This window comes from Muscardinus avellanarius (genome assembly GCF_963383645.1).
Source record: "Muscardinus avellanarius genome assembly, chromosome: 16".
NCBI classification, from domain to species: Eukaryota; Metazoa; Chordata; class Mammalia; order Rodentia; family Gliridae; genus Muscardinus; species Muscardinus avellanarius.
In genome coordinates this window covers 36,880,001-37,082,598 of record NC_137802.1, presented here as the reverse complement: position 1 = coordinate 37,082,598, position 202,598 = coordinate 36,880,001, and the positions used below count along the sequence as shown (strand labels likewise).

Below are 202,598 nucleotides of genomic sequence, written 5' to 3'. Positions count from 1 at the left end.
AGAGGTGCTGCCTCGCCGCCCACTGGCACGCTGCCTCGAGGAAGCAATGAGGGACAAGGACTTGGCCCGGGATACCCAGGGTTTCCGAACCTAAGGAATCTGGTCCCCGGGGCTGGGCCAGGCTGGCAGGGTATTCCAGGTGCCCAGGTTCTAGGGGCGGAGCCTAAACTCGGAGGCGGAGCCCCTAATGACAGAAGGCGGGACTCCAGGGAGCTGGCGGAGGCCGGGGCGGAGCCGGGCAAGACGTGGTCGTTGCGGTTCCCCCGCTGGCAGTGTATGGGGCACAATGACTCACCCAGGAGGTGTCCGCCCGACCCTCCAAGACAGCGCTCTCACCACTTCCGTCTCCCGCAGCTGCTGAGGCCGCGCAGCTCGAACCCCACCACGGGGCTCCTTTCCCCGACCAATCGTATCTCTAGCCTGTGCCCGCCCTGGCCAATGGCCACACCAAGTCCCGCCCTGCCCCCACCACGCAGCCGCCGCCTTCACTCTACGTGCTGCTTATTGGCCAAATGGGCAGACGCCCTCCCAGCCCTTAACCTATCGGATGCCTGAAGAGGAGACTGTGCCTGGGGGGAGAAGGCGCGGCGCCGGAGAGTAGACGCGACCAATGGGAAATCACAGCGCGTCCCTGCAGCAGCCAATGGAGGAACAGTAAAAGGGACTGCTGACTTTGGCTCCGGGAACCGGAAGTGGGGGCGGACTGTCGCCTACTGGTAGCGCAATTGGAGGCGGGGCATCGTAGGGGCACAGACCTTGCAGTCACTTCCGGTGACAACTCCGCCCTAGGGGAAGTTCTCAAGTATATCCCCGGGGTGCCTCAGTTTATCCAGTTTCATTTGTTTTCTTTGCGGTCATCCAGTCCCAAACCCGAATGAAAGAAAAACTCGCAGGCTAGGAGTGGGAAGGGCTGAACCTGAGGCTCCCTCCTGGTCTTCTCTGGTGGCGCTGGATTTCTCCCTTTTCTGTGTCTCATAGGTTCCTTCAAACCTTCTTATTGGTGAACGACCCGGCCGTCCTTCAAGACCTGCATTCTGCCGCCAGTCCTAGTCACGATCTCTCACCCGAGACAGGAAAACTGGATCTGAGACTGCCACTGAGTCAGTGGCCTCCTGGTCTGTAGAGCGTGCTTGGAGAAGGACTGTCCCACGAATCTAACTCGTTGCCCTTCCTTGTTTCCCTTGGGAACCCACAACAGGCAAATAGGACGAGGGTGACCGCTGGAGGTCGCCGTGGCCCCGCGATGCCACCAACTGGACAGAAAAGAACATTTGATTCACAGTCATCAAGTAACCTCAGCTTGGGATGGGGCCAAAGTGTTCTCACATATCTGTTTATAGAACATTGAAAGTCCCTTGTCCCCCACCTGCCCGATAATGGGGATAGAGCCCAAGGGCGCTTCACTACTGGGCTACATCCTCCCCCCCCCCCCGCTTTTTTTTTTTTTTCCGGGAGATAGGGTAAGTTGGGGCCCTCCTGCCTTAGCCTACTGGTACCTGGGACACCCTACTAGAGCATTAGAACTTTTTTTTTTTTTTTTCCGTTTCTGGGATGGAATCCAGGGGCATTCTACCTCCAAGCTACACTCCACTCCCAGCCCCCCCCCCCCTTTTTTTAGTCTTTATTTGTTGAAACGGTCTCACTGAGTTGCGAAGGGTCTTGCTAAGTAGCGGAGACTGTGAACTGCGATCCTCTGGTCTCCGCCTCCCGAATGCTGGGATTACAAACCTGCGCCAACACACCAGCCTAGAGCATTAGAACTTTTAATATGGTTAGTAAGCAAGCTCCAGGAGGACTGGAATCTTGCCTATGCTTATTACTTTAACTCTAGAATCTAGAACAGTGTCTACAGCCTAGCAAATGCTCGGTATTTAAGTACTGAACTTCAGGACAATTATTGTGCTTTTTGCATTATCAGCTCTTACTATAGTATTTGGTGATTACAGGGCCTTCAGCATTTGCTCAAAGCTCTATCACAGGCTTCCTAGAGTTTAGAGTTTAATTCTGCATATTCCTTTTTCCAGATCAGGGGAAAGAGGAAGGAAGTCAGGAGGTTGCATGTAGTCAATACCTTATGTTTTCCCAAGGGCTGATAGCATATCCAAAACAGCTACAGAATTGAGGGTACTATATGAGGGAAAGATGGAGAGAGGCCCAGGCCCCAGATAATAGAGGCAGGAGGGATACAGTCATTAAGACAGAGAGGACAGGCTGTATTCTAAGCAGGGATTGAACCCCGTCATGGGACAGGGAAATTTTCCTCACTCTTTTCTGACAAATCAGAACCAGCAGCCCACTCCAACAGTCTTTCAAACTAGGTTGTAGAATCTTGGTCTCCAGGAGATGATAAAGACATAGACAGGGACACCAGAAGCCACTTATAGATTTATTAAACTTTATTTCCTCTGAGTCTCTGGGGAGTCAGCAGGGATGTAAGGCGAAGTGGCAGTAGCTGCAGGGGCCTGAACAGAGCTGGTGCTGGGAGGGGCTGGCATGGGCAGGAAGAAGAAGAGATTTAAATATCCAGGACCAAAAGCCAGTTAATGGGTCTCCTTCATCTGTCTTTGGATTTTGTGTAGCATTTCCTGCATTCGCCGCAGCTGAAATAGGAACATGCATCAAAATGGGGCTTTGGGGGGAGTCCCATGGTATTGAGAAAGTATCCCCAAGTTCTAATCCCTTAAGTCAGAGTCTTGGTAGCCCTGAGATATGGAGGCAGCTGGGTAGAAGCACCAGTCAACATCTCAAATATGTACCAGAGTCAGGAATCTTTCTATTCCCAAACCAAGAGATACCAAGATTTAGGATCAAATAGAGGCCCTCCAGGCCATCAACTTCTACCACCCTCTTCTGTTCTTACCTCCTCATCTTTCTCTCGGATTAGCTTCTCAGTTTCTGGATCTGTCCCTGGTGGGACAGCAGGGATGGGGAAGTCAGTACCACTCTCTCGAGTCAGTTTGCTGAGGGGAAGGGGAAAGGAGGGTTGGTAACGCTAGGGGACCCCCACATCAGCTTGTGTTGGGCCTAGGACTTGTAGAACAAGGGAAGGGCTTGGTCTCACTTAAGGCTGCGCTTGGGATTCCCCATGCCAGCTTTCTCCTGGCTTCTGGTCATACTTGCGATTCCGTTCCTTCACCACCAGGCGGGTCATGCTCTGGATGCACTGTGCCCGGTAGTTCTCATAATGCGTCTCCCGAGTCACATCCTTCAGGTCCTGCATGTGGGTACGCACCAGCATTGTCCTCAGCTTCACAAAGTCGCAGTGCCCTGGATTTTCCACTGCATAGCAAGGCTAGGAGTCATCCAGGGGCATGGGAAGGGGAGAGCCACTAAGGGAAGGAAATACCCTTAGTCACAAGCTCAGTGCTTTACCTTCCACAATGCCCCAGGGGTAGAGTCTGCCGCGAACTCGTCGCCCTCTGGCCTCCACCACAGTGTTGCTGCCAATTACCGCAAATGGGATGCTTTCCTAAAAGAAGTTGGGGGTGCCTATGAGCACACCCTGTTCTCACTGGTATCTTCATCTCTGCTTCCATCTCTAGGAAGTCAGGGTCCTCTCCTAGTCCAACAGCCTATCCTTTTACAGAGACAGGCTATTCTACTCTCCTCTTTGGTCCAAGGAACAAAATGGGAAAGGGATGCCCTGGGGTGGCCCCACCTTTAGGGCTTGGTCCTGCAATTTGAAGTCCTCATCCTCATCAGAGTCACATTCTGGGAACTGATAGATCTTGATTCCAAAGTGCTCAATCTCCTCCCGAATCTGACAAACAGATGAGGAGCCCACAAGTTTGGGGATTCCATCCTTTCTAGAAGCCCATCGGCTCCCCATGTCCTCCCCCACCACCAGCTTCCCTCACTTTGCGTTTCTTGCGGTCCACTTCAGGAGGTGTCAGTGTGTCCGCCTTTGCCAAGATAGGCACGATATTGACCCGCTGATGCAGGGCCTTCATGAATTCAACATCCAATGGCCGGAGCCTGGGGAACAGGAATCTGTGACCACCTGCTAGTGGCAGCCCTGCCCCTGGTGCTCTCGGCCTGTTCCCTTGGCGGCACTGGGCAGTGCCAGGAGCCTCAGGCTCGGATCATACCCGTGGCCATAGGGTGAGATGAAGTACAGGCAGCAGTGCACCCTGTTGTCCTGGATGTTCTTCCGGTTCAGGCCACTCTCATCTCGGAAATACTGCTCAAACTGCTGATCGATGTATTCTGCCACAGGCTTCCAGCTGGGACAGGGACAGACAAGCAGAGAAACTGTAGGAGTAGGAGCTGTCTAGTGAGGTCTGGGACTTGCAGAGAAATAGCCCATGCCCGGAGTGGTGTCAAGAATATTGTTATTCCCCGGCTTGCTCTACTACATCCTCAGGAAGGGACTCAGGTGTATTTCACATAACCTGATAGAAAATTAGACCAGGCACACACACACATAGTTCAACAAATACTAGTCTGATGAGAGGAAAGGGGCACAGGTGGCCAAACAAAGCGGCAGTAACAGCCGGGTAACTGCAGGTGAACATCAGCAGGATGCCAAGGAAGCCCCAAGTCAGGGCACTGACCAGCCTCAGAGGTCCTACCCTTTCCTCTACCTCCCCAAACCCACTCCATCTCAAGGACACGCTCTTCCGTGTGTGTGTGTGTGTGTGTGTGTGTGTGTGTGTGTGTGTGTAAGAGAGTGTATGTGTGTGAGTGTGTATGTGTGTAAGAAAGTGTATGTGTGTGTGAGTGTGTATGAAAGTGTATGTGTGTGAGAGTGTGTATGAAAGTGTATGTGTGTGAGTGTGTATGAAAGTGTATGTGTGTGTGAGAGAGACAGAGAGAGTGTGTGTGTGTGTTTGTGTGTGAAAGAAAGTGTATGTGTGTGTGTGAGAGAGAGTGTGTGTGTGTGTGTGTGTGTGTGTGTGTGTGTGTCTAGGAATTTAACTCAGAGGCATTCTACCTCTGAATCCTTTAATTTTTATTTGGAAACAGGGTCTCACTAAATTGCTGAGGCTGACTTCGAACCTGCAATCCTTCTTTCTCAGCCTCCCCAGTACTGAGATTATATACCTGGCTCCATGAAGGGTTTTTTTTTTTTTTTTTTTTTTTTTTTTTTTTTTTGCAGGTCTGGGGATGGAACCCAGGGGTGTTCTACCTCCGAGTTACACCGCCTGCCCTAATTTTTATTCTTTATTTTAAAACAGGGTCTCACTGAGTTTCAGAGGTCCTCACTAAGTATCTGAGGCTGTCCGTGAACCACAATCCTCTGGTTTCAGCCTCACGAATGCTGGGATTACAAGCATGTGCAACCTTGCCCAGGTGCATGAAGGCTCTTTTGACTAAACCAATGCACACTGCTCTCCCCTCTTCCCTCACTATGCAGCACAGTTATCTGCCACACAGTGAAGTTTCCATCAGCTCCAGATCCCATACACCATGGTGGTCCCATAAGATTATACTAGAGCTGAAACACTGCCATGTCATAGCATCCATAAATTACTCACATGTTTGTGGTGATGCTAGTGAAAACAACCAACTGTGCTACCAGTCTTATAAAAGTGTAAGCACATGTGATTATGTATAATACATGACACTAGATATTAAATGACTATGTTACTGGCTTGATGTACTCGCTGTATTATACCTTTTATCATTATTTTAGTGTATGCATTCTAACAATTTAGGGGAAGAAAAGGGCTTTAGGGGCTGGGGATATGCTCAGTGGCAGAGCATTTGCCTACCATGTTCAAGGTCCTAGGTTCCATTTCAGCACCAAAAAACACCATGACAAAGTTTACTATGAAAAAGTTGCTGTGCTAAGCCGGGCGTGGTGGCACACGCGTGTAATCCCAGCATTCGGGAGGCTGAGACCAGAGGATTGTGGTTGGCGGACAGCCTCAGCTACTTAGTGAAGCCCTCTGCAACTTAGTGAGACCCTGTTTCAAAATAAAGAATAAAAAATAGGGCAGGGGGTGTAACTCAGAGGTCAAATACCCCTGGGTTCCATCCCCAGACTTGAAAAAAAAAAGTTGCTGTGCTGTGCCAGCAGCAGCCTTGTACATCTCATGATTACAGCATCCCTTGGTTGCATCAAGGGGCCACATTGAGTGATTGACTTATCATCTAGGTTTGTGTAAGTACTGCCCAATTGATGAAACCACCTAAGAACACATTCTTAGAGTGCTATTTTTAAGAACCTAATTTTGTCTTCTATTATCTACTTTAATCTTCACTGACCTTACAGGTAAATATTTTGCATCTTGAACACTACTACTCTCATTTTATATATAAGAAATTAAATGCAGAACAGCTAAGAGACTTGCTCCAGATCATTTGGCTAGTAAGTTCTCTCTCTACCTGAGCCCCTGGCTGACTCTTGGCTCAGTGTGTCTGTCGTTACACATTGCTAATTTGTTATCTGATTGGTATTTACTAATTTGTTATCTGATAGGCACATATGTTGAAGAATTGCTTCCCTCTTTTCTCCCCCAAGACCATTAGGCTGTATGCCTCTCGGGGACAGGGACCACTCATACTTGCCCTGAATTCCTTAAAAAATATATGCCAAGCCCAATGTGGTGGCACACACCTATAATCCCAGTACTTGGAAGACTGAGACAGGATCACAGGTTCGATAACAGTCTCAACAGTAGTGAGATTCCATCAACCTAGTAAGAACCTGTTTTCAAAAAAATAAAAATAAAATAGGGCTGGGGGTGTAGCTCAGAGGTAGAATGCCCCTGGGTTCAATCCCCAGTAAAACACACACACACACACACACACACACACACACACACACACATATCACATATACTGGCATATATACACATATGCCGAGCTGGGGGTGGTGGCACATGTCTACAATCTTCTTACTTGCGAAGCTGAAAAAGGAGGATTTTAGGATCAAAGACAGCCTTAGCAATTTAGGCCCTCTGCAACTTGGTGAAACCATTTCAGTATAAAAATAAAATAGGAGCTGGGTGTGGTGGTGCACGCTTGTAATCCCTGCACTTGGGAGGCAGAGACAGGAGGATCATGCAGGTTCAAAGCCAGCCTCGCTGTCTTAAGAGACCCTGTTTCCAAATAAAAATATAAAAATAGGTCTGGGAGTGTAGCCCGGAGGTAGAAGGGTTTCCAGGAACCCCAGTACCACCAAAAATAAATAAGAAAATAAAATAAAATAAAATAAAATAGGGCTGGGGGTGTAATTCAGAGGCAGAATGCCCCTGGATTCAATCCTCAGTACGCACACACACACACACACACACACACACACACAAACACATAAACACACACACACACACACTACCACCACCAACACTACAGGCTGGACACCTAGTATGTGCTTCATAAATCCCTGCTGGTTAGCTGGGCATGGTGGCACATGCCTATAATCCTAGTATTTGGGAGGCTGAGACAGGCTACAAGTTCAAAGCCAGCTTCAGCAACTTATCAAGGCTCTCAGCAACTTTGTGAGACCCTGTTTCCAAATAAAAAATAAAATAAGAGCTGGGTATGGTGGCTCATGCTTCTAATTCCAGCATTTGGGAGGCTGAGACAGGAAGATTGTAGGTTCGAAGATAGCCTCAGCTACTTAGGCCCTTCACAAATTTGTGAGAACCTGTTTCAAAATAAAGAATAAAAAAATAGGGCAGGGGGTGTAGCTCGGAGGTCGAATGTCCCTGAGTTTCATCCCCAGACCGCAAAAATAAAATAAAATAGGGCTGGGGATATAGCTCAAAGGTAGAATTCCCCTAGGTTCCATTCCAGCAATACACACACACTCTCATTTCCATTTTATTAAATGAATATGTGTGAAAGTATACTATATATGTGGGGTAGAATTGTTACTGTTAAGCTATTATTATTATTTGAAATTAAAGTATTATTGAAATTGAATATTGTTATGGAAGGTAAGCGGTGCCTCGATGCAAGGAAAAAGTGGTACTTGCTACATTGAGAAGCATGTACTGGTTGGGACTAGAATTTCAGGGCAAGCCATTTGATGAGACATACTGCTGGAGCAGGAAGGGTGATGAGGATGTGGAGGTTACCCCACCTTAACAGGAATACTGATGGACACCAGGAAACTATGTACCACGAACTAGCTCAGTGCTATGAAAATGTAAGAAGTGGCCCTCCCCTTAAGGCTTAGACTACAAAGTTGATGGTGAGCCAGTTAGCTATACTGCAAGTCAGTGTAGTGTTAAAGCACATGATGGAATTCATAGCACAGAAAGGTCTGCAAGGGTCTGATTGGTCTGTGAGGCAATTATTCAGGGTCAGCTTCATGAGTGCTCTACCTGTGCATGTTGGGGCCTGCATATGGAAGGGACCATGCTTAGTTTGATGTTCTGCTGTCTCCATCTTAAAATTCTTAATAATTTTGAATAATTTTTGAAATTATATTGCTGGTCCTTCAGTTGTCATTGTTAAAATTCACTAATTTGGCCAGATGTAGTGGTGCATGTCCTTAATCTCAGTTCTTGGGAGGCTAAGATAGGAGGATTGCAAGTTCGAGGACAGCCTCAATAATGCAGTGAAACTCTCAGCAACCCAGAAAGACCCTGTTTCAAAACAAAAAAAAGAAAGAAAGAAGGAAGGGCTGGAGCATAGCTTGGAGGTAGACTGCTCCTGGGTTCAATCCCCAGTACCACCAAAAAAAAAAAATTCTTAAGTGTGAATAACCCTGAAATTTTCAGTGCACAGGCATATTCTGGGAAATTTTCAGATCCACTGGGTAAGATGGTAAGGGCTGGAATTTTTTCAATAGAAAAAGAAAAAATGCAGCCATTTGCTCAAGATCATGTCATTACCAAGCACCAATTAAAATTTTACCTGAGCCAGATAGAGTGACTTCTGCCTATAATCCCAGTACATAAGAGGCCGAGACAGGAGGATCACAGGTTCAAAGCCAGCCTCAGCAACTTAGCAAGACCCTGTTTCAAAATAAAGAATGAAATAGGGCTGGGGTATAGCTTAGAGACAGAATGCCTCTATGTGAAAAAAAAAAAAAAGATTTTACCTGTCAGTCTAGGGCTCTCAGTATCACCTAACTTCTTCATTAAAGGGACTACCTTTTCTCCTACATTCAATATACCCATTTACTTATGTCTGACATCATCTAAGCATGTCTCCACTTCATAATATAAACAAATAAGTAAAATGTCAGGGATGATGATTGTGTGCGTGTAGTTGCAAAACCACCTTTTCTTTTGGCAGGTAACCTGGAAGGTAACCTGGAAGGTATGTGAAGTCTGTAAACAAAGTTACACCCAGTTTTTCTTTTTGCTTCTCCTTTCTTCCTTTCAGCCCTCCCCCTAAGCTTCTCCTTCCTCTTTTCAAGATCTGTATGTGGCATCTAAAATGCTGCTAGTTATAAGAAAGGAAAGAGGGACAGTGACATTTATTGAGCACCCACTATATGTCAAGCCCAGTGCTACAAGTTTTCACATGTATTTGTTCTTTTGAGGCTCTTTGTTTTTGCTTTGTGTCCCCACCCCCATTATAGAATTATAGGTCAGAGTTGAAAGGAACATTAGAAATCATCAATTCCGCCAGGCGTGGTGGCGGACGCTTGCAATCCCAGGATTTCAGAGGCTGCGACAGGAGGATCGCGGTTCGCAGACAGCCTCAGCTACTTAGTGAGGCCCTCTGCAACTCAGTGAGACCCTGTTTCAAAATAAAGAATAAACAAATAGGGCTGGGGGTGTAGCTCAGAGTTAGAATGTCCCTGGGTTCCATCCCCAATACAATAACAACAACAACAAAAAAAAGAAAGAAAGAAAAGAAAAACAAATCATTTCCCTCTCACTTTATAGAGAAGGAGACAGCTGTCCAGTAAGGGCAGCGATATGCTCACGATCACAGACAGCTTCCTCCTGGCAAGCATGGCTGTTTGTGCCTGCGTGTGCGTGCGTGTGGAGCAGGTGGGTGGGTTGGGGCAGCTGGGGTAGTGCTAGTTAGACATACCACTCTGTGTTGTTGACTGCATCCCCAAAACCTGGTGTGTCCACAATGGTGAGTCGCAGCCTCACACCCTTCTCTTCTATATCCACTGCATGCTTAGTGATCTCCACGGTTTGCATGATCCGCTCTGGAGAAGGGGGAAACTGAGGCGAAGGCAAGGGCAGGGACCTGCCCGGTCAGAACAACACGCCCACCCTGGCCAGCTTTGCTGCCCAGACTGCCTCATTCACACTGCCCCCCTGCGCACCCGCAGGCTGCCTGAGCGCCTGTTCTCTGGGAACCAGCAAGGAGCACATTTCCCAACACAGGAAATGCCGGTGGCTGTTGGCTCTGGCCCCAGCCTCTTCTCTGCTCCCGGACTTTTTCTTGGATTCCTGGAATCCTTTGGGGGTCAGAGACTCGTTCAGAGAGCAGGATCCTGGACCTTGCCCCTCTTTAGCACCCAAATCTTTAGGGAGCTGGCTGGTGGGCTGCCAGACCAGACAGGCCTTTGAAGAGAGGCCATCAATCTCTCTAGGAAGCCATGGTTTCCAGCATGCTGGGGAGGGCCCATCCCCACCCCCCACCCCAAGTCTGTAGCAAGTTTAACTTCCCAAGACAGGTCAGCCCGCCTGTCTTCATGCTCCTGCTCCTCTCCTTTCCTTACCTTCTGCACTGAGGAGTTTCCGGTCCCGGTAGAGGTCAGTGAGGAAGAGGCTATTGACAAGAGTGGATTTACCCAGGCCAGACTCTCCTGACAGGAGAGAAGACAAAGGCACCAAACCAAAAGGTGAGATAGACAGCCAGGGCAGCTCTACTAGATTAAGGTCTGGGGGGAGCTGCTTTCTTATCAACTAAAACTAGACTATGCACACCCCAGCATTTTAGAACTGGACGGAAGCAGAGACTAGCTCGTTCAGCTCTCACTTGAATGAAGCCAAGAGATTGCCCAAGGTCATGTGGAAAGAGGCAAATACTGGGAAACTGCTGGTCAAGCGCTCCTTGTATTACTTCACTCCCTCCCCGGTACACAGTTTGGGCCACCAAAGGCTCCTGGCTATTTTTCAAGACACAGCCATTTGCTGCTTGCTCCTTCCCGGTCCATGCACTTTTCTCTTTCAATTTCTCTCCCTCTCTCTCTCTCCCCCACCCCATGGCCTGCCCCCACCTGAAACGCTTGCCCAACTCAGCCCCGTTCCTTTCTACCTGCCACCATGAGGGTAAAGTCAAAGCCTTTCTTCACAGACTTTCGGTGGACTTGGTTGGGAAGGGTCGCAAAGCCCACGTACTCCTTGTCATCCTAATAAAAAGAAAGGCAGAATGTGTCAGGAGAGGGGCAGGAGGGGCCCTGGCACCCAGCACCCACACTGGTCTTTTCTTCTTGTCTGGGTCTTTGTCCCAGCCTGGAGTGGTGCCAGGCTCCTTTGCCTTCTCAAATGAAGCCACCAGCTGAGTTTTCTTCTGCCCCTGCTGGGCCTACCAGTTTCCAATGCCTTAGGCAGACTAGAGTGGATTAGGGGCGGACACAGGACAGAGTAAAGCCCCAGGTACACACACAGACACACAGACAGTCACACATCAAGGCTCTCTCTGCCCCCTCCCTGGGTCTTCCTATTCCCACCCACTGAAAGGCCAAGGCAAGACTGAAGTCTCTACCTCAGAGGAATCATAGGGATCGAGTTTGCCCCAGGGGCTGCGGGGCCGAGCAGAGGGGCTGAGAGGGGCTGGGGCACAGAAGTACTGCTGGCTGTCAGAGGACTGGGGCCACGAGGGGGGCCTGAACTCCAGGTCATCATCACAGAGGTCCGGGGCCTGGGGCCTGGACACCCTGGTTTTGGCCTCCTGTGAGTAGCAGCTCTCGCTTCCTGGGAAGTCCTTCACGAACTTGCTCAGTTCTGCATCATCCGTGGTGTCCTCCAGGAAATGCTTGATCTGGGGGCGGGAGGGGGGGTGGAGTAGGCGGGAGGTGGCAGGGAGGGGACAGGAAGGGAAGAACAAGGAAGAAGGCAGAAGGCAGGAGGTGAGGAGAGAGGGAAGCACTTGTGGTTAGAAGGGAGAGATGTGCAGCCAGGCCAGAAGCGGTGCTCAACATCCACTGCTCACCAGCCTTCTCAAGCTAAGAAACAGGGAAGGGGCCAGGGGCCAGGAGGATCCCTGGGCAGCCTCCAGAGCCCTGTTCTCCAGTGTGGGCACTCCTCCTCAGCAGGGTGTTTGTTGAGGCTGCCCTTCCTGGAGGTCTGGCCATGCCAGGGCCAGCGACTGTCCCAAAGGCTGGGAAGATAGACTGGATAAGAGGGAGCAGACAGAGGCCCGAGGCCAGAGTGTGGCTGAAGACTCAGGGAGACTGCAGATAGTCAGAATAGGGTGCAGGGGAACAGGGAGCTACCTCCCACGCAAGTCCAGGGCCAGCAAGGGTTTTGTGCCTCTGTCATTGCCGGCCAGTGAGCTTCGAACCCAGGTGAGGCATCTACCCTGGGTGTTCACTCTTAGGGATTTGCTGCCCAGAGCTCAATCCTGCTCACTGTACTCTTATTCAGATGCTGAGTCACATGGGAATCTGGCCCTGGACCCCAAGAGAGAAGAGTAAACCTACTGGTGGACACTGAGTCTGGAAGGACAGCAGCCAGGAGGGACGAGGTGAGCGGATGGGAAAACACTGGGAGAGGATGCCCAGGCCTCCAGCACTGCTGACAGCACCCACTGTGAGGAACACCTAGGGGAGACACCCCTCAGGTGGCCCCAGCCCCCTCTGCCTGGAGCCAGACCACAGAAAGTGGCCTAATTTGTAAACCACTGGGCAGTGTAGGCTGAGAATGGACTAGATCCTCTGCAGAAGCCTGTTCTACCCCATCCCCAGCTTGGGAGTCGGGCTGTTTCCCCTCAGCTCTAGACCCTATAGCTTCCCCTCTCCTTTGGGGACCAGTGTCTTTTGTGGGGTGCCTGGCAGTGCTGGGCTCATCTCTGCCTCACAATACCCACGTGCCACCCCCAGACAATGGACAAGGGCCGGCTGCAGAGGCTGACTCACCCTCTGGGGGTTGGCCAAACCAGTGGGGGCTACCCTGGACCACCGTGGAGTCCCAGCCAGAGAGGGGAGATAAGATGGCCAGAGTCTTCCTGCGTAGACCCATTTTACAAAAGGAAGAAATGAAAGAGGCAGACAAGCACACTGCCAGGTTTATGCCAGAGGGAAGGGATTAAGAAAAGAAGGCTAGAAGGAAAGTCTCCTAAGAGCTACTTCTAGGTTGTGCCCTCTCCAAGTCCCCACACCTGCTAACAGTCACAGTCTCCAGGGCTCAGCTGAACAGTAGGAAGGAAAAGAGGCCCTTCATCCTGAAACTGGAGCAGCATGTGAGAGCTGAGTGACCAGAAGAGGCTACCATAAGGCAAGCCTGACCAAATGGGCTTGATATGTGAGGTCCATTGGGGTTACCATACAACCCAGTTTATGCTTGTTGGCCTAGCATAATGATTAATTGTGCCCCTTTCGCTCTAAAAAGTGTCCCAGCATGGACGATTAATTATACAGTAGCAGAGAAGGGATGGAGCTGAGGGGCAGCAGGTCTTATTGTCTGGAAGCTAATGAGTCCGGGGAATTCCAGGAAATCCTGCCTCTTTGCACAACCCCACAGTGACCTAGCAGCTGGTCTGGGGATTTGGCTAAGGGTAGGAGAGGGGACTGTGCTCTGCCAGGGGGGCACTGAGCAGAGGAGCAACGAGAAGAGAGCGGGGAAGGCACTGATAGAGAGCCCTAGTCTCCACAATTTTTCAGCACAGCTACCAAGAACTCAGCACCATACCCTCTGCCAACCCTGCCTATGCATCAGCATGGAGGGGGCCAAAAGGACTCTGGACAAGGAGTCAAAACTCAACAGTCCTCGCCTCCTGTCTGATTCCAATGTTGCCAGTGACCAATCACCTTCTGACTTTGAGCCCCAATCTCAGTCAAGGCAGGGGGGAGACAAGTCAGGTCCACCCATTTCCCAGAGCAGCATCTTACCCCAGCTTCAGTCCTGTCCTCAGGGACGAGATCCCCTTGCCAGCCCGGTGAACGGTCCATGCCCCACGCTTCAGACTCCCTGTCAGCAAGCTCTAGGTCTAATTTTATCTCCCAGGCAAAGTTCCTCACACACAGAAACAGCCTTGTCTTGAAGCTCTTGTTGTCATCTGGCTTCCTGGCTTGCTCCTTCCCCTTTTTCTCTGACCTCTCTGTCTCTGGCAAGGGCCAAAAAAGCCTGTGGAATGTCCTATCCCTCTCCTCCTCCCCTCCCCTTGGCTCCCACCCTCCAAGGGCAGCTCAGCTGCAGCACGATCTCTCGGTTCCTCTGCAGTCCCTTCCTCCAGATTGGCTGTCCTGTGATGCCAGCCCGCTTCCTGTCCTGGTGGGCACCACACCAACCTCTCAAGTCTGTCTGCAACATAGGCTCTTGATCTGCTTGGCCTCTCCTGTTAACCCCCAAGGACACTGAGGCCTGCCTGAGGATCATGAACTGTCCCCAAGATGACCTGGCCCATCAGTATATGGGGACAGCCACCCAGGAGACTTATTCTCAAAAGATTCTAATCCCCCAGTCTCTTTCACCTTCACTTTAAGCAGTGAAGTAGAGTGGGATGTCCAATAATTCTCTGGGTCCAGGCTACATGGGAATGGCTCCCCAAACTTCCTCCCAAGTATCCCTTTGTTTTCTCCCAGCAGGAGAAGTTGCTATCCCACTGTCTTCAGAAAATGGCTTCTAGATTTTCCTGCTGGGAACCCAAGCCACAGCTTCATTACAGGGACTCCCGCCACTTTAGGATACCTGACTTCTGACGAATGAGGACCTGTATAAATTCTAACACCCCATGGTTCCCACAAAGACAACAGGGGTGCTGCTAACACTTGGTTTCTGAGGGCATGAGTTCAGCAATCCAGAGGCTTCAGAAGGGTGGTTTAGGTGGGAGATGCCTGGAGGGTCTGGCTAGGAGTGCACAGAGGGAGCACTCCTCTAGGAGTCACAAGGCCAGTGTTTCTGGTTGGACTGGAAACACCCTTTGAGTCTCAACAATGTCTTTAATTTCAGGGTCTTAATGTCCAACTGTGAATGGCCCTTCCTTGCCTCCCAGGGAGGCTGGGGAGAGAAATCACTCCCAGATGACAGATACCTCAAGCTGCTTTGAACCTGAGGAGAGAAGGTGCAACTCAAGTCACAGGATGGTCATTAATGCTGGCCTGTCATTGTTTTCACAGGTAAATTTAACCCCTCTGGGGCACCTGGGCTGGGGAGGTCTCCACACTGATGCCCAAAGCAGCTAGGACAGCAATCTCACTGACGGAGACCCTCACAGAGGACACTGGCCTGACATGAACCACTCAGCCTAAGGACTTGGCTGGCTTGAGGGCAGGGGCCCGAGGCAAGAGACTTTGGTGGTGGTGGTGTCTTTAATTAGAAAAGAACAGGGTGGCCTGGACCAAGCTGAAAGCACCAAGACCTCAGCTGAACCGAACTTAGTGTGTGGCAGAAAAAGCCCCTCTGGTCCCTGCTGGGCTTGGCACTGGGGATAATCAGTGCTTCCCCAGGCTTATGTCCCTGGAACAATCTGCCTGCCCACCCACCCTGTGGGAAGAAGGGGGACAGGGATACAGACAGCTACCACTTAGCCTCTCCCAGGAACCCCCTTTAGAGAAGGTTGTGGGGTCACAGAGACTTCCTGGCCAAGACTTGGGCCTCCGCCTGGTCACAGCTTGAGAGATGAGAGCCCAAAAGGTTGGCCTTTCTAGACCTGAAAGCTTCTGATTCCACAGTGCCCAGGGAGTTCCCTTCTGGTGACTGTCCAGAGCCAACATCCTGCCCCACAGACTGGTCACCAGTCCCCTCCTGCTGCAAGCAGCTTGTGCCTCCCAATGCAGAGGGCAAAGGCTGGTAGACTTCCAGACTGGGAAGAGAGGGTGGAGAGTGGCCTGGAGGCCTTGACACTTGAACACTGTGTTTGTGGCAGGCTCTGGCAACAATGGCAAGAGCAGTGGGGGGATCCTCACAACCACGCATCAGAACTTCCTAAGTGGGGGCCTCTAGGGAGGCTATCTGGGGTTACTGCTTCTCTTCCCACTACAGGCAGGTGGCAGGAATGAGTCCCCCCAACCCCCACACACTGCAGAGGGACCTGGCTGGGGGAGGAGAGGTAGATGCAGCAGGAGGAAGCTCCTCCACGGTTCCTATCCGGGAGGCAGAGGGACACTGGCTGATCCCACCCAGCAGGAGAGTGAGCTGGGCTTCCCCCTCTCAGAAATCCCTTTGAGAACGGTCCTGGAGCTGCCTCTTGCCAGGCCTTGAAAAGGAGGGACCAGGCATCTTGCTATCCCTTTTAGGAAGGCTGGCAGTATTTGTGATTCTCCTGTTTTCCAAAGGAAGTTGGTGTTAGCCTTCGCCCAGGGTAGGTGAGAGAAGAAGGGTCATCCAGGTATCAGCTGACTCAGCAGGGGCGGAGACCCTCATCCCTGACGCGCCCTCTCCATCACAACACGCTCGCCTCGGCGGCGGGCACCTCCCACGGCACTGAACCACCCCTTTCTCCAAGATTAAGGGGCAGCACCTCGGGGTCTGGGCCAGCTCCGTAGCTGCCCCGCTTGCTCACGGGAAGAAACTTGCGAGCAGCTACGCGGCGACGCCCGTCAGCAGTGCCTGGCAGAGCCCGACAGGAGACATCGCCTCCCGCCCCGCACAGCCCTCACTGCGGAGCTGCGAGTCCCCCCGGAGCCGCCCTACGGGCCGCGGCCCTGCTCCCGCCGGTCTTACCATGGCTGCAGCCCGGGCCGGGCCGGCTCCTTCTGGACAGCGCCCGAGCGACCCGAGGCGGGAGCTGCGCGCAGACCTCGCCGCACCGCCGGCCCCCGTCCGCCTCCCCGGGTGCCGACCGCTGGGGGCGGCACCAGGGGCGGGGCGAGGCGGGCCCTGGGCGGGGCCAGCATCTCCGCGGAGGGGGGGTCCCCTCGCGAGCTGGGAATGGGCTGCTTGTCACCCCTGAAGCTCAGGACAGAGGGGATCTCCGCCCCTCCGCCCTGGACACCTGGCTCTTCTTTACTAGGCTCCTGGAGGGTAGCCTCTTTAGGCAGCGCAGCACCGTGAGGGCCTGAGCCAGTACCAAAGAAAACAGCGAAGACCCAGTAAGCATCCCCAGAAGGAGCTGCCTTTGCAAAGGGAGGAGTTGCCTCACGAGTTGGAGAGAAACTGTTACCCAAGAGACTCGGTAAGTTTTAGGGAAATAAAGTTGGCTGATGTCCAAGTTACTGATCTCCATATCCCCACTGCACCTCCTAAGGGGACTGTCAGACATTCCCCACCTCCACTCGAGCTGTGAAAAAGGTTAGCGGTAGGTTCCCTGTGTGCAGGACCCCAGATTAAAGATTAAAGAGGATTTGCTGCATAAATTACCCAGGGATCATCTGCTGGGACGGTAGAAGGGAGAGGCTGAATGGCTTTAATGGGCCTTGGAGCCTTGCAAAGGGCTAAGGAAAGTGGGGAGGGCCTCTGGAGAGGCCAGCCTAGGCATGACCCAAGCCCAGCTGGGCCATTCTTCCTCTGCAAGCAAGAGAGATGCTGTGGACAGATGCTCTAGTGGCTTTAGATGCATTAGAAGCTCAGAAGGGTCAGAGCAGCTACTAGGGGAAGGTAGATGGATGCTTGGGGATGGAGAAGTGATGAGAAATTTTCTCACCTGAGCAGGTTCTGAGCTAGTCAGGCTCCTGCGGAAGTTTGCAAAAGTATGCCCCTCCCTCACCCTCAAAAGAGTCCTCCCCTGCCAGCGTGGGGGTGCAAACATGTAATCCCAGTATTTGGGAGGCTGAGACAGGAGAATCGCAATTTGTGGACAGCCTCTGCTACTTAGTGAGGCCCTTTGCAACTTAGTGAGACCCTGTTTCAAAATAAAGAATAAAAATTAGGGCTGTGGGTGTAGTCCGGAGGTAGAATGCCCCTGGGTTCTATCCCCAGTACGAAAAGAAAAAAAAAGAAAAAATAAAAAAAAGGCCTCTCCCAAGGGCAGTTTGACTGGCCTTTGCCTGATTTGGCTCTGGACAAAACCAAGACCCCCAGGCATGGTCCTCTCTAGGAGGGGAAGTGTCTGTCAGATACACTTGCCTACCCTATTTCTATCTGATCCGTGAACTAGTGGCCACAATTGGGACCAGAACAGAAAAGAGTGCAAAGAGGGCCTGGGGACAGCAGATGAGATCAGGCTCAGGAAGACAAGGAGCTGCTGTTGGAGATGTGACTAGATCTCTGGTGCTGGTGTACTGGGGAAGAAGCCCCTAGGAGTAAATATTCATGAGCCAGAGCAGGCAAAGGAGTGATCTTGGGCAATTCACTTCACCTCTCAGGTTCTTAGTCTCCACTCCTAAAAATGAAGGGAATGAAACTAGATTATTTGTCAAGTCCCCTATGACTCCTGGCATCCTTAAAGGAGATGCAGGAAGGAGGAAATGATGTAGGCCTTGGAGAAAGGTAAGAAAGCAAGACAGCATCAGGAGGTGATAAAGAAAAGTTGGGAGAGGGCATGGTGGCGCACGCTTATAATCCCAGCATTCGGGAGGCTGAGACCAGAGGAAGACCCTAGAGGCATGGGATGGGGATCTATAGCTCAACTCCAATGAGACAGGAGCTCTGAAGGTGTGGAGAGTCTCCCAGCAAAGGCATAGAGTAGACCAGGAGATCCAAAGTTGTACTCAGAAAAACAAAGACCTAAAGAGAAACCAATGGCTATTAGAAGTCTGTAAAAGCAGCTGCTGCCATCAGACCCAAATGGTAACTTGGGCTACACAAAGCCCCATTGTTCAAAGCCCCAGTCCACTAGTACCCCTGGCATGAACTCATAAGAACACCTCTTGGGTGCTTCCAATCATAGTTGTGTGGCCCAGGATGGGGAGAAAATCTATGTCAAAGAAGGCAGGCCCTATCACAAAGGGCCATCTCTGTTCCAAGTGTGGACACAGAAACAAAGGCAACTCACTGTCTAGCATACACGAAGCCCTGTACCATATAGTAAAAATGAAAAATTAAATATGCAAACAAAGGTGGCTTGGCTAGCCTCATGCTGTAATTCCTCATCTGTGTTGGAATCTCCGCTCTTCTCTGTTACTTGCTACTCAGGCTCCAAAGAGCTGTGTGTGTCTCGAAGCATGCTGATCCAGCTTGCCTCAAGAGAAGTAGATCCCCAAGGGAGGCCTGAAACCAGGAACTCAGCTCCACTTCAAGAATCTTGGGGTCTTGGCCCATAGTCCCTTTCTAACCATGGTACTGTAGGACTAGCATGAGGCATGCTGAGTAAAACAGAGGCTGAAGATAGAGCCTTTCCACCTGCACACAGGCTCATTTGCCAAGCCTGTAGCATTCAAAGGGCTCTGAGAGAATGTGGCCTTGGCATAAGTCCCCATGCCAACTGTTATCTCAGCCTGAAAGTTCCTGGGCTTCTCTCTCTCTCTCTCTCTCTCTCTCTCTCTCTCTCTCTCTCTCTCTCTCTCTCTCTCCGGTACTGGGGATGGAACCCAGGGGTATTGTACCCCCAGGCTACACTCCCAGTCCTATTTTTTAGTCTTTTTTATATATTTATTTTTTGGTGGTACTGAGTTTCCTGGAAACCCTTCTACCTCCGGGCTACACTCCCAGACCTATTTTATACTTTTATATATTTGGAAACAGGATCTCTTAAGCCAGAGCGGCTGGCTTCGAACCTGTGCGATCCTCCTGTCTCTGCTTCCCAAGTGTGGGGATTACAGGCGTGTGCCACCACGCTCGACCTTTTTTTATTTTTTGAAACAGGGTCTCATAGAGTTGCAAAGGGCCTCAGCTAAGTAGCTGATTATAAGCATGCACCACCATGCCTGGCTCTGAGGCTGAACTCTCCCAGCTACAGTCACTGTGCTGGCCGTAGGGTCTCATACCTGGTCAGAAGTCCTTGCCTAAGTTACTGATGCCTAAGTGTTCTCTCCACCTCCAACGGCACATGGCCTGGCTAACTTTGCCTGGAAGCACTCAGCGCTCGGAGCTCCCGCATCCTACCAGGTGCTGATGTCCTTGTCCAGAGTACAATCTCCCAGGCATGCAAGGGTGGGAACCAGTGCCTGGTGAGTAGATGCTTAGCTCAGCACAGAAGATCACTCCTCTGGGCAACTTGAATCAGCAACCACAGCTCCAGCCTGTTGTTGTGACTCCTTTATTAGGTCAGGCTAACAGGGTCTGTATGGAAAACTCCTGGTCCTCTCCACTGGGTCTTTCCTGCCCACCTGTGGAGAAGATCCTGTGGCATAGGAGCTAAGCAAGAAGACTGTACTTCTGCTCTTAGGGTAAACCAGGGCCTAGATCCAAAGCTAAGAATAAAGAATGATTACCACAGGAAATCAGGATTCCAGATCTGTATGACTAGCAAAGGCCACTTCTGCCTCTCAGCAGCAGTAGCTGTGCAAGTACTAATTGTACCTCTCTTCCTCCAGAGATGGATGAGTCACTGATGGACATGGTCAGAGAGCCCTGATAGGGCAACAAGGCCATTACGGGCTTGTGTCTGTCAAGAAAACCTCAGCCAGTCTGTCCAGCAGTCTTGCAGAAGCAAGAAACCAAAAACCTTAAGCCCTCTCCTCCCCCAACTGCCGCCTCATGTCCCATATTCTCCGGGCAGGCATGAGATGTGGGTTGCAGTGTTAGGGAGCATCATGCTTCCTGACTGCAGTTAGGGGCAGTTCCGGAGCTGGCAAGATACTAGAAGCCAGCCACACTGCTAGGACAGGTCCTTCCAACACCCTCTAAGAGCAGGGAAGAGTCACAGGTTGGAAGGGACTTGCAAACCTCCTAATGCGACTACCCACTGGATGTCTGACTCCCTTCACCAAACTCCCTGGCCTTGCAGCCTCTATTTGAATACCTGCCATGGCCAAAAATTCACCGACTTTGCAATTGCCCTTCAATCTTTGGGTAGCTGAATTACCAGGGTTTTCATCATACCGAACCAAAATCTGTCTCCATTTTGTTTTGTTTTGTTTTTTGTCTTAGTACTGGGGATTGAACCCAGGAGCATTCTACCTCTGAGCTACACCTCCAGTCCTAATTTTTTTAATTTAATTTGAAGCAGGGTCTCACTAAGTTGCAGTGGACCTCATTAAATAGCTGAGGCTGGTCATAAGCCTGCGACCCTCCTGTCTCAGCCTCCCAAGTACTAGGATTACAAGTGTATGCCACCATGCCCAGCTTCCCCTGTCTTTTACACTCTGAGTGTTTCCATGCTAGAAGCTCTGATGACTTATTTCATTGGACATTGCTTTGTCCTTGGATGTCCACACCCTCTGAAGTGACCCATCTATATACTTGTCTCTCCCAAATTAATCACAAGCCCCTTAAGGGCAAGAGTGGGTCTTCTATTTTATCCTCTGTTCATTTTAGGGAACATGTGAACATGTGATGTGATGTCTGGCTGGTCGATATGGACTATTTAAAAGGATGCATTGATGAGTTTTTGACACTGGCTTTACAGCACAGACAAGCCTTGAGGCTCCGGGCTTCACTGACCCATCATTTGCCCTTAATTCTGGCTGATTACAAGTTCACACCAACCTCCTAGCCTCATAGTTCACATAAAAAAAAAAAAAAAACTTACTCCCACTAAAACCTTTCACTCCTGTTTTGGGGAGGGGTATTGGGGAATTGAATCTAGGAACACTCTATCCATGAGCTGTTTATTTTGAAATAGAGTCTTGCTAAGTTGCTGAGGATGGCCTCAAACTTAGGATTCTTCTGCTTTAGCCTTCCAAGTACTAGGATTATAGACAGGTAGCTCCATGCCAAGCCATAATTTGTGCGTGCGCGCGCATGTGTATGTGTGTGTGTGTGTGTGTGTGTGTGTGTGTGTGTGTGTGTGTGAGAGAGAGAGAGAGAGAGAGAGACTGGAGATTGAACCCAAGGGCATTCTACCTGCGAGCTATACCCCAAGCCCTATTTTATTTTTATTTTGAAACAGGGTCTCACCAGGTTGATGCGAGTCTCACTACTTGCTGAGGATGGCCACAAACCTGCAATCCTCCTGTTTCAGCCTCCCGAGTACTGGGATTACAAGTGTGAGTCACCATGCCTGGCTGCACAGCCATATTTCTTGATATTGCTAAAATATTAAGATTGTTGGGTATGGTGGTACATGCTTGTAATCTCAGTACTTGGAAGGCTGAGACAGGAGGATCACGGGTTCGAAGTCAGCCTCAGCATCTTAGTGAGGCTCTCAGCAACTTAGCAAGACCCTGTTTCCAAATAAAATAGAAGTCGGGTGTGGTGGCACATGCTTGTAATCCCAGCATTTGGGAGGCTGAGACTGGAGGATCATGGTTCTCGGACAGCCTCAGCTACTTAGTGAGGCCCTCTGCAACTTAGTGAGACTCTGTTTCAAAATAAAGAATAAAAAACTGGGCAGGGGGTGTAGCTTGGAGGTCAAGTACCCCTTGGTTCCATCCAGACCCGCAATAAATAAATAAATTAATTAAAATAGAGCTGGGCATGGTGGTACATACTTGTAATCTCAGTATTTGGGAGGATGGCAGGTTTACAGCCAACCTCAGCTACTTAGTGAGGTCTTCTGCAACTTAGTGAGACCTTATTTCAAAATAAAGAATAAAAAATAGGGCTCAGAGTGTAACTTGAAGGTAGAATGACACTGAGTTCCATTCTCAGTACCACAAAAAAATAAAAATATAAATAAATAATCCAGGTGTGGTGAAGCACTCTTTCAATCCCAGCACTTGGTAGGCTGAGACAGGAGGATCACACAGGTTCAAAACTAGCCTCAGCTACTTAGTGGGGATCTCAGCAACTTAGTGAGACCCTGTTTCCAAATAAAGTATAAAATAGGTCTGGGAGTATAGCCTGGAGGTAAAAAGTCCCTGGGTTCCACCCCCAGTACCACCAAAAAAAAAAATAAAATAAAATAAATAAATAAATAAATAAATAAATAAATAAATAGGCCAGGCATGGTGGTATACGCTTATAATCCCAGTACTTGGGAGGCTGAGACAGGAGGATCCTGGTTTGCAGATAGCCTTAGCTACGTAGTGAGGCCCTTTGCAACTCAGCAAGACCCTGTTTCAAAAAATAAAGATTAGCCAGGCATGGTGGCACACGCTTGCAATCCTAGCATTTGGGAGGCTGAGACTGGAGGATCGTGGTTTGCGGACAGCCTCAGCTACTTAGTGAGGTCCTCTGCAACTCAGTGAGACCCTGTTTTAAAATAAAGAATAAAAAGCCGGGCGTGGTGGCGCACAGCTTGTAATCCCCGCTCTTGGGAGGCGGAGACAGGAGGATCGCGCAGGTTCGAAGCCAGCCGCACTGGCGTAAGAGACCCTGTTTCAAAAATATAAAATAGGTCTGGGAGTGTAGCCCGGAGGAAGAAGGGCTTCCAGGAACCCCAGTACCACCAAAAAAAAAAAAAAAAGAATAAAAAAATAGGCAGGGGGTATAGCTCTGAAGTTGAATGCCCCTGGACTCCATCCCAGACCCGCAAAAATAAATAAATAAAGATTAAAAACATAGGGCTGGGGGTTTAGCTTTGTAGGTAGAATGTTCCTGGGTTCCATCATCAGTACTGCAAAAAGAAAAAAAGAAAAAAAAAAAGCCTTCCTTCCTAAGGATTAAGAATATGCATGTGTAATGGGTGTAGGCAGATTGGAGGACAGAGTAATGCCTTAAACAAAAGTGACCTTGGAGTGACCATGCTGTTGCCACCTGTGGAGTCAGCTTTTCCAGCTAGACACCACTCCATCTCTAGAAAGAAGGTCTTGGTCTTGAACCTACTGACCCAAATTCCCAAAAAACAGCTACTATGGAGACCCCGTGGAGGTAGGTGATTTTGCCTGTGGTAGGTGTGCCACGGAAGAGACTTTGGCTGGCCCATTCCTCCTACTCGTGGGCTCAGAGCCTGGGTTTCTCTCAGGAACTGCCTCACATTCTGTTCCCTCCTCCAGGTCTTCACTCGGCCCCCAAGGTGCAGCTGTCTCGTTGCTCAGAGCAGCTGAGCCCAAGGCAGCTGAGCACAGGAGGGACATGGCCATTTCTGCCACTCAGGAAAACCTTCTTCTGGCTGAGCAGCTGTCAGGGTGGCTTTTGGGTTATAAATTTTCTTCCTCACCCAACTATGTACTCTGCTCTCTGGAGCTACCCTCCCTAATCTCCCCAGGCTTATTATTCTTGCTTGAAAAACCCATCATTTCAGCTGGGCATGGTGGCGCACAATTGTAATCCCAGCATTTGGGAGGCTGAGACAGGAGGATCATGGTTCATGGGCAGCCTCAGCTACTCAGTGTGGCCCTTTGCAACTCAGTGAGACCCTGTTTCAAAATAAAGAATAAAAAATATGGCTGGGGGTGTAGCTTAGAGGTAGAATGCCCCTGGGTTCAATCCCTTGTGCCACAAAACAAAAACAAAAACAAAACCCACCATTTCAAACACCACCAAAGCACTTGGACAGGAATATCTTTTTTTTTTTTTTTTTTGGTGGTACTGGGGTTCTTGGAAGCCCTTCTTCCTCCGGGCTACACTCCCAGACCTATTTTTACATTTTTATTTGGAAACAGGGTCTCCTAAGCCAGCGCGCGCGGCTGGCTTCGAACCTGCGCGATCCTCCTGTCTCTGCCTCCCAAGCGCGGGGATTACAAGCGTGCGCCACCACGCCCGGCGGACAGGAATATCTTGTTGGATATACATGAACCAGCCAGCTTCTGAAAATTCACCAGGAAGCCCAGCATGGATGTGGCAAGTTCTTCTCTATGTGAGATAATTCTGGGCAGAACAAAAAAATAAGGGATCTGGCCCCACTCTGCCATCAAGTCTGAAAGGAAGGCACCCCATTTTTCCTGCCTCCATCTCATAGGCAGAAGGAGTAACCAGTGGAGCCAGGAAATCATCCCTCACTCTGTGTTTCTAGGTATTCCTGCTAAGGCAGACCACATGCCTGCTTGTCCTGGGTGACTACTGTTCTGGTTTGCCCAAGACTGAAAGGAGTTCTCAGAACATGAGACTTTCAGTGTTAAACTCCTATGTTTTTGTCAACCTAGCCTGACTTCAAATTGGCAAGTCATGGCCAGAGGTCACCAGCCTTTATCCTGCTCTGGAATTGGTTACCATGTCAGCTGGCAGGATGAGATGCCTGCTTCTTACAAAGCTGCATGAAAAGCCTCCAGAGGTGCCTGTCCCTTCTGCAGCCCCTCTGCCCTAATCTCTCAACAATTCCCTTTCCTTTTATCTATGAATCTCTTTCCAAAGCAAAGGGATGGGAGAAATGAGAAGGCCGGTTCCAGGGTTTCTTTCAGGGAGCCCACATCCTGGGATTGTTACCATCCCCATGAATGCAGTGACGCCTTGGGTTCCTCAGAGGCTTTGGGGTTTCCTCTGTTTACAAAGTGCCCCCGAGCAGAATTTCCCAGTAGTTCAGAAGCTAACAGGAGGATGACAGTCCTGTCCCTCAGGAGTCAGATGACATGTCACCTCAAAGACATTGAAGTCGGCCTCAGGTATCACTGAGATGTTCTCTGCTTCCTGACCTATTTTCCAGAGTTGGTTTCTTACATAACCAATGGCCTGACTTCTCGAGATACCATCCCAATAGCCTGAGAAGTCACATCCAAGGATGAGTAGGTCAGGTGCTTCAGAGACACAAGATCTTAAGGCTGGGGCAGCCCTGTCCATCAGAGGCATTGTGGCCCCTCCTGTTAAGAGTTATTTTATTTACAGGAATTCTCCAGGGCTGTGTAAGAAGGGAGTCTCCCACTGACCCAACAGAGCACTCTTAGGACTCCTATGGCACTTCTACCAGTTCTGACACCAAAAATATACCCCATCAGTCCAACACAGCCTCCCCTGGGGAGCCTCTGATGCCAAAGATGAGAAGAATCTGTCCACCCTTCTCTTAGACAAAAGGACCTTGAGAGGGTGTTTCAGAGGAGAGTAACAGAGAGACATGGGCGGAATCAGGCACCATCCCCAGCTGTGGATCAAAGGGGACTGTGGATCTCAACAACAAACATGCTGCCTTCCACGAGCCAGGCACTAGGACTGGGCCACCAGAGAATTCCTGCTGGGAATGGAATCTGGAACAGACACTCTGGTCAACAATTCCCAGATCAGAGGACCCAGAGGCCTTGGACACCATCACCACAGAGTCTGTGCTTGGGACTGCCAGAGGACCGTGCAACATGGGAGTCAGGCTGGGGAGAGCCTAGCTCTCTCATGTCTTTCAGGGAGACTACCTGGCCCATCTTCACATCACTCTCCCTTCAGAAGCCAGAGAAGACCAGCAGACCAGCTGCCTGAGAACCTTCCCAGCTTCTAGAGAACAGCTCTGCTACTGAACAGGGTTAGAGAACTGTAATTATCCAGACAGGATAAGAGCTATTTTGGGAAGGAGCTGTCCTACTGCCAAGGCATTTGACTTCCTAAACTAAAACAAGATGCACAGAAAAATGGGGTGAGGGTGGGGGAGGATAGGGAGGAGCCCACTCAGTCAAAAACATCAAATCTTAGAAGAGAAACCATACCCCTTCTGAAAAGTATAGAATTGTATTAAGGGGATGAACAAGAGGCCATTTGTTAAAACATCTTCCTTGGCTTTGGGAAGGAGTTTGTAACTAGATCCCCTACCCACCTCCTGCTTATTCCCTCTCTCCTTAGACCCTTTGAGAGTGCTTATTCAGTCTGTTCTGTTTATTTTGACATCTGAGCATAGACTACTGCATATTGTTATTTAAATGTTTCCTGTCCATATCTTATCTTCCCATCCAGATGTCTGTTTCTTTCCTTTTTTTTTTTTCTTTGTGAAACCAGGTACATTATACCTCTGAGCTACCCCCCTCAAGCCCTACATGTTATTTTTTATTTTGAAACAGGGTCTCACTAAATTGTCTTGGGTCTCACTATGTAGCTGAGGCTGGCCACGAACCTGCAATCCTCCTGTCTTAGCCTCCCAAGTACTGAGATTACCAGAGTGTGCCACCATGCCCAGCTCAGACAGTCAGTTTCTTAAGGAGGCCAAAGAATGTGTGTGTTTTGTGGTGTCCCCCAGTATAGTACCTAGCAGAGTACTAACATCATCTGGATAAAAAATGCCTATGGAAGGAAGAAAGGAAAGAAGGAAGGAAGGAAGGAAGGAAGGGGGAGGGAGGGAGGGAGGGAGGGAAGAATGAAAAAAGGAAGGGAGGAAAAGAGGGAGAGAGGAAGGAAAGAGGGATTTATTGTTCTGTGTGGAGGCAATCTCTAAAAGTGGCCACCTACAGTCTGAGCTCAGGGCCTGGGGATGGTAAGAGCTCAGCAGAGGGGGTGGCAGCTGCATTCCTGGACACCTCCCCTCCAGCTGTTCTGTTAGCTAAGCTTGGGCTGTCCCTACTCATTTGTTTTCCATCTGTAGTCAACTGTTCATCCTGGACCTGCCAGCACATGGCTGGGATGCACTGGACACCACTGCTTGAATTTGAGTAAAAGAGGAGCATGGCAAGAGAAAGAATAGAAGCAGGAAGAGTTTTTATTTTTTCCTCTCTCTCTTTTTTTTGTGGGTCTGGGGATGGAACCCAGGGGCATTTGACCTCCAAACCATACCCCCTGCCCTATTTTTATTCTTTATTTTGAAACTGGGTCTCACTAAGTTGCAGAGGGCCTCACTAAGTAGCTGAGGCTGTCCGTGAACTGCGATCCTCTGGTCTCAGCCTCCCGAATGCTGGGATTACAAGTGTACACCAGCATGCCCATCTAGGAAGAGCTTTGATCATCTTAGCAAACGTGGGCCAAGAAGAGCCAAAGTACTTATGCGAACAAACGTACACTGTAAAATCAGGACACTGACAAATATAGGACACAGAGGTGCCAAGAACAAAGTCCACCTTTGCCTTTCCAATTGGAGGACCCAAATAGTATGCAACCCAGAAACGTGACCCCTTTCTAGAGTGCCCTAGGCAGGACAGGGGAGAGCCAGGTAGGGGCTAATTCAACTCATGGTTGCCCAGTCTTCCCACAGAGCACTTGGCAAGATTCACCATCTGTCCAGAGAGCTCTATTCCTTCTCTCCAGGGCTGTAAATAGCTCATGCAATGCTTCTGTGTCTACCTCCTTCTGGGCAGATGCAATGCCACAGGTGTAGAGCATGGCAAGCAGAATGCAGGCACACTCAAGCAATGAAAAACCTGCCCAACCACAGGGAGCAACTCTGACTCCCTGCACACCCTTCCACCAGAGGACAAGAATGGGACTGGAATAAGGGGTGGGGCCCCAGGAGTCAAAATAACCTCCCAGGGGCATTCTTACCTCCTCATCTGCCATAACAGAGAAGTAGAAGTCAGGCATTCCCAGGGAGCAGCAAATGGAATCAGAGAGTACAAACAGGAGGGGAAAAGAGAATTTTACTAAAGATGGCCAGTGGAAGTGCTTTTCAGTAATAGCTTGGTTAGCCCTCACAATAACCTAACAGTAAACCATTATTCACATATAACAGATAGGGAAACTGAGGCTTGAAGAGGTGAACTAACTTACCGAAGGTCATAAATTATCAGGAAATAGTGGACCCAGTGCTCAAACCCAGTAAGAAGATTGCAGAATCCACACTTTATTTCACTCCCACTTACAGAACTTCGCTCCTGCTTGGGGGTGGGGGGCATGGCTGCCCCTCTCTGCTCTTTGTTATGCATTATTCAGAGGCTCCCCTTGGTTGGGAATGAATTGCATTCCCAGGGCTCCCTCCTCTCCATGAACTTCTTCATCTAGAGCCTAGGCCTCAGTCAGGTTCAGAGGACTGGAGCTTATCTTGGCCCCAATGCTCACAACACAAACTCCCTGCTGCCAAGTCCTCACCCTCCCCTGACACCAGGAGTGCAGCGGAGTCAAAGGTCCCTAGGACACTTCTCTTAAGGTTCTAGAGCTGCATGCAAGACTCACTGATGGTCTCAAGGGAGAAGCCCAGGCATCCATGGAGACCCTGCCTGGGCAGCAACCATTAACTGCACCCCAAGGTCATAGGGTGGAGGAGGGTCCTGAGGAACTAGCAAGAAAAAGAGAAAAGCCCCCAGTCTGAATCAGTGTGGAGTCAGCTCTAAGCAAGACCATGAAGCAGGTAGTTTGCTTTTGTGTGTGTGTGTGTGGTACTGGGGGTAGATCCCAGAAGCTTTCCACCTCCCGGCTATACTCCCAGACCCTTTTTTTTTTTTTTTTTTTTTTGGTGGTACTGGGGTTCCTGGAAGCCCTTCTACCTCCGGGCTACACTCTGCCCGGCTACTCCCAGACCTTTTTTATATTTTATTTGGAAACAGGGTCTCACTAAGTTGCTGAAAGCCTCACTAAGTAGCTGAGGCTGGCTTCGAACCTGTGCGATCCTCCTGTCTCAGCCTCCCAAGCGCTGGGATTACAAGCGTGTGCCACCACACCTGGCTGCTTTTTTTTTTTTTTTAAGGACACAATAGATAAAACCAGCTAAGATGAAAGGCCACGAGGCTTAAATTATTCTCCATTTCAGAAGTGACTTCTCATTAAGAGGAGACTCTTCAAAACGTTTCAGTCATCCAAAGGGATGACTCTAATGGTAGATCTTAGGAAAGAAGCTCCTATCTGTTCCTTCAGGTCAAAATTCTAGCCTGTACTCTCCTCAATAGTACTGTACTAGCTCTCTAATAGAGATGTGGAGCCCACCCCTTCACTCTCTTCCCATGCCTCAAGCCCCCACAATGGACCAGGGCAGGGAAAAGCACAGACCTTTTAGCCACCAGATGATTCGATTCTGCATTTCCTCAGAGACATCTGAAAGTAACACACATTGCTGCTGTTTTCTGTCTGTGATGACAGCCCTCCCCCCACTGCTTACATCCACATTTCTAGCTCAGTTGTCTCTGCTAAAAGGTGTGCTTAGCCCTTGAGCCTCTCCTAGAATATCCTCTCACAAAGGACCAAATACCACATCCCCCCTTCTCTTTCTCCTGAAATCCCAAGGCCCAGCTCAGCCATGTCCCCTCTACTCCCCTATGATGCCAGAATATTTCCTGGAGGCTCTTATTCTCTTTAACAGACCTTACTAGCCCTCACCCCAGCTCAGAGATTAATCTTCACTCTCAGGAATCAGCTGCCAATCCTGCAAACCACTCTCTACTACCTTCCATTGAAAGAAAGTTAAGCAGCATTGCCTGGAAGAGTCAATGCCTGATGCTGGGCCCAAGCACCATCATTGATGTCATTAATTTGGAGCTCAGAAAAGCTGGCAGGAAAATCATGGAGTACTGGGCTCAAGGACGAGACTAACTTTGATACTGGCAGGAAAGCAGCCCTGAGGCCCAGAATGAGGAGGGGGGCCTTTCCTGCCTACCCAATGTCCCATCTCACTAAATCGGGGCTGCACCTGGGCAGTCTGCTTCTTCACATACCCAGGAAGAAAGCATTAAACCTTTGCATGGGTTGTCTGATGGTGTGCTTGGGGGCCTGTCGTACTTCCCTCAATGGTACCCGGCCTGGAGACTCCTTTGGTGACGGTGGTGGTGGACTTGCCTTCTCTCTCTGGAACATCAGGTCCTCACAGAAAGGGCTTGAGTCCATTTCAAAAAAGGACACTAAAGGTTCTAGGGGAGGAGGGGACTTGGGCTCAAAATCAGGTGTTGTCGGCCGGCTTTGGGGCATTTCAACTTCAGGATTCAGTAAGGCCCACCATGAGGAATCAGGCCCATACCTAGGTAAGGACCGAGGGGGTAAGGGCCGAGGGGTCAGTTCCACTTCTGCATGGATGGAGGGCTTTCGGGAGGGTTCTGGATACCTGAGTGCAGGTCCTGGGGACACGTAGATAGTTTCTGGGGGTCTTTGGATTTGCTGCTTATAGATGGCTTCTGGAGTGGCAAACAGGGGAGATTTGTGGCGGCCCTCAGATACTGCTCGAGCTGTCATGCGTTGAGTTGATTGTACTGACTGTCCCTCTCGGGAGATGGTGACCCTGCGGCTGGCTTCGCTTTCTCGGATTGGGGACCTCATTTCAGACTCCACCTCTGATGATATTAAGACCTTTGAGATGGGCTTGGTCTCAGTGTAGACAGGATTCTTGTAGGGAAGAGACTCAGGATCTGAACGTGCAGGAGCTTGTTGTCCATCAACTACATCTTTAAGGACAGAGAGTTTGAGGGATGATGCCAGTTTCATATTCCTGTGCAAGGCCTTGGAGTCTGAAGGAACCGAGCCCTGAGGCCCCATTTCTGGCTCTTGGCCAAGGAGCCTTCTGTGGACGGTCCGGTGGTCTGCAGTGACACGGCTGCTGGCACGCTCTGGGCTCCTTGGATTCCTGACCTCTTTAGAAATCAGAATCCGTCGGGTGGGCTCAGTTTGTATTGCTTCATCCTTTGGGTGCGATGAAATCCTACGAGGAACTCTGACCCCTTGGGGGTTTTGGACCTTGGAGGGTGGGTCATCTTCTTGTAAGTTTTGTGATTCCAAGTTATCCTTTTGATCTATAAAACTCAAGCGACGGGGAGATTTTGTATCTGGAGGCAATGTGGGATAGTGGCTGGCCTCCCGCCCTGGCTTGTTCTCACTACCTTTTTGTGTTGCTTCCTCTCTGGGCGGACTATTCCGACGTGTGCCTGTGGTCTGGGAAGCTGGTGTCTGAAACTGCTGGTTCCTTCGATGAGGAGAGGCATAGCGGTGTCCCTCTGTTCTTTGTCGGGACTCAGTTCCCCGAAGGGTGGATGTAGGGAGGCCTGGCCCTGACGGTGGGGACACAGATCGAAGATAGTCTAACGGTGAGTGGGGAGTAGTGGAAGCTGCAGTTTCTGATCTTTGCTGGGGGTCCAGGGAGATGGCAGCACTTCGGTGGCTTGAGGCAATAATGTACCCATGTCCCCGATGAGGGGTGGAACTAGTAATTTCAGACCCTTTATGTGCTGAAACTGCTACCTTGGACCCAGTTTTATTGGTCTTGACTACCTGAAAGACTGTGCCCTTCTGGGTAGATGCCATATTTTATCAGCTGGCTTATCTTCAGGATCCTAGTGAAGCCTGACTATTTACCCTCATTTTTAAAAGCAGCTGTTCTTGGGCTCCCATAAAAGTGGCTGTTGTTCTTAGTGTCTTAAATAGTCCCCTTAGCTACCTCTCTCTGATGATGTCATAAAGGAAGAAGCTTCCTATTAAACATCCTGTCACACAGCCACAATTCTTCAGAGAAACCCAAGCAGTACCCAAAAGGAAAGTGAATTCTTTGGATTTGACATGACCTTTGGCCAAATTCTTAGCAAAATCAGAATTTTCTTGGATATAGAGAAGGCTCTAGACCTTTCCTCACTCTCCCGAGGTCCTAGAAATTTTTAGGAACTCATTCAGAAAAAAAATCAGCTAGCTGGGGGTGGTGGCACACACTTGCAATCCCAGTACTTGAGAGGATGAGACAGGTGGATCGCAGGTTAATGGCCAGCCTCAGCTATTTAGTGAGGCCCTCTGCAACTTAGTGAGACTTAGTTTCAAAATAAAATTATATATATATATAAAATAGGATGGGGGTGTTGCTTGGAGGTAGAATGCCTCTGAATTCATCCTCCAGCACCAAAAAAAAAAAAAAAAAGAAAAAGAAAAAGAAAAAAGAAAAAAGAAAGAAAAGAAAAAGAAAAAAAAAATCAGCCTGTACCAGGAGTGGTGGTACATGCTTATAATCTCAGTACTTGGGAGGCTGAGACAGTAGGATTGCAAGTTTGTGTCCAGCTCCTACTTATTGAGGCCCTTTGCAACTTCGTAAGACCCTGTTTCAAAAATAAAGAATAAAGAGGGCTAGGGGTATAGCTCAGAGGCAGAACGCCCCTGAGTTCAATCCCCAGTAACACCATTAAAAAAAAAAAAAAAAAACTCAGCCTGAAGATCCTATGAGGACAAGGCTACTCAAACCAATCATGCTGTAAGCCCCAATTTTGTTTGAAACCATACTACATAAAAGATAAAAGATAAAGCTCTAGCATGATCCAAGCTTCATGGGTGGTTTGGTTGACTCTTGAGTAAAAGTCTTGGTTATTCAAATCACAAATTCTAACATTTTGGTCCAGGAAAATAGTAAAAGGGATTTGGAATTAGTACTAATTTCAACCATAAACGACTAGTTGGCACCTTGGACAAGTTATGTGACTTGCCCAAGTCTTGGTCTTCATCTGGAAATGTTGCCTGGTTACATGGGCATCACACAATAAATGTTAGTGACCTTATGATCACTAACCAACCAGATGGACTTCAGTTCTTTCTTTTTTGGTACTGGGGATTGAACCCAGAGTCATTCTACTTCTGAGCTACACCATCAGCCCTATTTTATTTATTTTGAAACAGGGTCTCGCTAAGTTTCTGAGAGCTGTGCTAGGTTGCTCAGCCTCCCAAGTACTGAGATTACAGACATTCACCACCATGCTCGGCTTGATTCTATTTTGATTTGAAGAGTGACTTTCCATTTGGAAGACCAATTTAGATAAGAGTCTCTGGTGCCTTTGTCTCTGTTTTACACATTCTCCCCACCCCAACCCCACCTCTGAACCTAGTCTCCATCATATCCAACATCCTATTATTGCCTCTGAAGGGTTATGAAGGTAATAAATGATTAGTCTCATTGTTCTATATTCTATACTAATCATTCTTTTCTATTAAGGTTTTTCTCTCTTTTTTTTAAGGTGCTGCGGATGGAACCTAGGGACATTCTACCTTCGAGGTACACCCTCGGCCCTATTTTTTATTCTTTATTTTGAAACAGGGTCTCACCGAATTGCAAAGGGCCTCACTAAGTAGCTGAGGCTGTCCACGAACTGCGATCCTCCTGTCTCAGCCTCCCAAATGCTGGGATTGTAAGCGTACACCATCACACCCGGCTGAGAATACTTTTTAAAGAAAGAAAAATCTAAGTGTGTTAATGCTTATGAAAAGAAGCTAATAAAAAAGAAGGGTTGAGCTGGGCATGATGGCGCACACTTGTAATCCCAGTACTTGGGAGGCTGAGACAGGAGGATTGTAGGTTCAAGACCAGTCTCAGCAACTTAGCAAGGCTGCCTGCAGTTAGTGAGATGCTGTTTCAAAATAAAAAGTAATCCAGCTATACTAGTCCTGGGTATCTTTCCAAAAGGACTGAAATCAAAGAACTACAGTAATATATGCATATCTGTGTTCATAGCAGCACAATTCACCATAGCCAAATTATGGAAGCATACTAGGAGTCTCTCAATAGATGAATGGATTACAAAATTATGGGAAATACACACAACAGAATTCTACTCAGCAATAAAGATGAACAAAATAATGCCATTTGCAGTAAAATGGATGGGTCTGGAGAACATTAAGTGAGATTAGCCAGTCACAGAAAGTGAAGGGTCATGTTTTCTCTAATATGTGGAAACTAGAGCATAATTAAGATACCAAAGAGACTTCAGATAATGAAGGAGAAACCTCAGTGGAGCCAGGGAGGTTGTCTGGGGTTGGGTGGGGGGAGGTATAATCAGTGAAGGAATCACTTCCATCCACTCATGCACATACACGAGAATACCAATGTTGCTCTCAATACCCTGTAAGGGGAGAGGCGGTGGGGAGGCAGCTGGGGAAAAGCCCAAGTGTGTGCATATATGTCACTATCATTATGATTTGCATTATGTGAGACTATAATGCACCAATAAAAGTATTAAAATTAAGCCGGGCATGGTGGCACACACTTGTAATCCCAGCATTTAGGAGGCTGAGACAGGAGGATCACAGGTTTGAAGAAAGCCTCAGCTACTTAGTTAGGCCCTCTGCAACTTAGTGAGACCCTGTTTCAAAATAAAGAATAAAATAGGGCTGAGGGTGTAGCTCGGAGGTAGAATGTCCCAGGGTTCAAGCCCTTAGTACTACCAAAAAAAAGAATTAAAAATTAGCCAGGCATAGTGGTGCACACTTATAATCCCTGCACTTGGGAGGCAGAGACAGGAGGATTGCGCAGGTTCGAAGCCAGCCTTGCTGGCTTAAGAGACCCTATTTACAAATAAAATATATTTTTAAAAAAGGTCTGGGAGTATAGCCCGGAGGTAGAAGGGTTCCATCCCCAGTACCACCAAAATAAAGTATTAAAAATTTAAAAAATGAAATAGGGCGTGGAGATATAGCTGAGGTAAAATGTCCCTGGGTTCAATCCCCAGTAGCAGTAGGAGTAGAAGGAGGAGGAAGTGAAGAGCAGGAGAAAAAGAGAAGGAAGAGGCAGGAGGAACAAAGAAGGAAGAAAGAGGAGGAGGAAGAAAGGTTGAAGCTACTAAAAAGAAAGATGCTGCCTGGTATGGTGGCGCATGCTTGTAATCTTAGTACTTGGGATGCAGAGACAGGAGGATCACAGGTTTGAAGAGAGCCTCAGCTAATACTTAGTGAGGCCCTCTGCAACTTAGTAAGACACTGTTTCAAAATAAAGAATAAAAAATGAGGCTAAGAGCTGGGCATGGTGGCTCAGGCTTGTAATCCCAGCATTCGGGAAGCTGAGACTGGAGGATCATGGTTCCTTGACAGCCTCAGCTACTTAGTGAGGCCTCCGCAACTTAGTGAGACCCTGTTTCAGAATAAAGAATAAATTAAAAAAAAAACAGGGCAGGGGGTGTAGCTTGGAGGTCAAATGCCCCTGGGTTCCATCCCCAAACCCAAAAAAAAATAAAAAATAAAAAATCAGGCTAAGGGCATAGTTCAGAGGTAGAATGCCCCTGGGTTTAATCCCCAGCACCACCAAAAAATAGTAATAATTTTAAATAATAATAATCTTTTTTTTTTTTGGTGGTACTGGGGTTCCTGGAAGCCCTTCTACCTTTGGACTACACTCCCCGACCTATTTTATATTTTTGAAACAGGTTCTCTTATGCCAGCGCGGCTGGCTTCAAACCTGCGCGATCCTCCTGTCTCCGCCTCCCAAGCGCAGGGATTACAAGCGTGCGCCACCACGCCCGGCTAAATAATAATAATCTTAATAATAAATTTAATAATAATAATTTTAAACAATAATAATTAATAATAAAATAAAAATAATAAAAAGAGAGATGCTATCCTGAGAAGGAAAACCTTAAATGGACAGAAGATGAAATGGGCCTAGGAACACCTCCTTTAGTATAACAGGAAGGGAAGTGGAAAGAATAGGTCTTTCTCTAGTTCAGCATAGACTACTTTACCTACAAGTGTTTTTCTATTCTACAAAGATACATGTGGTCCAGTAGAAGTTTTAGTAGTGAGTTAACTCCTACCCAATGGCTTCTCTTGTCTCTATAAAGTCAGAGATGAAGTCGTCTGCTGAGTGTTGGTAGGAAGGTGGGATGGAGGTTTGAGATAGTTGATGGGAGTGGGAGAAGCACACTGGAGAAGAGCGGGGCTGCCATGGGCAGGAAAAGAATTAATGGATATAAAGTACCTGGTATATAATAATTGTTTTATAACCAATAAATAATATCTACCAACATTCTTGTTGTCAATATTCATCAATATTATAGTCACTAGCCAGACTTGCAGGGAGATGGATAAACTGATCATCATCTCAGGATGTCTCTTTCTGGCTGCCAATATCTTCACCATCCCCAGCATCCCCAACCCAGACTGGATCAACACTGGGGAGTCCGTAGGAGCGCTCACAGTGGGCTTTGTGCGACAGACAGTATCAAACAATATGAGACCAGACTGGAATGCACCCCTCCCTGGCTTCCCCCAGAGTGGCTCACCATGCTGGTTTTTTTTTTTTTTTTATCATCATGGGAATCATTTCATAGACTGACACATGTGGTTTGCTGGTAGCTTCCCATTGGTGAAGAGAAGCTACAAATTATGTTCAATGGATGGCATTCACTGGAATGATCCTTTTCTGTATTGTATGGCTGTCCTATTATTCCCAATAGGATTTTACATCAAAGAAGTCGGGGGTCACCTTATGTTACCCAACAACACTATTGTTGGGTCATCATATGTACTTTTTGTCTTATCCATCTTTTTTTTTTTTTTTTTACAATAGTAGGACTTCTATTTGCTGGCAAACTTTGTTTACCAGGCTGATGAATGTCTAAACTGCTTGACTCTCTTATGACTTTTTCTTTAATTTAATTTTTTTTATTTTAGAGGGTGGGAAGACAAAGACAAGGCATCTGAGCAGTCCTCTCATACGAAGATGCTTAGATGAAACCAATGCTGAAAAGGAAAAAATGCTTTGATTTGTTCTCACTATGCACTTTGGATTAAAAAAAAAAAAAGAACCAGGCGTGGTGGCGCACGCTTGTAATCCCAGCTCTTGGGAGGCTGAGACAGGAGGATCGCACAGGTTCGAAGCCAGCCTCGGCAAACCCTGTTTCCAAATAAAGTAAAAAAAATAAGTCTGAGAGTATAGCCTAGAGGTCGAAAGCCCCTGGGTTCCACCCTCAGTACCACACACACACAAAAAAAAGTAAAAAGTAAAATAAAAAAGAGCCTTTTCCATTACCTAATACAGACAATATTGACTGAATCTCCTGAGTATATTTAGAGTCAGTCTTCACTGTGATAGCAACCTAGTGAAGGAGAATGCTTTATACTGAAAAGCATGTGGCCCTTTGTGACTCTGTTTCGTTTTTAACATCAATTGATTTGAGGGGGAAAAAAAGTCTAAATATTTATGAGTCATGATGGACCAGAGGAACAAGAGAAGTTCCCGTGGGGCTGGCCTCACCTTCTAAGAAATTAGTATTTTCAACCTCCTTGAAATTCTATGAGCCTTTGGCACTGGAATGGATAACTATTGCATTACTTCACCAAGAAGTCAATAGATCAAAACCTGTTTGCTAAAACTTATGTAAAAATTCTGTAATTCCCTAATCTCTGTGTATAAAAAAATATTAAGAGACATGTGTTGTTTGGGGTGGGTGCGGAAAATCTTCCTTATATTTATATAGACATAAAAAGTTATATAAGAAATTGTTTCTTATATAAATAATTTCTCATAAATTGTTTCTTATATAAATAAAAAATACACATAAAATAATAAGAAATATTATATAAGAAATTTCTTATATAAATATTTATATAAGAAATTGAAGGCTTTTGGTAGCAGTTCCTTTCCTAACTCCCAAACACAGAATATATCTTACACAGCTGGAACCTAACTGTGAAAGTAAACATTTTATTATGTAACAGGAGTTGAATGGTTTCCAAAAAAATTTACATCAACAAAACCAAAAGCCATTCTGAAAACACAATGAGAAATTTTTACATTTGCAACACATTGCACTTCTTAGAAATCTGATTAAATATGCTGCATGCAGGCAGGGCCAAACCATTATGCCTACTGTAGCAGCTGAATGAAGCCAGAGTTATAGAACTGGAGCTGCTTCTGGATGGCAACACAGGCAGACAACACAGGCAGACGAGAGAAGAAAGGCGCTCACAACCAGGGCACTCAGACTTGGGCGGAGTCCATGGTCTAGTTCAAATCAGTCTGACAAGTCACTCTGATCCAGCACAATTATCCTGAATAAAAAAAGTGGGGGAGGGAATTTATTATTATTATTATTATTATTATTATTACTACTCCTACTACTACTACTACTACTACTACTACTACTACTACTACTAATTTTTGTGGTGCTGGGCATTGAATCCAGGACCTCTTACGTGCTAGGCAAGTGTTCTCCCACCAAGAGATATCCTAAGCCCTTTTTATTTTATCTTGAGACAAGGTATCACTAGATTGCCCAGGATAGCCTCAAACTTGAGATCCTTCTGGCTCAGCTTCTTGAGTAACTGGGACTACAGGCATGGGCCACCATGCCTGACCTGACCCATGTTTGTTTATTTGTTTGTTTGTTTATGTGTGTGTGTTGAACTGGAGATCAAACCCAGGGGCATTCTACCTCTGAGCTACACTCCCAGCCTATTTTATTTATTTATTTATTTATTTATTTATTTTTATTTATTTATTTTTTTTTGGTGGTACTGGGGTTCCTGGAAGCCCTTCTACCTCCGGGCTACACTCCCAGACCTATTTTTTATATATTTTTAAATTTGGAAACAGGGTCTCTTAAGCCAGTGTGCTGGTTTTGAACCTGCGTGATCTTCCTATCTCTGCCTCCCAAGTGTGGGGATTACAAGCGTGCGCCACCACACACGGCTATTCTTTATTTTGAAACAGGTTCTCACTAAGTTGTGGAGGGCCTCACACATTGCTGAGACTGGCTATGAACCTGTGATCCTTCTGTCTCAGCCTCCCAAGTACTGGGATTATAAGCATGTGCCAATACACCTGGCCTTCATGTATGTTTTTTGAAGACACAAACAAGAAAAAGAATACACATACATACATAAAAACAAAAAACAAACAAAAACTCTCAAAGACACAAACAGCAAGACACAGTGGCACATGGCTATAATTGCAGTACTTGGGAGGCTGGGACAGAAGGACCACAGGTTTGAAGCCAATCTCAGCAATTTGGTGAGACCCTGTTTGGATGTGGTAGCACATGCTTGTAATCCCAGTACTGAGGAGGCTGAGACAGGAGGATCACAGGTTTGTGGCCAGCCTCCACAACTTAGGCCTTCCACAGCTTAGTGAGACCTTGTTTCAAAATAAATAAAATAGGGCTAGGGTATAGCTTGGAGGTAGAATGCTTCATGGTGCCACCTCCAGTCTGTCTGTCTGTCTGTCTGTCTCTCTCAGACCATTCAATCCCCCATACCAAAATAAATAAGTAAATAAAAGCCGGGTATGGTGGCGCATGTTTATAATTCCAGTACTTGGGAGGCTGAAACAGAAGATCCGGGTTCATTGCCAGCCTCAGCTACTTAGTGAGGCCCTCCGCAACTTAGTGAGACCTTGTTTCAAAATAAAGAATAAAAAATTGGGCACAGGGTGTAGCTTGGAGGTAGATGTCCCTGGGTTTAATCCTCAGCCACACACACACACACACACACACACACACACACACACACACAAAGACAATAAACAACATCCTCTTTCTGGTCAACCAAATTTAAGGGACCTCTGGTCTTTCTAATCAAGGGAGATTATGATTGACAGTAGACGGTGGAAATACAAAATGACTACAAAGCAATTGATAGCAGCATCTTCTGTGCTCCCTTGACACAAAGACTGTTCTTGTGCTGCCTCTACCCATTATTTAATTCATGCTGGCATTAATTTCACCTTATATTTTTGTTAGCTAGAAACATGGAAATATAAATTGGGCAACCTGGTCTGAATTCTAGTCTTTTATGTATTTTTTCTAGTCATTAATGTATATTTAAACACTGGTAAATGTTTTAAGTCTGCTTATATTATCAATAAACAGTAAACTTTGACCTACAAACATATGATATCTCATTACCTGGATGGTTCAGACCAACCTAGTCGCTTCCAAAAACATGGTTTTAGTTCATCTTGATGAAATATGAGGGAGAAAAAAATCAATCTGATTATTTCTAGGTCAAAGAGTAATAAAATTCATATTAGTGTTCCTTCTAGTTTAGTATACACTGTCATACCTACAATAGTTGTCCTATAGAGGTAGAATCTTTCTGAAAACAGTTAATGGCTTCCCCTTCTAACAATCTACATCTCCCTGCCACACCAATCAACACTGATGACACTAATTCACAAAGTCCCTCTAGTACCTTCATGAAGTCCCTGTATTATATTCTCAGTGAATTCAATACTAGCTAAATGACCATATACTCTGGGCCCTGTGCCAGTTACGGTTCTGACGGAAATAAAATGTACCCATGGCTAGTATAGATAAAGATCACTTGATGAAGGGACTAGATACAAAGGTATAGTGCGGATTAAGGGAACAAACAAGGAATGGCATTCAGTGGCTACCAGCAGTGCAAAGTCTAAGTCTGAAGGGACTAAGGGGTGGGGATGGAAGGATGGTTACTGAACTCAGAGAGGACAGTTGGAACCGGGAAGGACAGGCTACTTCACAGACCTGTGCAGTGGAGGGACACCGCTTCTACCAGACACAAATTGCTGAAACAGGCAGGGAGGGGAAGTAATAACCTAACTTCTCTCCTGATCTCTGATCTCTCTGGGGCCTCCCATTGGCCAACAGGAAGCCAGTGAGATGCAGTCCCTATGGGTAGCATCCTGGGGCACAAAGCAGGGCAGAGAAATAAAGGAGTAAGAAGGGACTGAGGAGGGATAAAAAGGATACCAGATGACTTGAAAGAGTTAATGCCTCTAAATTCCTGAGTCGAAGGAACATAAATAGAATAGTATATCAGAAGCCTTAAGCTCTATCAAAATAGTTTTGAGATTAAAGTTAATTTATGACTTTCACATTACTTATAGAATGACACTTAAATTCCATAATACATGATTTCTTATTAGATTCTGCAGTATTTGTGTGAGCTAAATTTAAGTCTTTTGAAGATGTTAGACAATTAGAAGCAAAACATCTCTTCAGACAATATATGCAAGATGATGATGATTAGACTGGCCAGGCTTGTTTTAGAAATAGAATTGGATGTTATTACTGTTTTGTGATAAAGCTATGATTGGCAAGTAACAGAAATCCTGGTTTGAGCAAGGGAGAAGAAATCATCAAAGGTAGGAAGATTAACTGTAGCATCTGAGAAACATTTTCTAATAATTGTGATGCTCATCAAAGCCCAAAGACTGCAGACTACATTATAAACAGCCACTCATTCATACCTTCTTCAGAAGTCCCTAAAACATTCTCTGATTTCCTTCTCTCTGGCTTGATGCTTTCTTCCTTTTTTCTCTTCTTTTCACCAGCTTCTTGATCATTGGTTGTTTTCTCCCTTTAATGACAATTATTAAGGGAATTAAATCACATGTATGACAGCCAGGCAACAAGAACTACACTTGGAAAAAAACATAGAGTAGACATGTTCCCTAGGGGCCAGGCCTTGATTTAAATGCTATAATGTATGTTAACTCATTTATTTTTCCTAATGACTACATCTAGTACTTATCACTACCACCTCCATTATATGGAAACTGAGGCACAAAAAAGTTTCACACATGGTAAGTTCTAGAGCTGGAATATGACCGACACACTCTGCTTTCTATCACTAAACTGTATATCATAGCTAGCTTAAAGAGAAAAACAAAACAAAACAAAACAGGCACTGGGTGTGGTGATACATACCTGCAATCCCAGTACTTGGGAGGCTAAAACAGAAGGATTGAAAGTTTAAGGCCAGACTCAGCAACTTAGGCCCTGTTTCAAAATAAAAAATAAAAATGTATGGGGTAGCCTGGGCGGATGGGCAGGTGCTGGCGGGGCACCCTTAGGCGACCCCCTCCCCACCCGGAAGGACCCTGAGGTCTGGGCAGCCAGGCCCTGACCCTGGGCGCGTGGGTGGAGCACCCTTAGGTGACCCCCACCCCACACACCCGGAATGAAAAAAGGGGGAAAGAAAAAAGAAAAATATTCGAGAGGGGTTAAGATGGCCGAGGCAGCAGCTAGAATATTGGAGATGCAGACAAAACATATACATCTGAACTGGAACTTTTGGAAAAATTCTTCACGAAGGAGGACTGAGGCTTCTCTACATCTTTAAGAATCCTGGACATCACCTGTAAGGAGAGAGTCTAGCGGAGACCTAGGAGGAAGGCGGTGGCAGCAGCAGTGGCCAAGATGGCGGTGGAGACTTGTCTTTGGGAGAGGCAGACATCTGATCCAACCCACCCTGATCCTCTGAAGAAATTACCCCAAAGGTCGAATGCTACCATCGCGCATGCTTTGGAACACCGGACATTGTGCGTTATGGAAAGATTTGAAATGGTGGAGACAGTCATGCTGGCAGCGGCAAGTACTCAGGGGAGGCAGAGATCTGACGTAATACACCTGGAACTTTTGAAGAAATTACCTCAGAGGTAGAATACTACCACCACGTACTTCGGGAATGTGGGACAACCTGCTGGGTGAAGAGGGGGCTCGGATTGGAGCCTGCGTGAGGCAAGGCAGGTGATGGAGCCTCCAAGGCCAGGTTTGGAGCCTGCCAAGGGTTTAGGCCAGTGCCGGGGCCAGTGAGGCCGGGATCAGAGCCTGCCATGAGACAAGGATGGTGCTGTGACCTCCGAGGTTGGGACTGGAGCCAGCTGATGCGTTAGGCCAGTGCCGGGGCCAGCGAGGCCGGGATCGGAGCCTGCTGTGAGGCAAGGCTGGTGCCGGGGCCTCCGAGGCTGGGATTGGAGCCTGCCGAGGGGTTAGGCCAATGCCGGGGCTATTGAGGCCGGGATCGGAGCCTGCCTTGAGGTATGGCCGGTGCTGGGGCCTCCAAGGCTGGGATTGGAGCCTGCCAAGGGGTGAGGTTGGTGCCGGGGCCAACCAGGCTGGGTTTGGAGCCTGCCGTGAGGCAAGGCCGCTGCTGAGGCCTCCGAGGCAGGGATCGGCGCCAGCCGAGGGGTTAGGCCGGTGCCGGGGCCAGCAAGGTCGGGACTGGAACCTGCCGTGAGGCAAGACTGGTGCTGAGACTTCCAAGGCTGGGATTGGACTCTGCCAAAGGGTAAGGCCGGTGCTGGGGCCTCCAAAGCTGGGATTGGAGCCTGCCAAGGGGTGAGGTCTGTGCCGGGGCCAACCAGGCTGGGTTTGGAGCCTGCCGTGAGGCAAGGCCGCTGCTGAGGCCTCCGAGGCAGGGATCAGCGCCAGCCGAGGGGTTAGGCCGGTGCCGGGGCCAGCAAGGTCGGGACTGGAACCTGCCGTGAGGCAAGACTGGTGCTGAGACTTCCAAGACTGGGATTGGACTCTGCCAAAGGGTAAGGCCGGTGCTGGGGCCTCCAAGGCTGGGATTGGAGCCTGCCAAGGGGTGAGGTCGGTGCCGGGGCCAACCAGGCTGGGTTTGGAGCCTGCCGTGAGGCAAGGCCGCTGCTGAGGCCTCCGAGGCAGGGATCGGCGCCAGCCGAGGGGTTAGGCCGGTGCCGGGGCCAGCAAGGTCGGGACTGGAACCTGCCGTGAGGCAAAGGGTAAGGCCGGTGCCAGGGCCAGCGAGGCCGGGATTGGAAACTGCCGTGAGGCAAGAACAGAGCTGGGACATGCGAGACCAGGATAGAAGCCTGCTGAGCAGTTAGGCTGGTGCCAGGGTCAGCGAGACCGGGATTGGAGCCTGTTGTGAGGCTAGGCCGGTGCTGGGGCCTTTGAGGCTAGGAGAGGAGTCAGCCAAGGGGTTAGTTCTGTGCCGGGGCCAGTGAGGTCGGGATAAGAGTCCCCTGGATGGCCAGGCCACTACTGGGGCCGTCAAGAGTGGGATCGGAACTTGCAATGTGGCATGCACATAGAAATAGCACAGAAAATAAAATCCAGATGCTTCCCCTAATTAGCAAGAACTAGGAGGAAAGGGGTAACAGGAGGCGGTCGAGTTGTAGAAAAGGCCCTATTGAGAAGCAATTAAGGTGACCAATCAGAGGGGAGGGGATGGGGGGGAGGATGGAATCTCTTTAAAAATTAAAACTTATGAGGTGCGTAAACAAATATATCAAAGATAATTACCAATTAAGCATGGGCTCAATGGAGGGGGAAGGAATGGGATGGGGATTGGATGAGGGCTTATTGGATGATATGTGCTTGTATATCCTCTCAAGTCTTGTATTCCAAAGTGATGTATGGTTACAAAAAAAAAAAAAGCCGGGCGTGGTGGTGCATGCTTGTAATCCCCGCACTTGGGAGGCTGAGACAGGAGGATCGCGCAGGTTCGAAGCCAGCCTCAGCTACTTAGTGAGGCTCTCAGCAACTTAGTGAGACCCTGTTTCCAAATAAAGAAAAAAAAATAGGTCTGGGAGTATAGCCCGGAGGTAGAAAGGCCCCTGGGTTCCACTCCCAAAACCACAAATAAATAAATAAATAAAAAGAAAAAAATATTAAAAAAAAAGGTATGGGGTATAGCTCAAAGGCAGAATGCCCCAGTTTTATTTCTATGTGTGTGTGGTACTGGGGATGGAACCCAGGGGCATTCTATCTCTGAGATACATCTCCAGCCCTATTTTTTTTATTCTTTATTTTGAAACAGAATCTCACTGAGTTGCAAAGGGCCTCACTAAGTAGTGAGGCTGTCTGAATCACGATCTTCCAGTCTCAGCCTCTCATGCCCGGCCCAGGTTTTTGTTTTTGTTTTTGTTTTTTGTTTTTGTTTTTTTGCGGGTCTGGGGATTGAACCAAGAAGCATTTTACCTCCAAGCTACACCACTATACCAATTTTATTTCTTATTTGGAAATAAGTCGCATTATGTTGCTGAGAGACTCAAGTTGCCGAGGCTGGATTAGAAACAAAACATCTCTTATTTTTATTATTTTTATTATTTATTTTGAAAAATGCTTCAGATACTTAATGAAGCCCTTTACAACTCAGTGAGACTGTTTCAAAATAAAGAATAATTTTTAAAAAGGGAGGCTGGGGTGTAGCTCCGAGGTAGAATGCCCCTGGGTTCCATCCCCAGTACCACATACAAAAAAATGTCTAAGTCATTTCAGACTACATCTGATAAACTATGAAGCAGAACCAACTTCCTCTGCCCAAGTGCCTAAGACCAGAGGGTCACTCAGTCTCTGTGGAGCAACAACCACTGCTGAATTAGCAGAAAGGCCACTGCTCCCCTACCCAATGGCTGTGAATGTCAAATGTTTATGCTTTCCTGAGTAAAAATTTTGTTACTCTGCAATTTCTAATCACCAGCTCTGTCCTTTACAGCTGAAGAGAATAGGCCAACTCTCGTCATTTCATAGTATTTCAAGTATTTGAGGGCAACTATCAAATTCTCCGCTCTACTGGCTCTTCTCAGACTCATGGTTCGTGGACAGCCTCAGCTACTTAGTGAGGCCCTCAGCAACACAGTGAGACCCGGTTCCAAAATAAAGAATAAAAAAATACATATATATAGGGCTAGGGTGTAGCTCGGAGGTCAAATGCCCCTGGGTTCCATCCCCAGACCCACAAAGAAAAAAAAAAAAATCTTGAATTCTTGCCATATCTCAAGAATGATGCTAAGGGCTAAGCATATAAAAATGACTTCCTGCCTTCAAATATTATTATAGTGAGTAAGAATTTCCAATATAAATTATCTTGTCAGCTCCAAGTGGTAGTCCATGCCTATAATCCCAGTACTTTGGAAGCTGAGATAGGAAGATCAGAGGTTCGAGGACAGCCTCAGCAAGTAGGGCTGGGGGTGTAACTCAGAGACAGAATGACCCTGGGTTCAATTCCCAGTACTAACAAAAAAAATTTTTTTCTCTAGTCATGCCGGGTGTCCTGTGAGTATCCTATGTATCTATGCTTTTAGATCTTTCTCTCTCCCTCTCTCTCCTCTCTCTCTTCCTCACTCCCTCCTTCCCTCCCTCCCTCTCTCAGACACACATACACACTTTTTTTTTAGATGATACTTCCCTATGTTGCCCAGGCTGGCCTCCATCTCCTGGGATCAAGGGATCCTCCTCAGTTGCTAGTAGACAAGTGTACACCGCGCATCTGGCTTTGTTTTATTTATTTATTTATTTATTTATTTATTTATTTATTTATTGTGGTACTGGGGGTGGAACCCAGGGGCTTTTTTACCTTTGAGCTACACTCCCAGACCTTTTTTATACTTTATTTGGAAACAGGGTCTCACTAAGTTGCTGAGAGCCTCACTAAGTAGCTGAGGCTGGCTTCGAACCTGTGTGATCCTCCTGTCTCAGCCTCCCAAGCGCAGGGATTACAAGCGTGCACCACCACGCCCGGCTGCCTTTTTATCTTTTAGAGTGCCTAACATTCCCACTTGTCAAAACTGATTTGGATCTTCAGTCTATCTTCCATCACATTAGCTAGCATTCATTCCTAGATTTGTGTTATATGAAAATTTGATAAGTGTACCTTTTCTGATTTAATTCAATATTGATGAAAATGTTGAAGGTGGCAGGGCCAAAAGACAGTGATCTTAGAGGCCGCTCCCTAAATTGATATGAATCTGCTAATCAATATCTTGAGCACACTGTAGGTGGTTGGAGAGAGAGTGAGAACACAGACAATGGAGCCAGGGCTGGCTCGTCTCTAACAGTATAATGCAGTCACCAGACATCCTCTATGGAGCCTAAAACCTAGCCCTTTTAAGCTAGGCATTGTGACTCACGCCTGTAAACCAATACATGGGAGGCTGAGACAGGAAGATTGCAGGTTCAAGGACAGCTTCCACAGGTAGTGAGATTCTCATCAACCTAGTGAGACCATGTTTTAAAAAAATTTGGCTGAGGATATAGCTCAGAGGTAGGGTTCCATCTCCAGTAATATAAAAATAAACAATAAAAAGTAAAACCTAGCCCCGTTTCCTGAAAAAAGAAGAAAACAGGAGTATAATACTCCTATGCTTTAGAGATCTAGTAAACTTTGTGGGGTATTTTTTCCTGTAAAAGAGGAATGAGGCAGAGGAGATGGAGAAGGAGGAGGAAGAAAAAGAGAAGATAAGTCTCATAATGGGAAGTACTAACTTTGAAGAGCCCTTGGGGGAGTCCTGTAGCTCCATGTTCTCCTCAAGTGGCTGAAGCCATCTTTCCAGGTCTTCATCAAGACTAGAGTGAGCTCTGTCCAAAGTCAAAAAAAGAGAATGGTGACACAGGATTTTTCTTTCTTCTTTGACAAGGAAGCATAACAATTAAGTAGGAAGAAACCTTAAAACTAGTGCTTTCCCAGCCTCAGCTATTTAGTAAGGCTCTCAGCAACTTAGTGAGTCAATGTTTCCAAATAAAATATAAAATAGGTCTGGGAGTGTAGCTTGGAGGTAAAAAGCCCCTGGGTTCCATCAGTACCACACACACACACACATACACATACACACACACACACACACACACACACAACAACAACAACAACAACAACAACAACAACAACAACAACAACAACAAAACCCCTAGTGCTTTCCCTACATAGCTGAGAAAATGAGCCCGAAGAGAGTATAGTTAAACTCATAATGGCCACTTAGGTCTCATTTAAATGTATACTAAAGTAGAGCTGTGGTCCCTTGATAAAAAGCTTCAGCACCCATGAGATCACTACCTCCCAAAGTCTAGTGCTGACTCTGTCTCTGGTCCTAAGCCAGTTTCTTTCTGAAGTCAGAACTGTACATGATGTGTGTGTGTGTGTGTGTGTGTGTGTGTGTGTGTGTGTGTGTGTTATTCGGGATTGAACCCAGGGCTTTCCAACCTCCAAGCTATATGTCCAGCCCAATTTATTTTGTTTTGTGTGTGTGTGTGTACCTGGGATGGAACCCAGGGACATTCTACCTCCAAGCTATACCCCCAGCCCTAGTTTTTATTCTTTATTTGGAAACAGGGTCTCATGAGTTGCAAAGTGCTTCACTGAGTAGATGAGGCTGTCCTCGAACCTCGATCCTCCTGTCTCAACCTCCCAAATGTTGGGATTACAAGTGTGTGCCACCAGCCTGGCTTTTATTATTTATTTATATTAGTTTCTATTGTTTTGTGGTACTGGGGGTAGAACCCAGGGGCTTTCTACCTCCAGGCTAGACTCCCAGACCTATTTTATATTTTATTTGAAAACAGGGTCTCACTAAATTGCTGAGAGCCTCACTCAGTAGCTGAAGCTGGCTTCAAACCTGTGCGATCCTCCTGTCTCAACCTCCCAAGCGCTGGAATTACAAGTGTGTGCCACCAAACCCGGCTTATTATTTATTTTGAAATATGGTTTCACTAAGTTGTGGAGGGCCTCACTAAGTTGCTGAGACTGGCCACAAACCTGCAATCCTCCTGTCTCAACCTAAGTTATGGGATTACAAGTGTGAGCCACCACATATGGCTGTCTGTATATGATTTCTACATGTTTTTTTTTCCCCTAACAACTACTTATCTCTAAGACTAGAATATAAAAGTAGGGTATTTATTTATTTAGTGGTACTAGGGATGAAATCCAGGGGCATTCTACCTCTGAGCTACACCTCAGACCTATATTTTATTCTTTATTTTGAAAAAAGGTCTCACTGAGTTACAAAGGGCCTTATTAAAAAGCTGAGGCTTTCTAAGAACCATGATCCTCCTGTCTCAGCCTCCCAAATGCTGGGATTACAAGCATGCACTACACCACCATGCCCGGATGCAAGTGGTTGTTTTAAGAAAGCCTAAAGTCTGGTGTGATGGTATATGCCTGTAATCCCAGTACTTGGGAGGCTGAGATAGAAGGATTTCAGGTTTGTGGCCAGCCTCCGCAATTTAGTGAGGCCCTCTGCAACTTAGTGAGACCCTGATTCTAAATAAAAAATAAAATAGAGCCGGGTGTGGTGGCACATGCTTGTAATCCCAGAACTTGCGAGGCTGAGACAGGAGGATCGCACAGGTTCGAAGCCAGCCTCAGCTACTGAGTGAGGGTCTCAGCAACTTAGTGAGACCCTGTTTCCAAACAAAATATAAAATAGGTCTGGAAGTATAACCCGGAGGTAGAAAAGCCCCTGGGTCCCACCCCCAGTACCACCAAAAAAAAAAAAAAAAAAAAAAAAGACCTGAAAAGTTTCCACCATTTGGAAAATACGTCTTCCCACTCTAGGACTGGCCATAGCATGGAGATGCCAGCATTAATGGAGCATCTATCTGTAGCCAGCACTGTTAGCCCTTTTGGAAAAGGAAGAAATAGAACAAGCAGTGGCTAACTTTTGACCATGTGCAAACAACTTTAGACATTTGTATAGTCAAATGTAACTTGACCTTCATGAGCAACTCTTCTTATGCCTTGAATAATGGCATTGATTTTACTGACAATGTTTGGGAAAATTGAAGCAATACTGTTACATAACACACACACACAGTTTCTAAACCTAGCATGGTGGCACACACTTGTAATCCCAGTACTTGGGAGGCTGATAGGAGAGGATTGCAGGTTTCTGGCCAGCTTTAGCTACTTAGTGAGGCCCTCTGCAACTTTGTGAGGCCCTGTTTCAGAAGAAAGAATAAAAAAATAGGGCTGGGGGTAAAACTTAGTGAGACTCTATTTCAAAATAAAGAATAAAAAATAGGGCTCATAGAATGCATCTGGGTTCAGTCCTCAGTACAGAAAAAAAAAAAGTAGTTGTCTTCATCCTTTTTGCCTCTTTTCACTGATTAAAAAAAAAACTCTCTTCCTACTTTTTCTTCCCAGATCTGAGGGTTCCAGTCCCTCCTCCACTTTCCAGACTGTCTCTCTTCCAGGTCTCTCCTTTTTCCTTCTTGTAGAGAAAACTATTCCTTGAGGAGTGATAGATACTGGCTTACTGGATTCACTACTCCAATGTTACTCATAATACTCTTCTCCTTTGTCTTTTCTTTTTCTTTTTTTTTAAGCAGTTGGAAAGTTAAAAACTCATTTCAGTCTTCCTTGTACCTAATGGTGATCATGTATCAATTTGGCCTAAGAGATATAAGCAGATGTCTGCTGGAAAGAGATTTTGGGAAAGATTTTGCTTCCCAGATAAAAAGGGGCAGACTCCACTAACATATATCTTTGTTCCACCTACTTATCTCTGCCTGGTGTGTGAATAGTAGCCCTCTTGCTCAGAGTTGACAAGGCAGAAAACAAAAAGCCACTATGTCACAGGCAGCAGAGCAGAAAGATCAAAAGAACCTAAGTCCCTGGTGGTTAAGGTTGAGTGGTTACACCAGCCATGCCCTGTCACCCATGGATCTCAGGTTAAATGAGACAAACTCATTTAAGCGTAAAGGTGGGGTTTTCTATCACTTGCACTGAAAGCATTGTGCATGGTTTCCTCAAGCATCTGCAAGGCCAGGATTAGCATGTGGTGAGTGATACAACTGCACACTCAGATCTTACAATTCTTTAAAATTTAGGTTATGAGCCAGGTGTGGTGGTGCACGCTTGTAATCCCAGCATTTGGGAGGCTGAGACAGGAGGATCAAGGTTCAAGGATAGCCTCAGCTATTACTTAGTGAGGCCCTTTGCAACTCAGTGAGACCCTGTTTCAAAATAAAGAATAAAAAATAGGGCTGGGGTATAGCTTAGAGGTAGAATATTCCTGGGTTCCATCCCCAGGACCAAAAAAAAAAAAAAAAAATTTTAGTTGGCCATGATGATGCACGCTTGTAATCCCAGTACTTGGGAAGCTGACGGAGGAAGATCACAGACTTGAGGCCAGCCTCAGGATGTAGTGAGACCCTGTTTAAAAATAAAAATAAAATATAGGGCTGGGGATATAGATAGAATGCCCTTGGGTCAATCCCCAGTAACACACACACACACACACACACACACACACACACACACACACAGTACTTATCTTGACTACTAGTTTTTTGGTTTCTCCCTAGTCCTGATAGTTAAGAGAAGGCAAAAGAAGTCAAGAGGCAAAGGAGGTGAGTTAAAAGTGGTTTATCTTACGATACAGGTAAAAGGAGAACTCCAAGTCAGATCCAGAATCAGGTTTCCTAAGGCAACCTTGGACTTTTAGACTGAATTGTCTGGATCATTGCCCCTATTTTGTCTTACTCACTAGAAAACCCTAAAATTATTCTTCCAAAGCCTTTAACAAAATGTTCTGAGAGATGCTGAGACCTGTTTTTGCCTCACAAAAAGAAGTAAAATCACAATGAGGTATCATGTCACACTCAGAAATATGGCTATTATCGAGGAGAGAGAGAGCAAGAAATAAGCATTGGCAAGGATGTAAAGAAACAGGAACCCTTTTTAAATATAGGTGGGAACGCAGAATGGTACAACACTATGGCATGGTGGTTCCTCAAAATATTAAAAATAGAATTACCATATGATTTAGAAATACCATTCTTGGGTATATATCCAAAAGAAAGCAGAGCCTCAAAGAGATATTTAATTTAATTTATTATTTTGGTGGTACTGGGGATTGAATCTAGGGACACTCCCAGCTGCATCCTTAGCCCTATTTTATTATTTATTTGTGTTTGTTTGAGGTACTGGGGATTGAACCCAGGATTATTATTCTACCTCTAAGCTACAGCCCCCACCCTATTTCATTCATTCATTCATTCATTCATTCATTCATTATTGTGGTTCTGGGGATGGAACCCAGGGGCATTCTACCTTCAAGCTACACCGCCAGCCCTATTTTTCATTCTTTAATTTGAAACAGGGTCTCACTAAGTTGTGGAGAGCCTCACGAAGTAGCTAAGGCTGTCCACAAACCATGGTCCTCCTGTCTCAGCCTCCCAAGTACTGGGATTACAAGTTGCGTCACCACACCCAGCTTATTTTTATTTTGAAACAGGGTCTCTAGGTTGATGAGATTCTCACTACTTTCTCAGGCTTTCTTTAAACCTGTGATCCTTCTGTCTCAGCCTTTCAAGTACTAGGATTACAAGTGTGTGCCACCACACCTGGCTCAAATAGATATTTATATATTCATGTTCATAGCAGCATTATTCACAATAGCAAAAAGGTGAAATAAACTTAAATGTTTATTGACAAAAGACCGGATAAACAAAACATAGTATATGCATAACAGAGTATTATCTAGCCTTAAGAATAAGGAGGGCCAGGTGTGATGGCACAAGCCTGTAATCCTAGTACTTAGGAGGCTGAGACAGGAGGATCTTAGGTTTGCAGCCAGCCTCAGCTACTTAGTGAGGTCCTCTACAACTTAGGCCCTGTTTCAAACTGAAGAATAAAAAATAGGGCCAGGAACTGGGCGTGGTGGCACATGTTTGTAATCCCAGTATTTAGGAGGCTGAGACAGGAGGATCACGGTTCACGGAATGCCTCAGCTATTTAGTGAGGCTCTTTGCAACTTAGTGAGACCCTGTTTCAAAATAAAGAATAAAAATTAGGTCTGGGGGTGTCACTTGGAGGTAGAATGCCCCTGGATTCCATCCTCAGTACTGGGAAAAAAAAAAAAACAGGGCCAGGGATATAGCTCGAAAATAGAATGTCCCTAGGTTCAATCCCTAGTACTGAAGGGGGAAAAAAAAAAAGGAAGAAAATTCTAGCACATGCTACAATATGAACCTTGAAATGTTAGGATAAATTAAGTAATCACAAAAAGACAAATACTATATGATTTCACTTATATAAAATATCAGACTTCCGGGAAGATGGCGACCGAGGAAAGCGGGGCTTAAGAGCCCCGCTAACAACCAATCTCCATTACCAAAAAATCAGCGCCTTTCATAGCCAGAAAACACCATCACCAGAGAAACAAAAAAATCACCAGGCTCCAGAGAGAAAGTGGACTGAGAACAGAGCTCAGAGCCACAGAGGAGATACACCGGCCTCACGCCCGAGGACGCGGCAGCAGCGCTTTACTGCCGGTGGCAGCGGCGAGTTCACCGGACAGCTACAGCAAGCCGAGGTGAGCCGCTGCGGAACAGCCAGGCGGGATCTCTCAGCGCAGGGAGAATCTAAAGCTCCCAGTGGCTGAGCTCAGCACACGCTGCAGGGATTCAGAGTGGAACTCAAAACCAAGAAGAAATACGCCAGCCTCACGGCCAAGGGCATACAGGGGCACCATATTGCCACCGGCGGCAGCAGCAGCGAATTCACCGAGTCCAGTACAGCTACATCTGCGTACTCAAGAACAGTGAGTCAAATTGCAGGCCACAGAGGAGAAATCCCAGTACTGTACTCCCTGGGACTTGACCCAGTTGGGGAGTGGCGGTGGCAGAGATATCACACCATAGGAGAACGTGCAACCTGGCACCCCCCACAGTCTAAAGCAGCCTCTATCGACTCTCTGGGTCGGAGACTCTGTGATACAACCCAGTAAAGGAGTAGTGGGGTCTGAGATACTACTGACTCGAGATCCAGAACACCCTAAGTGAAGTCATAGTGACCCAAGGGAAGAACCCAGAGAAGGCACAAACTTCCGAAATCATGGGAAAGAGGAATAATACTGGAGCAATGAATGCCCACAACCCCACAACATCAGAACCCGATAAAACAGAAAATCAGAGATTTCTAGAAGATCAAATCAGGAAAATAACTGTAGAAATAATAGAGGTGCTTCGAAAAGAACTCAGAGAGAGCCAAAAAGAGATAAAGGATGCAATTAATGAAGTAAAGGCCTCAATTCAAAGCACAAACAACCGATTAGACCACATGGAGAACAGAATCTCGCTCTTAGAAGATGATCATTCCAAAAATGAACACATAGTTTCTAATCTAGAAAAAAATATCCGACAGCAGGAATCTGATATTGAAGAAGAAATATGGGCCCATTTTAAGAGAGCTAACCTAAGAATAATTGGAATAGAGGAGGGAAAAGAAAGTGAAACCAAAGGGATCAACAATCTCTTCAAGGAAGTAATAGCAGAAAATTTTCCAAACATAGAGCAAGAGGTTGATATACAGATCCAGGAAACTTATAGAACTCCCTTTAGACAGGATCAGAAAAGAGGATCCCCACGCCACATAATTGTCAAAATGACCAATGTGGAAGCCAAGCAGAGAATCTTAAAGGCAACAAAAACAAAGGGCCAAGTGACATTCAGAGGCAAACCAATTAGAATCACTCCAGACTTCCCAAACCAAGTCATGAGAGCCAGAAGGGCTTGGAGTAACATATTCCAAACTCTGAAAGAAAACAACTTCCAGCCAAAAATTTCCTACCCAGAAAAACTTTCTATCAAATTAGATGGAGAAATAAGAAGCTTCCATGACAAACAGAAACTGAAGGAATTTATGTCTTCAAAACCAGCGCTAGAGAAAATACTCAAAGAGATTAACTACAAAGAAGAAATAGGTAACACACACCAGAACCAGAGAAACAAGATTTTCCATCCAACAGACAAGTAAGATTGGTTATCTGTGGAGATTCATTATTTATGTTAGTCTTTTACCTATCTCTAAATGGTACTGTTTACCTTTATTGTTGTTAATTTTTAGGATTTCTAGTTGGAATATTAATATACCTTCAGATACAGCATTTGGAAATATTTTATCCCATTCTATTAGTAACTTTTAACTCTGTTTACATTGTCTTTGAATATACAATATATTTTTTTTATTTTTTAGGGAGTTTGTATACTCTTCTGTTGCATGTGCCATTGAAATCATATCCAAGAAATCACTGCCAATTTCAATGTTGTGAGGTTTTATGACCCAGATTTTCTCCTAAAAGTTTATAGTCTTAAGATTTATATTTAGGTCTTTTATCTATTTTGAGTTAATATTTGTATATGGGATTAGGTTAAGGGTCCAATTTTATTCTTTTCCATGTAATTATTATTTTTCAACAATATTTAGTTAAAAGATTATTATTTCCACCACCAAATGTTCGTGGAAACCTTGTCAAAAATAACTTGACAATATAGGGAAGAATTTAGCTCTAGGCTTTTATTTAACTCCAATGGTTTATATATCTGCCTTTAGAATAGTACTACACTGTTTCAATTATTGTAGCTTTATATGGTTTGAAATCAGAAAATATATATCTTCTAGCTTTGTTCTTTTTCAAGATCGTTTTGGGTATCTAGAGTCCATATTCCATATTAAGATAGATTTTTTTTCTGAAAAATAAATATATAAATATATGATAGTTTCACCTAAAAGAAATAGAAAAAAAATATTCTCTGGTAAGAAAGAAAGTAAAAAGAAATATTGAAATGTTATCTTTAAGTCATCAAAAGCTTGGTATCAGACAAATGAAACTGTTATGTGAGATTATCATTTTTAATTTTGGATAAATTGCTATAATACTAGATGTCAACCACTAAGCCAAGCATGGGAGGGAGGGATGGGGAGAGAATGGGGTGGGGATCGGGTGGGGGCTAACTGGGCGATGTGTGCATGTATGTCTACAAAAGTTTGTATCCCACTATGATGTATGAATACAGTGCACCAATAAAAAAATAAAATAAATAAAATAAATAAAAAATAAATAAAAATCTGAAATAAAAAAAAATAAAAATAAAAATAAATAAATCTTTAAACAGCATCAAGTATCTAAAATTCAAGAAAATAAAAAAAAATATCAAGCATAGTCAAACTAAAATCCATGAATTTCTTTTACATCACTGTCCTTTTACTGTAATCGCAATACTTGGGAGGCTGGCCAGGAGGATCGCAGGTTTGAGGCTAGCCTCAGCAACTTAGTGAAAAGTTGTTTCAAAATAAGAAATAAAAAGGGCTAGCGATTTATCTCAGCAGTAAAATGTCCCTGGGTTCAACACCGAGTAGCAAAAAAACAAAAAGAACAACAAAAAAAAAAAACCCAAACAACAACAACAACAACAAAAAAAAACATCAAAATAGTCAAACTGAGAAATAGCAAAGAGAACTATGGTTGCCAGTGGCTGGGGAGAAGAAAGGGGGCAATGTTTAATAAGTATAGAGTTTTGCAAAATAAAAAATTTCTGAATTTGTTGAAAATTTTTTGTGCAACAATGTGAGTTCAGGTGCTCCTCAATTTATGTTTTGAATATTGTTAAGTTGAAATGAATTTAATATTTAACACATGTAATCTATCAAAAAGTTTGGTTTAGCAACACAGTACATTATAGATATTAGTCATTTGCTCTCATGATTGTATGACTGACTGGGAGACAGGACTCATTGTGATTATACCACATATTACTAGCTCAGGAAAAGATCTAAATCCTAAGTTTGGTTTCAACTGAATATAAATCTCTCTTTTATCATCATAAAGTAAAAGAAACATAAATCAAACTATCATAAGTAGTAACCATCTGGATACTTAACACTACTAACTGTACCCTTGAAATGATCAAAATGATTAAGTTTTATACTATATCAAAATTAAATATTTTTGAAAAGCAGAAAATCTTTCAGGAATAGGGGCTATTAGGATAGTATGGAAAAAGACTGCTTTTTCCTTCTTATTTGTCAATGTTAGAAAAAAACTAATATAAACTAATGCAATTTTAAAAATCCTTTTAAAAGTCCAGCTTTTTCTGTTACCTCTCAGTGTCCTCTCCTAGATCCTGAGTTTCTTTGGTCCAAAGCAAACTACTATCTTCTTTATTACCATCAGTTTCTTGTTCTTCTATATGCTTTTGATCTAAAAACAATTAAAAATTAACTTTATTAGAATCAAAAAATTGAGAAAGCCTGTCCTAAAATGGAGTACAAAACTTAAGGCCAATTGGTGGTCCCTGGAATATGCAGGGCACCAGCCCTCCTCTTCCCTTGAGAGTAGGGGCCAGCTGGCAGTCTGCAGGACACCTGTACTCACAGCAGCTGCTTCTGGGGTCTTGGGAGCTGTTTGGTGCCAGGTGAAGCTATGGGAAACCTAGCCTGTGCCAAAGTTCAGAGAGACAGAGCAAGCAGAGAAAAGAACGGGCAAACAAAAGAGGAGGCAAGCAACTCTGAAAACAAACTGCAGAAATATACTCTGGGAGACCATCCTGTTCTTACTTCTTAGATGTTTCTAGGTTGAAGACTCAGGGAAGGAATTTGGGTGGGGTAGGTATGTACCCTCTAATGTATGACAAGCATTTTATACATGCTATCTCATTTCATGGGGCCAGAAGTCCTAAAAAGGGAAGGGGACTGACATTTGTTAAATACTTTACAATGTACCAGGCATTGTGCATAGAGCTATTATCTATTTCATAAAATAGGAATTATTATTATTATCTCTATTTTACAGATAAGGACCACTGAGGCTCAGTTACATTAAATAGTCTGCCATACAAAAGTCACTGGTAGAGTCAAAACTGAGGTAAAGATGTACCATCCTCAAGTTCACACCTCCACCTATCTGCTACTATGTTGCCAAGGACTGTGTTATAGCAAGAATCTGAAGAAAAAGGTCGGGTATTTACTCACCATTTGCAGCGGTGCCCAGCTCACGTGTTATGTTCTCATGTAACATCGTGGACACGGTCTGCTGCTGCTTCAGCTGCTCTGTCACAGTATAAAAGCAGAGGCAACTTAGTCCTCCTCTGCATTTCATGACATTCTCTAGGACAGTGGTTCTCAATGGGTGGGCTTCAGACCAGTGGCACTGGCATAACCCAGGAGCCTGACAGATGCAATGCAAATTCTCAGGCCTTATCCCAGACCTACTGAATTTAAAACTCAGGCAGCGTTAACACAGCCTTCCAGTGATGCATGATAAACGTTGGAGAATCAGTGATTTAGGACATTCTGAGTTTGAAAGAAATTCAAGTAAGGCAAAATCTAAACAAAAAGTGATGATAATGATGAAGGAGGAGGAGGAGAAAGAGGAGGAGGAGGAGGAGGAGGGAAAAAGATAAGTAACACAGAGCTATGTGGCAGGTACTGTTTCTAAGCACTTATGTGTACTAATTCAGGATTAATGTTCACCATCTTTTGTTGTTGTTTTGCGGGTCTGGGGATGGAACCCAGGGGAATTTGACCTCTGAACTACACCCCCTGCCCTATTTTTTATTTTTATTTATTTATTTTTTGGTGGTACTAAGGGTGGAACCCAGGGGCTTTTCTACTTCTGGAATATACTCCCAATATATTATATACTTTATTTGGAAACAGAGTCTCACTAAGTTGCTGAGAACCTCACTAAGTAGCTGAGGCTGGCTTTGAATCTGTGTGATCCTCCTGTCTCAGCCTCCCAAGCACTGGGATTATAAGCATGCGCCACCACGCCCAGCCTTTATTCTTTATTTTGGAACAGGATCCCACTAAGTTGCAGAGGTTCTCACTAAGTAGCTGAGGCTGTCCGCGAACCATGATCCTCCTGTCTCAGCCTCCCGAATGCTTGGATTAAAAGCGTGTGCCACACACCCAGGAATGTTCATCGTTTTCACAACATTCCTACTGACTGATTGCATTACTGTTATTCCTGTGTAGCAAATGAAGAAATGAAAGTCAAGGATTTTGCCTAAAATCACAAAGTGGGAGAACTGGGATTTGAATCCAGGCAGTCTACCTTTAAGGTTTATGCTCCTATCCTCTATTCTATATATTCTCTCAAAAAGTAATAACATCAGGGCCAAGTGTGATGGCACACGCTTGTAATTCCCAGCATTCAGGAGGTAGAGACTGGAGGATCACAGTTCACGGACAGTCTCAGCTACTTAGTGAGGCCCTTTGCAACTCAGTGAGACCCTATTTCAAAAAATAAAAAGACTAAAGAATAGGACTGGGGATGTAGCTCAAAGGTGCATTGCCCCTGGGTTCCATCCCTAGTACCAGACACACACAAAAAGTAACAACATCAAAACAATTGAAAAGTTTCCCCATCCCTATATTTTGTATTTTTTATGTGGTAAAGACAGAAGGCAAAAGATACCCTTTTTCCCCTCACTAACCCAACACAAACATCTGCTAAAATCAGTAGCTGCTCTTCATCTGTGAGGTCCTCCATCTCCTCAAAGTGCTTCCCAGAGCAGAGCAAAGCAACAGCTGGGAGGAGATAGGCAGAGCACCTGAGCGCTGGACAGTCCTGCTGGCAAGAGCAGGTCTGTTATCTTCCCGCTGAGTAGGAACAGCCCTATCTGGCAGGTCTCTTGGCATTAAGGGGCCTGATAAGATCAATATATTAATAATTGTTTTGGTGTTACTGGGGATAGAATCCAGGGACCTTCTACCTCCGGCCTTCTACACCCCCAGACCTATATTTTATTTTATTTTATTTTATTTTATTTTATTTTATTTTAGAACAGGTCTCACTAAGTTGTGGAGGGCCTCACTAAGCTGCTGAGGCTGGCTTCAAACCTGTGATCTTCCTCAGTCTCCCAAGTACTGGGATTACAAAGCATGCACCTCCACGCCTGGCTCATTTAATATAAATTTATTTATTTATTATGGTACTAAGGATGGAAACCAGGGGCATTCTAGCTCTGAGCTACACCCCAGCCTTAGTTTTTATTATTTTGAAACCGGTCTCACTGAGTTGCAAAGAGCCTCACTAAGTGGCTGAGGCTAGCCACGAACCGGGATCCTCCTTGTCTCAGCCTCCTAAATGCTGGGATTACAAGCATGTGCCACCACACCCAGCTTTATAATTTGAAATTTAAAAAGCCACTTTTATCCTGATTAAACAATCTGTGTTGAAACTGGGCATGGTGGTGCATGCTTGTAATACCAATACTTGGGAGACTGAGACAGGAAGATCACAGGTTCACAGCCAAAGTTAGCTCCTTAGACCCTCTGCAACTTAGTGATACTCTGTTTCAAAATAGAAAATAAAATAGGGCTGGGGCTATAATTCAAAGGTAGAATAACCTGGGTTTAATCCTCAGTTCTGCAAAAAAGAAAAAGAAAAAAACTCTGTGTTGAGTTTACCTATATCTTAAAGTTCTAAATGATCTTTCCCTTTGGGCCCCTGTGAGGAGTGTAGAACTTTATACTTGGGTCCTCTAAAAGAGCAAGTGATAACTCTAGCTCACTCCCCGGAGACCTCTTTAGGGGAAATAATATTATGTATAATAATCAGGTGATTAGGCTTAGAATTAGGATGTTACTCAAATATCCTCTACTCATTGTATTTCCAGAAAATTACTGACCCATTCACAATGCAGACATCACCTAGAAACCTGGCCCAGATCACTGCCTTACATGAATGAGGGAAGGCTGTGCAGACTGTGTTTGGTTCAGCATTACCATGGGGCCAGAGGCCAGGGAGAAACTGAGAACACAGCTGCTGTAGTGGGAAGGTGGAGAGAGGGTTCACATGGTGAGTGCAGAGAAAGGACAGCAAGATCCAGAGGGATCAGTTAAACAGTAAATGAGCCAACAAGAATTGCCTTAAGCCATGGCCAAGGAACAAATGATAATAAAAATCTACCTGAGCAGGACATGTCTGGGGTGATCTCCAACCTCAAGAATTGGTTTTTTTTTGTTTGTTTATTTTGTTTTGTTGCTGGAGATGGAACCCAGGGGCTTTCTACCTCTGAGTTATACCCAGACCTATATTTTTATTTGGAAACAGGGTCTTGCTAAATAGGTAAGAACCTCACTAAGTAGCTGAAGCTGGCTTTGAACATGGATTACAAGCATGCGTGGGCCACCACACCCAGCTCAAGAATTGTTATTTTAAGAAGAGCAACAGGAGAAGAAGAATTTGCAAGGACTCGATAGAGTCCCAGAGGTGGAAAGCAGGAGGTAGGAATGTGGGCCTGACCTAACAACCCTGTGACCTATATGGCCCTGTGGCACTCATGAAGGGAGGGTGCAATGAGACAGCTAAATAGGCCCACAGAGCCGGGCATGGTGGCGCATGCTTGTAATCCTACCTTTAGGGAGGCTAAGACAGGAGGATCACGGTTCGCAGACAGCCTCAGCTACTTAGTGAGGCTCTCAGCAATTTAGTGAGACCCTGTTGCAAAATAAATAAAAAATAGGGCTGGGGTGTAGCTTAGAAGTAGAATGCCCCTGGGCTCCACCCCCAGTGCCGCAAAAAAAAAAATAAATAAATAAATACAAATAGAAATAAAAATAAAAAAATAAAAGGGCCTGCAGTGGCTAGGAGTGTGGCTCAATGGTAGAGCACCTGCACAGGACATGCAAGTGCTAATTCCCAGCACTGCTAGAATGAGAGATACCCAGCACTGTGAAAGAAACAAACTGAGGATGGTGGCACATACCTAAAATCCCAAGCACTTGGGAGGTTGAGATAGGAGGATCATAGGTCAAAATGAAAAACAAAAAGGGCTGGGCGTGGCATTCAGAGTTAGAATGCCTCTAAGGCATTCCAGTACCTCCTCCTTTCACCCCCCCAAAAAAAAATTTAAAGAAAGAGCTAAGGGTGGTAGCACACACCTATAATCCCAGTACTTGGGAGGCTGAGACAGGGGGATCGCAGGTTCAAAGCCAGCCTCAGCTACTGAGCAGACTCTCAGAAACCTAATGAAACTCTGTTTCAAAACAAAAGAAGAGAGATTCACAATGAAACCAGCCAAGATATTCATCAACAAATGAATGAATTACAAAACTATGGAATATGTACACAATGAAATTTTACTCAGCCATAAAGAAGAACTAAATGATGTCATCTACAGGGAAATGGATGGAACTGGAGAAAGTTATGCTAAGTGAGATTAGTCAGTCACAAAAAGAAATCAGATGAATTCCCTAATATGTGGAAGCTAGAGACAAAATGGGTTATAGGAGGAACTCTAGATAAAGAAGGAGAAATTATAGATGAGTAAATAACATGACCTAATGAAGGAGGATGGAAAGGGAGAAGATAAAAATTTCCTAAAGTATGCAATGTACATTCATAAATATATCAAAGTCAATTGCTAAGCCAAATATGAGAAGAATGGAGGGAGGAGGGATGGGGTGGGAATTAGGTAAGGGCTAAATAAGTGATGTGTGCATGTATGCCTCTAACATCTTGTAGTCCATTAAGATGTACAAATAAAATGCACCAATAAAAAATGTAAAAAAGGAAAAACAAAACAAGCCAGGTGTGGTGGCACACGCTTGTAATCCCTGCGCTTGGGAGGCTGAGACAAGAGGATCGCACAGGTTCGAAGCCAGCCTCAGCTACTTAGTGAGGCTCTCAGCAACTTAGTGAGATCCTGTTTCCAAATAAAATATAAAATAGGTCTGGAAGTATAGCCCGGAGGTAGAAAGCCCCTGGGTTCCACCCCTAGTACCACCAAACAACCAAACCAAACAAACAAACAAAAAAGCCAGACGTGGTGGTACATGCTTGTAATTCCAGCATTTGGGAGGCTGAAACAGGAAAATTGCGGTTCGAAGACAGCCTCAGCTACTACCTCAGGTTCCTTGCAACTCAGTGAGACCCTGTTTCAAAATAAAGAATACAAAATAGGGCTGAGGGTGTAGCTCAGAGGTAGAATGTCCCTGGGTTCCATTCCCATTACTGAAAAATATTTTATTTAAAGGGATAGAAGTGTAGCTCAGAGGTAGATTACTCCTGGATTCAATCCCCAGTAACAGGAAGGGAAGGGAGGAAGGAGGGAAGGAGAGAAAGAGTCCTGTGACTACAGAAAAAGAATCTAAGGAAAGAAGATTCTGGCAACTCTCATTAGCTCCACCTAAGTTCATCAGGCCAAAGGACAGGTGCTGAGGATAAGGAGACTAGAGTATAGCTATCCCTTGAATCAAACCCTTGAAAGTCTTTGATTTTACTGAGACAAAAAATATCAGACTGTAGCCGGGCATAGTGGCACACAACTTGTATTCCCAGTACTTGGGAGGCTGAGACAGGAGGATTGCAAGTTTGTGGCCAGCCTCAGCTACTTAGTGAGGCCCTTTGCAACTCAGTGAGACCCTGTTTCAAAATAAAGAATAAAAATATAGGGCTGGGGGTGTACCTTGGAGGTAGATTGCCCCTGGGTTCCATCCCCAGTACCGCAAAAAGTAAAATATAAAAAAATAAGAATAGGACTAGGGGTGTAGCTTGGAGGTAGAATGCCCCTAGATTCCATCCCCAGTACCACAAAAATAAAATAGAATAAAATAAACACAATAAGAGCCACGTGTGGTGGCACACACTTGTAATCCTAGTCCTTGAGAGGCTGAGAGGATTATAGTTTCCTGGCCAGCCTCAGGTACTTAGTGAAGCCCTCCGCAAACTTAGTGAGACCTTGTTTCAAAATAAAGAATAAAAAATAGGGCTGGGGGTGTAGATTGGAGGTAGAATGTCCCTGAGCTCAATTTCTAGTACCACAATAAATAAATTAATTAATTAAATTAAGAACTGGATGTGGTGGGTCACACTTGCAATACCAGTATGTGGGAGGCTGAAACAGGAGGATCACAGGTTTGAGGACAGCCTCAGCAAGCAGTGGGACTCTCATCAATCTAGAGAGACTTTGTTTAAAAAAAATAAGGCTGGCAGCCAGGCGTGGTGGCGCACGCTTGTAATCCCCGCGCTTGGGAGGCAGAGTTCAAAGCCAGCCTTGCTGGCTTAAGAGACCCTGTTTCCAAATAAAAAAATATAAAATAGGTCTGGGAGTGTGGCCCGGAGGTAGAAGGGCTTCCAGGAACCCCAGCACCACAAAAAAATAAAAAAATAGGGGGAGTTAGAATGTCCCTGGTTCAATCCCTAGTACAAAAAAATTAATTAATTAAAAATTTTGTGGTACTGGAGATGGAACCCAGGGGCTTTTCTACCTCTGGGCTATACTCCCAGACCTATTTTATATTTGTATTTGTAAAGAGGGTCTTAATAAGTTGCTGAGAGCCTCACTAAGTAGCTGATGCTGGCTTCGAACCTGTGCAATCCTCCTGTCTCAGCCTTCCAAGTACTGGGATTACAAGCATGAGCCACCATACCCAGCTCTAAGGAATTAATTATTATTATTATTATTATTGGTAGTACTGGGGGTGGAACCCAGAGGCTTTCTACCTCCGGGCTATACTCCCAGACCTATTTTATATGTTATTTGAAAACAGGGTCTCGCTAAGTTGCTGAGAGCCTCATTAAGCAGCTGAGGCTGGCTTCGAATCTATACGATCCTTCTATCTTAGCCTCTCAAGTGCAGAGATTACAAGCCTGTGCCACCCCACCCATCTTCTAATTAATTAAATTTTTAAAGAAAGACTTGAATTGAGCACCATCCTGTAATCCCAGTCCTTTGTGGGAAGCTGAGACAAGAGGATTGTAAATTCAAGGCCAGCCTGAGAAATTTAGCAAGACCTTGTCTCAAAAAAAAAAAAAAAAAAAATCAAGGGCTTGGGTATAGTTCAGTGCTGACACAGAATAACCTTGTATTCAATCTCCAGTACCACACACACAAAAAGAATTGGGCCAGCCGGGCGTAGTGGCACACGCTTGTAATCCCTGCACTTGGGAGGCAAAGACAGGAGGATCGCGTAGGTTTGAAGCCAGCCTTGCTGGCTTAAGAGACCCTGTTTCCAAATAAAAATATAAAAATAGATCTGGGAGTGTAGCCCGGAGGTAGAAGGGTTTCCAGGAACCCCAGTACCACCCCCCCAAAAAAAAAAGAAAAAGAAAGAAAAAAAAAAAAAGAATTGGGCCATCATAGGTCTGATAAGAGGCATCCTCTAAGCATGAGGGGCTAGTCTGCCAGGCTGCTGAGGTAGTAGAGCACCTGCCTTCAAATGTCTCTATAACCATACATCATTCTTCGGCATCAGCCCAGCTGCAAATAAAATTCAATTGGTGCTGCTCAGTCTATGCCTAAAAAGGAAATTTTTGGACCCGGGCATGGTGGCACATGCCTGTAATTCCAGTAACTTGGGAGGCTGAAGATTATGGGTTTGAGGATAAGACTCAGAAACTTAGTGAGTCCCTCCAAGACTTAGTGAGAATCTGTTTCAAAATACAAAATAAAAATAGGACTGGAGGCATAGCCCAGAGGTAGAATGCACCTGAGTTCAATTTCCAGTACCACAAGAAAGAAAAAAGGAAAATTCTGGTCTTATTAGGTTTTGTGTCATTGACTTCCTGCTCTTAGGAAAGGAATTTAATAACTCCTGCTACTGGCAAAACTGGTGTCTTGGCCTTAGCAGCCAGACCTCAAGCCTCCAAGGGATGAATGGATTGGTTTTAAAGGAGATAAAAATTATTTTAATAAAAGTTCATCATCATAAACCACTTTAATGTTATTTACCCTTCAAATCATTACCATAAACACTTTAGTAACAAGATGACAACAGACTCAGGCCAATTATTCCAGCCAGGCCGTGGCTCATTCTATTCATGAATTTTGCACATTCCACTAGATGCTGTATAGTCCTTTGTACTGTGCTCACACCTGAGACAAAGACACCAGGTTGTGGTCAGTGACCATAACCAGCAAGGCAAGGAATATATTTGGTATTCAGTGTCCATATTATGGTTTGGATTAGAAATGTCACCAGAGTGTGGGGCTTTGGGAAGTAGCTGGATCTTGAGGGATCTGACCTTACACATGGATTAATCTACTGTAGCTAGATGGACTCCTGGGAAGTGGTGGAAACTGTCGGTGAGTAAGGCAAGATTAAGGAAGCAGGTCCTGCGAGGTGGCCTTGGATACTACCCTTTGTCCCTGGCCCTTTCCCTGCCCACCCTGCTGCTGCCTGAGCTGAGCTGCTTTCCTTCCCTTGCCCTCCACCACAATGTTCTGCTTCACCTCAGGGCCAGAGCAAGGAGCCAGCTGACCACAGACTGAAACCTTTGAAACTGAGCCAAAATAAACCTTTCCTTCCCCAAGTTGTTTGTGTCTAGTATTTTGGTCAAAGGGATGAAAAGCTGACTAATAAGGTCCCTTACCGATTTCATCCAGCAGCTCCTGAGACGGTGGGGGCAACTCGTCAGTGTGATGCTGTGAGATGGCTTCCACTAGTTCTTTAAAGAGATAAAGGGGAAAAAGGTGTAAAACCTTCCTGGAACTAAAATAAATGTAGTTTTCTAGGCTCCCCTTGGACTTGACTAAGGATTTCTTTATCTCTTTCCTTTTTTTTTTTTTTTGGTGGTACTGAGGGTGGAACCCAGGGGCTTTTCTACCTCCGGGCTATACTCTATATTATAAATTTTATAATTTTATAATTTATTTGGAAACAAGGTCTCACTAAGTTTCTAAGAGCCTCACTAAGTAGCTGAAGCTGGCTTTGAACCTGTGCAATCCTCCTGTCTCAGCCTCCCAAGTGGGGATTACAAGCATGCGCCACCACACCTGACTTGACTGAGGATTTCTTGATGATGAAAATGAAGGGGGGGGAAAGCCTCTTACCCAACAGTCCTAGTAGAAGCCTCCTAATATGTGAATGGCCTGTACTCTCTACCCTTTTGTCCCACTCTCTCCAGTACTGCTTGGTCTGTGTCTCTTCCTTCCTAAGGCAATTTGAAGTAGGTTCTTACTAAGAGGCTTGGGCCCAATCGGGGAGGATATAGAGGTTCTGGAACAGCCTAAATGAATAAGAACATAAAGTGGGGGAGGCCTTCTCTATAGATGATGAGGCTAGGGAATATAGAAGCAACCATACTTTGGGTCTTGCCCCAAGCACTCAATTAACTGAAAATATCCCAGTACTCCTGAGGGAAATTTCAAGAGGCGTACAAAAGACATAGACGTTGAAATTAATGTGACAAAGGCAATATTCCTCAAGAGTTAATACTCTGGTAAGGCTGAGACTGGAGGATCACGGCTCGTGGACAGCCTCAGCTACTTAGTGAGGCCCTTTCCAACTCAGTGAGACCCTGTTTCAAAATAAAGAATAAAAAATAGGGCTGGGGGTGTAGCTCAGAGGTAGAATGCCCCTGGTATTCTAGAACCAAAAAGAGAGAGAGAGAGAGAGAGAGAGAGAGAGAGAGAGAGAGAGAGGTAACACTCTCAGATCCTTGGATTTGGAAACTGTCTTCTAAGAATCTATTCTAAGGAAGGAATACAAAGTACAGGTAAGATTTATGTACACAGGCTGGGCATGGTAGCACATGCTTGTAATCCCCGCACTTGGGAGGTGAAGACAGGAGGATTGCGCAGGTTCAAAGCCAGCTGCGCTGGCTTAAGAGACTCTGTTTCCAAATAAAAATATAAAAATAGGTCTGGGAGTATAGCCCGGAGGTAGAAGGGTTTCCAGGAATCCCAGTATCACCAAAAAATAAAAAATAATAAAAAAAAAGATTTATGTACACAGGGCAAAAACTGGAAAACAATATAAATCTTTATCATATGGGAATGGTTAATATATACAGAAAGCACTATTATGTAAATATTACATATACTTATGAATAGTTTGTGTATGTGTGATACTAGGGATGGAACTCGGGCATTTCTACTGCTTAGCTACACCAACAGCCCTATTTTCTTATTCTTTTTTTTGAAATGGGGTCTTACTGAGTTGCAAAGGTCTCACTAAGTAGCTGAGGCTGTCCACATAACTGTGATCCTCCTGTCTCAGCCTCCCAAATGCTGGGATTACAAGCGTGCACCACTACACCCACCTTTTATGAATAGGTTTTTTAAATTTTAATTTAATTTTTTATTTTTAAAAATTTTTTATTGGTGCATTATATTCATACATTATATTGGGGTAAAAAACTTGTATGTACATACATGTACACATCACTGATTTAACCCCCACCCAATTCCCACCACATTCTTTCCCCATCCCTCCCTCCCCTGCTTGGCTTAGTGGTTGACTTCGATATGTTTAAGTAAATTGTGTGTTTTAGAGATTTTCCTTCTTCCCCCCTCCTTTCTCCTCCTTTAGGTTGTCTGAATAGTTTTTAATGGCAAGGGAAAATTCTCAAAATAGTTATCTCTCAGTATCTGCAAGAAACTGATTCTAGGATCTCACCTCCTTGTGGATACCAAAACCCTTCAACAGTCAGGTCTCTTACATAAAATGGTCTACTTGTTTATAACCTATGTACATTCTTCCATATACTTTAAGTCATCTCTAGATTACTTAAAATACCTTACATAATATAAATTTATGTAAATAATTGTTATACTGACCAGGCATGGTGGCACCTGTAATCCCAGTACTTGGGAAGCTGAAACAGGAGGATCACAGGTACATGGCCTACCTTAGCAACTTAGGAAAACCCTAAGCAATGTAGTAAGCCCCTATTTCAAAATAAAAAATAAAATAGGGCTGGGGGTACAGCTCAGAGGTGGAAAGCTCTTGGGTTCAATCTCCAGTAATACTCCAGTAATACATACACACACAAAACTGTTATTATACAGTACTGTTTAGGAAAAAAGGATAAGAAAAAGAGCCTATACATGCTCAGAACAGATACCCCCATCCCTATTTTATTTCTTATTTTGAAACAGGTTCTCACTAAGTTGCAGAAGGCCTCACTAAGTTGCTGAGACTGGTTGTGAACCTGTGATCCTCCTGTCTCAGCCTCCCAAGTGCTGAGATTACAGGCGTGCACCACCATGTTTGGCTCACATCAAATATTTTTATGTTTTTCTTTATCCTCTAGGTTTTCTACAATAAATGTGTTTTACTTCTATAACGAGGGGGAAATTGTGTTTGAACCAAATTTATTGATAACTGAAGTCTCCTTAAACTGTCCTACGACTATGAACATCTACTCTGGGAGACATTACATGCTGGTACCTTTAGGCAGGCTTCTTCTCTGCGTGGCATGGGTCGATATGTCGCATGTGGGAACCATGCTAGAGGAACCAGCTCCAGCACATGTGGACATTCTTTTCTGTAAGTAAGACATAAACACAGTGGCTGACATGTGTGTTGAATAAAAAAGCCCATGCAGCTCAACCATTTCCACTTGTTTTACTAAGTCAGATTCATTACTATGTCATCCCCTCTGGGAAGCCTTCTTATCCCTCTTTGCCTCTTTAGCACTCTGTACTCATCACTGTTACATCAACCTGTCTTTCTCAGCAGGCAATGAACAACTCTAAGATCAAATGTTCCTCTCCCTCTCCCTCTGAGATGAGATGTATGTTTTCTTTTTCTTTGTGTGGCACTAGGGATAAAATCCAGAGGCATTCTACTTCCAAGCTATACCCCAGCCCCGTTTTTTTTTTTTTTTTTTTTTTTTTTTTTTTTTTTTTTAATTTTGAGACAGAGTCTCACTAAGTTGCAGAGGACCTCACTAAGTTACTAAAGCTAGCTGTAAACCTGTGATCCTCCTGTCTCAGCCTCCCAAGTACTGGGATCACAAGCATGTGCCATCACACCCAGCATATGTTTTCTTTATTTTTTTTATATTTTTTTGTACTGAGAACTAAACCCAGGGGTATTCTACCTCTGATCTACACCCCCAGCCCATTTAATTTTTAAATTTTTAACAGGATCTCAAAAAGTTGCAGAGGACCTAAGTTGCTGAGGCTGGCCTCAAACCTGTGATCCTCCTGTCTCAGCCTCCCCAGTACTAGGATCACAGGAATGTATGCCATCATGCAGAGATGAGATATATGTCTTCTTATTTGCACTTGTATCACTAGAAGAATGCCTGAAATGGTGCCTGGCACTTCCAATCTGTCCAATTAACAATTTGTTGAGTGAAAGTATAAAATTTCTATTTAGGGTGTTACACATAAACAAGTATCTACCACGGAGCTACATCTCCAGACCTTTGTATTTTTTATTTTTTATTTTTTGGTGGTACTGGGGGTGGAACCCAGAGGCTTTTCTACCTCCAGGCTATACTCCCAGACCTATTTTGTATTTTATTTGGAAACAGGGTCTAAGTTGCTGAGAGCCTCACTAAGTAGCTGAGGCTGGCTTCGAATCTGCATGATCCTCCTGTCTCAGTCTCCCAAGCGCGGGGATTACAAGCGTGCGCCACCACGCCTGGCTTCAGACCTTTGTATTTTGAAACAGGGTCTTGCTAAGTTGCTAAGGCTGGCCTCAAACTTGTGCTCCTCCTGCCTCAACTCTCAACTTCCCTAGTAACTGGGATTATAGGCATGTGCCACCAGTTCTGGCTCGTTTCCTTATTTATTTATTTTTGTGGTACTGGGCATTTAACTCAGAGGCATTCTATCTTGGAGCTGTATCCCCAACCCAATTTTATTTATTTGGAAACAGGGTCTTGCTAGGTTGATGAGAGTATCACTACTTGCTAAGGCTCTCCTCAAACCTGTGCACCTCCTGTCTTAGTCCCACTGGGACTGCAGGCGTGCTCCACCACACCCAGCTCAGCTCATTTCCCTACTTGTGAGTGAAACATTTTGAGATCCAAATGCTCAAAGAAGTTGACAATCAATTTGTTACTGAGAACCAAAGCATATAATCAGCCTGTCCGTAGGTCAGCCAAAAGTTTTTAGTGAGCAGTATGAAATAAGGAACTTGTGGTTCTCCTAAAGAGACTACACATGTAAAATATGAGGGAAAGAAAGAAAAAAAGAGAAAGAGGTGGAGGGTGAGGAAGACAAAAAGTAGTATACAATGAGTATCCCCCCCCCACCAGGTTATCAGTTCAGGAGTTCAGAGAAGGGGAAGATCAATCAAAACTCAGGGAAGCCTGGCGTGGTGGAGTAGGCTTGTAATCCCAGTACTTGGGAGGCTGAGACAGAAGGATGACAGATTTGAGTGCAGCCTGAGCAACTTAGTGAGACCCTGTTTAAAAATAAAATAGTAGCCGGACGTGGTGGCGCACGCTTGTAATCCCCGAGCTTAGGAGGCGGAGACAGAAGGATCCTGTAGGTTCAAAGCCAGCCACGCTGGCTTAAGAGACCCTGTTTCCAAATAAAAATATAAAATAGGTCTGGGAGTGTAGCCCGGAGGTAGAAGGGCTTCCAAGAACCCCAGTACCACCAAAAATAAATAAAATAAAATAGTGCTGGGGTGTAGCTCTGAGGTAGAACGCCCCTGAGTTCAATCCCCAGTACCAAAAAAATACTACTTTTATTTTGGAAGTACTAGGGATGAAACCCAGGGGCATTTTACCTCCAAGCTACACCCCTAGCGCTATTTTTTTTAGTCTTTTTATTTTTCTTATTTATTTATTTATTGGTGGTACTGGGGATGGAACCCAGGGGCCTTCTACCTCCAGGCTACACTCCCAGACCAATTTTATATTTTTTTTTAAATTTGGAAACAGGGTCTCTTAAACCAGCAAGGCTGGCTTCGAACCTGCGCGATCCTCCTGTCTCAGCCTCCCAAGCACGGGGATTACAAGTGTGCACCACCACACCCGGCTTAGTCTTTTTATTTTTGAAACAGGGTTTCACTGAGTTGCAAAGAACCTTGCTAAATAGTGAAGGCTGTCCACAAACCACAATCCTCCTGTCTCAGCCTCCTGAATGCTGGGATTACAAGCATGTGCCACCATTCCAAGCTAAAAAACAAACAAACAAACAAACAAAAAACTTCTCAGAGAAGTAAGAAGGGAGGCTTCAAAAAGAAGCAAAACGTAAGCCTCCTACAATACTGACTCAGAGGAAGAGCCCCAGGGAAGCCTGGAGAAGATCCAATTTATGTCTTGGTTATGAATGAATTTGAAGAAATCTTGGCCCTTTGGATCCTGAGCTCCATGGATGTGTAATACAAAATTGGTACTCTTACCCAGTCAGTCAGTCTTGGAGGGTTAGTTTCAGAAGACTTAAGAAGAGAATTCAGGCTCTTGACTTTCTCTTTGACAGTTGTAAATTTGTCAGACAAAGTGTGAATAGATTCTTGACAATTCTGGCAGGAAGTAGATGCAGATCCTGCTTTATCCTGAAATGTGATACTTTCAAGACAGTCTTTATATTGACTGGCAGCCGAAGAAATTGACTCTGTTGGAGAAAAGAGAGGAGTTAGTGTCTAAATTTTCTTTCTTTCTTTCTTTCTTTCTTTCTTTCTTTCTTTCTTTCTTTCTTTCTTTCTTTCTTCCTTCCTTCCTTTCTTTTGCAGTACTGGGATTGAACCCAAGAGCTTTCTACTCCTAAGATATACTTCCAGCCTTTTTATTTTTTGTTTTGAATGGTCTTGCTACTTTGCTGAGGCTGGCCTCAAACCTGTGATCCTCAGCTGGGCGTGGTGGTGCATGCTTGTAATCCCAGCATCTGGAAGGCTGAGACAGGAGGATCAGAGTTCGCGGCCAGCCTCAGCTACTTAGTGAGGACCTCTACAACTCAGTGAGACCCTGTTTCAAAATAAAGAATAAAATATTCTGTGAGTATAGCTCGGAGGTAGAATGCCCCTGAGTTCCATCCCCAGTACTATTAAAAAAAAAAAGAAAAGAAAAAAAACCCTGTGATCCTCTTGTCTCAGCCTTCAAAGTACTGAGTATTGCCGGGCGTGGTGGCACACGCTTGTAATCCCCATGCTTGGGAGGCAGAGACAGGAGGATCGTGCAGGTTCGAAGCCAGCCGCGCGCACTGGCTTAGGAGACCCTGTTTCCAAATTAAAAAAAAAAAAAAGTAAAAATAGGTCTGGGAGTGTAGCTCGAAGGTAGAAGGGCTTCCAGGAACCCCAGTACCACCAAAAAAAAAAAAAAAAAAAAAAGTACTGAGTATTATAGGCATGTGTCACTTACCCAGCTCCTTAATTCTTTACATTACAAATGAAACATCATGCTAGGTTTGGTGGTAATCCTGTACTTGGGAGGCTGAGACAGGAGGATAGCAGGTTTGCCTCCAGGCTCAGCTATTTAGCGAGGCCCTCTGCAATTTATGAAACTGTTTCAAACTAAAGAATAAGCCAGGGGTGGTGGCACATGCTTGTAATCCCAGCATTTGGGAGGCTGAGAGAGGAGGATCACAATTCAGGACAGCCTCAGCTACTTAGTGAGGCCCTTTGCAACTTAGTGAGACCTTGTTTCAAAATAAAGAATAAAAAATAGGGCTTCGGGTGTAACTCATAGGCAGAATGTCTCTGGGTTCCATCCCCAGTACTACTACTACTACTACTACTAATAATAATAATAATAATAATAATAATAAAAAATAGGGCTGGTGATGTAGCTTGGAGGTAAACTACCTGTGGGTTCAATCCCCAGTACTGAAAAAAAAAAAAAAAAGACTCAGTATCACATTTAAAAAAAAAACATGCCGGGCTTGGTGGCGCATGCTTGTAATCCCCGCACTTGGGAGGCGGAGACAGGAGTATTGCACAGGTTCAAAGCCAGCCTCACTGGCTTAAGAGACTCTTTCCAAATAAAAATATAAAAAATAGGCCTGGGAGTGTAGCCCGGAGGTAGAAGGGTTTCCAGGAACCCCAGTACCACAAACAAACAAACAAACAACACTGCAAAACTCTTATTAACTGAAATAATCACTAATCTGAGACACAGCTCCTCATGGCATAAAAAAATGACTGTCTCTAAATTTGGCTATCAAAATGAAGGGAGATTAAACCACATATATAGTATAAATAAGGACACAAAATAGAAGATACTTGATGCTGGTTGCATATGATTGCAGAACTTAAGAACTATGTTTAAGCACAAGGTACTATTCTAAGTTGCAAACGCTAGAAAATCCAGCTTCTGCACTAAATTCAGTAGCAAGCAGAAAAGTAGCACTTGGTATCTGCATGTCTCCACCAGTATAATCCTAATCAAAATCTAGCAGCTACTGACTCACCACCAACACAACCACCCCTACCTGGCCCTCCCAGAGTCTATCCCTTCAGTTTGAGCCCATGAAACACTTTTGCTCTGGAAGAAAACAGCCATCAGGTTTGCTCCCCAGCCTGGCATTTTAGACAACACGCAGGGGCTGAGTTCTCTCTCAAAACACTTCTCCTTGTGGGTGATTACCTGGGCTGATCGGAGTGCTGACGCTAGTAGGTGCGTGGTTTATTCTGGGTGTTTTGCACAAGACTTTCTTAAAAGAGCTGTCTTGTTCATAGGAGATACTAGACAGGTCCTGAATATCTGTCAGTGATCTAAAGAATTAACGTAAGAACACATAGTAATTGTGAGAAGAACACATAGTAACTGTTTAGAAAAAGTAAGTAATATCTTCTTGGCAAGATTTTTTAAAGCATAGTCTTGACAAAATCTTTATAGGGCAACAGATCAGAATTAGATACTACCTTAGAATATTTTAACAAAGCTGGGCATGGTGGCACACACTTGTAATCCCAGTACTTGGAAGATAGAGACAAAAGGATTACAGGTTTGCAGCCAGCCTCAGCTACTTAGTGAGGCCCTCTGCAACTTAGTGAGACCCTATTTCAAAATAAAAAAATAGGGCTGGGGGTGTGGCTTGGAGGTAGAATGCCCCTGGGTTCCATTCTCAGTACTGCAAATATATATATATAATCTTAACAAAAATGTCAGAGCCAGGCACAGTGGCATATGCCTACTGTTCTGCTTACTTGGGAGGCCAAGGCAGAAGCATCACTAGAGCCCAGAAGTTTGAGACCAAGCTGGGCAGCAGAATAAGACTCCATCTCAAAAATAAAAAAATAATTTTAAAAAAGATAGAACTCTTTTCTCTGTGTGTGGGGAGGCACTCGGGAATGAACCCAAGAACTTTCTACCTATGAGTTACAACCCCAGCCTGATTTTATTTTTATTTTGAAACAGGGTCTCACTATGTTGGAGTCTATTTGCTGAGATTGTCCTTGAACCTGTGATCCTTCTGTCTCAGCCTCCAAAATTGGGGATTACGAACATGTGCCACCATGCTTGGCTTAGAGAATATATATATTTACACACACACACACACACACTTTTGTGTGTGTGTGGTGCTGGGGATTGAACCCAGGGGCGTTCGACCTCTAAGCTACACCCCTAGCCTGACTTTTTATTCTTTATTTTGAAACAGGGTCTCATTAAGTTGTAGAGAGCCTTACTAAGTAGCTTAGACTGGTTGTGAACTCGATCCTCCTGTCTCATCCTCCCAAGTACTGGAATTACAAGCGTGAGACACCAGGACCAGCTTAAGAGATTTTTTTTTGTGTGTGTGTGGGGGGGGTTCTGGGGATGGAACCCAGGGGCATTTGACCTCCGAGCTACAGCTCCTGCCCTATTTTTTATTCTTTATTTTGAAACCAGGTCTCACTGAGTTGCAGAGGGCCTCACTAAGTAGATGAGGCTGTCCGCGAACTGCGATCCTCAGGTCTCAGCCTCCTGAATGCTGGGATTACAAGCGTGCACCACCACGCCCAGCGAGAATATTTTTAAAAGAGATACTAACTTTAAATATATCTCAAAAGCTCAAAATAAACTACTGCAATAAATATTTTTCTGAAAAAAAATTTTTGTGGTACTACAGATTGAACTAAAAAGCACTCTCACTGAGTTACATCTTTGCCCTTTTTAATTTTTTTTTTTACAGAACTAGGAATTGAACCCAGGGGTATTCTACCTCTGAGCTACACCCTCAGCCCCATATTATTTTATTCTTTATTTTGAAGGAGGGTCTAAGTTGCAGAGGGCCTCCCTAAGTAGCTAAGGACCATGAACCTGCAATCTTCCTATCTCGGGCTCCCAAGTACTGGGATTACAAGTATGCACCACCACATCCAGCTCTTATTTTTGAGATAGGGTCTCCTTAAGTTACCAAAGCTGCCTTGAATTTGCTATCTCATTCCTCTGTCTCCAAGTTGTTGAGATTGCAGGTCCACACCACCAAATCCAGCAGAAAATAATTAATCACTGTAATTTATTGATTATAAAATGCTTTTAATTACAAACAACACCATCAATTTATTTATATTTTGGTACTAGGGACTGAACCTAGGGGCATTCTACTTCTGAGCTATACCCCCAGAACTCCCTTTTGTGGTACTAGGGGTTGAACCCAGAGGCGGTCTCCACTGAGCTAGTAAATAAGCCCCTTTTTTTTTTTAATTATTTAGCTTTGTTTTTGAAACTGGGTCTCACCAGGTTGCTAAGGCTGACCTTGAACCTGTGATCCTCCTGTCTTAGCTTTCCAAGTACTGGGACTACAGGCGTGCGCGCGCTCTCTCTCTCTCGCTCGCTCTCTCTCTCATATATATATATATATATATATATATATATATATATATATATATATATAAATATTTTTTACAGACTGCAAATTGAGCCCAGGGGTATTCTACCTCCGAGCTACATCCTCAGCCCTTTATTATTTTATTCTTTTTTTTGGGGGGAGGGTACGGGGGATGGAACCCTTCTACCTCTGGACTATACTCCCAGACCTATTTTATATTTTTATTTGGAAACGGTCTCTTAAGCCAGAGAGGCTGGCTTCAAACCTGCGCGATCCTCCTGTCTCTGCCTCCTAAGTGCAGGGATTACAAGCGCCACCATGCCCGGCTTTTATTCTTTATTTTGAAAGAGGGTGTCACTAAGTTGCAGAGGGACTAAGTAGCTACGGTTGCGAACCTGCAATCTTCCTATCTCAGGCTCCCAAGTACTGGGATTACAAGTATGCACCACCACAAAATTTAAAATAATATATATAAACGCCGGGCGTGGTGGTGCACGCTTGTAATCCTCGTGCTTGGGAGGCGAAGGATCGCGCAAGTTCGAAGCCAGCCGTGCTGGCTTAAGAGACCCTGTTTCCAAATAAAAATATATATAAAATAGGTCTGGGAGTATAGCCCCCGGAAGTAGAAGGGTCTCCACGAACTCCAGTACCACCAAAAAATTATATATATACATTTTTTTTCCCCGATACTAGGGATGGAACCCAGGGCACTGTACCTCTGAACGACACACACCCAGCCCTATTCCGTTAGTCTTTTTTTTTTTTTTAAACAGGGTCTCACTGAGTTGTGAAGGGCCTCTTTAGGTAGCGAGGCTGTCTGCAAACCGCGATTCTCTGATCTCAGCCTCCCTAATGCTGGGATTACAAGCCCGGCTTTTTTTTTTTTTTTTTTTTTTTTTTAATTTTGAAACAGGGTCTCAGGCCGGGCATGGAGACCAGAGGATTGCAGTTCAAGGACAGCCTCAGCTACTTAGACCCTTTTGCAACTCAGTGAGACCCGGTTTCAAAATAAAGAATAAAAAATAGGGCCAGGCATGATGGTGCATGCATATAATCTCAGCACTCGGGAGGCCAAGACAGGATTGCGTAGGTTTAAAGTCAGCCTCAGCTACTTAGTGAGGTTCTCAGCAACTTCGTGAGACCCTGTTTCCAAATAAAGTATAAAATGGGTCTGGGAATGTAAACAGGAGGTAGAAAGCCCCTGGGTCCCTGGGTTCCATCCCCAGTATATCTCTCTCTCTCTCTCTCTCTCTCTCTCTCTCTCTCTCTCTCTCTCTCTCTCTCACACACACACACACACACACACACACACACACACACACACACACACGGGGGGGGGGGGGAAATAGGGCTAGCTGGGGGTGTGGCTCAGAGGTGGAATGCCCCTGGGTTCCATCCAGTACCGCAAAAAAAAAAAAAAAAAAAAAAAAAAAAAAGGAAGGAAGGAATGAATGAAACAGCATCTCACAAGGTTGTCTTGCTAAGTTGCTGGGGGTGACCTCGAATCTGCATTCCTCCTGTCTCATCCTCTCAAGTACTGGTATTACAAGTGTGTACCACACTTGGCTACAACATTAATTTAATAACAGCTTTTTGGTAAAAGAAGAAACATACTTATATCAAATATGTACATATAAATGGAAAGATGCAGAGTCTTACAAACAAGAAAATAGTAGTTACATAAAACCAAGACTTTCCGGGCATGGTGGTGCACACTTATGATTCTAGCATTTGAGAGGCTGAAATAGGAGGATTGGGGTTCGAGGACAGCCTCAGCTACTTAATGAGGCCCTTTGTAACTCAGTGAGACTCTGCTTCAAAATTAAGAATAAAAAATAGGGCTGGTGGAGTAGTTCAAAGGTAGAATGCCTCTGGGTTCCATCCCCAGTACTGGGGGAAAAAAAAGACTTTACATAAGCACCCTAAGGCTACTCTTTGGTGGCCATACATTTCTTTCTCTTGTAGTTCCTTTGGTGACTCCTTCAATGTCTCTTCTTGTTCACCTTCAGTACTGTGAGGGAAAAAGTAAAAAAAATAATGTTAGCAAAGTACACTAACTTGGCACAAGGGACCAGTCTATTGGTCCAGTGTGAGAGGCAGTAGAGAGGGTGCTATGCTCATAGGCAAAAAGCGTGTGTTCTGGTTCTGGCTCTGTTACTAACTAGCGACAAGCTCTCTAGTAAGCTGGGGCCTCAGTTCTTCTCCAGAGACTGAATATTCTCTAAAGGTCAGCCCAGCCCTGATATCAGCCACTGACTCCATATGATAGTGAGCAAATTCTTAAGAAAATCAATGAAGCACAGGACCTTTGCTGGGAAGTAGATGCTGTAACCAGTGCACAGCCATGGAAAGTTAGCAGTGTGAGCCATACAGCTTCCTGGTATAAATACAGCAAAGCCAACACAGACTTCCACAAAAGAATACTGAAGACAGACTTGACATGCTTCTACTCTAACCAACATTTAAGACTCAGTTTCAGTATTCACTGAACACTAACTATGAACTAGATCCCATACTAAACTCTTCCATATATTTTCACATTTTCTCTTTGGGGATGGGTAATGGGGATTGAACCCAGGGGCATTCTACCTCCCAGCTACACCCTAGCCCTACTTTTTATTCTTTACTTTGGAACAAGGTCTCACTAAGTTGCAGAAGGCCTCATAAGTTGCTGAGGCTGACAGTGAACCTGTGATCCTCCTGTCTCAGCCTCCTAAGTACTGGGATTACAAGTGTGAGCCACCATGCCCAGCTATTTTCAATCCTTGCAACAATCCTGTGAGACCAGTGGTATAAAGGAGAGAATGTGAATTTGGGGTGGCTTGTAACTTTATTAATTCTGTGTGCCAAATATGATTCTCCTTCCAGACACACAGTAGAACAGCAAGTTTTGGACCTCTTAATTTTTATAAATGGCCACACGACTTGTTTTAACCAATGAAATATTAGTGAAATTGATGAGTCAACTTCTGGGAAAACTTTAAAAACCAGTATACAATTCACTGTTCCTTTTCCTACTTCAGCAATCAAGGAGGCACAAAGATGCAGCCTCCCTCAGGCCTGTCCCTGCTAGAACAGAAATAAAAGGTAGATCCCTGGCCAAACCCAAAGGAAGATTCCTGGCCAACTAAAAGGCATAGAGATGGAGAAAGAGCAAAAAATAAACACTTTAGTCAGGCATTGTGGAACATGTACTTGGAAGTTGGAAGGCTGAAACAGGAGGACTGTAGATTTAAGACCAGCCTCAGCAACTTAGCAAGACTCTCAGGAACCTAGCAAGATATATATATATTTTTTTGTGGTACTGGGGATGAAGCCCAGGGACACTTTACCTCTGAGCTATATCCCAGCCCTATCTTTTTTTATTCTTTATTTTGAAACAGGGTCTCATTAAGTTGCAGAGGACCTCATTAAGTAGCCTACGGTAGCAGTGAACCTGCAATACTACTGTCTCAGCTTCCCAAGTACTGGGATTACAAGCATGTCCCACCGTGCCCAGCTGCACAACCCTCTTTCAAAACAAAAAGTAAGCCAGGCATGCTGGCACACGCTTGTAATCCCAGCATTTGGGAGGCTGAGACTGGAGGATAGTGGTTCCTGGACAGCTGTAGCTACTTAGTAAGGCCCTCAGCAACTTAGTGAGACACTGTTTCAAAACAAAGAATAAAAAATAAGGCAAGGGGTGTAGGTCAGAGGTAGAATGCCCCTGGGTTCCATCCCCAGATCCGCAAAGAAAAAAAAAGAAAAAAAAAGTAAGCCGGGCATGGTGGTACACACCTCTAATCTCAGTACTTGGGAGACTGAGATAGAAGGATTGAGGTTCGAGGACAGCCTCAGCAAGTAGTGAGACTCTCATCAACCTAGCAAAACCCTATTTAAAATAAAAATAGGGCTGGGAGTATAGTGCAGAGATGGAATGACCCTGGGCTCAATCACAAGTACTACAAAAAATAAATATAAAATAAATTTAAAAATAAGCAAGCCAGGTGTGGTGGCACATGATCATAATCCCAGTACTTTGGAGTCTAAAATAGGAAGATTGCAGGTTTGCGGCCAGCCTTAACTACGTAATGAGGCCCTCTGCAACTTAGTGAGACCCTGTTTCAAAATAAAGAATAAAATATAGAGTCGGGCTTGGTGGCGCATGCTTGTAATCCCAGCATTTGGGAGGCTGAGACAGGAGGATCGTGGTTCGCAGACAGCCTCAAGTATTTAGTAAGACCCTCTGTAATTCAGTGAAACCCTGTTTCCAAATAAAGAATAAAAACTAGCCGGGCATAGTGGTGCACGCTTGTAATCCCAGCATTTGGGAGGCTGAGACCTGAGGATCGCAGTTCGCGGACAGCCTCAGCTACTTAGTGAGGCCCTTTGCAACTCAGTGAGACCCTGTCTCAAAATAAAGAATAAAAAATTGGGCAGGGGTGTAGCTCGGAGGTCAAATGCCTCTGGTTTTCATCCCCAGACCCCCCCCCCACACACACACACAAAAAAAAAAAGAATAAAAACTAGGGCTGGGGGTGTATATTGGAGGTAGAATGTCCCTGGGTTCCATCCCCAGTACCACAAAAAAAAAAAAAAAAAGTATAAAAAATAGAGATGGGGGAAGCTGGGCGTGGAAGCTGAGTGTGATGGCACATGCTTGTAATCTCAGCATTTGGAAGGCTGAGACACGAAGATTGTGGTTCAAACCCAGCCTCAGCTACTTAGTGAGGCACTTTGCAACTCAGTGAGACCCTGTTTCAAAATAAAAAATAAAAGCCCACCGTGGTGGCACATGCTTGTAATCCCTGCACTTGGGAGGCGGAGACAGGAGGATCGCACAGGTTTGAAGCCAGCCTCGCTGGCTTAAGAGACCCTGTTTCCAAATACAAAAAATATAAAATAGGTCTGGGAGTGTAGCCCGAGAAGGGTTCCAACTCCAGTACCAAAAAAAAAAAAATAGGGATGAGGGTGTAGCTCGGAGGTTGAATGTCCCTGGGTTCAATCCCCAGTGCCATACACACACAAAATAAATAAATAAAAATACAATAAAAATAAATAAACAAAAATAAAATCAAGTTGGAAATGTAGCCCAGTGGTAGAATGCCCCTGGTTCAATCCCCAGTATCATGAAAAAATGAATAAATTGTAATGGTACAACTGATGTATCACTTTGAATCTCACTATGATGTATATTTACAATCACATTTAAAAAAAGGAATCTGGGCATGGTGGCACATGCTTATAATTTTAGTAATTGGGAGGCTGAGATAGGAAGATCAAAGATTCAACACCTGCCTCAGTATTTTTTTTTTATTCTTCAACATAAAAAAAAGTTAAAAAGGGTGAGGTTGTATCTTAGAGATAAAATGCCCTAGGTTCAATTCCCAGTGTCATATTTCTTTTTTTTTTTTAATTTGTTTTAGTGGTACTGGGGATGGAACCCAGGGGCCGTCTACCTTCAGGCTACACCTCCAGACCTATTTTATTTTTTATTTGGAAACAAGGTTTTGCTAAGTTGCTGAGAACCTCACTAAGTTGCTGAGGCTGGTTTCAAACCTGTGTTCTTTCCTTCTGTCTTAGCCTCCCAGTTACTGGGATTATAAGTATGCATCACCACACCCAGCTATCAGTACCACATTTAAAAATAGAAAAGAAAAACTTTTGTTTTAAGCCATTAAAATATGAAGGCTGTCTGTTGTATAGTATTATATAGTCTTTCTTGAATGCCTAGTTGTGTGACCTTAGAAAAAGATATTTAGCCTAGCACACAAAAAGCCCTGGGTTTAATCTCCTGCACTGGGAAAGAAAGAAAAGGGGCAGGAGGAGGGGAAAATGTGTAGACAGGTAGGTTTGACTCCCTGAATTTTGCTCATTTTGTTTTTGTTTTTTGCAGTATTGGATTGAACTCAGGGCCTCAGGCATGCTAGACATACACTCTACCACTGCACTGATTTTTTTTTTTTTTGCGGGTCTGGGGAATAGAACCCAGGGGCATTCAACCTCTGAGCTACACCCCCTGCCCTATTTTTTATTCTTTATTTTGAAACTGGGTCTCACTGAGTTGCAGAGGGCCTCACTAAGTAGCTGAGGCTGTCCGCAAACTGCCATCCTCAGGTCTCAGCCTCCCGAATGCTGGGATTACAAGTGTGCGCCACCACACCCCGCTGTGCACTCAAGTTCTTGTAAGACACTGACCAAATAAAACATTCCTCTATCCCCAGCACTCAAGTTCTTATAAGACACTGACCAATAAAACATTCCTGGCTAGGTGTGGTGGCACATGCCTGTAATCCCAATGTTTGGGAGGCCAAGAAAGGAGAAACAAAGGTTTGAGGTCAGCCTCAGCAATTTAGCAAGGCTCTTAGCAACTTAGTAAGACTCTGTTTCAAAATAAAAAATAAGCTGGGCGTGGTGGCGCACGCTTGTATTCCCCGCGCTTGGGAGGCGGAGACAGGAGGATCACGCAGGTTCAAAGCCAGCTGTGCTGGCTTAAGAGACCCTGTTTCTAAATAAAAATATAAAAAATAGGTCTGGGAGTGTAGCCCAGAGGTAGAAGGGCTTCCAGGAACACCAGTACCACCAAAAATAAATAAATAAATAAAATAATAAAATAAAATAAAAAATAAAAAATAGGGCTGGGGGTATAGCTTGGAGGTAGAATGCTCCTTGATTCAATTCCCAGTACTGCAAAATAAATGAGTAAAATAAAATAAAAAATAAAATAGGAGCCAGGCGTGATGATGCATACATGTAATCCCAGCATTCAGAAGACTGAGACCGGAGGATAACAGTTCGAAGACAGGCTCAGCTACTTAACGAAGCCCTTCACAACTCAGTGAGACCCTGTTTCAAGAATAAAAAGACTAGCTGGGCATGGTGGCATATGCTTGTAATCCCAGTATTTGGGAGGCTAAGACCGGAGGATCGCAGATCGCAGACAGCCTCAGCTACTTAGTGAGGCCCTTTGCAGCTCAGTGAGACCTGGTTTCAAAATAAAGAATAAAAAGAAAACATAGGGCAAGGGGTATAGCTTGGAGGTCGAATGCCCCTGGGTTCCATCCCTAGACCCTCAAAAATAAATAAATAAATAAATAAATAAATAAATAAATAATAAACAAACAAACAAACAAATAAAAAGACTGAGCTGGGCGTGGTTGCCCATGCTTGTTATCCCAGCATTCAGGAGGCTGAGAAAGGAGGATTGCGATTCCCAAATAGCCTCAGCTGCTTAGTGAAGCCTTTTGCAACTCTGTGAGACCCTGCTTCAAAATAAAGAATAAAATAATAGGGCTGAGGGTGTACTCAGAGGTAGAATGCCTCTGGGTTCCATCTCCAGTACTACAAAAATAAATAAATAAATAAATATAAAAAATACTAAAAAAAAATAGGGCTGGGGGATGTATCTCGGAGATACAATGCCCCTGGGTTAAATCCTCAGTGCCACAAAAATAAATAAATAAATAAATAAATAAATAAATAAATAAATAAATAAAGGGCTGGGTGTAGCTCAGAGGTAGAAAGCTCCTGGGTTTGATCCCCAGTACTCATACAGACAGACACACATGTACACACAAAAACAGACTCCTGTGTTGCTCAAATCAGCCTGAGGGACTCCATTTTTCAACTTCTAGGATAAATTAATAAGCTGTGCATTTTTATTCTATTTGAACTTGGATTCTCTTGTAAAGTCTAGTCAGGTATAAACTATTATTCCTAGCTGGACGTGGTGGTGCACGCTTGTAATCCCCGCGCTTGGGAGGCAGAGACAGGAGGATTGCGCAGGTTCGAAGCCAGCCACGTTCGCTGGCTTAGGAGAACTTGTTTCCAAATAAAAATGTAAAAATAGGTCTGGGAGTGTATCCCGGAGGTAGAAGGGCATCCAGGAACCCCAGTACCACCAAAAATAAGAAAATAAATAAATAATAAACTATTATTCTTTTCTTCCTTAGCATTCACGGGAAATGAAAGATAAACAATATCTTCATTTTCCCTCCCCAGCTTTTTTACTGATTGTGAGATGAATGATCAGTCCTATTTTACAGGCAGGGAAGTAGAAGAGGCAGAGAACTGTGACCAAGCTCACACGAGTAGAATGTGAGAATCAGGATCTGAACATAGATAACTACTCCTTACTCACCACCTCTTATATTCTGCTGAACAAGTCATAACAAAATTAGGCTAGCCAAACCTAATTTTTGTTTTGTTTTGTTTTTTGCAGTACTGGGGATGGAACCCAGGGGCATTCTACCTCTGAGCTATACCCCCAGCCTTATTTTTTTATTCTTTATTTTGAGAGTCTCACTGAGTTGCAAAGGGCCTCACTAAATAGTAGCTGAGGCTGTCTTGGAACCCTGATCCTCCTGTCTCAGCCTCCCAAATACTGGGATTACAAGCGTGGGCCACCACACCCGGCCAAACCTAACTTTTATAAAATAGTGGCTAATACTATTGAAGAAAAGCAATGCAGAAACACGGGGCATCTCACCATTTAATACTGCTTCTTAGCCTGAAACTGAGAAGAATGTTACAGTCCATACCTACGTATAGGTTGAAACTGAGACCTGTTCAAAATCTCAGCATTCTTTCCAAGGATTTTTCTCATTTGGAACACATCTTCACCTGAAAGAATAAAGAAAATGTATTTTAAATGAATTTTATAACCCAGATTGTCATCTTCATTCCCTAGAATTTCCCTTCCTCTGGTCTAGAATGAGAAATAATCTGAATAGAAATGTGCTTCCCTAATTGGGTTTGGATTGAGTGCTGTATAGGAGGCTTTTGCGCTGAAAGTTTATTTTCCTTGCTCACAGGGGAGAACTATATTCTGACACTCGGAATACAATCAAGCCATTTACTGGTCTTTCAGTTAAAACCACACAGTTATTTCTGAAGACAAATGTTATTTTGTCTTTTCAATTATGCAAACTGACCCAGTTCCTGTCCACAGACACCAGGGGGCGTTTAAACCAAGGACTGTTTGTTCACGAAAGCTTCCAAATAGAAAGGCCCATTAGAGCTGGGCATTCCCAGGGCGCTGACTGTGCCTCCTGGCCATCAAACACCATCTAAAGAGAGGGGGCAAAGTGGGGCCTTGAGTGCTGAGGCGCTGGTTCAACTGTCCTCTGTTCTCCTCAGCAGCAAGTGTCTGAAGTTATTCTGCTCTCATTCTCAGTAAATGCTTTTCAGATCTCTAGAGAAACAGGGCTGGTATCCATTTTCCTTCCCATCACTGAACTATCCTAGTTTATAGAGATGGAGGCAGACAGAGCAGCCTGCCCTGATTGCAAATGCTGTGGCTCCCCCACTCCTACCCCACTCATAAGATCCAGGTGGTCTGGGAAGCACTAGCTAGAGCATCCAGAACAAGAGGCTCTGAAAATCCACTAGCAGAGAGACACTGGGGTTCCACTCTGTGACTCTTTAATTTATTTCTTAGAGGAGGAAAGGTCTCTTTGGCTGTTTCAGAGGTTCAGTCCTTGGCTAGCTGGACAAAGCAAACCCAGAGTGGCCAGGCATAGCAGAAGAATGCCACTCAACCCATGGTGACCAGAAGCAGGGAGAGTGAGGAAGGGCCCCGGGGACAGACTCAGGGCTATGTCCCCAGTGACCCACCTCCTCCAGCCATGCCCCACCACTGAGTCTTGCTATACTGGGGACATGAGACCTTTGGAGGACAGTCCAAACTCAAACTGTAACACTGATCCCCTGCTTTGCTTCATATGAGGCGACAGTATGGCCCTTGGATGAGGTGGACTGCCCACGGTAAAGAGAAAGTCAATGGCAGAACAGGGTTTAGAACTCCACGTGCATCCCATTGCACTCCTGTCATGTCCCCTGCTGTGGAGGGGAATAAGGATCTGGGACCTAAACAGAAAAGGCAGGCAGAGAACGGCTGAAAGAAGGGAATGAAGTGGGAATCCAATACTTCTCCATGTACTTCAGATGTTTGAAGGAAACTTGCCCTGATTTTTGGCCCTACCACTTCTCAATCCCCTTCAGCTCTCCTCCAAACGTAAGTGACCACATTCCAGCCAGATCTGCAAAAACTGATTGTGGGCAAAACCTCTGCAGGGAAAGGTGGGTGGCCCAAGACCCTGGGCTTTTTTTTTTTTTGGTGGCACTAGGATTGAACCACCTGATTTTACTTCTTATTTGAAAACAGGGTCTCACTAAGTTGCAGAGGTCCTTGCTAAGTTGTTGATGCTGGCTTTGAACCTGCAATCCTCCTGTCTCAGCTTCCCAAGTACTGGGATTACAAGTGTGCGCCACCATGCCTGGCTGACCCTGGGAATTTTTATTTATCTTTTATTTTTATTTTTTATTTTTTAGTGGTACTGGGAATGGAACCCAGGGGCACTATACCTCTGAGCTACACCCTCAGCCCTATTTTTTAATTTTATTTTATCTTTTTATTTCAGTACTAGGGATGGAACCCAGGAGCATTCTACCTCTAAGATACACCCTCAGTCCTACTATTTTATTCTTTTTTTTTTTTTTTTTTGGTGGTACTGGGGTTCCTGGAAGCCCTTCTACCTCCGAGCTACACTCCCAGACCTATTTTATATTTTCGAAACAGGGTCTCTTACACCAGCGCGGCTGGCTTCGAACCTGCGCGATCCTTCTGTCTCCGCCTCCCGAGCGCAGAGATTACAAGCGTGAGCCACCAAGCCCGGCTTTATTCTTTATTTTGAAACAGGGTATCACTAAGATGTGGAGGGCCTCACTAAGTAGATGAGGCTGTCCACAAACTGCGATCCTCCTGTGTTAGCGTCCCAAATGCTGGGATTACCAGTGTGTGCCACCATGCCCAGATGTCTTTCTTTTTTGAAACAGGGTCTTAAGTTGCAAAGGACCTTGTTAAGTAGTTGAGGCTGTCTGTGAACCACAATCCTCTGGTTTCAGCCTCCCAAATGCTGGAATTACAAGGGTGCGCCACCACACCTGACCCCTGGGAATTTTTAATACATATCCTAATAATTTAACTGTTCATTTAAAAGCTAACATCTTTTTTGGGGTGCGTGTGTGGGTCTGTGTGTGTGTGTCACTGTGGATTGAACCCAGGGGCATTCTACCTCTAAGCTACACCCCAGCCCAATTTTATTTTTATTTGAAAACAGGGTCTCTAGATTCATGAGAGTATCACTACTTACTGAAACTGTCCTCAAACCTATGCTCCTCCTGTCTCATCTCCCAAGTACTAGGATTGCAGGCATGTGCCACTATGCCTGGCTAAAAGCTTACACTTCTTAAAAGTGCTCCTGATTCTGGCAGGGGCTTTAATCAAGTAGAGTTGGAAGCTGGGGTGTGCAGTGGGAGTGAGGGAGTAAGTTCAGAACCCCACCTGCCTGTGTTCAGGTTGAGATGTGACATGACCATGGACAGCTACGTAGCTTGTTGGGTAGATAACTAATTTAAAAAACACACAGTTAAACTGAGCATAGTGGTGAACACCTGCAATTCTGGTACTTGGGAGATAGACAGGAGGGTCACAGGTTTGAGACAAGTCTGAGCAACTTGGTGAAACCCTCAGTATCTTAGGAAGACTATGTTTCAAAACAAAAAATTGAAAAGGCCTAGGGGAGCCAGGCAGGGTGGTATACTCTTGTAATCCCAGTATTTAGGAGGCTGAGACAAAAAGATTACAGGTTTGTAACCAGCCTCAGCAACTCAGGCCCTCAGTAACCTACTGAGAACCTGTTTAAAAATAAAAAATAGAACCAGGCATGGTGGCGCACACTTACAATCCCAGTACTTGGGGGGCTGAGACAGGAAGATCACAGGTTCAAGACCAGCCTCAGGTACTTAGTGAGTCACTCTGCAACTTAGTGAGACTCTGTTTCAAAATAAAGGATAAAAAACAGGGCTGGGAGTGTAGCTCAGAGGTAGAATACCCCTGGGTTCCATCCCCAGTAGCACGAAAAAAATTAAATAAGTAAATAAAAAAATAAAATAGATCAGAGGTAGAATGAATTTAATCCCCAGTACTACAAAAAGGAGGGTCTGGGGTGTCCCTCAGAGGTATAAGGCTCCTGAGCTCAATCCCTGGAATAAAACAAAAAACATGGATAGTTGGGTGTGGTGGCACATTCTTGTAATGTTGAGAGGCTGACACAAGAGAACTGCAAACTAGAGGCCCACTAGGTAACTCAGTGAGAGACCATTTCAAAAATAATTTTTTTTTGGTGTGGTACTGAAGACTGAATCCAGGGGCATTCTATTTTCAAACTACACCCAAACCCAATTTTTTATTTTGAAATAGAGTCTCACTAGGTTGGTGACAGCCTACGTTGCTGAGGCTAGTTCTAAACCTGTGATTCTCCTATCTCAGCCTCCCAAGAACTGGGATTACAGGCATGCATCATCATGCCTGGCAGAATAAAAAATTTAATTAATTAATTAATTCATTCATTAATTTATTGTGGTGCTCGGTATGAACCCATGGGTATTCTGCCTCTGAACTACACCTCTAGCCCAACTTTTTATTCTTTATTTTGAAACAGGGTCTCACCAAGTTGTGGAGAGCCTCACTAAGTAGCTGAGGCTGGCCAAAAACCTAGAATCCTCCTGTCTCAGCCCAAGTACTGTGATTAAGATAACTGCATCTTATGTGTGCCACTAAGGAGCCTAAATCTACTGATTCTAGCTGGGTGTGGTGGTGCATGTCTGTAATCCATGTACTTGGGAGGCTGAGCCAGGAGGATTGCAGGTTGGAGCCTCAGCAAGTAGTGAGACTCTCATCAATATAGTGAGACCCTGTTTTAAAAAATAGGGTTGGAGGAGCCAGGTATGGTGACGCACACTTGTAATTCCAGTTCTTGGGAGGCTGAGACAAGAGGATCACAGGTTCGAGGCCAGCCTCAGCTACTTAGTGAGGCTCTCAGCAACTTAGTGAGACCCTATTTCCAAATTTAAAAATGTATATATAAAATATAGGTCTAGGAGTATATCCCAGAGGTAGAAAGCCCTGAGGTTCCATCCCTAGTACCGCAAAAATAAAATAGGACTGGGGGTGTAGCTTAGAGGTAGAATGCCGCTGGGTTCAATTCCTAGTTCTGCCAAAAGGAAAAAAAAAAATCTACCTCAAAGGTAGAATGCCCTTTGGTTCAATCCTTTGTAATACACACACACACACACACACACACACACACACACACACACACGAAGGAAAAAAAGCAGTAACTACTAAAATTATGTGATAAAAATACAAAAGAGGTATTAAGAACAGTATGGGATCTCATGAAGCTGCTGAGGAGCAAAGGATTCATTCTAATCTTGGGAGGGCATCACTGAGTCTAGGTTTTCTCATCAGTTAAATGAAAGACCTGGACAAAGTTACCTCCAAGGACCTCCCTTCCATCTCTAAACATCTGTGATCCAACAGAAAGTGAGGGCCAATAATTCTCAAAGGAATCTGTGCTTGGGCTTACCATAGTCTTGATGTTGGGCAAATGTACATTGTATTCCTTCAAAGTTCTTTTCTATGGGACTTGAGGTCTACAAAATAACAAAAGAAAAGCAAATAAAGGAGGTTCACTGGAGGTAGACTGAGGAAAAAGCTGACTGAGAATTTCCTGACATTCTTTTTTTTCTTCTTTTTGTGGTGCTTAGGATGGAACCCTGGGCCTCAGGGATGCCAGATAGGCACTTTGCCATTGAGTTACATCCCCAGCCCTCTTGATGTTCTTAAACCTTGAAAACCTCCAATAAGATCCCACATTTTTTCTCTTTTGTGGCACTGGGGATGGAATCCAGGGGCATTCTACCTTCAAGCTACACTCCCAGCCCTATTTTTATTCTTTATTTTGAAACAGGGCCTCACTAAGTAGCTGAGGCTGGCTGTGAACCTGGGATCCCCTTGACTAAGCCTCCTGAATACTGCGATTACAAGCATGCGCCACCATATTCAGCTTTATTCTTTACTTTGAAAGAGTCTCACTAAGTTTCTGAGGCTAGCCATGAACCTGAGATCCTCCTGTCTCAGCCTTCCAAGTACTGGGATTACAAACCTGTGCTACCATGCCTGGCTCACCACATTTTTTTTTATGGTACTGGGGTTCCTGGAAACCCTTCTACCTCTGGGATATACTTCCAGACCAATTTTTTTAATATATTTATTTGGAAACAGGGTCTCTTAAGCCAGCGCGGCTGGCTCTGAACCTGCGCGATCCTCCTGTCTCCGCCTCCCAAGCACGGGGATTACAAGCGTGTGCCACCATGCCCAGCTCACCACATTTTTTATAGAAAGAACAAACCTGTTTCACGGCATTAAGTACTTATTTGTGCGATATGCTCCTCTCAACAAGCCCTCCCTCCACCTCCTACTGCCAAGAGAAATTTTGTTAATTTTCTTCATATCCCTATCCCCTACTCACCCCAATCTTTCAACAGATATTTTGGTTGTTGCAAGCTTTATCAGAAGAGTAAAAAAAGATTAAAAGAAAAAATAGCCCAGTATGACCAACTACTCTGTGAAGTGAGAACAACAGTTCCTTTCAGGGGAACTCTGTGACCAGAAGAGAGTGAAAAGGGGTCTTTTGGAGAATTGTAAATGTTTTGTTTATTTGGGTGCTAGTCACCTATGTGTGTTCAGTTTGAAAATTCATTAACTGTACACTTAAAATTTGCGTACCTTTCCTTATTTTACACTTTACATATGTAGGTGTGTATATGCATTTTTCTTTTTATTAAAGATTTTTTAATGTCCCAGGCTATACTATTAAGAAGATTTAATAGCCAGACGTGGTGGCACACGCTTGTAATCACAGTACTTGGGAGGATCTCACAAGTTCAAAGCCAGCCTCAGCTACTTAGTGAGGTTCTCAGCAACTTAGTAAGACCTGTTTCCAAATAAAGTATAAAATAGGTCTGGGAGTATAGCCCAGAGGTAGAAAAGCCCCTGGGTTCCACTCTCAGTACCACGAAAAATAAAAGAAAGAAAGAAAGAAAGAAAGAAAGAAAGAAAGAAAGAAAGAAAGAAAGTAAAATAGGGCTGGGGATATAATATATAATATAATATAATAGCTCAAAGGTAGAATACCTCTGGATTCAATCCCCAGTATCACACACACAAAAAAAATATTTTTCAAATTAAAAAAAATGTAGCCAGGTGTGGTGGTATATGCCTATAATCCCAGTTCTTGGGAGGCTGAGAGAAGAGGATCAGGGAGCAGCTCAGTGATACTTTCAGCAACCTAGGTAACCCTGTTTCAAAACAAAACAAAACAAAACAAAACAAAAAAGAGCTGAAAGTATAGTTAGGAGGCAGAATGCCCCTGGATTCAATTCCCAGTACCACCACCACCATAGCAACAAGGAAGAAAAACATGTAAAATCACTAGTAAATTGACATTGAATACTTTTATGTGTACACTATTTTTCTCAATAAAAATTATTTTATAAAATAAAGCAGCCAGGCATGGTGGCGCACACTTGTAATCTCCGTGCTTGGGAGGCGGAGATAGGAGGATCACGAAGGTTTGAAGCCAGCCATGCTGGCTTAAGAGACCCTGTTTCCAAATTTTAAAAAGTATAAAAATAGGTCTGGGAGTGCAGCCTGGAGGTAGAAGGGTTTCCAGGAACCCCAGTACCATCAAAAAAAAAAAAAAAAAAAAAGAAAGAAAGAAAGAAAGAAAGAAAGAAAAAGAAAAAGAAAAAGAAAAAAAGCAACATGAAACCTGAAATTGTACTTTACCCTGAATATAATTTTTACCTCTAGAGCTAAATTTTCTTGAGCCGTGGAGGAGTAAAAATATTCATGGTCTGGAGTTAAAAATTCATCTGTTATGTCCTCAGAAGACTCTGGCGAACAAGTTGATTGTGCAGACTGATCCTATTAAGAATGCAAGAAATCTCTTTTAAGTTGCTATTCATTGTAAACAAATACATTTATAGTTGAATTAAATGTTAATAAAGGACAGTATCTAAAGGAGTCACCAAGCCGGGCGTCGTGGCGCACGCTTGTATTCCCCGCACTTGGGAGGCGGAGACAGGAGGATTGTGCAGGCCAGCCTTGCTGGCTTAAGAGACCCTGATTCCAAATTTTAAAAAATATAAAGTAGGTCTGGGAGTGTAGCCCAGAGGTAGAAGGGTTTTCAGGAACCCCAGTACCACCAAATAAATAAATAAATAAATAAATAAACAAACAAACTCACCTGACACACTGAGCTGCTCCTACCTGCCTTCGTGGTGGGGTAGTTGTGAACTGCTTGGGTAAGTATAGAGGAATGCAAGTCCTGCATCTCATATACAGAATGAATGGGGATTAAATTACTCTAAATTTCTAAGCAAGAAGAGAGGACCTAGACAACTCAAGCTGAGGACCAAATATATATGTGTGTGTATATATATATATATATATATATATATATATATATATATATTCACACACACACACACACACACACACACACACACACACACACACACACATCTGGCACTGGGGATTGAACCCAGAGGCTTTCTACCTCTGAAATACACCTGTAGCCCTATTTTATATTTATTTTTTTTTCCAGTACTAGGGATGGAACCCAGGGGCATTCTACTTCTGAGCTAAGCCCCCTGTCCTATTTTATTCTTTATTTTGAAACAAGGTCTCACTAAGTTGCAGAGGGCCTAAATAAGTAGCTAAGGCTGACCACAAACTTGCCATCCTCCTGTCTCAACTCCCAAGTATTGGGATTACAAGTGTGCACCACCACGCCCAGCTTTTTATTTTTATTTTGAAAAGGGTCTCACTAGACCTGAGATCTTCCTTCTCAGCCTCCCAAGTCCTGAGATTATAGGCATGTACTACTGCCCCTGGCTGAAATGGTGTGGTTTTTAAAACTTACTTTTTTTGTGTATAACTAGAGATTGTACCCAGGGGCCATTTACCCCTGAGCTATACTCTCAGCTCTATTTTATTTCTTTCGGTACTAGGGATTAAACCCAGGAATATTTTGCCTCTGAGTGAACCCCCAGGCCTATTTTGTTTTTAGTCTGAAACAGGGTCTCACTAGGTTGATGAGAGTCTCACTATTTGCCAAGGCTGTCCTTGAGCCTGTGATCTTCCTGTCTCAGCCTCCTAGGTACTGGGATTATAAGCATGTGCTACCATACCCGGCAGGACCAAATTTAAACACCCTGATCTCTAAAAGGCACTGATGCAGTCTGCATATTGACTGAGGCTACTCAGAACTTGGGAATTATTCAGGTATTAGAGTTGAAAGGCAAGTGAAAGAGCCTGATTTTTAAAACAGCAATGCAACCTCAATTAATGAAAAGTAAAATATTAAAAAATTAATGGAGCCTCTCCACTCTACCTCTTCTTTATCTGCTCATTTTGCTACATTCAAGGGATTACTTGATGACTGGTTCTCTCCCCCACCTTTAGGCAATGCTGCTCAGAGATTTTGTGGCATATGTCCTGGAACACTGCCTTTTTTTTTTTTTTTTTTTTTTTTGGTGGTACTTGGGTTCCTGGAAACCCTTCTACCTCTGGGCTACACTCCCAGACCTATTTTTATATTTTTATTTGAGGAAACAGGGTCTCTTAAGCCAGCAAGGCTGGCTTTGAACCTGCGCGATCCTCCTGTCTCCGCCTCCCAAGCGTGGGGATTACAAGCGTGTGTGCCACCACGCCCGGCTGAAACACTGCTTTTGCTGTACCTTCCCCTCCCTGTGCTTTTAGGAGCTGCTCCCTTATCCTCGCATCCTCCACCTCCCTAGACTAGTCCTGCTCCTCCAGCCAAGTCAGTGTGCTCCATGTGTGTCCTTCTAGCCCTCACGTATAGCAAGATCTTACACATGACTGTAACTGTGTTTATATGTGTATATGGTACTGGGGATTGAACTCAGAGGCATTCCACTTTCGAACTACACCCCCAGCCCAATTTTTTTATTTGGAAACAGGGCCTTATTAGGCAGATGAGAGTTTTACCTGCAGAGGCCATCCTTGAACATGTGATCCTCCTGTCTCTGCCTCCCAAGTACAAGGATTATAGGTATATGTACCACCATACCTAGTATAACTGTGTTTTTATACCACATCCTCAACTGCTGTTGCTGTTATTTATTTATTGTATTTATATTTTTATTTTTTGCAGTACCAGGCATGGAACCCAGGGGCATTCTACCTCTGAACTACACCCCCAGCCCTATTTTTTATTTATTTTGAAACAGGGTCTCACTGAGTTGCAAAGGGCTCACTTAGTAGCTGAGGCTGTCCTCTATCTTTGATTATCCTGTCTCAGCCTCCCAAATGCTGTTGCTCTTATTTAATTGACTATGGCCCTATATATCTGACTACTGTAGGTTTTATTTTGTACTGTAACGCACAGCAACAATTTGGCTTACTTTTTAGAGCCTTGGAGTCCACTGGGCTCTCGAGTCCTTATTACTTACACTGTAAAACTTCTCAGCTGCCACAGATGCATCAGAACGTGCTTGAAAGGCTTCACTTGGCTCTGGCTGCTCATTTTTTCTCAGGGACGGATGCCTGATACCTAATGATTATATCACAATCAGGGCCATGATCACTCCGTGATACTCAGAAAACATGGAAGGGACAAAAGACAGAGTAAGAGAAACAATACATATGTATTCTGCCAAGGGTGGCCATGCCCCATGTATTAAGTTCAGTACAGACAGTGGAGCATGACCCACTGTTTAGCATGACCCCCAAATGCACCCCTGAATTACCCACCCTTTGCCCACCCATTCAGGAGTGATGCTTGAAAAGAAATAGATTTTAAATATCAAAAATCTCAGCCGGGCGTGATGGTGCATGCTTGTAATCCCCGCGCTTAGGAGGCTGAGACAGGAGGACCGCACAGGTTCAAAGCCAGCCTCAGCTACTTAGTGAGGCTCTCAGCAACTTAGTGAGACCCGTTTCCAAATAAAATATAAAATAGGTCTGGGAGTATAGCCTGGAGGTAGAAAGCCTCTGGGTTCCACCCCCAGTACCACAAACCAAAAAAAAACACCTCAACCCAATAGATTTCTTGCCCAAGATAAATGAAAATTTTATTTTTGATAAATGGTCATTTTAGGTGTCCTTTCCTTTGATTCACAAACAACTATGAAATTATATCCCATATTACAAGATAAAAATAGTTGGGTTTTTTTTGGCGTGTGTATGTGTTTGTGGTACTGGGGATAGAACCCAGTGGCATTCTGTCTCCAAGCTACACCCCAAGCCCTACTTTATACTTTTGTCTTGAAACAGGGTCTCATCAAGTTACTGAGGAACTCACTAAATTGCTGAGGCTAGATATAAACCTGAGATCCTCCTGTCTCAGTCTCCCAAGTACTGGGATTACAAGTGTGCACTTCCATACCTGGCTTGGTTTTCATTTCTGACCTGTAAATCTATAAACGTATAACAATATTTGTCTCTAGGTTCCTCTAGCATACATAGACTCTGGATTTATTTTCATCTTAGAATACAATACAAAGAAACAAGTGCAGGGCATGGTGTCCACCTCCAGGTAAGGAAGGTTTGATTCCTTTGTAGGTTAGACCTAGGACCAGGGTCAGGTCGTGGAAATTATTTTCTTTATTTGGATGAGGGGGTCCTGCTTCAGTAATAGAAAAGCACATGAGCCTCTAGGTATCTTTTCCCATGGGGAGCATAGTGGAGCATGAGGGGTCTGATGCTTTCCCTTGAAATTCAAGGTTCCCTCCCAGAAAGGTAGAAAAAGAAACAGGATGAAGAAAAGGAAATAGGCTGAGTGCATTATTTTTGAGAGAAGATAACTTGATAGAGCTCACCTCACCAATTCCCTGAGCTGAACTTACCGGCAAAGCCTCGAGACCCAAGCTGTCTGCCATGCCTGTTGCTGTCACTGTTGTCCACTCTGCCAAATCGGCCACTTCCTCCAGGTTCATCATTTTCCCTGTGATACTCCACAACTCTCTGCCAAGCTATGTTCTCAGGACCTCTACTCGGGGGCTGCAGCAGGGGAGTAGGCTTGTTTTCAGCCTCACTTTTTACAGTCAAACTACTTTGAGGATACCAAGGAGGTATTGTGAGCTGCCCGGTAGCTGCTTTCTCTGCCATTTCTTTCACCTCCACTGGGCACAAAAGAAAACAGTATTTACAACCTCACTGAGAGTATTGAGAACAAAAGCTTTCATCTTAAAAAAAAAAAAAGAGGTATAATACTATGAAAGCCCATAATGTAACAATAATTTCCTTTTAGCTGGGTGTGGTGACACATGCCTATAATCCCAGTATTTGGAAGGCTGAGACAAAAGGATTACACGTTTAAAGCCAACTTTAGGAGCTGGGCATGGCTACTCACACTTGTAATCCCAGTACTTAGGAGACTGAGACTAGGGGATCTTAGGTTCTCGGACAGCCTCAGCTAGTGAGGCCCTCTGCAACTTAATGAGACCCTGACTCAAAATAAATAACAAAAAATAGGGCTAGGGGTGTAGCTCAGAGGTAGAATGTCCCTGGGTTCAATCCCCAGTGCTGAAAAAAAAAAAAGAATAAAAAATAGGGCTGGGGATGTAGCTCAGAGGGAGAATGGTAGAATGCCCCTGGATTCAATTCCCAGTATGGAGGAGGAGAAGGAGGAGGAGGAGGAGGAGGAGGAGGAGGAGGAGGAGGAGGAGGAGGAGGAGGAGGAAGAGGAAGAGGAGGAGGAGGAGGAGGGGGAAGAGGAACTTTGTTACAGTTCTAAACAGTTAAGCTGGGCATGGTGGAACACGCTTGTAATCCCAGCATTTGGGAGGCTGAGACAGGAGGATTGCAGTTCATGGACAGCCTCAGCTACTCAGTGAGGCACTCCGCAACTTAGTGAGACCCTGTTTCATAATAAAGAATAAAAAAATTAAATAGGGCAGGAGGTGTAGCTCGGAGGTCCAATGCCCCTGGGTTCCATCACCAGACCCACAAAAATAAATAAATAAATAAACATTTAAACACAGTTTGTGTGCTTAGAAATATAAATCAGGGAAAAGCCGAGCGTGGTGGCACACACTTGTAATCCCAGCATTCGGGAGGCTGAGACCTGAGGATCGCAGTTCGCGGACAGCCTCAGCTACTTAGTGAGGACCTGTGCAACTCAGTGAGACCTGGTTTCAAAATAAAGAATAAAAAATAGGGCAGGGGCTGTAGCTCGGAGGTTGAATGCCCCTGGGTTCCATCCCCAGACCCGCAAAAAAAAAGAAATATAAATCAAGGAGAAATATACTTTATATTTTAATTTGTTTAAAAGAACCCATGACTTTATACTCACTTTTCCATTTTAAGTGTATCTCTCCATCATCATCATTATTTCTTGATTTTGCATTATAGGTTTCAGAAGACATAGATTCCACATGGATCCTAAATTCATAAGTTTGGGGGAAGGAATGGGAGAAGGTGACAACAAATACATCAGTTTGTTCAATTCTGAGAGAACTCAAAGCCCACCAGCGAATCCAGACTGGTCCTCTAGTCCCTGAGCCATTCCTGCTAGTGCACGGGCTCCTGCCCACCACCAGAGGGCACAAAACTCCCAGGCGGTCAGATTGCAAGGCTCCTTAGCTAGTAAAGCCCTGGCAAGGGCTAGGTGACCCAGGGGGTCCCTGTGCATGGCTTGACATGGGGAAGGGTATACTATTTAGCTGGGTGTCATTGGCTTGGGTACTGGACTTCCTAGTCCTCCCCTGTCTGAGAAATGAAAGAACTGGGCTAGGAGAGAAGAGCTCTAAGATGTTTTGAGTTTTTTGTTATTTTTTTTTTTCAGTTTCCAAGTTTTAACTTCATGATTCTAAAAATACTCTTGGGAGCTGGGCATGGTGGCACATGCTTGTAATTCCAGAGGCTGAGACTAGAGAATCATGGTTCACGGCCAGCCTCAGCTACTTAGTGAGGCCCTCCACAATTTAGTGAGACCCTGTCTCAAAATAAAGAATAAAAAATAGGGCAGGGGTTGTAGCTCAGAGGTCGAATGCCCCTGGGTTCCAACCTCAGACCCACAAAAATAAATAAATAAATACATAAATACATAATTAAATAAATAAAATACTCTTGGAAAATTTCCCCTCCCTCCTTCCCTCTCTTTTTTCTTTTTCTTTTCTTTTTTCTTTCTTTCTTTTTTTTTTTTTTTTTTCAGTACTGGGGCTGGAACCCAGGGGCATTCTACCTCTGAGCTACACTCCCAGCCCTATTTTCTTATTCTTAATTTTGAAACAGGGTATCACTAAGTTGTGGAGGGCTTCACTGAGTAGCTGAGGCTGTCCACAAACCTCAATGATCCTCCTGTCTCAGCCTCCCAAGTACTAGAATTAAAAGTTTGCTACCATACCCGGCAGTCTTTCTTTTCTTTTCTTTCTTCTGTGTGTAGTACTGGGGATTGAATCCAGGAACATTCTACCTCTGAGCAACACCCCAGCCCTATTTTTATTTGATGAGTCTCACTACTTGCTGAAGCTGTCCTTGAACCTGCGATCCTCCTGTGTCAACCTCCCAAGTACTGGGGTTACAGGCATGCATCACCATGCCTGACTTACATCAGTGTGTTTTATTCTGATGAAGGGAATTGCAATGAATCACCTAACTGGCACTAGCGGGGTTGACACCATTGACAGAAGCAAATGGGGTAACTTTAAAGTTTAAAAAAAATTTTTTGCAGTACTGAAAATTGAGCCCAGAGGCATTCTTCCTCCAAGCTGCACCCCCAGCCCTATTTTTTATTTTGAAACAGGTTCTAACTTGGGAAGCTGAGACAGGATCGCAGGTTCAAGGAGAGCCTCAGCAATTCAGTGAGACCCTGTTTCAAAATAAAAAGGGCTAGACGCCGGGCATGGTGGCACATGCTTATAATCCAAGCATTCGGGAGGCTGAGACCGGAGGATCACGGTTCGCAAATAGCCTCAGCTACTTTGTGAGGACCTCTGCAACTTAGTGAGGCAGTTTCAAAATAAAGAATAAGCCGGGCGTGGTGGCGCACGCTTGTAATCCCCACTTGGGAGACTGAGACAGGAGGATCGCACGGGTTAGAAGCCAGCCTCAGCTACTTAGTGAGGCTCTCAGCAACTTAGTGAGACCCTGTTTCCAAATAAAATATAAAAAAGGTCTGGGAGTATAGCCTGTAGGTAGAAAGCCTCTGGGTTCCACCCCCAGTACCACAAAAAAATAAAAAATAAAAAATAAAAAATAGGGCTGGGGGGTGTAGCTTGGAGGTCGAATCCCCCTGGGTTCCATCCCCAGACCTGCAAAAAAACCCAAAAAAAACCCCAAAAACCAAAATAAAAAGGGCTGAGGTTGTAGCTCAGAGGTAGAATACCTCTGGATTCAATCCTCAGCATAAAACAAAAACAAAACCAAGAGCTAGGGCAATAGCTCAGTGTAGACCACTTGCCTATTATCCAACCCCAACACTGAAAAACAAAAACAAAAAGACCCAAAAAATAAAAACTAGTCTTTTTTTTACCTACTTACCTAATCTTTTTGTATGCTTAAAAAAACGAAACTAACTGGGTGTGGTGGTACACGCTTTTAATTCCAGTACTTGAGAGGCTGAGACAGGAGGATAGAAGGTTCGTGGTCAGCCTCAGCTACTTAGTGAGGCCCTCCGTAACTTAATAGACTATTTCAAAATAAAAATAAATAAATAAATAAATAAATAAATAAAATAAATAAATCTGGGTTATCTCAAAGATAGAATGCCCCTGGATTCAATCCCCAGTAGCACAGAAACACAAAATAATTATTATACATGTAGGCAATTTATATATTGCTTCTTCACTTTACATTAAAATACGAGCATTATCCCATGTCAAATTTTTTAATCCAGGTGTGATGACACACACTTGTAAACCCAGTACTTGGGAGGCTGAGACAGGAGGATATGGGTTCAAGACCAACCTCAGCTATTTGGTGAGGCACTCCACAGCTTCGTGAGACCCTGTTTCGAGATAATAGAATAAAAAATTGAGCTGGAGGTGTACCTTGGAGGTAGAATGCCCCTGGGTTCAATCCCCAGCACCACAAAAATAAATAAATAAATAAATATAATTCTGTAAATTTATTTTGAAATTTCCCCCACTGTTGAATTTTGAGTTGTTGTATTCTTTATTCTGTCAGGAAGGAGGTCACAGTAAATTGTAAACAAAGGGTTTTTTTAGTTAGGTTTTTTTTGTTTTTTTGGGTTTTTTTTGTAGTACTAGGGATGGAACCTAGGGGCTTTCTATCTCCAGGCTATACTCCCAGACCTATTATATATTTTATTTGGAAACAGGGTCTCACTAAGTTGCTGAGAGCCTCACTAAGTAGCTGAGGCTGGCTTCAAACCTGCATGATCCTCCTGTCTCAGCCTCCCAAAAACTTGCACCGGCATTTTGGATTATATCCTGAAAAAAAGATTCCCAGAAACAGAAATGCTAGGTCAAAGGGTTTGAACATTTTAGAAACTCTTGCTATTTCTTGCCAAAAGGCACGCACACGTGTGTGTGTGTGTGTGTGTGTGTGTGTGTGTGTGTGTATGTGTGTTACTTGGGACTGAATCCAAGGGCATTCTACCTCTGCTACATCCCATCCCCATTTCACTTTTTATTTTGAAACAGTGTCTTATTAAATTATTGTGTTCTCTGGTCTTAAACTTGTGATTCTTCTGCCTTATCCTCCAAATACTGGAATTTTAGGCATGTACTTCCATGCTTGGATCAAAAAGCTCTTTTAAGAAGCTGATCAGAAAGCTGGGTATGGTGGCAATGTTTGTAATCCTGGCATTCAGGAGGCTGATACAGGATGATCGTGGTTCGCAGACAGCCTTGGCAACTTAGTGAGGCCCTTTGCAACTCAGTGAAACCCTGTTTCAAAATAAAGAAAAAAAATAGGGCTGGGGTGTAGCTCAGAGGTACAATGTCCCTGGGTTCTATCCCCAGTACCGCAAAAATAAATAAATAAATAAATAAATCTGATCAGACCTGAATTCCCTGCTTTTCAGTCCATCTGGGGAGAAGTATATTCTGAACAATGGGGCTTTCATATCTGTGCCATAGATCACACATTTTTAAAACATTAGTTTAAGAGATGATAAAATGTATATAATCATAGGATACTTCGAAGAAAAAAAGACTCTAGCCAGGCATGATGGCTTGTACCTTGTATCTCAGTACTTGAAGACTGAGACAGGAAGATCATTAGGTTTGTGGCCATCCTTAGCAACTGAGGCCCTCTTCAACTTAGCAAGACTCTGCTTCAAATAAAATAGGACTGGGGCTGTAGCTCAGAAGAATGCCTCTGAGTTTAAGCTCCAGTATCACAAAAATATAATAATAACAATTGCACATATGTGCTAGGTAGAAGAGTGCATCCCAAGAGACTGAGACAGAAGGATAGCAAGTTAGAGGCCAACTAGGCAACTAAGCCCATGTTTCAAAATAAAAAATTATAAAGAAATAGGGAGCCGGGCGTTGTGGCGCATGCTTGTAATCCCGCTTGGGAGGCGGAGACAGGAGGATTGCGCTGGTTCAAAACCAGTCTCACTTGCTTAAGAGACCCTGTTTCCAAATAAAAATATAAAAATAGGTCTGGGAGTGTAACCCGGAAGTAGAAGGGTTTCCAGGAATCCCAGTACCACCAAAAAAAAAAAAAAAAAAAAAAAAAAAAAAAAAAGAAATAGGGATATAGCTCTGTGGTAGAAGGCCCATCTGGTTTCAATATCCAGTAACTAAAACACACATACAGCCAGGCATGGTGGTGCACGCTTGTATTCCCAGCACTTGGGAGCTGAGACAGGAGGATCTCACAGGTTCAAAGCCAGCCTCAGCTACTTAGTGAAGCTTTCAGCAACTTAGTGAGACCCTGTTTCCAAATAAAATATGAAATCGGTCTGGGAGTATAGTCCGGAGGTAGAAAAGCCCCTGGGTTCCACCAAAATAAATAAATAAATTAAATAAAAAACACACACATACACACATACTCCCTGTACATAAACTTTTATGTAAATATTTTACATAAATTCTTCAAATGTTAATATGCATATATACTCTCCTCCTCCCAGCAATTTGTGTTCAAGGCAATTAATTTCACTGATTTGGCTGGAAGTCAGACGCCTTAGATTAACAGTGATATTGTTCAATTTCCCCTCTATAGAGTCAGCGATGCATATTTTAAATAACTGTTTTCTGTTGACTAGTTTGGTTTCTGGAGCACTGGCAAACAGAATATCTGGCTTTTTTTTTTTTCCTCCCCTGGTACTGGGGATTGAACCCAGTGGTACTGCACCATAAAACAATCTCCCTAGGCCTATTTATTTATTTATTTATTTATTTATTTATTTTGCAGTATTGGGGATTGAACCCAGGGGCATTCTACCTCCAAGTTACATCTCCAGCCCTATTTTTTATCCTTTATTTTGAAACAGGGTGTAAGTTGCAGAGGGCCTTAATGAGTAGCTTAATAAGTAGCTGAGGCTGGCTGTGAACTTGTGATCCTCCTGTCTCAGCCTCCCAAGTACCGGGATTACAAGTATGTGCCACCATGCCCAGTGACATTTCTTTTTATATGAAAAAACAAATACCCGGGCATTTTGGGGAAAGCAAGATGCTTTGCTTTTGACAACTGATGAATTCATCTGGTTCACCTGCCAGCTACTTTGCCTCCTCTAAGTTTCCATTTACACTGCTCGCTCCACTCACCTGGCAGAGAGAACCTGCCAAGGTCTGTTTCTGTGTTGTTGTTCTTCATTTCTCACATTTCTTTTTATCACTAAATACATGAAGATCATTAAGTGGCCCCTTAGGGCCGCATGAGAATCTACAGGCAGAGTGATACAAAGAACAATAAAATATTGACCTACCTACTATTTTGGTCCCTGCTTCTTTCCAAACTGTCCTTGGCTTCTTGCATGGGCTGAAATTGTTCACCTGTCTTCTGTTTTCCAGGGCTGCAAAGAGCTGGAAGCTTACAAAACAAAAACATGATTCAGTGCTTTGATGGAGGAATTCTCTTTACTTTCACCAACATTAAAGCCATTCTTTGTGTATGTGTGGGAAGGGGGAGGGGTACTAGGGATTGAACCCAGAAGTATTCTACCTCTGAGCTACACCCCCAACCCTATTTTATTCTTTTTTCTTTTGAAACAGGTCTCACTAAGTTGCTTAGGGCCTCACTGAGTTGCTAAAGCCAGCCTCAAACCTGTGATTCTCCTGTTTCAGCCTCCCAAGTACTGAGATTGCAGGTGTGTACCACCACTCCTGGCACATTAAAGCCATTCTTGCTAAATGTATTCAAATAACCAGACTCAGCCAGGTGTGGTGGCGCACGCTTGTAATCCCAGCATTCAGGAGGCTGAGACACTAGGATCGCAGTTCACAGACAGCCTCAGCTACTTAGCGAGGATCTTTGCAACTCACTGAGACCCTGTTTCAAAATAAAGAATAAAAAATAGGGCTAGGGATGTAGCTTGAAGGCACAATGCCCCTGGGTTCCATCCCCAGTATCAAAAAAAAAAAAAAATCCCCATGCTTGGGAGACTGAGACAGGAGGATTGCGCAGGTTCGAAGCCAGCCTCAGCTACTTAGAGAGGCTCTCAGCAACTAAGTGAGACCCTGTTTCCAAATAAAGTATAAAATAGGTCTGGGAGTATAACCCGGAGGTAGAAAGCCCCTGGGTTCCACCCCCAGTACCACAAAAAAAAGAAAAAAGAAAAAGAAAGAACCAGACTCATTATGACAATATTCCTGTGCATGTTTCACACCTAATAACCCTTCTCTTAGATGAACTTTATCCAGAAATGTTGGACCAAACCTTGAATTTTAGTCTAAGCCTTAGACTACTCTAAGAGAGTCTTATACTTCAGAAAAAGGAATAATTTTTATCTACCAGTGGGAATGGTATGAAAATAATAGTAAAAGATAATTAGAAAATCAGAAGTAAAAGAAATGAAAATCTATGTCCTTTATTCAAAAAAGATATTTTGGATCTGATTACCCTAATTTTAACATAATATTAGCAAACTTAATTCTATTTCCTAGCTTACAGCAAACTAAAGCAACAAATGTGGGATTTAGGGATGGCAGTAAGATGCATAAAAGTGAGAGGAGACATATAAAATGGTTACAAGCTCCCTGTAGTATGAGCTCTGGAGGCCAAATACTCCTCAGCAGAGGCTAAGGAAGGCACGGTCTCATGGGGCACAATAATCATAGAAGTTCAGGAAAATGATACTGTCCAAGTAAAGGTTAAAAGAGAATATAGTCAAAATACATATTTAGAATAATGGAAAATTTGTGCAAGGTATGGTGGCACATACTTTGTAATTCTAGTACTTGAGAGTATACAATAGGAGAACTGCAGGTTTGAGGCCAGCCTCAGCAACTTAGTGAGATTCTCATCAACCTAGCAAGACTCTCCTGTGCTAGGAGGATCGCACAGGTTCGAAGCCAGCCTAAGCTACTTAGTGAGGCTCTCAGCAACTTAGTGAGACCCTGTTTCCAAATAAAATAGAAAATAGGTCTGGGAGTATAGCCTGTAGGTAGAAAGCCCCTGGGTTCCACCCCAAGTACCACCAACAAAATAAATAAATAAATAAATAAATAAATAAATAAATAGGGCTGGGAGTATAGCTTAGAGGTAGGATGTCCCAGAGTTCAACCTCTAGTACCCCCCCAAAAAAAGAAAAAAGAATAATGGGAAGCCGGGCAAGGTGTTGCATGCTTGTAATCCCAATACTTGGGAGGCTGAGATAGGATGATCGCAGGTTCGCAGCCAGCCTTAGTAACTTGTGAGGCCCTCTGTAACTTAGTGAGATGCTGTTTCAAAATAAGCAATAAAATAGGGCTATAGCCGGGCATGGTGTCACACACTTGTAATCCCAGCATCCAGGAGGTTCCCGAACAGCTTCTGCTACTTAGTGAAGCACTCCGTAACTTAGTGAGACCCTATTTCAAAAAGGTTAGGCCAGTGCCAGGGTCAGCGAGGCTGGGATCGGAGCCTGCCTTGAGGCAAGGCCGATGCTGGGGCCTCTGAGGCCGGGAGAAGAGCCAGCCGAGGGGTTAGGCCAGTGCAGATGCCAGCAAGGCCAGAATCAGGGCCTCCCATGAGGCAAGGCTGGTGCTGGAGCCAGCGAGAGCGGGATCAGAGTCCTCTGGGTGGCCAGGCCACTACTGGGGCCATCAAGAGTGGGATTGGAACTTGCAATGCGGCATGCACAGAGAAATAGCACAGAAAATAAAAACCAGATGCTTCCCCTAATTAGCAAAAACTAGGAGGAAAGGGGTAACAGGAGGAGGTCAAGTTACAGAAAGGGCCCTATAGCGAAGCAATTAAGGTGACCAATCAGAGGGGATGGGATGGGGGAGGATGGAACCTCTTTAAAACTCAGGAGGTATATAAACAAATGTATTAAAGATAATCACCAATCAAGCCTGAGATCAAGGGAAAGGGAGGGAATGGGATGGGGATTGGATGAGTGCTAATTGGATGATGTATGCTTGTATATCCTCTCAAGTCTTGTATTCCAATGTGATGTATGATTATAATGCACCAATAAAAATATTTTTAAAAAGATAAATAAAAAATAAAGAATAAAAAATAGAGCTGGGCATGGTAGCGCACGCTTGTAATCCCAGCATTCAGGAGGCTGAGACCCGAAAGATCACAGTTCGCAGACAGCCTCAGCTACTTAGTAAGGCCCTCTGCAACTCAGTGAGACCAGGCTTCAAAAATAAAAGAATAAAAAATAGGGCAGGGGATGTAGCTCGAAGGTTGAATATCCCTGGGTTCCATCCCCAGACCCACCAAAAAATAAAAAAATAAAAAATAGTTTTATGATACTGTTTTGTCTTCTATGGTGGTTATAGTGTTTTGCTTAAAATAATAATGTTAAAATAGTTACCCCATGATAATAAAATATGATGTTTGTTATTAGTTGTATGGTGGTTGTGATATGCTGTTGAAGAAAAAAATTGATGATGTGGGTCGGAGAGCGCTTCCGGCCTCTGTTCTGCATTAGATTGCATAGAAAAAGATTTTTCAGTACTGTGCATTTATTTTGTATGTTTAATTTGCTTTTTAATCAGACCTTGGACGGTGAGCTGGAGGGAGGCTGAGCAAACTGCCCTGGGGGCGGCTGCTGGAAGATTTCTTCCAGCCCCAGAGAGAAGTTGTCAGCATCCCACTCCTCACTCGTCCAACGAAAAAGGGGGGAAGAACGGGTCGAAGCGAGTCTATCAGCCTTTCTCGCTAGTAAAATTGAAAGAAATTAAAAAGGAATTTGGGAAGTTATACTACTGACCCTGACCATTACATCAAGGCATTCAAGTTACTCAGTTCGTTGTATGATCTTATTTAGAGAGATGTTAGATTACTTCTTGAACAAACTAACTTCTATAGAAAGGGAGAGAATATATAAAGAGGCTAGAGCACTGGGAAATGAATATTTTGTGGCCTCCACAAGTGGGAAATTGGATGATAGATGGAATATTCCTATAGGGGAAACAGGCAGTGCCACTCGTAGACCCCAGCTCCTTGCTAGAAAAAAACAACTTGCAAAATGCAAAAGTTCTTGAGCCTAGCCATGATAAAGTCAGTGCATTCCAGGTGCAGCTTCAGCAGCCTGGGATCCGCAGGGTCTTAGTGCTGCCAGATTAGTTTCCAATTGGTTTTGCCTGCAAGCCTGGAGAGAAAAGTTCACATGCAGTTCTTTCATGAGGATTAAATATAAGGCTATAACACCTACTCAAAAGAATAGATGCTAACGTTATTAGTTAATTCTTTATCCAGTAGAAGGGAAGGCCATCCTCAGACAGACTAATACTTCAGGCTGCCAATTTGGTTTGACAGAGACTTAAAAAGGGAAAGATAGATGGACAAAAGCCATTTAAGGATTCTGGCTGCTCGCAAAAGCCTAGGCTCAAGTCTATTTAAGGTGAAAAAGCAAGCGCAACTCTGGAGGAAATGCTCTCAACCAGGAAGCCATACAGGCCCTCTGAGGCCTGGCTCACAGTGCAAAGGGGAACCATTAAATGGCTGAGCGCCCCCAGTTCCAGAGGGAATCGGGGTCCTCATACCTATGTTCCCAGTGAGTCCTCCCAATTACCACCACCTGAGTAAAAGAGCCTTAGGCGATCACAGAGTGAAATCTCGGAGGCCAGATCGGAGGCAGTGTCCTTCTTTCCCAGCCCAAGGTCCAAAAGCTTAGCCAGGGTGGGGAGTCTTTTCAGGACAGCCCTGAGCCATCTGTTTATTCAGCCTGCAGAGGTGTTTAAAATGACCTTCCTTTCTACGTTCTTAGCCACACCAGAAAATTCAGCTCCTCTGATAACAAAAAAAAATTCTTTTTTCTTTTGCTGGTTGCACTAAAGTTATTACTCAAAGATATTTTTATCTCAATTAGTCTTAGCTAAAATGGTTACTTCAAAAAATTTGTCCAATTAAACTCCTGTGAGAGGTGATTAAATAAAGTTATTTTCTTTGAAAAAAATCAATGTTTTAAAACACTAGGGATGTTTTTTATGATGTCCTGAATTTCTGTGGTAATTTACATACAATGTTTTTAATATTGCTCCTTTTGCAAAATTAAGGTTTTAAGATGCTATTGATATTTATCTAATATCTTAATTTTCCTTGTAATCTATAGTTCAATTGAGTTAAAAAATGCTAAAGGCAATGCTTTAAGATGCTCTTAACTTCATGAGGTTTAAAATAACACTTAAGTCTTTTAAATGGTTTTTTGATTGCTGGCATGTGAACAACATTAAATGGTATGCTCCTTTTTGGGTTTGTTGATAGATAACAACAAAAGGATAAACATAGAAAGTCTATGGATATATTTCTTTATATGTTGGTAAATACAGAGAAAGAAGGTTTTGTGAAACTAAGAAAGCATATTATAAGGTTTGTCCTAAGGTTGTCCCTAAGGGAAACAAAGGACCAGATAAAAGATTAAAGGGTTAAAGCAAAATATAAAGCATGAATGAAATTTGTTTGGTTGTAAGTTTTATCCCAAGATTGTCCCAAATGGGAAAAGTAAGAAACAGGATAAAACAAGAAGGTTAAAACACGTTACAAAAGATATGTGATAAGTTGCAAAACAGTGTTTGTGATATATTTGCATATGTGATAAAGATAAATTATTAAAAAAATAGATTTCTAATAAGCCTACCACTTGTGTATTCCCAAAGAGGATATTGGGAAAAAATAATTCTTTAAAACTGGCTTCAATGTTATTTATCAGAGAGCAGTTATGGAAATCAATTTGCTTTTCTTTCCTTGTCATGTTGCTTTGTGGCCCTGTCTGCTAACTATTTTGTGAGTGTTATCTCCTGCATCAGATGGTGTTACAGACAGAACCTGACAGATATCTATCAAAGCCTTTTGGACTGCCATAGAGACATACTCACCCATCTGACTCCCTCACCACCCACCTGCATGCCTGTACCCTAAAGCCGGGCCCCCAACTTCGTCCCTGTTCAGCTCGAAGCGGTTTATGACTGAGTCAGCGTCCTTATTCTTTTGCTAAGGGGTACATGTATGTGGTAAAAATAAGAAAAAATTAATAAAAATTGGGCTCATGGTTGTTAGCAACAATTATAAAAATCAAAATGTATTTTCTGTGTTTACCTTTGTCCTGACAGGTGTCAGGAAGTTACTAGACAGAGAGGAAAATGTACCAGTATTGGAAAGAGGCATCAAAATGTATTAATGTGGCAGTATTGAAAATATAGTCAGAGCCTAGGTGTTGTGGATACCAATACAAATAACAAAGGGTACATGCCCACTTTGGAATTTGGAGCATGTACTGTCCACATGTGTCCTTAAAAAGTTCTGGGCCATTTTTTACCTGCCTGCTAAAAATTGTTTATGAAAATTTCAAGATACAAAAATATAGAGTTCTACAAAATATAAAGGCTTTGAATTAAAATTCATTTGTATAATTGGTAATTAATACTGGATTAATATAGCTTGCTTTTTATAACAATTTATATGATAATTTTTCTAAGTATAGATGTTTATGTTTTAACACTTGGTGTTAACTAAATTAAGAGTCAGCTTTAACTGACCAAGGTCAACGTTTAAAACAATATTATAACTCTAGCCTGATGGCTCAGTGACAAAGAAAAAGATTTTATTATTTGGCCTACATGTGAAGACTTATTCTTGCTACTGACTCAATCCTCAGCAGCTTTTTGTTCTTAAAAAGAAAAAAAAAATTTTTGTTAAATGTTTACTAAATGAGTAAATCAAACAATAATAAGAAGATACCTTGGTTCATATAGCTTAAATTGTTAAAAGTTTAAGGTTGTTACTGAAAGATTAACATACTTTGTTTTCTTCAGGCTGAGACAACTACCATCATATTGTCTTTCTGGTAATAGATATTTAAATCATAATGTCATTCTATATCTAGAGTTATCTAAATGTGCTAAAAAAATTTCAGAAATCAAAAGTTAAAGGTTAAAGGTATGTGAATTTTATATTTGTATGTGAACTAACCAATAAGATTTTTGTCTTTTGATTCAGAGATTTAGCCTTAAAACCTGGGTTAAAAATCTGTTTATCCTGATTAAGTAAGTGTTTTATTATTGATAATAACATATTTATTTTCATTGTTAATGTTGTCATTTAAAAGATAGAGCTATCTGATTTTTATCAATACTGTTAGCTCACATAGACTTATAGTTACCAATGTAGCCCAATATAAAATTAGGTCAATGAACTACTAGAGTGAGGCCAGTATAAATTTAAAATCTGGCTATTATGTTTAATATAACAAAAATGAGATGCATATCCTACTGTGTCTCTGGGATGAAGGCTCCCATTAATCAGCTTTTAAGTTTGACCTTTGGAGTGTCTCAACAACAGAAATAGGGTAAACAAAGTTAAGCATCAGAATGGACAGATGCAGACACAGAAACAAGCCCATTTAACAGCCCTGCATTGGGTAATAAGTCTTTGCCCCCTCAGAGATACCAAAGGCTTCTTATACAGAGAGGGAAGGAGCTAAAGGCCTTATACCTGCCAGCATGGCAAAGGTGCCTGGGTGTCGTGTTGAAGACTGGCCAAAGAGTCTGTCGGCACCTGGGGGAAAAAGCATGTTGTCCTCACTTCTGAAGGGAAGTTAGGTCGGCTGTGCTCTGTGGCTATCCTCAGAGGCTGAGAACTAAGGATGCCCAAGGCTCGGCAAGGCCCCTCTGATCAGCCCTCTGACCAGCTGGAGGAAGTCTGGGTAGCTCTTGAGGTGACAGGCAAAATATTGAATTTCTTTAGATACCGTGCTTAGTTCTCTGCTCGCTCTGTCTCTCCTAGAGTTTTATTCAGTAGAGACTTATTTTGTATCTGAGGTTGACAACACTCCAAGGCCAAAGAAATTTATGATATCTTAAGCTTATAAGATAATTTAGCCTAGATTTATATGCTAGCTGGTCTGATCCTGCTGATTTGCCTCTAACCCTAATATGAAGTGAGTGACCAAGAAAAACAGCCTCATGAGTAAAGAAACTCAGTGATCAGGTTATATTATTCAAGGTTGTTCAAAACATTGCTATTCTAGCCAGTTCTGATTAAAATGTAAGCATCTAGAAAACTAACTCTTTGGGATACAGGCTACTGTAAAACTTAGATTGGTGATGTTACAGCATATTGTTTAAACCCTTAAGATACAGAGTCTGACTGAGAAATGCCAGCCTTGTGCCTAGGTCCTTACAGGTTCTCCAAACGGTCAAAGAGCAAACCCACTACCTGGTGTGAAGCAGATCAACCCAACACCCCAGTTGCACAGCCAGGTGACCTGGTCTGAGTAGCACCCTGGCTGCAGTGAAGATAAAAGAAAACGCCACTGAATTCACCGCTCTCGAGTCAAGCAATAACTGGAGCAGATAACGAGGACATTTGAACCATAGACAGAACTGTTGATAGGATTGGACTTTGAAAGCACTTCCCCCCCCCCCCGTGCGAGAAGCACAGACCAAAGGAGTGGAACTTAGACGACATCTTACCAACTCATTGAAGCTGCACCTCATTAGGAAGTCCTGTGATGGCAACAATGACCGCTTATCTACACCTTCTCCTACTAGGAGAAATGCTGTTTTTATGCTAACCATTCTGGGGTATTTCAGGAATCGATGGCAAGATTTAGAAAGCGGTTAAAAGATAAATAGTGGAAACAAGACCTGCAAAAAGGATGGTTTAAAGGATAGTTCAATAAGGTCTCCTTGGATGATTGCATTAGTATCTGCTTTTATGGGGCCACTTTTATTATTGCTGCTTTTGCTTACCATAGGACCTTGTATAATAAATAGATTAATTGCCTTTGTTAAGAAACGAGTTAATGCCATTCAGATTTTAATGTTATACCAACAGTACCAAAAAGTTAAGCCTAAAGACCTTAAATATATAGAATCAGAAACTTAGAGCTGGGCGTGGTGGCGCACGCTTGTAATCCCAGCATTCGGGAGGCTGAGACCTGGAGGATCGCGGTTCGCGGACAGCCTCAGCTACCTAGTGAGGCTCTCTGCAACTCAGTGAGACCCGGTTTCAAAATAAAGAATAAAAAATTGGGCAGGACTTGTAGCCTGGAGGTAGAATGCCCCTGGGTTCCATCCCCAGACCTAAAAAAAAAAAAAAAAAAAAAAAAAAGAAACTTAGTTCTATGATTAGAACTATTTCCTAAAAGGAGTGGGGAATGAAAGGCTCCATTTAGAAAAAAAAATCATAAGCCCCTAGCAGCCAGCTAATAGTTAAAAAGAAAAGTATATTTTACTGCAGCTTACAGCTTAGGAATGTAAAATATGCGATAAGCCCACCCCATCTTATCTATACTGTCTGGGCCAGAGCGCCTTGACCCGGGAGCTTAGTGACTGCACCTGGTATTTTATCTAACACTTGACTACAGAATGTACTTTTCAAATGATTCTGTAATTTTCTGTAAACGCATGCAATTTAGCCCCAACCCCCCCTAACTAGTGGTCTTTTCCCTATAAATACCCTAAGTTTCAGTGGCTCGGGGCCGAACTCCTATACGAGTCGGCCCCAGTGCACTGGCTCCTTAATAAACCTTTTTGCTCATTGCATCAAGGACGTAGTCTCTCGTGGTACCTGACATCACTTATCCCGAGGTTGATTGAGGGTCTCCCCTCGGCGGGGGTCTTACAGTGGCACACGCTTGTAATCCCTGTGCTTGGGAGGCAGAGACAGGAGGATCACGCTGGTTCGAAGCCAGTCTCACTTGCTTAAGAGACCCTGTTTCCAAATAAAAGTATAAAATAGGTCTAGGAGTGAAGCCTGGAGATAGGAGAGTTTCCAGGAACCCCAGTACCACCAAACAAACAAACAAACAAACAACAACAAAAAAAAAACAGGGTCTCACTGACTTACAAAGGGCCTCACTAAGTAGCTGAGGCTGTCCTCAAACCCAGATCCTTCTGTCTCAACCTTCCAAATGTTATTCTTTATTTTGAAACAGGGTCTCACTAAGTTGAGGAGGGCCTAAGTAGCTGAGACTGGCTTCAAACCTGAGATCCTCCTGTCTCAGCCTTCCAACTACCTGAATTTCAAGTGTGCCCCAGCACACCTGGCTTGATGGTTTTTATGTATAAAACAAATTTCATATGGTTCAACCTAATATATATGAATGTACAGAGAAGAACATGGCTCTGTGCTGGCTTTAGAGTGGGAGGTAGAGAGAATCTACCTTGCAATTCCATCTTAGAGGCTTCATTTCCCAAAACTAAGAGGGACTTGCTAAGAGCTGGTAGTGCATGCTTATAATCTTAGCATTTGGGAGGCTGAGACATGAGGATCATGGTTCAATGCCAGCCTCAGATACTTAGTGAGGCCCTTTGCAACTCAGTGAGACCCTGTTTCAAAATAAAGAATAAGAAATCGATCTAGGGGTATATCTTGGAAGTAGAATGCCCCTGGGTTCTATCCCCAGTATTGCCAAAAAAAAAAAAAAAAGCTGTATGCATTCATATTTTCCTGCACATAAGCCAGGGGCAATTTTGATCCTGGCTCTAAGACTGCCTCTTCTTCCCACTTTAATTTACCTGGTGGATGGTCTCTAATTGGTCCCCAGTGCTTTCTTCAGAGTCTTGGATGAAAGGTTTCCAGATATAGTCACTTCTTTTCTTGGGTTTTTTGCCAAAATGCACCCCCTGATAGTCTCTCGCTGTTCTTGGACACCTTGCTAGGGTTGAACAATTGTCACTTGTGTCTGGCTGAGAACTATCTGATACCTTCATGATGGGGGGAATATAACTTAGAGCTGGAGGGCCCAGGGCTGAGGGTGAGACATAGATGTCTGCAAACTCTCTTGAAGTGGCCCACAAAGACCTGCACTCCTCCTGCTCCTTCTCTATCGACTCAAGTTCATCCATTTTCTGCTGAGCATCCCTCAGCAAGTCAGTGTTCTGGTGCATTAACATCTGTGAAATCTTGAGGTTCAGCACACACTTACTGATGTACTCTTCGGTCATGGACCTGCTGCTCGCTTTGCCTTTGGCTTCGCTGGCTGGCTCAGGTAGTCCTAGTGAACTTAGCGAGCCATTTTGCCAATCCCCGAAGGAGAGCTCTGTGTCGGCTTCTGAAGAGCTCTCTTCCTCTTCACAAAAGCATGCCTCCCTCTCCATTTTATCCAACTCTTCCTCCATGGACTGCAGTTCCTCTTCCCAGTTTGCTTTTTCCTCCTCAAGAGATAAAGCGGTTCCTGGGTGCTCTTCCTCTTTGTCCTCTCCCAAGCTCAAACAGCCTGAGTAGATCTCATTGATTTCAAAGCTGCAGAGGCTGGCCTGACTTGAGTGGGGGCTCCTGGCCTCTTCTGCTACAAGCGGAACTGGAGGAGAAGGAGCATCTGGACACTGAAGCTCCTGGGCTGGCGGACTTGGATCCGGGGCCTGAGAAGCTGGTGTTACTCTCACGGGGGGAGAAACGTGATCCCTTGGGGAATGGGACTGACTGCCTGTTGAAAAGAGTAGCAACATGCATATGATTAAAGTGATTACATTCAACCTGTAATTCCAGCTACTCAGGAGGCTGAGGTAGGAGGATCATAGTTCAAGCAAGATCCTGTCTCAAAAATAAAAAATAAGGCAGGTATGGTGGCTCACACTTGTAATCCCAGTACATGGGAGGCTGAGACAGGACGATCACAGGTTCACAGCCAGTCTCAGCAACTTAGTGAGGCCCTCCACAACTTAGTGAGACCCTGTTTTAAAATAAAGAATAAAATAAGGTTGGGTATAGCTCAGAGATAGAATGCTTCTGGGTTCCATCTCTAATACCGCAAAACAAAAACAAAAACAAACAAAAAAGAATACAAAATAGGGCTTGGGTATAGCTCAGAGGTAGAATGCTCCTGGGTTCAATCCCCAGTACCACAAAAAAAAAAGAAAAAGAAAAGAAAAGAAAAGAAAAGAAAAGAAAAGGAAAGAAAAGAAAAAGTTCTGGGGCCAGGCATGGTGGCACATGCTTGTAATCCCAGCATTTGGGAGGCTGAGACACAAGGATCACAGTTCATGGACAGCCTCAGCTACTTAGCTGAGCCCCTCTGCAACTCAGTGAGACCCTGTTTCAAAATAAAGAATAAAAAATAGGAATGGGGGTGTAGCTTGGAGGTAGAATGTCTCTGGGATCCACTCCCAGTACCGCAAAATACATACATACATACATACAGCCGTGTGTGGGGGCACACGCTTGTAATCCCAGCATTCAGAAAGCTGAGATCGGAGGATGAGGGTTCAGGGACAGGCTCAGCTACTTAGTGAGGCCCTCTGCAACTTAGTGAGACCCTATTTCAAAATAAAGAATAAAAAATAGGGCAGGGAGTGTAGCTCAGAGGTCGAATGCCCCTGGGTTCCATCCTTAGACCTGCAAAAAATAAATAAAATAAAAAATAAAGAGGTCTGGGGACACTGTTAATTGATAAAGTCTCTCTGGGTTCAATCCCTAGTACTAAAAAATAATAATAGTAAAGCAATCACTATTCAGTAGCTAAGCAGTATTGGCTGCTGCTCAGGAGGCATAATTTGCTGGGCATGGTGGCACACGCTTGTAATCCCAGCATTTGGGAGGCTAAAACCAGAGGATCGCAGTTCCTAGACAGACTCAGCTACTTAGTGAGGCCATTTGCAACTCAGTGAGACTCTGTTTCAAAATAAAAGAATAAAAAATAAGGCTAGGGGTGTAGCTCAGAGGTAGAATGCCCTTGGGTTCCATTGCCGTACCAAAAAAAATTTAAGTTATTTCCCAACTCTCTTCCCAACTGTAAAAAAAAAAAATCAGTGGATGTACTCAACAAAGGGAGACAGGATATTTCTAATCTAGGAAAAAAGTTGCCATTTTGACATGGGATGAAGAAAGAAATTTTGGAGAGGGAATCAAATCCTAAGGAAAATGTTTTTTATTTGGTTTGGTACTAGGGATTGAACTCAGGGGCATTCTACCTCTGAACTATACCAGAGCCCTTTTATTTTATTTTTTTGAAACAGAGTCTTGCTAAGTTGCTAAAAGTCTTGCTAAGTTTCTAAGACTGGCCTCAAACCTATAGCCCCCCATCTCAGCCCCCAAAGCACTGAAATTACAGACATGCACCACCATGCCCAGCTATGTTTTTGTTTTTTCAGGTACTAGAAATCGAACACAGGAGCATACCACTGAGATACATCACCAGCCCGGCCCTCTCCCTTTTAATCTTTTTTGTGCTGCTGGGAATTGAACCCAAGGTATTCTAACTTCAATACATCCCCAACCTTGTTTATTTTGAAATAGGGCCTAAGTTACAGCATGCTGGCCTCCAATATGTGCCTCTCAAGTAGTGGGATTATAGAATGTCTGCTATCACACCTATCTCCAAGTCCTACTTATTTTTTACTTTGAGACAGGATCTCGTCAAGTTGCCCAGGTTGGGCTAGAATTTGCTATCCTCCTGCCTCAGTCACCTGCGTAACTAGGATTATAGGTATGCACTACTACATCTGGCTTAGGGAAGTGTTCTAAACTTTATTTATAGTGTATTCAAAATGTTTAAAGCTAAGCATGGTGGCACAAACCTGTAATTCCAGTACTTAGGAGGTGGAGACAGAGAGATCACAGGTTCAAGGCCAGCCTCAGAAACTTAGTGAGACCCTATCAGAAACCCTATTTCAAATTAAAAAACAGCCGGGCTTGGTGGCACAAACTTGTAATCCCAGCATTTGGGAGACTGAGACAGGAGGATCACAGTTCTCTGACAGCCTTAGCTACTTAGTGAGGCCCTTTTCAACTCAGTGAGACCTTGTTTCCAAATAAAGAATAAAAAATCAGGCTGGGGGGTAGCTTGGAGGTAGACCACCCTGGGTTCCACCCCCAGATATTGCAAAAATAAATAAATAAATAAATAAATAAATAAATAAATAAATAAATAAATAAATAAAATAAAAAACAAAAAGGGCTGGGGATGTGGTTCCCAGGGGTGCTCAGTGGTAGAATTCCCCTGGGTTGAATTCCCCAATACCACAAAAAAAATTTTTTGTGTGTGATTAAACCTGGGGACATTTTACCTCCATGCTACACCTCCATCCCTATTTTATTTTTATTTGAAACAAAGTCTTGATAGATTGATGAAAGTCTCACTACTTGCCCAGGCTGTGATCCTCCTGTCTCAGCCTCCCAAATACTGGGATTACAAGCATGTGCCACCATACCTGGCTCAAAAATAATTTGGGGTTCCACAAAGTTGCTGAGAGCCTCACTAAGTAGATGAGCTTGGCTTCAAACTCATGCAATCCACTTGTCTCAGCCTCTCAAGTGCTGGGATTACAAGGGTGCACCACCACACCCAGCCAGATAATATTTATTTATTTATTTATTTATTTATTTATTTATTTATTTATTGGTGGCACTGGGGTTCCTGGAAGCCCTTCTACCTCCAGGCTACACTCCCAGACCTATTTTTATACTTTTTTATTTGGAAACAGGGTCTCTTAAGCCAGCGCAGCTAGCTTCGAACCTGCGCGATCCTACTGTCTCCGCCTCCCAAGCCTAGGTGTACGCCACCACGCCCAGTGAGATAAATTCTTAAGAGTAATCATGCTGGGCATGGTGGCACACATTTATAATCTCAGGATTTGGGAGGCTGAGACCGGAGGATCGCGGTTCGAGGCCAGCATCAGCTATTTTGTGAGGCTCTTTGCAATTCAGTGAGACCCTGTTTCCAAGTAAAGAATAAAAATAGGGCTGGGGGTATAGCTCAGAAGTAGAGTGCCCCTGGGTTCCATCCCCAGTACTGCAAGAAAAAAAAAAAAGTAATCATGCTAGAAATAAAATCACTGTTACTATTTAGTTCTGTGTCTAAGCCAGGTCTTTACAAGAACCCAAACAATTTAACTTAATATATTATTTTGAGCCGGGCGTGGTGGCGCACGCTTGTAAATCCCCGTGCTTGGGAGGCAGAGACAGGAGGATCGCGCAGGTTCGAAGCCAGCTGTGTGCGCTGGCTTAGGAGACCCTGTTTCCAAATAAAAATATAAAATAGGTCTGGGAGTGTAGCCCAGAGGTAGAAGGGCTTCCAGGAACCCCAGTGCCACCAAAAAAAAAAAAAATATATATATATATATATATTTATATATGTATACTATTTTGAGCCGGGCATGATGGTGCACACTTGTAATCCCAGTACTTCGGAGGCTGAGACAGAAAGATCGCAGGTTTGCAGCCAACCTCAGCTACTTAGTGAGGTCCTCTAAACTTAGTGAGACTCTTTCAAAATAAAGAATAAAGCCAGGCATCGTGGCACACACTTGTAATCCCAGTATTTGGGAGTCTGAAACAGGAAGATAGCAGGTTCAAAGCCAGCCTCAGCTGTTTAGTGAGGCCCTTTGCAAATCAGTGAGATCCTGTTTCAAAAATAAAGAATACAAAATAGGGCTGGGGGTGTAGCTGGAAGGTATAATGACCCTGGATTCCACTTCTAGTACAGAAAAAAAGGGGGGGCTGGGAGTGTAGTTCAGAGTTAGAATGCCTCTGGGTTAAACCCCCAGTTCTGCATAAATAAATAAATAAATAAATAACAGGGCTGGGAATGAAGCCTGGAGGTAGAATGCCAACAGTTCAATTCCCAGTACCACGCATACACACACACATGTGTGTATGTGTGTGTGTTGTGTGTGTGTGTGTGTTGTGTGTGTGTGTGTGTGTGTAATTTCAAGGACCTTGACTTTTCCCTAAGGCATCTATTTTTTCCCAGCATAAATTACATGTACAGCTTGGAGGAATCTATTAGTTGCAGTTCCTGTGACTCTTAAAATACACTGTTGTCAAAATGATGCTTTGCCTATGAGTTAAAGCCATACTTGTTTCCTTTAGCTCTTTGATTTCCAAGTCTGGAGTCTCTTTTGGATGCTCTGAAGTCAGTCCTAGATAGACATCTTCGTCAGGCTGGTGTTCATATCTCTGCACCCTGGGACTCTCAGTTGGCTGAGTTCTCTGGGCTCCAATAAACTCCTGTAACACAGGAAATATCAAGGATATATTTGCAGCCATCTGAATGTCACTTTGACTTTAGAAATCCATTTGAGTATCAGATAAACTCCCTCTTATTCTTCTTGGGTACACTATAGCCCTAATTAGCTGGTTTTTGAAAATCCTAATAGCTGCCATCCCTTGTTTTTGTTTTTGTACTAGGGATTGAATCCAGAGGCATTCTACCTCCAAGCTACACCCCTACCCAATTTTATTTATTTGGAAACAGGGTTTCACTAGGTTGTGGAGAGCCTTTGTTGCCTAAGTTGCCAAGGCTGGCTTTGAACCTGAGATCCTCCTTCTACACCTCCCAAGTGAGGAGATAGAAAGGAAATAGGCAGATAGGGAAAAGCCCTCCTTAGAAAAAGTTAATTTCCTGAGTTCCCTGAGGGGCAATGAATATCTGAAATTCCAAGGGCTCAGAGATAAGAAAGACCAGAGCTTCACAAAGCCATCGGTTTACTAATCAACAAACCCAGGAGCAAGTCTGGCACTCCTGAAAGGAGACTCTTCAAAGGACTTGCAAATACCCTATGCAAATTCTGAGAGCTGCTTCCCAGAATTCCCAGAATCCCAAAGTCACCCTAACCCAAAAGAGGACTCGCAAATGTCAGTCAAAGGCCCCTAGGCAGCCAACAAATTGGGTTTTTCCCTCTCAGGACCCCCTTCCCTTTTGGGGAGCTGTTCTCTCTCTCGCAGGTCATGTTAGCCCTGAGAGAAGGCAGAGTGCAACTGAGGGCACGTGGCTTGGGCTACTCTCGAGTAGTGTCCTGAAGGCCTCTGCTGGACATCAAGGTTGACCAGAGCCCCTAGGGGTGACCTGCTCCTCTTTTCTAGCAGATCGTGTGAACTCTGGGAGAAAGTAGTTTGCAACTGACGGGCGACACTCCGGTAGTGATCTAAAGGCAGCTACTGGACATCAGAGACCCGACAGCCCGAGTGGTGTTCTACCACTTTCTTATCCCTTTTTGGCAAGTCGCATGGACTCTGGAAGAAAGCCACCTGTAATTGAAGGCATTAGGCTTGGGCTACTCCCAAGTAATGTCCTGAAGGCAGCGGCTGGAGAGACCTGACAGCCCCTTTGGGGTGTTCAGCCATCTTCCTTATTCCCTGCTGCTTCCAATAAACCTTTTACTCCCCTTCCTGAGGTCTGCAGGTGTCATTCTTCACTTACCGTAGACAAGAACCCTGTAAGGAAATGCCTTTCTTCTCAAGAAACTCCATTTCATCTATGATGAAACTCCAGGTTTCTTCTCAGGAAGTCCCCCCTTTTCATCTTGGGGGGCTCAGAAGAAACCCCCGTTTCACAAGTACTGGGATTACAAGCATGTGCCACCATGCCCTGCTAGCTGCCATCCACTGAATCATCTCTATGTGTCTACAGTGTTCCCCTACTATGTTGAACCTCCCAGTTGCCTCTACCCTCTCCTAGTAGGCTTTTCTCAGGAACATGGGGAGAGTATAGAAAAACAGTGATTTCCAAAACTTTTTACAACCTGATCCCTAGCTTCTTGGTCTCTAACTCTCTGCTCCTCTAAGATGGGTAACCAAAAATAAAACTCCCAAAAATGTCAAGACTTGCCTTTAAGTCATTCTTCAGAATATACCGGATATCTTGAAGATTCATAGTTCGTTCTTTCTGTTTGACCTGGATGCCTGACTTAACAATATCATAGTAAGGCTTTGGAAGCCTGACATCAGCTTCTAGGTAATTTCCCAGGAGTATGGCTTCCTTAATAACTGAGCCATCTAGGCCATTCCAGGGTATGTTATCTGTAAGGAAAAAAAAATCATAGGAAGGAGTCACATTAAAAAATCAGATGAAAGCTGGGCTTGGTGGCACATGCTTGTAGTCCCAGCAATTGGGAGGCTGAGACCTGAGGATCATGGTTCGTGGACAGCCTCAGCTATTTAGTGAGGCCCTCCGCAATTTAGTGAGACCCTGTTTCAAAATAAAGAGTAAAACAAGTAGGGCAGGGGGTGTAGCTCAGAGGTCAAATCCCCCTGGGTTATATCCCCAGACCTGCCCCCCCCAAAAAAAAAAATCAAATGAGAAGCCAGGTGTAGTGGCACACACTTGTAATCCCAGCATTACAGAGGCTGAGACTGGAAATTGCGGTTCCCGGGTTCCCCAGCTGGCCTCAGCTACTTAGTGAGGCCCTCTGCAATTAAGTGAAACCCTGTTTCAACATAAAGAATACAAAATAGGACAGAAGATAAAGCTCACAGGTCAAATGCCCCTGGGTTCCATCCCCAGACCCACTGAAAATGAATAAATAAATAAATAAATAAATAAATAAATAAGATGAGCCTGGTGTGGTGGCACATGCAGTACTTGGGAGGCTGAGACAGGAGGATTGTAGGTTCCAGGCTAGTCTTAGCAACTTAGTAAAACCTTGTTTCAAAATAAAAAATACAAAGGGCTAGGGGTATAACTGGGAGATAGAGGTTCAATCCCTAGTACCATAAAAAAAAAAGTGCGGAAGAAAAAAAAAGAAATGTAAGTTTTATAACTTTAGTCAAATCATCCAACCCATTTATTTATTTATTTATTTATTTATTTATTTATTTATTTATTTATTTATTTATGCAGGTTTGGGGATAGAACCCAGGGGCATTTGACCTCCAAGCTACACCCTTTGCCCTATTTTTTTTTTTTTTTTTTTTTTTGTGGGACTGGGGATGGAACCCTTCTACCTCTGGGCTACACTCCCAGACCTATTTTATATTTTATTTGGAAACAGGGTCTCTTAAGCCAGTGAGGCTGGCTTTGAACCTGTGCAATCCTCCTGTCTCTGACCCCCAAGTGGGGGGATTACAAGCGTGTACCACCACACCCGGCGCTTGCCCTATTTTTAATTCTTTATTTTGAAACAGGGTCTCACTAAGTTGTGGAGGGCCTCACTAAATAGCTGAGGCTGTCGGCAAACCACGATCCTCCAGTCTCAGCCTTCCAAATGCTGGGATTACAAGTGTGCACCATCACGCCCCGCATCCAACCCCATTTAAACATGAGTTTCTTTCAGTAGTTAAAAAAAAAACTACCTAGAAGCCCAATCACAAATGAGAAGCCACTTTACCCTTTTACCAGGGAAATGTCTGTCACACAAACAGGAAATAGTAGTGTCAGCATTATGTACACAAGGGCTCCCTGCTGGGAGATTAGGGACTAGGAAATGTTTCATATAATTAGGCTGGTTAGCCCAAACATTCATCTCATCTGGGACTGCAAACACTGTGAAAGGAAGCTGATTCAGGCTTATTCCCTTGTTAAATGTGGTTTTACTGTGTGTATGTATTTCTCTCTTGAATAAATTCAGATATGTGACTATGAGGTCCTGTAAGTTTGAAAGGGTTTCTGTTTATTTCAAGTGACACTGTTTATACATGTATTGGACCCTGGGTGTGCCTAATTTCATATTTCTGTCTCAGAAGCCAGTCTCCTTAAGAGGCCCATCACAGAGATCCCTAAGTTATTAACACAATATTCAGTTTAAAATCATTGCTTGGAGCCGGGCGTGGTGGCGCACACATGTAATCCCCGCGCTTGGGAGGCTGAGACAGGAGGATCACACGGGTTCAAAGCCAGCCTCAGCTACTTAGTGAGGCTTTCAGCAACTTAGTGAGACCCTGTTTCCAAATAAAATATTAAAAAGGTCTGGGAGTATGGGAGTATAGCCTGGAGGTAGAAAGCCTCTGGGTTCCACCCCCAGTACCACAAAAAAAAAAAAAAAAAAAAAAAAAACTTTTCTTGGGAGGCTGGGGCTGGGGCTCAGTGTTAGTGTTTGCTTAGCATTTACAAGGCCTGAGTTCAATCTCCAGGACTACAAAAAAAGAATCTTTAATCATTTAATCCAAAGAAAGATTTGGATTAAATGCATTATGACTAACAAGTAGATGAATGAGCTTTGCTGAGTCTTAAAGAACAGTTAAAAGACTGGGTGTGATGGCACATGCTTGTAATCCCTTTACTTATTGGGAAACTAAGACAGGAGGATCACAGGTTTGAGGAGCATCTCAGCAAGTAGTAAGACTCTTGTTTCCCTAGCAAGACCCTGTTTCAAAATAAAAATAAAATGGGCTGGGGATGTAGCTCAGAAGTAGAATGGCCCCGTACCACACAATCCCCAGTACCACACACAAAAAAAAGAACAGTTAAAAGAGAAATATTTCTTGGAGGGCATCATCCATAAACACTAAGAGGTGAAATATTTTTCTAAGTCCTACATTTTCATAAAACTAGGTAACTCCTGGAGAGAGAGGGGAAAAACTAAAATTAGGGACTTTGGACAATTGTTAATGTGCTCTTTGATCACCTGTTAACATCTCTTGTATGATCATAGAAAAGCTGTAGACGTCCGACTTCACTGTGGCTGCCTTCTGCAAGATCACTTCTGGTGCAGCCCAATTGTACAGCTGGGTGGGGAGGGGTACCCGAGTCAGGTCCCTGTGTACTCCACTGTCCTGGCTATGGAAGGAAACACACAAATGGTGTTATGTCTTAAAGGATCACTGTGATCACCACCCAGTGCACTGGTGAAATATTGCTGCTCCAATCCCTGCAATCCCTTATCATCCTACCCACCTGGGCCCTGCCAGCCCCCAACTCATGTTAATATTCTTGCTCACTAACATCAGAAAGGCCCTCTTTGAGTTACTCCAGCATGCCAAGCACATTAGCACTTCAAGTCTTTACACCAGTGGCTTCTTCTACCTTGCATGCTCTGCTCCCAGACAGAGCCTAGAGCGACTGGCTGCTTCTTATATCTGAGGTATTACTTTGAAAAGCACCTCTTCTTTGCCAGGCATGGTGGCGCACGCTTGTAATCCCAGCATTCGGGCGGCTGAAACCCGGAGGATCGCGGTTCGTGGACAGCCTCAGCTACTTAGTGAGGCTCTTTGCAACTCAGTGAGACCCGGTTTCAAAATAAAGAATAAAAAATAGGAAGATAACCTAAAGGAAGAGAAAGGAGGGGGAAGAGAAAAATCTCTAAAGCACACAATGTACTTAAACATATCGAAGTCAATCACTAAGCCAAGCAAGGAAAGGAGGGACGGGGAGGGAATGGGGTGGTATTTGGGTAGGGGTTAAATCAGCGATGAGTACATGTTTATACACACAAGTTTTTTACCCCAATAAGTTGTATGAATATAATGCACCAATAAAAAAAATAAATTAAAAAAATAAAATAAAATAAAATACAAAAAAATAAATAAATAAAAATAAAAATAAAAATAAAAAAAACCTTAACTGAATTCTGAGCACAGAGGTATGGTCATTGTAGATGTTAAGAAACAGAGGGGTGATTATTTCTAACTTTTCAAATATGGTCCTTATTTAGATAATGTTTAAGCACATAATGCAAAGTGCTTTTAACAATTTATAGAATGAGGACATTTAAAGACTACACTAGAATGTAATTGTTGGAGATTAGTTACAATACCACTTTAAAACAAATCATTGATTTTGGGGGGTATTTTTCTAAATATTTTACTTAAGTCATTAAGTAAATAGAAGTGATTAGATTAATATTAAATGTTGTATTTTGCTTAAATAAAAATGAGTCAGGCCCAATATTTCATATATGTTTAATTTCAGTTTTCAATGCTTTTCATTGATAATGACAAAATAAATATCTAAACAGCAATAAAAAAAAAATAGGGTAGGGGGTGTAGCTCAGAGGTCGAATACCCCTGGGTTCCATCCCCAGACTCGCCAAAAAAGAAAAAAAAAAAAAAAAAAAAAAAGCACCTCTTCTGGGAGGCCTTCCCTGATCACCTACTCTACAAAAGTCCTGCTTTATTGGCTTCAGAATACTTATCTGATCCTCCTCCCCCCCCCCCCCCCCCGTACTGGTGATGAAACCCCAGGGGCATTCTACCTCTGAGCTATACCCCCAACCCTATTTTCTTATTCTTTATTTTGTTTTGTTTTGTTGCAGGCCTGGGGATGGAACCCAGGGGCATTCTACCTCTGAGCTACATCCTCTGCCCTATTTTTTTTTTTTTAAACCGAGTCTCACTGAGTTGTGAAGGACCTCACTAAGTAGCTGAGGCTGTCCACGAACCGCAATCCTCAGGTCTCAGCCTCCTGAATACTGGGATTACAAGTGTGTGCCACCATGCCCTGCTTTATTCTTTATTTTTTTATTTTATTTTTTTTGTGGTACTGGGGTTCCTGGAAGCCCTTCTACCTCCGGGCTACACTCCCAGACACCTATTTTGTATTTTTGTTTGGAAACAGGGTCTCTTAAGCCAGCACACGCGCCTGGCTTCGAACCTGCGAGATCCTCCTGTCTCTGCCTCCCAAGTGCGGGGATTACAAGCGTGCGCCACCACGCCCGGCGTTTATTCTTTATTTTGAAACAGGGTCTCACTGAGTTGCGAAGGGCCACACTAAGTAGCTGAGACTGTCCAAGAACCACAATCCTCCCATCTCAGCCTCCCAAATGCTTGGATTACAAGTGTGTGCCACCATGCCCAGCTCTTATCTGAATTTTTATTCATCTAATTAATTATCTGGATCTCCCCCACTGGAGTCAGCTCCTTGAGAGCAGGCATCTTGTCTGTCCTTTGTGTGTGTGGGGGGGGGGGGGAGAGGGTACTGGGGATTGAACCCAGAGGTGTTCTATCTCCAAGTTATACCCTTAACTCAATTTTATTTCTTATTTGGAAACAGGGTCTCACTGAGTTATGGAGAGTCTCGCTAAATTGCTGAGACTGACTTTGAACCTGTGATTTTCCTGTCTCAGCCTTCCAAGTACGGATTACAAGTATGTACTACCATACCAGGCCCTTACCCGTCTTTTGCATCACTGTATCCCCAAGCTTACACGACAGCCTCAAGGCTTCTGGATGAATAAATCAATATAAGACTCTTTCAAACTGGGCATTGTGGTACAGGCTTGTAATCCCAGTACTTGGGAAGCTGAGACAGGAGGATCACAGGTTCTCAGCCAGCCTCAGCTACTTAGTGAGGTCCTCCCCACCTAAGTGAGACCTGTCTCAAATAAAGAATAAAAATAGGGCTGGGGTATAGCTTGGAGATAGAATCCCCCAGGTTCAACGCTTAGTATATATTAAAAAGAAAAAACTCTTTCAAGATACCCCTTCAAAGTCAGATGAACACGCTGATGCAAACCAACAAAATCTACAAATGCAATTCATGTGACAAACCATTCTCAAGTCCCAAAGAGGCCATCAACTACTCACATCAAAGTCAGTACTCTAGACCAGAGGCAGACCATTCTTTTGGATAGTGGAGACTCGGAAGTGATAGAACCCAGCCGGGCATGTTGCAAAGGGCCTCACTAAGTAGCTGAGGCTGTCTGTGAACCATGATCCTCCTGTTTCAGCCTCCCAAATGCTGGGATTACAAGTGTACACCACCATGGTTGGCTTTTTTTTTAATTCTTTACTTTGAAACAGGATCTCACTGAGTTGTATAGGGCCTCACTAAGTAGATGAGGTGCACAGCGAACCCGGATCCTCCTGTCTCAGCCTCCCAAATGCTGGGATTACAAGCATGCATCACTATGCTGGCTGCTACTTGTCCTTTAAAAAGCTATCATTTGCCGGGCGTGGTGGCACATGCTTGTAATCCCCGCGCTTGGGAGGCTTAGACAGGAGGATTGCACAGGTTCGACGCCAGCCTCAGTTACTTAGTGAGGCTTTCAGCAACTTAGTGAGACCCTGTTTCCAAATAAAATATAAAAAAGGTCTGGGAGTATAGCCCAGAGGTAGAAAACCTCTGGGTTCCACCCCCAGTACCACCAAAAATAAATAAATAAATACATAAATACATAAATAAATACATAAATACATAAATAAATACTATCATTTGCAGCCAGGGGTGGTGGCTCACGCTTATAATCCCCACGCTTGGGGGGGCTGAGACAGGAGGATCGTACAGGTTCAAAGCCAGCCTCAGCTACTTAGTGAGGCTCTCAGCAACTTAGTGAGACCCTGTTTCCAAATAAAATATAAAATAGGTCTGGGAGTATAGCCCGGAGGTAGAAAGCCCCTGTGTTCCACCCCCAGCACCACCAAAAATAAATAAGCAAATAAATAAATAAATAATAATAAATAAAAACTATCATTTGGCAGGTATGGTGGCACATGCTTAGAATCCTAGTACCTTGGAGGCTGAGGCAGGAAGATTATAGGTACAAAGATAGCCTCAGCAAATAGTGAGAGTCTCATCAATCTAGTGAGACCCTGTTTCAAAATAAAAATCAAGATCCAGGTATGGTGGTATATACTTGTAATCCCAAGTATTTGGGAGGCTGAGACAGGAGGATCACAGGTTTGAAACTAGCAACTTAGTGAGACCCTCTTTTTTTTTTTTTCAGGTCTGGGGATAGAACCCAGGGGCATTCAATCTCTGAGCTACACCCCCTGCCCTATTTTTTATTCTTTATTTTGAAACAGGGTCTCACTAAGTTTCAGGGTGCCTCACTAAGTAGCTAAGGCTGTCCGCAAACACCAATCCTCAGGTCTCAGCCTCCCAAATGCTGGAATTACTAGCATGCGCCACCACACCCAGCTGAGACCCTGTTTCTAATTAAGAAATAAAATTGGGCTGAGGGTATAACTTGGAGATAGAATGCCTCTGGGTTCAATCCCTAGTGCCAAAAGATAAAATAATAATAATAATAATAATAATAATAATAATAATAATAATAAGCCAGGAGTGGTGGTGCAAACTTGTAATCCCAGCATTCGGGAGGCTGAGACAAGAGGATCGCGGTTCCCAGACAGCCTCAGCTACTTAGTGAGGCCCTTTGCAACTCAGTGAGACACTGTTTCAAAAAAAAAAAAAAATTAAAAAATAAGCCTGGGGTTGTAGCTTGAAGGTATAAGGTCCCTCAGTTCCATCCCTAGTGCTGCAAAAAAATAAATAAAATAAAATAGGGCTGCGGGTGTAGCTCAGAGGTAGACTACCCCTGGGTTCAAATCTCAGTATCCAAAATTAAAAAAACAAATACATACATACAGCCGGGCGTGGTGGCGCACACTTGTAATCCCAGCATTCGGGAGGCGGAAACGGGAGGATCGCGGTTCACAGACAGCCTCAGCTACTTAGTGAGGCCCTCCGTAAATTAGTGAGACCCTGTTTCAAAATAAAGAATAAAAATAGGTCAGGGGGTGTGGCTCGGAGATCAAATGCCCCTGGGTTCCATCCTCAGACCCGCAAAACAAAAACAAAACAAAAATATACAAACGTATATTGGGAGTGGTAGCACATACTTGTAATCCCAGTATTTGGGAGGCTGAGACAAGAGGATTGTAAGCTCAAAGTCAGCCTCAGCAACTTAGTGAGGTTCTCAGCTACTAAGCAAGACCCTGTTTCAAAATAAAAAATAAAACAGGGCTGGAATTATAGCTTGGAGGTAGAATGTCTCTGGGTTCAATCCCCAGTACCACAAGGAAAAAAAAAATCTATATATCTATATATATAGTGTGGGGGGTACTGGGGATTGAACCCAGAAGTGTTTTACCTCTGAGCTACATCCTCAGTCCTTTTTATTTATTTATTTATTATTTATTTTTGCGGTACTGGGGATGGAACCCAGGGGCATTCTACTTCCAAGATACACCTCCAGCCCTTTTTTTTATTCTTTACTTTGAAACAGGGTCTCACTGAGTTGCAAAGAGCCTAAGTAGCTGAGGCTATCTGTGAACCATGATCCTCCTGTCTCAGCTTCCCAAATGCTGAGATTACAAGCATGTGCCACCATGCCCAGCTCTTGTTCTGTTTTAACAGGGTTTTACTAAGTTGCCAAGAGTCTGGCTAAATTTCTGAGGCTGGTCTTGAACCTTTGATCTTATCTTAGCCTCCCAAATCTGGGATTACATGTATGCACCACCACTCCCAGCATCAAAATAAAATTTAAAAGGAGCCAGGCATGGTGGTTCATGCTTGTAATCCCAGCACTGTGGGAGGCTGAGACAGGAGGATCGCACAGGTTCGAAGCCAGCCTCAGCTACTTAGGCTCTTAGCATCTTTGTAAGACCCTCTTTCCAAATAAAATATAAAATAGTTCTGGGAATGTAGCCCAGAGATAGAAAGATAGAAAGCTCTTGGGTTCCATCCCCCATATCACACACACACAAATTTTAAGGGATCTTGGGATGTAACTCAATAGTAGAGTGCTTACTTAACATGTGTGGCTCTATGTTCAATCCCTAGCACCACACACACATACCACCACCATCACCACCTTTTTTTTTTCTTAGTGGTATACTGGGGATTGAACACAGGGTCATTCTACCTCTGAGATAGGTCCCCAAAACTATTTTATTTTTCTTTGGAAACAGGTTCTCACTGGTCAGGTCAGTTAATCTTACTAAACTGCTGAGTCTGTTCAAGAACCTGTGATCCTCCTGTCTCAGACTCTCAAGTACTAGGATTATAAGCATGCACCAACATGTCACCAATATCTTTTTTTTTTTTTTTTTTTGAGGTACTGGGGATGGAACTCAGGGGCATTCTACCTCCAAGTGACACTCCCAGCTCTATTTTTTTATTCTTTATTTTGAAACAAGGTCTCACTGAGTTTTAAAGGGCCTCGCTAAGTAGCTGAGGCTGGCTTCGAACTTGCACGATCCTCCTGTCTCAGCCTTCCAAATGCTGGGATTACAAGCGTGTGCCACCACACCCGGTTCAATCAATATAATTTGTACAAAGACTGTTTTCTTTCCCTTCCCTCAATTCAGGACCTTAGTTCTCCATGGCATATACAGGTCCCTGTTCCTTTTTCCTCTTCCCCTTCTCCACCTCTGTAAAGGCTTTGTTCATTGTAAATGTGAAATAAACTGGGCAATGGAGTACACATGTAATCCCAGTACTTGGGAGGCTAAGGAGATTCACAGCAGGTTCAAGGCAGCATAAAGAAACTTTTCATAGACTTGACATATACTTGTAATTGTAATTCCAGTACTTGGGAGACAAAGACAGGAAAACCAGAGGTTCAAGGACAGCCTCAGTAAGTAGCGAGACTCTCCTCAACCTATTGAGACCCTATTTCTTTTTGTGTGTGTGTGTGTGTGTGGTACTGGGGGGTGGAACCCAGAGGCTTTCTACCTCCAGGCTATACTCCCAGACTTTTTTTCTATTTTATTTGGAAACAGGGTCTCACTAAGTTGCTGAAAGCCTCACTAAGCAGCTGAGGCTGGCTTTGAACCTGTGCGATCCTCCTGTCTCAGCCTCCCAAGCGCGGGGATTACAAGCGTGCGCCACCACGCCCGGCGAGACCCTATTTCAAATTAAAAATAAGCCTGGTGTAGTGGTATACACTTTTAATCCTAGTACTTGGGAGGCCAAGACAGAAGGATTGCAGATTTGCAGCCAACCTCAGTACTTAGTAAGGCCCCCTGCAACTTAATGAGACCCTGTTTCAAAATAAATAAAATATAGAGCTAGGAGTGTAGCTTGTAGGTAGAATACCCCTGGGTTCAATCCCTACTGCCACAAAAAAAAAAAAAAAAAAAAATGGGCTTGGGGTAGAATGCCCCTGGATCCAATTCTCAGTATTGGAAAAAAAAAAAAAAAAGAAGAAGAAGAAAGAAAGAATAGGAAAAACTGCTGTATCACTTTTAAACCAAGAGATGGAGTGCTACCCTTGGCAATGACATTCAACAAACTAATGTACCCAAGCAGAGTGTTACCAAAAATAAATGTGAAATTGAAAGCTATTTTGGATTCTTGAATAACTGACTCGTGGTATCAGCTTTCAAAGAAAGGTATACTGTTTATGGCTGTGACTACTTGCTGACTTTCATTTCTGTCTAAAGTTCCATTTTAAGGTCAGTGAGACCAAATGAGAATTGATACTTTCCTGCTGTAATCATTGTTACTTCCCACCCCCTCTCTTGACCAGCTGTTGACTCCACTCTTCCTTTCCATTTTGGCTCTGTGGCTCCACTCCTGGCCTCCTAGCTCATCTTTTTACACTCAGTCTCCAATCCACCCTGCCCTTGCAGCCCAGATACATGTTCTGCCACTTGGTTCTAGCCCCAGCTAAGGCTCTAACCAACTGGGTAATTTCTCACCATCTTTTCACCCTGTCTGGGCCTCATGTAAAAAAGGACATTATAGGGAGAGGGGGTGAAGCTCAGTGGTAGAAAGCTTTCCTAGCATGCCTGACATCCTAGGGCCTATATCCAGCTTGAGGAGAGGGGAAGAGAATAGTGTTGGGTCAGGCCACATTCAAAGATCCATTTTACTCTAGAGCTCACATTTTCATTTTATTTTATTTTGGTGGTACTGGGGTTGGAAACCAGAGGCTTTCTACCTCCAGGCTATACTCCCAGACCTATTTGTTACATTTTATTTGGAAACAGGGTCTCACTAAGTTGCTGAGAGCCTCACTAAATAGCTGAGGCTGGCTTTGAACCTGTGTGATCCTCCTATTTCAGCCTCCCAAGCACATGCTACCGTGCCCAGCAGGGTTCACTTTTTTTTTTTTTTCAGTACTAGGGATGGAACCCAGAAGCATTCTACTTCCAAGGTACAACTCCAGCCCTATTTTTAATTCTTTATTTTGAAACAGGGTCTCACTGGGTTGCGAAGGGCCTCACTAAATAGCTGAGGCTGTCAACGAACCAGTATCGTCCTGTCTCAGCCTCCCAAAGCCACCACACCTTGCGCACATTTCTAAAGAGCTAAAGAATAGAGCCGGGTGTGGAGGCGCACGCTTGTAATCCCAGCATTTGGGAGGCTGAGACCTGGAGGATCGCAGTCGCGGACAGCCTCAGCTACTTAGTGAGGCCCTCTGCAACTCAGTGAGACCCGGTTTCAAAATAAAGAATAAAAAATAGGGCAGGGTGTGTAGCTCGTAGGTCAAATGCCGCTGAGTTCCATCCCCAGGCCCGCAAAATAATAATAATAATAATAATAATAATAATGATGATGATGATGATAAAAAATAAAGCGCTAAAGAACAAAAAACTGTCATGCTTCCATTTCAACAACAGAGGGCGCTCCACCACTGACCAATAGAGCGTGGATTCTATCAATTTTCCTGAAGTCTCCTGTGATGTTATTAGTGACAAAAAACCCAAACCCTTTAGTTTCCTCGTTTCTGAAATACTTCCAGGGTGGTCAAGCCTTCCCTGGATTATTTTCCTGAATCTAGACTTATCTAATCATTTAAACACTGACTGAACACATCCTATGTGCCAGGTCCTGAGCTGGACTGCCAACATGGAGTGAAGAACAGGTCATGTCCTTGCCATGGTAGCTGGCTACCTGGTGAAAGAGCCATGCTTGTACAAAAGGGGAAGTAGTATATTTTGGCCTTGAGTGCAAGGAAAGGAATATGCAAAGTGCCTCTGGGCAGGAGGCCATAAGCTGCATCTGAAGTGACCTGACACCAAGGGCAGGGATGTGGAGAGCTGTGGCCACAGCTCCAGCTGAGAGGCCACAGAGCAGCCTTTGGGCACTGTCTCCTTTCCCCCAGCCTGCTGCCAGAGTTGTGGCCTCAGATTTGGAAGCCCTTGCAGATAATCAAACGCTGCCTTCCTGTATCTCGGAACCCTCGTACCTGGAATCCAGATGGGACCATCTCCAAAACTCCAAGAGCTGTTTATCAAAGAGGGAAAGTATGTGTGTGTGTGAGGGGTGTGTGTGAAGGATGAAAAAGATGTTAGTGGCCTGAGGTGAAGGACCCAGGGGTAGTGTAGTTTATTTTTAAACTGAGTGGTTGTTCTAAGCCACTGCATACTTTGGAGTGAATAGTTAGTGCCTTTAATACACTTTGGCTAAGGTGGGTTTATTTATTTATTTATTTATTTATTTATTTATTTATTTATTTATTTATTTTGCTGTACCTGGATGAACCCAAGGGTGTTCTACCTCTGAGCATCACCCCCAGCCCTATTTTTTATTCTTTATTTTGAAGCAAAGTCTCACTGAGTTGCAAAGAGCCTCACTAAGTAGCTGACGCTGTTAAAGAACTGCAATCCTCCTGTCTCAGCCTCCCAAATCCTGGGATTAACAAACCTGTGGTACTACACCCAGCTTTAAGGTGGGTTCTTAATGTTACATGTTAACAGTGAAGAAACTGTACCCACATTAGATTCTGTCTCTACAGCAAAGTCCCTAGGGAGACGATCCCCGGGAGAAAGCCATTCTGGAGGTTGTTCCCACCTTTCCATCATGTATTCCAGGTTTGTCAGCCTTGCTTCCCCCGTGGAGACAATGTGGACAGCATAGGAGCTGAGGGAGCGGTGGACAAACCCTCGGGAATGCACATATCTCAGCGCATCGGCGATCTGAAGCAGCAAGTGCACAATCACCTCCATGTGCAGCACTGGGAACTGGGATCGCTGCAAGCAGAAAGTGCCAGGAATAAAAGAGAAAGGCCCACAGATACTCTAGCATCCTCTGTCATCCTCAAAGTCATTTCATTTGACTCTCACAGCTACCTGGCATCCCAACTCACAAGATTAAGTGACTGGCCTAAAGTCCCACAGATCTAGGCCCCAAAGCTTGGCTTTTCCTTCAGCGGAGGGCCTTTGTACCAAGAAAAATGAAAAGAAAATCCTCCAAGCCTAGTATGGGGAGCCATGGTCAACCAAGGGGAAACTGTGAGGGGCAGGTTTACTACCAGTGAACCTTCCCTGACCCCCTCCTATCAAACCCATGCGGTTGAGATAACCTGGAATAAATTCATTCATATCAGTGTACTCAGTTGTGTCTCTCCTCCAAAGAAATTGTATTTATTTATTTTTGCAGCGCTGGGGATGGAACCCAGGGGCATTGTACCTTAGAGCTACACCCCTAGCCCTATTTTTTTTAAGCCAGGCATGGTGCCACAAGCTTGTAATCCCAGCATTCGAGATGTAGTTCAAGAACAGCCTCAGCTACTTAGCGAGGCCCTTCCCAACTCAGTGAGACCCTGTTTCAAAAAAATAAAAAGACAGCTGGGCGTGGTGGCATACACTTGTAATCCCAGCCCTTGGGAGGCTGAGACAGAAGTTTCGCACATGTTTGATCCAGCCTCAACTATTTAGTGAGGCTCTCAGCAACTTAGTGAGACCCTGTTTCCAAATAAAGTATAAAATAGGTCTGGGAGTATAGACTGGAGGTAGAAAAGCCCCTGGGTTTCACCCCTCAGTACCACAAAAAATAAACAAACAAATAAATAAATAAATATAAAAATTAAAAGACTAAAAAAAAAAAGAAAGAAGTAGTATTTTCAGGCAAAGTTCCCAGGAAAAGAAAAGGAAAAACAGAAGGACCAGGAGGTCCTTGGGCAGGGTTAATGACAAGCCACCTAGAGCGTCTCTCTTTATTCCACCCAGGGTCTTTAGAACAAAGTCCGAGAAAAAGAAAAACCCTCCAGGAGTTCTCTGAGGCTACATCCCAGCCCAGAGTGCCTCACCAGGGGATCTGTTGACTGTGGAGGGTGATCCTCCACTCTAAGGAAATTTGAGAGGCAAGAAGAGGGTCACAATGGTCTCTATGTAAACCAGGATAGAGAATAAGTGAAAATCTAGGAAAATAAAGCCAGGGGCCATTTAGTTAGAAATGCGTTCAATTTGAGACTGTCATGCTCTGTGACTGACAGAGAAGCAGAACTGATAATGATAATATCATATTAACAACCATACGCTTATCAGCCTTAAAGGGTACAATACACAGTCCCACAAAGTAAAAGGATTGAGATATATCTCCCATGCATGCATCAATGGGCACTCTGCAGATAGAGCAGAAGAGGCAGAAAAACTGGGGAGGGCAGCTAGGGGGAAATTATGGAACAGCCAGTTACTCGTTCATGGAGGACACTGAACAGCGTGCCAACTGTGATGCGCTCGTACACCAGCCGGGTCTTCTCCAGGTCCTGGGACAAGCACACAGCCATCAGCTGCAGCAGGTGGGGGTGCCGCAGCTTGCTGCAATAGAAAGGAAGCTTCAGAAGGGGTGTGGAGTAGGACATTATGAAACATGGATGCTGTCCTTTCTTCTATGCCCTTAGAATACATTCTAAACAAATACCATTTATATAATTTTTCTATGAAAATAGGATAGGTTGAGGGTCAGGGGTCTCTGTGGTGGAAGCTGTGGCCACTCACTGATCAGATCCTGGGGGCTTAGAGTCATCACTGAAAACGATGGCAATATTGTTAAAAGCTACTGAGAAAGACACTGGGTGTTGTTTACAGCATCTCAGAGCCTACCCACCCGCAAGAAATGCTCATTTTAAGAAATGAGTAAGCAAGCAGGGCACAGTGGCACATACTTGCCATCCCAGTACTTGGGAGGCTGAGACAGGAGGATCACAGGTTCAAAGAACAACCTCAGCAACTTAGCAGGACTCTCAGCAACCTAGCAAGACCCTATTTCAAAACAAAAAATAAAGCCGGGTGTGGTGGCGCACACCTGTAAACCCAGCATTCTGGAGGTTGAGATGGAAGGATCTCAGTTCGAGGCTAGTCTCAGCTACTTAGTGAGGCCCTTTGCAACTTAGTGAGACCCTGTTTCAAAATAAAGAATAAAAAATAGGAGCTGGGTGTGGTGGCACACACTTGTAATCCCTGCGCTTGGGAGGCTGAAACAGGAGGATCACACAGGTTCAAATCCAGCCTCAGCTACTTAGTGAGGCTCTCAGCAACTTAGTAAGACCCTGTTTCCAAATAAAATATAAAATAGGTCTAGGAGTATAGCTCGGAGGTAGAAAGCCTCTGGGTTCCAACCCCAGTACCACCAAAAAAAAAAAAAAAAAAAAAAAAAAAAGAATAAAAAATAGTGCTGGGGGTGTAGCTTGTAGGTTGAATGCCCCTGGATTCCATCCCCAGGCCCGCAATAAAATAAAATAAAATAAATAAAATAAAAATTTAAAAGGGCTGGGGGTGTAGCTCAGAAGTAGAATGCCTCTGGATTCAATCCCTAGTACCAATAAATAAATAAATAAATTAGGTAACCAATGTCAAGAAAATGTCAGAAAGTGTCCCAAACTCACATACCTGCCTTAGTTGCACATCAAAGCCCTCATTATGCCTATATATCCTTTAAACCCACTGGGGTCCTTTAGACTGACCTCTCTTCAAGGAAGAATTCATCCTCTCTGGAGAAACCTGCAACAGCTGAGTGGACTATTTAGGAGAGCTCAATAACATTGGGTCCATTCCAGGGTACTTGGAAGTCTGAGATCAGAGGATTGCAGTTTTGTTTTGTTTTGTTTTTGCGGGTCTGGAGATGGAACCCAGGGGCATTTGACCTCCGAGCTACACCCCCCGCCCTATTTTTTATTCTTTATTTTGAAACCTGGTCTCACTGAGTTGCAGAGAACCTCACTAAGTACCTGAGGCTGTCCGTGAACCTCAATCCTTCGGTATCAGCCTCCGGAATGCTGGGATTACAAGAGTGCACCACCACGCCCGGCTAGAGGATCGCAGGTTTAAATCTAGCACCAGAAACTTAGCAAGACCCTATTTATAAATAAAAATAGTAATTTTTTTCAGCCGGGCGTGGTGGCGCACGCTTGTAATCCCCACGCTTGGGAGGCTGAGACAGGAGGATCGCGCAGGTTCGAAGCCAGCCTCAGCTACTGAGTGAGGCTCTCAGCAACTTAGTGAGACCCTGTTTCAAAATAAAATATAAAATATGTTTGGGAGTATAGCCCGGAGGTAGAAAGCCTCTGGGTTCCACCCCCAGTACCACCAAAAAAAAAAAAAAAAAAAAAAAAAAACCAGTAATTTTTTCTTTAAAAAAAGGGGGGCTGGAAAGCCGGGCATAGTGGCACATGCTTGTAATCCCAGTACTTGGAAGGCTTAGACAGGAGTATCGTGCAGGTTCGAAGCCAGCCTCAGCTACTCAGTGAGGCTCTCAGCAACTTAGTGAGACCCTGCTTCAAAATAAGTCTGGGAGTGTAGGCTGGAGGTAGAAAGCTCCAAGGTTTCTTAAAAAAGGAGAGCTAGGGTGTAGCTTGGAAGAAGAATGTTCCTGGGGTTCAATTTTCTCTTCTTTTCTTTTTTTTTTTTTGTGGGTCTGGGGATGGAACCCAGGGGCATTCGATCTCAGAGCTACACCCCTTGCTCTATTTTTTATTCTTTATTTTGAAACAGGATCTCACAAGTTTACGGAGGGCCTCAATAAATAGCTGAGGCTGCCCCCAAGCCACGATTCTCTGGTCTCAGCCTCCCAAATGTTGGGATTACAAGCCTGAGCCACCACGCCTGGCCTCTGGGGTTCAATTTTCAACAGAGGGGTGGGAGAAGCACGTGTGCCTGGTCCCTCAGGATCTGAAGGAACAAACCACAGGAAACCTAAGAAAGCCAGGGGCATGTCTTCAATGGCAGAGATGTGGTTCTCAGACATTTGGACCTCATGTACAGTCATGCTCTATGAAAATAGAACAATCATAGGTTCTCCTGATGAGCTCAGGGTCCCACATGGAGCAGGCCTCCAGGGCTCTAGCAGGGAAACCAGAGGGTCCTGGAGGCTGAACCACCAAGAAACATGGGTTATGGAACAATTACAGAACTGAACCCCTCACCATCACAATCCCTACTCCAAAGATGATTCATTAGTTCCTCTTTTTCTTTCTTGGCAATCTTTGAAAGTCAAGTCAACCAATTCCAGTAGTCAGAAAATGCTGAAACAGAGTAGGGCTGTGCTCTACACCCAAGGACAGCCCCATACAGCCAGGAACCTGGGTCTCTACAGAAGACCTCGACCTGTAGTGGCCTGGCCCTCAGCCCTCCCCTTACCTGCTGTGCTCCTGCTCAGCAATCAGCAAGTCAGCCAGCCGCAGCCTGCTGCAGTGAGGGTGTGTGGGCAGGTTCAGCTCCTTCACTGTCACTCTGCTCCCGTTCCACACCAAGCTACAAGGTCGGGAGAGAGTGAGAGCAGAGAGGCTGAGCAGCCACAGCTTCGGTGAGCCAGCATGCCCAGAGGAGTGGGGTTTGCATAAAAGGTATGACATCCCTTGGGATGGTGGGTCCTCCCTCCCACCACTGCCGGTCCTAAAGCACCCTGGACAATTAGGTAAAGTGGCAGGAAGCCATGGAAGAATTCAAGGAAGGGAGTGACATGATCAGGGTTGCATTTTAGAAAGACAGAGGTACCAGCAGCATAGGGAATGAGTGCTGCAGCAAATGGGAGGCCAATTAGGAAGCCAGCCTAAGTAAAGAGGGGTGATGACCTGGGCAGAAGCAGCAGTAATGAAACAAGAGATGACCTGACAACAAATCCACAGCCTAGACAGAGAAACAAGGGGTCAGAGGGCCTTGTAAATCTGGCAGAGGCCTTTTTAGAAGAGTGTTTATGAGCTGGGCATGGCAGCAAACATTTGTAATCCCAGTACTTGGGAGGCTGAGACAGGAGTATCTGGGTTTGAGGCCAGCCTCAGCTACTTAGTGAGGCCCTCCACAACTTACAAGAGCCTGTTTCAAATGAAGAATAAACAATAGGGCTCAGGGTGTAGCTCTAAGGTAGAATGCCCCTGAGTATAAGAAAGAAGAAAGGAAGCCAGGCGTGGTGACACACGCTTATAATCCCCGCGCTTGGGAGGCTGAGACAGGAGGATCGCGCAGGTTCAAAGCCAGCCTCAGCTACTTAGTGAGGCTCTCAGCAACTTAGTGAGACCCTGTTTTCAAATAAAATATAAAATAGGTCTGGGAGTATAGCCCGGAGGTAGAAAGCCTCTGGGTTCCAACCCCAGTACCACCAAAAAAAAAAAAAAAAAAGAAGAAGAAGAAAGGAAGGCAAAGAGGCAGGCAAGCAGAGAGGTTAAAATGTGCTCTTTTAAGTGGGATCGGTACTTGCAACGCGGCATGCACAGAGAAATATCGCAGAAAATAAAAACCAGATGCTTCCCCTAATCAGCAATAACTAAGAGGAAAGGGGCAACAGGAAGAGGTAGAGTTATAGAAAGGGTCCTATAGTGAAGCAATTAAGGTGACCAATCAAAGAATATAAAATAGGGGAGGATGGAGCCTCTTTAAAATGCAGGAGGTACATAAACACATGTATCAAAGTTAATCACCAAACAAGCATGGGATCGAGGGAGGGGGAGGGAATGGGATGGGGACTGGATGAGGGCTAATTGGATGATGTGTGCTTGTATATCCTCTCAAGTCTTGTATTCCAATGTGATGTGTGATTACAATGCACCAATAAAAATAAATTTTTAAAAATGTGCTCTTTTAGAGCACAGTTCTCCTAGGGGAGATATTTGGCAATGTCTGTAAATGGTCTTGTCACAAATGCAGGGAATGTGATGGATTGCTACTGCACCTGGGTAGAGACCAGGAACACTCTTAAACATCCTACAATGCACAGGACTTCCCCCAGCAACAAAGGATTCACAGCAAGAAACCCTGATTCAGACACACTCCCTCCTCCCTCCCTTCCTTCCTTCTTTCCTATCAAACCAGGGCCTCACACACACTAGGCAAGTGCTCTACCCTCTGCTCTATCCCCAGCCCTCCTCACTAAAGGAAGCCACGTACAGCCAGTTCTTCCTATGGGACTGGCCAGCTCCTACTTACTTGGTCATAACCATGTAGGGGCCACTGAAGAAAGAAAAGGTGGGTTCATCGTCAGCTTGAATCACTTCCTTTTCTCCAATTACCGGAAGAGAGCCTAGGTAGGCCAGCTGTGTCCCCCCTGTGAGATAAAACTGAAAGCAAAGCATAGCATCAAATTTTGAAGAAAAGCAAAACATTTCCAGAATCTTTTTGGACAGCTAAAAATAATAGTAGCTGTTACTTTTTTTTACTTTTTTTTTTTTTTTTGGCGATACTAGGAATGGAACCTGGGGCATTCTACCTCTGAGCTACACCCCCAACCCTATTTTTTATTCTTTATTTTGAAAAAGGGTTTCACTGAGTTGCAAAGAGCCTCACTAAGTAGCTGAGGCTATCCACAAACCGTGATCCTCCTGTCTCAGCCTCCTGAATGCTGAGATTATAAGTGCATGCCACCACACCTGGCTTTTTTTTTCTCTTTTATAATGAAGAAACCAAGGCTCACAGACATAAGTCAGGTGCCTGCATGACAAGCTGGGGCTGGGGGCCTATTGTGCCCCTATAAAATCCAGTTCTATGTGTAGCCAAAGTCCACATTCCTTCTGGCTCTACTCCTAGGCTGCCTCTGCCAAGGACAGAATCCAGCTGTTGGCATAAATCACTCATCTAGCCAGGCAAGGTGGCAGATGCCTGTAATTTCAGTACTCAGGAGGCTGGAATAGGAGGATCGTCTATCTGTCCTGTGTTTGAGGACTCATCAATCTAGCAAGACTGTTTCAAAATAAAATTAAAATTAAAAAAATTAAGGGTAGAGGTGTATCTCAGAGGTAGAATGATCCTGGGTTCAATCCCCAGTATCAAAAGAAAAAAAAATTCAGGTGTGGTGGCACACACTTGTAATCCCAGTATTTGGGAGGCTGAGACAGGAAGATCACGGTTTGCAGACAGCCACAGCTACTTAGTGAGGCCCTTTACAACTCAGTGAGACCCTATTTCAAAATGAAGAATAAAAAACAGGGCTGGAAATGTAGCTTGGAGGTAGAATGCTCCTGGGTTCCACTCCAGTATTGCAAAACAAAAAAAAAACAAAAACCACTCATCTGTCCAGCAATGTTTACCAACTAAGTCTTTCTTTCTTTCTTTCTTTCTTTTTTTTTTTTTTTTTTTTGGTAGTACTGTGGGTGGAACCCAGAGGCTTTCTACCTCCGGGCTATACTCTCAGACCACATATATATATTATTTGGAAACAGGGTCTCACTAAGTTGCTGATAGCCTCACTAAGTAGCTGAAGCTGGCTTCGAACGCGTGCGATCCTCCTGTCTCAGCCTCCCAAGCGCGGGGATTACAAGCATGCACCACCACGCCCGGCTCTAAGTCTTTCTTTAACAGGTAAAAACAAGAACCCCAAAGATACTATTTGTTCTCAAAACATTCTTCAGTTTAAAATCTCAACTCCTGCCAAACATGGTGGCCCACTCTTGTAATCACAGTACTTGGGAGGCTGAGACATGAGGATCCCAAATTCAAGGATAATCTCAGCAATTTTCATTTTTCTTTTTCTTTTTGTGGTACTGAGGATAGAACCCAGGGGCATTCTACCTCCAAGCTACACCTCCAGCCGTATTTTTTATTCTTTATTTTATAACGGGGTCTCACTGAGTTGCAAAGGGCTCCACTAAGTAGTAGTTCAGGCTATCCTTAAACTGCAATCCTCCTGTCTCATCCTCCCAAATGCTGGGATTACAAGTATGTGCCACAACACCTAGCCCCCCAGTGCTATTTTATTATGAAACAGAGTCTCATTAGATTGCAGAGGCTGGCCACAAACCTGTAATTCTCTTAGCCTCCTAAGTATTAGAATTACAAGTGTGCGCCACCATGCCTGGCTTGAGTTCTTGTTTCAAAATAAAAAATTAAACAGGGATGGGGGTATAGCATTTAAGTAGAATGCCCCTGGGTTCCATCCCCAGTACTACCAAAAAAAATTTTTTTTCATTTCCTTTTTTTTTTTTTTTTGCGGGTCTGAGGATGGAACCCAGGGGCATTCGACCTCCGAGCTACATCCCATGCCCTATATTTCAATTCTTTATTTTGAAACAGGGCCTCACTAAGTTGCAAAGAGCCTCACTAAGTAGTAGCTGAGGCTCTCAGCGAACCGTGATCCTTCAGTCTCAGCCTCCCAAATGCTGGGATTACAAGCGTGCACCAACACGCCCAGCTTCATTACCTTAAAAGCATTCCAATAAATCAGGCTTGATGGTGAATGCTTGTAATCCCAGCATAAATTAAAAATAGGGCTGGGGGTGTAGCTCAGAGGTAGAACACCCCTGGGTTCCATCCCCAGTACCACAAAATAAATGAATTAATTAATAAAATAAAAATAGGGCTGAGGTGTAGCACGGAGGTAGAATGCCCCTAAATTCAATCCCCAATACTGCAAGAAAAAAAAAGAAAAGCATTCCAATAAACTGGGCATGGTTGCCCATGCTATAATACCAGTCCTTGGGAGGCTGAGACAGGAGGATGGCAGGTTCAAGGCCAGTATCTCAGCAACATATCAAGACTTTTAGCAAGCTAGTGAGATCCTATTTCAAAACAAAACAAAAAAAATTTTTAAAGGGGTAGAGTGAGGGATAATCTGGAGGTACAGTGCCCATGGGGGTCAATCCCCAGTACTCAAAGAAAGAAAAAAAATCACTTTCTTTTTTTTTTTTTTTTTCAGTCCTGGTGACTCAAACCAAAAGACATTTTATCTCCAAGATACTCCCTCAGCCCTATTTTGTTCTTTATTTTGAAATAAGGTCTCACAGCCGGGCCTGGTGGTGCATGCTTGTATTTCCAGCATTCGGGAGGCTGAGACCGGAGGATCGTGGTTCACAGATAGTCTCAGCTACTTTAGTTCTCAGCTACTTTAGTGAGACCTAGTAAGACCCTGTTTAAAAAAAAAAAAAAAAAAAAAAAAGACTGAAATAAGGTCTCACTAAGTTTCTGAGAGCCTCACAATCTGCTGAGGCTGGCCTCAAACCTGTGATTCTCCTGTCTCAACCTCCCAAATACTGGAATGACAAGCATGCACCACTCACCCACCCTGCCTCCAACACAAATCATTTTCTAAACTCAAATCTAGCCCAGGATCAATCACTCAAGGGAATTCTCCTTGGTTTTTACCATCTGTCAGTAAAGACAAGAACACAGCCAGGCATGGTGCACACTTGTAATCCCAGCATTTGGGAGGCTGAGACAGGAGGATCACAAGTTCACAGACAGCTTCAGCTACTTAGTGAAGCTCTTAGCAATTTAGTGAGATTCCCCTCCCTCCCTCCCTCCCTCCCTCCCTCCCTTCCTTCCTTCCTTCGTACTAGAGATGGAACCCAGAAGCTTTCTACCTCCGGGTACACTCCCAGACCTACTTTTATATTTTTATTTGGAAACAGGGTCTCACTAAGTTGTTGAGAGCCTAAGTAGCTGAGGCTGACTTCGAACCTGTGCAATCCTCCTGTCTCAACCTCCCAAGTACTGGGATTACAAGCGTGCACCACCATGCCCGACTTTTTTTTTTTTTTCCAGTACTGGGGATGGAAACCAGGGGCATTCTACCTCCTAGCTACGCCTCCAGCCCTATTTTTTATTCTTTATTTTGAAACAGGGTCTCACTGAGTTTCTAAGAGCCTCACTTGCCGCAAACCTGGGATTCTCCTGTCTCAGCCTCACAAATCCTGGGATTACAAGTGGCCTACCATGCCCAGCTACAATCTGCTTTTATTTTTTTTTTTTTGAGGGTCTGGGGATGGAACCCAGGGGCATTCTACCTCCGAGCTACACCCCCTGCCCTATTTTTTATTCTTTATTTTGAAACAGGGTCTCACCAAGTTGCGGAGGGCCTCACTAAGTAGCTGAGGCTGTCCACGAACTGCGATCCTCCAGTCTCAGCCTCCCAAATGCTGGGATTACAAGCGTGTGCCACCCCACCTGGCTTTATTTTTTATTTTGAAACAAGGTTTCATTAAGTTACCAAGACTGGCCTCCCACTTATGTTCCTCCTGTCTCAGCCTACCAAGTACTAAGATTACAGGTATGTGCCATGTCTGGCTCTAAGTTTTTTTAAAAAACATAATTTAGTAAGGCATGGTGGAGCATGCATGTAATCTCAGTACTTGGGAGGCTGAGACAGGAGGATCATATGTTTATGGCCAGCCTCAGCTACTTTTTATTTTTGTATTGGGAATGGAACCCAGGAATATTCTACCTCCGAGCTACACTCCCAGTCCTATTTTTTATTCTTTATTTTGAAAGAGTCTCACTGAGTTGCAAGGGTCTCACTACATAGCTGAGACTGTCCTCAAACTGTGATCCTTCAGTCTCAGCCTCCCAAATGCTGGGTTTACAAGTGTGCACCACTACGCCCAGCTTCCATGTTTCAAAATGAGGAATAAAATATATATATATATATATATAGGGATGAAGGTGCAGCTCAGGGGTAGAACACCCCTGGGTTCCAATCCCCACACACACACACACACACACACACACACACACACAGGGGTGGGGGAAGAATAGTAAGAAATATCTTTCCCTCAAAGGGGCAAGGAAGAAGAAAAAATACTTTGGTGTATACAAAGAGGAACTAACTGGACAAAAGTGAGAGATGGGGTCATGGGATTCTTCAGTTATTCCTAAAATTCTGGTTGTCCTCTTACCTTCCCAAAGCCGAAGCTGTAGATATTTTGGGCAGAAATTACTCCAGCTTTAAGCGGTCGGTTAGGAGAAGCATTAGGACTTCTAGAAATGTTTAAAAGAGAAAAGAGAGTAAGAATTTACCACTCATATCTGGGAGAACAATACTAATCCAAGTTATCATAATGTATAGTTGAGCCGGGTGTGGTGGCGCGTGCTTGAAATCCCAGCGCCTGGGAGGCTGAGACAGGAGGATCTCACAGGTTCGAAGCCAGCCTCAGCTACTGAGTGAGGCTCTCAGCAACTTAGTGAGACCCAGTTTACAAATAAAATACAAAATAGGCCTGGGAGTATAGACCGGAGGTAAAAAAGCCCCTGGGTTCCACCCCCAGGTACCACACAAAAATAAATAAATAAATGAAATGTACAGTTGATTCTGTGTTTACTACTTGACTGTGTGTGGGGTGTGTGTGTGTGTGTGTGTGCTGGGATTAAACCCAGTGTCATTTTACCTCTGAACTACATTCCCAACCTTATTTTATTTTATAAAGCAGGAAGAAAATTTATTCAATATGGCCATACTGGGAAGGCAAAGTGAGATCCAGCATTTTAAGTCCTGTTTTTGGCTTGCTGACAGGAGCTTCAGGTTTAAGAGGTATATGTCAAAGTGCAGCCTGGCTGATCATTCTCACTTCCAGTTCTTCAAGGTAGGTAGCCCCAGAGGTCCTTACTGCTTGAGGGGACAATTTCCACTTGCTGTTCAGGATGTCAGTTAGATCTGTAATCCTAAATAAGGACCATGACTTGAGACTTCCAAGCACCACTCTAGGACTTAGAAACAAGATGCTACAAATCCTGCCTCAGTCAAGCCAGTCATGGTGGTGCATGCTTGTAATCCCAGCATTTGGAAGGCTGAGACTGGAGGATCGTGGTTCTTAGATTCAGCTACTTAGTAAGACCCTGTTTCAAAATACAGAATAAAAATAGGACAGGGAAGTGTAGCCTCAGAGGTCGAATGCTCCTGGGTTTCATCCCCAGATCGTGGTGGCACACGCTTGTAATCCCAGCATTCTGGAGGCTGAGTCCTGAGGATCGCCGTTTGCGGACAGTCTCAGCTACTTAGTGAGGACCTCCACAACTTAGTGAGACCCTGTTTCAAAATAAAGAATAAAAAAATAGGGCAGGGGGTGTAGCTCGGAGGTTGAATGCCCTTGGGTTTCATCTCCAGACCTGCAAAAAAAAAAAAAAATCTTCCAAAATTGTGTGTGTGTGTGTGTGTGTGTGTGTGTGTGTGTGTGTGTGTGTTCCTGAGGAATGAACCCCAGGGGCATTCCACCTCCAACCTACACCCTAGCCCTACTTTTATTATTATTATTTATTTTGAAACAGGATCTCACTGAATTGCAAAGGACCTCACTAGCTCAGGCTGTCTGTGAACTGCGATCATCCTGTCTCAGCCTCCCAAATACTAGGATTACAAGTGTGAGCCACCACACCCAGCTTCTTCAAAAAAAAAAATTTTTTTTTTTGGTGGTGGTACTGGGGTTCCTGGAAGCCCTTCTACCTCCGGGCTACACTCCCAGACCTATTTTATACTTTTTAATTTGGAAACAGGGTCTCTTAAGCCAGTGAGGCTGGCTTCGAACCTGTGCGATCCTCCTGTCTCTGCCTCCCAAGCACAGGGATTACAAGCATGCGCCACAATGCCCAGCTTCTTCAAAAAATTTTTTTTGAAGATTTAAAGAACTTTATTAGAAAGATAGAAATACAGCTCCATACCACACTGGCATGGAGGGGTGACTCGAAATGAAAAACAAAACCCAAAAATGACCCAAAACAGAAAATTACCACGGGTTCTTGTCCTAAGCTAAGAATAAATATGCATAGCTTGGACAGTTGCTGAAGATTTAAAGAAGTTTATTAGAAAGACAGAAATACAGAAAATAGAAATACAGCTCCATACCAGACTGGCATGGAGGGGTGACTCGAAATGAATACCCTTCTTCAAATTTTTAATCAAATAAATCTGACATATAATATTCTCTAAGAAAAATATCCTTCAAGCTGGGCGTGGTGGCGCACGCTTGTAATCCCAGCATTCGGGAGGCTGAGACCAGAGGATCGCGGTTCACGGACAGCCTCAGCTACTTAGTGAGGCCCTTCGCAACTCAGTGAGACCCTATTTCAAAATAGACTATAAAATTGGGCAGGGGGGTGTAGCTCAGAGGTCAAATGCCTCTGGGTTCCAGCCCCAGCCCTGCAAAAAAAAAAAAAAAAAAAAAGTATCCTTTAATTTAATTTTAGTCCCTCCCTGTATAATTATAATTACCTTTCAAGATATATACTTCTTTCCCTGCCATCTCCAAGTATAATTCCCAGGTATGAATCTTTTTTACTAAAATCTTATTTCCTCATCATGGGAATCTTTCAGAAAAGAGTTCTATGAAGTAAAATTCAGCACATTCTCAAATTAGACTCTTAAAGTTCCCCTGAAATCACACATGTAACATCCAACCATGTTGACAGCTCCTCCCTTCTCTCCGCATGAAAGAACTGAAGCTAAATCCACCAGCCACCCTCCCAATCCTATTTTTGTTTAATTTTATTTTGCTTTGTTTTCTGTGGTACGGGGGATTTAACCCAGAGGCATTCTACCTTTGAGCTATACCAACAGCCCAATTTTATTTCGTATTTGGAAACAGGGTCTCACTAGGTTGATGAAAGTCTTACAACTTGCTGAGGGTGTCACTGAACTTGTCTCAATCCTTCTGTCTCAGCCTCCCAAGTATTGGAATTACAAGCATGAGCCACCATGTCCAGCTGTTATTAATTTTGAAACAGGGTCTCGCCCTCTGCAACTTAATGAGACCCTGTTTCCAAATAAGAAATAAAGTCAGGCTGGGATTTTAGCTCAGAGGTAGAATACCTCTGGGTTCAATTCCCAGTAGCACAGAATTAAAAAAGAAAAACAGGGTCTCAATAAGTTGCTGACAGCCTCACTAATTTGCTAAGGCTGGCTTTTAACCTGCAATCCTCCTGTCTCAGCCTCCCAATTAATGGAATTACAATTATGTGCCACCAAGCCTGGCTTTTTTTTTTTTTTTTTGGTGGTACTGGGGGTGGAACCCAGAGGCTTTCTACCTCCGGACTATACTCCCAGCCCTATTTTATTTGGAAACAGGGTCTCACTAAGTTGCTGAGAGCCTCACTAAGTAGCTGAGGCTGGCTTTGAACCTGTGCGATCCTCCTGTCTCAGCCTCCCAAGCGCGGGGATTACAAGCATGCGCCACCACACCCGGCTCCTGGCTTTTTTTTTTTTTTTTAATGTATGTGTTTGTGGTGCTGAGGATGGAAAACAGGGGCCATAAGGGCCTTCTACCTCTGGGCTACATCCCCAGACCTTATTTTTTTTAAGGTTGCCACACTTTATATACAAATGAGGGGAATGAAAATGTCTTCATCATTAACAACTTCGTGTGTTAAATTGTGCTGCTGTCCGGGGCCCTGCAAAGACTGCGCTGCTGCTCACAGAGCACTGCAGCGCGAGCCTTCTGAATTCTCCGCCAATCCCAGTCCATGTCCTGCTGGCCTGGCCCTCTTCATCCTGGAGCCTCAGCTTCTCCTGGATCCGCTGCTTCTGCGCGAAGCATATCTGCTCCAGCTGTTCCCGGCTTCCAGCGGTCAGGGACTACGTGGTGGGAGCCAAAGAAGCTGTCTGACTGCTATAGGTATCGGACAGCAGGTCCCTGTGTAGTAGACTGAAGATCTCCACCAGGTAGTCTTCCTCTTCTTGTCTCTTCTCTCGCCGTTTTCTTTCCACTGACTCCATGTCCTGGTTCTTGTTGAACTCTTTCACAGCCAAACAAACCGCCTTCCTGGTGGCGCTCTCTAGCCCCTGCAGATGCCTGGCCGTTTCATCGAACTTCAGTCTCATCTGCAGGTACAGGTCCTCTGCAAATTTCTTTCCTTCCTTCCTTCCTTCCTTTCTTCTTTCTTTCTTTTTTTTTTCCAGTCTGGGGATGGAACCCAGAGGCATTTGACCTCCGAGCTACACCCCCTGCCAAATTTTTAATTTATTTTGAAACAGGGTGTCACTGAGTTGTGGAGGGCCTCACTAAGTAGCTGAGGCTGTCCATGAACCGTGATCCTCAGGTCTCAGCCTCCCAAATGCTGGGATTACAAGCATGCACCACCACGCCCGGCTGCAAATTTCTAGTTGGCTCAGATCCTCTCCCATTCCCTTATGCTATTGCAAAAACCATTCTCTGTTCTGTTTCTCTTGGAATTTCCTCCTTTCCTTGAAGTTCAAATCCCCTCCCACAAAGCTGGGTGTGGTGGCACACACTTGTAATCCCAGAGTTTGGGAGGCTGAGACAGGAGGATTACACAGGTTCAAAGCCAGCCTCAACTACTTAGTGAGGCCCTCTGCAAATTAGTGAGACCCTGGTTCCGAATAAAGTATAAAATAGGTCTGGGAGGATAGCCTGGAGGTAGAAAAGCCCCTGGGTTCTACCCACAGTACCACAAAAAATAAAATAAATAAATCCTTTCCCATGAACTTCTGCATTCCTGATACTGTGTTCCGGATGTCATTGTCCAACTGCTGGACTGGAAGGGCCAGTGAATCCGAGAGATCAAATTCGCAATTAGTTTCTGGCTTTTGATAATTCTGCTGGAAGTCAGTGATTGTTCTACAGAGATTTTTGCTGTCTTTCTTTCCCCAGTCTTCTAATATGCATATGATTTTGTCATTTTGCTTCATTTCCTCAGCAAAGGTTTCACATAGAGCTTTTTCAGTTGCTTCTGCTATTTTCTGGTCATGAACCTGAAAGTCCCAGGCATCTGTGTCTCCCCAATGGTCCTGGTTCCTGGTGTTGAAGACTCGCTTCTGCCTGCACAGCTCCGCGCGTCTCCTCTTGGCCGTGCTGGTGTCCTGCTGCAGGTCTTTGGGCAGTACCACCTCCATGGCCCCGAAGGATCAACAGCAACTTAAAAGAAATGAGACAACAAAAACAAAGCGAACTTTGGTGGCAAAAAGTGGGACTGTGGGCGCAGGCAGCCAGCAACGTGCCCAGACCCCACTCCCTGGGAAACAACCACAACTCCGGTTGCCCCAGACCTTATTTTTTTGAGTCCAATCTCAGCTAGATGTGGTGGTGCATTCCTGTAATCCCAGTATTTGGAAGGATGAGACAGGAGGATCACAGATTCAAGGATAACCTTAGCAAGTAGCGAGGCTCTAAGCAAACTAGCAAGATCCTGTTTCAAAACAAAAAATAAAAAAGGAGTGAAAAGCCGGGCGTGGTGGCGCACTCTTGTAATCCCCGCGCTTGGGAGGCAGAGACAGGAGGATCGCGCAGGTTCGAAGCCAGCTGCGTGCACTGGCTTAAGAGACCCTGTTTCCAAATAAAAATATAAAAATAGGTCTGGGAGTGTAGCCCAGAGGTAGCAGGGCTTCCAGGAACCCCAGTCCCACCAAAAAAAAGAAAAAAAGAAAAAGGAGTGAAAAACCAGGTTTGATGGTACACACTTGTGAGCCTCAACAATTTAGAGAGGCTGTCTACAACTTAGTGAAACTGTTTGTTTATTGCCATACTGGGGATGGAACCCAGAGGCATTCTACCTCTGAGGTACAGCCCCAGCCCTATTTTTTTATTCTTTTTTTGGGGTGTGTGTGTGTGTGTGTGTGTATGAGTGTGTGTGTTCGTGCACATGCGCGCACTGGAATGGAACCCAGGGCCATTCTATCTCTGAGCTACACCCCCAGCCCTAATTTTTATTCTTTATTTTGAAACAGGGTCTCACTGAGTTGCAAAGGCCTCACTAAGTAGCTGAGGCTGTTATTGAACCGCAATCCTCTTGTCTCAGCCTCCAAAATGCTGGGATTACAAGTGTGCTCCACCACACTCTGATTTTATTCTTTATTCTGAAACACAGTTTCACTAAGATGCAAAGAACCTAAGTAGCTGAGGCTATCTGCATACTGTGATCCTCCTGTCTCAGCCTCCCAATGCTGGGATCACAAGGGTGTGCCACCACATCTTAAGCCAGGCGTGGTGGCACATGCTTGTAATACCAGCATTTGGGAGGCTAAATCAGAAGGACTGCAGTTCAAGGACAGCCTCAGCTACTTAGTGAGGCTCTTTGCAACTCAGTGAGACTCTGCTTCAAAATAAAGAATAAAAAATATAGGGCTGGGGGTATAGCTCAAAGGTAGAATGCCCCTGGGTTCCATCCCCAATACCGAAAAAAAAAAAAAAAAAAGAATAAAGCCGGGTGTGGGGTGTGGTGGCCCACGCTTGTAATCCCAGTACTTGGGAAGCTGACACGGAAGGATTACAGGTTCTCAGCCAACCTCAGTTACTTAGTGAGGCCCTCTGCAACTTAGTGAGACCTGTTTCAAAATATAGGGCTGGGGTCTAGCTCAGAGGAAGAATGCCCTTGGGTTCAAACCCCAGTATCACACACCAAAAAAAAAAAAAAAAAAGATAAATAAGAAAAATTAAAAGAGCTTCGGATAGAGCTCAGAGGTAAAACACCCCTGAATTCAGACCCTAGTAGCAAACACACAGTCCAATCTCTTTTATTACAGAGGGTATATTAAAAACCCTCAGTATTCAATGTAACACCCCCCCCAGGTGGCTGGGACAGGACAGTCCCTCTTCTAGTTTATTTTTAATTTTTTTCTTTTTTTGGCAGGTCTGGGGATGGAACCCAGGGGCATTCGATCTCCGAGCTATACCTCCTGCCCTAGCTTTTTATTCTTTATTTTGAAACAGGGTCTCACTAAGTTGCAAACGGCCTCACTAAGTAGCTGAGGCTGTCCGCAAACTGTGATCCTACTGTCTCAGCCTCCCGAATGCTGGGATTACCAGCATGGGCCACCACTCCCAACTCCTCTTCTAGGTTTGCATCAGCATCAGCCAGCGCTAAAGCTGTGACCCAGGCGTGGTAGCACACACCTATGATTTTTTTCCTAAGAGCGGCAATACTGAAAAAGATGGAACAATTCATGAATGTGTATGTCATCCTTGTACAAGGTCTACACTAATCTCTGCATTCCAATTTTAGTATAAGTGCTACATAATCAAGCATGATTTGATTTGTTTAATTATAGAACTAGAGATTATGCAATAGCCAGTCTCTGAGAAGGTACAGGAGATGTAAGTCAGTGGTAAAACAGCCCTGCGTTAAATCTGGAACACACACACACACACACACACACACACACACACACACACACACACTCTGGGGTTTTCCTTTCTGGCTGGTCCATGAACAGACTGTCTTTGTACTGAACACCTGCCACAGACCAGGCAGCTAAGAGTTTGTGGTGAGGAATGAGACACAGTGCCTGTCCCCTTGGAGTTCACAATCTAATTGGAAAAATGCAAAACATTTACAAATGTTAACAATTACAAACTGCCAAGTCTCTCTAAAACTCTGAAGGAAGGAATTCCTGCAAGGGTGGAGCCAGGTCAGGAGAGGAGGTAGGAGGAGCTGGACCAGGGTAAGCCTTCAAGGCCAGGTAAGGGACTTGGGACTTTTTTTTTTTTTTTGGTGGTGGTACTGGGGTTCCTGGAAGCCCTTCTACCTCCGGGCTACACTCCCAGACCTATTTTTACATTTTTATTTGGAAACAGGGTCTCCTAAGCCAGCGCGCGCGGCTGGCTTCGAACCTGCGCGATCCTCCTGTCTCTGCCTCCCAAGCGCGGGGATTACAAGCGTGCGCCACCACGCCCGGCGGGACTTGGGACTTTTATCTTCATAGCTACAGGAAAGGTCCTAGAAAATTTTAGCTGAGATTGACACAACAGTAATTTCCCCTGTAAAAAAATCATTCTGGCTGGGCGTGGTGGCCCATGCTTGTAATCCCAGCACTTGGGAGGCTGAGACAGGAGAATCGTGCGGGTTCGAAGCCAGCCTCAGCTACTTAGTGAGACCCTGTTTCCAAATAAAATATAAAATAGGTCTGGGAATATAGCCTGGAGGTAGAAAGCCCCTAGATTTCATTCCCAGCACCCCCCCCAAAAAAAAGTCATTCTGATGCAAAGAATCAACAGAAAGCTGGATGTGGTGGCGCATGCTTGTAATCCCAGCTTTCGGGAGGCTGAGACTGGAGTATCGTGGTTCGCGGACAGACTCAGCTACTTAGTGAGGCCCTCTGTAACTTAGTGAGACCCTGTTTCAAAATAAAGAATAAAAAATAGAGCAGGGGGTATAGCTTGAAGGTTGAATGTCCTTGGGTTCCATTCGCAGACCCGCAAAATATAAAATAAAATAAACAGAGAGCTGGGTGTGGTTGTATGTGCTTATAATCTCAGCATTTGGGAGGCTAAGACAGGAGGATCGCAGAAAGTCTCAGCTACTTAGTGAGGCCCTTTGCAACTCAGTGAGACCTTGTTTCAAAATTAAAAATAAAAAAAATAGGGCTGGGGATAGAATGCCCTGGGTTCCATCCCCAGTACTAAAAAAAAAAAAAAAAAAAAAAAATCAGCAGAGCCGGTTGTGGCAGCACATGATTGTAATCTCAGTACTTGGGAGGCTGAGACAGGAGGATCTCAGGTTTGCAGCCAGCCTCAGCTACTTAGTGAGGCCCTCTGCATCTTAGTGAGACCTAGTTTCTTTTCTTTCTTTTTCTTTCTTTCTTTTTTTTTTTTTTTGGTGGTACTGGGGGTGGAACCCAGGGGCTTTCTACCTCCAGGCTATACTCCCAGACCTTTTTTATATTTTATTTGGAAACAGAATCTCACTAAGTTGCTGAAAGCCTCACTAAGTAGCTGAGGCTGGCTTCGAACCCATGCGATCCTCCTGTCTCAGCCTCCCAAGCGCAGGGATTACAAGCGTGCGCCACCACGCCCGGCTGACCTAGTTTCAAAATAAAGAATAAAGACTAAAAGCTGAAGCTGGGCATGGTGGCGCACGTTTGTAATCCCAGCATTTGGGAGGCTGAAACCTGAGGATCGCAGTTTGTGGACAGCCTCAGCTACTTAGGCCCTCCGCAACTCAGTGAGACCTGGTTTCAAAATAAAGAATAAAAAATTGGGCAGGGGGTGTAGCTCGGAGGTCAAATGCCCCTGGGTTCCATCCCCAGACTCGGAAAAAATAAAAAATAAATAAATAAAAGAATAAAAGCTGGGCGTGTGACACATGCCTGTAATCCCCGCGCTTGGGAGGCTGAGACAGGAGGATCGCGCAGGTTCGAAGCCAACCTCTGCTGGCTTAAGAGACCCTGTTTCCAAATAAAATATAAAATAGGCCTGGAAGTGTAGCCTGGAGGTAGCAGGCTCCTGGGTTCCATTCCCAGTACCACACACACACACACAAAAAAAAAAAGAATAAAAAATAGGACTTGGTGCCAGGCGTGGTGGCCCACACTTGTAATCCCCGTGTTTGGGAGGCGAGACAGGAGGATCACGCAGGTTCGAAGCCAGCCTCACTGGCTTAAGAGACCCTGTTTCCACATTAAAAAAAGTATAAAAATAGGTACTGGGAGTGTAGCCCGGAGGTAGAAGGGTTTCCAGGAACCCCAATACCACCATAAAAAAAAAAAAAATAGAACTTGGCTGCCAGGATTGGTGGCACAAGCTTGTAATCCCAGTCCTTGGGAGGCTGAGACAGGAGGACTGTGGTTCAAGGACAGCTCAGCTACTTAGTGAGGCCCTTTGCAACTCAGTGAGAACCTGTTTCAAAACAAAAAATAAGCTAGGAATGGTGGTGCACACTTGTAATCCCAGCATTCGGGAGGCTGAGACCAGAGGATCATGGTTTGCAGCCTGCCTCAGCTACTTAGTAAGGCCCTCTGCAACTTAGTGAGACCCTGTTTCAAAATAAAGAATAAAAAAGGGCAGGGGTTGTAGCTCGGAGGTCAAATGCCCCTGGGTTCCATCCCCAGACCACACACACACACACACACACACACACACACACACCAAAAAAAAAAAAAAAAAAAAGAATAAAAAATAGGGCTGGGGGTATAGCTCAGAGGTAGAATACCCTTCAGTCCCATCCCCAGTTCAAAAAAAAAGAATCAGCAGAGCCCAGCATGGTGGTACACATTTGTAATCCCAATACATGGGAGGCTGAGACTTGGAGGTAGAATGCCCTTGGGTTTCATCCTCAGAATCACACAAAAACAAACAAACAAACAAAAAACAAAAAACCCAGCAGACCATTTAGGAGTGACTAGTCCTCAAGGTGTTAACTCATCTTGCTTGAGAAGCAGTGACATTCAAGTCATCAGAGGACAACCAGGACTCAATGTGCAAGAAGGAACAGGGTAGGGTGCCTGTGAGAATGTGACAAGTCCTGTTTACACAAAGAAGCGGGAGAGGACTTAAAATAAATGCTTGTGCCTACATATCCCTGAGCATGGGAAGAGGCCTGGGAACCATCTCTGGCGCTGACAGGGTTGGAGAGGCTGCCCATTCAGCTGGCACAGACTGTCTCACGCCAACCTGAAACAGCTGAGAAATGGCACATTGAGCATTTGTGGTCTTTTGCAACCATGCTTCAGGAGATAACAGAAAAGCCAGTGAGCTGCCCTGCTGGTTAAGGGCTGTGTACTGGGCTCCTCCAATCTGAGCAGCTCCTCTTCTACTAACTGTGAAGTGGTTCCCACTGGAGCCCACACTCATTTCCCCCATACTTCCCCAAGGAAAGAGGAGATGGCTTAAAGTGTTCTCTGACCATCCTCCCTCAGGGACCACATTTTCTCTTTCCCACAGTGCAGTGTGTCAGACAGCTTTTCTGAGCCTGCTGGGGTTGTGCAGAACATCCAACTCTGCTGGAGGCTGTACTCACCCCTGCATGAGGCCTCCAAACCAGGGTGGACTACAGATGAGCCTCTGAGGGGAGTCTATCTTCTTCAGAAGGTCATACGAGAAGCCCTGGACAAGGGCCTGCATGTGTGAGGCACAGCGCTGCATGAACTCCACCATCTGCAACACACAGCAGATATGCGGGATCCGCCACATCAGCCTTCCATGCACACAAAAGCCTGGTGTGAGAAGGAATGGGGAGGTGCCCTGCTGGCACTATGCGTGCTATTTTGTTTTACACTAGTCTTATTATTTAATCCTCATTAAAACACATCACACCAAGCATGGCAGAACTAGCCTGTAATCCCAGTGACTCAGGAGACCAAGACAGGAGGACTGCAAGTTCAAGGTCAGCCTGGGCAATTTAGCAAAACCCTGTCTCAAAATTTAAAAATTTTTAAAAATGACTGGAGCTGCTGGGCATGGTGGCGCACGCTTTTAATCTCAGCATTCAGGAGGCAGAGACCAGAGGATCGCAGTTTGTGGACAGCCTCAGCTACTTAGCGAGGCCCTTCACAACTCAGTGAGACTGTTTCAAAAATTTTTTAAAAGACAAAAAAAAAAAAAAAGAGAGAGGCTTTCTGCAACTCAGTGAGACATGGTTTCAAAATAAAAACTAAAAAATAGGGCAGGGGGGCCGGGCATGGTGGCGCATGCTTGTAATCCCCACGCTTGGGAGACAGAGACAGGAGGATCGCGCAGGTTTGAAGCCAGCCACACGCACTGGCTTAGGAGACCCTGTTTCCAAATAAAAATGTAAAAATAGGTCTGGGAGTGTAGCCCAGAGGTAGAAGGGCTTCCAGGAACCCCAGTACCACAAAAAAAAAAAATAGGGCAGGGGGTGTAGATTGGAGGTCAAATGCCCCTGAGTTCCATCCCCAGACCCTAAAAAAAAAGACTGGAGCCGGGTGTGGTGTCACATACTTGTAATCGCAGTACATGGGAGTCCGAGACAGGAGGCTCGCAGGTTCACAGCCAGCCTCAGTTACTTAGTGAGGCCCTTCACAACTTAGTGAGACCCTGTTTCCAAATAAAGAATAAAAAATAGGACTGGGGGTAAAGCTCGGAGGTAGAATGCCCCTGGGTTCCATCCCCAATACTGCAAAACAAACATTCAGAACTTCTGATTCACAGGGCTAAATGAGTCAGAACAAATTACAACTGTTCTTCCTTCCCAATGAACAAGAAAGACTCACTGGACCTTCCCGGGGTCTGTCAGTTGTTAATGTGATTCAACCCAGACCTATGGGTCCAATGCCAATGCTAAGGATGTAGCAAGAACTGTGCTGCCACCAGGGATCCTGACTCCCAGCCCAGTGCTCTTCCACTAGGCATGACTGTAGGGCAGGACCCACCCTTACCGGAGTGCTTCGATCCTTCCCTGCTGCCAAGGCCCAGGTCTGAGGGTTTTGACCTCTCTCGTCATGGAGTCGCAGATCGCCCCCTGCATCCAGCAGTTTGCTGAGGATCCACTGATTGCCTGAGAACGCTGCTGCATGGACAGGGGTGCTCCCATCAAAGCAGCGGCTAGGGTAAGGAGGGGATGGGTACCATGAGTGTCCAGTACAACACTGCCTCCTCACAGAAAGAGTGGGTTCAATGTGTAACTTGAGGCTCCCAGTCCACAATTCTCTACTGGTGAGGATTATGAAAGTATCATTCGTGATGCCCCTAATCTCAGAAGTTTTACACAATCTTTTTTTCCCACCCTTGCCTCAACCCTCTGAAATAGCATCATTTCTCACATCCAACAGACTAGGAAACAAAAGGACAAATTGAGGCTCATACCCAAGTAAGGTTTGATTCCAAACGTCAGGGTTCTCTTCCTACCACCCCATTTTTTTTATGTGTGCATGTGGTACTAGGGGTTGAACCCAGGAGCATTCCAACTCTGAGCTACAGCCCTTTTTGAAACAAAGTTTTATTTACTAAGATTGCTGAGAATCTCACTAGACTGCTGAGGCTGGCTGCAAACCTGGGATTATCCTGTCTCAGCATCCCAAATACTGGGATTACAATCATGTGCCATTACGCCCAGCTCAATTCTTCATATTGACTACCCTAAAACACTTTCTCCAAGTCTGCAGAATCCTAGGGTCAAGTTGGCCAACCACAGTCTAACCCAAAACCTTTCTCTCATGTGATAACTGTTCTGTATTCCCTCACCCCCAAATCCTATGGTAGTGACCTCACAAAACCTTGGAATCACCAATCCAGTCAAGTATCTACATATACCTCTGAAAAATTCTAGTGTTAAGACAGGTGTGGTGGTACATACTTGTAATCCTAGTACTTGGTAGGCTGAGACAGGATCGTAGGCTCGTGGCCAGTCTCAGTTACTTAGTGAGGCCTCCAAAACTTAGTGAGACCCTGTTTCCAAATAAAGAATAAAAGCAGCCAGGTGTGGTGGAGCACACTTGTAATCCCAGCATTTGGGAGGCTGAGACAGGAGGATCGTAGTTCATGTCCAGCCTCAGCTACTTAGTGAGGCCCTTTGCAACTCAGTGAGGCCCTGTTTCACTTTATTTATTTATTTATTTATTTATTTATTTATTTATTTATTTATTTGTACTGGGGGTGGAACCCAGAGGCTTTCTACCTCCGGGCTATACTCCCAAGACCTTGTCTCACTAAGTTGCTGAGAGCCTCACTAAGTAGCTGAGGCTGGCTTCAAACCTGCGTGATCCTCCTGTCTCAGCCTCCCAAGCGTGGGGATTACAAGCGTGCGCCACCACGCCAGGCTTGTGAGGCCCTGTTTCAAAATAAATAAAAAAGTTTGGCTGGGGATATAGCTCAGAGGTAGAATGCCCCTGGGTTCCATCCTCAGTAACACAAACAAATAAAAAATAAAATATAAAAAGAATAAAAAATAGGGCTGGGGGTATTCCCCAGTACCACAAAAAATAAAATAAAATAAAATCCAGGCATAGTAGCATATGCTTGCAATCCCAGTACTTGGGTGGCTGAGACAGGAGAATCTGGGTTCAAGGCCAGCCTCAGCTACTTAGTGAGGCCTTCCATAACTTAGTAAAACCCTATTTTTTTTTTTTTTTGGTGGTACTGGGAGTGGAACCCAGAGGCTTTCTACCTCTGGGCTATCCTCCCAGACCTATTTTATATTTTATTTAGAAACAGGGTCTCACTAAGCTGCCGAGAGCCTAAGTAGCTGAGGCTGGCTTCGAACCTGTGCGATCCTCCTGTCTCAGCCTCCCAAGTGCAGGGATTACAAGCATGCACCACCATGCCTGGCAGTGAAACCCTATTTTAAAATAAAGAATAAAAATATCAGGCTGCGGGTGTAGCTCATAGGTAGAATACCCCTGGGGTTCAAACCCCAGCACTGCAAAAATAAATAAATAAATAAATAGAATAAAAAATAGGGCTGGGGGTATGGCTCGGAGGTAGATGCCCTTGGGTTTAATATCCAATGCCCCCCCAAAAAAAACAGCTGGGGGGTGTAGCTAAGAGGTAGAATGCCCCTGGTTCAATCCCCAATACTGCAAAAAAGTGAAGGAAAAAAAAAAAGATAAAGGAATGAAACTGAACCCCTAGAGGGGAAAAAAAAAAAAAAAAGGAGCAGCAGCAACAGCAGCAGCCATGGTGGTACATGCCTGTAAACCCAGTGCTTGGGAAGCTGAGACGGGGGTCAAAGGTTTAGGACAGCCTCAGCAACACAGCAAGACCCTTAGTAACTTAGCAAGACCCTGCTTCAAAACAAAAGATAAAGGACTGGGAGTGTAGCTCAGAGAAACGTGCAAACGCGTGCACACACAAAGATACTTTTAAAGTCACACGAAAACTGGGCATGTTGGCACAGGCTTGTAATCCCAGCGCTTGAGAGGCTGAGATAAGAAGATTGCACAGGTTCAAAGCCAGCCTCGGCTACTTAGTGATGCTCTCAGCAACTTAGTGAGACCCTGTTTCCAAATAAAGTATAAAGTAGATCTGGGAGTATAGCCCTGAGGTAGAAAAGCCCCTGAGTTCCACCCCTAGTACCACTAAAAAATTAAAAAATAAAAAATAAAGTCACATGAAAATGAAAATATTTCTTTTTGAGGGACGGGAATCATGGATATTGAACTCAGGGGCACTGTACCTCCAAGCTATGCCCCTAGTCCTACCTACCTATCTATCATCTTTGTGTGGTACTGGGGATTGAACTCAGGGACATTCTACCTCTGAGGCTGGTCTTGAACTTGTGATCCTATCTCAGCCTCCCGGCAAGTACTAGAATTATAGAAGTGTACCACCACACTCAGCTTTGTTTCTTATTTATTTATTTTATTTAGGGGTACTGGGAATTGAACCCAGGGGTATCCTACCTCGAAGCTACACCCCACCCTATTTTATTTTTATTTTGTATTTTATTTTTTGTGGTACAGGGATTGAACCCAGGGTTATTCTAACTCTGAGCTACACCCCCAGCCCTATTTTTTATTTTTATTTTGAAACAGGGTCTCACTAGGATGCTGAGAGTCTCACTACTTGCTTGAGGCTGTTCCAGAACCTAAGATCCTCCTGTCTCAGCCTCCCAAGTACTGGGATTACAGGAGTATGCCACACACTTGGCTTTTATTTTTTATTATGAAACAAGGTCTTGCTAAATTGTTCAGGATCTCTCTAAACTCAGGCTGACCTCAAACATGCAATCCTGTCTCAGCCTTTCAAGTCCTGAGATTACAGGCATGTACCGCCACCCTTGGCTTCATGTGAAAATATTTCTTTCTTTTCTTTTTCTTTTTTTTTTCTTTTTTTTTTTTTTTTTGGTGGGTCTGGAGATAGAACCCAGGGGCATTTGACCTCTAAGCTACACCCCCTGCCCAATTTTTTATTCTTTATTTTGAAACCAGGTCTCACTGAGTTGCGAAGGGCCTCATTAAGTAGCTGAGGCTGTCCATGAACCGCAATCTCTGGTCTCAGCCTCCCAAATGCTAGGATTACAAGCGTGCGCCACCACGCCTGGCAGCTGAAAATATTTCTAATCACAAAATACAAAGCCATGGAAGTTTGCCTTCCTCTCCTTGCTTTTGTCATTTTCTTCCTCTTCCTGGCATCATGAATATATCAAAAAGGTAACTTCTTTAAACTCTTGAGCTGATCAGGGGCTAGGCTCCTGGCCAGAGCTCTATGATTAACATTATGCTAATCACAGAGAGGTACTGTGACACCCCAAGTCTAGTCCCTTAAATTTTGTGATTTCTTGCCAGATGAGGTGACTCATGCCTGTAATCCCAGGTACTTGAGAAAGTCAAGCAGGAGGCAGAAGGATTGAAAGTTACAAGTGAGTCTAGGCAACTTAGTGAGACCTAAATAAAAAAAAAAAAGCAGAGCCGAGTGTGATGGTGCACGCTTATAATCCCAGCATCTGAGAGACTGACACAGGAGGACCGCGGCTTGTGGACAGCCTCAGCTACTTAGTGAGGCCCTTTGCAACTCAGTGAGACCCTGTCTTATTATTATTATTTTGTGCATGTGTGTGTGGGAGGTCTGGGGATGGAACCCAGGAGCATTCGACCTCTGAGCTACACCCCTGCCCAATTTTTTAGTCTTTATTTTGAAACAAGGTCTCACTGAGTTGCAGAGGGCCTCACTAAGTAGCTGAGGCTGTCCCTGAACCGTGATCCTCAGGTCTCAGCCTCCCAAACGCAGGGATTACAAGCTTAAACCAGCATGCCTAGCTTTATGCTTAGTTTTGAAACAGGGTCTTACTGAGTTGTGTAGGGCCTCATTAAGTAGCTGAGGCTTTCTACAAACTGCAATCCTCCTGTCTCAGCCTCCTGAATGTTGGGATTACAAGCATGCGCCACCACGCCCAGCTGAGACCCTGGTTTTTTTTTGTTTTGTTTTTGGTGGTACTGGGGATGAAACCCAGTGGCCTTCTACATCTGGGCTATACTCCCAGACCTATTTTATATTTTATTTGAAAACAGGGTCTCTTAAAACAGCTGAGGCTGGCTTTGAACCTGCACGATCCTCCTGTCTCTGCCTCCCAAGCACACACCACCACACCCGGCTAAGACCCTGTTTTAAAATAAAAAATAAAGCCAGGCATGGTGGCGCATGCTTGTAATCCCTGCGCTTGGGAGGCAAGACAGGAGGATCGCACAGGTTCGAAGCCAGAATCTCTGGCTTAAGAGACCCTGTTTCCATAAAATATAAAATAGGTCTGGGAGTGTAGCTTAGAGATCAAAGGGTTCCATCCCCAGTACCACCAAATAAATAAATAAATAATAAAAATAAGGCTGGGAGTATAGCTGGGAGGTAGAATGTCCCTGGGTTCCAATAACAGTACCAAAAAATAAATAAATAAATAAATAAATAAATAAATAGCACTGGTGGTATTATTAAAGCTCGGAGGTTGAATGCCCCTGGTTTCAATCCCCAGAAACACAAACGCGCGCACACACACACACACACACACATTTTTAAAGTTTTTTTCCTTGGGTCTGGGGATGGAACCCAGGGGCATTTGACCTCTGAGCAACACCTCTAGCCCTATTTTTTATTCTTTATTTTGAAACAGGGTCTCACTGAGTTGAAAAGGGCCTCACTAAGTAGCTGAGGCTGTCTGTGATCCTCCGGTCTTAGCCTCCCGAATGCTGGGATTACAGGGGTGCGCCACCACGCCTGGCTACAATTTTTTTTTTTTTTTTTTTTTTTTGGTAGTACTGGGGTTCCTGGAAACCCTTCTACCTCCGGGCTACACTTCCAGACCTATTTTATATTTTTATTGGAAACAGGGTCTCCTAAGCCAGCGCGTGCGGCTGGCTTCAAACCTGCGCGATCCTCCTGTCTCTACCTCCCAAGCATGGAGATTACAAGCGTGCGCCACCACGCCTGGCCAAAAAATTTTTTTAAGTAAAGAACCCAGCAGGGTGTGGTGGTACATGCCTATATCTCAGTCCTTGGGGGGCTGAGACAGGAGGATCGCAGGTTCAAGGACAGCCTCAGCAACTTAGAGAAACCTGTTTCAAAAATAAAAAATAAGATGAACATGGTGAACCATGCTTGTAACCCCACTATGTGGGAGACTGAGACAGGGGATAGTAGGTCAACAAGTAGTGAGACTCTCATTAACCTAGCAGACCCTGCAACAAAATAAAAATAAGATGAGCATAGTGGTATATGTTTGTAATCCTAGTACTTGAGAGGCTGAAACAGAAGGATAGTAGGTTTGAGTACAGCCTCAGTAATTTAGTGAGGCTCTCAGCAGCCTAGTGAGACCATTTCCAAATATAAAATAAAGAAGCTGGGTGTGGTGGCACACACTTGTAATCCTAGCATTTGGGAGGCTGAGACAGCAGGATCACGGTTCACAGACAGCCTAAGCTACTTAGTGAGGCCCTCCACAAATTAGTGAGACCCTGCCGGGCGTGGTGGCGCACGCTTGTAATCCCCGTGCTTGGGAGGCAGAGACAGGATCGCGCAGGTTCGAAGCCGCGCTGACTTAAGAGACCCTGTTTCCAAATTTTAAAAAAAGTATAAAATAGGTCTGGGAGTGTAGCCCGGATGTAGAAGGCTTCCAGGAACCCCAGTACCACCAAAAAAAAAAAAAAATTAGTGAGACCCTGTTTCAAAATAAAGAATAAAAAACAGGGCAGGGGGTATAGCTTGGAGGTCGAATGCCCCTGGATCCCATCTCCAGACTCAAAAAAAAAAAAAAAAATAGGGCTGGGGGGTGTAGGTTGGAGGTAGAATGTCCCTGGGTTTTATCCTCAGTGCCCCCAAAACAAAACAAAACAAACAAGAAATAAAATTGTTCTAGGAGTGTAGCTTGTAGACAGAATGCCTTTGTGTTCAATTCTCTGTTCCACAAAAATAAATAAATAAGAATAATTTTTAAAAATAAAAAATAGGGCTTGGGGTGTAGTTTGGCAGTAGAATGTCCTTGGGCTCAATCTCTAGTAACACACACACACACACCACTCTCTCCTCCAACCCTGTCAAAGTATACTGTAAAGATCAATGAAGCCAGGCATTGTGTCTCACATCTGTAATCCCAGTATTTGGGAGACTGTCCGGACCAGCCTTAAAAATTTATAAAGACCATGTTTCAAAATAAAGTCTAGAGACAGGAAGATCGTGGTTCACAGACAGCCTCAGCTATTTAGTGAGGCCCTCTACAACTCAGTGAGACCCTGTTTCAAAAATAAAGAATAAAAAATTGGGCAGGGGATGGAGCTTGGAAGTAGAATGCTCCTGGGTTCCATCCCCAGACCTGCAAAATAAATAATAAATAAATAAATAAATAAATAATAAATAAAGTCCAAAGAGAAATGAGGATGTAAACCAGTGGTAGAGAGATTAGCTAGCATATAAGAGGCCCTGGGTTCAATCCCAAGTACCACAAAGAAAAAATTAAAGGTTTCATTAACAGTTAACATTATGTTTCAACATACATATATGACTACATTTTCTTGATATAAATTAGCAAAGGTTCTTGCTGGGCGTGGTGGCGCACGCTTGTAATCCCCCTGCTTGGGAGCCGGAGACAGGAGGATCGTGCAGGTTCGAAGTCAGCTGCACTGGCTTAAGAGACCCTGTTTCCAAAAATTAAAAAAAAAATTAGGTCTGGGAGTGTAGCCCAGAGGTAGACAGGTTTCCAGGAACCCCAGTACCACAAAAAAAAAAAAAAATTAGCAAAGGTTCTTTTAGTATTCTGCAACATTAGGGCTAGGGTGTAGCACAGGGTTAAAGCCCTGGGTTCAATCCTCTAACTTAAATAAAGACTGGAATAGTGTCCCAGGACTAAAATTACAGTACATTGGAGGCTGAGACAGAAGTATTGCAGGTTCAGCCTTGAACCTTAACCATCTCAGTGTGACGCTGTTTCAAAAATAAAAAATAAGAACCGAATGTGGTGGTACATGCTTATAATCCCAGCATTTGGAATGCTGAGACAGGAGGATCGAGTTCACCGACAGCCTCAGCTACTTAGTGGAGGCCCTTTGCAACTCAGTGAGACCCTGTTGCAAAATGAAGAATAAGAAATAGGGCTGGGGGTGTAGCTTGGAGGTAGAATGCCCCTGTGTTCCATCACCAGTACTGCAAAAAAAATTTTTTATTTTTTTATTTTTTATTATTATTATTATTTTATTATTTTTTTTGGTGGTACTGGGGGTGGAACCAGAGGCTTTCTACCTCCGGGCTATACTCCCAGACCTTTTTTTATATTTTATTTGGAAATAGGGTCTCACTAAGTTGCTGAGAGCCTCACTAAGTAGCTGAGGCTGGCTTCGAACTTGTGCAATCCTCCTGTCTCAGCCTCCCAAGCGCAGGGATTACAAACGTGCGCCACCACGCCCAGCTAAAAATTTTTTTATTTAAAAAAATTAAAAAATATAAAATAAAATCAAGCCAGGTATGGTGACACAAACCTGTAATTCAGTACATAAAGGATTTTATAGAGGGAACACAGGTTCAATTGAGGTTAGCCTCAGCAATTTAATGAGATTTAGTAATTCAACAACTTAATGAGACCCGGTTTAAAAAAAAAAAAAAAAAAAAGGCCTGTGAGTGTAGCTCAAAGGTAGAATGCCCCTGAGTTCAATACCCAGTACCATAAAAATAAATAAATACTTGTAAAATTCGTTTTGAAATGTCCCTACTAATTTTAAGAAAATGCTCCTTATTTTCTAGATAACAATGTTACTGTACTTACTGGTTTGGATCTGATCCATAATTCACTAGAACATCAACTAATTTCGTAAGGCCCAATAATGCTGCAACAAAAAGTGCTGTCTGGCCCAGGGAATTGACTGCATCAACATAAAGTCCTGCAAAGGAAATACAGAAGCAATACCGATATCAGAAACCTTCCCGAGAGCCGGGCGTGGTGGCACACACTTGTAATCCTAGTTCTTGGGAGGCTGAAACAGAAGAATCACAGGTTCTCAGCCAGCCTCAGCTACTTAGTGAGGCCCTCTGTCACTGAGACCCGGTTTCAAATAAAGAAGTCGGGTATGGTGATGCACACTTGTCATTCCAATTCTTGGGAGGCTGAGACAGAACGATCAAAGTTTTCAGACAGCGTAAACTACTTTGTGAGGCCCTCTAAAACTTAGTGAGACCATGTTTCAAAGTAAAGAATTAAAAAAATAAAAATAGGGCTGGGGGGGGGGGGGCTTGGACGTAGAATGCTCCTGGGTTCTATCCCCAGTAATGGGAAGAAAGAAAGAAAGAAAGAAAGAAAGAAAGAAAGAAAGAAAGAAAGAAAGAAAGAAAGAAAGAAAGAAAGAAAGAAAGCGGCAAGCAAAGTGTGGTGGTGCATGCTTGTAATCCCAGCATTCAGGAGTCTGAGACAGAAGAATGGCAGTTCACCGAAAACCTGAAATACTACTTAGTGAGTCCCTTTGCAACTCAGTGAGACCCTATTTCAAAATAAAGAATAAAAAAATAGGGCTGGTGCCGGGCGTGGTGGCGCACGCTTGTAATCCCCGCGCTTGGGAGGCTGAGACAGGAGGATCGCACGGGTTCGAAGTCAGCCTCAGCTACTTAGTGAGGCTTTCAGCAACTTAGTGAGACCTTGTTTCCAAATAAAATATAAAAAAAAGGTCTGGAAGTATAGCCCGGAGGTAGAAAGCCTTTGGGTTCCATCCCCAGTACCACCAAAAAAAAAAAAAAAAAATAGGGCTGGTAGCTGGATGTGGTGGCGCACGCTTGAAATCCCAGCATTTGGGAGGCTGAAACCGGAGGATTGCGGTTTGTGGACAGCCTCAGCTACTTAGTGAGGCCCTCCGAAACTTAGTGAGACACTGTCTCAAAATAAAGAATAAAAAATAGGGCAGGGGGTGTAGCTTGGAGGTCAAATGCTGCTGGGTTCCATCCCCAGACCCGCAAAAAATAAAGAAAGGAAGGAAGGAAGGAAGGAAGGAAGGAAGGAAGGAGAAAGAAAGAAAGAAAGAAAGAGAGAGAGAGAGAGAGAGAGAGAGAGAGAAAGAAAGAAAGAAAGAAAGAAAGAAAGAAAGAAAGAAAGAAAGAAAGAAAGCGGGCTGGTGGTATAGCTCAGAGATAGAATGCTCCTGGGTTCTACCCCTAGTACCACACACACACACACAAAAAAAAAAAAAAAAAAAAAAAAGGAAGAAAGGAGAAAATCAGGCTGGGGGTATTGCTCAGAGGTAGAACACCCCTGAGTTCAATCCTAGTACCACAAAGAAAAAAGGAAGGAAGGAAGAAATTTTTCTAGCCGGGCATGGTGGCGAATGCTTGTAATCCCAGCATTTGGGAGACTGAGACAGGATGATCCTGGTTCACAGACAGCCTCCGCTACTTAATGAGGCCCTTTGCAACTTAGTGAGACCCTGTTTCAAAATAAAGAATAAAAAATAGGGCAGGGGGTGTAGCTCAGAAGTCAAATGTCCCTGGGTTCCATCCCCAGACCGCCCCCAAAATAAATAAAAAAGAAAAGAAGGAAATCTTCCTGAGATAGAAATAGAAAAATTAAAATTAAGTTGAGAAAAAATTTACTTCTTTTGTGTTGTGCGTGTGGAACTGGGAGTTGAGCCTTATTATTATTTGATGGTACTAGGCTTCCTGAAAACCCTTCTACCTCTGGGCTACACTCCCAGACCTATTTTTATATTTTTATTTTGAAACAGGGTCTCTTAAGCCAGTAAGGCTGGCTTCGAACCTGCGCGATCCTCCTGTCTCCACCTCCCAAGCGTGGCAATTACAAGCATGCATGACAACCCCCCCCACCCCCACCCCCCCACCCCCGGCTGAGCCCTATTTTTTTTTAAATAGGGTTTCATTAAGTTGCAGAAGGCCTCACCAACTAGCTGAGGTTGGCTGCGAACCTGAGATCCTACTGTCTCAGCCTCCCAAGTACTGGGATTCCAAGTGTGTGCCACCAAGCTTGGCTAAAACTTAACTTCTTTATACATATTTTCAGGAATTACCACTCCATACCTTTTTTTTTAAAGTAAGGGGAGGACTTTATCAATGACACATCTATACACACAAAAGGGGACAGATAGATGAAAATGCAAACTCAGGACTTATTCATCAGAATGTAATAGAGCCAGGCATGGTGGCACATTTCTGTAATCCCAATACTTGAGAGGCTGAGATGGAGGATTGCAGGTTTGAAACTAGCCTCAGCAACTTAGTGAGGTTCTGTGCAACTTTGTGAGATTCTGTCTCAAAATAACAAATAAGGCTGGGTGTGGTGGTGCACGCTTGTAATCCCCGCGCTTGGGAGGTGGACACAGGAGGATCGCGCAGGTTCGAAGCCAGCCTCGCTGGCTTAAGAGACTCTGTTTCCAAATAAAATATAAAATAGGTCTGGGAGTGTAGCCCAGAGGTAGAAGAGTTCCATCCCCAGTACCACCAAAATATAAATAAATAAATAAATAAATAAATAAATAAATAAATAAATAAGAGCCAAAGCATGGTGGCACACATTCTACCTCTGAACTACATTCCCAGCCCATTTTTATTTTTATTTTGAAACAGGGTCTTGCTAGGTTGATGAGTCTCACTACTTGCTGAAGCTGTCCTTGAACCTGCAGTTCTCCTGATCCCCCCCCCATACTGAAGGATTACAGGTCTGTAGCACCATGGCTGGCTCTCTTTTTTTTTTTTATTTTTCTTTTGAAACAAGGTCTTGCTTGCCTGTGAGCTTTCCCCTGGCTCCTCCTATTTCTCCTTTTCTCCCCTATACAAGATGTTGAGTTAGGCACTGATAATTTCACCTTATCTGTACATGATATCAATGAGAGGGTTTCCTTCATTACTATCTCACTCCCATCCTCCCCTAGACCTCCTCCATCATCTCATGGGGTTTCTCCTTGAAGTCTCTCTGGTATCCTGATTGTTCCCCTAATTTCCACATATAAGAGAATACATATGACCCTTCGCTTTCTGTGACTGGCTAATCTCACTTGATAGAATATTCTCCAGGTCCTTCCATTTTCCTGCAAATGACAGAACTTTGTTCTTCACTGCTGAGTTCCACTGTGTTTATTACATAATTTTGTAACCCATCATCTATAATCTGGTTCCTTTTTGGGAATAAGAGACAGGAGGACTGCAGGTTCGCAGTCAGCCTCAGCAACTTAGGACCCTGTTTCAAACAAATGATAATAATAATAATAATAATAATAATAATAACAACAACAACAACAATAGGCCTGGGAGTGTAACTGAGAGGTAGAACACCTCTGAGTCCAACCCACAGTACACAAAAATAAAATAAGAGCTGGGCAGAGTAACAGGAGAATCTACAGGTTCTATGAGGATAACCTCAGCAAGTAGTGAGATTCTCATTAACCTAGGGAAACCCGTTTCAAAATCAAAATAAGGCGCCGGGTGTGGTGGCGCATGCTTGTAATCCCCACGCTTGGGAGGCAGAGACAGGAGGATCGCGCTGGTTCGAAGCCAGCCTCCCTGGCTTAAGAGACCCTGTTTCCAAAGGAAAAGGTTAAAAAATAGGTCTGGGAGTGTAGCCCGTGGGAGTGTATCCCGGAAGTAGAAGGGCTTCCAGGAACCCCAGTACCACCAAAATAAAAAATTAAAATTAAAATTAAATAAATCAAAATAAGGCTGGGCTGGGCATGTAGCTCCCAGCACCATCACCAAGAATCGCCTCTAACTGCTAGAGGGCTTAGTAGCACACCAAATGCATGAGGAACTCATTTGAAATACTGTCCAGTTTCCTAAAACGAGGATATCCGATTGCTTAGTAATAAAATAGTCCCACACATTTCCACATAAACTGTATCTCCTATTCTGAAATACGGTCTAAGTGTCTCTCAGCCTTTTGTTGTTGTGGGTATAGGGGGAAACCCAGGACCTTCCAACCTCCGACATACACCCCTGCCATATTTTTTATTATTTTTAAACAGGTTATCACTAATTTGCAGAAAGCCTCACTAAGTAACTGAAAGTACCCACGAACCTCAACCATCCGGTTTCATTTTCTCGATTACAAGCGCGTGCACCACCGCGCCCGGAAGTCACAGCTTAGTAAATCTTAAACACCTAACGCTTCCAAACAACGTACAGAATAATATTGAAAATCAAGCCAGGAAAACCTATTAAGACTAGAGATCTACCAACCCACCAAACTTCTACTTTTCACAACAAAATTAAAAACGGAAGCCACTCAGACTGCGTTCCCTCCCTCTAACTCTCCCCAAAGGAGAGAAGAACGATCATCAATGGCAAATGGCAGCTGCTATAAAGCAACACCAAGAGCCGGCTTCACGCTCAGAAGGGAACGCTGCATCTCTTCCTCGTGGTTTCCGGTACTCTACACGATCAGAGAAACTTCTCTAGTAACGAACTATAGAAATGATCCCTGAAAGTATAGTCTTAACAAAACGGGCTTAGTCTCTAGCTAGTGACCGAAACCCACACATATTTTGCTGATGGTGATTTCTTAAACACCATTTTTCTCAAATGTATGTCGGCACACGTTTTCTAAAGAACATTTTTCCTATACCAAAGTTTGATAAAACATTTGAAATACACTGATTTTTCTCAGATTTTTCAAGCGATCGCAAATTAGCATACAGCTCCTAACGAGCCAATCACTCGCCACTTATTTCCAACCTCGCCCCCTGACAGTATCATGTTTACCCACGTGATACTGACGTCTACATAGCGCGTCGGAGTGAATCGTTGCAAATATAAACCGAGTTGTCGAAGCCAGGTGGTTTTTCAGGAGAAAAATAAAACGTGGGTAGCAAAAGCAGCAATCTAAAGCCAAAGACTGCGCCATTTACACTACTTGTCCTCTTTAAATTTTATTCTGTGTGCCGGGAGTGGTGGCGCAAGCTTGTAATCCCAGCATTTGGGAGTCTGAGACCAGAGGATCGCGGTTGGCGGACAGCCTCAGCTACTTAGTGAGGCCTTCTGCAACTTAGTGAGACCCGATTTCAAAATAAAGAATAAAAAATAGGGCAGGGGGTGTAGCTCGGAGGTCAAATGCCCCTGGGTTTCATCCCCAGACCCGAAAAAAAAAAAAGTATTCTGTGATCAAAACGTCACGCATAAACCAGGCACGGTGTCGCATGCATGTAGTCCCAGCATTTAGGAGGCTGAGACAGGAGGATCCAGGTTTGCGGACAACCTCAGCTGGTTTAAGAGACCCTGTTTCCAAATAAAATATAAAACAGGTCTGGGAGTGTAGCCCGGAGGTAGAAGGTCCCTGGGTTCCATCCCCAGTACCACGAAAATAAATAAATAAATAAACAAACAAACAAACAAGCCGGGGGTGGTGGTGCACGATTGTGATCCCAGCATTTGAGAGGCTGAAACAGGAGGATCAGGGTTCGAGGCTACCCTTAGGTACTTAGTGAGGCCCTTTGCAACTTAGTGAGACCCTAAAATAAAGAATAAAAAAAAATAGGGCTAGGGGTGTAGCTCGAAGGTAGAATTTCCCTGGGTTTCATCACCAGACCCATAATAATAATAATAATAATAATAATAATAATAATAATAATAAAAATAGGGCTGGGGGGGGTAGCCCGGAGGTAGAAGGGCTTCCAGGAACCCCAGTACCACCGAAAACAAAACAAAAAAAAATAAAGAGTATCCCCCTCCCAGCATTTGGGAGCCTGAGACAGGAGGATCACAGCTCCAGGCCAGCCTCAGCTACTTAGGCCCTCTGAAACTCAGTGAAACCCTGTTTCAAAATAAAGAATAAGGAGCCGGGTGTGGTGGCACACACTTGTAATCCCAGCATTTGGGAGGCTGAGGCTGGAGGATCACGATTCGCAAACAGCCTCAGCTACTTAGTGAGGCCCTCTGCAACTCAGCGAGACCCAGTTTCAAAATAAAGAATCAAAAATAGGGCAGGGGCTGTAGCTAAGAGGTTGAATGCCCCTGGGTTCCATCCCCAGACCCGCAAAAAATAAATAAATAAATAAATAAATAAATAAATAAATAAATAATAAAATAAAGAATGTTTAAAAATAGGGCTGGGGGTGTTGCTCAGAGGTAGAATGTTTCTGGGTTCTATCCCCAGTAACCACAAAAAAGAAAGGACAAATACAAATGACCAAATGAAAGAAAAAAAGGAATAGAAAGAAAGAAAAATAAAGATGCATAATGTTCAAGAGATGCCTTGGACATAATAAATATCATAAAACTGCATCTCTCTTTTTTTTTTTTTTTTGCCCTGCCCAATGTTTTATTCTTTATTTTGAAACAGGGTCTCACTAAGTTGTGGAGGACCTCATTAAGTAGTTGAGACCGTCTACAAACCGCGATCCTCCGGCCTCAGTGCCCTGAATGCTGAGATTACAAGTGTGTGCCACCACGCTCAGCTTTATTTTTTATTCTTTATTATTATTATTTATTTTTATTTATTTATTTTTATTTATTTATTTATTTATTTATTTATTTATTTATTTATTTATTTTGCTGGTACTGGGGTTCCTGAAAACCCTTCTCCGGGCTACACTCCTAGACCTATTTTTTATATTTTATTTGGAAACAGGGTCTCTTAAGCCAGCGTGGCTGGCTTCGAACCAGCACAATCCTTCTGTCTCTGCCTCCTAAATGCGGGGATTACAAGCGTGAGCCACCACACCGCCCAGCTTATTCTTTATTTTGAAACAAGGTCTCACTAAGTTGCAGAGGGCCTCAGTAAGTAGTTAAGGCTGGCCATAAACCTGTGATCCTCCTGTCTCTGTCTCCCAAGTAATAGAAAAATGGAAGCCAGGCATGGTGGCACATGCCTGTAATCCCAGCATTTGGGAGGCTGAGACAGAGGAAGTTCACAGCCAGCTTCAGCTATTTCATGAGGCCCTTTGCAACTCAGACCCTGTTTCAAAATAAAGAATTTTAAAAATAGAGCTGGGGGTGTAGCTCGAAGGTAGAATGCCCCTGGGTTCCATCCCCAGTACTGCAAAATAAATAAATAAAAATAAGAAATATGGACCAGGATTCCTCTGCTACCTCAACAATTAGCTTTGTTTAGAATTTTCTTACCTTTCTTAAGAATTTTCTTCACTTTCACATAGTTCCCTTGTCTGACATACTCATGAAGCTGAGCTTCCAAGGAGTCATTTCTTAAGGTACCAAGCCGAACAGGACAAGGAACTTGAAGATGAACAGCCCGAGACATTCTGCCTCAAAAGAGAGCAACACAATTATTCAAACTGAACCAAAATCGCAAAGAAACAATTTAAGATTCTTTCACATTTGGCAATCTTTCCACCTTCATTAATATAGCTGTCCATAAGTATCTGAGGGGGACTGGCTACTGGAACACCCACAAATACCAAAATCCACAGATGTTCAAGTCCTTTATATGAAATGACAAGGTATTTGCATATAACTTTTTTTGTGTATGTGTGGTACTGGGAATGGAACCCAGGGACCTTCTACCTCCGGGCTATAATCCCAGACCTATTTTATATTTTATTTGGAGACAGGGTCTCTTAAACCAGCCGAGGCTGGCTTCGAACCTGCACGATCCTCCTGTCTCAGCCTCCCAAGCACAGGGATTACAAGCGTGTGCCACCATGCCTGGCTTTGCACATAACTTATACACATCCTCTTAATATACTTTGTGTGTGAACCCAGAGGCAATCTCCATCTGAACTATACCATTAGTGGCCCTTATTACTTTTGTTTTGAAACAGGGTTGCAGCCAGGGGTGGTGGTGCATGCCTGTAATCCTAGGACTTGTGAGGCTGAGACAGAAGGACCACAGGTTTGAGGCCAGCCTCAGCAACTTAGTGAGACTCTCAGAAACATAGTGAGAACCAATTTTATTTCATTCATTCATTCATTCATTCATTCATTCATTTATTGTGGTACTGGAGATGGAACCCAGGGGCTTTCTACCTCTAGGCTACACTCCCGACCTATTTTCTATTTTATTTGGGAAAAGAGTCTCACTAAATTACTGAGAGTCTCACTAGGTAGCTGAGGCTAGCTTCGAACCTGTGTGATTCTCCTGTCTCAGCCTCCCAAGCGCTGGGATTACAAACATGTGCCACCATGCCCATCTGAGACCCTATTTTAAAACAAACAAACAAACAAACAAACAAACAAACAAACAGTAAACTGGGCGTGGTGGTGCACTTTTGTAATCCCAGTACTTGGGAGGCTGAGACAGGAGGATCGCAGGTTCCCGGACAGCCTCAACTACTTAGTGAAGCCTCTGCAATGTAGTGAGACCCTGTTTTAAAATAAAGAATAAGCCGGGCATGGTGCCGCACACTTGTAATCCCAGCATTTGGGAGGCTGAGACCGGAGGATCACGGTTCGCGGACGCCTCAGCTACTTAGATAGGCCCTCTGCAACTCAGTGAGACAGTTTCAAAATAAAGAATAAAAAAAAAATTGGGTAGGGGGTGTAGCTCAGAAGTCAAATGCTTCTGGGTTCCATCCCCAGACCTGAAGAAAAAAAAAATTAAAGCATGTTTGGCTAAACTACAGAAGTTGACATATTCATCATCCTTCTGTTTAAAATCCCAAGTACTAGGATTACAGGCATGCACTGATCCCAACTAAGATATGATTTCGTTTTGGTTGTGTGTGTGTGTGGTACTGAGAATTGAACCTTCTATCTACACCCCCAGCCCTATTTTTTTTAATTCTTTATTTTGAAACAGGGTCTCAATTAAGTAGTTGAGGATGGCTCCGTCTCAGCCTCTCAAGTACTGGGATTTCAAGCATGTGCCAAACCTGGCTCTTATTATTTATTTACTTATTTATTTATTTTTGTGTGTATGGTACTGGTGGTGGAACCCAAGGGCTTTCTACCTCCGGGCTATACTCCCAGACCTATTTTATATTTTATTTGGAAACAGGGTCTCACTAAGTTGCTGAGAGCCTCACTTAGAAGCTGAGGTTGGCTTCACACCTGTGTGATCCTCCTGTCTCAGCCTCCCAAGTGCAGGGATCACAAGTCACCATGCCCAGCTTATTTTTTGTATTTTGAGACAGGATTTCAGTAGGTTGTAGAGGGCCTCACTAAATTGTTGGAGCTGGCCTCCCAAATACTGAGATTAGAAGTGTGCACCACCATACCCAGTGGGACATCGTACTTTTAATTTCTTGCCTTCAATCTTACAAATCAAATAGAAAACTAAATTTAGTTAAGCCCTGTTTCCAAGATAAAAGTAAAACAGGCAAGCCAGGCGTGGTGGCGCAGGCTTGTAATCCCAGCATTCAGGAGGCTGAGACCTGAGGATCCTGGTTTGCGGACAGCCTCAGCTACTTAGTGAGGCCCTCTGCAACTCAGTGAGACTCTGTTTCAAAATAAAGAATAAAAAATTGGGCAGGGTGTGTAGCTCGGAGGTTGACCGCCCCTGGATTCCATCCCCAGACCCGCAAAAAAAAAAAAAAAAAAAAGTAAAACAGGCCAGGCATGGTGGTGCACACTTGTAATGCTTGCACTTGGAAAGCTGAGACAGGAGGATCACACAGGTTCGAAGCCAGCCTCAGCTACTTAGGCTCTCAGCAAATTAGGGAGATCCTGTCTCCAAATAAAATGTAAAATAGGTCTGGGAGTATAGCCTGGAGGTATAAAAGCCCCTAGGTTCCACCCCCAGTACCATAAAATGTAAATAAAAAGATAAAGAACGCAGAGAGAGAGTGCTTCAGCAGAGGTAGGCTGCCCCTGGGACCTATTTCTATTACTGAAATATTAATAAACAGTCTACATACTACTAACTTTAAACAACAAACCGGGGGAGAGCGCGAACGCAGTCCCCCACTACCACAAATTATGCAGTCAAGTTTCCCACATTTGGGGAAATCGCAGGGGTCAGCACAGACGGAGTGCAATGGATGAGCCTCGCCCTGGGAAAACCACCTTCGTGATCATGGTATCTCCCCTGCCAGGTAAGTATGAGTCAGGAAAGGCCCCTGACCTCTCACTCTCAGATTCCAAACACTTTATACATATGGTCACTATCTTTCCCCAAGCTCCAACTTATTGCTTACACAATAAGAACTTCTCCAAATCCGTATGTCTCATATAACAACATTTTGAATGACAGAACACTTGTAAAATTCTCCAAAATGTAAGTAATGTGAATAAAATCAGAAAACTGTACTCATCTACATACACCAAGCCCCTTGGGATGACGTCAAATGCTCCTGACGAATCTGAGGCATTTGTTGACGTAGGCAGAATAGCCCACCAAAACGTGTTACCTTGCTCCTGGCGATGATTTTGCAGATGTGACTAAGGATTTGAGATAAGAGATGGCCCAGTGGCCCAGTCTAAAATAATCACAGCCCAAAGAAGAGAAGGCAGGAGATACTAAATTATTACTACGGAGCTAATAAATTTGAAAGGAGATAAAAAACAGATCTAGAAAAAAAAAACCAAAAAACCGAAGAAAAGCGACTTAAGCTGTAAAACCCCACCCGGAAAATAAGCTATCACCCCAGTAGTATTCTATAACCCAACATCTTGTGTGTTACTGGTGGTGGAACCCAGAGGATTTTCTAACTCCGGGCTATACTCCCAGACCTATTTTATACTTTATTTTGAAAACAGGGTCTCACTAAGTTGGTGAGAGCCTCACTAAATAGCTAAAGCTGGCTTTGAACCTGTGCTATCCTCCTGTCTCAGCCTCCCAAGCGCTGAGATTACAAATATGTGCCACCATGCCCGGATATATAATATATATATATATATATATATATATATATATATATATATATATATATATATTTTTTTAGTTCTGCTTTACAGTCAGGCTTGGTGGCACACACTTGTAATCCCAGTACATGGGAGACTGAGACAGGAGGATTGAGTTTTGTAGCCAGTCTCAGCAACTCAGTGAGAGCCTGTTTCAAAATAAAGAATACCCGGCCAGCCATGGTGGCTCATGCTTGTAATCCCAGCATTTGGGAGGCAGAAACCTGAGGATTATGGTTCACAGACAGCCTGAGCCACTTTGCAACTCAGTGAGACCCTAATTAAAAAAAAATAAAAAGAATAAAAGTTAGGACCGGGGTGTAGTTTGGAGGTAGAATGGCCCCGGGTTCCATCACCAGTACTGCAAAAAGAAAGAAAGAAAGATCGGACTGGGGTGTGGCTTGGGGGTAGAATGCCCTTGAGTTCAATCCCCACTATCACAAATAATAAATAAATAAATAAATAAATAGCCGGGCATGGTGGCGCGTGCTTGTAATCCCTGCGCTTGGGAGGCTGAGACAGGAGGATCACACAGGTTCAAAGCCAGCCTCAGCTACTTAGTCAGGCTCTCAGCAATTTAGTGAGACCCTGTTTACAAATAAATTATAAAATAGGTCTGGGAATATAGCCAGGAGGTAGAAGGCCCCTGGGTTTCACCCTCAGTACCACAAAAAATAAAATTAAATAAATAAATAAATAAATAAATAAATAAATAAAAGTTCTCCTTTGAAACTTTCTGGGGTAACTATTTTTTTCTTCTTCTGGTACTGAAGATGGAACCAGGGGCATTCTATTTCCAAGATAAACCCCAACCCTATTTTTTTTTTCTGTAATAGAGATGGAACCCTGGGGCCTTCTACCTCTGAGCTACACCCCCAACCCTATTTTTTATTCTTTATTTTGAAACAGGGTCTCACTGAATTGCAAAGGGCCTCCCTAAGTAGCTGAAGCTGAGAACTGAGATCCTCCTGTCTCAGCCTTCCAATTCTGGAACTACAAGCTTGTGCTACCATGCCTGGCTCTGCCTGGGTCTTTATTTATTTATTATATATATTTTGGTGGTACTGGGGTTCGTAGAAGCCCTTCTACCTCCGGGCTACACTCCCAGACCTATTTTATACTTTTTTTTATTTGGCAAAAGGGTCTCTTAAGGCAGCGCAGCTGGCTTTGAACGGGCACAATCCTTCTGTCTCCACCTCCCAAGCGCAGGGATTACAAGCATGGCTTTTTTTTTATTTTGAAATAGGGTTGTTTTTTTTTTTTTTCATTTGAAACTGAGTTGCAAAGGGCCTCACTAAATAACTGAACTTGTACTTCTGTCTCAACCTCCCAGATGCTGGGATTAGGTATACCAGCATGCACCAGCATGCCAGGCTCAGCAGTAACTTTTATTTTTATCTTATTTTATTTTATTGTGGTACTGGGGGTGGAACCCAGAGGATTTTCTACCTCCCGGCTATACTCCCAGACCTATTTTATACTTTATTTGGAAACAGGGTCTCACTAAATTGCTGAGAGCCTTACAAGGTAGTGGAGGCTGTGTGGTTGAACCTGTGTGATCCTTCTGTCTCAGCCTCCCAAGCGCTGGGATTACAAACTTGCGTCACCAAGCCGGCTTTGGGTTGTATGTATGTATGTATGTATGTATGTATGTATGTATGTATGTATTTTGTGGTGCTGGGGATGGAATCCAGAGGCTTTCTGCCTTTGGGCTACAATCCCAGACCTATTTTTATATTTTATTTGGAAACAGGGTCTCACTAAGTAGCTGAGGCTGGCTTCAAACCTGCACAATCCTCCTGTCTCAGCCTCTCAAATGCTGGGATTACAAGTGTGTGCCACCACTCCCTGCTCAGTGGTGACTTTGTTACAAAAGTGACAGGTATCCCTTGTACAGAATTTTAAAAGTACAGATCTTCTTTTGTGGTATTGGAGATTGAATCCAAGAGCATTCTACCTCTGAGCTACACCTCAGCCCTAATTTTTATCCTTTACTTTGAAACAAGGTCTCACTAAATTGCAGAGGGCCTCACTACATAGCTGAGGCTGGCCATGAAACTTTGGAACTTCAATTCTGCAAGTGTGTGCCAACACATCTGACAGAAAAAAAAATTTTTAATTAAAATTGACAACTACATAGCCGGGCGTGGTGGCGCACACTTGTAATCCCTGTGCTTGGGAGGCCGAGACAGGAGAATCGCACAGATTCGAAGCCAGCCTCAGCTACTTAGTGAGGCTCTCAGCAACTTAGTGAGACCCTGTTTTCAAATGAAATAGAAAATTGGTCTGGGAGTATAGCCCGGAGGTAGAAAGCCTCTGGGTTCCACCACCAAAAAGAAAAAAAATTGACAACCACAAGCCAGGCATGGTGGCACATACCACCCAATACTTGGAAGGCTAAGACAAGAGGATGCAGGTCTGCTGACAGCCTCAGCTACTTAGTGAGACACTCCGCTCTGCAACTTAGTGGGACCCTGTTTCAAAATAAAGAATAAAAAAAAACTAAGCAGCGAGTCTGTTGAACCGCCACTTCTGGCTCCCCCAGCCCTATTTTATTTTTATTGTTTGAAACAGGGTCTCTCTGGGTTGCTGAGTCTCACTACATAGTCAAGGCTATCCAGTCTCAGCCTGCCAAGTACTAGGATTACAAGGGTGTACCACCCTACTGCCTAACAGTGATGTTTTGTAGTTGTCGACTGACCTCCCTTCCCTTCCCTTTTCTTTTTCTCTCTCTCTCTCTCTCTCTCTCTCTCTCTCTCTCTCTCTCTCTCTCTCTCTCTCTCTTTCTACTTCCTTCCTTCCTTTTTCTCTTTCTTCTTTTCTTTCTCTCTTTTGTGGTTGCTGGGGATTGAACCCAGGGGCATTCTACCCCTGGGCTACATCCTTAGCCTGATCCCCCCCCCCATACTGGGGATGAAACCCAGGAGCATTCTACCTCCCAGCTACACCCCCAGTCCTATTTTTGTTATTCTTTATTTTGAAACAGGGTCTCACTGAGTTGCAACTAAGTAGTAGCTGAGGCTATCAGCAAACCACATCTGATTCTCCTGTCTCAGCCTCCCAAATGCTAGGATTACAAAAATTTGTGCCACCACTCTGGGCTTCAAAGCAGAACTTAAAAAAAATATTACAGCTGTCCTCAAAACTGCGGTCCTTATCTCAGCCTCCCAAGTACTGATTACAGGCATGTATCACATTGTCCAGCCATTTAATCTTAGTAAAGCAATGTTATTGAAGGTAGACACTTTTTTTGCGGGTCTGGGGATAGAACCCAGGGGCATTCGACCTCCAAGCTACACCCCCTGCCCTATTTTTTATTCTTTATTTTGAAATCAGGTCTCACTGAGTTGCAGAGGGGCTCACTAAGTAGCTGAGGCTGTCCACGAACCATGATCCTCTGGTCTCAGCCTCCCAAATGCTGGGATTACCATGGCTGGCTGATACCTTTTTTATTTTCAGAATTCTGCCAAATGAAACAAAAACTGTCAGTAACAAAATAATCAGTATTTCAATGCCATGCAGCCTTCTGGCTCTATAAAATATCTGAGGACAGTCTTTCAGCACTGATGTCTGTGAATCAGGTGCGATGCCAGAGCCAGAGATACAGAAATGAAGGCAAATCCCAGTCTGAGAATCCAGGGGTGATCTTAGAGGATTCATTAGTATACCCATCACTAGTTATCTAGGTAAGAGTATTTTAGGATAGCTGCTGGTGGGAATTATAGACCAGTCTTGGGACATTTTAAAGGGCAATGTGATAAGACTTTTAAAATATTTTTCAAAATTGTAGTGTTGGAGAGTGAGGCTATTGAGGTGTGTAAAGAAATGGAATATTTTTCCTCTTTGCTCTCCTGCTGGGTAAAGGCACTTTTATTGCCTGTCACTGATTAGCAGATACTGATGTGTTGCCATTGAGTAAACTTGATTTATATGCGCTCAACAAAGGTTTTTTTGTAATTTTTTTTCTTGAAATTGTATTTTTTCATTGACTTAATAATGACAAATCTAATGTGTGTAATTATCTATGCATTTTAAGTTAAACTGCCTAAAATGTGATTTGAGACATGCATTCGTATTATGAACTGTAAGCAATCTGAGATGTTGTTAGGTTTTATCACCTGCTGCTGTATTTGTAAACAAAAAAAATGTTGCTTTAAGAAGTAATTATAATTAGGAATAGGCTATGATGTGATACTTGATATTTTTAAGATAAACTTGTTTGCTTTTGTGTATTATATCTGAATGCTTAAAAAAAAAAGTATGTATTTTCAGGTTAAAAAAAAAAATTACACAGTGAGGCCTGGTGGTACAAGCTTATGTAATTCCAGTACTTGAGAGGCTGAGATTGGAGGATCCCAGGTTTGCAGCCAGCTTCAGCTACTTAGTGAGGCCCTTTTTTCAAAATAAAGAATTAAAAACAGGGCTGGGGGTGTAGCTCAGAGGTAGAATGCCCCTGGGTTCCATTCCTAACAACACATTTAAAAAAAAAAAAAAAAAAAAGGCTGGGAGTGTCATATGTCTTGGGGCCAATCCCCAGTACCTAAAATTAAGCAAGCAAGCAAACAAAACCCATCACTGTTATATACAATAATTCCAGTTCTTTACACACACACTTTTCTTAAAACAGGTTTTGGCCAAATTGCCCAAGCTAAAATAAAATTTCCTGGCGATCCTGCCTCTGCCTCCCTCTACAGTGGCTGGAATTACCCAACAAAAGTTGTAACTACTTGGCCACATTTTAGTTACTTTGATTTAGAGACTTAAGAGCTCTTTCTAGGTGGATGAAATCTTGCTAAATTGCTAAGGTAGGTGTAGACCCAGTGACCCTCCCCATTCAAAACCCCTAAGCATAATGTAACCCCCAAACTAAACCCACTATTTAGGTCCTAAACTTACTAGAAAAACATCACCTTGAAGCTGTTTTTTAACAGTGCTATCAGGGGAGAGCGCGAACGCAGTCCCCCACTACCACAAATTATGCAGTCGAGTTTCCCGCATTTGGGGAAATCGCAGGGGTCAGCACAGCCGGAGTGCAATGGATGAGCCTCACCCTGGGAAAACCACCTTCATGATCATGGTATCTCCCCTGCCAGGTAAGTATGAATTGGTCATGACCCTGGCGCGACCCGCTCCTTTACACACCACTCTACAGTTCAGGTTACTCCTAAATCGTCCCTAACTAGACCTTATCTATATTCTGAGAGCTAAAATACTGATTTTAGTACTACATTTTGGTACTGATATTAAAAGTTATATGATCTATTCAGAGAAGATTTCCAAGTAATGCGCTTCCAAAATGCACTGAGTCTCTAATCTACATACTCCACCTCCCCGCGGTACGTCATGCGTCGGCCTGCTGCTTAGAGCGCTTTCGTCAGCCCTTTTGACAGGCTGCAGCGTAAGCTGTGGCCTGGCTTCCAAATCCCAGTTCCTTTTCCCTTTGCACTAATTCGAGTGACATCTGTCCGGCTATTTTCCTAACAGAAACTTAAACCTCTCCCAACTATTGGCGTAGCCAAAGGCCTTGGGATCTCCCTGTGAGGAAAGTCACTTATCAAATGTACCCGAATGTTTTTTTGTTTGTTTTCAGTGTTTGAAGCTAGGAGCATTCTACTCCGAGTGACACCCCCAGCCCTATTTTTCATTCTTTATTTTGAAACAGGGTTTCACTGGGTTGCACAGGGCCTCACTAAGTAGCTGAGGCTGTCTGTGAACCACTATCCTCCTGTCTTGGCCGCCCAAATGCTGGAATTACAAGCATTCACCTCCACACCCAACTCTGAATGAGTTGTTTTTTGATTGTTTGTGGTACTGGGGATGCAACCCAGGGGAATTCTATCTCCGAGCTACACCCCCAGCCCTATTTTTATCCTTTGAGACACGGTCTTACTGAGTTGCATGGAGCCTCACTAAGTAGTAGCAAAGGCTGGCCTCAAACCACAATCCTCCTGTCGCAGCCTCCCAAATGCTGGGATTACAAGCGTGCGCCACCATGCTCGGCTCCTATGAATGAGCTTTTAATCGTGAGCAAACAATTGTCCTCAGATACTGACAAGCCATGCCAGCCCACTGTGGTTTCCTTCTATCCCACGAAGTAGAGCACGGCATGTGAGTGAGGTGTATTTGGTGTATTTGCCAAGACCAAGAATTTTACAGGGGAGTTATGTTGTTCTGGGGACCGTACCCAGAGCCTCAAAAATGCAAAAATGTTAGGCAAGCACTCCACCGCTGAGCCACACCTCCAGTTAAAATGGGAGTTTTGTTTTTATTTCTGTGTGTGTGTGTGTGTGTGTGTGTGTGTGTGTGTTACTGGGGGTAGAACCCAGGGGCTTTCTACCTCCAGGCTATATGCCCAGATCTGTTTTATATTTAATTTGGAAACAGGGTCTCACTAAGTTGCTGAGAGCCTCACTAGGTAGCTGAGGCTGGCTTCGATTGTGCAATTCTGTCTCAGCCTCCCAAGCGCAGGGATTACAAGCATGTGCCACCACGGCCCGTCTAGAATGAAAGTTTTGGAATCAAAGATCTGTACTGCAATCTGTTCTTATTTTTGTTTGTTCAGGGTGTGCGTATGTGTGTGTGTGTGTGTTTGGGGATTGAACCCAGGGGCATTCTACCTCCGAGCTACACCCCCAGACCTATTTTTATTCTTTATTTTGAAACAGTCTCACTGAGTTGCAACGGGCCTAACTATGCATTACCAGAGGCTGTCTGTGAACCACGATCCTCCTATCTCAGCCTCCCAAATGCTGGGATTACAAGCATGTGCCACCATGCCCAGCTTTCTACTTTTTATATGGTAACAGGGTCTCACTAAATTTCTGAGGCTGGCTTTGAACCTGTGATTCTCTTGTTTCAACCTCCCAAGTGTACACCTGGGAGTACAAGTGTACACCACCATGCCTGGCAATCCAGTGTTTGTACTGCACAACTCAGTAAGTTTGTAGCCCTCTGAACATGTTCCTCCATTTGAACATGTACATTACTGACCTTGGAGGAGTTCTTGTGAGAATTAAACCAAATAAAGTAGCAAAGCAACATCCTAAACTGTAAAACATGTGAGTCAGGCAACCCAATAAAAACCTTAAAACAAACCAAAAAATATAAACAAATATCTATAATAGCTAACTAATATCTCCTGAATGCTTACTGTGTACCTAGCTTTTGTATATCTTCACAATTCTCATTGGATTAATACTTGTTTCACAGATAAAACAAAAACAGGCACACAGCAGGGGTTGGTGGCACACACTTGTAATCAATCCCAGTACTTGGAAGGCTAAGACAGGAGGATTGCAGGTTTACAGCAAGCCTCAGCAACTTAGTGAAATCCTCTAATCTAGTGGTACCCTGTTTAAAATAAAATTTTAAAATAGGGCTAGAGATGTAGCTCAAAAAATTCCCCAGGTTCAATTCCCAGGACCCCCTCACACAAAAAAGAACCTGAGTTTATCCGGGTGTGGTGGCACAGTTTGTAATCTCAGTATTTGGGAGGCTGAGATATAAAGAGTGAGGGTTCAAGGCCAGCCTCAGCTACTTAGTGAGGCCCAAACTACACCCCTGCCTTATTTTTTATTCTTTATTTTGAAACAAGGTCTCACTAAGTTGCAGAGAACCTCACTAAGTACCTGAGGCTGTCTGCGAACTGTGGTCCTCCGATTTCAGCCTCCCGAATGCTGGGATTACAAGGGTGCGCCACCATGCCCAGCTGGATGAGCACTCTTGATTTGATCCCCAGTACTGAGAAAAATAAAGAAAAAGAAAAATTACGTCTAAAAGACAAGATACGAGCCAGGCGTGGTGGCACACTCTTGTAATCCCTGCACTTGGGAGGCTGAGACAGGAAGATCACACAGGTTCGAAGCCAGCCTCAGCTACTTAGTGAGGCTCTCAGCAACTTAGTGAGACCCTGTTTCCAAATAAAATATAAAATAGGTCTGGGAGTATAGCCGGGAGGTAGAAAGCCTCTAGGTTCCACCCCCAGTACCACAAAAAATAAAATAAAAGACAAGATACAACCAGGTGTGCTGGCACACACATATAATACCAATACTTGGCAGACTGAGCCAGGAGGATTGCAGGTTTGTAGCCAGCCTTCCTCTGTAACTTAGAGAGACCGGTTTCAAATTAAAAAACAAATCCGGGCGGGGTGGCACATGCTTGTAATTCCAGCATCCAGAAGGCTGAGACTGGAGGATGGTGGTTCCTGGACACCCTCAGCTATTTAGTGAAGCCCCCTGCAACTTAGTGAGACTGTTTCAAAATAAAGAATAAAAAATAAGGCAGGGGGTGTAGTTCAGAGGTCAAAAGCCCCTGGGTTCCATCCCCAGACCCACAAAAAAATTAATTAATTAAATAAAACAGGAGCCAGGCGTGGTGGGACACACTTGTAATCTCAGCATTTGGGAGGCTGAGACAAGAGGTTAGCAATTCGCAGAAAGCCTCAGCTACTTAGTGAGTCCCTTTGCAACTCAGTGAGATCCTGTTTCAAAATAAAAAATAGAGCCGGGCATGGTGGCGAAAGCTTGTAATCCCCGAGCTTGGGAGGCTGAGACAGGAGGATTGCACAGGTTCGAAGCCAGCCTCAGCTACTTAGTGAGGCTCTCAGCAACTTAGTAAGACCCTGTTTCCAAATAAAATATAAAATAGGTATGGGAGTATAGCCCGGAGGTAGAAAGCCCCTGGGTTCCACCCCCAGTACCACCAAAAAAATAAAAAAATAAAAAAAAATAGGAATGGGGGTGTAGCTCAAACGTACAAAGTAGAATGTTCCCTCCCCAGTACCACCCCCCCAAAAAAAAAAATACTGAATAAGGAGAAACAATTTACAGAATCTAGGTGAGGAGATGCCTGCTTGTAATCCTAGTCCTTGGAAAACTGAGACAGGGCTCTCTGGCTCAAGGACAGTCTCTGTAATCTAAATGAGACCCCGTTTCAAAATAAAGAATTTAAAACAGGGTTTGGGGTGTAGATGAGAGGTAGAATGCTCCTAAGGTTCAAAACCCAAAACTGGGAAAAAAAAAATTGTAGGCCACAGCTCAGAGGTAAAAACGGCTCTGGATTCAAATTTAGCACCACAAAACCAAACAAGCAAAAGCCAATTAATAGGAACTGTCCCTATATTGCTAAATACAGCTGTAAGAAAAGCTTTATAATCTCCATACTTTGGTTTCAAACCCATTATTTCACAACAGGTAAGTAACACCATAACCTACTTTTTTAACACCAATTACCAGGGGAGAGCGCGAACGCAGTCCCCCACAACCACAAATTATGCAGTCGAGTTTCCCACATTTGGGGAAATCGCAGGGGTCAGCACATCCGGAGTGCAATGGATAAGCCTCGCCCTGGGAAAACCACCTTCGTGATCATGGTATCTCCCCTGCCAGGTAAGTATGAGTTGTTGCCGGCTGCAACCTTCACAGCCAGGCGTGCACAGCACTACATACGTAGGGTCATATCATAAATGTTCACCTCAAGGCTCTAAATCTTGAATTCGAACATCCTGAAGCATTTGTGAGGACTAGATGACTTTAAAATTTCTCAAACAACACTTCAAGAAATATATTAATAGAAGAATCTTTCCCCAGTTTGCACCGGATGCATTACATCTACATATTACCCGCCTCTAGGGATGACGTCAGAACCGGAACTTCCCTCTGAATCCTCACTTCCTTTCTCCTTGGGAATGCTGACATTGCCTGTGAAGCCCTTAGCAACTGATAACTGCTTTGTTTTGCCGCCTGCTAGAACTGAATGGATATTTTATTTATCGCCTTCCCCCACCACCTACACAAAAAACACTGAAGATTGAATCTAGGGCGTTTTACCACTGGACTACATTTCCAATCGTTTTTAATATATATATATAATTTTTTTTTTTTCTTTTTAGTTCTGGGGATTGAACTCAAGGCCCTGTTCTACTTCCAAGCTACATTCCCAGCCCTATTTTTTTTTTTTTTATTCTTTGTTTTAAATGGAGTCTCACTAAATTGCAGAGAGCCTAAATTGATGAGGCTGGCCTCTAACCTGGGATCCTCAGGTCCCAGCCTCCCAGGTATTGGGGTGACAAGCATGCACGACCACACTCTTTTTTTTTTTTTTTGCGGGTCTGGGGATGGAACCCAGGGCGTTCGACCTTCGAGCTACACCTCCTGCCCTATTTTTTATTCTTTATTTTGAAATAAGGTCTCACTAAGTTACAGAGGGCCTCACTAAGTAGCTGAAGCTGGCCGCAAACCATGATCTGGTTTCAGCCTCGGGATGCTAGGATTACAAATGCGCACCACCACGTCCAGCTTCGCTCGGCTTTTTTTTTTGAAACAGGTTTTGGCTAAACTGCTGAGGCCAAGACAGGGAATAGCAGGTTTAAAGGCACCCTGGACAATTAGGCTCTCAGAAACCTAGTGAGACCTTTTTTTTACAATAAGAAACAAAACGTCCGGGGAGCGTAGTGGCACACACTTGTAATCCCAGTGCTTGGGAGGCTGAGACAGGAGGATCGCACAAGGTTCAAAGCCAGCCTCAGCTACTTAGTGAGGCTCTCAGCAACTTAGTGAGACCCTGTTTCCAAATAAAAATAGAAAATAGGTCTGGGAGTATAGCCCGGAGGTAGAAGGCCTCTGGGTTCCACCCCCAGTACCACCAAAAATAAATAAGTAAATAAAATAAAATGTCTGGGGAGCTGGAACAACTCTGGGTTCAATCTCTAGTATCAAAAAGAATAAATAAAAAAAGCCGGGTGTGGTGACGGACACATGTAACCCCAGCATTTAGGAGGTTGAGTCAGGAGGATCAGGGTTCGCAGACAGCCTCAGCTATTTTGTGAGGCCCTTTGCAACTGAGACCCTGTTTCAAAATGAAGAATAAAGCCAGGTGTGGTAGTGCACACTTGTAATCCCCAGCATTTGGGAGGCTGAGACAGGAGGACCATGGTTCGAGGATAGCCTCAGCTAATTAGTGAGGCCCTCTGCAGCTCAGTGAGATCCTGTTTCAAAATAATAATAAAAATAGGGCTGGGGCCAAGCACAGTGGCGCACTCTTGTAATCCCAGCATTCAGGAGGCTGAGACCAGAGGAATGAAGATTGCGGACAGCCTCGGCTACTTAGCAATGCCCTTCGCAATTCAGTGAGACCCTGTTTCAAAAAAAAAAAAAAGACTAAAAAATAGGGCTGGGAATGTAGCTTGGAGGTAGAATGCCCCTGGATTCCATCCTCAGTACTGCAAATGAATGAATGAATGCATGAATGAATGCATGCATGCATGCAAAGGATTGGAGCAGCAAGCCTGGTGGCACACATTTGTAATCCCAGTACCTGGGAGGCTGAGACTGGAGGATTCTGGGTTTGCAGCCAGCTTCAGCTACTTAGTGTAGCTCTCTGCAACTTAATGAGACACTGTTTCAAAATAAAGAATATAAAATAGGGCTGGGGGTGTAGCTTGGAGGTAGAATGCCCCTGGGGTTCAATCTCAAGTACCTCAAAAACAAAAAAGAACCTGGGGTGTATAACTCACAGGTAGAATGCCCTGGGCTCAAGTCCCAGTATTACAATAAATAAATAAACAGATTGTTGAGGTTGGTCCCCAACTTGTGATCTTCCTACCTTAGCCACCTGAGTAGCCAGAATTACTAGCATACAGCACTGTATTTAGTGACATTTTCTTCACAAACATAGAAATCAGATGCACAGCTTTCCAGTGCGAATCACGTGTAACTAATACACACACACACACACACACACACACACACACGGTGGGGGGGGGATTTACTGGGGTGTAGCTCACAGGTAGAATTTCCCTGTACCCATAAAATCCTCAATCCTGCCAGGGGTGGTGGCACACACTTGTAATCCCCGCGCTTGGGAGGCTAAAACAGGAGGATTGCACGGGTTCGAAGCCAGCCTCAGCTACTTAGTGAGGCTTTCAGCAATTTAGTGAGACCCTATTTCCAAATAAATATATAAAAAGGTCTGGGAGTATATAGCCTGGAGGTAGAAAGCCTCTGACTTCCACCCCAAGTACCACCAAAAAATAAATAAATAAAATAAAATCCTCAATCCTCAGTACTGCATTAAAAAAAAAAAAAGACTGTGGGTACAGCTTTGAGGTAGAATGCCTCTAGGTTCAATTCCAAGAACCACAAAATAATAATGAAATAATACATTAAAAGGGTTGGGGATATGGCTTACAGTAGAATGCCCCAGGGTTCAATTTCCAGTACCAAAATGAAAAAAGGTAATGGTGGGTACAAGAATATAATGCTTACTATATGCCAGGCATTGATCTACATCTTTTTTTTGGGGGGGGCAGTCTGGGGATGGAACCTAGGGACATTCGACCTCCCAGGTACAACCCCTACCCTATTTTTTATTCTTTATTTTGAAACAGGGTCTCACTAAATTGTGGAGGGCCTAAGTAGCTGAAGCTGGCTGCGAACTGTGATCCTCCAGTCTCAGCCTCCCGAATGTTGGGATTACATGCATGTGCCACCATGCCCGGCAATCTACATGTTTTAAATATAATAATGAACTTAATCTTCATAGCCACTCTACAGAGGTAGCTACTATTGTTATCTGCAACTCTACAAATGTGAAAACAGTCACAAAAAGGTTACCTTTTTATGATACTGGGGACTGAACCCAGGGGCATTCTACTTCATAGCTACATCCCTAGTCATTTTTATTTTTATTTTGAAACAGGGTGTTGCCAGGTTGCTGAGTCTTGTTACATTGCTGAGACTGACTGTGAATGTGTGATCTCCTGTCTAACCCTCTCAAGTAATGAGATTAAAGCATGTACCACCACATCTGGCTGAAAGGTTAACCCTATTTATTTATTGATTGATGATGATGGGAATAGAACCCAGGGACATTCTACCTTCAAGCTATACTCCCAGCCCTATTTTATTTTTAATTGTTATTATTTTAATTATTTATTTTTATGGTACTAGGAATGGAAATAGGGGTATTCTACCTCTGAATTACACTCCAGCCCTATTTTTTTTTGTTTGTTTGTTTGTTTGTTTTGGATGGTAATGGGGGTGGAACCCAGGGGCTTTCTACCTCCGGGCTATACTCCCAGACCTATTTTATACTTTATTTGGAAACAGGGTCTCACTAAGTTGTTGAGAGCCTTACTAAGTAGCTGAGGCTGGCTTTGAACCCGTGTGATCCTCCTGTCTCAGCCTCACAAGTGCGGGGATTACAAGCGTGCGCCACCATGCCCGGCCTTCCAGCCCTATTTTTAATTCCTTATTTTGAAACAAGTTCTAAATTGTGGAGGGCCTCACTAAATAGCTAAGGCTGGCTGCGAAATTGCAGTCCTGTCGCAGCCTCCCAAGTACTGGAATTACAAGCATGCTCCACCATGCTCGGCTTATGTTTTATTTGAAAACAGTGTCTCACCAATAAAAATTTTAAAAAAATAAGAAAAGAGCATCTCACAAAGTTTCTGGGAATCTCACTAAGTTGCCTAGGCTGACTTCAAACCTGTGATCTTCCTTTCCCAGTACTGAAGTACTGGAATTACAGGGGCACACCACTATGCCCAGTTAAAAGTTAACTTTAAAGCCGGGCGTGGTGGCGCACGCTTGTAATCCCCGCGCTTGGGAGGCAGAGACAGGAGGATCGCGCTGGTTCGGAGCCAGCCTCGCTGGTTTAAGAGACCCTGTTTCCACATAAAAAGTTAAAAAAAAAATAGGTCTGGGAGTGTAGCCCGTGGGAGTGTAGCCCGGAGGTAGAAGGGCTTCCAGGAACCCAAGTACCACCAAAAAAAAAAAAAAAAAAAAAAAGTTAACTTTAGACTTTTCACTGTAGTTGTGGACTCCATTCTGATTTCACTTGGTGTATGAATCCTCAAAACTCACTGTTGCCCATCTTATTCATTTATTTATTCATTCACCAATAAACACATGGTACATTGCTATTGTTGGGGATATAAAGATGTAAGAGTCAGTCCAATCCCTGCTTCCAAATGAACCGAAGTATGGAAAGAAGGCAAATTAATGTGAAAAAAATCCCTTGTGAATCTCCCTAACTTTCCTATATCCCTCATATCAAGCCAGAATTCCCAGTCACCTCACGTGAGGCAAGAGGCCCCTGCCCAGTGATGCCACAGTTCCTCACATACTGGCTCATTCCCACCAAGAGTTTACTTCAGAAGGCATCCGAGGAGGGTCCCTAGATGATTTTTTTTTGTAGTGCAAGGGACTGACCCCCAGCTCTTGCAAATATTAGGCCAGTACCCCCACTGAGATCTATCCCCAGCCCTTAGGAAGGGTGAGATTTGAGCCCAGTCTTAAGGAGTGGAAAGACAGATAATATTTTATAAAAGGAAGACAAAAAGCCTGAAAAGAATAAAAGAAAAATGGGCTTTTTCAGTGAGAGGTTAAGGGAATATTTATGTGTGCTATTTATCAGTAAGTCTGTATATAATTAAAATAAATGCTAAAGAATGAAATAAAAGCTAGGCATGGTGGCACACGCTTGTAATCCCCATACGTGGGAGGCTAGACAGGAAGGATCGCAGGTTCGCAGCCAGCCTCAGCTATTTAGCGAGGCCCTCTGCAACTTAGTGAGATCCTGTTTCAAAATAAGGAATACAACGCCAGGCAGGGTGGCGCATGCTTGTAATCCCAGCACTTGGGAGGCTGAGACAGGAGGATTGTGCAGGTTCAAAGCCAGTCTAGGCTATTTAGGGAGGCTCTCAGCAACTTAGTGAGACCCTGTTTCTAAATAAAATATAAAAAATAGATCTGGAAATAGAGCCCAGAGGTAGAGAAGCCCCTGGGTTCCACCCCCAGTACCACCAAAATAAATAAATAAATAAGGAATACAAAATAGGGATGGGGGTGTAGCTCTGAAGTACAATGCCCCTGGGTTCAATACCCAGTATTGCAAAATAAAAAAAAATAAAAGGGAGTAGAGGATTTGGCCATGAAATGATGGTCACTATAGGCCAAAAGCAACCCTTCCTCTCTTTTTTTCTTTCTTTTTTTTTTTTTTTTTGGTGGTACTGGGGTTCCTGGAAGCCCTTCTACCTCTGGGCTACACTCCCAGACCTATTTTTTATATTTTTATTTGGAAACAGGGTCTTTTAAGCCAGCGCGGCTGACTTCGAACCTGCGCAATCCTCCTGTCTCCGCCTCCCAAGCGCGGGGATTACAGGCGTGCGCCACCACGCCCGGCGTTCTTTCTTTTTTTTTGAGGTCCTGGGGATAGAACCCAGGGGCCTTCTCCCTCTGGGCTATACCCACAGACCTATTTTATGTTTTATTTGGAAATAGAGTCTCACTATGTTGCTGAGAGCCTAAGTAGCTGAGGCTGGCTTCAAACCTGCGCAATCCTCCTGTCTCAGCCTCCCAAGTACTGGGATTACAAGCGTGTGTCACCATGCTCAGCTTCAAAAGTAACCTTTTCTACCTATATATTGAACATGTTGATCTTGAAACTAGGGGGAGGGGTATGTGTTCAAAGATAACTGGCTCAAAAGAAACATTAAGGTAGGAGAGTGAATGACCCTAAGTGCCAGCCCAAACACTAGGCTTTGGATGAGAAGCAATAGTACATGTCTGTCTGTCTATCTGTCTGTCTGTCTCTTTCTCTCTCTTTTTTGGGAGTAGTATTGAGGAATCGAATCTAGGTCTCTGAAGATGCTAGGTTAATGCTCTACCACTATGTTACATCCTCAGCCCCTGAAGGACTCCTTCCAAAGTTCCTGTGCAGGGGGAAATGATAAATTCTGCATATAGAAGTAAATACATTATAGAAGAGCTGGGCGTGGTGGCACACACTTGTAATCCCAGCATTCAGGAGGCTGAGACAGGAGGATTGCGGTTCGCAGACAGCCTTAGCTACTTAGTGAGGCTCTTTGCAGCTCAGTGAGACCCTGTTTCAAAATAAAGAATAAAAATAGGGCTGGGGGTATAGCTTGGAGGTAGAATGCCCTTGGGCTCCATCCCCAGTACTGCAAAAAAGAAAAAATTATGGAATAAATGAAACAGCTCTCAGAGATTAATAGGAGAAAAGGGGAGAGAGGAGGAAGAGGAGGAGGAGGAGGAGGAGGAGGAGAAAGAGAGAGAGAAAGAGAGAGAGAGACAGACAGAGAGAAGAGAGAGACACAAATGTGGTTGAGGAGAGGAAGAGGGAACCCAAGATAAGGGCACCACAAAATACACAAAAGAGCTGGGTGTGGTGGCATATGTCTATAATACCAGTTATCCAGAAGCTGGGACAGGAAGATCACAGGTTAAAGGCCAGTCTCAGTAACTTAGCAAGACCCTCAGGAACCTATCAAGACCCTGTTTCAAAATAAGAGCGGGGCGTGGTGGTGCACACTTGTAATCCCCACACTTGGGAGGCGGAGACAGGAGGATCGTGCAGGTTCGAAGTCAGCCTCACTGGCTTAAGATACCCTGTTTCCAAATAAAAATATAAAAAATAGGTGTCTCGGAGTGTAGAGGGTTTCCAGGAACCCCAATACCACCAATAAATAAAATAAAATAAAGTAAGACAGTGTGATGGTACATACTTGAAAGGTACATGGAGTATAAGCCACAGGTTTGCAGTTAGCCCTCCACAACTCAATGAGACCCTCTTTCCTCATAAAGAACAAAATAGGACTGAGGGTGTAGCTCAGGAATAGAATGTCCCTGGGTTCAATCCCCAGTGCCACAATAAATAAATAAATAAATAAAATAAAGCCAGGCTTGGTGGGGCATGCCTATAATCCCAGTACTTGGGAGGCTAATACAGGAAGATCATAGGTTTGAGGACAGCCTCAGCAATGAATTGAGACTCTTAGCAACCTAGTGAGACCATTTCAAAACAAAAAATAATAAAAATCAAGCTGGGCATGGTGGCGCACGCTTGTAATCCCAGCATTTAGGAAGCTGAGACGGGAGGGTCGCAGTTCGCGGACAGCCTCAGCTACATAGTGAGGCCCTCTGCAACTTAATGAGACCCTGTTTCAAAATAAAGAATAAAAAATAGGTGTGGGGTGTAGCTTAGAGGTAGAATGCCCCTGGGTTCCATTCCCAATACTACAAATAATGATAATAATAATAATACTGATAAAAACAGCTGGAGTGTAGCTTGGAGGTAGAATACCCCTGGGTTCAATCCCTAGTACCCCCACCCACTCCCACGTACAAAAAACAAACAAGCAAAAACAAAGTAAATAAGCCAGGTGTAATACCAGCATTTAGGAGGCTGAGACAGGAGGATCACAAGTTCAAGGCCAGCCTCAGCTACTTAGGGAGACCCTCCACAACTTAGTGAGACCTTGTTTCAAAACAAATAATAAAAAATAAAAAATAGGGCTGGGGGTGTAGCTTGGAGTTAGAATGCCCTTGGGTTCAATCCCCGGTTCTGACAAAAAAAGAAAAAGGTTTTCTAAAACTCACACTAAATGCATTGATTCTATGAATGTCTTATAAGTCATCTGACCTCTCCAACAGGGAGATCACAAAGGCTCCAGAGACTGGAAGCCACCCGTATATATTCTACAAAAAGAATCATTAGAGAGGGAAATGTCCTCTATGTTTCAAGGGAAGCCAAATGGTCAGCAAGCTCATGACCCATCCTGGCAGAAGGCACAACTGGTAGAGGAAAATGCCTCACAAAGTCCCTAGGAGTAACCCTGAGGAGACTCAACTAAACAAAATAATATTATAAAAACTTATATTTAGCCAACATAGGGTCAGTTGTTTTGTTTTGAACACCCAGAACAGTAGAACCAGAGGCAACTGTGCTATTTCAGGGGCAACAAAAAAGGAGCTATACTGAAACCATAGTACTTCTACCTTTATACTCACAAAAGAAATAGGATACAACACCAATTCCCCTAACCTCCCTCCACTTAAGTCCTTCCAAGGTACTGTTAAGTTAAACCTGTTGCTCTTGAGATTTTTAAGTCTAGAACCATCAGCGCCTAAAGGGGAGATTACTATTTCTATAAACTCCTGGAGAATCTATAAATCCTGTTCAAAATGCTACAAGCAAAATGCCTGTTTAAGCTAAGTTAAAGACAACATGTTTGGTTTCTTCAGGCATTATACCCTTAGAACTTTTCACAATGTTACATATAATAACTCATGGTCTATGCAAATGGGTTGGCTACTTGACCTCCAATTTAAAATATTAACAAGTAAATGACCAGAGGTAAAGAGTTGTGGAAAACCCACTATGGCAAGATATTTGGCTTGCTGTATAATGTACTAATGTGCCAGTTTTTCATGTAGATGACCACTGAACTACCATAAATGACTCTGAACCAAGGTAACCAGGCTCCTTCAGACCTCCAGGTATGGAGGCATATGAGCAAAACCTCATATGAAGGATTCCTTCCCTGGTCCTCTAGATCATCGGCCCCTCAGACTGACCGCAATACTCTGACAGTGCCTACTGACAGCTTGAAGCCTTAGTGCCGTCACTGCCCCATTTCCCTAACAGTAGTTAGGTTCACTTCATCAAAGGGGTAACAAGAGGCAGGTCAGGGGAACTGAGAACAGGAGGGAATAAAAAAGGCCATTGAAGCCGGGCGTGGTGGCGCACGCTTGTAATCCCCACGCTTAGGAGGCTGAGACAGGAGGATCGCACAGGTTCGAAGCCAGCCTCAGCTGCTTAGTGAGGCTCTCAGCAACTTAGTGAGACCCTGTTTCCAAATAAAATATAAAAAAGGTCTGGGAGTATAGCCCGGAGGTAGAAAGCCTCTGGGTCCCTCCCCCAGTACCATCCAAAAAAAAAAAAAAAAAAGGCCATTGATAGACGGGCATGGTGGCACATGCTTGTAAACCCAGCATTTGGAAGGCTAAGACCAGAGGATCACAGTTCGTGGACAGCCTCAGCTACTTAGTGTGGCCCTCATCCACTCAGTGAGACCCTGTTTCAAAATAAAGAATAAAAAATTGGGCAGGGGGTGTAGCTCAGAGGTCAAATGCCTCTGGGTTTTATCCCTAGACCCGCAAAAAAAAAAAAAAAAAAAAAAAAAGGTCATTGGTATCACCTTGTGTGAGTTAGGGGAAGCAAGCAAAAAGGTGAGAAAAGGGTGGGCACCAGGATATTATGGCCCATGAACCCATACCATACAATTCAATTTAAGTATTGAAATTGGTTAAAAGACATTGGCTTTCCCAAACCCAATTCTGACCAATTATAAAAGAACAGGTGGGGACACCTCAGTAATTTTTTTTTTTTTTTTTTTTGGCAGTACTAGGGATTGAATCCAGGGGCATTCTACCACCAAGCTAAACCCCAGTCCTACTTCTTTAAACTTTATTTTTATTTATTGATTGATTTTTTTTGGTGGTACTTGGGGTGGAACCCAGAGGCTTTCTACTTCCAGGCTATACTCCCAGACCTATTTTATATTTTATTTGGAAAAAGGGTCTAAGTTGCTGAGAGCCTCACTAAGTAGTTGAGGCTGGCAGTGAACCTGTGATCCTCCTGTCTAAGCCTCCCAAATACTGAGATTTGAAGTGTGGGCCACCATGCATAGCTTCAGTAAGGTTATTTATTTATTTATTTATTTATTGGTGATACTGGGGGTGGAACCCAGAAGCTTTCTACCTCTGGACTATACTCCCAGACCTTTTTTATATTTGAAAACAGGGTCTCACTAAGTTGCTGAGAGCCTCACTAAGTAGCTGAGGCTAGCTTCGAACCTGTGCGATCCTCTTGTCTCAGTCTCCCAAACGCGGGGATTACAAGCGTGCGCCACCACGCCTGGCTTCTGTAAGGTTTTAAAAGACCACCTCCCAAGACCTTTGGTGGTATTCTCTTTGAGGAGCTCCTTTCCCCCTGTTGGGGGAGCTGTTTTTTCTTCTCTTTTTTGACCTAAAATAAACTTTCATATTTCTATACCCTTTGTTAGTCCTGGAATTAAAACCCACTAGACAAGAATCCTATAAAAGGAGACATTCCTTTTCAGTACAAAGACAGCTTTGGCCAGGTGTGGTGGCACACGCTTGTAATCCCAATACTCAGGAGGCAGAAACAAAAGGATTTCAGGTTCGAGGCCAGCATCAGCTACTTAGTGAGATCCTCTGGAACTTAGTGAGACCCTTTTTCAAAATAAAGAATAAAAGCCAGGCATGGTGGTGCACGCTTGTAATCCCCACGCTTGGGGGCTGAGACAGGAGGATCGCACAGGTTTGAAGCCAGCCTCAGCTATCTAGTGAGGCTCTCAGCAACTTAGTGAGACCCTGTTTCCAAAAAATATATAAAATAGGTCTGGGAGTATAGCCCAGAGGTAGAAAGCCCCTTGGGTTCCACCTCCAGTACCACACATACACACACACACACACACACACACACACACACACACACACACACACAAATAAAAAAATAGGACTGGGAGTGTAATTCAGAGGTAGAATGCCCCTAGGTTCAAGCCCTAGTAACACACACACACACACACACACACACACACACACACACACGGTGTGGATCAGTAACTGGAAGCTTGCACACTAGGCATAAGGAAAAAAAAAAAAAAGGTGGTTTTCCCCCCCTCCCCAGTACTGGGGATTGAGCCCAAGGGCATTCTAAATCCAAGCTATACCCCCAGCCCTGTTTTTTATTCTTTATTTTGAAACAGGGTTTCACTAAATTGTGGAGGGCCTCATTAAGTAGCAATCCTTTGGTCTCAGCCTCCCAAGTACTGAATGATAAGTGTTCGCCACTATGCCTGGCTGAAAAGCTTTTTTTTTTTTTTTTTTGTACTGAGTATGAAACCCAGGGGTCTTCTACCTCTGAGATACACTCACAGACCTATTTTATATTTTATTTGGAAACAGGGTCTCACTAAATTACTGAACACCTCACTAAGTAGCTGAGACTGGCTTCGAACCTGTGCTATCTTCCTGTCAACCTCCCAAGTGTGCCACCACACCCGGCCAAAAAGCTATTTTTTCAAAAGTACAAAAATAGGAACTAGCTGAGTGTATAGCATACATGCAATCCCCCACTGAAGAAGAAATGTTACAAATTAAACACCAGTCTAGGAAATTTAGAGACCCTTTTCCAGAATACTGAGAGACTGAGCTAGGCGAGGTGGTATACTTGTAATCCCTTTACTTGAGTCCAGAAAACTGCAGGTTCAAGGACAGTCTCAGCAAACAATTGAGACTTTTAGCAACTTAACACTACTATAAAAATAAGATGCAACTGAGAAGTAGAAAAACCAGACTGGGTTAGTAACCTCAACATGCGGAAGCCTCTTTTTAAAACCGGAAGAATATCAGGGGAGAGCGCGAACGCAGTCCCCCACTACCACAAATTATGCAGTCGAGTTTCCCACATTTGGGGAAATCGCAGGGGTCAGCACAGCCGGAGTGCAATGGATGAGCCTCGCCCTGGGAAAACCACCTTCGTGATCATGGTATCTCCCCTGCCAGGTAAGTATGAGTCAGGAAAGGCCCCTGACCTCTCACTCTCAGATTCCAAACACTTTATACATATGGTCACTATCTTTCCCCAAGCTCCAACTTATTGCTTACACAATAAGAACTTCTCTAAATCTGTATGTCTCATATAACAACATTTTGAATGACAGAACACTTGTAAAATCCTACAAAATGTAAGTAATGTGAATAAAATCAGAAAACTGTACTCATCTACATACACCAAGCCCCTTGGGATGACGTCAAATGCTCCTGACGAATCTGAGGCATTTGTTGACGTAGGCAGAATAGCCCACCAAAACGTGTTACCTTGCTCCTGGCGATGGTTTTGCAGATGTGACTAAGGATTTGAGATAAGAGATGGTCCAGGATTATCCTTACCCAGATTAGTCTAAAAAATAATCATAGCCCAAAAGAAAGATGTAAGAAGAGAAGGCAGGACATGCCAAATTATTACGGAGCTAATAAATTTGAAAGGGGGCAAAAACAAAGCTACCTGGAAAAGAAAGCAAAAGAGCCAAGAAAAGCGACTTAAGAAGCTGTAAACCCCCACCTGGAAAATAAGCTAACACCCTAGTAGTACTTCATAACTGAAAGACATCTTCCTTTAGTACAACAAGATCAGGGGAGAGCGCGAACGCAGTCCCCCACTACCACAAATTATGCAGTCGAGTTTCCCACATTTGGGGAAATCGCAGGGGTCAGCACATCCGGAGTGCAATGGATAAGCCTCGCCCTGGGAAAACCACCTTCGTGATCATGGTATCTCCCCTGCCAGGTAAGTATGAGTTGGAAATCTTGCCTGGTACTTCACCTCCAGATTCAAACCACTAAAAACATGTGGTTATGTTTTTCATGGAGACTTTCAACTACCACAATTCCAAAATGAAGGGTTTCCAAACTACAGTAACCTGACAGCAAACATCATATATTTGAACATGCCAAAATCTTAGAAAATACATGCCTGCAAATTTGACTGACCAGAAGCCACTGCGCTTATCTACATATTCCACACCCCTTTTTCTGATCTCATTCAGCCCAACCTTAGTATGCTTGGCGATGCTAGAGAAATAAAACTTAAAGGTAAAGACTCCCCGGATTAAAAGCTAAACAACAAATACTAGTTCCTGCCCTCAAAGGTCTGGAGTTAATTACGACACTGATTTCTGGTATAGTGCAACAAGATGCTGTCCATGTAACCTGAGCAAGTCTGAAAAGATGAAATTTGATAAAACTACATTTGAAAATCCAATGTATGTATCGCTAAAAAATAAAGTCAGTTTAAACTGCCTATCAAAAGTACAAAATGCTCTCTTTCAAACATGAAGTACACCCAGTGTGGTGGTGCATGTCTATAACCCCAGTACTTGGGAGGTTGAGACAGGAGGATCACAGGTTCAAGGACAGCCTCAGCAACCTAGTGAGACTCTCATCAACCTAGTGAGACTTTCAAAATAAAAATAAAGGCTGAGACAGGAGGATAGCAGTTCTTGGACAGCCTCAGCAACTTAGTGAGGCCCTTTGCAACTCAGTGAGACCCTGTTTCAAAATAAAGAATAAAAAATAGGGCTGGATGCCGGGTGTGGTGGCGCACGCTTGTAATCCCCGCGCTTGGAAGACAGAGACAGGAGGATCACGCAGGTTTGAAGCCAGCCTCGCTGGCTTAGGAGACCCTGTTTCCAAATAAAATGTATAAAACAAAAAATGGGTCTGCGAGTGTAGCCCGGAGGTAGAAGGGATTCCAGGAACCCCAGTACCACCAAAAAACAAACAAACAAACAAACAAACAAACAAACAAACAAACACAAATAGGGCTGGGAGTATAGCTCAGATGTAGAATGTCCCTGGGTTTCATTCCCAGTACTGCAAAATAAATAAAATAAAATAAATTAAAATAGGGCTAGGGTATAGTTTGGAGGTAGAATGCCCCAGTTTTCCATCTCCAGTACTGCAGGGGGGAAAAAAAAAGCTCAGACTCCCTACTTCCACATCCAGAATGCAACAAATGACCCTCCTCCTAAAATCAGCAAATGTCCCTCCCCAAGTAAGAATAAGCTGTGTTTTTCATGTATCCTCATATCATTCCATACTCAACACTACAAGCAGAAGGTCACATTTTTCACAGGTGTCTCTGAAATCCAGAACTGGACTACTGGAAAATCCATTCTACTAGAAAGTCCTGAGCTTTTCTAGAATTCTATTAGGCTCCTCAAAAAGAGCAAATTCTAGCTGGATGTGGGCACATGCCTGTAATCCTAGTACTTGGGAGGCTGAGACAGGAGGGTCACAGATTCAAGGACCACCTCAGGCACCTAACAAGACTCTTTTTCAAAACAAAAAAAATAAATAAAAGCCGGGCATGGTGGCACATGCTTGCAATCCCAGCATTCGGGAAGCTGAGACCAGAGGATCATGGTTCGCCGGCAGCCTCAGCTACACAGTGAGGCCCTCTGCAACCCAGTGAAACCTGGTTTTAAAATAAAGAAAAAAATTGGGGCAGGGGGTGTAGCTCTGAGGTAGAATGCCCCTGGGTTCCATTCCCCTGACCCACAAAAAGAATAAAAAATAAAAAACAAATGGGCTAGGGGAATAGCTCACATGTAAAAATGCCTCTGAGTTCAATTCCCAGCACTCAGCACTCTCCCCCCAAAAGCAAATCTCTTCATGCAATGACTAATTATTCCCAGATTCTATACCATAAGTAGTACCACTCTTTTTTTTTTTTTTTTTGGCAGGTCTGGGGATGGAACACAGGGGCATTCGACCTCCGAGCTACACCCCCAGCCTTATTATTTATTCTTTTATTTTGACACCGGGTCTCACTGAGTTCCAGAGGGCCACACTAAGTAGCTGAGGCTGTCCACGAACCGCAAACCGCCATCCTCCCGTCTCAGCTTCCTGAATGCTGGGATTACAGGCGTGGGCCACCACACCCGGCCTAGTAGTACCACTGTTAACCCTTTTCCTTCTTCCTCATTGTACATTAGAATAAAGAGTTTCCAAGTGGGCATGGTGGCACACCCCTGTAATCCCAACACTTGGGAGGCAGAGACAGAAAGATTGCAGGTTTGATGCCAATGGGAGGTAATTTAACAAGACCCTGTTTGAGAGAGAGAGGAGTCTGGGAATACAGTTCAGTGGTATAATATCCTGGGTTCAATCCCCAGCGCCCCCCCCTCTCATCCATCCACCCCCACCACCCACCACCCACCCACCCCCTGGCGCGCGCGCGCGCGCACACACACACACACACACACAAACACACACACACGAAAAATCTTAACACTAACAAGCAGCCAGGAGTGTTAGCATAACCTGTAATTCTAGCTATTCAGGAGACTGGCTTGAAGTTAGCAAGTATGAAACCAGTCTGGGCAATTTAGCAAGATGCTGTCTCAAAAATAAAAATGGGGAGCTGGGCGTGGTGCCGCAGGCTTGTAATCCCAGCATTCCAGAGGCTAAGACAGGAGGATCATGGTTTGCAGACAGCCTCAGCTACTTGGCAAGGCCATCTACAACTCAGTGAGACCCTGTTTCAAACAAGATACATTAAAAAATAGGGCTGGGGGTGTAGCTCGAATGTAGAATGCCCCTGAGTTCCATCCTCAGCATTGTAATAAATAAATAAATAAATAAATAAATAAATAAATAGGAAACTGAGTGTGGTGGCACACGCTTATAATCCCAGCATTTGGGAAGCTGAGACAGGAAGACTGCACAAGTTCAAAGCCAGCCTCAGCTATTTAGTGAGGCCCCTTGCAAATCAGTGAGACCCTGTTTCAAATTAATTAATAAAAAATAGGGTTGGTGGTATAGCTCAGAGATAGAATGCCCCTGGGTTCCATCCCCAGTAACTAACACATACACACGATCAAATTCATAGAAAAAAGTAGAATGGTGATTTTCAGGGACTGAGAGGAGTTATAATCAAAGTTTCAAGAGAATGATTATGAAAGTGATAATTATTATAGGGTCAGAGGTTAATAGTACCTAATTGCGTAGATAGCTACGTAAGTTGAGTAATTTTTTTCTTTTTTCCCCCTTTTTGTGGTACTAGAGATTGAACCCTGGGGCAGTCTACTTTTGTGTGACACTCAAGCCCTATTTTATTTTTTTATTTTGAAACAGGGTTTCACTAAATTTTTGAGGGCCTTGCTAATTAAGAGTCCACTTCATTATTTAGTCCACTATTTTTTTTTTTTTTTTTGGTGGTACTGGGGAGGATGGAATCCAGGGGCCTTCTACCTCCGGGATACACTCCCAGACCTAGTTTATATTTTTTTATTTGGAAACAGGGTCTCTTAAGCCAGCTGAGGCTGGTTTCGAACCTGTGCAATTCTCCTGCCTCAGCCTCCCAAGCACAGAGATTACAAGTGTGCGCCACCATGCCCAGCTAGTCCACTAATTTCTTAATTCCCCATCTTGAGGAAACAAAATTCTAAACCTGACCAATTCCACTGTATTTAACCAAACTGATGAACTAATGCTGACAGTGGAAATGCTACCTCTTTGCCCAAGAACACGGTTGTTTTATAAGTATAAGCATGAATCCCGAGGACTATATTAATGTATAATGCCACCAAATACCCAGATGTTAAGTCACATTATAAGTTAATCAAGGTACTTGTACAAACCACATTTTTTTTTATAATACTATGAATTGAACCCAGGGGCATTCTACCCCCGAACTACATTCCAGCCCTGTTTTATTTTGAAACAGCGTCTCACTGAGTTGCTGAGGCTGGTTTCCAACTTTTGATCTTCCTGGCTTAGACTCCCAAATACTAAGATTACAGATGTGCACCACCATGTCTGGATATACAAGCCACATTTTGACTAGTCTTACCAGACTTTCCCTGACCTATCAAATGATCAGATATAAACGCCTCTAGCGTCCTTCTTTTCCCAAGAGCACAATCTGGAGGTAGTTTGGGATAGAAAAAAGTGTTCTAGAGGGCATTGAGAATACAGTGTTTGGAGCTTCTATGTCCTTATCTTCCTCAGGCATGGCTATGAACATTTGAAATGTATGAGATTTTCTACAGAGCTCAACATATGCTGCTCCTTCCTTAATACCTAATATTTGACATTTTTTTTTTTTTTTTTGGTTGTGGTGGTACAGGGTATAGAACCCAGGGACATTCTACCTCCAAGCTACATCCCCAGCCCTTAATTTTAATTTTTTTAAAACAAAGTTTGGTTAAAATGAGGCTGGCCTTGCTAAAAAGATGCTGGCCTCCAAACTGGGATGCTCCATAACCGGCTTTATTGTATTTTATTTTTTAAACAGGGTCTCACTAAGTTGTGAAGGACTTTCACTAAGTTGCCAAGGCAGGCCTGGAACCCGTGATCCTCGGCCCCAACTTTAATACTTATAATATTTATGGAATTCTTTAAGCTTGGAAGAAAAATCAAGGTTAAGAATCATCGCCTATAAATCCGGGTGTGGTGGTGTGTTTGTATTTTGAAGGCTGAGACAGGAGGATGGCAGGTTCACGGTTAGCCTCAGTTATTTACTGAGGTCCTCTGCAACTAAGACCCTGTTTCAAAATAAAGAATAAAAACTAGGGCTGGAGTGTAGTTCAGAGGTAGAATGACCCTGGGTTCCACCCCCAGTACCCCCCCCCACAAGAATCATCACCCTTAGTCAGGTGTGGTGGTGCATGCCTGTAATCCCACTACTTGAGAGGTTGAGACAAGAGGACCACAGGTTCAAGGCCAACCTCAGCAAGTAAGTAGTGAGACTCAACTTGGCAAGACCCTGTTTCAAATAAAAATAAAATGGGGCTGGGCGTGTAGCTTGGAGATAGAATGTTACTGGGTTCAATCTCCAGTGCCACAAAGAGAAAAAAGAAAAAAAAAAGAATTGTCGCCCATAAAAAAAAAAAAAAAAAAAAGAGCCGGGCGTGGTGGCGCCCGCTTGTAATTCCCGTGCTTGGGAGGTGGAGACCGGAGGATCACGCAGGTTTGAAGCCAGCCACTGGCTTAAGAGACCTTGTTTCCAAATAAAAAAGTATAAAATAGGCCTGGGAGTGTGGCCCGGAGGTAGAAGGGTTTCCAGGAACCCCAGTACCACCAAAAAAAAAAAAAAAAAAAAAATTGTCCCCTGAATAAAACATGCTCTTGAGGCAAGAAAAAAACCTCGAAAGTCACCTCCCAAACTGCCTCACCCCCCATATATATATATATATGTGATTTTTTTGGTTTTTTTTGGTGGT

General features: G+C 44.1%; 2 protein-coding genes and 2 pseudogenes across 4 annotated transcripts; 1 reads left to right on the top strand and 3 right to left on the bottom strand.

Moving 5' to 3' along the window:
* Window positions 1-2,540: 2,540 nt before the first annotated feature.
* On the bottom strand, window positions 2,541-31,883 carry SEPTIN4 (septin 4; the record flags this gene model as incomplete). Its single annotated transcript, XM_080714031.1, is given in 21 exon segments — window positions 2,541-2,600; window positions 2,861-2,960; window positions 3,117-3,279; window positions 3,373-3,469; window positions 3,659-3,760; window positions 3,858-3,975; window positions 4,089-4,223; window positions 9,946-10,069; window positions 10,589-10,675; window positions 11,128-11,221; window positions 11,578-11,853; window positions 13,922-14,136; window positions 15,511-15,515; window positions 15,601-15,834; window positions 16,695-17,028; window positions 23,827-23,949; window positions 24,625-24,701; window positions 27,189-27,377; window positions 29,586-29,625; window positions 29,628-29,693; window positions 30,311-31,883. Coding segments are annotated over 21 exon segments (4,212 nt in total).
* Window positions 31,884-36,396: 4,513 nt separating this feature from the next.
* LOC308275852 (modulator of smoothened protein-like) lies at window positions 36,397-36,926 on the top strand (annotated as a pseudogene). The gene has a single exon. The product of its transcript is annotated as a modulator of smoothened protein-like (transcript).
* Window positions 36,927-38,332: 1,406 nt separating this feature from the next.
* Window positions 38,333-171,440, bottom strand: TEX14 (testis expressed 14, intercellular bridge forming factor; the record flags this gene model as incomplete). The annotated part of the gene is made up of 31 exons (XM_080714030.1): window positions 38,333-38,369; window positions 40,223-40,274; window positions 41,548-41,657; window positions 47,315-47,407; window positions 56,709-56,808; window positions 57,579-57,656; window positions 65,929-66,003; window positions 68,730-68,826; window positions 71,649-71,860; window positions 73,828-73,955; window positions 77,943-78,005; window positions 84,514-84,595; window positions 89,431-89,470; window positions 91,686-91,805; window positions 94,358-94,458; window positions 95,753-96,028; window positions 97,201-97,289; window positions 102,754-102,857; window positions 112,943-113,853; window positions 118,223-118,373; window positions 119,974-120,164; window positions 122,708-122,859; window positions 132,544-132,722; window positions 134,168-134,291; window positions 137,109-137,222; window positions 138,891-139,021; window positions 143,567-143,648; window positions 154,347-154,483; window positions 155,725-155,890; window positions 164,025-164,139; window positions 171,305-171,440. The coding sequence occupies 31 exons, from the start codon at window positions 171,438-171,440 to the stop codon at window positions 38,333-38,335; spliced, it is 4,446 nt and encodes a 1,481-aa protein (XP_080570156.1).
* On the bottom strand, window positions 147,023-148,509 carry LOC308274995 (RIB43A-like with coiled-coils protein 2; annotated as a pseudogene). The gene is made up of 3 exons: window positions 148,103-148,509; window positions 147,797-147,868; window positions 147,023-147,502 (listed from the first exon to the last, which is right to left on the bottom strand). The product of its transcript is annotated as an RIB43A-like with coiled-coils protein 2 (transcript).
* Window positions 171,441-202,598: the final 31,158 nt, after the last annotated feature.